General features: G+C 33.9%; 9 protein-coding genes across 11 annotated transcripts; 6 read left to right on the top strand and 3 right to left on the bottom strand.

Annotated features, from left to right (window-relative positions):
• The first annotated feature begins 11,836 nt into the window (after positions 1 to 11,836).
• LOC140451367 (SET and MYND domain-containing protein 4-like) lies at positions 11,837 to 72,054 on the top strand. The gene is made up of 13 exons (XM_072545127.1): positions 11,837 to 11,989; positions 12,107 to 12,213; positions 12,268 to 12,499; positions 46,564 to 46,738; positions 47,399 to 47,549; positions 47,696 to 47,863; positions 54,711 to 55,005; positions 60,689 to 60,975; positions 63,728 to 63,908; positions 65,942 to 66,092; positions 67,371 to 67,496; positions 71,240 to 71,402; positions 71,895 to 72,054. The coding sequence occupies exons 2-13, from the start codon at positions 12,122 to 12,124 to the stop codon at positions 72,013 to 72,015; spliced, it is 2,142 nt and encodes a 713-aa protein (XP_072401228.1). The 5' UTR covers positions 11,837 to 11,989; positions 12,107 to 12,121; the 3' UTR covers positions 72,016 to 72,054.
• LOC140451369 (glycogen synthase kinase-3 beta-like) lies at positions 24,199 to 26,227 on the top strand. Its single transcript, XM_072545128.1, has one exon. The coding sequence runs from the start codon at positions 24,637 to 24,639 to the stop codon at positions 25,891 to 25,893; it is 1,257 nt and encodes a 418-aa protein (XP_072401229.1). The 5' UTR covers positions 24,199 to 24,636; the 3' UTR covers positions 25,894 to 26,227.
• A 612-nt stretch (positions 72,055 to 72,666) lies between the features above and the next one.
• Positions 72,667 to 73,853, bottom strand: LOC140451370 (UPF0488 protein CG14286). Its single transcript, XM_072545129.1, has 3 exons — positions 73,585 to 73,853; positions 73,006 to 73,140; positions 72,667 to 72,951 (listed from the first exon to the last, which is right to left on the bottom strand). Exons 1-3 carry the CDS (start codon positions 73,796 to 73,798, stop codon positions 72,689 to 72,691), a joined length of 612 nt encoding a protein of 203 aa, XP_072401230.1. The 5' UTR covers positions 73,799 to 73,853; the 3' UTR covers positions 72,667 to 72,688.
• Positions 73,854 to 74,110: 257 nt separating this feature from the next.
• Cdk7 (Cyclin-dependent kinase 7) lies at positions 74,111 to 76,288 on the top strand. The gene is made up of 3 exons (XM_072543380.1): positions 74,111 to 74,584; positions 74,642 to 74,927; positions 75,920 to 76,288. The coding sequence occupies exons 1-3, from the start codon at positions 74,162 to 74,164 to the stop codon at positions 76,267 to 76,269; spliced, it is 1,059 nt and encodes a 352-aa protein (XP_072399481.1). The 5' UTR covers positions 74,111 to 74,161; the 3' UTR covers positions 76,270 to 76,288.
• Positions 76,289 to 86,591: 10,303 nt separating this feature from the next.
• On the bottom strand, positions 86,592 to 95,875 carry LOC140451366 (uncharacterized). Its single transcript, XM_072545126.1, has 3 exons — positions 95,613 to 95,875; positions 95,479 to 95,556; positions 86,592 to 87,099 (listed from the first exon to the last, which is right to left on the bottom strand). Exons 1-3 carry the CDS (start codon positions 95,822 to 95,824, stop codon positions 86,634 to 86,636), a joined length of 756 nt encoding a protein of 251 aa, XP_072401227.1. The 5' UTR covers positions 95,825 to 95,875; the 3' UTR covers positions 86,592 to 86,633.
• Positions 95,876 to 109,912: 14,037 nt separating this feature from the next.
• Positions 109,913 to 158,595, top strand: LOC140451365 (uncharacterized). Of its 3 annotated transcripts, none has more exons than XM_072545125.1 (8): positions 109,913 to 110,188; positions 116,252 to 116,357; positions 128,758 to 129,009; positions 132,901 to 133,034; positions 135,628 to 135,862; positions 150,024 to 150,283; positions 155,002 to 155,211; positions 158,486 to 158,595. In XM_072545125.1, the coding sequence occupies exons 1-7, from the start codon at positions 110,129 to 110,131 to the stop codon at positions 155,185 to 155,187; spliced, it is 1,233 nt and encodes a 410-aa protein (XP_072401226.1). In that variant the 5' UTR covers positions 109,913 to 110,128; the 3' UTR covers positions 155,188 to 155,211; positions 158,486 to 158,595. The 3 variants fall into 3 exon arrangements, with proteins under 3 accessions (XP_072401226.1, XP_072401225.1, XP_072401224.1); XM_072545124.1 differs by lacking the exon at positions 158,486 to 158,595 and adding an exon at positions 158,172 to 158,431 and having other exon boundaries at positions 155,002 to 155,215; XM_072545123.1 differs by having other exon boundaries at positions 109,914 to 110,188; positions 155,002 to 155,215.
• Positions 158,596 to 162,081: 3,486 nt separating this feature from the next.
• LOC140449962 (uncharacterized) lies at positions 162,082 to 181,864 on the top strand. The gene is made up of 6 exons (XM_072543379.1): positions 162,082 to 162,232; positions 169,609 to 169,741; positions 170,193 to 170,315; positions 174,972 to 175,210; positions 176,749 to 176,783; positions 181,510 to 181,864. The coding sequence occupies exons 1-6, from the start codon at positions 162,176 to 162,178 to the stop codon at positions 181,820 to 181,822; spliced, it is 900 nt and encodes a 299-aa protein (XP_072399480.1). The 5' UTR covers positions 162,082 to 162,175; the 3' UTR covers positions 181,823 to 181,864.
• Positions 181,865 to 190,796: 8,932 nt separating this feature from the next.
• Positions 190,797 to 219,534, top strand: LOC140449961 (uncharacterized). Its single transcript, XM_072543378.1, has 6 exons — positions 190,797 to 190,999; positions 197,262 to 197,397; positions 197,486 to 197,608; positions 202,613 to 202,866; positions 208,750 to 208,784; positions 219,213 to 219,534. The coding sequence occupies exons 1-6, from the start codon at positions 190,943 to 190,945 to the stop codon at positions 219,454 to 219,456; spliced, it is 849 nt and encodes a 282-aa protein (XP_072399479.1). The 5' UTR covers positions 190,797 to 190,942; the 3' UTR covers positions 219,457 to 219,534.
• A 9,320-nt stretch (positions 219,535 to 228,854) lies between these two features.
• On the bottom strand, positions 228,855 to 236,996 carry LOC140451364 (caspase-1-like). Its single transcript, XM_072545122.1, has 5 exons — positions 236,708 to 236,996; positions 234,435 to 234,679; positions 234,087 to 234,262; positions 233,805 to 233,937; positions 228,855 to 229,175 (listed from the first exon to the last, which is right to left on the bottom strand). The coding sequence occupies exons 1-5, from the start codon at positions 236,782 to 236,784 to the stop codon at positions 228,943 to 228,945; spliced, it is 864 nt and encodes a 287-aa protein (XP_072401223.1). The 5' UTR covers positions 236,785 to 236,996; the 3' UTR covers positions 228,855 to 228,942.
• Positions 236,997 to 239,305: the final 2,309 nt, after the last annotated feature.

The following is a 239,305-nucleotide window of genomic DNA, read 5'->3' as shown; positions in this document are numbered from 1 at the left end:
ATTTGTGCGGCCATCTTTAAATGCTCTCACCCATTTCCTTACCATTCCATCACTTATAATGTTTTGTCCGTAAACTTCAACGATCTCACGATGAATATCGATCGGTTTTACGCCTTTAGCACTAAGAAATCGTATAACAGCCCGTACTTCACAATCAGCGTGACTCACGATTGTTGGAGGCATCTTAAACACTGGAGTAAACAAGTATACAATGAAGAATCAGACTGTAATGGCGTCAGTGCGTAGACAAGAGATGTAGGTAACCAGCGCTCATGCGCGGAACGCCGACCGTAGCGCTACGGCGGCGGAATCGCAAAACGGTACTTACTTAAAAAACATGCCTCGTACTTCTAAACAAACCGATGCTTGAGTTGTAGCTTTCGTCCCCTTTAACCAATACGACGTTATTTTGTTTTCTTGATCTTGTCAAACAAATCCTTTTTATTTTCGATATCTGAAAGTGCCAACTCTGCAGTGCTTTAAATGTAGACAACGCCTAGGTTTTCCAATCGTAGAACTTGAAATCTATATTTGGGCGCTTCAAAGTTGTACTTCCAGATATTATTTTAAAATAGTCCTCAGGTGTCGGAATAACTTGCATTTTTTTTAAGTTTTTTCTCGATCGTCCCAAACACCCTGTCCAACGGCAAGAATGAATGTCCTCAAGCGGGATAGACTATTTCAATATATTTTATGTTTTTTGGAGCTTGTATCAGCCAGCGACTTGCCATGGATAAAATTATTTGATTCTTATTCTGGCCTCCACATCCGTCACACAATAATCTTACGACACTGATATCTTTTAATCAGTATTAGACAGCCTGTGATACATTGCCGAAGCCTCTTGCCATACTCATCCTCTGACCACACATAGCTAAAACAATTTTCCTTCGTTAATGGGGCTTTAGAATGTCCCACTACGATTGTCAAGTTATGTACATATAGCTGTCTGCTGTAGTATGCTGCTTGATCCGGGACTTTAGGCAGCGGAAGTTTTTTTGCAAAAGGATAAAGTCAATAATTAAGGCTTAGATTCCTTCAGTAATACAGAAAAGGCTTTCGATCTAAGCTTATGAATTCTTTTAGCGGCCATGAGGGATTGCTTCACTGAGATTTTTTCAGTGAGTGAAAGACATGTCGAACACATGTCCGTCTGTGGCGCTTCAAATGAAATGTTGAATTTTCTATTAAAAAACATTCGAAAATATCCTTTTTTTATCCGTGTCTCTGGTTTGTCTTGAGCATTGTAAATTTTCCAAAGTTTACGCTCCTCAGTTTTCTTTATATAAATGCGTTCGTTTGTCTTCTCCCCTTTTCTCACATGGAAGATTGCTTTCCCCTCTAAAATTGTTCATTATAGTTCGGAGTCGGCCCCTTGTGATCCTCAAGACATTAGTGAAAGTCTTTTGGCAAATGGGTAACTTGCCATCTGGACCTTTTATGAAACAGTTGCATGTAGTCGTCTTATTACGATTGATTGAAGTTTTTGGGTTACGTCTGCGAACAGGGTTTAACTCTAGGAATTGCAGTATAAAGGTGTCTTGTTTAACTTTCTCTTCCATTTTTATGAAAAGCTTTATAAAATGCCATCACATCCGAAATATTGAGTTTTGTGCACTGAAAACCTCAGCCGTTTTCTCACATTTCTCGCCCATTTATCTGGGTGTGCGACTCTTTTTCTACACTTTGTAGGCGTTAATACTTCTGGTGTTGTCTCCATTTATTACTAAATTGCAAAAACTTTAGAGAATAATGTTCCTTTTCTCAGCTTTGACACTAGTATGACCGCCATCTTAAAAATTACTGACCACGTGATACAATCTAGAGCTCTGATTGGTGCAGAGGGATATTGGTTGTTTTGAAACCTACATGACCAATTTTCTCCATTTAATTTCAATGTTAGTTTGGTAGTTATGTTACGAAATTTATGCATAGCTGGATTCGTCTTTTTACAAGGAATCCAGTGGCGTATTCAGGTCAGATTGTCCAAAAAGTGGAGATTGGTTGTTTTGCAAGTAGATGTCTCAAATATTAAAAACTGCTAGAAGTGCAAATGACAGTTAGGAATTATTGGTGTTACTTCAAGAGTTGCCATATTTATTAATATCACAAAGTTTTGTGCAATTTAAACAAACCTAAAATAGTGTGATAACAAAATACGATATCAGTTCAGAACAGATAAATAATGATAAATTTATAGCAATAATGTTAATTATTTTTTATATTATTTATTATTTTCTAATATCCCGACAATATTGAATGACGTATAATTGACTTAAAAAAAATGTATATACTCGGTATCCGTATTCACTGAACTCGGTCCCAACAGTCTAGTAAATTTAGTAATGAATTTTGTGCTATGTTGGTCAAATTTTGACTTCGACCGGAAGTTATTATACAACCAAGCACACGTGCTCATATCCAATTATTCTTATGGTACCAACTTCTATTGAAGGTTGGCAACAATGTCACCGAAGTAATGTCTATCTTGAGCAGGTCGAAAAAGTGAATGTAGTTTAATCTCTTACGCTGTTCAACCAAGAAAAGTTGCGTCTTTCGTAATGAAGACATATTTGAAATGAAGGTCGATTAAAAATACATTTTTTATTTTATGTAATACATTTTTTTTAACTAAACTAAGTAAATACACGAAGTATGACATTGTGAAGTTCAATTGGATTGCCATCGGTTACGGTTCGTAGACTTACTACGGTTGCCTCTTCCGACTAACCGATGAACATTAAGCCCGAAATTACGTCACGAGAGTACAGTAATTTGAATCGTAACATTGTTAATCGTCGTTTTTATGTCTTTGATGTGTGGAAAATAGTAAAGATAGTTATAAAATAAAGGTGTCTAGTGGATTATAATACCTAATTATGGAAAACTGTTGATATGTAGGCAGTTTGGTACTTCAAATTAATCAGAACCGATTGTTAACGTTTATCCAATGTTAATGCAGGATTTACGTAAATCTAGGACTTCAATCTCCATTTTACACTGAAAATTTGTCGCGTATACTGAATTTCCATCAATACTGGATTAACTATTGAATGAATTACCGAATTACATAACTAGTTTTTCCATTTTTTTAATATCTTTCCTTCACACTACAACCTGTGCCTGGCATTCTAAAATTTCATTCAACATTATTATTACGTTAATACACAATGAAATTTTAAAGTTTTAACGTACCTTATAAAAAGATACGAAGACAATAGGTACGATGTACAACTACAATAAATAACGTTTCTTCGATAATTCAAAATAAGTTTTTATAGAAAACATCAAAATTTCAAATACAAAAATATAAAGTAAACTGAGATATTTAAGAAACGATAAATAATAAAGCTAATAATAAACTGAAAGATAATTACCACGAACACACTGTGATAATAAATGGGTTTTGTATTCTTGTGTACTCTGGTGACGTAACTCAAGCATCCCCATCCCAGTCGGAAGAGGGAACCGTAGTAAGTCTACGAACCGTGGCCATCGGTGCGATAGAAAGTTCTCTATTAAGAACTTACTAAACAAATTAAACATATTTATAAACCAGTGTTTGCGTATCTGTATTGGTGCCATGAAGACAACTCCTATTGAGCCCCTTTATGTTGAAGCACGTGAGCCTCCAATTTCTCTTAGAAGACATTTCTTGGCCGAAAAATTTTTACTGAAAATTAAACACCAGAACACTTTCCTTTATACCGAATTAACAAATTTAAACAATTATGATTTAACGAATAAATATTGGATTAAGAAAAATTCTCCAACCCTATGTGAAGCTCTTAGAGAAAACACAGTTTGTGCTGATGAAGCTATTAATTTAAAATCACACACAGATATAAATGATTTTGAAGCTCTTTTTTATAGCGTTAAATTTATTAAACCAAATTATGTTAACACTGGAAGAGCAAATAACAACATTATAACAAGCATCTTATCCAATTGGGATTACTACAGTACTATCTACACGGATGCCTCCAAATCAGAAGACGGTACAGGATGTGCCTTTTACATCCCCATGGAGAAGGTAGAAAAAATGTTCAAATTAAAAGCAAATATTTCCATATTTAGTGCGGAAGCAATTGCCACATATCAAGCCCTACTTTTTGTTTCTAACAGAGATTCCTCCGTTATTATTGTTTCAGATTCCATGTCAGTTCTCACAGCCATTAACCAACCTTTTGTTCCAACCTCATACTCCAATCCCTACATAATATTAATTAAAAAATTAGTTAAATACTTTAAGGAAAATAAAAAAAATGTGATATTTATATGGGCCAAAGCACACAGTGGAATTAAACATAATGAACATGTGGACCAACTAGCCAAATTAAGTATTTATTCAGTGGATACCACAGAATTTCTACCCAGTATTTCTGATTTGGTTGCTTCACGCAAGGCAGTTTTAAAATATAAATGGAGTGACCTATGGTCTGAGTTTTGTTTTACCAACCCAAATAGATACACTTCTTTACACACAACTGTCCCTGTTGCACATTGGCACAGAACTTATAATGTCCCTAGGCGTTATATAACAACCATATCTAGGCTTAAATTTGGACATGCTTGTTTTCCTGCTCATCTTGCAAGGATTCATGTGATCGAGAGTAAAAACTGTTTGGAATGTGGAGTAGAAGGTGACCTAGATCATGTAATTTTTGGTTGTGCCAAATATAATTTGGAATCCACCTTATTATATAATAATATAGTTCGTATTACCGGTAAATCTCCGTTTAACGTTTTATCTGCCCTAGCGACTCAAAATAGATTAATTTACGATTGCATAATCGATTTTTTGACCAAATGTAATATTTTTCTTTAGTTAAAAAAAAAAAAAATTGGTTTTTACTTTTTACCTTTGTTTTCTCTCCTTTATATGTTTAATCCTATTTACCGTGGCCTAGTTCTCCTGTGTATGTTATATATTATAATGTCCTGATAGTCCCCTGGACGTGAAACGAGTGACCCAATTGTATATGTTTATGGATATATATGTGTATGTATTATTTATATTTTTTCTCTTCTTTTTGTTAAATGTTGTAAATTTATCTATTTTAGTCTATTCGATTGCAAATAACTCAAAAACTTTTTACTGTACCTAATGAGATTAAAAGATCATGTAACTGGCTGTATGGCAAATTGCCGAAGCCATAAAAATTAAAAAAAAAAAAAAAAAAAAAAACGTCAAAAATGGGTAAATGGGCCATATTAGAAAATATTTGTATTGGATAAAAGGTGAAATAGTTATAGAAGGTATTTCGAAAGAATCTGTGGACTTTTGGTTATTGTCGATTAAATTTATATCCGATTGTCACTAGATTCTATGTTAGATTCAAAAATTGTTGAAAGAGAATAACGTATTCGAAAAGATGATATTTACGAAATTGTATTAGAATTAAAAATAAGATGAAATTTGTTTACAGATACGGGTTTCTTATCTTTTTTAAGTTTCTTAGCTGTCTTCATAAATATGTTTGTCAATTTCTATGGAATCTGTTGGTTAAACACCTGTAGTTTTCCCTTGATGTTGATTCGGTAGTAGATAAACGTTTGATAACGACGAGGATCTTTTGTAAATTTTCCCACTAATCTACTGACTGCGCCACTTACGGGTTGCAACTTCCGAAAGTACTTATTAAAAAAGTCCATTTAAAGGAACAACTAACTAAGTAACAGGACTTTTATTAACTTAATAATTACAACTGACTTTTAAACGGAAACTTGCATACATATATTTATACAAAATTAATTGATTATGATCTGTCTGTTTTTTGTGTTCAAACTGCTGATCGGCTGAGTAATTGGATTGCAATTTAGCTATTTTATGGGAATATTTTACCGTAATTCATAGAAAAGGTTCGATTTAATAAATAGTCAAAGTAGGCATCATATTTTATAACTCGAAATATTTTCTTTTTTTTTTAATACAAATATCCAAACTTTATTTATGCAAAAATGTATGAACAAAATAATTTTTATACATATTTATAATATGTATTTTGTACAACTTACTAGATATTTGCAAAAACGATAATTTTTGGCAAACTTACACTTCTTGAATAGAGCAAAATATTTTAATAGGTATGTTTCGAGTATATTTGCTAAAAATATTTGATCTCCTTATAAGAACATCTTTTATGCACCCTAATTTTTACCATTGTTAAAATTTTAGTTGTATATTTTGCTACGTTTTGGCATTTTGTAATTTATTGCGTTTAATCAAGAGAATAAAGATTTTTAAGTAATAATTACTTTTTTTCTTCTATTATTGCCTCTATCTGATCTTTGGGCTATATCGCATTCTATAATAAAAAATATTGATATAGCATGTCAAATAAGGATCTGGTTTACAATTTAGAAAACTAACTTTAAACTAATTTTAAGGGCTGTCGCTGGTACACTAACGTGATCTTTTTCTTCAAGTGCCGTCTCGGCGGCGGAGGTCGGCAATCATCATAGCTATTCGGAGTTTTAAGACGGCTGCTCTGAAAAGTTCATTTGATGTACATCCGTACCATTCTCTCAGGTTGCGCAGCCATGACATTTTACGCCTCCCTATGCTTCTCTTTCCTTGGATCTTTCCCTGCATAATCAGTTGGAGCAACGTGTATTTTTCTTCACGTGTAATATGTCCGAGATATTCCAATTTTCTTGTTTTAATTATATTTAAAATTTCTATTTCCTTATTCATCCTTCTCAGAACCTCTTTGTTTGTGACGTGTTCTGTCCACGATATTTTCAGAATTCTTCTATACACCCACAGCTCGAATGATTCCAGTTTTTTCATTGATGTCGCATTCAAGGTCCAAGATTCCATTCCATAAAACAAAGTCGAAAAAATGTAGCACCTCGCCAACCTAACTCTTAGTTACAATTTTAAATCCCTTGTACATAGCACTCTTCTCATTTTGTTGAAATTTGCTCTAGCCTTTTCTATTCTGATTTTGATCTCCTGAATGTAATCATTTGTGGAGTTAATCATTGTTCCTAGATATGCATATTTGTCCACTTGTTTGACGTTGGTTCCGTTTATTAGAAGATTCTCGTTATTTCTTTGAGTTATATTCTCATAAATTTCGTCTTCTTGACATTCATTGTTAGACCGTACTCTTTTCCATACTCCGCTATTCTGGCCACCCGTCTCTGAAGATCTTCAATATTTTCGGCTAAGATCACAGTGTAGTCCGCATATCTAATGTTGTTAATGGGAATTCCATTTACCTTTATTCCAGCTGTTTCACCCTCAAGAGCATTTTTCAGGATCCCTTCGGAGTAGGCATTAAAAAGAATTGGCGACAATACGCGTCCCTGTCTCACTTCACGTCTAATTTCAATTTCTTCTGTTAGCTGTTCGTTAACACGTACTTTTGCTCGCTGTTTATAGTATACATTTGATATGATCCTGAGATCGTTGTAGTCAATCTTCTTTGATTTTAGGACATTCATTAATTGTCGTACTTTATCGAATGCTTTAATAGTCAATAAAACGGATATATATACATATATATATATATATATATATATATATATATATATATATATATATATATATATATATATATATATATATATATATATTGATTGACGTCCAGGCATCTTTGTATCAGTATATTAAGTAAAAAAAGAGCTTCACGCGTCCCTAGGCCTTTGCGAAAACCAAATTGTGTATCATTAAAGCCAATGGTGCGGTAATCGCTGCTTTTTTTTTTTGGGGAGACAAATAAAAATCGACGTTAACCACTCTTTGGGTAATACGCCTGAACTATAAATTTGGTTTAAGAGTGTCACTAAAACATCAATGTACTTCTCATCTAGAATTTTTAGGATTTCTATAGGAAGCATGTCAGGTCCAGGGCTTTTCCTACTCTTCATTGTTTTTAATGTGTGTAATATTTCTTCTGTTGTAACATACGGACCTATTTCTTCTGACATAAGTTCTATGTGCTCCAGATCTCCTCTTTCATCATCGAACAGTTCGTCGATATATTCTGCCCGTCTTTGTACTTTCTCGTCCGTCTGTCTTATAGTAGTCCAGTGTCTATCCAGAAGTGCACCAGTGGGATTTTGTTTTCTTAGTCCTGCCAGTTCTTTAACTTTATTGTGTAGGTTAAACAGATCATATTTATTTTGAAGGTCTTCGATCTCTTTGCATTTCTCTTCAAAGTATTTTTCTTTTGCCTGCTTTATCATCTTCCTGTTTCCTGATCTCGTGGTTTATCCTCTGTATTTATTGTTGTCTTTGTTTTTAAATTGTCTCCGTTGTTCCATCATATTGAGTATCTCGTTATTCATCCATTCTTCTTTTCTCCTTGCGGAAGTCTTTAGTATTTCTTTACAGGGTTCCAATAGACAATGTTTTAGTCGATCCCTGTACTCGTCAATATCATTGGTGTTTGTGTTTAATTTGTTGCAGTTCATGTTGGAGGCATTCTCTTACGTTAGGTTCTTTAAGTTTTTAAGTGTGTATTGTATTGATTCTTTGATGTCTTTTAATATTCTTAGGGGTGAGTGTAATCTTGGCGATAAGTGGATTGTGATCCGAGGCCATGTCTGATCCAGGATATGCTTTCACGGCTTTAACAGCCGCAGTACGTTGGTGCCAAGGTACACATAAGATTCTACATGCTCAATTAGTATGTTACTTATCCGTAATTGTCGAGAAGGTTGTTGCTTTTTGCTTATCAGCATCCACTTTATCTTCTTGAAGTTGGAGCTCAGGCCGTATTCCTCACTAACTGAATAAACTCTTTTCATTACCTGTTGTAATTCGTCTATGGTACTAGCAAGGATCACCGTGTCGTCGGCATATCTTATATTGTTCGTTTACTCGCCGTTTATTTTTATGCCCTCATTTGCATTTTCCATACATTTGTTAAATATTTCCTCGGAATAAATATTGAATAGGAGTGGGGATAAGATACACCCCTGACGGACACCTCTTTTGATCTGCACCCTTCCAGTGAGTTCGTTGCCAATTTTTGCTCTTGCTGTTTGACCCCAGTATAGGTTTGCCACAATTCGAATGTCCTTGTCGTCAATACCTGTCTTTCGCAGAATATCCATCAATTGTTCATGATTGACATTGTCAAATGCTTTTCTAAAAACCACAAAGTACAAATACACGTCCTTATCAACGTCTCTACACCGCTGTATAAGCACCTGGAGAGCGAAAACTGCTTCTCTAGTTCCAAGTGCTTTCCGAAAACCAAACTGCGATCTATCGATATTTGACTCACATTTATCATATATTCTTCTATGAATGATCTTAGTGAACGCTTTAGTGACATGATTGATCAAGCTTATAAGCCGGTAGTCATCACAGATCTGGATATTTGGTTTCTTCGGGATTGTAATAAATGTTGACTGTAGCCAGTTCTCCGGGATTTTACCGCTATTATATATGTTTTTAAAAAGTACAACTAGATTATCAAGGAACTGTTTGTCTGATTTATATAGAATCTTTAATATTTCGCAGGGTACATTGTCCGGACCTGTTGACTTATTGTTTTTTAGTGCTGCAGTGGCATCTTCTATCTCCGATTTAAGGATTGAAGGACCTGTTTCTCCTTCTCCATATAGGATCATGAGTCCTATCAGATGCAAATAATTTTTCTATGTATGATTTCCATGTTTCTAAGATCGTTGATGGCACCGAGATAATATTTCCATCGCTATCTTTTATGCTGTTGGGTGACTTATTGAATTTCCTCTTGTTTGTCATTGATTTTATTTTTTTGTGCATATTGTAACTGTCGTATTTCCGTTCGTATTGTTCTATTTCCCTGCATTCGTTGGAAAACCATTTTTCTTTGGCTTCTCGAATTTTCGTTCTTATGATTTTGTGTATCCGTTGGTATTTTTCTGCATTTTTATTCTTGAATTTACGTCTTTCATCCATCATATCCATTATCTCATCAGACATCCATTCTTTCTTCTTCTGTCTGTTACGCTTTAATAGAGTCGCGCATGTTGTTTGGATTGCTTCCCTCGATTTATCCCATCTCCCTATTATGTCCGACGTGTTCTCGTTAATGTCGTTTATTTTCATACCAAGTTGTTCTCGCACTTTATTTCGGTTTCTGGGTTAGTGAGTTTCTTAATATCAATTGTGTTTAAATTAGATCTTTTCTCGAGCCGCAGGAACATCAGCACCAGGGTACGTTTTTGATGATTTTATCATGTTTTATATCTTGTTGGTACTGCTATATAATTTATCTGATTCCTTATGATGTTGTCAGGTGAGTCAGCGGGGGATTTCCATGTGTAAAGTCGTCGTTTGGGAAGCTTGAAGAGTGTATTACTTAACAGCATTTTATATTCCTGGCAGAAGCATATAAGTCTATCACCTCTATCGTTTCTCTCCCCTAGACCGAAGTTTCCCACGATCTCATTCACCTTGCCTCTGCCAACCTTTGCATTGCAATCTCCCATCACTATTGTTACTTCATGTTTTTTTGTCATTTTCATCAGGCTTCCCAGTTGTTCGTAGAATTCTTCGCTGGTTGCCTCATCTTTATCTGCCGTTGGCGCGTATACCTTCTTCTTCTTCTTCTTCTTCGCGCGACTAGGATGACTCCTATTTGTCTGCCTCTTATTATGTTTTAGTAGTTGTTGACTGAACATTATCTTTCCAGCGCGTATACCTGTAATATGTTAATATCCACCGGTGTTGCTCGAATTTGTAAAAGCATTATTCTATCTGAATGGGGAGTGAAAGATTTTACTGTTATGAGTTTTGCCGCTCTCGTACATACTTCGTACATTCCAAGTTCCAATCCTTAGGTGTTGAGGACTTGCTTCCTTTTTTAGACCGTAGGGATTTCGCTGGCTGACGACCTGGGAGGCCCTACTATTCGGTTGTGTGCATCCTCCCCTGTCGGGTCTTGGGATTCGATCTCCATCAGCATTTAGATCGCCCATTATTATTGTAATTTCTTTCTTCCTGGTGTATTGTAAAAGTTATTTGAGTTGTTCATAAAAATGTTCTATTTCAGCTTCTGATTTATTTGCAGTTGGAGCATACACTTGAACTATATTAATGTAAAGTGGCTTACTCTGTATTTTTAATAACAACATTCAATCCGAAAAGGGAACAAAATTTACAACGGCCGCTTGGATTCTCCTGGAGATAATTATCCCATAACTCTGTATAGATGATCTCCGGTGTCATTGACAGAAAGTCGGGTGATCATCGAGTGTCAAAACAGAGTGATTTATAATTGGTAAATCGGGTAAATCACACTTGATTGAAATACTTGGAAAACCTACAAGAAATAAATTTTAAAATACCTACAGCTTCAACACAAAATATTACTGCAAAAAAAACCTATTATATGAACTTGAAATCAAAGAGGGTTAAATAGTGATAGATATTTAGGATACCCAAACATTGAAAAAATCAAAATATTTTAAGTAATTAGATTATAAGTATCGGAGACGAAAACGATATACTAGTATCGAATAAAAAAGATATAAACACGCAGAAATACTTTGATAACTTGTTGAAAACCTGTAAAATCAGCAGAAAAGGCAACTGCAATGCATCGTAAATAAATAATACTACAAAAAATCTAACTTTATAAAAATTCAAATGTGTTAAATGATTCAATTGAATTTACGTACCTACATAAAACAATAATAATTATGTACGCACATAATATAATACAAAAATGAGTATTTAATTATAAATAAATACAATCTCTAAAACTTTAAATTTAACTTCACTTTAAACATACTGTTACAGTAAATGCCGTTTAAAATTTAAAATATCTAAAGGAATTATTTGAAATTGTCAAAATAGTTCAAACGTGCCGTAGATTCACCAAGCCGGTAGTTCAAAATGGACAGCATATAATTTTCAAGGACAGAGCCTGGTTGTCACTTTTTAATACGCTGCCTAACCTAGTTTACCGAAGAAATAAATGAATTTGTGTTCTTAAAATGAAAATCCCGTGAAAATAAAGATTAATGAATCATCAAAAAGGTGTGTATATCATAAGTGAATTGTATAAGTAGTGATCTATGTCGTAATTTGTTTGTTTTTCAACTTGCAACATACATCTGGTCCAACTGTTTTTAACTGCCCTCTTTTTTTCTTTAGATAAAAGCGGAAAAGATGGATTGTTTGTTGGCGTATTACAACGAGAAATTCACGAAAATCGACGGGAACATCTTCGATGTCTTTTCGAAATTTTACAACCTAGATTTGTAAGACTAATAGAGAAACCAGATAATTGCATCCATAAACAAATTTATTTTTAGAACTCCTGTGGACTCTTGGCTTGAAAATCAGTTTAAAAATAAAGTGGCAAAAGATAATAGGATATCCATACATTACAGGAAGGAAGGAAACAAATGTTATGCTCAAAAAAATTTACTCAGAAGCTTGGAGTTTTACACAAAAAGTTTGTGTAATGCCACACCTGGAAGTAGGGAGTATGGCCTTGCTTTGGCAAACAGATCAGCTGTTTCTTTTGAAATGAAGGAATATGAGGTTAGTACATATTTGTTTTTAAGTGTATATGAGAACATATAAACAGGTCATACTTTTTATTTACTCCATAGTCATTTCCAATTGGTACTGTGTTACATTGAATGCATTCTTAATGTTTTTATTTATACTACATAAGTATATGTATTTATCAATCAGTTACATTTTTTACAGTGTGATATTGATAACAAGAAACTTTTTAAATATAAGGGATAAGAGTTTTTTTCCACTGCAGTATATAAGATTCAAAAAGTTGAATTGAAAAACTACTGTTTGATTTTTTACAACCATTATATTAATATTTTGTCTGTCCTCTGTTAATAAATGATAAGATAATGTCTAAAAAATACTTTATACAGATAGGAAGTATTTTAAGAAAATTGCCTGAATTAAATGTAGTTGAACCATAATAAATGGAAAACAGCATTTAAGAGTACAGCTCTTACTTGTACTCTTAAATATATAGCTAGTGGATTAGTATATGATCTAGTTAGATCAATGGGATTATTTTCTAGGTTTGAGTATGAGACAAATTAACAGTACTTGATCCTATAAGTCCAGTTGTAGTGTGACTTGAGTAGTTTGTTCTATATAGACCAAGGAACTAATGATTTTCCCATGAAATTAGTTGATACAGTTATTTGAGAATCGCTTTTGATAAATTTGCTGATAACAATATGAAAGAAAAAACATATGCAAAATATTAAACTTAATTTTTTACTTATAAAAAATAAATAAACAATGTAAGATTGTTATTTGATTTTAAATACTAAAGGTAAAGACTGGTAAATTATATGGACAAGTGACACAATTTTACTGAAAAAGCGTGGAAAATACTTTAGAATGAGGATTTGTAAAGTTATTTTTGTTAATTTGTTGCTTAATTATCACAAAAATAGCTTCAAAAATCGATTTTTTGAAAATTATTACTTAATAACTTTTCTAAAAATGCACAAAAATCTTTGATTTCACCTGAGAATAAGGAAAATATCACAAATATTCAGCTTTAAACATTTCAAGAAGTTTCTCTTAATAGCTATTGCATAATTGAAATTGTTTATCCCAAAAAGCCTTTATTTACAACATTATTGTGTAAATTATTGGGTCTACATGGATTCTGAAAGCACCAAATTGAAGAAAAAGACTTATTTTATTAAATTATATCATTTAACAATTAAAAAGTTTATGTTAAATATCGTAAAATAGGTTTGCCAAAGTACCGTGATTTTAAGTTTATAAACAATTAATATAACTCAGATGCAATAGCATGTAGGAAGTTAATTTTTTTATTAGCTATGCTGGCACTTCTACACGAATTCAAATATATATATATATATATATATATATATATATATATATATATATATATATATATATATATATATATAATGTCCTAAAACTCTTAAAACTGAGTTAGCCCTTTTTTCTAAAAATTCACAGTGGCTTTGTTTACAAATGAGCCGTCCATTTATAATAAAAACGAAAATTTATAATAAATAAAAAATGCATAAAATGCATTTAGTTAATTTGTGAATTGTTTATTTAACCAATAAATTTATTTAAACAATTTATAATAAATATTTATTTTGCAAAATTTTACTTTTCTCTTATTACTTACTATTAGTAGAAATAGTTATGAAATGATATGCTATAAGGTCTAATTTATATAGAAATAAACTTTTATGTAATGATCACTGTAAATTAAATTCCATATATTGTTACAACATATTAACTAGTTTTATAAAACGTTTCCATAAAACAATAGTACTATTATAATAATACACAGATTTGGAAGAATTTTTATGGAACATAGGATTTTTAATACAATAACTCAGATCCTCTGATTTGCAATTAACCTGTGTAAATTTCAATCCAATGTCGCGATGTTTTATAATTAATTCATTTGTCTGACTGCTTCGCTTGCTTTTCCTTTAAGATTTTGTTTCTTTCACATACTTGTTGACTTAGAAACTTTGTACATTTGAACAGATTATGTTCTTCATGACACACCACACAGATATCTTCTTCTTTACCTGTTGTCTGTGATCTGTTTCTTTCCTTTCTGTTTCCAACATCTCCAATGTCTGGAATCTTCTTTGTAGGAATTCCTGTGTTGACTTATATGGCGGAATGTCCCTACTGTTCTGACTTGACGTTTCATATATTCTCCTGGTTTCTGTGTCCCACTTTAACATGCTTATCCTTGCTATAAGAGGGCTCCAGGACTCTGTCATTATACCTAGTCCACTAATCGCTTCTAAGCATTTGTGGAGAGTATCATGTAATGTTTTTAGCACCTTTCGCTTCTTTTGTCTCCGCAGCCTGAACTATCTTGTCTATTAATCTAAATAGATTCATCCTTGGATTATTGTACCGATCTTGCAACATTTTCCAGGCAGCACTGTAGTTTTCTTCTGATGTGTTTAAATGTTTTATTACTCTACTTGCTTCTCCTCGGAGGCTTGTCTTCAGATACTGCATTTTTTCCACACTTGATAGTTGGTTATTCTCATGTATCAAACGTTTAAAAATATCATATAATGTTAAACAGGATTCATACCTTCCCTCAAAACAGGGTAACTTCACTTGGGGTAATATTATTTTTTCTTTCTTGCATCCTTCCGCCTCCAATCTTTTATTTTCTTTTATGATCGACCGCACCCTTCTTTTCATTATAAAAAACCTTTCTATTTCACCTTCTTCTAGTGCATCCTGTTCATTGTCCACAGTTATTTCCATTATTAAAGCATCTATTTTCTGTACCTCTCTTCCAATAAATGACGAAGTTTTTCCATCCTAATTTCTACTTCTCTAATTTTTGTCGAAGACTTGTATGAATTTTTTATAAATTCCTCCAAAGTCTTTTTCGTTTCTTCATATCTTTTTTGTTCTTGTTCGTAAAAGTTAGATGTAAAATATTTATCATTTTTCGAACCCTTTTCTTCAATTTCTGTGTTTTGATCTTCAAAGTCGTTCCACAATTCTTCAAGTATCTGTTTTTTAATGTTTAAATATTCTCTCGAACGCTTTTCTTTCCTTAATTTTCTTAAACACTCAGTTATTTCTTGACCTAGTTTTTCTTGTTTTGTATATAATCTCTGCATTTCGACTACGTAAGTATATAGGTTTGAAATAAATTCAACTTTTAAAGTCTCAGCAAGATCTTAAACAACAATGCAATGAACTCAACCTTGTTGACAAATGTAATATTATCACTTGTAACCAGAGAAATAAATTCTATATAAAAAAAAAGTAAAATACGATATATATGGAATTGAATGAACTCCAAATGTGTATAAAAATAACGTTTTGTCAAGTATTTCACTATATTATGAAAATCAAATGTTTCAAGAATTTCAAATTATAAGAATCAAAATTATCGAATATAATTAATATCAAAATAATTAAGATATTAGATTTGAATTAGCAGTAGACAAAATAATTTTAAGTAAAAAGGTATGCAGAATAAAAATATTTCAATTAAGTATTATTAAGAATTTGAAGCTTAAGTTTCTTTTATAATCTTTTTAATGTATAAAAAAATGCACTGCTCTAAATGATAATAGATACTCAAAAACTTACAGTTTTATCTCAATGTTCACTTGTTTCTTCCTGCTTCCTTCTTAGAACTGCAACTGGAACTGGTTAGCTGGATCTCCGGATGCTGCTAGATTTTTCACCTCCAAACTGCTGGAACAGTAGACTTAAGGACTGCTATTCAGGTTCTCTCTTGTGCTCAAAGGCTCTCGTAAGGCTCCTACCCCTCATTTTGGTGCTTTCTGGTATTTGTTTTATTTTTCTTTTCTCCACACTCCGTCGATCTTGTACGGAACTGGGGAACAGTTATTCAGGTCGCTAAGGGTCGTCTCCTTCGAAGCTCCAATCCAATTAACGCCCTTTTGCTGTTGTTTTGTCGAAGGACCAATGGACAGATTCGAACGTAGTTATAAGTATCGAATCGTTTTGTAATGTCCCTTTGTCCGTTTCTTCTCGATCGACGATGATAAATACAATAAAACGTTGAAGTTGTGGAGTAAAAAAGTTGGTTTTATTGGCATCTACTAATAATTACACTAAAGATGATGGTTAGGTAACTTTCTACAATAGACTGCGCTCAAATGAGCTCAAATCCCCAATTTATAATCTCACAAATAATGTATACCTCAGCACAGAGGTTATTGCTTCTATCATACTAATAAAGTTTGAACTATGAGCTTACAATACAATTTAATCTAGGCCGTAATTGCAGCGCTTAGGAAGTTCAATTGGAAAATATATTATTCGGCAATTTATTACGTTGTAGGTAAATGAACTAATTATTAAAATATTACACGATATGTTTTCTCAATGTTACAATTATTCACGGTGAAACTGTAAAATATTAAGAAGTTAAGAATAATGTGAGATTACAAATTAAGGGATTAATTTGTGATTGAATTTGTGATTTGTGGTTCAACACAACAACCACAAATCTTTTCAGAGCAGCAGTTTGCAAAATACAGATTGCCACGGTGGTCGCCAACATCCGAAACGGATAGACTACAAGAAGAAGAAGAGAAAATGATTTAATAAAATAGTATTACTATAGATTGTACCAAAGTGACTAGTCTGTACAGGGTAAATGCACAACATCGATCCCATACTCTTTGCAAACTTGTATTAAAATAAACGTCACTTCTTACTACTTAGCCTAATCCATCTTTTGTGTTGAGGGTAGCTTAAGTACTAATGCCCACTAACGACCCTGCCTGACGTCCTTCTGTCAGTAGTTCTCAAACATAAATAATATTTGCTACAACATACTTGGGTTAATATAAAATAAAATAGAAATTAAGAAATGCCTTTTAGTTATGTCACACAAGCAGTTTGTTTTTAATTCTACAGTATGTGCTAGCGATACAAACCATTTGTTTATAGATTTAAATAAAATAGAATAAAATAAAACTAAAATATAAAGAAACATTTTATTTATATGTATTGTTCCGTTCAAAAGTTAAGGGGGAAGGACTTTTAAAAACCGCACTGTATATGTTTGCAGTAACAAAACGTAGAAATATCCGAAAATAAAACTAATAAATAAGTTGAAAATAAAAGAAGTCATTGTATTTAATTTCGTGTTTAAGTAATCGTAATTGTACACCATTATATTTAGTTCCTGTTTCTGCAATCGCTGTCACAGTTTCTGCTTCACTATCATCATCATCATTATTACCGTCACTGTCATCACTATCTCCGTTATTTATATTTATTATAATTGGTTCGATATCATCCAACAAATTGCCAATTTCCCACATTTTTTTTCTGTTGCTATTACGTGATTTACGTAGTTTTTCCATTTCTCTGGCGTAATGACCTGGTACGCTACTGTAATTAAATTTTGCATTTCAGCTTCTTTAAAATTCGCGTTGCGTCCAGCTATATACCGTTTCACTTCACTCCAAACCATTTCGATGGGATTGAGTTCACAGTGATAGGGTGGGAGCCTCAGAATCTTCACATTGTGCTTTTTGGCAATATCTTCTATTATGTACCTGTCATATTTTGCTTTGAAACCCTTGACTACATGAAGTAACTCGCATTTTAGGTGGTCTTCAAAAAATAGGTCCTTTGACAGAAGCCATTCTTGAATATCTTTTTTTAGTGTTGAACTGTTGGGAATTTGTTCTGACTTTCTGCTGTGATAGGAGGCATTGTCCATTACCACAACAGTTTTTTCTGTCAAATTTAGCATTAAGTTATTTTCGAATCAATCTTCGAAGGTCGGTCCATCCATTTCGTCGTGGTAGTCCTGAGTATTTTTCTTTTGCCAAAAACGTGAGCTCTGCTCCATCAACAAATGCACTGGTAGATCCTGCGTGCAATAAAACGAACCGTGCACCACGAGCTGTTGGAGCTTTTAATCCTGTTGTCAGACCACGAACAAAAGCATCGCGATGAGATGTAATTGTTTTATCAATCCATTATTTTTTCACACTGTGCCCGATATTTACCCATGATTCATCCAATTACACTATGTTGTATCCTTCTGCACGGTATTTACGAATTGCGCGTAAATAACGATGACGCCACGAGATGATTTCTGGTTTTTCAATCAAAATTGAATTTCTGCCACGTTTTATAAACACAAAATCCATATTACTCCGCAAGCGATGTAGCGTGGCCCGTGAAAAGTTGGGCAAAGTTTCTTCGACATTTACAACAGCTAATACGGTGTTTATTGTTAGTGATTGTATTGTTGTTGGTGGTATGTTGTCACGAAAAAATTGATTAACTATTCTACGAATTTGGCCCCTGATACCTTCATCGTACTTGTTATCACGAGAATTACCAACCTTTCGCTTCTTGGGCCTGCTCTTTGGAGATTGTAATCCAGCAGGTGATGAATATTCTTTGATGAAACAGAGTCTTTTCGCAAACACCACTCATTTCTGACACTTTCCTAGTTACACTTGATACAGAATCGTTGTTATCCTGATTAAGATGATAATTAATAATATTCATTAGTATCTGCTTCTCTGAAAGTTTCAGAGCTTTTCCACGTTTCCATTGAACAATTTCCTCCATTTTGCGGTAAAAATTCGGCGTCAAATATAACAATAGCCAACAACAGAAAATAACAATAATTGCCAACAGCAAATCACAACAACAGCCACCAACAAATAATAACAATAACAAAACAGTAACAGTACATCTAAGATGGTACAGATAATCGTAACTCGAATATGTTTACGCGCTCCGAAGAACAAATAAAGACTAATTAAGGCCCTGGATGTATCAAGCTTTTAAACATATTCTGTACAAGAATTACTCTAATTGCTTCTTAATTACAGAATAACAGAAGAAAGTATTTGCAGTTGATATCAATCAAAATTACAAATTCCTTACACATTATGGCAGTAATTAGCACCGCAGGGACATAAATAACATTTTAAATTTGGCAGTTAGTAGAAATTACCGGAATTATTTTAAACTTTAAAACAAATGTTTAATTTATTTAATGCACATTTTACTATACTACTGCTACTAATAAAAGTTGATAAGTTACTATTAGAAACAAATAATGTATAGTATTATGTAAAATTATTAGCAAACGATCCGTTTATTTTGAAAGACAGACAATAGAGAACGCCATCGCTCACTGCATAAAACTGGCAACGTCTTGGCGAAATTCCCATAAGGTTAGCATTGCATATCTTACCCTGTTCAGACTAGTCACTTTGAGACAAAGTATAGTATTATTATTATCTAGAAAATTAGCTGATTGCCCCTCCTCTTAACAATGCTAGACCCGCTGCTGGTTGTCGTAGGCCGCCGAGGTTTGATTTGAAAACATTAATTTTTTTTAAATTCGCCGTCGGCTTCCCTACTATTATTACCTTTCCCTATTAGTTTAGATGTTAGTCCCCATGTCACCAACGTTGAGGTCCTACAGCGCATGACAAAAGAAAAAGAAGTGCTTAATTTAATTAAACAACGTAAGCTTGAGTACCTCGGCCACGTGATGCGGAACGAAGAAAAATATCGAATTCTTCAACTTGTTATGCAGGGTAAAGTATTTGGCAGAAGAGGACCGGGACGCCGTCGTATCTCGTGGTTGAAAAATCTCCGACAATGGTTTGGGATGACCTCAGCGGAGCTGTTTCGCAGAGCAGTCAACAAAACCATGATAGCCTTGATGATCGCCAACATCCGGACCGGATAAGGCACTGAAGAAGAAGAAGATTAGTTTAGAAATATATTCTAATTTTTATGTATTTAAATAATTAACCATTTACTGTGTGTTTTATGTTTATATTATGATATCAAACATTCTTGATAATCTTATCAAGTCAATATTTTGTTAGAATTTCAATTTATGAAGCTATTTTCAGGAAAAATTAATACATTTGCTGATAATGAATGTTTAGTGACAAAACAAACTTCGAAATGTTTGTTCTTAATTTAAATATATAAAATATTCGATCACCAATTGAGGAGTTTGCTGTAAGAAAGATGCAGCTTCATATTTGGTAATTGTTGGGAAATTGAAAAAACTGTTTTTTAGTAAAAGTTTTTATTTTAACCCGAAAGACATAATATCAATCGATGAGAAACAGATTTAGTCAATACTTGAGACTATTTCAAGTAGATAAAAAATAAGGAAAAAATTGAAAAAAAGTTGGACCTGCATCTTTCTTGCACCAAACACGTGAACTAATGCTTCTTTACCATCATTTTTGAGAAAAAAAAAAAACAAATTCCCAACAAAAACTCTCATATTCGGTTACAGCAATCAAACGACTATGGTTTGCCTACTACACAAATACGAAAAAATCTGTAAAAAGAAACAGGTTGGTGTCAAAAAAATAGCATTCAGAAAAAAAAAAATAAAACATTAAACACACGGGCAAACACATCCTTCATTCATGTACCTGGTAGTCATCATTCGTTTCAGATGATTCGGTTTTCTGGTTCTCTGCCATGGCTGCATCACTTGTGAGGGTGTAAAAAGCCATTTGGTCCATAGGAACGAATCGTGTTGCCAACTGCATAACATCTGCATATTTGGCTTTTTTTACCGGTATAGGATTGCAATAGACAGGAATATCAGAAAAAACTGAGAGGTCGCTGTCAAGATTTGGAATAAGTGAAAACTCGGAAGGCCAGTAGATATACTGACTTTAATACCATCTAAATGTTCATTGCTGTTACTGGAAAATTCAGTATTTGGAAATCTGGAATCTTTGCTTTTCTGCATCTGAGATAACGTTTTTAAAATGTCCTTCATAGTGACCACTAAAGTTCAGGATCATATTTTGGTTTACCAGAATGGAAATAAACTGTTTGGATGATTGTTTAAAAAAAATCAGCATATTGTTGGGGACTAAAAACGTAGTCCTTCTTCCTTAAAAACTTCTCAATAACTCCAAAGCAGCAATCACAGGGAAGAAAGCTATGTCCTGGCTTAGAAAAGCGGTGCTCTATCTTGTCAATAGACCTAGTTCTCACCAGCAAATACAGAAACTGAATCATTACTGAGTTTTTGTTTTGCGCAGCAGCGTTATCGGAGAAAAGGTTTAAAAAAAATTTTACATTTCTAGGGAGTATATTTTTTATATAGTGGTACAAAAATGACACTACCTCGTTTGGTGACTTTCGAGCCGTAGTTTCATTATACATATAAAAGTGTGCTTGATTTGTCTTACCAGAATGGACGCAGAAGTTGTATGTCCACAACTGGCGTTTGTAGAAAACTTCTCCAGCAGGAATTTTTGGAAGTGGAGGGTTTGGTTGGAATTCAAAGGTCAGAACCTAGACTTCGTCGCTATGCTTGCACAGTGTGGTTTTCTCCTTCATCTCCTTGAAAAACAGATCGGCCTTAATTTCATGCAACTTCTTTTCCGCTGCTAAAACTTTTCGTTCATTTTCGTCGATGGTCACATCGAGTTTGTTATCTAAGACATTACATATTTTGCACGCATCTGATCGAGGTGAGCCAAACCTGTTGTTGAAGTTTTCTTTGAAGTGTCGATAGTAGAAGTCATAGGGAACTTTAGGTTTATATTTAGGATTTCTAACACTTTCTGGTTCGTAAAGTTCCAAAAAGAGTTGATGCATCTTCTTTACATTTACTCGCCTTGGAAAGCTCTTGATTTGCATGTTCACATTTTTGAGTGTTTCGTTAGATTTTCGGTTGGGTCTATTTGTATGCTTTCCTTTGTTACTAGGTGACGCTGCAATATGTCTGTCATGAAAAGTTTGAGCAATGAGATCTACACGTTTCCTTGATATGCCGTGGATTGAACGAAAAGTATGTCTACAAACTCGTTTGGATAGCTTACCCAGCTTTATAAAGTATTTGTGGAAACAAGTGCGGTCTTGCCTTTTATTGGTCTTTTTTTGAGTTCTTTGAATAGTAGTAGTTTGAATCAACCCTCCCAAATAGGTATTTTGCAAATCTTTGTCGCCTATCTTGTTAAACTTTTGTAAGACAACTTTTCTTGTTTCCTCGTCCACATTCTGAAAACACTTGTACCTGCAGTTGTAGTTCAATCCTTAGTAGCCTTTTTTTTCATATTTCTTTTCCAGAGAGTGAGGTTGGCACTTTTTCTATTTTTGGTTACAGGAACAACTAGGGGGTTCTATGTTGACAACAGGTCTAATGTATTGTTTTTTACAGAGGTACGTTTCTTCTTTGGATGCTTCCTCCTAGGTCAGACAACCAACGAATCAAACACAACAGTCTAATGCGACATCATTATTAAAACTTTCATCAGAGCTTGTAGCTTCATAGTCTGACTTACTAGCGCTAAACGGATCTGACTCGGTTTCATTCATTTATACGTGGCAAAACGCACGCCACGCAGTAATGATAGCGATCAACAAAACAAGTCAAAACAAATCAGCTGCCCTACCGACCCAGCGCCAACAGAAGATGACTTTGCATTCCACGAAAATCACCGAACATTCACAATCCTTTGGTGCAAAAAGGATGCAGGTCCAGAGCTGCACACTTCTTGCACCAAATGAGTGAGGAGGCAGATCCATAAAGACGTATAATTCCTTTATTTATTATCGGATCTGCATCGTTCTTATACCAGTCAATCCGCCAATTTTTTTTTTAATTATGCCATATATTTCCACCCAAAACGGTCTAAAAATGGAGCTGCATCCTTCTTACAGCAAACTCCTCAATTGCTAGAAATACTTTTACCAAATTCAATAACTACCTTTGTCATCACGAAACTCCTTTGGATCTCCGTATTTGCATTCTAAAATGCTACATATGGTCATACATATTGTGCGGTAGCGAGATCTGGTCACTTGTAGATAAAATAACAACTCTTATCTACAGCACCAAGTTCGCTAAAATACTCATCCAATTTGGATTTGAATATCCAAAAATTGAATATTAGATGGTTTTTACGGATGAAATAATTCTGTAAGTTTAGAACTAAGTTCGCTAGAATACTCATCAATTTGAATTTCAGTATCCAAAAAGATGGTTTTTATGGATCAAATAATTCTGTAAGTTTTCAAATTTTTGGAAGACGTGGCAACATTGCTAACTTCGCTGCATTGTTCCAATTAATCTATTTTAAAACGTATCCAAAAAGTAAAAGAAATAAACCCAGTGTACATTTTAATGTATATTTTCTCTCTTTGAACAAAATTATTATTTGGAGATCAGAGGAGGCGGTCCATAAAACCATAAAATGTAATGCACCAATTTTAATGTTCATTGCTGATGGCATTGCGACAGAAACCGATCGTCCGATTTCCGATTGAAGCAGCAATGCGCATGCACAAAGGTTATGTGCGTAGTTGCGACTTGTAAAGAAGCAAGAAGGAATTTTAATGAAATCACTTTATATGAAAAGACTTTAGGATATCTTTAGTATTATCAAATTAATTAACTACTTAATCTTTATATAATGTTTAGTTAGCTTTCTCTGATTTTTTCACAAATATTTAGACTATCTTCTTACTTAGCCATTACTCATTTACTCATTATTTTATATATTTTCCTCGTTTCTCTTTTATCAAATGAAATGTTTATATGTAATAATAAATATATGATGGAAAGTATTTCTTAAATATATTTTTTATTAACTTTAAAAAATCATTGTCAGTCAGTCGCCAAGTTGGCTGAATGCATAGACATGTGAAGGCATTTCGAGAAAAAGAAGAAATAAATGCAAATTGATCTCAGATGACTCAGTTAACCTTCTATGCATTAAATCTAAATCGAGAAAAAGTGTACCATTTTAAAATTATTGTACAAAATATCATAAAAATAGTAAAATATGTTCATAAAGTAACATATGCACGAGTATTTATGTAGCTACAAGTATTTTAAACCCTATAAACTCGATCGAGTCGTAGCAAAGTGACGACAAAGGTCGATGGTCGATCAGAAAATTAATGGTGAGGTGAAGCCCATTTCACATGAAAAAATGTTGTAACAAAGTGATTTTGTGATTTAAAGTGATTTTTATTCGTTTTCTAGCGATTTTATGTTATTTGAAGTGTACCAGAAGGTGTCATTAATTCGACAAATGACTAGAAGTGCGAAAATACTGTGATCACTGAATCGGAAGAAGGGTATAAGCAAGAAATGTGATATATTTATAGAATTGTTTAAAAGTCGGACAGAAAATATGAGTGGCCGACCAAGAACTACTTCTTTTGCAGAAGGTAATAAGCAAGCATTGAATCCACCTATAGGTGATATGAAAATTAGCAGTGGAGGTTATATAGGGAAAGATGGAAGTAAAGTGACGACTGTAGTGGCGAGGCCTGGTCAAGGGCCCGATCGACCTCAGGAAGTATCTTACACTGACACCAAAGTCATTGGAAATGGCAGTTTTGGAGTTGTGTATCAGGCTAAATTGTGTGACACTTTTGAGTTAGTAGCTATTAAGAAAGTTCTGCAAGATAAGAGGTTTAAAAACAGAGAGTTACAAATTATGCAGAAATTAGAACATTGCAACATAGTGAAACTTAAATATTACTTTTACTCTAGTGGAGATAAGAAGGATGAAGTGTATCTCAATTTGGTTCTGGAGTACATCCCTGAAACAGTGTATAAAGTGGCAAGGCATTACAGTAAGGCTAAACATACAATACCAATCATCCATATAAAGTTATATATGTACCAATTATTTCGTTCATTAGCCTACATTCATTCATTAGGTATATGTCATAGGGATATAAAACCACAGAACTTGTTGTTAGATCCAGAGACTGGAGTGTTAAAATTGTGTGATTTTGGAAGTGCAAAACACCTTGTCAAAGGTGAACCTAATGTAGCTTATATTTGCAGTAGATATTATAGGGCACCAGAGTTAATTTTTGGTGCTATTGATTACACCACTAAAATTGATGTGTGGAGTGCAGGCTGTGTTTTGGCAGAGCTTTTATTAGGTCTGCCCATATTTCCTGGTGATTCAGGAGTAGACCAGTTAGTGGAGATTATCAAGGTATTGGGAACACCTACCAAAGAACAGATCAAGGAAATGAATCCCAACTACACAGAGTTCAAGTTTCCTCAAATCAAATCACACCCTTGGCAACAGGTATTCAGAGCTAGAACACCACCTGAAGCAATTGAACTAGTAGCAAGATTATTAGAGTATACCCCTTCTTCTAGAATTAGTCCATTACAGGCTTGTGCACATTCTTTCTTCAATGAACTTAGAGAACCAAATACTCGACTTCCAAATGGAAACAAGCTACCACCTTTATTTAATTTTACTGAACAAGAATTAAGCATTCAACCAACATTGAACAGTATACTGTTGCCAAGAGGTACACAAGAGGCAGCTAATCCTCAAGAGAGTTCATCAGCTGCTAGTCAGGAAGCCTTGGAGGCAACAGCAACTCTCCAAGCAGCAGCTGCTTCTGGTATAGCTTAGTTAATAGTTAGTTTATTTGTGCTAGAATGTTTAAATTTACACTTGTCAAATATAATACCTAAAATACTTCACTCTACTGTAGGGATCGACCCATTTAATTTTATTTTGTTTGTCGATTTAGATAATTTGAAGGCTGATGTATCACTTTATAGGTCTATTGGCCACATTTGATATGTTTTAGTTTAAATAATCGATATACACATATGGCTTGGTTTGAAAACACCTATATAATCTTTATATACAGAAGCATATATAATATATATAGTTTAAGTCAAATTTATCACTGTAAAATTCTTGTAATTGGGGCAATCTAGTTAATAAATTTATCAAATTAGTTAATGTATTTGTAATTCTTTGGATTCAGTATAGTGGAAAATATATACAAGAAATTTTTATGTCCAATTTTTACAGTTGAGTGTGAAATTCATAAAATTTCGAAAAGGAAAGTATTTTTTGATTTATTTAACATTTTATGTACAATTTAAACCTACAACATTCTCTTACATATGCAATTTATGCAGTATAATATATTTATGAGTGATGTATATTAATTTATTTATTTCCTTTTGTATCTTTTTAAAGATCATTTTGCTACAGTATTTGTAACTTCAAACAATCCATTTTCTATTTGTTTTTTATTACCAATTGACTGAATCATGTTATTTTATCATCAGCAACTCTACACATGAGGATTATTTAGAATTTAAACAATAAAATTGTTGTTTAAAGTTCATCATTTGGTTGTTTTTGTTGTTTCAACATGTTACTATTTCTATATTGTTTTAGTCGTGTTGTATTTTCACTGCCTGCTCTTTAGTTTCTCTTTATTGTTATTTATTATGGCTGACATACCTTGTTTGTATTGTTGTTGTATTGTTGTCATAATTAACTTCTATAGACCAAAATCTGTTATCAAAATGCCTGTTTTAATGCATCCTTTACTACCTGTTTATTAGTTTTTTAAATTCAGCTTCTATTAGAGATCATTAAGAAATTCCTTACTTTAATTAAATGAAATAATGTGAACATTATGATACATGTTGAAATTATATAAATTTCTTTTGATATTACTATCAAATCTTCTCACAATTGCTTTATTAAACACAGAAGAACCAATTTTAAGTTGATCTTAAATATTTAAGAACAATTTTGTGAGCTTATGGCATCTTTATAGAACCAGTCTGTTCATATTAATATTATATCATTTGTATAAACATTGTGTATTGTAATTTTTTCGATTAATAATTCAATTTCAAAGAGAATTTATCGAATATAGATGTTTAATTTTGTCAAGTAAAGGCTATCTTTACAAGCAGTTAAATTTTGAGTTACCATTCTTATATTAAAGGGGGACTTGTATAAAATCTTCATAATAAATACTGATTTCTTGGTAAACTGAATTAAAAAAATTTCAAATACATTTTTTTAATATAGTTTGAAAGATATGAATTATATATATCAACATGTTCACTGTGTTACAAAATTTATTACTTTTATAATAACTGCGTTACATATCTTTGATAAGTAGTGATTTATTTGACAGTCTCATATATTTCTAACACAAAATTTTCTTTTACATCTTTTGTACAAAGCTTAATTTTATTTGTAATATATCACTAGCTCAAACAGTTATAAAAAGACAAAGGAGTAATCATTTTCCTATTGGAAAAGTGAGGACAATATTTAGGTTGTACAGTATAATTAATATTTAGGTTGTACAGTCACTCTACTAATTTTTTTCTGACTTCCTCCTTTTTTAGGTTAGTATGACAACAAAATGATATTTAAGTCTGTTGTACAACTTTCATAATTTTCTTCCAGGTAACTTTTTATTTGGTAAAATAATATTTTACATTTTATCTGTCAGTAAGTTTATTCATGTCAGTTGGTAGTTCATGTTTCTTTCCAAGGTGGCGCTAGGTGCTTAAATCTAAATTAACATATAAAGCTTTACATTATTTATTAAATCTTATCTTAATTACAGCAACCAATTTTTTTGGCAATTTTGCGAAAAAATTAATCATATTATTAATTATATTAATATGAAATTAATATTATTAGTATTATGTCAGATAGATGTCTGCTAATTACAGTAATATTCCTCTTCATTGTTTTTCTCTCCAGACCAAGTTTAAAATATGGTTTTCTATAAATGTCTGAAGTTGCCTAGTAAAAAGGTCATGTCGATTTATTTCATTTTGAGGAAGACAAGATTACTTGCTTTATTAAATTTCACAGATCCATTTCTCAGTGGACTTCCCTTAGAAAGTATGAAATTTCATGACCAATTCTTTAAAAAGAGTCATTTTTTGAAATATGTTATTTTTTGGTTTTGTCCTTTGAATGATCGAAATGTTCTAACAATGTCACAAGGTGAGTGGACATTGGAATTTCCTTTAAAATAATCACTTACCAGCTGTTTTCATGTCAATATTGTCTTCAAATTAGAGGGAGGGATAGTTTATAAAAAAAACTTGTATATTCTCCATTGGGCAAAATAAAATAAAAAAAAAAAATAAATAAAAAAACTTAGACTTACGATATTAAGATAGCCAAAACCTCTTCTAATGAAAGATAAAACTTTACGACACTCGCTTGATACATTCTAATCAGAAAACTGTGCTGCTTATTATATTGTAACTTGGAATCGGAAAAATTTTAAACAACTTATTATAAAACGAAGCACCACTAAGAGAAAAATTATTCTAAAACAATAACAGGGTATACCTTTCAATGCAAAACTCACAATGATGTGTGTAATAGAGACCTCATGTAACAAGGGAATCCCTGAATTGCAAACCCTCACTTTACTGACATCTGGATGTGAATAGTTAATATTTAATTATAATAGTTAATAATAGAAATTTTTGGATGAAATACAAACTGCACAACTTTAAAATTGCATAAAAAGAGACCTTATTGTATTTTCTATTTTATCAATTTTGTGCTTCTAGTAAAAATCTCATATCACACATACTTCATCTTCTTATAACTAAATATAATTAATTGATAACCTACATTGTAATTGATTTGTAATGCAGTTAATGTGTCAAGAATATTTTATAAATATTTCACGAATTATTTAATTTTAAAACCATTTATTTTAGCTGAAGTGTTAGATATCACCTTACATTTAGTATTTTATTAGAAAAAAATGCCAGTGTGTTAAAAAATAATTAAAACCAATGAAATTTATTGAAAAAAATATATAGATTATTTAAATTTAGATGAGAAGTAAAAATGTTTTAAATATTTATTTAGTTTTATCATTAATTTTAATAGTATTTTTTAATTGTTATCGGTAGAATTATGTTCATGTAAAATTTTTGTGTGTGGAAGATGAATATACAGGCAACCCTAGCATCTCTTGCAATTGTTAGTAAAGTCAGAAATAGATGAGTATTCTGTATGTAATATACATGGTTTTTCTTCTTACATTCTCCTGGTAGAAACCTGTGAACACTAGTTTAAAATGTATTTGGATCTGCAATTTCAAATTAAAAAGATCTCAAATAAATCAATCAATGTGTTAATGTAGAGCTGTGCTACAGTAAATATTGGAAAAGATGACATATACATTTGTAAATGCACTTTTTTGATCCCATAATCGTCTTATTTGATGCAAGGCAAAAGGGCAATTTTATTCTTCGTTTGTGGTGTTTTTTTTGGTCAATTTCTTCCTTGTAAAACAGCAATAACAGTATATAATATTCGCCATTCTTCATTTCTTAAGATATAATTAATGAATACAATACCTTCCCAAAATAGAGAAGCCAACAGTGTTTATCGTGACTAAACAATTCCTAACACACTTTGAATCATTAAAGCAAATTGATTGTGTAAATGTGGCATTCACACATATATCTTCCTCATTGATGAACAATATTCCACACAATGGCAAATACAATGCCTTTTAATATCTTTATGCCCTCAGCTAGTAGTTGCAAGTTCAATGTATGGTCGATTTACTTCAACATTTTTTTAACTTTTTTAATGTCTGGAGTAACTGCAGAATTTGGTCGATGACCAGAGCGTTTAGCATTATTAATATTTGTACTGCTGTGTATATCAGTATACCCTGAATAGTTAGTTATAGGAATCATTTGTCTATGTGTATTCATGTAAATTAATTTATCTTATTTTCACTTATAACCTCATTGTCACATGATTTCTATGATTTTTTTACTATAGTATTGCACATGAACATCCTATTTGTCATCAACAATATTTAGTTGTAGTGCAGTATCTGTGATTGCTGCTTTGTAATCATGTGTGGAATATGAAGTAGGTATAATATAGTGAAATTTTGTTGTATTTATAATGATCAATGGTTTTTTGAAGTTAATAAATTATAATAGTTAAATAGACTCAATCAATAGTGTTTTAAGCCCAAGTGACCTAGTATACAGTGAAACTTCGCAGCAGTATCAATTTTTTTTGAAAATTTTTATTAGGACATGTCATTATAATGTCCAAATGGATCTGTGAATTAAACAAGAATTTGCTGGTGTAATAAATCGACCTATGGATGAGCAGTACAGCAAGAGATAGGGTTGGTGTTCAATGTTCATGCTCATTCCATTGATTCACACTGGAAAAGATTCAACAAGATCACACTTGCCATTGTCAAGTCACATAGTAACGCTTCATAGTATCCTTGGCAAAGCTTCTTGTGATTGATCCTGTCAGTGTGTAGGTAGGCGGGGTCCTACTAGTCTGTCTTGTGGTCTGATGTATTTTTGACTTTTTCTTTAATACTCTGATTTCGCGTTTTCTTTTAATTTCAATGTTAGCTAGCATCATAGTTTCTTCTTCTTCTTCTCGTAGCACTACAACCCGGGGTGGTTTTTGGCTGACTGCACAACTTGCTTCCATCTTGAACAGTCATCCATAATAGTTGGGTCAGTGGGTAGCCCCATTGTTCTTAGATCTGACCATATATTGTCTCTCCATTGCCTTCGTGGACGTCCTATGGGCCTTCTTCCTGTGGGGGCTTCCTCCCATATTAACTTGACAAGGCGGTTATTAGGGAGTCTATGGACATGGCCAGCCCATCTTAGACGTTGGGATTTAATCTCTTGGACTATATCGGTCGCTCTGTACATCTGCTTGACCTCCGCATTTGTTCTCATTCGGTATTGGTTGCTATTAATGTCGTGATAAGATTCTTCTGAGGATTTCCCTCTCAAAACATCAAGTTTTCTTTCAGTTTCTTTGGTCAGGGTCCACGTCTCACACCCATACATGAGCACCGGTCTAATCATCGTTTTATATATTCTAATCTTTGATGTTCGTGTTAGGCTTCTAGATTTAATAGTATTGTGGAGGCTGTACATACTCGTACATCTGTTTGCTGCCTGAATTCTTCCTTTAATCTCTTCCGCGATATCGTTATCTGAAGTGATTGTTGCTCCGAGATATTTAAAACTCTCCACTCTTTTAAAGTTATATGGGTCTATTGTAACATTTTGCCCTATTCTATCTCGTCCCTTTTGTCTGTTGATGCACATTTATTTGGTTTTCTCTTCGTTTACGCTTAAACCAGTTTTTTTGCCTCTACCTCCAATTTATTAAAAGTCTCCTTCACATTGGTGACTGTGTTTCCCACAATGTCAATGTCATCTGCGTATGCCAGTGTTAATTTTGGTCCATTTACTGTCAGTAATTCTGTTTTAAGTTCTGCTGCTCTTACCGCTTTCTCCAGGATGATATTAAAGAGGAGATGTGACAGCGCATCTCCTTGTTTCAGACCACTGCTTATTTCCAAAGATTCTGAGAGTTTGTTACCTATCCGTACTCTGGATCTACAGCTATTCACAGATAACAAGCTGGATAAGTTTTGCCGGAAATCTATGAAGAGATTATGGATAGTTCTATTGAATTCCCGTTCTTTTTCAAGCAGCTGTCTTAGAGTAAAGATCTATGGTCGATCTAGGTTTTCTGAAGCCAGCTTGGTATTCCCCCATGAAATTTTCTACAAACGGTGTCAGCCTACTTAATAGGATGTTCGATAAGATTTTATATGCCGTATTAATGCCTATTATTATATGCCTTTTTATGGATGGGGATTATTACACTTTCGTGCCATTTTGTTGGTATTTTCTCTTCGTTCCATATAAGTGTTATTAGTTTGTGTATTTGTCTATGTAGAATTTCTCCTCTGTACTTAATGAATTCAGCCAGTATATTGTCAGAGCCTGGAGCTTTTCCGTTCTTCAATTTGTTAATTGCTTGCAATGTTTCATCTATTTTGGGGTCCTCTACCGGTAGGTCCACCCCAAAATATATACTCCATGTTCTTCCATTTGATGTATGTTTAGTAGTCTTGAAATATTCTTGCCATGTTTGGAGCCGTTCTTTTTCATTTATTATTAATTCATCATTTTTTCTGAGTACAGACACGCATCTAGGTCTGAAGCCTTTCTTTTCGTTTGACACTGATTTGTAAAATGCTACTATTTGACTGTTGCCTATTACTTTCCATTTCTTCATATTTCTGTTGTTCGTACTTTCTTTTTTTCCCTCTAATTAATTTTCTTGTTTCTCGACGTGAAGTTGCATAGTTTTCTTTTTGCCGTTCCTTGTTGAAGCATAATGTTTCGCTTTATCTGTCTGTCGTGTAGTTTTTCTTGACATTCTCTATCAAACCATTTCCTTGTTCTCTTCCTGCTTTTTCCTATTATTAGTTCTGCTGACTCCGTAATTGATTTTTCCATTTATTGCCACAGCCTTTCGACATCATTGCTCTGGTCTACTGTATTTAGATGTTGTTTAATTTCTTGTTTGTAATTTTCTCCGATTTCTTCATTATGCATTTTCTCGATGTTCCACTGTCCTAATGCTTCGTTGGCCTTAGGTTTCTCTGAAGATATTCTCAACCTGATTTTTGCTCTTACTAGGTGATGGTCTCTATCTGCATCTGCTCCCCTGAGGCTTCTTACATCTAGCACATTACTTGGATGTCTAGCATCGATCATTACGTGGTCAATTTGGTTCCGCGTGGAGTGGTCATTAGAGACCCAAGTCTGTTTACGAATGTTTTTATGTTGGAACATAGTAGACTTTACGTAGTTTGGTTCAGGTTTATTGTATGCCCTGTGTTTGAGACATGTGCAAGGGACGACGTTTTTTCTCTCTTTTCGATGTTGTCTTCGTCTAACATTAATTCTTCGGTTGGTCTATCCGGTGTACGATTTGTCACAGTCCCCACGTACGTTGAATCTCGTATACTCCTTTATTTTCTAACGATTTTTTTTGTTTTGGCGGATGGTAAAATAGTTGAGATTTTTCTGTCGGCATATTGTGTTTTCTTAGCACTCTTCCTATTTTCTCTGTTGTTCCCTTTACATTGGTAGAATGGCTTTTGCAATCGGTTTTGCGTCTTCTGTTTAAGTCATTAATTTTTTCTCGAGCATTATGGGCTTTTTTAAATGGCCAACAGAAGACGCAAAACCGATTGCAAAAGCTGTTCTACCATATGTAAAGGGTACAACAGAGAGTGCTAAGAAAAAACAAAATAGAAACGATATTTAATACCGACAGAAAAAATTAAACTATTTTACCATCCGCCAAAACAAAAATATCGTTAGAAAATTAAGGAGTATACGAGATTCCATGTCGTTACTGTGACAAATCGTACATCGGACAGACCAACCGAAGAATCAATGTTAGACGAGAAGAACATCGAAAGGAGAGAGAAAATCGTCGTCCCTTGCACAAAATGTCTCAAACACAGGACATATAATAAATCTGAACCAAACTACGATGCTAGCTAACTTTGAAATTAAAAGAAAACGCGAAATTAGAGAATCAATAGAAATAGAAAAAAATCCGACAGGCTAAACCAAAGAGATGATGCTCAAAGGCTTTCAACAACATGGAAAACGGTATTAAAGAAAAAAGTCAAAAATACATCAGACCACAAGACCGACTAGTAGGATCCCGACTACCTACACACGGACAGGACCAATCACAAGAAGTGTTGCTAAGGACCGTTCGAGAGAACACGCCTTGATCGGCTATATAAGTAACTTCATCGACCAGGAGAGTCAGTTTGTTTCAAGCACTAGCAAGCAAAGAGCGGTACTACCTGACTTGACAATGGCAAGTGCGACCTTGCCGAAACTAAATGGGGAACTAACCGATAGTTTCAGGGTCACAAAGGGCGTGAGACAAGGCTGCATACTAAGCCCAATTCTATTTAACATCTATGGTGAATGGATAATGCGGAAAGCTACTGAGGACTGGAACGGTGGCATCACCATTGGCGGGAAGAAGATTTGCAACTTGAGATATGCAGATGATACTACTATCCTCGCTAATTCTGAAGCTGAATTGATTCACCTGCTACAACGGATAGAAGACGTAAGCTTAACGATGGGCCTTAAAATAAACAGAGATAAAACGAAAATCATGATAATTGACAGAGCTAACAACAATCAAAATCATCTGGTCATGATAAACAATATCGCTGTTGTAGATAAATTTGTGTATCTGGGCTCATTAATAACCAACAAAGGAGGCTGTACTGAAGAAATAAAGCGGCGGTCAGCAATCGCAAAAAGCGCTATGGCAAAATTAACAAAAATTTGGAAAAGCCATGAAATAACTACCGATACAAAAATGAGACTAGTAAGAAGTCTAGTTTTTCCAGTTTTTACTTATGCATCGGAATGCTGGACCCTTACTGAGAAAGACAAAAAGAACATAGATGTATTTGAGATGTACTGCTGGAGACGAATGCTGAGAATACCGTGGGTGGCCCGAAGAACAAATGAATCCATATTGGACCAGCTAAACATAAAGAAAAGACTGAGAACACAAATATCAGAACAAATAATAAGCTATTTTGGACATGTGCTTCGAAGAAATGGTCTTGAAAAACTTACCATCCAGGGAAAAGTAGAAGGCAAAAGAAATAGAGGTAGATCTCCCACACGATACACGGACCATATTGTTGCTACCATTGGCGCTCCATTGTCAGAATGTGCTAGAATGGCAGAAGATAGAAAAACGTGGAGGAACATTGGGAAATTTAGCTAATAGCTTCATGATATCACGATACCTGCATCAGGTCAACGACTAAGAAGAAGAAGATCATTTGTCCACTACATTTCACAGTAGGTACACCATAAATCAAAGCGTATTAAGTACGATAGTTGTACAGAAACACACAAATTTGTCGAATTAATGGCTCAAGAATAACGAAAATTATAATAAAGTTAGGTTAAGATATACAGCGAGACAACCACCGGTGCGAGCGAAGTATGGGCAGTCGACACATACATTCGGCGTGCATTCGGCTTCTTCTTCTAGAGTGCCATATCCCTACTGAACGTCGGCGACTACCATGCTTATAATATTGTTATACTGATCTCGGTCTTGCGCTACGTGTAGTAGCAATTGGTCCGCTGTCAAACCTGTCCACTGCCGCAAATTCCTCAACCAAGAGAGTTTCTTCCGTCCTATCCATTTCTTTCCTTCGATTTTACCGTTGAGAATTAGCCGAAGGAACTCATATCTTGGTCCTCTGATTATATGTCCAAGATATTCTAGTTTACGCCTCTTAATAATATTTAATAGAGTTCGTTGATGTCCCATTCTTCGAAGAACTTCTTCGTTTCTGGTTCTGCTAGTCCATGGAATTTTTAGTATCCTTCGATACAACCACATCTCAAACGCCTCGATTTTATTCATGATATCGGCGTTTAAAGTCCAAGTTTCACATCCATACAAAAGTACAGACCACACGCATTTGGCTATTCGAGTCAAATTGAGTCAAAAAACCGATAAGTGAACGGATAGACGTATTTGCTTATGCGTGTGAATAAAGCAAATAATGACGAATGTACTCTCCACACTTCGTCTTATGAGGTCGAATATGGCGCATAACGCATAGCGAAGTGTGGTCCCGCCATAAGATATGTAGTAATTATTTAAGAATCGTTGGTAAGTACAGCTAAATACTAGATAATGACTAAAATATTTTGAACACAAGTTACGGTAAGCAGTTCTTGAGCTCTGTATCGCTGTTCTGATTCTTCTGGAACATTGTAAACAATCGTAGAAACATATTTATACATTTTTAAAATTTGTGTGAGTAAAGTTGTCACTAATATCTAACTTAAGCAAAAAAAGCTACATGTTACTTCTATTTGTTCGTTTAAAGTAGACCAAAATTAATTGTTTGAAAGAGTTATATGTGTCTCTATTACGTCTTTCTCTAAATTATTGTTTTTTAAATAATTATTCTTATGTACAGTATAGTAATTAATTAATTAACAAGATAATTTTTCGACTGTTCTAACAGCCATTTAAATTTCGTCATTTTGTGTCATGTGGAACAATTTCACCCAATCATGTCAACATTAGACTGATAATTGCATTCAGTGCAATTTTCAATCCCTATGACAACACGATCGAGTTTGACAACTTCATCCAAATAAATTTCAAAATGTCAAACAACGAATCTAATGTTAACTTAAATTTTAATAATTGTACTTTCACTAACTGTACTTTTAATAAATAAATGTTTCGTAATGTTGAGTTATGATTTTTTTTTTCGAAAAATTATCAGTAGTAATATCCCTAGGACATTGATAACAGACGAGATAATTTCATGACAATCGAAAGCTCGTTCCTTGGTAACAGCACGAAGCCGAAGGCTGAGTGCTGTTACCAAGCAACGAGCTTGAGAAATTTGTCATGAAATTATGAGGCATTCATCAATGTCCGAGGGATATTCGGCGGATAATTTTTCGAAAAAAAAAAAAAAAATCATAACTCAACATAACGAAACATTTATTTAATAAAAGTACAGTTAGTGAAAGTACAATTATTAAAATTTAAGTTAACATCAGATTCGTTGCTGTTCTCTATTATACAAGATCTATTACCACGCATAATATTTATAATCATTTATACTTTGAACATTCTCATTGCCGAAACGTGACATTTTGAAATTTATTTGGATGAAGTTGTCATAGGGATTGAAAATTGCACTGCATGCAATTATCAGTCTAATGTTGACATGATTGGGTGAAATTGTTCCACATGACACAAAATGACGAAATTTGAATGGTTGTTAGAACAGTCGAAAAATTATCCGCCGAATATCCCTCGGACATTGATGAATGCCTCATAATTTCATGACAAATTTCTCAAGCTCGTTGCTTGGTAACAGCACTCAGCCTTCGGCTTCGTGCTGTTACCAAGGAACGAGCTTTCGATTGTCATGAAATTATCTCGTCTGTTATCAATGTCCTAAAAATATTACTACTGATAATTGTTTGTCGTAAATGTATATTATGTCATTATACATTAATTTAATAAATATCAAATTAAAAAATAACCTTTGTAGGTACAATTTTTTGTGTAGTTTTGAGGTAGTGACCAAATTACTTGCAGATTATATATGAAATAATATACATATTTGTTAAGTACATACATATCCTAAAAATATTGTCGATTCTTTTATTTCCTCAAATCATTAAAGCTTTAGAATGTTAAATTTCTATTTTCTCCAATACACTTCGTGCGAATGTGGAAAAATGCCCCATTAGCTGGACAAAAATGCATTTAAGAAGTCTAAACTGATGAATAAAAATAAATTTTTCAATTACAGTCAAATATATAGTTCATCTTTTGTATAACAGAGAAAGTTTCTTGAAGATCATAAAAACTATTAGTAGTTATAAAGAATAGTTAGATATCTTACAAAACCTATAGACATAGGCAACGGAATAAGACAGATGAACTTATTAAGCCCTATGATCTTTAATTTAATCAGGAATGAAGTCATAAAAAGCGTCAACACAGAAAGATTGAAAAAATAAGTTAAAAGACTCTTCTTATTCAGGTGACGTAATATTGACTGTCCAAGATGAAGATAGTCTACAAAGTCTAGTCGACGGATTCAACACAAGGACAAAAGAATTTAATATGACGATTTGAACTCGGAAAACCAAAACAATCATTTTGACAACTATGAGCAATGATACGTTTTTTTTGTACTAGGACAGTTGTCCGATTTCTTGGGTAGTGACCTGGCAGATGGATGTTTGCAACCAGGCTACATCTGCGAAATTGGTGACTGGAAACCTAAAAATAAAACTACGTACAAGACACCGTATAGCCACATGGAACGTTAGAGGTTTGTTAGAACCAGGAACTACATATCTTAGAAGGAGAGCTTATGAGAAAAAAAGTAGACATGTGGAGTTTCAGAAACCCACTGGGAAGGTCAGGGTCACTGGGAATCCAACTACTATAAAATATTCATGTCGGGAGCCAATAAAACCGGTCAAAAAGCCGTAGCAATATTGGTACAGAAGAACCTGGCAAAATGTGTATATGAATACTTTCCAATAAATGACCAACATCCAATAAACAACAACAGAAGATCTGCTGAAAGGAACAGTTGGTGGGTTTGGAATAGGTGAACGAAATGAGAGAGGAGAAAGGTTGTTACAATTTGTCATCGACACTGAACTTAGTATTATGAACACCATGTTTAAGCATCATCCGCGAAGACTATCAACTTGGACGTCACCAGGGAGAAGATATAAAAATCAAATAGATTATATTCTTGTCAGCAAACGATGGAAAAGTTCAGTAGTCAACGTAAAGACAAAACCAGCGGCTGATTGCAAAACAGACCATAAACTGTTACAATCCGAATTCCGTATCAAATTTCGTAAAAAAACCGAAACAAATAAAACAATTAAATATTCCAGGCTAAAGATCCTGGAAAATACAAAGAAACACTAAGACTAATGTAAAATGTGGGGAATACTGAGATAAATGGGTACCCCCAAACATCTAATATACCTACTGAAACAACTGTATATCAACAACACAGCAAACGTAAGAGTCAACAACATTCTTCTTCTAGGGTGCCTGTCCGTTCCGAACGTTGGCGATCATTCTGGCTATGATGACTTTGTTGGTTGCTATACGAAATAGCTGTGTTGAGCTCTTTCTATTCCATGCTCTCAGGTTGAAGCCAGGATCAGGTTAGCAAGCCAGGATAGTCTTCTTCGTCCTGGGGCCCTTTTTCCTTCAATTTTACCTTGCAAAATGCATTGAAGTAGCTCGTATCTGCCTTGATCAACAACATATGCTCCAATAATTTTAAACTAAAAGCCGGTGTTCGTCAAGGATGTATTATCTCTCCCACGTTATTCAATATGTACAGCGAACACATCATGCGCATTGTATTCGACGGATGGCAAGGAGGAATATCAGTGGGAGGCCGAAAAATCAGCAATTTCCGCTTTGCTGACGACACTTTAGTACTAGCATCATCAACAAATGACCTTGAATACATCATGAAGAGACTATGTACTATTAGTCGTTAATATGGACTTAAAATTAATGTACAGAAAAACAAGGTAATGATAATCGATCGAATTAGAGATAACCAGCCGGAAATACGAAATGTAGCGGGGTTTGTGGTAGCGCGTAAAGTGGTAAGCCGTTTTAATTACTTACGTTCTGTTATCACAAACAATGGTAGATGCGAAGAAGAGATACGTCGACGCCTTACAATGGGCCGAGCAGCAACGGTCAAACTTACTAAAATCTGGAAAGATACGGACATCACCAGGAACACGAAACTGCGCCTAGTACGGACGCTTATCTTTCCTATCGCTACCTATGCGTCAGAAACTTGGACCATTAAAAAGTCCGACTAACGACGTATAATGGCCTATGAAATGTGGGAATGATGCGCATACCCTGGACAGCACATCGCACAAATGTCTCAATATCGACAAAACTCGACATCAATACTAGGCTTACCACAATCATCAACCAAATTATATTGAGGTACTTTGGACACATTACCAGACGAATGGAAGGCATGGAGAGGTTGGTGGTTGAAGGCAAGGTAGATAGTAAAAGAACTCAAGGAAGATCGCCACTCCGATGGTCAGACCAAATAAAGTGCGCTACCGGTTACTCTCTGTCTGAGACAGCACACCGCGCCCAGGAGAGAGAAGAATGGATAGCAACCACTCGTCAAATACCATAATGTCACCACATCGTTACGAATGATAAAGGATAGAGGAGGAGGAGAGAAAGAGGTTATTCGACCCAGAATGCCATAGAACTTAAACTAATTGTAGTACGGCACACCGTAAATGCCGTCTGACCATTAACGTGTAATACAACGAAAAGATCGTCGAGTAAAGAGATTTGGAGGAACAAATAAGGAGATAAGAGCATTATCTTCTTTATTACTGGCGTAACTCCGAAAAACCCGCCCAAGCATGGAGAGAGAAGTGAGAGATGAATAAAATAACAGGATGTCTTAATAGCACTATATGTATGGCCTAACCGACATTTTAAAACTGAGATAAAATCAATAATGAATAAAAAAGAACACAAAGGCTATTATAAATTGCGAAGATGAAAATAGATGAGAATAATTATAGTAAATACGCTGAAAGGCCGAAAGAAGGGTAAAGACATCAGAAGAAAATGTTCCTACAGGGTAAACGAATGTAAACGAATAATTTTGTAAGTAGAATAGACCAGACTAGAGTCGTCAAAAGACCAAGGGGTAAAATATCAAACAGTAGAAGAAGTATCGGCATACCGCGCGTAACAACTTACCATAGAGAAAACTATCGGTCCTAGAATAATCAGAATTGCTTATAAAGGGAAGAATTCAACACAGAAAGCAATACAATACAAAATCAAGTAAGCCAATTTTCTGTTTTTTATGGTGTTAATAATTTCTTTGTCTTTTCTTAGCCTCTGGAGAATAGTTATGTTACTTGTGTGGTGTATATATGAGACCCTCAACATACGTCGGTAGCACCACATTTCAAATGTCTCTAATCGTTTTATGGCATCTTCTGTAAGGCTCCAGCTTTCTACTCCATAGAGGACACCAAAGACTTAACATCTGAGAATTCTTATGCGCATATTGATACTTAAAGATAAATTACAGAGAATCTTCCTAAGGCTGTTAAAAGAGCTTCTGGCTTTTTCAATACGAGTTTTTATTTCGTAGCTGTGATCCCAAGTAATCTTAATATTGCAGCCCAAATAGCATATTGTTTCCACTCTTTCTGACGGTGTATCGCCTATTGTAATTTGGGCGTTTATGTTGGTGTTCTAACTAATGATCATTATTTTTGTCTTCTTGCAATTTAGTTTTAAGCCGTATTTGTTACATACTTCTACAACGTTATCAATCATCCTGCATATCTAATATTGTTTATAAGTTGGCCACCTTTACTGCTCCTTTTTCGACTGTGAAGATCTGGGTTAGTTCATTTTCTAATCGTACTGTTGCTTTTTGTTGGAGATATAAGTTTGAGATCAGTCTTATATCCTTACTATCGAGCCCTGATGTTTTTAGGATATCGATTAGTTTCCCATGTGGGACTTTATCAAATGCCTTCTCGAAATCAATGAAACATGCATACACGTCGCAGTTGACATCCCTGTCTCTTGTATTAGAACTTGCAAACTAAAAAGGGCTTCTCTCGTTCCGAGTCCTGCTCTGAATCCAAATTGAACTTCACTCAGGTGTTCTTCTAATTTGATGTATATGCGCGAGTGAATGATAGTAAGGAGTAACTTAAGTACACTATTATTATTATTATTATTATATTACAAATAAGGGCAGAGGAGCGAGCTCCTATTATGCCCAAAAATCAAAAATAAAAAACATCCTTATAAAACAAATACCAATTATAAAGTTAAGTAAACATAAACAATTAAGTATATCATACAAAAGTTGAATGGTGAGACAATAAATAAATAAATAAATAATGCTGTCCAAGAAAAAAAATCCTATAAATAAAATAAACCACTGTCAAGTTTATTTTTAAAGATGTTAACACTAGTTGCCGATATGGTGTCTTGATCCAAATTGTTCCAGATATTAAAGATTCTATTTGGCAAGAAGTTCACCCTGAACCTTGTAGTAGTTTGTTCCCTTTTCAATTTGTATCGATGGCCTCTTAATCTTTCGTCTTGATTCATTTTGATGATGGCTCATCAAACTATTTAATTTATGTTCTTCACATATCTATCTTGGGCCTCATTTTCTTATGAATTATTTTGAATCGTATGTTGATATTTGCAACCAATAGGCTATGATCTGAGAAGATATCTGCGCCTGGATATGTTTTTGTTGAGGTGATAGAATTTCTAAACCTTTTGTTTATGTTTAACTAAACGCTAATAACATTTAAATAAAGGTAAGCAAAACAGATAAATATATGCGTATAAATTAATCAGCAGTAATTTGACCGTACTTATAATATGAATACTCCTTTGTTACAAAGAAAAATAAAGTATGGGAATGTTATAAATCACTTACAACGGGATTTAGTATCTCTGATGGTAAAACTCTCGGCTTTTGTGTCGAATAAAAGAAAACAATAAAATGTACTCACAGGTTCATATTGGCAGATTGGCACGTGTCTGTCGTGTCTCAGGTAAGGATGCAGTAGTTGTGACCATTCGGCGGTTGTGTCAACAGAAACACGCACACTATCATAGGTAATACACCGGCAGGATGATATCTACAGTCGGTTCACAATTTGTTGATAGCTCACTACAAGTTTAACCCTAATTAGAAAACTGAAATACAGAGAGGATAGGTAATACGATATAATAGTAAAAACCCACCTAAAACTGACGGTTTAAGACGTTTTCGGCTAACCCACCTTATATCTGAAGGAATACAATACCTTATAATCCTATTACGGGGGTATTTTGAATGATTAGAGATGAACAACCAGTGTCGTAGAGTATATGATTGAAACATTTATTTGAATTAAATAAATATATTTTTTTAAATTGTACTTATGTAAATTGTATTTTTTAATAAAACTTATTTATTTTATTCAAAAATAAAAAGTTTCTTGCCATTTGTAAAAGATACATTTATTTAATCAAGGAAAAAGGCGCCAAATGTCGCCTGGCAAAATTTCCAATGTGTTTTAAATGTATCCATTATTTTCGAATCCGGAGAAAACTAATAAATATTTTTGAAAAATTTAAACGCAGAATGAAAGATTACATTATTACTCAGGGCAGAAAGTCCCTGAAAACTTCTACAATGTTTATTTTTATATGTTATGTAACAGGGGTGAAAATAAAAGAGAAAATATAGTATAATTTTTAATTGAAAATATTGCATGCAAAAGAAACTTTTTATTTATTCTAAAAAATATTTCATTCTGCCTTTAAATTTTTCAAAAATGCTTTTTAGTTTTCTCAGGATTTGAAAAAAAAAATGGATACATTTAAAACACATTCAACATTTTGACAGGCGACATTTTGCGCCTTTCCCCTTTAATACCTTACGATTACAACTACTATTACTTACCTTATATAATTACGATTAAAAAACTATTCAAATTCAAAATAAATAGGATCAACTTCGGAATCCGAGTCGTCTTGAGGGTTAATAATCTCTACGGTCGCATCAATTATGTTATCAAGATCCCACATTTTTTGTTCTTCTTCTATTACATGTCTTACTGCATCTTTCCAGTTTTGTTTTGTAATATGTTATAAAGACTCGTATAACAATTCACGTACAGCTTGTATTTTATATGACGTATTTTTTCTAGCCACATAACTTTTCATTTGTGCCCAAATGAGTTCAATTGGATTTATTTCGCAGTGGTAGGGTGGAAGTCTAAAGACTGTGATGTTTCGCCCTTCCGCCATTTTGTCAACTACGTATTTCTTGAACTTAGATTTGTGTTGCCGGGCAATTTTTAAAAGTTCTGCTTTTACCATTCCATCTTCGTAAGGCAGATACTTATTCCGCAGCCAGTCAAGAATATCCTGTTTCTTCCACGCATTCGTTAGAAGTCTTTCTACTAGTCGTGAATGATAAGGTGCATTATCTAATACTATAATTGAATTTGGTGGTATGTGTTCAATCATTTGCTCAAAATACTCTTCGAAAACATCAGCTGTCATCTCCTCGTGATAGTCTTTTGTGCTTTTGGAATGAAATTTCAACAAACCATGCTTAACAAATCCTTTTTCACTGCCAATGTGAGAAATTATTAATCTACTGCCTTTACCAGAAGGTGGGGAGATACCAGTAGACCAACCTTTCATAAAGGCTTGCCTGGAGCTTAATATATTTTTATCTGACCAAATTTTTTTTAGAGTATGACCTGAGTTTACCCACGTTTCATCCTGGTAGAAGATGGGCCTTTCTTCAGCCCGGAATTTTCGTATGAATCTTAGATAATTTTTTCTCCAACATCATCTTCTCCTCCCTGTCAATCAAAAGTGATTTTCGGTCTGATTTCTCCCACCGGAAATTTAATTCTTTTAAAACTTGCCACAATTTAGTTCGTCCGATATGAGGCAAATCTGGGTCGTCTCTAACTTCTTGTAAAATTTTGTTTAGGTTTGGTATTTCTTTTTTGAAAAAAAAATCCATGAATTTTCCTTCGAATACCATTTTTGGCAAATTCATCAATTTCAATAGGCTTTTTCCCTCTCTTTAAGTTTTCGTTTGTGTTTGGGTTAGCTATACCGTGTTTTTTTCTTTCTGATAGGAACCTATATAAAGTTGACTCTCCTACGCCAGTCATGTTGGCACAACTTTCGACTATGTTGCGAACAGTGTTTGTGGGATTCTGAGAAACCAGAGCATCGTGAACATTCAGGACAATAGTCTTCTCTCTTGGTGAATAGACAGACTTACTGACTGTACGCAACAGTACCGGTGTAAAACTTGATGATGAAGCCATCACAAACAATCCAACAAAACGAGCACGAGCGAAAGGTACGTATATGTTCGTAGGTATATGGAATAAAAAATCACTCACGCACTGCATATAATTCGCAAAAAAAATATTTGAGACGCTAATTACTGCCGTAGACGCGGAAACACCGACGAGCCGTAAATTACATGCGACCAAAAACGTACTAAACAAAAAAAATTGTTTTCGTTCGTAATAACTTCACCCTTTCAAGTTAAGTTTCGAATATAATTATATTATTAAAAATCTGGGGAATTCCATCTTAATTATCTTGCAACGAATAGTACCTTCGGATATGAATTCCAGGTTTTCTAGTAAAGTGATTAAACGCGAAGATTAGTATAGAAATATCCAAAGAGATAAGGTATTCTTATTTACAAAATTGTTAATGGTTAAATTCTTATTTTTATTAATATAATATAATAACCAACATTAGTCGTGAAAGTTTTAATTGTTTTTTTGCTAATATATTAGTATTAAAATATTATCAATATTATATATAACAGTATTAAAACATTATATTATTATTTAATGAATAAACACCTTAGGAACGCTTATGATTTACGACCGTTTTATGAGTTTGAGGCATATTTCGTGCTCTCAACAATTTGTGAACGAAGAATAGTGAACTCAACGGCCAGATATATGCAGCTTTAATGTAAGATGCAATAGGCAATATGCAACTTACATTATGCCGGCTACAAGATACGATACGATATGCGAAGTAGGATGTATGGAGGCAAACAGAAGTGTCATCAAGTCAATAATTAATAAAAAAAATTGAAATTAGCGGGTCAGTTGCAAGACATAATCTGAATAAACGACTTACCGCCAAGTTGACCTGCTTAACTCGAAATCTGGTACACAAATAAAGTAATAGTTTTCGAAATACGTATCAGAGCTAAAATTTTCTCTAAAGAGGAGATTGTTTTTTGCCCATGCGAGATTACTTTAGGAGAATTGTACTTTAGAATTGTGGAGCGACTGGGGTGAAAGGGACTAAATTGATTTTCGGAGGTTTTTTAGAAATCCAGAGAATTATACCTGTTCTTAGAAGTGAAGGGTTAGTCGAGAGACAAAACGCACAAGCTATTGACTTGTTTCTGAGAAGGAAAAGGAACACAGAGAACCATGATTTGCCCTCGATATGCCAATTAGAAAGCATAGCGTAATTCTTTTAAGGATTTGTTAACCATGGGAGTAACTAAAGGAATTTTGTGAGGGCAAAAAAATTGGAAGAATTTGCGGGATGATTGAACATGTTTCACCCTTAACACTTTTCTTAGTTCTCTTAGAGTTCTTTCTAACTCCTTCTCTAGTTCTATATTAGCTTAACTACAAAACTATTACAACTCAACAACATTCAAAAGTTGTCTAACTAAAGTAGTTAGGGAACTACTAAGTTCCTAAAACTAAAGCTTTTTCCTAGGTTCCGCCTCGTCAGCTGATCAGCGCTCCTTTCACAGTTGTCCGCTACGATCCTGGACGGTGTTTTCAATTGGCTCCGTGCGGTTTATGACGGGGATGTTGATAGAATAGTGATGCATATAATACTGATGCACAAGGTGCCTCTGAACCACAACTTAAAAAGTCACTATAACTTTTTTAGTTATAGGAGATTTTACCGCCAAAATCGGCGAACGTAAATGTAGATTCATAGCAGGACCATTACGGTCCTGCGGTCCGGCTTTTTAACTTCTTTCTCTCCAACCATAAACAGCCATTTATGCATAGAAATCATTCAAATAAATAGCAAGCCTAGAAAAATGATCTTCAAACATTTTTAACTAAAACTTGTCCAATTACTTTTATTATCAGAGTAAATACTCTCTTCAATATCTTCAATATTATTACTTAATATAGTAAATGAGACGTGGTAATTAAAATATCTATTTATGCTTTCTTTTTTTAGAACTGCTTGAAAGACATAGATCTGTGTTTCAAAACTGACTATCCAGTGGATCTCATACCGAAAATTTACTTCAGGAAAGCGGATTGTTTCGTCGAGACTGGCCAAAAAGACGATTTCGATAAATGTGTCGGGGAAATACAAAAGTTTCTCAGCATAACATTAGTCGACGATAGAGGTAAGTCAAGTCATTGAGCATTTTCAAAATCAAGACGAGATTCTCTGTAAGTATTACACTAGACCCATATAGCGAAGAGATCGCGAAACTCTATCAAGAAAAGGAAGAATATGTTGGACATGTACGTCTTCAACTAATTCACTACATTGTTGGCACTTCTTGTCCTACAATTTGTTTGTTCGGTCTGAAGCTGGCTTGTTCCTTTCTTAACATTGGTACCACACTGTTAGTCATTCGGTTCGTTTAGAATTATTGCTGTTAATTTACTTATTGTATCCTCTCCAGTTTTCGTAAGTCCCGTTTTCCATTCTTTAGGGAATTTTTCCTCTCTCCAGGTCCTTCGGAAGAGTTGTTTGATTATCTTAATTCTTAGTTCGTAAATATTAGTTTACATTTTGTTTATATTTTGTGCATCTTCTGGTAGTGTTGGGGCTGCTCTTAGAGACTCACTGAAATATTCATGCCATCTTTTGACTGGTTCCTATACCGGGCTATAAAAATAGCTGAAAATATTTTTGTATTTTCACTAATAAAATTCACTAATTAATGCTCGCAATAATTCATTTTTGTATCTACAGCTTGCACTATAAAGGTTATTGGTTATCGATAACGTGTAATTTGTAAGTTGTAGAAAATAAAGAACTTCTGTCTCACTTTTAGATAAGCACTTCGAAAAATTAGAGCAGATGAAAAAGTCGAAGATAAAATGTAAACCCGCTGAGGTGCATCGTGATAATTTGAATGATCTTCCCGAATTTAGCGAAGGAGAAAGTACGAATTTCGCGTATGCCTCTTCAAAAATTAAAATGGAGTGAGTATTTATAATAATGTTTTAATAACACAAATATAAGTTATTAAAATTGAATGTCGACTTCAAATGTATATGTATCAAATAAAAAATACTTTCACACCAGCGTTTGTTCTTTTAGGTTATTAATTTTTTTCCGTGTTTTTTAGTTACGATAAAGAAAAAGGCCGTCACGTGGTTGCAGCGAAAAACATCACGAAAGGAGAAGTTTTGTTCATAGAAAAAGCTTTTATATTTGCTCCAGTTTTCAAAGAAAGCAAAGAATTTTATTCGTTCAAGTGCTATAGCTGTTTGAAAGATATCATCAGTAGTGTTCCGTAAGTATTAAATAATGCTAGTTTGTCTATAGAAATCGTAAGATTTACTGGTTGGCATAATACTAAGTGTATTTTTTTTCCCTCATCAAAACGACCCTCTTCCTTTTTTCTTCAGAGTTATCATCTTCTAAAACACAATTTTTTAATCGATCCTTTCTCATTATTCCCCCAGTGCTAAAGTTCCATAATCACGGCGAAGAATGTAAAACAAATCAAAACTCGAAAAGAAATTATCGACATAGATAACACAGAGCGCCGGTGATTTCATTGATTGTGTTAGAGCAAGAACAACTTTGCCCTATCAATCCTAAGGATTCTTCTTTTTGTGAAAAAGTATGCTGCCTAAAAGTATCATCACCCCCATAAACTATGAAATCGTACGCAAACCCTGAAATGCCGGCTCTAACAAATATTTTAAAACCCCATTTTTTTGGTTTTGATTTTATGTACTGTCGTTGTGAACCAGCCTTTTTCCCTTTATAAGGGACCATCATCTCGTCGATATTCTGGCGTTTTTCTTCTACAATACAACAATTTCTTCTCACTATGTCCAAAACTGGGCGAATTCGGTAGTATTGATCGTTGTTTATATGATCGTTATTAGCGAAGTTAATATACCGGCGAATTTTCTGATACTGTTTGAGAGGCATTATTTCTGATATTTTATCGTATCTGAAGTTTACACTGCAGTAGTCCAAGTATGATGGCATCGCTATGAAGTCACTTATCTCATCTTTAGTAACAACGCTTATCGATTTGCCTGTTTGCTGAACCTAATAAAGGTTTGTATTGTTGACAATCAACTCTTAATAGATCGTCTGAAAAAAACATTTTGAAATATTCTAATGATGACTTTAATTCATCCACAGAAAAGTTATTTTCAGGAATAGTCACAGGATATTAAAATTTTTCTTTCGTCCAGTGGTATTCAATCAAATTCTGTCGTTTCGTGCGTTTACTTTGTAGTTTGCTTTTAAGTTGGTTAATATTGTCGTTAATCTATGTAGATGGTCCAGGTATCTGATGTTGTGATCGTGTTTTTAGAGGACTCAAAGCAGATTTAGGTATACTGCAAATAGATTTAGGCGTACTATAAGCAGATTTATGTGTTAATAGCTCTGGTTTTGAATGTTCAGTTTCGGATACTGAATCTGTATCTGATAATGTATCAAAAATCTCTTGAACTTCAGAATATAAACTTTCGACTTCAGAACTTTCATCTGTTTCAGAACTTTGAGTTCTAGATGGTTTAGTATAACTTTCATTTTCTTCATCGCTCGAATCATCTATATCAGATGAAGGTGGTGGAAGTAATGCCAAAATTTTTTCGGACCTTGATGATGTCATATTGGTATTTCGCTGAAACCAAGGAAACACTATATTTATATAAAATATTTCACAATACTGAATATGTGGCAAAGTAGATTATGGGATACAAAACAAAAATGCTCCTTTATGCTGTACCTTTGGCAAAGTAGATTATAGGATACAGCTTAAAAAATGTTTCGATATTGTCACTTTTGGATATTTATATATAAATATTCATATATGTATGATCACAACGCATCATCATACTACAACTTCACCTCCTATATTAAAACAAAATACTTATTTTTACACTAATACTGAATAAAACTTACCAGCCTTTTTCTAATCGACGTTCACTAGGCAACCATCTTATAAACAATTGTGACTAACTTTGAATGATCACTATAGATGGCAGTACTATTAGCTTTCTGAGTTTAGTAGACGTATAGGCAACACAATTAACAGACAATAGTGAGTAAATGATTTAAGAGATAGACAATTTGAATATTTGAAAATGACGTAGCCTATAAGATACAAATCCAAATTAAGGGTTAACTCGTTTTTAGCACAAATAAACTCTGTAATTATATAAATTGGTATAATAAATATAAATTGGTATTATATCATTGTTCAAAAAATATACATAATAAGCTAGTAAAATGTTTATAATATATAAATCCAACTTATGTGTTTGTAAAAATATGCAAATTTTGAACTACTACTCCGATAACGTTATTTATATACAGTGAACGGCTAAATTATGGAATATTATCATTATTTCGAGAACCGTCGAGTTTTGAGGGAAATCCCGAAACAGGTTAATTTTTGTCATAAAATAATTATCTTATAACGTACATAGAGTAGGGATGACGTCACCGGTGTGGGTGTAGTGACATAACCGTTAATTTTTTTAAATAGAAATCGGTATAATGCGACACCTCATTTAAACGAGAATTTAAGTCTCTATTTAACGACATTACATTTTTAACTAAAATATCTTTTTAAGTGTACAAAAATAATTTTTTTTAATTTAAATTCACCTAAATTACAACTAATGATTTAATTCATAATGTACTTTAAGGTAACCAAATTATGCATAACAATTATTTTAAATTAAATGTTTGAAATGCCATCCATCGGTTCCTGCCATAACTGTATGAATTAAATACTTAAAAAAGCAAAAATAATAATGGATACAAAAAGTTATCTCATAAACACTGAAAGTTTTTGTCAAATGTTAATTCAAGCAAGTGATAGTGGCATAGTTACTGTAATATTTATTGACGTAAATGATTGACGTTTATGTTTTGATTTTGTGAATTTTCATCAATTGTCAATTGTAATTTTTACTTTTGAATACTAAATTATGGCTCACCTAAATGAAACACAACGCATAGAAATATTAATTCTTAGCGGATGCGAAGATAAAAAAAGAACACAGAACGAGGTATGCAATTTATTCAACGCAAAATATCCAGACATACCCATCAGCCAATCAACAGTAAGTAAAATAGTCCGAAAATTTGGAGAAACTGGGCACGTTAAACATATTCCAAACGCTGGGCGTCCTAAAATTGAAGACAATGTGAACCTTGATATTTTATTAAATGTACATGACAATCCTCACAGTAGTTCAACACAAATGGGTGAATATGCTGGAGTTTCCCAACGATCGGTATTACGTATTTAAAACAAAGAAAAATACCATCCCTACAAAATTCAACTACATCAGGAATTAAACGACGACAAATTTTCTGAAATTATGCAGGATTTATGTATCCGCAATCCACATTTCATCAATCAAATCCTTTTTTCCGATGAAGCCACATTTTTTATACATGGTACCGTGAATCGTCAAAATTGCAGATATTGGAGTCAAGAAAACCCACATTGGATGACTGAGTCACACACGCAATATCCTCAGAAAGTAAATGTATGGGCAGGGATCATTAATGACAGAATCATTGGCCCATTTTTTCTTTGAAGAAAATCTAACAGGAGAACGTTATTTAACTTTTTTGAGAAATCAACTTATACCTGTCCTTGCTAACATGTATCAAAATGCCAATAATCCAAATTTACCTAGTGAAAATATCTGGTTTCGACAAGATGGAGCCCCTCCGCATTACGCACGTGAAGTACGTCAATTTTTAAATCATTGCTTTCCCAGGAGGTGGATCGGAAGACGAGGTGTTTTAGAGTGACCAGCAAGGTCGCCAGATCTAACACCTCTAGACGTTTTCCTTTGGGGTTACATAAAATCAAAAGTTTATGTCAATAGACCCCAAAACTGACAGGACTTGAAAGATAGAATTAGGCATGAAATAAGTCTAATTACCCCAGAAGTCATCCGAAATGTACTTGATGAATGTGTCCGTAGATTCGTATATTGTCAAGAAACCGATGGATGGCATTTCGAACATTTAATTTAAAATAATTATTATGCATAATGTGGTTACTTTAAAGTACATTATTAATTAAATCATTAGTTGTAATTTAGTTGAATTTAAATAAAAAAAAAAAAAATGTTTTTGTACCCTTAAAAAGATATTTTAGTTAAAAATGTAATGTCGTTAAATAGAGAATTAACTTCTCGTTTAAATGAGGTGTCGCATTATATCGATTTCTATTTAAAAAAATTAACGATTACGTCACTACACCTACACCAGTGACATCATCCCTACTCTATGTACGTTTTAACACGGGTATTTTATAACAAAAATCGACCTGTTTCGGGATTTCCCTCAAAACTCGACGGTTCTCGAAATAATGATAATATTCCATAATTTAGCCGTTCACTGTATAAATATTTAATACATAGACAATATTTACGATTCATTACAAATTTTTGATTTTATTACTCCAGATTTATAAATGTTTTCAATGGTGTAAACTTTATGGTGATGATATAATAACCTGTAGATGGCGATACTTGTTCAACTGCACGGAGCGAATATAATTGTTGTCAATGTTTATTCCTTTTTTCCTTCTTATTGGTTTCTGTTATTGTCAATATCTATATTCCTGTAGCTTCGTATACTCCTTGTTTCTAGTCTCCATGTGACTACATTTTCTAACATTTTTATCTATCTTTTTTGTCGTTTTATCATCATTTGCGTTATCTTTTTTTTTATTTTTTGAGTCCTTTATGACCATTCTATTCTCATCTCGGTTTCCTCTTGGCCTTTTATCGTCCATTTTTGGGCATAGGCCTCTCCCAACTCCTCCATCGATCTCTATCCTGAGCAACATACTGCCAATTTGTTCCGGGATTTTTTTGAGGTCATAACTTAAAAATGGAATTCTTTATACAGGGTGTTTCAAAAAAAAGGTAACCCCGTCTCTAGGGTAAGTAAAAAAACTGAAAAATAATTGGGGTTTGCTTAGTAAAAAATTTTTGTAACGCCATCCGTTTTCAAGATACAGGGCGTTGAAGAAAAAAAATTTTACGCATTTTTTACGATTTTGCCGAAACTACTGGCAACATTGTAATGAAATTTTATACGAATATGTTTTGGAAGCTGATACATCCCATGAATTTGTTTTTATATCTGATTCTCATAGAGGGCGCTAGTTACACGGATCGTACTAAGAATTAGTCAATATAACTTTTTTAGGAGTATAATTATTAAACAAAATTTCAAGTAAACTTAAACATCATTCAATTTTACACGAAAAAGGTACTCTTGGTAAAACTCGATACTGTGTACCGTTTTCGGAATATTTTGATTTGAAAATTATGAAGTAATAATTGATGCTGGTAGTAATGATAAAGTTCTAATAGGTATACCTCTATTTTCTTCAAGTGTGCCATGGAAATCTGACATTTATTGATTGTTATGACGATAAATCAACAATAATTAGAGTTTTGAAACCTTGTTATTTGTAAAATCAAATCAAAATGTTCTCAAATGTTGAATACACTGACATGTTATTAACCTTAGGCGCATGTTTAGGATGTTCTAGTGCAGCTGTGACACGTTATGCAGAAAAGTTTCCTAGAAGAAACTTACCAAGTAAAAAAAACATTTAGAGCCGTTGAACGACGTTGTCGAGAAACTGGGAATGTGAGACCAAATAAAATAAATTCTGGTACACCAAGAACAACAAGAACAATTAATAAAGAAAATAATATTTTAAATTTACTTGGTCAAGATCCAACAGTTAGCGTAAGGAATATAGCAAGACATACAGATACTTCTTCTTCAAGTACTTGGCGGATACTTAAAGAACAGCAATTACATCCTTATCATTACAGACAAGTCCAAGAGCTCTTGCCAGATGATCTACCGGTTAGAATGGATTTTTGTGAAACATTGCAACAAAGGACAGCCCACAATCCAAATTTTTTAAAATGCATTCTTTTTACGGACGAGGCCACCTTTACGCGACAAGGTATGTTTAACTCCCATAATGCACACTACTGGTGTGATGAGAATCCACGAGTCAAAAGGGTATCACATTACCAACACTCATTTAAAGTTAATGTTTGGGCACCAAACTTTAGGTAACAAATTAATAGGTTATCATATTCTACCTGGAAATTTAAATGGTGATATGTATCTTGATTTTTTAAACAATTCCTTATTCGAGATATTAGAAGATTTAACGCTAAACGAGCGAAGATCTTTATTTTTTATGCACGATGGAGCTCCACCACACTTTGATAGAAGGTCTCGTAATCATTTTTCGAATCGATGGATTGGTAGAGGTGCAGAAGCTCCGATTCATTGGCCTCCTCGGTCATGCGATTTTAACCCTTTGGACTACGCAGTTTGGTCGTATATTAAGGAAAAAGTCTATGCTACAGAGGTAAATTCACGCCAAGAATTGGAAGAAAGAATTCAACGTCAATTTAATGACATCATAGCTTATCCCCTACCGTTTAGAAGGTTAATGGAATCTTTAGAAAAAAGAATAGACTTGTGTATTCGCGAAAACGGAGGACACTTTGAATACTTACTGTAATTGAATTTTATTTTATGTTCTTAGTCATTAATTTAATTTTCTTCTTGTGAGTTTTGTTTAATTACTAACTATTTTATACCAGCATCAATTATTACTTCATAATTTTCAAATCAAAATATTCCGAAAACGGTACACAGTATCGAGTTTTACCAAGAGTACCTTTTTCGTGTAAAATTGAATGATGTTTAAGTTTACTTGAAATTTTGATTAATAATTATACTCCTAAAAAAGTTATATTGACTAATACTTAGTACGATCCGTGTAACTAGCGCCCTCTATGAGAATCAGATATAAAAACATATTCATGGGATGTATCAGCTTCCAAAACATATTCGTATAAAATTTCATTACAATGTTGCCAGTAGTTTTTTACTAAGCAAACCCCAATTATTTTTCAGTTTTTTACCTACCCTAGAGACGGGGTTACCTTTTTTTGAAACACCCTGTATATGTTCACCCAAATTTCCTGAATAAATACCAATTGAATCAATTATTATTGAAGCATTGTTCGAAAGATTCGTGAACACGTCCGTATTATATTCTTCACGAAGTTCATAATTGTACGTTTCAGGTGTACCGGTTGTACGCTGTGCGTATACTGTAACGAGAAATGTAGGACGACCTCCTGGAACGAAGGCCACAAATGGGAATGCGAAGGAATGCAAGCCAATATTTGGTACGATTTAGGCATAGCTTTCCCAGCTTTCAAAGCCGTGTTGAAAGGAGTGAAGTCCGGTTTTCAGACTATAAAAGGCGACTGTAAAGAAGACTTGAAGAAATTCGGTGATAAAAATGATAATTATGCTTATTTTAATAGGTTGGTTTCGAATATTTATAAGAGTAAAAACGCTGCGCCGTATATTTTGGTAAGTTTTTTTTTTATTTTTAATATGTCTCTCTAAGTATAATTTAAAACTGAAATTTTGACTTCATACTTTGTATCCACATCCAAATTCACAATGTAAAAATATCATTACTATTCATACTAATACTAAGATTTTTATTTCCATTTTATTTGTTTTATATGAAATCGACACTTTCAGAGATTTCTCATTTTTACTAGAAGTGCCATCAATATTCTTTGAACCCAATTATGTAGTATTAGTAGTAGTAAGTACTATCAAAATCGTCTGGGAAGCTCTAAAAATGTTGCAAAAGAACCTTGGTCCATAATAACGATCTTCGAAATAAAACTAACACAGCTCAAACATTTTCTGTTCCAAACTTATGTATACTTCGTTAATGTGAATAAAAATATAACATCAACTATTTTGCCACAACAAGATACTATTTCCTATCTCTCCAATTCAAAAAAGGTCTCGAATTCATTCTTTATAAGACCAGTTGATAAATCTGAACGGATCCAAACAATCAATAGTATCAAAAGCAAATCTTCCTGTAGTACTGATGGACTATACATAAAAATTTTCCTAAATCTCCCAAAACCTCTCGCCTGTTGTTTCTTGGTCTCCAGTTTGTTAATCTCTGTGTCCATTTTTCGGGATTATCTCGGGCAACATGTCCGACCCATTGCCACTTGAGCTTTCACAGTGGTATATCTTTATTCCTCAAGATAAAGCTTTACTTGCCGAAAGCTACCCAAGACAATTGTATGCGTCTTTTTATTTCGGCTCTTTAGTTTTCTTTGTCGATTTTAATGGTATGTCCAAGATATATATAGTGGTCTACATTTTCAAGACTGACATTGCCAATAACAATATATGTTTGTAAATTACTCATTATGTTTGTTTTCTGAAGGTTAATTTTAGGACCTATTTTATTTGACTGCTGATTTAATTCCTTGAGCATTTGCTCCAGTTCCTTGATATCTCTACTAAATAATACTATGTCGTCCGCAAACCTATAATGACTCAAACGTACACCATCAATGTTTAGACCTTTTTGCTCCCAGTCGAGCTGTTTGAATACATTTTCCATTGCTAAGGTAAAAAGCTTTGGTGAAATAGTAGACGCATTTTTTCAGTTTTTTTGTCTTCATTGATTTTGATGTGGAATGTGGTCTGTTCAAAAATGTTTTTAATAAGTGTAGTGTACCGTGAGTCTATTCGAACATCCCTCAGGGCTGACAAAAAGGATCAAGTTTTAATACTATCGAAAGCCGTGTGAAAGTCAATAAATGCCATATGTAGAGGTACATTATATTCTGTGGTTTTTTCTACCAGTGTTCTAATGGTTTGTAAGTGATCGTTAGTACCAAACCCTTTTCTAAATCCCGCCTGTTCAACCGGTTGATATAAATCAAGTTTTTGTGTTATGCGGTTGGTTATTATTCTTGTTAGCAATTTGTAGCTTTTTTATTTTTCATTTGCTATAAGGCATGTCTAATTTCCGAAGAATTTATTTTAGGGAGAGTTTCCGAGCCGACGTTTAGAATTGTTCTATGGTCTGTTCCGGGGTTCTGTATAGTAGATGTATACAGATTCTCATAGAACGTTTGTATTTCCTTGATTATTTGAGTTTTTTCCTTACCGTATTCCCCTGTTGGTTTTTGATTTGAGTTATCTTTGATTTCAATACTCTCATGTTTCTATTGGTTTAGATGGTTTGCAATATTTATTTTGTTTGATAGGCTCGCAAGTCTGACCTTATGCTCTTTTTAACTTTATTGTTGATAGCTTTATACTCTGGTGATTCTTTCGATGATCTTCTTCTTACTTCCATTAAATCCAGTGCTGTTTGTTTCAATTTCGTTTTTCTCGGATTTTTATTTTTACCACAGATCTTTTTTGCAGTTGATGTTATGTCATTCGTTAATTTTTGTGTTATTTCATTTATATCTTTCGTGTTGAATACTGGTAGAGGTTCTAGTCTCTTTTTTAGTTCACTTTGATATTCCTCTTGATTCATTTCGAGTGCTTTTATGTTTGGTAATTTATCCTGTGTTAATAATTTTCTTCTATCGAATTTCGTATTTACTTCTATTCGCACCAGATGATCTATGCAATATGAAACTAATCGATGATCACTACCAGTGTTGACAGAATTTAATACAGTAACATCTTTAGCAATGTTTTTGAAGTTAGAGAGAATAAAGTCAATTTTATTTTTTACTTTGCCGTCTGGGCTGTGCCACGTCCATTTTCTCTTCATCTTTTTCTTGTAGAATGTGTTTAAGCAGAATAGTTTTACTTTGCTGAGGAAATTTGCAAGCATATCCTAAGCAAAGCCTAAAGACAGTCATTATTATTCCTTTTCACAAGGGTGGTGAAAAATCGAATGTCTGCAACTATAGACCTATTGCCTTACTACCGGTCCTAACCAAAATTATTGAGACACTTATAAAAACACGATTTTGTCCTATTTCGTTGAAAACAACATTTTATCACAAAGTCAGTTCGGCTTTTTATGTAATACATGTACCAGTGATGCTACGTTTTCTGTACTACATGAGGTCGATCAAGCACTAAACAATAATCTTTACACTACCACTTTTTTGTGACTATGCCAAAGCTTTTGATTATGTAAATCACGACATTTTGATAAAAAAACTAAATTTCTTCGGAATTCGAGGTATTTCTTTAAATTGATTCCAATCTTACTTGAGGAATAGGAAACAACTAGTTAGAGCAAATGATACTGACTCTAGTCACAAAAGCATTGTATGTGGAGTACCACAAGGTTCAGTACTGTATCCTCTACTTTTCCTTATCTTTATAAATGACATCACTAACTTAAAAATCGATGGAAATTTTTTTCTTTTTGCTGATAATGCAAGTATCACTTGGAGGAACTCTAATATTGCAACTCTTCATGCAAATATAAGTTCTGATCTACTTAAAATAACCTGGTCCGGCTTTAATTTACTTCCTTTTAACGTGGATAAGACAGTAGCATTCATTTCATTTGCTATGAAGGCAAATGAATACCAACTACCCGTATTTCATGCCTTCGTCGACTATGAAAAGGCGTTTGATAGTATCGAGATGTGGGCCATAGAACAAGCTATTAATAGTTGTAGAATAGATTCGAGATATAAGCAACTAATACATAATATATATGAAAATGCAACTATGATCGTACAACTAGACGAAAATACAAATCCCATCCCCATTAAGAGAGGAGTGAGACAAGGAGACGTAATATCGCCAAAGCTTTTCAACCTAGCCCTAGAAGACGTCTTCAAAACTACAAATTGGTTTACCTATGGCATTAACGTTAATGGCAACAAGTTATACCACCTCAGATTCGCTGACGACGTAGTGATTATAGCGAGCACATTCGAGGAACTGCAAATTATGATGGGAGAACTAGCAGCCAGCTCCCAATACGTCGGTCTAAAAATGAATATGAAAAAAAAAAACAAAAATAATGACAAACACAGATGACCCCAGACGTATAACTATAAATGGCAGTGAGATAGAACAAATCCAGGAATATATCTACCTAGGCCAAATCCTGAGACTTGACAAAGAGAACCAAAGTGCGGAAATTACTAGAAGAGCAAGACTAACATGGGCAGGATTTGGAAAACTTAGTTGGATACTTAAGAACCGCAAAATACCCCAATATTTGAGGAGCAAAGTGTTCAACCAATGCATCCTTCCTATCATGACATATGGATGTCAAACCTGGACCCTAACCAAGGCAAACATGAATTAACTAGCCACAACAGAAAGAACAATGGAAAAAGCAATGTTAGGTATACGACTGTCAGATAAAAAGAGGAACGACTGGGTAAGATCCAAAACAAAAGTCGAGGACATAGCAACAAAAATTGCCAAACTTAAATGGAGCTCCGCGGGCCACACTGCTAGACAAAAAGACCAACGTTGGAATACTACAATACAACATTGGAGACCTTACGAAAGTAAACGACCAAGAGGAAGACCACAGATGAGATGGGTTGATGATATTAAAAGAATAGCCGGAACAAATTGGAAATATGTTGCTCAGGATAGAGACCGATGGAAGGAGTTGGGAGAGGCCTATGTCCAAACATGGACGACAGAAGGCTAAGAAGCAGAAGAAGATAGTAGCAGTATCCTATAAAGAAGCTCTTCAACCCTTGCTTCTTAATAACAGCCAGATCAGTATCGTTGATTCTGTAAAATTTCTTGGAATTTTTATAGATAGCAACCTTAAATGGTCCCTTCATATTGATTTGTTAATTAAGAAACTAGCCTCAGCCTGCTATGCAATAAGATCTGTTTCGAAAAAAATCAATTTAGCACCTTCAAAAATAACATATTTTCTTTGTTTGAGTCTCATCTTCGATATGGTCTTGTTTTTTTTTGGTTCTAGTACAGCTGCCCAATCTGATGTTACTTTTAAATTACATAAAGAGCAATACGGTATCATTTTTGCCTTAGTAGAATAACACATTGCAAAAGCTACTTCAAAAACCACGGGATTTTAACTCTTCCCTGTTTATATATTTTAGAAACTGTTTGCTAATTCGTAAACACCTTCATGTTTTTCCAGCAAGACCTAATAATTACTACTCCACCAATAATTCAACCTTTGATGAGTATTTACCGATCCTGTCCACTGAGTTAGTAAAGAAATTTATATTATATTCGACAAAAAAATATACAACCATCTCCCTTTGCAATTTAACTCTGCCTTTCCTAAAGTTCCGTAAAATGACAAAAGCTTATCTATCTGAAAGACCGTATTATTCAGTGAAAAAGCTTCTTAACGAATAACTAAGAAATTACAGTACGTTTATGTACAAGTAACTAGAGTATTTTTTATATATTTTTGGGTGTCACATGCAGCAACTGAAATCTATTAGTTCGTAAGGTTTTATTATGCAATTTGCAGTTTATTTAAATTTTGCAATGGATTGCTTTTATTTTGTGATATTGACGATTTATGTAATTTCAGTAAATTTTAAATTATTTTTATTTTACTGGCTTTTTTTAAGCTTGTCCATAAAATTGTACAATTTTCAGTGACAATAAAGCATATTTCTATTCTATTTTAAACACAAAACATTCATGTACCCCTTCTACATTTATTTTAAGGACTACCTTCACTTCTGTAGTAAATTTGTCCAGTTTCTTCCTGTAGATGCTCCTATATATACATTTCACATTTTTTGGGGTACTTCTGAAACTTCGGGAACTTTGGCAAGGTACTTTGGGAACTTCACTATATTAGACATAATTCAAGTAAATTCCATCTTTAAGATAGTGCTTCATCACAAATAGAATCACTGAAATCCTTGATTCTAAAGTAGTTAGTTTCTTATTTTAGTTGATTTTTCTGATTTCCATATGCTCAAGAACTTTTAAAAGTAATGAAAATATGGAACTCACAGTCAAATGACTTTTGACTTACAACCTAGTTTATAAATTATATTACATTACTGACAAATAACTGTCCTATATACTTACAAAAGTAACCAAAACAGCTTACATGTGTTTTAGAACATTTTTAACCAAATTCATTGGTTAAAGGATCGTAAAATAGCGATAGAGAAAGAAGAAGGCCAGTCGTATTTCGGCACAATTTTGGTTGTGAATATATTTGGAAGCGTATAAAAATTTGTTATAATATGTAATACAGAGTGTTTTTTTATTTCAGATGGCAGCCATCGTAGTAACTTATTTAAAAAAATACACAGACTTTTTCAAATGGTTTCTGAAGCAGAAAAATTGTCCGAAAAACGATCCCACTGTGCTCGTTCAATTCATCGGTGGTCTCATCACGAAACATATCGCTCAACTCTCGTGTAACTCCAGCATTATCGAACACTGGACGTACTCTTCGACAGATCTGCTTTTTCCGGATATTTTAATAACGATAGCCTGTGGAATGTTTCCATCCGTTAGTATTATGAATCATTCGTGCCGACCAAACGTAACGAACTTGTGAGTATACTTTCTTTTTGGGTTTGTGGGTTATTAAAAGGGAAGATTTTTTTTTGTTAGCTTTAGGCGTCTCGACAACCTAGGCCACTGACACAGGAACAATATTATTACATTACATTACAAGAATATACAGTAACATTACAATGAATAAATATTCACATTAAATACATTAAATATTGGTATAATTAATGATTATCAAATTCTAAACTGCATTTCTTTTTCCTAATTTCCTGGTAAAGCCTGGTTTCACAGAGGTAATTAATGACAGCCACCTTTATTACAGGATACGTTACTAAAGTACAAAATACTTCATGTCTAAAACAGGATTTATTTCTAATATTTTAAAGAAATCTTTTATTTTGACAAATGACATTAAATATTTTTGTATAATATAAATAACCTATAAATGCCCATAAGCTCCTATTTGTTAAAATTAAAAATTAAAATAAGATCATTGAATACAGTAAAATGTTCAATTTAATTAAATTTTGATTTAACGAATTTTATAATCCATAATACTCATATTACAATGTGGAAGAACCATTAGAGATAATGCTATATAGTTTAAATGGCGCAAATGATAAAGACATAGAGTTGTTACTTATTAATATTATCGGTATAACGAAAAACAATAATCATGAAGATTTACTAATTGAGAATAATAATAATACAAATAACAATATTCCTTAAATAAAAGAGAACACAACAAATTTGATCAAATATCCATATAAATAAAAGTGAAGTTAGATGTATGTCTCCCTTTTACACGTAATTTGACAGGTTACGTCATAAAAAGGGATCCTTAAATAAAAGTTCTCTGGCCTGTATTCGCGATTGAAAACAAAGTATCTGACCTCTAGCGGAATAAATTTAAACTACTAAAACTGGTATAAACAAACCAGACAGCTGTTGATTTGAATAGAATTATTAAATTTTTTTAGTAAATTTCAGCATTATGACTATGTCACAGTATATTGCCAAAGAATATTCTTTATAAAGCAATATACTGTGACTACGTTAAAGTATTTTAAATCAAATCGATATTGTTCTGTTCCTCAATGCAATTCAAGATCGACAAAAGATATTTCTCTATTTCTCTTTCCTAAACTGGAAAACTTGAGGAAAAAGAATAAAAAGAAAATACCACTATCATTAAGTCAATAACATACCAAGAATACATAATTTATTTTCTTGAATAACAGAAATACAAATACTTACCATGTTGGGATAGTATCGTGAGGTTTTTTCCTCATGATTTATTACGGAATCTTTTAAAGACAAATCATGTGCTATGATCTTTTTTAACAGGTGACTCTCCAAGTTAAGGTTGATTTCATGTAATCAAATGAACTATCTTACAATAAACTCAACAAGTTATTTATTTATGTTAATATATAATAAAGTACTTACATGTCACAAAATAGTATAAAATAAAAATTAACATATTAAAAACATAAGGCATAATATAAAATATTGCATATATTAGGTAGTAAGACAAACATTACACAAAACATTATACTCTGGGTTCCCAGGTATACACAAAATACGATTCTGGATTCATCAATACACAAGCCAGTTCCAAATATTTAAGTTAAAATTTAAGAATTCATCACTTGAAAACTGCTTCCCCTTCAACCAATGGTCTCTTTGTTTCACCACAATACTCAAAGATATCATTAGGCTAATTTCCATTTTTAAATGATAAAAATAACTCATCTTAAACCAAACTAAACATGCAAAAGCAATGGTAAACATTAGTTGTTTATACCATTTATATCGGTCATGACACTGCAATCGACCTGCCCTCTACATTCAGTTTCAATCGCGAATTGAATTTAAATGCATTCGTCCTGTATTTTATTAAAGGACAAAAATAAAGGACGCAAAACTATGCATGCATATGTCAAAATAAAGGTGCTTTTATTACAGGATTATTGCCTTGATCGCTAATAAAAGTTGTGTTTGTTATAGACAGTTTTAAATATGGCATAGCGTAAAACTGGTTGCCTATACGAACCAGGAAAATTAGCGAGTGTTCTGATTGTTTAATCACTCGTATCACAGAACAATAGTTAATAAAAGTAACAGAAATAGTATCTTTGTTGGTTATGTCTTCAACATAATATAAAGTAAACTAACTAATATATAACTCACTTTGAGCCTGTTATGAATAATTTCACGAATCACTGTGTTTTATTAACTATATGGTTAAAATTTTAGATACCTGAAAATTTTAACAAAATTACAGAACTTAACTGATGCAGTTCCGGTTTGGAAGTCCTCGAATTTAATTTTAAAATTATAACAAATGCTCAATTTAGAGAATTTTGTACACCATGTCAATGTTTCTAATGTTTTAGTGTTAAAAAAAATATCAAGTTTTATATTTGAAATATTTTCGAACAGAATATTCCGTTTTCAGTAGTAAACGAGCCATCAATAGCACTTTTATGGTTGCTAGAACATAATAATTTTTTATGTGCTAATTTTATGACTTGTTGTTTGAGTTTTTTCACACAAAGATTTGTAATTACCTGATTTAAATGACAGCTCATTGTTAACCCATCGATTTATTCGAAGAATTCTCTATTTCACTGAAAATATTTTCTAGTGCATTAAAACTAGTGTATTATTAAATCGTCTGCGAAATCATACTCTTTGAGGATTCTATCCATTACATACAATATGTCAGTGATTACTACTCAATGTTTGTTTTTTTTTTCTTTTTAGTTTTATCTGTTTTTTTTTTTAGTTTTATCTGTGATACGATAATTGTCAAAGCTCTAGAAGATATACAAGAAAACGAAGAGGTATATAACTGTTACGGTATCGATTACCGTGGAATGAATCGAGAACAGCGTCAGATAGCGTGCAAGAGCTTGTACCATTTTGAATGCAAATGTATTATATGCAGCGATCCTTCAAAAGAAGTGGTAAGTGGAAGCGTTAAAATATCTAAAACTATCACATTACGTTACTAAAACGTTGCTCGTATGTATAATGTTTATTCCACAGTGTTCTAAGGTACATAACAGTAGGGACGTGCAACTTTATCATCGGTCATTAATTGAGCGCGGAATATATGCAACATTTTTTTGAAAAAATATGCGCATATATATGCATATTTTTTCATGAAAATATGCACAAATATTGACATAGAAAAGGTTCTTTCAACGTCTACTGATGTTATTGGACCATATTGAAGTTTTGGCAGTATATTATAAGGCCATTTAACATGTTCGTCAGAAGACTTATTTTCGTAGATATTTTTGACTATTTTAAAAAGTTTAAACCCTTCATTCTTTGTTAAATTCACTTACGTTTTGCGCCTTATTTGATCTCCAACTTTACCCGGAACGTTGCCACACTTAGCCATAAAAGTTTCAATGGTACTAATGGACTCTCTTAAACTAAATGTCCACTCTCTAACGATGTGATCATATCTGGTATAAAGCCAAAATTAATTTTATTAAAACGTAAATCTCTAGTTACACTTGCGTTTTGTAACAAGTCCTTACTTTGAACTACACTCTGAGCCTCGTCCTCCATGTTCAAAATTAACTCTTTAACGGCATCAACATGTTCAGCGTAGAATATAGCTGCGTTAATCCACGTTCTCCATCTGGTAATTACAGGTTCTGGTGTTAAACTAACTCCAGGCAGTGTCTCCCTATACATCTGCACTGTTAGAGGGGCTTCGATGAATAGTTTTATAGCATTTGAAATTAGTTTATCCCGTGTAGAAGACATGTGCAAGAAACATGCACCAAATTGATGTAAAATACTTTAAGGTTCTGCCCTACTTTTATCATATAGGGTGCGGCATCAGATACAAGCACCACCAACTTTTCTTCTGGCACTGGGTTTGGAAGAAAGAAGATTGATAGAGACTGCTGTAAGAATCTTAATACCGTCACATTATTGGTTTTGTCCGATTACTTCGAAGCTATTAAGTATGCGTTTGTAGAATTATTTTCTTGAAATGCTCCAATCATCAGATGTGCGATATATATGCCACAAGCATCGGTACTTTCATTAACAACGATGTAGAAGTTTTTCTCGCCAATTGAAGATTTTATTTCCCGAAGAACTGTCTCGTAGACCGAATGAACATTTTTCTTTCTGATTGTCTACTCATCAGGAATGGTTTGGTTGCAATGCCTTTGTAAATAACTTTTTTGGAACTTTTTCTCACAAACAATTATTTTTGAACAGACTTTGCAAAAAACTTTTTCTCCACTAAATTCTAACTCGGAAATGCCCTTAATCCACGTCGCAACTTTTACTATTTTCGCCATTTTTAAAACCATTCAAAACTCGCTATATATATATATATATATATATATATATATATATATATATATATATATATATATATATATATATATATATATATATATATATATATATATATATATATATATATATATATATGTGTGAACACACCAAAGCTTTTCGACAAACTGAAAATACTAACCTTGAGTCTAGTTATGCCTACCCAATATTTAATGTGCAAACCAACAACCGTATTATACAGTCATAAAAACCTCCTTAAAATGGTATGGGATTGTCAATTTTCTAACAATAGTAGCATTTTCGATAACAGATTCAACTTGGAAATTCCTTAAATTCTTGGGCGTTATCAGAGGTAACTATTAAATATAATTTTTGGGTATAAAGATGACCATAATATGCAGGTAAATTAAAATGTTCTCAAAATATGCATTTTTTACAAAATATGCACGTGTATGCAATTTGCATATAATCCGCGCTCTAGTCATTAACATATATACTTTTAATGTAACATCATTATCCTTCCCATTTGAATATATACAGGGTCTTCCAGTATGGACTTCTGAACTTGTAACTTAGCCGAAAATACATTTTGAAAATTTATTTGAGACATATTTCGTTATTACGTCTTTTTTTTTTGGTTAATTGTTATTAAATTCTAAAATATTTTTAGGATATGCTGGATAGTTATTTGTGTCCGAAATGCAAAGGCTTGATTCCCGAATTACAAAATACTCTCCACAGCTTTTGCCTTAATTGTGGCGATAAATATTCCGTCAAACCCTTTAGGAAGATTAACAATGAAGCTCAGAAATATTTACAAAGTAAGTACTCTAGTAATACCAAAAAAACGGTACTAAGACACCCATTTAGTTAAATTTCAAATAATGAAATGCCAGTTTAGATGATATAAATGATTACTTTCCATTATTAGTTTATAAATATACTTTCTCCAACAAATCTAACACTAAAGTAATAGTTGTCGTTATGGAAATTCTTTTTGGGCACTTTCATAAATTCCAGGCATTAAAATTGATTAAAATTATTGAAAATTTTACGAAAATCTGCTGTAAATAAAACAATTCAAATCTGCTGTCACAAGTCAGTTATAAACTCGACTTAAGAATAGGCCTATCAAAGTCATATGTATATATATATATATATATATATATATATATATATATATATATATATATATATATATATATATATATATATATATATATACCGGTATTTAGGCGCCACGCCCTTCTGGTAGGGATCTATGGGGGAGTATCACCGAGCCGCAAGCCCTTATCTCTTGCCGTACTACTCCACCATAGGCCGATCAGATACCAGCATATTCTAGTCTAAGCCGCAGATTCGTTTTAGAATTTTAAACTGCTGCGTTAGCCTTTTTTATTTTTCTGTACACCGAGCCAGGGCTTGAACCAACATCCACTTAACCATTTGACAGTAAAGCGAATGAGAACTGGCCGCCTGGCTCGCTTGGCTATCTGACCGACGATATGTAATGCTGCCACAGTTAAATTAGCGCTTAAATCTGAAGATAAACTTCATGGAACCACATTCAAGATCTCCAAGGACTGGACAAAAATGAAACAAGGTGCATACAAGGCTGCTAAAAAGGAATGAATGGAAATAACATCTGCTGGGGAGGTTAAACCGTGGTAGTAGCTAAACAAAAAACGGGTCAAAATGTAGGTGGTCTACGTATTAAACTGGATCTCCTAAAAAGTATTTCATGCTGCTCTTATGATATAACTATTTTAGTTGAAAGTAACTTAAACAACAGCATAATGGATAGTGATAGTGATTTTTGTTTTGATACAGGGCAGCGACAGCCGCTTATACATATTTCGACCTCTTTAGGTCTCCTCAGAGGGGTATAGCCACTACTCTGTTTCGGTTTGAATTCGGTTTAGCCAGGTAGAAATAGTTTGATTTCTCTTTTTGTTTAAAGTTGAAAGGTTTGGCACAGATTTGTACCGATTAATTAGTACCATTCACTGTTTCACGCAACCTGTATATAGCGAATGATGTGTTCAGCCCAACTATATATATTAAATTGACTCTATATTTAGATATGTTTTTTTCTACAGGTGACGATGCCAATCAACTTTTACTTTTAATAAAGTGTCTGAAAATTAGAGAAAAAATACTTTACAAACATCATAAGGATTTTGAAGAAGTTTATTACAGACTTTATAGCTATTATGTAGAATCAGGTAAAGTAAATTTGGAGTATCATGTGTTTTGTCGAAAAATCTTGTGGAACTTTGTTAGAACACATAGTTATTGAACATAACCTTGTATCGTATATAATTTATACCGTAATATCCATTTCCTAGTGAAATACGAAAAAAAAAAACTAACAAAAAGAGGCATAAAAATTGGTAATTAAATCGGACTCATTGCTGGAACTAGCAACAGTGTGCTGAAATTAAATTGCAATATTATAGTAAATATTATATTAACTATAGAGTTTTTAAAGTGCTATACTGCCCTACTAAGCGAAAAGGTGGTATCTGTAATTTACATTGTTTTAAGTTAAGAAGGTATTTAGATTTCGTTTATTCGCATTGTTGTTTTGTGTATAATATTTGAGTTTAAATTAAAAATATACGTAGTTTTTTTTGTTTTTTTTTTAAATTAATAAAATTAGGCCATTTAAATTTTTTAATAAAAAAATTGTAGTTACCCCCATTATTAAGAAACGGTTATAGGTTAGATACTAAGATAAAAACACAGTATCTACATGTACACATTTATTTTTAAATGATTTGGTTTAAATAACAAAGTAATTTCCACAAAATAACTCAAATACTAAATTAATTATTAATCATCATCATTTTGCTCAAAGCACTAAGTGGTAGGTATTTCTTTCCAAAAATTTAAACGATTTTTTGGCATGATGGCATTGTCGGCTTCTAAAAGCTTTGAGATAATATTATTTCGTCTTTCTTCTGTGATGCCTCTTGGGTTTTCTTTTGTTCTTGGGCTGGAATTATTCCAGTCTTTGTAATTTTGTCATTCAAAAAATTTAATGTTAAATCAGGGCCACTAAAATTGTTTTTATAAATTAGTGACATTGATCCCCTCCCGTGGGCTGTGATTTGAACAATATCCTGAATATATGGCCGCTAACTATGTGCTTTTTTAAGTTTATAATCGGATGAAAAATCCTGCCAGTCATAGAAATCACGTAGTTCCATTTCCAAAACTATAACCCGCCCAGAATTAGCTTGTAGAACAGCTTTTTTAAAATTTGGAAAGTCGTAAACTTTCTTAGTTTTTCGTAGAGATTTTTCTACTTCATGGTGGAATGCGTCGGCACTCATAAATGTGTGACCTGGTTCGAAGTAATTTATTTCTATTACTTCAGCAGAAATATCAATTAAATTTATTATATAAACTAAAAATGTAAAAAACGCCCAGTTTTTATTTTGAGAAGTACAATTATCTACCCATAGAACAATTTTTTTCGCATCTCTCTGGAATATTAAGAATTTGTGATAGGTACTTATTATATCTTCTTTTTTTCGCCATTGAATTGCCTCGTGCCAAATTGCAGCTACAGGTTTAATGTTTTTGTTTTTAGTCCCTACCGGAACGAAACTTTCGTTATAAGCAATCAATCTTTGAGTAAATATAACCGATTTAAACATGTCGCACCAGGGTAGCATTATTACTTTTTCCAAATCAACGGAATATATAATTTCTCCTTCTTCTGGTTTCTTATTGGCATATTCTTTGTACAGCAGACGTGCATCTTTACTCTTTTTTATATGATTGGACCACCTCTGACACTGGATACAATCATTTTGTAAATTTTCTTCAGAGTGTGGATGGACTTTAAAATGCTCACACATTTTGCATTCTTCGTGACCCAATGTTACAAAATATATATTTAACTTTTGTACTATTGAGCGGTATAAATTATAAGAACAAGTTATTTTAGGATTCTTCACTTGAAAATTGCTAAACATATCTTTGATGTTTACATCACTTGGTAAATAACGTCGCTCGGGTGCATGCTCCCTACGATAATGAGATATCGATGGGTTGAAATATTCTATATGTTTTTCTATTACTGTATGATCCAATTTATTATGAGGTAGACTTCCACGGTTTTTATGTGACTTTGGAGAGAGTAATGAGTTCGAAGATTTACAAAACCTCTGTAGAATTTTATCATTATTTTTGTGAAACAATAGAGTTGTAAGAAAAAAGGTTCTAAAAACTGACTTACATTCTCTGTCTGCCGTTTTTAAAAAGTAGCTTAGAGTATTCGATCTTCGAGAATCTAATCCAACAGTTTTACATTTTAGGTTTGTCTGTCTGGCAGAACTGATTGTTTATATCAATTCTTCTTTCCTGATTTATTTTTGTGTTACATGTTTTCTTACAGTTATTACCACATCCATCCCTAACAGAACGTGAATCCCTTAGTTTATTCTGTTTAATTATTTTTCTTTCTCTAATTGAATATTTAAATTTTTTACGTCTTCGTTGTTCCCCTTTCTTAGTAAAGCGTCTGTCTATTTCTTTTTCATTTATTTCTTCAATTTCTCTTCAACCATCTTCTAAACTGACAGGCTCAAATTCATTTTTACGATTATATCGATGTCTAATTCAGGATTATTCTCCAGTACGACCTCCATTGTCATATTTGTTCCCAAATCAGGTAGTTCCAACGTATTTACTTCAACTTCTATGAAAGTTTCTGAATCTGAAAGCAAATTTGTAATGTTTATTGTATCGTTCTGAAGCTATTTTCTTGTGGCATTTTAAATTAATTTATATTTAAATGGGAATAAGCCACAATTAAAGGTTAAAATACGTTTATTGACGTTTCAATTTCCACTTCGGATTATTATTGTATCAACAGAATTTGCTGGAATTTGAATATCACTATTCTCTAATAAAACAATTGGCGCATTTTCAATATTTTCCCATTCCACACCACTACACTACTGTATGTTGAGCTGGCCATAGCTAAGTCACACAACCTTTTTCCTCTACTTTTACTCATCTGAAATAAAAAAAATGTTTTACACGACTTTCTATCCATAAACACAAAAATTAGATTGTAATAAAATGCATTACTAAGCGATTTTGGCAATAAGTGACGTGTACTAAGCAGTTCCAGCCGTAACTGCATAAGTTTGTGTAGATACATCCATTATTGCCTAGTATCAGTAGTTACCGCCAAATTGCTTAGTATATAAGGTACGCTTTGGAGATACTCCTAAATATATAGCCTAAAATATATAATATTTGTAAAGTAGATACGACCAATTCGCTTTAGTATTAGAATAAGGTGTAATTATTGACTAGACATGAATATCTCATTTTTGGAAAAAATTGTAGATACCCCCTTTTCGCTTAGTAGGGCAGTTTATCTTTTAAGATGTTTAGCCTATTCCGTGGTTTCATATTATTGAGTTCTGTTCTGTCCTGATTATAGATGAAAGTGTAGTGTCTTAAGGCTATTTAGCAACTTTCTTGCATCATTGCATATCGAGATCTTTTGTGTCTTTGATAGTGTATCTAATTAAATTCCTTATTACTATGTAAACTTGGCTCCACAGTCTTAACAAAGAGTTACTTATTATATCGGAACAACTACGGCATCTGGGCCGAGTACCGATCCGACTAACATGAACATTTCTCTTCATATGACAGAAAAAATCGGTGGCCGGCATGAATGGAACCTACAATCGATCTAACTTCTGCTCGAAAAATTACGAACCACGGTTCTGTATTAGGGTTTCTTAAATTATGTTCCATAAACCTGACTTTTGTTATCATGTTTCAGAAAAAATTCTGATTGTCCATTCCTGGTCAAATTCATGCTCTGATTCTGCTCGGGTCACAAGAAAGCCATTTATGCTCGCCCGTATTTTGCTAATTTATTTGCGATTTAATTAATTTTTTGCAAACATAATCAATGTTTTATGTTTTTTAGGTGACGCCGAAAATATGTTTAAATATTTTCATTTATGGTTGGAAAATGAAAAAGCCAGAAGGGGTGACAACTCACGAGGTATCGGAACCAAGTTATATGAAGCTGCTTTGGCTATTCTTCATTGTCTTCAAAATGGAAGCCCCAAAAATTGCACTAATTTAAAGTAAGATATTCCTTTTATTTATTATTTTCTTATGTTGTGAGTAAACCCTAAATATTTCCAATATTCACTATATATATTAATTATTTGTTTATTTGTCTTTATCAATACTTTATCCTTGCCCTTGTCCATTATTACACCAAATTCTTTGGCGAATAGTTCTGCCTAGGAACCTTTTGTTAGTAGTAATAGCAACGATAATATATGTTTGAACACTTGTTATTAATTTGCTTCTGTTTATCTCAAACTTCCCAATGATCTAGAGACTTGAAATTTTAAACACAGCTCAGGATTTAAATGAAAATTAACAAGGAGTTTATATATGCAAAATATAATTATTTAAATAAGTGAAAAGTTTTTAAAATGGACTTAAAAAAAGTATACAATAATTTTTCATACATCTAAATATATTTATAATTAAATGCAAAATTAAATTCTCATACAGATCGGTAAAAGTTGTCTCATTGAATATAACATTTTTGTTTTTTTTTTCAGGGCTTTCCTACAAAATGTAGAACACATGATACGAGAGGCTAAAATGGTACTGAATTTGTATTACCCAGCATACATAACAAATAGGCTAAGCAGAAAGATTCAATTTATATCAAACAAATAATTTTTTATAATATATTTTACTAATTCTTAATTTAATAAAGTGTTTTATTTGAATCCTCCACTAAATTATTATGTAAATATCGTAAGTTATTGAAGCTCTAAAACATGATAAATATAATAACTGTAAGTATTTGGAGAACAAATCTATACACTGTTTACACTTACGTTAAAAGAAGACATCAAAATATATAACTGAGTATCAGAGATAACTTTACTCGAGAATAACTCTTTTGACTACATGACAAACTTTTCAAATAATGAAAATCTTGAATGGAAAAGCTCTTAAATTTTGTTTCATATGCTTGTGTTGCATCATCTTATCAAAAACAAAGTAGCCACTCAAGATACATAAGGTCAAGCACCTTTGGTGTCTTGTTTTTATTATCTTGATGTTCTGGTTGAACCCTTCCCATGGTTGACACTTTACTGCACTCAAATTATTCACAAAAAATCCAAATAGGAGTATCAAAGATGTAATTTTAATGGTATAGAAGACCTGGTGTTTCAAAAGCTTTTCTTGTTGGTTCATAATTATATTATTACACTTACAAATCACTACCAAACTGCCAATTCCTTTTAAGATTCATCTGCCTGTATCCTAATTTAATTAAAAAGTTACATACTTGGTTCATTGCAAAAATGGTTCATCAAACATTTTCACAAAACATTCATTTTTATTCAGTTTTATCACATGGTTCACTGTCAATATCAAAATTAAATCTAAAGCCATTATTTGATGGTGTAAAATGAAAAGGTTCTGAATTAACACTATTTTGTTCTTGATTATCACTAACAGTTACTGTTTCTTCAGTATTGTTTTCATTTATACTAAAGTTAAACTTAAAACTATTTTCTACATTGGAAGAAAACAAACTTTTCTTTAAAAACACTGTTTTTTTGTTAGTTGTAGCAGGCTTCAGTTTCATATTAGCTGCATCTAAAATAAAAAAAGAATTATTAAAATTGTTGCAAATAGTTTTAAAATTCATACTTTTGGATAACTTTTTCTCCTCTGTAGCCATTTTTTGCCTGTAGTCCCCAAAGGATAGTCTCATAACTTGCCTTTTCCTAGCTAGTGGTGCAGTGTTGCTCATCAATATATTTAGTGCTTTTGTATTGTCTTGAACTAAAAATAAGCATATAAATTAAAGTCTTTGACCAGACAGGCAGAATTTTTGGATATGAAACAGCAGGTGTTACAAATTATATTTGTGTGTTATTCAAGAAAGCCAACACAGAGAAAATATTCAGAAAACTGTAACATTGGTCATCAATGTTCTCACAAATTAATCAGATATGTTGATATCTGAACAAATTTTATGTGTCTCTTACATACAGTTTGTAAGAATGAAATATGAATAATTATACATGGAGTTCAAAATATAAGAAAGCTATGAAAATATGCAGCATAACAGGCTCTAGCTCAAATCAATAGATAATTACTGCAAAATCCAATCTTAATTGACATTGGAATTTGGGACACAATTGTGTACTAAAAAGTGACAATTATTACGAAAATTGTAACCTGTTCTGTTAAGGGTTAATTAAATATTTATTTTTATAAACGGACCTTGTTTGTTATTTAATTTACCAGATCCTAATGCCTTTTGTAGTTGCTGTATACACCAGTACAGCTCTACTTCATATTGTTCTTGATTGGGCATTTCAGTTGTTGTTGTTGACGTGCTAGGTTGGGTAACCGGAATGTTATTTTGCACCGGTTTTTGCGGCTTTGGGCTAGCCTTACCAGTGTTTTTATACAATTTTGGTTTATTTGGTGGCATGTTGTTTACGTTAACTTATTGAGGTTAAAGTAAATGTCAGCTGTTTGCTGTTATCCTGTTTCTACTTCTATACTTTACATTTTACAATCATCACAGTCAATACAGCCAACATTAACATTTAATTTGAATATATTCAAAATTTAAAGTATTATTTCATTACTAAAAATGATGTTTTTGATAGCTTATCTGTAAAAATAAAAGATTTATATTGAAAATTACTCATAAAATAAACCTCTTTACCGTTATAATGGTTTGTTTTGGTGGCTGTTAAGAATTGAGTCAAGACTGAAACTTACATACGTGAAGTTAGCGAGTACTAATACTACCTAACCTATATTTAGCAAATTTGAAAAACTTCGTTATATGAAAACATGTATATATAAAATTGAAATCATGATATCAATGGAAAATAAACTAAAGAAATACGAAAAAATTAAATTTTTAGGTGAAGGGCAATTTGCAACAGTATATCAAGCTCGTGATGTAGACACGGACAATATAGTAGCTGTGAAAAAAATTAAAATAGGTAGTCGACAAGAGGCCCAAGATGGAATAAATAGAACCGCTCTCAGAGAAATTAAATTACTCCAGGAACTTCATCATACAAATATCATTGGCCTTCTAGATGTTTTTGGACATATGTCGAATGTATCATTAGTTTTTGATTTTATGGACACAGATCTAGAGGTTATAATTAAAGACAATACTATAATTCTCACTACCGCGAATATCAAGTCTTACATACTTCAAACCCTTCATGGGTTGGAATATCTTCATTTGAACTGGGTTAGTGCATGTAAAACATACTGTTAATGACAAATTTAACATTATTCTGTCCTCTAGGTTCTACACAGAGATTTAAAGCCAAATAATTTGTTAGTTAATTCAAGTGGGATCTTAAAAGTAGGTGATTTTGGTTTAGCTAAACTGTATGGATCTCCCAATAGGATTAATACACATCAAGTTGTTACAAGATGGTACAGAGCACCTGAGCTTCTTTTTGGAGCCAAACAGTACAGTACCTGTATAGATATGTGGGCTGTGGGTTGTATTCTAGCAGAATTGTTGCTCAGGGTGCCTCTGTTTCAAGGAGAATCAGATCTGGATCAATTGACAAAGATTTTTGATGGTAAATATCAAATTAATTAATTCTTTTTACACTGCCATAGGTAATTAAATTATTTTTTAAATATTTATGAGACCTGGAACTGAAGTTCCGAGACTGTTGGTATAACATCTTTATCTATAAATTTTTTATAATTTTTCATTCTTCCCTTCAATCAACTCTTCATCTCTATACCTACATAGCTCTATAGGAACCTTCCACTGTGCAGCAGTGCTTTAGGTCATCTGACAGGCTGTCAACTACTTGTCTCGATTTTTGTTTTACATCCTTTCTCACACGATTTAGTAGGCTCATAGTAATCATTTGGCCTGTAATCCCCACTGTTTAAACATATGTAAATGCATCTGTCACAAAACAATAATAAAAAAATTCAAGGGCTTTCCTATTGTTTTGTTCGCTATATTAAGAATAATTAGATAGTAGTAAGTATAGTAAGTAGTAATAGATAGTAGTAGTAAGGAGAGGAAATTTATGCTTCATCTACACATTATTGCATGCCATTATGCCAAGATATTAGTTTTTTGGTTCCTTTAGTTGCCTCTTCCGTTTTTGTTTAGTAGTGAAATTTGGATCACCTACAGACAAATGTTTATTCATACTGAGAGCCTTTTATTAAACAAATTTGCTCATTATTCAATATTTATTTTTATTTTAATTAATATTTAAATGGGAATAAGCCACAATTAAAGGTTAAAATACATTTATTGACGTTTCAATTTCCACTTCGGAAATCGTTCTCAAAATACAAACATTAGTAAATTTTACTAATGTTTGTATTTTGAGAACGATTTCCGAAGTGGAAATTGAAACGTCAATAAATGTATTTTAACCTTTAATTGTGGCTTATTCCCATTTAAATATTAATTAATTTAAAATGCCACAAGAAAATAGCTTCAGAACAATATTATTTTTATTTACCATATATTTCTGTAGTGTTTAATATACAGCTTTTTATATCCCATATTTTTCAGTTTTTTATTGATTTATTATTGTAGTATTTGGAAATCCTACAGAGGAAAATTGGCCTGGGTTAAAGACACTATCAGACTTCATAGAGTTCAAACCATTCAATGCCATCCCACTGAAGTTGATCTTCACAGCAGCTGGTGATGATTTGTTGGACCTAATACAGGGTTTACTAGTTTTAAACCCAATCAAAAGAAAAACATGTTCGGAATGTTTGCAGATGCCTTTCTTTAGTAATAAGCCTGCTCCCACTATAGGTTCCAAACTTCCTCTTCCTCAGAGCTTAAGAAATAACAGAGACAATGATAAACCTACATTGAAGAGGAAGTTGAACGAGAATAGTGAAGGAGGAAATCCTTCAAAAAGATTATTCTTTTAAATGAATATTTATTTAATTACCTAATAAAAAATAATAATATAAAATGGTAACAATATATTAACTTTGAAAAGTATTGTATTTTTTTTTTGTAAAGTAATGTATGAATATTTCTATAATAAAATTATTAACTGTATGTCTATGTTACTTTATTTACAGCTATGTTAAACCATATTTCAGACATGTGGGAGCCAAAATAGGAATGGAACTAGTGATAACTAGACTTCAGCAAATATGCAAATAAAAATGTAGAAAATATGCGCATAAATATGCACGTGTTTACCCGAAAATATGCAAATATTTTACAAAATATGCATACAAATAAATAAAAAAATCGTAAAATAGTAACAATTTTATTTAAAAAAAAAGTGTACATAACTAAATATTTCCTACTATTCATTAAGATTTACATTTATTTTAAGTAACTACATCATTTTTAAGTATGAATAAACTTATTTAGAATTATGGTAACAATAAATGACCAAGTGGTGTTCAAAATTTTCTAACAAAAACTTGTGGCTTCTGTCTGAGTACATATATTTATATATGGAAAAACTTCGTTCAACATCAACTGATGTAACGGGAGCATTTTTCAAACTAACCAAAACATTTGGTTCTAAATTAATTTTTTCCGAAATATTTCCAGCTAGAACACTGACTACTTCAAAAAGAATATGGTAACCTTTATTTTTTTCCATAGTAGCTTCAAATTTTTTTAAAATATCTTTTCCAATATTACCTCTAACGTTCCGACAACATGACGCAAATTCTTTTATTAATGCTGTACTTTCGAACAATGACAGTTTTGGTGATTCTAACTGAGTAATTGTTTTTTGAACAAAACTAAAATTTGATTTTATAAATGAAAGTTTTTGTTGAAGCAAGTTACTCTGAAAAGTTTGTTTAGAATCCAAAAGAGATTGGGAACTTTCATCTGTTAACGTATCAATTATGTTCTTTATTTTAACAAAATGATCTGCATAAAAATTAGCTGCTTCTAACCATGTTCCCCATCGCGTTAAAATAGGTTGTGGTGGAAGAGGAATGTTAGGTAGCATTTCTTTATAAAGTTGAATTCTTATAGGAGATTTAAGAAATACTTTTTTGACACTGGATATCATGGTATTTACAAGAGGAAACTTTTTTCGTATTTCCTCTGCAACTCTGTTTAATCCATGCGCTACACAAGTAACATGTATTAAATCTGGGAAAAATATTTTTAAATTTTGTCCTGCTTTCACCATATAAGGAGCAGCATCCGATAAAATAAGCAGTAATTTATTAGAAGGAATAGTTGTCGGAAGAAAAGAAGTTGCTAATGTTTCTTGTATAAAACGCGAAATTGTTAAAGCATTTGTTTTCTCAAGTTGCTGGCATGAAATAAGATGAGATTTTGGTAAGGTATCTTCTTTAAGAACACCAATCAATAAATGAGCAATATACTTTTCTGAGGAATCAGTGGTTTCGTCTACAGATATGTAAAAATAATTATCTGCAATTTCTTCCTTAATATTAATTAACACCGACGAGTATAGCCCGTTCACATTATTTCTTCTTAGAGACCGATCACTTGGAAGATTATGTTTGCAATATTTTTTTAGAAACGAACTAAAATTTACATTTGCTAATTTTGAAAGCGGTATGTTTGCAGACACTAATGCGCGACACAAGTCTTCATTAAAAGTTTCTTGCTCATCTAATTTTTTTGAAGTAGATTGAAAACATTTAGCCATTGAAGTTTGATGTTTTCCTCCTATTTTTCCTTTTTTTGCAATGTGTGAAGCAGTTCTCACATGTTGGTCTATCTGAAATTTCTTCTCACATGCTATCTATAAATAAAAATAAGAACCTTTATTTTAACCCTACCTTTAAAATATAAAAATATACAAGGTGTTTTTGGTTAATCAAATAACTGGTTTGGAAAAAAAAAACACTCGCTAAGTGTTTTAAATGCAGTATTAATCCACAAATTAGTTTTTGTTACTAACCATTAGTACATCATATAACTTATTTTAAAATTCAACAAAAGTTTTTTTTTTGTTAATTCAATTACAATAAAAATAATTGTGTTTTAGAATAGCTGACTTCATAAAAAAAAGTAAAGGTGAAAAATTTTTCTAAATACACACCATTGTATTGTACCATGGACAATTTTTTCTCACTAAAGGAAGCTATTTTTCATTTAAAAACAACCTACGAGTACTAAATTTCAAGTAAATACGTTTATTGGTTTTAAAGTTATTGTTGTTATTAACTAAAAGAATTTAATTTTTTTTAATTTTAACACCCTGTATCTCGAAAAGTAAATAAGTTTGACCCCTCATTAACTATATCGTTTTGTTCAATTTTTCGAGAAGTATCTACAGTCAAACGTTGTGAGTGTCATTTGGAAACACCCTGTATGTATGAAATATTAGATATTTAATAGAAAATATTAGATACTTACAATTTTGCCACAGACTGAACAGTAGATTTTTCCCATATCCATAGACAGCTCTTTATAAGGTTTAATCCAAGTTGAAGCACTGGTTGTTTTAGGCATTATAAAATCACAATCTTCCTTTTTGTTACGCACAACGAGTGTTTACGCTTTGAATATCAAAACAAAAATGATTTACAAATCTGAGCATCAAATTAGAAATGTTTAGGTACCTAATTCAATAAACTGGGAGATTTTGGAAAATCCCTAAATTAGGAACAAAACTATTAGCCATTTACCTGCTGTTAAGATACAATAAATTGTAGATAGATTTGGGGATTAGATCATAAAATGCAAATGAGCAAACCCTTAGCGATTATCCAATAACTGAATGCCTCAGTGACCGAGACTTTCTAAGAATGTTGAGGGCTACTTAAACTGATCTTCTTTGAAATTGTAAATGTTTTGTACCTGTAGAGATTACGTACTTAGATCATTTCTTGATTAAAATGACTACAAAATTTTATACAAGAATTGAAATAAATTGGTATGTTTAAAAATTTTCAAATACAGTATAAAAATCTGAACTTTTATGCACTTTATGCAAACTTTTATACAAATATGCCAAAATATGAAATATTTGCATAAAATATGCACAATATGCAAAATATGCAATATGCATATTTGCCGAAGTCTAGTGATAACTCACTAATATAAACTACAAATGAACAACTTAAAACAAGAAAATGAAAATCTGAAATAGGAAACGGAGATCATGAAACAAAAAGGGGAGAAAATAGAAAAATAGAAACTATAGAAGTATGCCAGAAAAAAAAACAAGAAGAACAACTTAATAATGAGAGGTTTACCAATAGATACATCAGATAAAGAGCAACTTAAAGACGAAATAGAAAACTTTATAAGGAAAAAATTGGGGATAAAAACTCTTATGAAGTTGGAATAGGTATTTAGTATCAGAATTTGTGAAGACATGAGAGTTTATTTATTTTCAACGGGCTGCTGCCCAATAAGATTAACAATGTTTACAATGTATACAATAGAACAAAAAGTATAAATATCACAAACTTAATAACATAATTTAGTTGTACACATCAAAATGATGATTACCTATTCCACAGCCACTCAAATATACACATGCCTGAGACCAGAAATGAATTCAGCCTTCAATGCAAAAAAATCTAGATCTGGGTGAATATTAGCCCATTTTAGTGCTCGAGATAAAAAATTATATGCATAGTTATATGCAGACCAGCCTGCTCAAGTAGCTGAGGACACAAGACTGTAGCATTAATTATGCCATAAAGCATCTTTGCATCTTTAATTATTCGTCAGTCATGCAATGAGAGAATACCAAGTTGGGTTTCAATTTGATCATAATTTACTTGATTTAATTCAAAAGGTAAACCCTGTTTATATGCTACATATTTGAAGAACTTGCGTTGAACTGTCTCAATTTTTGATACGTAAATATTATAAGATGGAGACCATATTCAAGAACAATACTCTAGATGGGGTCTGACTAAAGAACAATATAGTAATTTAATCGCTTTAATATTCTGAAAGTCTCTAGTGAATCTTTTTATGAAGCCAAGCATTTGTAAAGACTTATTGCCATATAATGTGATTCAAATAAAAGTTTAAAGTCTAAATTAATTCCCAGATCAAGAATTTCGGTAACCCAGTCAACAAGAATGTTCTGTATATTATAATTATATTCCATTGTGTCTCTCGATCGTCCAAAAGAATCAGCTTGATACTTGGATGCATTCAGGGCCATGGCATTCAACACACACCACTCACTCAACTGATCGAGATTGTGTTGAACATTAACACAATCTTCTGTATTATTGATAATTGTGTAGAACTTTAGATCGTACGCAAAAAGAAGAGGTGAACTGTGCTGGACGCAGTGGTGTATATCATTGATGGATATGTTAAATAACGGGTCCCAAATGAGAACCTTGGGGTACTCCTTAATGAACCTTAATCTCACTGGAAACAAAATCCCTGATACACACCATCTGAACTTGGCCAATCAAGTATGTTCAGCCATCTAAGGAGTGGCCCATTAACACCCTATAAAGGCCCTGGAGAAATAAGTGATAGTGCATGTAGGGGAGGGCGGGGTAATGGCGTCACCTTAAGAGATCATCATTTTTTGTGACTTAATTTTGAGATGAAAGAAATATGTAACTATGCTAGCGATCTAAGAACTAAGTTTTTAACTTGAATTAGTTTTCAGAAATTTTTCATTCGCCTTGATTAAGCGACAATAAACGCAACACCTTTTTGTGTAACGTGACGGCATTGCGCCACCTACTGAACTGAAATGATGGATAAGACTTCTCTATAAAACATGTTCTAAGCAAATATCTTTATTGAAATTTTATTTGGAAACATAAAAAAATAACGGTATAATGAATGATAAATGAAAACATAACCTAAAAACAACCTACTATTCTATTCACAGAAGTCACAAACAAAATTTTTGGCACTGTCTTTCCCACTGCATTGAGAATGAGCTCATTTCGAGCAAAAAGTGTACAGCGATACCAAAGTTCAGTGTCTCCAAATTCTCCACAAATTAAACATTTCTCCTCATCGGCAAACACAGTGGGTAGGGAGATATCATCATTTGAATCATCATCACAAAGTTTGTCATCATCAAAATCTTCTGACTATATTTCATCAAAATCGAATTTTGGTCTGATAGTTTTCTTCGTTTTCTTTGTTTTTTTTTGTTCTTAGAAAGCTCGTCTTCAGATATAAACGTCCTTCTGTTTTGTTTCATTTTTTTTTGATTTTTTTCCAATATTTTTGTTATTTTCGCAATCTGTAAAATTTCGTTTCACTGCTTTCGCTTTTTGCTTCAACTCCCTTTTTTCTTTAGCATCTTGCACGATATCTTTCATTGGTGTCGAAGTCAGAATATTAGAACGTTGCTTTCTATCCTGACCTTTTTGTTTAGGATCGGTCCTGTTAGTTGGCATTGGTGAAATGTCGAGAATGCTTTTTGAAAAATCTACTTTTTCTGACGATGTCCCCGGTTGACTACGATTAATAATCTCGATAGCAGTAGCAGTAGCAGCACTTTCAGGAGGATTTTCATTAATAGGTGCCTTATTAGTAGAGGTATCATTGAGTTTTTCAGAATTTTCCTCCTTGTCATCAACAATTATTTGCTCTATGACTGAATGAGCAGGAGCAAAATCTTCTTCACTGAATTTATCTGGTTGAAACGGAAAAATTCCACATGCTTTGAATCCTGCCACTGCCTTTTCAAGGGTAGCAATCCTCAAGTACTTAAGCTTTGCTGAATATCGGAGCAATATCGTATGGAGTGATTTTTTGATGAAAATTTGTTTTTATAAAATTATCACACTCCTTATTGAACGCATTCTTAAGAGGCCCGTAGAAAGATACATCTAAGGGCTGAAGTCTGTGCGAGGAATGAGGTGGAAGCGACACAGCGTGAATGTGGTTTGAATGGCAAAAGTCATAACATGGCAAAGAAATATGGGTTCCATGATTATCTATTAACAGAAGGACAGGGTCCTCTTCACTTGACTTAGTGGTTGTCTGGAAATGTTTCAGCCAATCTAAAAATAAATCTTCGTTGGACCACCCATTGTGTGAACATCTATAAATGGCTCCAGGAGGTGCCTTGGCTAAATAAACATTGGGGGCGTATTTATTCCTGAAGCGCTCATGGCACACACTACAGTGATCTTCTTGTTACGCTTCCAACTCGTAACTCCTCCCACTTGCTTCTGTCCTCTTGGTGCAAGAATTTTTCCCGGTTTTTGTACTGTGGAAATTCCAGTTTCGTCCATATTATGGATACGATTCTGTGGAAAGTTATACTTAGTCATTACACTGTCTAAATTTTTGTAAAACAAATGAACTTCATCTTTATTAAATGCTTTGACCCTGTTTAAGCTAGTGGCTTCTGGATTTCTTAAACTAATTTTATACCTGCTGATAAATCCATTTAACCAATCTATCCCGGCCAACTTGGTCTCTTTGTTAAAGTTGTGTTTGATTTGATGTTTTTCAGCCAATTCGAAAGCCAGTCGTCTTCGTTCACTTGTAGCGATGCCATAAAATAGTTTTGATAGGCTAACCACATGCTCTGCTAAGTTTTGTTCTTGCTCTACAGAAAAAACCTATTTCCGACCCAATCTCGACTTACTACCATCGTTTGCCGTTAGCCTATCCTTAATGTTGTTCGGGGTATGCCAATTATTGTAGCTGCTTTTTTTTGCGAGACACCATTTTGGCGAACTGCTTCAATAGCATGTTTGAGGATTTCCTCCTCCCACATAGCCTTCTCTGTTGTTCTTTTACGTGATCGTACCATCTGAAAATCAGAAAAAAAAATGCGTTGTCAACCTTTCATTTCAATAAGAAAATACGGGGCAATACCGTCATGGCGGCATTACCCCGAAGTAAAGTGACGGAATTACCTCTCGAGAACAACATGGTGGATATATCACTACATACTACAAACAATAACCAAACATTTAAAAACAATCTCACCGAAAAGTATCTAAGGTATCATATTATTAAAGGACATAATTATTCAACAAACCAGTTAAGAACCTTATTATCACGATTACCTCGAGTCAGGGCCGCCGCTACCATATGTGCCAAGTGTGCATCGCACACGGGCGGCTAACAATAGGGGCGGCCAAAAGCAGTCCACTGATGATAATACTTTTTTAAAACGAAAAGAAATTCAAATAATTACTTAAATAGTAATGATTCAGGTAATTCTGTGAACTCTAATATTCCAAACAATAATAATTATTCAGTACGTGATAATATTTAAATGCGTTTCATTTATCATGTACACTCCTTTTTTTTCATCCTAATCTAAAAAAAATGTCAGAAAATATTATTTATTGTATGAACTGCCGCCCTTTTGCAGGTACAGTCATAAAGCAGTTTCGGGAATTCCTTTTAATTCAAAGCGGCTGGCGGCTTTCGGACTTCAGTTATTTGGGATTTCACATGTAGATACTTTACAAGAATTTAGGCAAGTGATTGTAAAGTTTCTGTTATAATATTGTTCCTATGGTTATGTTTATAGATGGGTTATCATGTCTTATGCTTAGTCTTAGTTGAGAATTCGATGAATTTAGACACGCTTTTAATAAACGATTTTGTTTGTAAAATATAGTAGTGTACCCGTTTCTTTTGTACAGTAGGTACTGTATTTCGAAGTAACGTCGAGATCAGAGCAATTTTATTCGTATATGCCTTACGGCTACATATTATTTCTAGAAACATTATTTGGACAACTTATTTGAAGTGTTTTTGGATTTATTTTGTTAAATTCGCCCGGCTTCATTCTTAAGTGATAATTTCAAAACACCCGAAAGAAAAAGAAAACGACTTTCAGGCTTTCATCAATTGAAAGCCTGAAGAACGTTTCGTTCAATTGAAGAACGGTTCCAATTACTTCAACGGCACACAGACATTTTTAGTGTAATATATGCCATAACCAAAAACGATGGTGAACTTAAAACCAATTGTGAGAACGTGAATTAAGCCCTTACAGACATAAACAGCTCAGAGACTGACATTAGTGCAACCGATTTATATGAAGAAATTAAAGCTATTCAACCATTTTTTTCCGCAGAAAAAAGTCCTAGTGATATTCTTGAATATATTTACGAAAATAATCTTGTATCAACATTTCCCAACTTAACTATAATAGTACGTATATTCCTAACTCTACCTGTTACTGTAGCTACGGGTGAGCGGTCGTTTTCAAAACTTAAGATTATTAAAAACTATTTGCGATCCTCAATGAAGCAAGATAGACTTTCTGCTTTAGCATATAGAACATTAACATGTTATCTATAGAACATAAATTGTGTGCGACATTGGACATTAAAGATATAGCCCGACAAGTGCGTTTTTAGTTTTTTTATGTGTTTATATTTCTATTCACGGTTTATTTTAATTAAATGGACGTTTAAATTAGGATATTAGGATATAGGTACATATTTTCTGGACGTTGGATTATGGTTATTAAATTAGGATAAAGGAGGATTAAATTAGGATATTAGGATGGGATATTAGATATACATTAGGATGGACATCCTAATGGACGTTGGATCATGGAGATTAGTCTAAATGTTCCAGTAAGTATTTATCAATTTACAAATTATTATTGTTATATTATGCATCTTTTGCACATTTCTTTAAATAATAGTATGTATGTCTAAAGTGTTGGAAGGGGGGCGGCAAATATTAAGTTGCACACGGGCGGCGGCCCTGCCTCGAGTTATAAATACGGCAGAAGTAAGTAGAAATATGAAACGATAACGGTTTTACTGATATTCGCACGAACCAACCTTGAAAGCGGCAATAGCTGTACTGATCAAAGCACGCTCAATCGGAAGCTATGTCTCAGCGTTAGTAAGGTGCGTGCAGGACTAATATTTTGTGAAAAATACTTGGTGACGGAATTGCCCCGTATGACGGCATTACCCCGTCCTCCCCTACCCTACAGCCCCTCTCCTTGGCCTTCCTCAGGAAGTCTACAAACACTAGTATATTACATTCAGTTGATTTGCTATTCCGAAATCCAAATTGTTGGTCTACTAGCTGCTTTTCAAGTGAAGCTTTAAGATAGTCACATACAAAACATTAAAATATCTTTGGTATTAGACTAATTATAATAATGGGCCTGTAATTATTCACCAATGAATTATCTCCCTCTTTAAAAATAGGTGTTAAAAAACAATTTTTCCAGCATTCTGGAAATTCACCCTTATTTAAGGTTAGATTAAAAAATGTGAAAAAGAGGTCTGGATAATATTATAAAACAACAATTCTTAAGAAAGCTGGGAGGCAATCCATCAGGACCAGGACCCTTATTCACTAGAAACCTGTTCTGATAATGTTAAATAAATATCAGATATACTTAGTTATGTTGAAAACAGTCAAGTTAGTAAGACCAAGTGAAGGTGAATCACTGGGTACGTCACATATTTGAGTGAAATAGACTGTAGAAAAGTATTCTGCAAAAAGATTTACAATATCTGGTCCGTGACTGGATTCAACACCACCATAACTTAACACAGTGGGCAAGGAAGAGTTTGCCTAACTCTCTCATAGAATGGTGGTTTCGCATTCTATTTTCAGTATATAAGTTTTTAAAAGATCAGTTAATATGTTATTTCTAGTTGGATTGTTTCGATTAGAATTAGCGGCAAATGCATATGTGAGAGTTAAATGCATCCTTCTATATTTAATCCGGAATGCTCCTGTGGCTATTCTTAATGCTGTAGTTTGAATAACGTCAAGGGGATGTAATAAGGATTCTTTAGCAGATGTATATATTATGGAACCGTAATCTATTTTATATCTTATTATGGTTTTATAAACATGGATTAAGCAGTTATAGTCCGTTCCATAGAAAGAGTTTTCATAGGATTGATTCCATTGTGTCATGTTTTTACTATCAACGTAGATATTACAAGTATCAACGGGTGATATCAAATTCCATTCTTCAACGTACCTAGTTTGTTAATTATAAGTTAAAAGTCCATAGCAAACAATAATAAGTAAACAGAAATTGTTTTCTTATTGTAAATAACGTAGTTATAATAAACTGTCAGAAAAGACTAGGCATCAATGTTCCGAATTTGCTAAGACATGTATCTCCGATATGTTTTTCCTTTTCTATCATTTGCTGACCTCTCGGCTCTTCGCTTTTTAGGGTTAATGTAGTTATCCATGTTTCAAATTCTAGTGGATGATTTGGCGTCTTTTTTTGAACCTGAGACCTGTACTATTACTACAGTTATATTACAGTTATTTTTCGGTAATTGAAAATGCATTGCTACGTAAGTAAAATAAAACAAGCAAGTGTTTAATAGATCGTTTATACAAATTATAATAAATTACAGAATTAATGTTTTTTCTTTTTGTTTTCTTCGTTTGATTCGCTTGACTCACTGGAATCGCTTGATTCCTTGTGTTTCTTATTTTTCTTTCCTTTAGATTCGCTATTATCCTTACTTTCATCGCTACTATGTTCCTTCGATTCTTCAGACGAAGAATCGTCGTATTTTATGAAGTCTCCCAAGCCCAACAATTCCGGCAAACTAGACAAGACGTCGTTGGTTCTATCTCTGTCAGTTGTACTCACGTTATGGATTACTCTGACTTGTTTGTTCGGGAACAAAGGAAAGTGTGATCCTTGTACGGTAGGAGTGCCATTTTTAAGTAAATTCAGGTCACCGAAGTTGGCTGGTAGTAATCCAGTGATAGAGACTCCGCTGACGTTGGTTTGAATCGGTATTGGGATTTGGGATAGGTCTATGATGGAGCCGTTGTGGGCTGGATCGAAAAATGAAACGTCGATTTGTTCATGGCTAAAACAAAAGAATATTTGAACTTTATAAGAACATTAATAAAAAAAAATAGTTTTTAATAAAGCATATCTAGATTTAAGAATAGTATAAAAAAATAATTCTATTAACGTTGACTCTAATTTACGCTATAGAAATCAAGATCTAACCAAGACCTTAAGTCAAAAACCTAGAGAGAGAGAAATAGAGAAAGAAAGAGAGAGAAAATGAGACAGAGAGGGAGAGAGACAGAGAAAGAAAGAGAGAGACAGAGAGAGAGAGAAGGAGAGAGACAGAGACAGAGACAGAGACAGAGACAGAGACAGAGACAGAGACAGAGACAGAGACAGAGAAAGAGAAACAGACAGAGACAGAGAGACAGAGATACAGAGAGACACAGAGAGAGAGAGAAAGAGAGAGAGAGAACTTAGTACAGAAGATAGAAGTTAGAGAGAAGATAGTACAAGGAGATAGTTTTATATCTAGTTCTATTATAGTAAACTAGTGATGGGAAGACTTGGTTCATTTCGAGTCTTCCAGGTCAATCATTAAAATGATCCGTTCATAAAGATCCGTTCATATGAACGACTACTTAATTAAATTTGTTGTGTAAAGGTCAAGTGTGAATCAGAATAGACTACGGGACCATTCTCGACAATTTGAATGTATATAATTTTACAGTTTTGCATCGTAGGGGCTTCCCCGTTCCAATTAATTGCGCTATGATGAATTGACCGATCAACATGTCGCTATCACACAGTTCGTTTTGTAAACACTGGACAGCATCGTTCATAGGATCATTCGAAAGATAGGGTCACAGAACGTGATTGTATCAATCACGGGTCTTCGAAAGGATTCGATCTTTGTGAACGGATCGTTCGTGACCTTCTCATCACTAGTCGGTAGTATCAAACAGCAGCGCGAAATATACCAGACACGTGTTTACTACGGTTCGGTTACTTCGGTTTACTACGGTTCGGAACTTAAGTTCGGTTATAAATTTTAGGTAAGTTATAAAATCACTATAAAGTTACTTAAATAATATATACCAAACATTATTTCTTTGTAAAGCAATAGAAAATTGATACTCTTTTAGGAACTTGTACTGTTTTTTCGCTATATTGTTTTTTATTAATGTTCTTTTATGTTAAATAGAAAAATAGACAGTGCCCTAATAAGGCCAATTGATTGGCCTTATCAAGAGTCGACTGACCTTATTAAGAGCTGGCTGACATTATAAACAATTTGTTAACATAATCGTTTAAAATATTTTTTCTTTGGAGATATGTACACCAGGAAAAGGGCACAGTAGACCGAAGAGGCCATTAAAGCTGCAATGAATGCAGTACGAAATGGCTTGGCTGTTCATAAGGCAGTACTTACATTTAATATTCCTCGGCGTACGTTACGTAATCATCTAGCTAATGGTAATTCACAAAAACGACTTGAGCGGCTTCCAGTACTTACAAAACCTCAGGAAGATAATTGGCTAGGCGTATAGGAAGATTATGTAACGTGAATATGCCATAAACCCCCAAAATATTACGAAAAACCGTGTATGCTTTTGTGTTAATAGACAGGAATAAGGCATCCATTCTCGGTTAAAACGGAGATAGCTAGAAAAAATGGATGAAATTGTTTTTTTTTTCTAGGCATCCTGACATTGCATAGCGTCGGGCTCAAATACTCAATTTGGCCAGAGCTCAAAAATTGAATAGTACAGTTATTAGTGACTATTTCTAGAAATTTCGACAGATTTTATATGAGAAAGGCTTCGCAGGGAAAGCTGCTCAAATTTACAACATGGATGGAAAAGAATGCCAGCTTACACTGCATCACCTGTATTGGCTAATAAAGGTGCTAAAAGGGTGCATATCGTTGCACCAGAGCACGGCGAAAATATAACAATCGTGGCATGTGGCAACGCCATAGGCAACAGCATTTCCTATACTTATCATGATGAAAGAGCACCGAATTAAACCAGAATGGTATTGTAGTCTTTCAGCAGAAACAAAAATTGTAATGACCAAGAAATTATAGAGTGGTTAGATCACTTCTGCCGATCCAAAAATCCTGGACCAGCCCTTTTAATTTTTGATAGAGCTTCATCTCATTTAGACATTAGAATTGTGGAAGCCGCAATAAAAAAGATGTTTGTCTACCGTCCAACACCACCCATGAGCTCGATAAAGCAGTCTTCAGGAGTTTTGAATCTTACTGGGATGAGAAGTTGTTAAATTTTTGGGTGAACCATAATAACGAATGTACCATCAACCGAGCAAGATTTGGACAAATATTTACTCCGGTTAGGAAAAACGCAATGACGCAAAAAAATATTTGTTCTGGATTTAAAGCAACTGGAATATGGTCATTCAATCCAAATGCTATTCCGGATGCTGCCTTTGCACCTAGTTGTCTGACACAACAATAGCTTGAAACAATCGCCGAAGATTTTAAAGAAAATCCTACAACCGAACCAGAAATTGAAACAACTGGCAAAAACAATACAAATTTCGAAGAACAGCTATCCTGCAGTGGTGTAAACAAAAATAATAAAAGCAAAGTATTCTCGAGTAGTGAGAAAAGGAAAATTACCAAAAAAAAAAGGTCTGACCAAAGTTTTTCAAACTTACATCTCAGATGAAGACAGTGACTCATTGGCGTCTTACACAAGTGGTACAGCCTCCAGCGAGGATTATAGTGATGCAGTTTACACGTCAAATAAATATGATAAAAATAAGGTTGCAAAAATAAGTGAGACAGAGCCATGTGAAGAACGAAATGCAAGTTTTAGGTCCAGTGGTTTGCTGATTACACCGAAGTTAAAAGTATCAACAAAAAAACGTCGACAGGCCATTAATGCGAAAGCACAAGAAGTTACCAGAGATTTATTTAGTGCACAATGTCATAGCTCAGCAAAACCAAAACCAAATTTAAAAAAAGATTCATGGTACTGTTTCTTGTGTGATGAGGATAGAGTGGCTGATATGCGCAAGTGTGTTTGTTGCAATAAGGATATCCATATGTACTTAATGTATTGACAAATTTTTTTTTTAATACGAATAACAGTTTCTTTCACTAAACTTTGTATTTATTCTTTAATTCTTAGGCTTAAAATTTATTATCCACGTAAATTTATTTAAAAAATGAAACTTGCCTTATTAAGCTACTACATAGTTGCAAATAAGGCCAAATATTCAAGATTTATTCAATGTTAAAATTTTATATTTCTTTATTTATTTATTAAGTATTTTATCGTGAAATTCGATAGCTAAAATGTTAGGCAATACGCATATAAGACTTTTCCCCCCATATCTTTGCCGAATAAAATATTACAGACATTTAAACCTTAACGTGGCCTTAATTGGCGTCCTTACCTTACTAGTAAAATAAACAGGTTCCCCTGTTTTCCTGTTTACCGACACGATATGAATAAATATAAGTAGTCACAAAAACGAATAGACATATGGACCAGTTTTTTTAAGCTTTTGTATGAATTTCTTTCAGATATTCGAATTAATATAAAACCAAATACTAATTACACACACGAAAAACCGGACCATGCCGTCCACCTCTTTTTGTTCGAACTGCTCGAAAACACAAGGATCTACAGACCGAGCGTGTCTTATAAAATCCACGGCTTCGCGCAATCGTACTTGAGACACTGTGTCGGATGTTTGGTTGTTGATTCTGTTTGAATATTTGCGTTAACTAATATTCTGTGGTGTGAATACTTTTAAGTGTGGTTTTTGACCGTTGTGAAATATTATAAATTTAGTTTAGTATTTATAATGTAAACTCATAAATTAGACGAAATAGCACCTGTTCATCTGGTTCTGAAATATCAGGTTCAGTTTTCAATGAAACAAAAATCTTTAAGAGAATTGTGACTATGTATAATACCTGCCTATTATGTTAATTAGTAATAAGAAAATCAAATCGGCAAAACCAGCTTATTCAAATTATAGCTATAGCCTTTTGTTAAAGGATTTCAATTTATTATCCCTAACATTTGTGAAAGTTCTCAGGATATTTATATTTTCAGATTAGAAATTGTTAGTGGGACATCAGGTAACAATTAAAAGGTCTTTAGAAAATAAGATTTTTATTTAAACTAATATACTGAATGCAATCTATCCGTTGGTTGAATGGTATTTGCGAAAACAATATCCTATGCATAGTCCAGGTTTTTTTTGTCACAATCAGCACACTCGTAAATTGTGTTTTTTCTATTTTTATCGATAGAACATATTCTACATCGTTTCCTGTCACGTACTGGTTATATTTCAATATTATTAATGGTCTGACAACATTCCATCCTCTCTTGGTTGTATGTTCAGTCAAAGAATTGGCAAATTCAGAAGATCCTTTTTACCTCCTCGTAGATTCGCCACTGACTACCCAACGTTTAGATACTCATCATCATCATACAATTTGTATTATCTTATCAAAAAACCAAGCATTTGCAGGAAAATTGCACTTTCATATAAAAAAAACGAGTTATTTATCTCGTACTTTTTTTAAGCAAGGTGCAATATTTAATTACTTAATATTATTATTAATATAAAAAAAACAATATTAAAATCTTTAATAAAATTAGCAATATTAAAAAATTTGTTATATTATACATTACTTATAATATTAATATGAATGAGTGGAAACGACTACATTTAAATTTGGCAAATTGTAACTCCAGTTGACTATCACAGTTCACGAACTCACAAGTACGATTGCGCGAAGTCGTGGATTTTATAAGACACGCTCGGTCTGTAGATCCTTGTCTCGAAAACCATAGCGACAGCTGACCGCAAACTCCAGTGCGATGGATGTAAGCGTCAAATACATATCACATGCACCGACCTTTCTTCGGAGGATCGCGTCACCCGACAAAAAATTCGAGTTAAACAATAAGCTCAGCCAGATTGATTTATTTAAGTCTACCGAATTCACGGATAATATTGCTAACGAAGCTGTAGATCGCATAACACGTGCTAAAAATATTCTAATTAGAGGCGTAACAGAATCTTCCTCTGGAGATGCACAACGCAGAAAAGATGACGACGCGAATAAGGTTAAGCTTGTTTTGGATACTGTTGGCTGCCAGGAAAAGCAAATCACCTTCTACAGAGTCGGCAAAGCAAACCAACGATTTCCCCGAATGATAAAGGTAGTAATGGGTTCGGAATACCACGTTAAAGATATTCTGAGAAATAAAGCCAAACTTCTGGAGAACAAAGCCACGGAAAAATTCTCAATAATTGACGACAAGACGCCTATCCAACAAGTACGTTTAAAAGAACTCCGAAGTGAGCTAGAAACTCGCAAAAATAACGGTGAACATGATTTAACTATTAAATACATCAATGGCACTCCCAGAATCACGAAATTTCGTTTATAATTTTTCCACCGACAAATTTAATGACTCGCTATTTCTATATACTAATTTAGATTCACTTTCCGCTAAGTTTGACGAATTTGTATGCACAGTGCAACTTCTTAAACCGGACATTATTTGTATTGCCGAATCCTGGCTTAAACCCACAATTCCTGACTCCTCTGTTAATATAAATGGATATACAATATATCGTAAAGACAGAGAAAATCGTGTGGGTGGCGGTGTATGCATTTACTTATCTAATATTATTACCACAACTGTCAAAATTAACATTAAGCTAATAGATATTACTGGAATAGATGCAATTCACTTATCTGTTACTAAAAATTCTTTTTGCCTGAATTTAGTATGTATATATCGTCCACCTACTACACTACTTGCACACGATAATGTTTTCTTCACAAAACTAGAAGAACTATCATCTCTTGATAATCTTATCATTACTGGAGATTTTAACTTCCCAGAGATTACCTGGCCAATGACTTCATTATCTGACGCCGAAAACGCTCATAATTTATTTAAAAGCTTTGTAGTAAATTCAAACCTGATACAACTCATTACAGAACCCACTAGATTTAGAAATAATAACCAACCTTCTACTTTAGATCTAGTGCTTATTAATGACGAACATCTGATTTCATCTCTCGACGTCAGTTCTCCTGTAGGAAAGTCAGATCATGCAGTTATAACGGCTCACATTCAGTTCAATCAAATATTACCCCGCAAAAATAATATTGTAACATATGCTACTACCGACATTTCTGAAGTGGACATCGAACTCTCTCAAATCGACTGGCATTTATTTTTTGCAAACTTAAATGACCCCTCATTAATGTGGACTGCATTTCTCGATAAAGTCCACAATATAATTTCTACAAATACCACTTTCCGTAAGAGTTATAAAAACAACCTTAAACCCTGGATAAATCGAACAGCAATTAAACAAATTAACCACAAAAGACATCTATGGCGAAAATTTAAACACACCGGGCTTCTTAGTGATTTCCAAAGCCACCGCAGATTTTCAAATAACTTAAAAACATCTCTAAAAACCGTAAGACAAAATTTTGAAGCAAATGTTATCGAAAGCGGTAACATTAAAAAAGTCTACAAATACATACGTTCCTCCATGACGTCTAAAGTTTCCATTCCTCTACTTCAAAAATCCAACCAGACTTTATGCTCTTCTGACAAAGAATCTTCCGAAACTCTCTCTTTAGCATCTTCACAGGTTTTGAATAAAGAATCGAATGATGGTTATCTACCTGCTATTAACTGTAATCGTGTCGGCGCATCCTTACAGCAAGTTGAATTCACAGTGGATCATGTCAAACAACACTTAATTAAACTTCTCACAGCCGCTTCACCCGGTATAGATGGTTTAACACCAAAACTGTTAAAAAGGTGCGCAGACACGCTTGCAATACCCTTAACGTTAATTATGTAAAATTCTTTCATCCAGAACTCCTTACCCCCTAGTTGGAAATTAGCTTCAGTAACCCCTGTTTTTAAAAATGGCAACAAACTCGATCCCAACAATTATCGTCCTATTAGCTTGCTGCCAGTAGTTGCCAAAGTTATGGAAGCCATTATCTCCGAGGAGATGACCAAATTCCTTCTCCAGGAACATGTTATTCCAACACAACAACATGGATTTGTCTCTGGTCGCTCTACTCTAACCAATCTCTTACATTGTGTTAACGACTGGACGTCATCCCTTAACAGTTCACAGCCGGTCGACGTTGTTTATCTAGATTTCTCTAAAGCCTTTGACCGTGTACCTAAGGGCAGACTTCTACATAAGCTAGAACATTTCGGAGTTCGCGGTACTTTACTACCCTTAAACGCCTAAAAATGTGTAGTGCTTCGAATTGGTAAAAATAACCCACTTGTGCCGTACTTTGTTAACGGGCAGCCATTAGTTTCAGTGTTTTCGTATAACGATCTTGGTGTTATCATAAACAGCAGCCTAACTTGATCCGACCATATTACCTCTATTTGTAAACGTGCGAACTCCAGACTGTATCTTATTCGGAGGTGTTTTTCGAGAGTTTCAATGCAATCATTCTGTAAACTTTACACTCTTTACGTAAGACCCATACTTGAATACGCTGGACCAACGTGGTATCCTGATCTGGTTCGAGACAAGACTATGTTGGAAAACGTCCAAAGAAAAGCCACTCGAATTTCTTTGGGACCGAGAAGACCTTCTTATGCAGAAAGACTTAGTATGGCTAACCTAACTTCCTTTGAACTTCGCCGACAACGTGGAGACTTAATTACAACTTTTGAAATATTAAAATTCAATTTTGGAAATCTCGATGAAATTTTTATCATTAATCAAGATGAACGCCTCAGAGGTCATCAGTTCAAACTGAAGAAAAAAAATTTTTCTACAAGATCAAGGCAGAACTTTTTACCAAATAGAGTTTTTGAGTGCTGGAATAACCTTAACGATAACATTGTCTCTGCTCCCTCTACCAACTCGTTCAAAAACAGACTTGACCGTTTTACATTATAGTTAAAACATTGTTTATCTTTTAAACCAAAAATTGTAATTTTATTTCTTTTTTTTGTAATTTTGTTATTTACTAGTAGGTTATTAATGAAATTTCTTTGTTTTTGGCCATAATAGGGACTTAGTTCCTCTGCCCTCACTTATGTATAATAATAATAATAATTTATCATGCAGCCTATTTCTTTTAATTTCTGCAAACTTTTTTGTTTTTGTCTTGGTTTTATGTAATTTTAGAAGGCTATGGGACGTATCCCTACTTTTTCGAGGTAAATAATGTCTTATTTTTTGCAATTTTTTTATATGCGCTTTTCTGTGGAACGTATCCACCGAATAAAACGAGATCTTACTGTACTAGTATGTATCTAAAAAAAAATACTCAATTCCAAGAATACACATTCAATGAGAAGGCATCCGAAAATATAATAGCCGCATGACTATCAAGGAAGAATGAAGAAAAACAATAAAACAAAATAATATAAATCGTACTTACGTTTCATTATCGAAGTTAGTGTCATTTCCAATATCCGTCAAAATTCCTATTTCATAAACAACTGTTTTTATCACAAACCTGCAACAAAAAAACAATAAGTTCATTTTGTCCATAAATTGTTTTACAAAACCTACAAATCCTTTGAGGTGTTGTTAAAATCCGTCAAATTTCCCTCGAGAACATCAATTTCACCATTTTCAGGACTTAGAGGATCCACTGAGGAGCTAGATGTGACTTCCTTCGGGTCTTGCGGCCTATCGGGGATGTAGTCAAAATCGTCTTTCAAAACAGCGGCATCGAGCCTAGCTGAAAGGATCGCTACAAACAAGAAAGAAAGCCGCAACATTTTTGGTGAATTTTGTGGCGTAAACTGCGAGGAATGTTTTCGTTATTAATCTTTTATATTTGCCAGATATAATTTAATTAGCATCAACAACGTATGAATATTTTACGCAGCGAAGTTAAACATTTGTTAGAAGAGTGTTAATTCTCGCAAATGGTTTTCGTCGTTTCTTTTATTATCGGTAATTTAAATATCAGCATCAGTAAGAGTGGCAAAAACATTCTTGGAATTATTTTAAATCACAGGTTTCTATTTTTAAAGTTAAATATCTACACACTAAAATACACAAACATTATTGTCGTATATAATATTTATATCATAAGAGAGAAACTTTTGCCGGCAATATTTTCAACCGGTATGAAAGTGTGTTGCCTGGCAATTTTTGCGAATTAAATTTTGACAATTAAATCACGAGATGTCAGTCGCACAGACCACTAGAGTTTGGTGATTTGTGGTCAGTCGAGTGATTTTGTCAAAATTTCATAAGCGAAAGTTGCCAAAAGGTAACAAACTTGAATAAAACCAGAAGAAAATTTTGCCGGTAAATAATTTTCTCTCAAATGATATTCGACAAGACTATTTTACGAGACAATTAATGCACCATGTCACGAAACATAATCTTTATTTATTTGTTAACAACATCCAATCCGTTGGTATATAGCCAGTTTCATAGATCCAGAATAGATGGACAACTTACAGAACCTATGGATATAGGCAGCGGAATATGACAAAGGGATTCATTAAGCCCCATGCTCTTCAATTTGATTATGGATGAAATCATCAAAAGCGTTAACAAAGGCTGCATCGTCTACTATCCAAACCAATGTGAAGACTTTCTTCTCCGCCAAAAATGCCGTTGTAGACTTCATCCGTAACTCTGCTCTTAGCAGGTACTAGTTTCCTGGGTAAGAAAACACCTGAAATCTGCGGACGGCAGGGATTGATTCACTTCCTCTGATCTTCTTCTTCAAGTGCCATCTCCGCGGCGGAGGTCGGCAATCATCATAGCTATTCGAACTTTTAAGACGGCTGCTCTGAAAAGTTCATTTGATGTACATCCGTACCACTCTCTCAGGTTGCGCAGCCATGACATTCTACGCCTCCCTATGCTTCTCTTTCCTTGGATCTTTCCCTGCATGATCAGTTGGAGCAAGGTGTATTTCTCTCCACGTGTAATATGTCCGAGATATTCCAATTTTTTTGTTTTTATTGAATTTAAAATTTCCATTTCTTTGTTCATCCTTCTCAGAACCTCTTTGTTTGTGACCTGTTCTGTCCATGATATTTTCAGAAAATTCTTCTGTACACCCACAGCTCAAATGATTCCAGTTTTTTCATTGATGTAGCATTCAAGGTCCAAGATTCCATTCCATAAAATAAGGTCGAAAAAACATAGCACCTCGCCAACCTAACTCTTAGTTCCAGTTTTAAATCCCTGGTACATAGCACTCTTCTCATTTTGTTGAAATTTGCTCTATCCTTTTCTATTCTTATTTTTATCTCCTGATTGTAATCATTTGTGGAGTTAATCATTGTTCCCAGGTATGCATATTTGTCCACTTGTTCGACGTTGGTTTCGTTTATTAGAAGATTCTCGTTATTTCTTTGAGTTTTCGATATTCTCATAAATTTCGTCTTCTTGACATTCATTGTTAGACCATACTCTTTTCCATACTCTGCTATTCTGGTCACCAGTCTCTGAAGATCTTCAATGTTTTCGGCTAAAATCACAGTGTCGTCCGCATATCTAATGTTGTTAATGGGAACTCCATTTACCTTTATTCCAGCTGTTTCACCCTCAAGAGCTTTTTTCAGGACCTCTTCGGAGTAGGCGTTAAAAAGAATTGGCGACAATACGCATCCCTGTCTTACTCCACATCTAATTTTAATTTCTTCTGACAGCTGTTCGTTAACACGTACTTTTGCTCGCTGTTTATAGTATAAATTTGATATGATCCTGAGGTCGTTGTAGTCAATCTTCTTTGATTTCAGGACATTAATTAATTGTTTATGTCGTACTTTATCTAATGCTTTATTATGGTCAATAAACCATGCGTATATATCTTGATTGACGTCCGGGCATCTTTGTATTAGTATATTAAGTGAAAAAAGAGCTTCACGTGTTCCTAGGCCTTTACGGAAACCAAATTGTGTATTATTAACGTCTATGTCCAGTTTGTGATATATTCGGTTATGGATGACTTTAAGTAGTAACTTTAGCGTATGGGACATTAAGCTAATGGTGCGGTAATCGCTGCATTCTCTTGCGTTTTTCTTTTTAGGGAGACAAATAAAAATAGATGTTAACCACTCTTTGGGTAATACGCCTGAACTATAAATTTGGTTCAAAAGTGTCACTAAAACATCTATGTGCTTCTCATCTAGAATTTTTAGGATTTCTATAGGAAGCATATCAGGTCCAGGGCTTTTCCCGCTCTTCATTGTTTTTAATGCGTGCAATATTTCTTCTTTTGTAATATATGGACCTATTTCTTCTGATGTAAGTTCTATGTGCTCCAGATCTCCTCTTTCATCATCGAACAATTCATCGATATATTCTGCCCATCTTTGTATTTTCTCGTCCGTATGTGTTATAGCAGTACCGTGTCTATCCAGAATTGCACAAGTGGGATTTTGTTTTCTTAGTCCTGCCAGTTCTTTGACTTTCTTGTGTAGGTTAAACAGATCATATTTATTTTGAAGGTCTTCGATCTCTTTGCATTGCTCTTCAAAGTATTTTTCTTTTGCCTGCTTTATCGTCTTTCTAATCTCGTGGCTTATCTCTCTGTATTTATTGTTATCCTTGTTTTTAAATTGTCTCCGTTGTTCCATCATATTGAGTATCTCGTCATTCATCCATTCCTCTTTTCTCCTTGAGGAAGTCTTTAATATTTCTTTACAGGGTTCCAGTAGAAAATCTTTAAGTCGATTCCAGTACTCGTCAATATCGTTGGTGTTTGTGTTCAATTTGTTGCAGTTCACATGCAGTTCATGTTGGAGGCATTCTTTTACTTTAGGTTCTTTAAGTTTTCTTGTGTCTATTGTAGGGGTTCTTTGATGTCTTTTAATATTTTTAAGGGTGAGTGTAATTTTGGCTATAAGTGACTTGTGATCTAAGGCCACGTCTGATCCAGGATATGCTTTCACGGCTTTAACAGCATTACGGTATCTTTCATTGATCATAATGTAGTCTATCTGGTTCCTGACTACTTTCTCCGATGTATCTGCGGGCGATCGCCATGTATACAGTCGTCTGTTTGGTAACATAAAAAATGTGTTTGTAATAATAAAGTTCTGCTCTTGACAGAATTGTAACAGACGGTCTCCTCTCTCGTTTCGATTTCCCAGACCATAGTTTCCTATACACTTTCCGCTTTGTCCCTTTCCAATCTTTGCATTGAGATCACCTAGGACTATCGTGATTTCTCTTGTTTTCGTTATTCTAAGTGCCTCTTCGATATCTCGATAAAATAATTCTACTTCTTCTTCGTCAGCATTCGCCGTAGGAGCATAAACTTGTATCAAATTCAGTTTGGCATGAGATGTCACTAACTTCAGTACCATTACTCTTTCTGAGATAGGGAAATAGAATTCCACCGCTCTATTAGATTTTTTATTAACTATTATTGCCACGCCGTGTCTGTGTTGGTTATTCTCGCTACCGGAATAATATATTGTGGCTTCGTCTGTTGAAAAACAACCTGAGTTGGGCCACCTAGCTTCACTGATACCCAGTACATCGATATTCAACCTGTTCATTTCTTGAATAACATTGTGCATTTTACCAGGCTGAAACATGCTCTGAACATTCCATGTTCCTATTCTAGTGTTGGACAGTCTTATTTTTTCATCTGCGTTCTTTTGACAAGGAATTCGCTGATTAACGACCTGAGAGTCCTTGTCTTTTTCTCCCCTGCCGGATCTTGGCTTCCGAGGGCCATGATCAGTAACGCCGTTATTAGTTTCTAAAACCATGATGATTTTACTAGGGATATCCATGGGGATCTTTAATGTAGTGGTTTCCCCTTGCCTTCTACATCCTTATGCTGTTGACCAGTATATTGGTTCCTCCATCTTCGAGATCGATTTCTCAACCCCAGGACAAAAGAGTGCCCTACCACCTACCAATTCTTCCGCCCAGAGCCGTTGATTAGTAAGTGTGAGATTGCTTATACCGGCAATCGGTCGGTGAAATTTTCACCATATCTGGCTACCCTCACTTAGTTTAGCCTGCAGACCAATGCAGTTGTCCGGGGTGTGGCACTTAGAACCATAAGTGAAAGTTAGGTGTCTTATGAGGACCAGTTACCAAGAACCATCTCCCATCTATGATGCTCGATGTGGTCGTTCCGATAAAAGGTGCTACCTCTATAACACAACCCTACACCCCGACTAGGACTATCCAGAAAGGGTACCTACCCTCTACCTGTAGTATTCATTACGAATATATAATGGTTTCTTTAGACATAAAGGTACATATTGTAAAAACAAACATGATCAAAATACAAAGATTGTTAAAAATAGAGGAAAAAAAAATCCTAAAAAAATAACAGACCAAAAAAGTGATTAAAAATTATAAGTAATAACACTAGAGCAATAAAATAAACCACTAGAGTAACAAGAGGAAGCATAGACTGCAATCTTCAATTACAGACAACAGATTTTCGAAAATAGGTATATCTAAGATATCTATAGCGAAATGGAAGAAAAACAACGTCAATTGAGTCTAAAATCGAGATTAAAATAAGTATATTTGGCCAATATAGTACAAAAAAGAAAACAAATCCTTGTATTTCATATCACGAATTCGTTTATGGCTATTGAGCATATAATTTTTATTTTGCTTACATTACCAATTAGCAATTATTACTGTTATGACTAAGTATTAATAGCAATCATTTTAAGTACCTGAAAATATTTTAAGTACATATTTAAATAAAAAAATAAACATTAGGTATCTTACTTTTAAAATATAACTAGAAGAGATCATGAGATTTTATGTTTATGTTACAAAATTATTTATTATTGGTATTTCAGTATTGTTTTTAGGATAATATTTTAGGATTGAAGTCACCTAGGGCTCGATAACACTTTTGATACCCTAGGTATCTGGGATGCGCGAATTTTCCCTTAGAGGGAGTGTGAGCCGTATGGCTAAATCTGGATAATATTTTTATGTGACGACGGATACGGTGAGACAAGGAAATATCGGAAAATCAATTTGGATTTATTCAAGGAGATCAACAACAAATACAATTTTCATTATAAGCTAGCTGATGGAAATATACAGGAATAAAGAAACAAAGTAATTTTCTTTATTCCCGTATAGTGTTCCTAGAGAAAAAGCTGGCGCATTAATTAATTAATGGTAAAAAAATATTTTTATCTTCATTTCCGACTAAAAACTTGCAACAAAGAACTTTTATTGGGGTTCATGTTTAAATTGTAATAAAACTACAACAAAAAAACCCCTCAACTATTGTGCCCAACCTTAAACTAGAGTTCTTATCGCCACTAATTGGTGTTGACTCATAGTATTCAATATTTCTAATTCACAGTGACGAATCAGGTAATTTGTAGGCTGTACTAGGGAATATAATTAGTTGAAAAAGAGTACCACCCTCTTTAAATCTGCTAATTGAATTATTAGTGCGGTACAGTGGGCAGATGTCTAAGCCTTTAATGCGCAATTTTTTATTATCAAAGAAAAACATTATAGGAGGATACATTAACTGATTATAAGTAAGGGAAAAATAGTAAAAAAATCAACCGCCAAAATTTTGTTTATTATTTGATATTTAATTAGCGATGCATATATGCATCATTGCGCACAAAGTAGTAAGGCGAAAGTAACTAACATTTGTGAAAGGTTTTGAAACAGTTGTTGTTTTTGTTTAAGTACAAAGCTGTATTACACTTTTCACACACTGCAAAAGTTTGATTCCCACACACAGGATTCTTGCAGCGTAGCCGTGTATTGTTCCAAATGGGAAAATGATTTTGGTTGTCCAATGGTGCACCAGTAGCTTTTTTTCTTTTAAGATCGACAGGTTGTTGCAAGTCAGATGGTCGTCCCCTTTTCGTCGCATTTTGTGAGCCAATAGTACATAGTGTACATGCTAAATCTACCCTAAATTGTGCAAGTTTTAAAAGATTTGGCTTGCCTTCATTGCATCGTCAATAGAGAAGCCAAGCGTTTCTTACAGTTATGTCAATAAGGTGATAAAATAACATAATGTACCATTTTCTTGACCTTATCTTTATTTTGTATCTATACATCGTCTCAAAGTGACTAGTCTGTCCAGGGTAAGATATGCAATGTTAACCTTATGGGAATTTCGCCAAGACGTTGCCAGTTTTATGCAGTGGGCGATGGCGTTCTCTATTGTCTATCTTTCAAAATAAACGGAATAAACCAGGAGATCTCAACAAGTCCTCACGTACAATTTTATGTAATTTACAAATATCGCTTGCTAATAATTTTACATATTACTATACATTTTTTGTTTCTAATAGTAATTTATCAACTTTTATCTTTTATTAGTAGCAGTAGTATAATAGAATGTGCATTAAATAAACATTTGTTTCAAAGTTTAAAATAATTCCGCTAATTTCTACTAACTGCCAAATTTAAAATGTTATTTATGTCCCTGCGTTGCTAATTACTGCCATAATGTGTAAGGAATTTGTAATTTTGGTTGATATCAACTGCTCTAAGTTATTTAGTAATTAAGAAGCAATTAGAGTAATTCTTGTACAGAATATGTTTAAAAGCTTGATACATCCAGGGCCTTAATTAGTCTTTATTTGTTCTTCGGAGCGCGTAAACATATTCGAGTTACGATTATTTGTACCATCTTGGATGTAATGTTACTATTTGTTGGTGGCTGTTGTTGTGATTTGCTATTTGCAATTATTGTTATTTTCTGTTGTAGACTATTGTTATATTTGACGCCGAATTTTTACCGCAAAATGGAGAAAATTGTTCAATGGAAACATGGAAAAGCTCTGAAACTTTCAGAGACGCAGATACTAATGAATATTATTAATTATCATCTTAATCAGGATAACAACGATTCTGTATCAAGTGTAATTAGGAAAGTGTCAGAAATGAGTGTTGTTTGTGAAAAGACTCTGTTTCGCATACGACAGGAATATTCATCACCTGGAGTACAATCTCCAAAGAGCAGGCCCAAGAAGCGAAAGGTTATTAATCCTGTGACAACAAGTACGATGAAGGTGTCAGGGGCCAAATTCGTAGATTAGTTCATCAATTTTTTTGTGACAACATACCACCAACAATAAACACCATATTAGCTGTTGTAAATGTCAAAGAAACTTTGCCCAACTTTTCACGTGCCACGCTACATCGCTTGCTGAGTGATATGGATTTTGTGTTTATAAAACGTGGCAGAAATTCAATTTGGATTGAAAAACCAGAAATCATTTCGTGGCGTCATCGTTATTTACGCGCAATTCGTAAATACCATGCAGAAGGATACAATATAGTGTATTTGGATGAATCATGGGTAAATATCGGGCACAGTGTGAAAAAAGAATGGGTTGATAAAAGAATTACATCTCATCGCGATGCTTTTTTTCGTGGTCTGACAACAGGATTAAAAGCTCCAACAGCTCGTGGTGCACGGTTCGTTTTATTGCACGCAGGATCTACCAGTGGATTTGTTGATGGAGGAGAGCTCACGTTTTTGGCAAAGAAAAATACTCAGGTCTACCACGACGAAATGGATGGACCGACCTTCGAAGATTGGTTCGAAAATAACTAATAGTAAATTTGCCAGAAAAAACTGTTGTGGCAATAAACAATGCCTCCTATCACAGCGGAAAGTCAGAACAAATTCCCAACAGTTTTACACTAAAAAAATATATTCAAGAATGGCTTCTGTCACCCTATCACTGTGAACTCAATCCCATCGAAATGGTTTGGAATGAAGTGAAACGGTATATAGCTGGACGCAACGCGAATTTTAAAGAAGCTGAAATGCGAAATTTAATTACAGCAGCGTACCAGGTCATTACGCCAGAGAAATGGAAAAACTACGTAAACCACGCAATAGCAACAGAAAAAAATGTGGGAAATTGACAATTTTTTTGGATGATATCGAACCAATTATTATAAATATACATAACGGATATAGTGATGACAGTGACGATAATAATGATGATGATGATAGTGAAGCAGAAACTAAATGTGACAGCGATTGACAGAAAAAGGAACTAAATATAATGGTGTACAATTACGATTACTTACACATGAAATTAAATACAATGTCTTCTTTTATTTTTAACTTATTTATTTCGTTTTATTTTCGGATATTTCTACGTTTTGTTACTGCCAACATATACAATGCGGTTTTTAAAATTCCTTCACCCCTTAACTTTGAACGGAACAATACATAAATAAAATGTTTCTTTATATTTTAGTTATATTTTATTCGATTTTATTTAAATCTATCAACAAATGGTTTGTATCGCTAGCACATACTGTAGAATTAAAAACAAACTGCTTGTGTGACATAAATAAAAGGCATTTCTTAATTTCTATTTAATTTTAATTTAACCCAAGTATGTTGTGGCAAATATTATTTATGTTTGAGAACCACTGACAGAAGGAAGCCAGGCAGGGTCGTTAGTGGGCATTAGTACTTAAGCTACCCTCAACACAAAAGATGGATTAGGCTAAGTAGTAAGAAGTGACGTTTATTTTAATACAAGTTTGCAAAGAAGAATGGCATCGATGACGTGTATTTACCCTATAGAGACTAGTCACATTGAGACAATCTATACCAATGATGCTATCAAGCAAATCATCCACACTCATATGACGGTTATATTGCTTTACAATGTCAGGGATGGCAACTGGATCTTCTTTTTCTGTTTTCTGTCGTACCTCTCTACCATTTGAATAGGATCAATACCAACGAATGGAGACAATAATGTAATTATTTTATTATCTCTCCAGAAAACATTACTTATATCTATACCTTCAAAATCAGCTACAAAATCTTCGGAAGTTCCTCTGGGTAATTTATTTAAATACTGCTTCAGTTGGCATTTTACAGCATGGAATTCGATTTCTGCGTACTGTCCCAAGAGTATAAATTCCTTGTTTCGCCAAAAACCTCATTACAAGTACGTATAAGTAGTAGTTATCAAAATACAACAATTTATGGGAATCTAACGACAATATTATTACTTGCGCCTAAGTCAGGTTCATTTTGTAGTCGTTTTTTTGGATCATTTTTCACGCCAGTTATTTTTTGTGTTATTTTAAACGAGCGATACAGTTCACCACTTTGCACAAGCTTCATTGTACGCAGAGTTGAATGGTCTCATTATTGTACGGTCAAGAGACTGAAGCTTGTGGGTAGTGTGCGGGGGTTGACTTATCATTCGAACATTGTGGTCTCTCGCATATATAATTACTTGTAGTTCCTTGTGAGAACTGTGGTCATCAAGTATCAAAAAAACCGGACTTTCCTTAGTGAGATTCACTCGAGCAACATTTTTAGCCAAAGCAAAAATTAATTGGCTAGGTATATTGCCGTTGTTTGTTGATGTGTTGTGCATAACTACGACATCTTCTTCTTCTTCTTCTTCTTCTTCTTCTTCAGCCAGTATTCGTCTACTGCTGGACATAGGCCTCTTCCATTTGATTCCATTGATTTCTACTCTTGGCAATTCTCATCAACTGTTTGCCCGCGACTTGTTTGTTATCATCTGCCCACCTCTTCTGTAGTCTGCCTACTCCTCGCCTGTTTTCTCTTGGTCTACAGTTTGTTAATCTCTGCGACATCAGTAATCTTTATTCTTTCACGAATGTCGATATTTCGAATTCTGTCTCCCAAACTAATCCCTAGTATGGCCCTCTTCATCGCTCTTTGGGTTGTACTGAGTTGCTCTAAGGTTTTCTTTGTAAAGGACATGATCTCCAGTCCATATGTAGTTACAGGCAAGGCTATTTGGTTTTCTTTGCCGATTTTAATGGTATGTCCAAGATATATTATTTTTGTTTTCTGAAGGTTCATTTCAAGACCTATTTTATTTGACTGCTGATTTAATTCCTTGGACATTTGCTCCAGTTCCTCGATATCTGTACTAAATAAATAACCTCAAATGACTCAAACGTACACCATTAATGTTTAGACCTTTTTGCTCCCAGTCGAGCTGTTTGAATACATTTTCCAATGCTAAGGTAAAAAGCTTTGGTGAAATAGTATCACCTTGTCTAATACCTTTACCAAGACGCATTTTTTCAGTTTTTTCGTCTTCATTGATTTTGATGTGGAATGTGGCCTGTTCATAAATGTTTTTAATAAGTGTAGTGTACCGTGAGTCTATTCGAACATCCCTCAGGGCTGACAAAAAGGACCAAGTTTCAATACTATCGAAAGACTTGTGAAAGTCAATAAATGCCATATAAAGAGGTACGTTGTATTCTGTGGTTTTTTCTACCAGTGTTCGGATGGTTTGTAAGTGATCGTTAGTACCAAACCCTTTTCTAAATCCCGCCTGTTCAACCGGTTGATATAAATCAAGTTTTTGTGTCATGCGGTTGGTTATTATTCTTGTTAGCAATTTGTATAAGTATGACAACAAACTTACAGGCCTGTAGTTTTAAATATTAGTAGTGTCTCCTTTCTTGTGTAAAAGTATAATTTCGGCATTTTCCCATAGACTGGCTATTCTTTTTTCTGTTAGACACTTATTCAACAAAACTTCCACAACCTCTACAACGATGTTGCCGCCAATTTTTAACATTTCAGACGTTATACAATCCTCACCAGGAGCTTTTTTATTTTTCATTTGCTGTAAGGCATGTCTAATTTCCGAAGAAGTTATTTTAGGGAGAGCTTCCGAGCCGACGTTTAGAATTGTTCTATGGTCTGTTTCGGGGTTCTGTATAGTAGATGTATACAGATTCTCATAGAACGTTTGTATTTCCTTGATTATTTGAGTTTTATTCGTCACCGTATTCCCCTGTTGGTTTTTGATTTTAGTTATCTTTGATTTTTCTCTAGTTAAATTTGATTTCATTACTCTCATGTTTTTATTGTTTTCGATTGTTTGCAATATTTTTTTTTTATTTATTTACGCTGCAACCACAAGGGTTATTAGCGACCTAAAAAATATCATACAGGTAAAGGTAGAAAAAATTACAATAATTGATACAGTTCTGAGTCTTTAAGATAACTTATTGTGTTTTTTAATATTCATGTTTTTTCCTAAGACTTGTGATGGAACAGACATGAAGTCAACAGTGATATTATTATTCTTTAGAGGAATTATTTACCGATGAGTCGGAATCTTCTTCCGATAATGAAGTTTTCACTGTAGAGAGTAAACCTATGTGTTTGCCAAGTTTTCGTATTAATTTGGTGCTTATGGTTTTCATTCTTTTGTCGATGTAGTATGAATGTAATTCCGTTAGAAACTTTATAAGTACATAAGAGTCTTCTGAGTACAATTTTGTTACGCTGATTATGTCTTTTGATCCTTGTATATTTTCGAATAGATCCACTACTTGATCGAAGCTTAACAATTGCTTTTCCCTTTCTACATATTCTCTAACTGGTTCCAATAATGTTTGGAGATTTGGTATATCATTTCTTAAGTTTTTGTCATCAGTTTTGGTTTTTTTCTTTAATTGAAGCTTAGGTTTTTCAAAGTTTTCTTCGGAGGGTGGCGTGATTGCATCTTCTAGGGTTCTTTTTCCGTTTGCTTTGTTCGAAGTTACTTGGGGTTCGTAAGAATTCAAATGTGTATTTTTATTTGGAGGTAAGTGTTGACTTGTTTCGGGTAAGGTTGATTTATGTTTTTGGGTATTAGAGGATGACTCAGACGATGTAGGTGTTGCGATTGTAGTGTTAACTGAAGAAGTGGTCAAATGTATGGATGTATTTTGTAGTGAGCACTTTTGGGTTTGGTTTATTGATAAATTTGGGATTGCTACTCTTTGTAATGTGGTTTGAGAAGACGTAGTAAGTGTGGAGGGAGTGGTTTTTGAGATTGCGGGAGTATTTTGTAGATTATCTTGTTGAGTATGATTTATTGATGAATTTTGTCTTATTTCTGTTTTCATTGCACTATCATTGTGAGGATGGTTAGAAGGTGAAATATTTGGACAATTAGCTGCCTGGTGTCCAGTTAATTTGCATTTAAAACAATTTTCGTTTTGGGCTATAAATATGCGGTATGATGTTTGTTCCAGCTCGATAATAAAAGATTCAGGTGGTACAAAGTTGTCTGGAAAAGGTGAAACGAAAATTTGTCTTCGGAAGCTTAGAATATGACTAAAGGCAGGATTGGTTGCTCCTATCCGTAGATATGATATGTCTGAGAGAGGATTTAAACCTAGTTTTATTAATTCGTCCATTATTTTGTTAGAAGGTATGCTTGGACATACATTGGACAGAATTAAGCGGATTGATGGAGTTATTAATCTTCTCGCTTCTAGTATATTTCCATTTACTATTATTTTCTTTGTTTCTGCTATGAATTTATCTACTAGGTTTTTGGAAGATAGATATATGCATATTCTACCGTTTGATATACGGGATGCGAAAATTATATTTTTCGGTTCTATATGCTGACTCAATCCTTCAAGATAGTCATTAATTGTACAATTCTCTAGAGTGTTAAACAAAATAGCTTGATCTCTGCTTGGGATTAATATACTACGTGGTTGACTAACTGCTTTTGAGTATGATGCATTTTGTGGTAGCTGATTGGAAGATGACATCTTTTAAATGGATTTTAAAATCCGACTAAAACCGGTGCTGTTTTACAGCTTTCGTTGTGATACCAGTTCATGTAAATTGGATAATACTTATAACTGATTGCAGTTGTTTACTTAAATATATAAATCCAAATAGATGAAAAAAGTATATTTTATCTACTCACGATTCCAATATTCAGTATACAAATCACTTTCACTTTTATACTTAATTACTTTTCTTAAGTTATTAAACCACTATAAAATTAACTTCTTTGCGAGCTATTTTAGATTAGACTCAAACATGATTTTGATTTTAATATAATTCACTATTTACATGTTCAGAACTGAAGAAATAATCGTTTAAATATTTAAATTTTTAAGAGAAACTTTGAAATGCGTTTAAACACTTTGACAGTTTTTTGACGTTCTCCGTTTGCAATATTTGTTTTGTTTGAGAGGCTCGCTAGTCTGACCTTATGCCCTTTTTTAACTTTATTGTTGATAGCTTTATACTCTGGTAATTCTTTCGATGTTCTTCTTCTTTCTTCCATTAAATCCAGTGTTGTTTGTTTCAATTTCGTTTTTCTCGGATTTTTATTTTTACCACAGATCTTTTTTGCAGTTGATGTTATGTCATTCGTTAATTTTTTTAAGCTTAAAAATTGTGATATCTTTAAATATTTCGAAAATGAAGGAAGATATGTATAGGAAACAATAATAAAGATTGAAAGCTAAGTAAATTTTCCACATAAATAATAAACTCGACATAATAAAATACAGGATGTTCCATTTAAAATAAGTACGTTATTACATCCCAAATTTGCTAATAGAACAATCTAATATTTTGACCACCCTGTAAAAAATTATAGTAAGCATTTGTTTCAATATAAAAAATAGTCTATTATTAAGGTCCAAGAAATAAATTGTCTCCGATTCTTAGATTCGTAGATATTTCTTTTTTTCTATAACCTTTTTACCTTTAAAACATTTTTAGAAAAACCGAAATAAATCAAAACACCCTATACTTGGCTATTGGACACCCTTATAAAAGTGTAGCTTATTTTTTAAGAACAATTAATAAATGTAATCAAATATAGGGTATCTCATAAGGAAAAATATAACTTTTATATACCACTCTTTTTAGGAGCACCCTGTATAATTCATATTAATTTTTAAATTGCACTGTTAATGACCCTGTATATTTCCCTGAGGAAAAACACTTTGAATATTAAGTCGTTTTCCGTACAGAAGCGTATAGGATGGGCCACCCTGTATATGTAATTAATTCTATTCATTACTGACGTGCTTTCACAAATCAACTATGCCAACACTTCAAAATTCGACATATATAATATAAAACGTAAACCATATCGGAAGATATCGATCAGAGCTCGTCCTATCTGTTTTTCTATTGAAAAAATTCCCTTTATCTTATCGCCATTCTTTCTTTATGCCATTAGAAGCAAAAAATTTGTGAACATGGTGGCCAGGCCGAAAATCGGCTGCTGCAGACACTTAATTTTTGATAGGTTAATGTAGTGATTTTGAACAATTTCTAATTTTTTGTTATGTGTTTTCAACACAGCAGCGATTTCGCCAAAGGGATTATCGTCGCATTGTGGACCATTGTAAGTAAATCTTTTGTTGTCGGGGATTAATTGATATTTTTGTTTACTTTTTTATCAGTCATAACTCGGTTATTTCAACGAAAATATTACTATAAAAGATTGCTGCGATAAGGAAATATATATTCCAAATTTAACTAGGTTTCTTAGAGGAAATCGTACGTCAGCTGCTCGTATAAACAAATGTTCCTAGTAGATAGGAATAATCAGCACTACAAAACTTGTAAGATAATAATTTACTAATATAATATGACAATAAATTCGCAATTTTGATTGTGCATATATCAGTTAGCTCGAAAAGCATAGATCCATGTCTATTGCCCGACTTTTTTGTAAATTTAAGAGAAAATGTTTTAATTTTTATATATGCTCAAACATGCATTTACAACAACTAGTAATTTTTTTAGATTTTTTAAATTTTGTTTGGGGAGAGTTGTGGGAGTGTTGCCCTCAGGGAACTGTGGGCAGCAAAAACTAACGAATTAAGTTATATACTTATTTATTATGCCAATCAAAAAAACAATTATTTGTAGTTGTAAAACATAAAGCAACTTTACATTCATGCACATTACTTTAGGAGTATTACAGCATTTTTTTTGCATCTTCCCTTTTTTTTAGAAAATACTGGCCAGTGGGAGGTTTGGTCAAGCCTAACTTCCTTTGGTGTTACAATAGCAGTATGTCCTCTCTTCTGTTTTTTTACAGTTTCGTTCTCAATTTCACTGAGCCTGGGACGTCCTTTGTTTTTGATCTGGTCAGTTCTTGCTAACAGTACGCTACATAAGTAGGACTTAAACTTTAACAAAGGCAACTGGTTTTTCTTTTCAATTCCAAAGTAATCGCAATCACGACGATACAACAACCAGCTGCTAACAACAGCTAAATCCAGAAGGTGAAAAAATATTTTTAGATGCCACTTTTTAGATCTTATGTCTGTTCGGTAAAGAGCAATTAGTGAATCCATAAGATCGACACCTCCCATAAATTTATTATAAAATTGCACTGCGTTTGGACAGCATACATCAATTCTTGATTTGTTTCTTATCCCACCTCTTGACTAACGAAGTAGACTCAGAACCAACAAATGTACTAAGCAAATGAACCGGTTTATTATCGTACCACTAACGCTGTTAGTCTTATGCCATCTACTGTAGCGTGCTTTTCTTCTACAGTACCTCTGCCCTGTTTCTTCATATTCTTGTCATCAGAAAAATGGCAACTAGGCAATCTGTTTGGACGAACAGTTCCCAAACATTGCAGTACACGTTTTTCCATTTCAATCTGCAACTGAATGCTATTGAACCAGTTGTCAAAATATACTTTATAGTATTTGTTTGGTTCGACTATGTCACACAATCTTATTACTACATTACCGCTGGTGCCTACATTAGGTAAATGAAGAGGATGTTCAACAGTTCCTGTATATAATTCCCAGTTATAAACAATACCATTGCTATCACACAAAACAATGGATTTTTGGATTTGTTCTTCATATATTGTTTTAAAGAATGAATGGTATCATTTGTTTATCAATACACAATTTTTCACTCATTGGAATACTCTGTTGAACTAGACCGTTGATGAATGGTCTAATTTTGTATAACTTATCATTATTGTTGACCATATTTTCGTTATTATTGAAATGAATTTTAGTCTTTATTTCTTCCCAGTGATTCCTAGATATAGTGTCAACTATTTGAGCAACACGTGTTTCCTTCTGCCAAAATGATCTTGTCCTCGGCAAGCCATATATATTGACATCAGTAGAACAGATCCAATAAATTGGTTTAATTCTGCTAGTGTCATATTCAATTGTTTATTTATATTCTTTTGCAGTGCATACAAATTACTTTGTTCTACTATGTTTTCCAGCATATTTTTAGATATCATCTTTTTAAAGTAATGTAGAGGGAATTCCGGTTCTAATAATTTGCATGTCGGTAAATCACCTTTCCATTCTGGAATTGGAAATACTGTTCGGGGACCACTCTTCTACTGAATGTTTTTTTCGATAATTTTTGATCTTTTGAACACATTTTGTTTAGTGTGTTTTTCTGTTTTATCGGTATCATCCTCATCTTCATCTAAATCTAAATTGGTATCCTGGTCTAAATTTGCTTCGTACAAATCGTCTTCATTTTCCATTTCATTTGATCCTTGATCGATTGATATGTGAGTACCTATGGAAAATTCATTATCACTCTCTTCAAAGTCAGAGTCTTCGGATTCCTCGGATTTGTTGGGAACTTTTACAAACAATAACGGATATTTACTGCTTTTCCCGTAGAACGTTTTTGTATCCATCCTAAAAGAATAATTTAAAATGATATGGTCCAGTGTGGCTTCAAAGCAACATACCTGTTTTTTATCACAGTACTGAAACAACACAATAAAATAAACAAATTTCAACGGCAATTAATATCTAAATGCTGATATAATGCCTCTATGTATTTTTATATAAATTGTACACAATTTATAACAACAAATCACGATCGAAAATACAAACTAATAAGGCAGCCATGTGCGTTTGACATACCGTTAAAAATTTCCATATAGGTTTCGTCATAGGTTCATAGATGGCACTAAGTGTATTAAAATGTATAACCAAATGTTGCCTGAAATCAACAGAGGGCATCTTAGAGTCGGAAATTGTTTTAAAAAAGTTTTCTGCATAAAAAACTCCTTTGTTGCCTTGAGTAGGTACACACGGGGCTATAGAGGGTTAATCCCAAACTTATTCCTAATTGGACTTTCTTTTTCATCTACATATTTCTCTCTGTCAGCAATTCTGCTTATTCATTGGCGGATTGATTACATTTTCTTCTCCTGATATTTGCACTCCTCTGATGGCCTTTGAAGCATATTTCCCGTCATTCTTATTCATTTATTTACCTACTTATTAAGTATTTTCATTTCAGCATTTATGTAATGGCTGTTTTTAAATTATCTTTATTATATCTATTATGAAACACACATATATATTTAACATAGCCAATGTAAATTTAAAATAAACTATCTTTAAATTGTAATTCTTATGAAACTAATTAAATTATATAGACAATGTAAATTTTAAACAAACTATCTTTAAAATTGAAATTGTTATGACACTAACTAAATTATATTAACAAAATTTTGTACCTTTCTGTCACTGAATGCCTAAATGAAACTGTTCTCCACTATATAGATTTTAATCACCACTCAATGTCTTCGTTCTCAGCTTCGGTTACCTTGTTTTTGTGAAATTACTTTTTCTAATTATCAGCTTCCACCAATTTAAAATATTTTTCTTCTTAATAGCATTTATATTTATTCTTTTTTTTAATACACCAATATCCAATCACCATTTATATATAACATAATTTTTAATCTTCAATAATATTCTTCTAATATACTTTCCAATACTATCAAATTTTAATACTAAATCACTGATTATTGCATACTTTATACTTTCTTCCTAATTCTGACTGACTTTATACTGACTTCATAGTAACTGTCTTCTGTCTTACTGACTAACTGGCTCCATTTGAATCCAAATCACTGAGTATTTATATCTTTTTCCATGTTCCAGAATCATCTGGCAAGAAATCATATTCGAATTGTTTTATTTTCTAAATATATGAATTTTCTGGAATAGTCTATCTCGCAAACAGGGTTAACTCTCGTGTTCTAGAGAATTCTTTTCTTTTCTATCGAGAATTTTGTTGACATTTAAACTTTTCAGATCAGAATATAAACTTATATGTAATTTAAACAACCTAAATTAATAAATTACACTACTTCAAATCCGTAACTATATGTAAACTAAACATTTCAAATTAACAAATAACCCCACTTTATATTCGTAATTATTATTTAAATGTCTGTCACTTATTCAGAGTAGGTATTTTTGGTTGCCTATGCACATGGCTCACTTAAATATATTTACAATATTATAATTATTAAAAAAAAACTTTTTACACTTATTATATGCTAATTTCTTAAGAATACCCTCATATAAATAATTTTTATAGTATATAACTTATTAAAATAACCAAATACTTTTTATATATAACATTATCTAGTGTGTAACTTATAAATTATTTTTAATCACTATTTTTCTTTCTCCTATATTCTATATCATTTCAATATATATATATATATATATATATATATATATATATATATATATATATATATATATATATATATATATATATATATATATATATATCAGCGCTACAGGCCTTGTAGGCCCCTGGCTTCTTAAAACTTGGTTATTTCTCTCCATTTTTTCCGGTCCTTTGCTTTCTCTTTCCAATTTCTCACGGCTATTTCTGACAAGTCTTGCTTTACTGCTTCCAACCATTTCTTCTTTGGACGTCCTCTTCCTTTTTTCCCCATTTCTCCCTCCTTCAGTATTGTTCTAACATTTTGATTCTCTGGGATTCGTCTAATGTGACCAAGCCATCTAGCTCTTTGGGCTCGTATTTTTGCCGTAATTGCTGGTTTTCCATATATCCTCATTATTTCTTTATTTGTTCGTCTTATCTAGACTCACAGTTTAGCTGTTCTTGAGACATTTGTTGCTCTCAGTAATGAATTTAGTGACCCTATCGCTCTGTTGTCCTTTATTAATCTTTTATAATAATATTGGATAATCATATAATGTTTATTAGATTGCTTTCATCAAGAGTTCCATATAGTGGAACTCTAAGGGTAGAGTACCCCCTGCATGGGGTTGATTAACTCGAACTCACTGGATACTCATAATTACTTTATTGGTTCTCTAAGCATAATAATAGAGAGAGTACCCAGTTGACGGATGACAACATTAGCTTCGACTGTTCACTCTTAATTCTTAATGATCTACTCCCGTTATTTTCCGGGTATTTAACTCACGTGCGTTTGTTTATGCATTCATGTTTTTCTAATATAATCTGTACACATTATTAAATAAGCTTTTGATTAATTTGAAAATTCTCTAGGTCAGCGCGTGTTCAAGTTACACCGATATTTTCAATGTCATAAACAAACAATCACATTGAGCAATAAGCAATGAATAATATTATTAAAAGGATTTTCAATTTTTAAACTGAATTGGGTTACTTAGATCTGATTTCTGGATGCTTAATTTAATCTCGTTACACTTTTGTCGTCATCGTTTTCTAATTTACATCTGATTGTTTCTTTAGGGATTACTATTGTGGTTTTTTTTATGTTCTTGATGATTTCATTCATGATTAAATTGTATAGCATAGGGCTTAATGAATCTTCTTTTCTTATTCCGTTGCCCATAACTATATGTTTTGTAAGTTGTCTTGATATCTTGTTATTTTGGTAAATCTTTTGTAATAGTTTTTACATCTCAGGGATAAATTGTTCTGTGGAATGATTTTTTTTAGGTCTACCAGACAGAAACGCAGGTTCATTATAGTCTAAAAGATTTCGCGGTTATTTTCTCATCCTATCTTTTCTTGTAGGGTAAGTCCGAGAGAGATGGCTCACGTTTTTTGACTGTCTGAATCTTAGCACCAAAAAATCTACACTCTGAATTATTAATATATTTATTTTAAAATACCATTTAGAACAAAGTGTACAGAGTTAGTTACGCCAAATACTTACAGACAAAAACAGTCTACATCAAAATACAAAAAACTGTAAAGGCCAACTCACCCGATGTGCCAGGGTGAGATAACGCGGACAATAAGGGTGATATGGATATATAAACTTTACTTAGCACGTTTTTTTAAGGGCATACGAGATTCTAAATGCATCGGAACGAGTTTGGGTAATACAATTTTTTTGTAAATTTTATAAATTACTTGGGAAACTCTTGTCGACGGCATTTTGAAAATCAGCGAAAACAGTGTTTGTATATTTATACATTATTCATAAAAAATAATCAAAACAAAATAATCTTAAAAAAAACTTTTCAGTTAGTAACAAAACGTAGACAAAGCAACAGATTTCCTAGCACAATTTGGTAATTATTGACAATATTTATTAGAACTTGTAGATATCGAATCAAAATAAACAATATCAGTGTGACGATCATTTCCTTTATTAATATATTTGTGTTAATTACAGATCCAAACATGTTTCCACGTCATGTTTGTTTTGTGTGGGCACTATAGTTGCCGCTTCAAACCCAGCCAGTCTTTGCTAGTCATCTTCTATATTACTTATTTTTACAGTAAGTATATTATTTACTATAAATAATATTATATACAGTGCGTGTTTAAAATAATGGAACTGCTTATTACTGCTTAAGTAGCTAAGCGATGAATTGTTTGCTAATGTAAGTCCATTTTCAAAAGGTAGAACGGAAAAAAGAAAAAGTCTTTATGTATACAGGGTGAGTCATAACTATTGGGACATAGACTAAGGACAGGTTATTTGGACCAAAATATGGCTATTGGGTCAAATATGCCTTAATAAAATGTTGCTGAGAAAAAAGATACAAGGTGTTAAATTTAATTTTTGTTTTTCGTTTTTTGCTAATAGTTTCCCTGTATATTTATAAATTGCTATCAAAATTGGCACAGAGGCATAATCTTAGACAAGAAATAGTATTTTATTTACAATTTTACGTTTTGTCATAGAGGGCGCCACGTGGATCATTCCTAAGGATCAAATTGAGTCTAAACTTTTTCTGATGAAACTTTTTAGTAATTTTTATTAGAAAATATGACGTAAACATCATTTTTACGTAAAATTGGTACTCTTGTTTAAACATGATAATTTCAACTGTTTTCGATAAAAACGCAGTCGAACTGCTTAGAGTCTTAAAAAAGGATTTCAAATATTATTTCATTTATGAAAAGTATGCTTTGGACTGTCAGATAATTGTTGTTGGTAAATGTCATTTGTTCAGAGTAAATTATTTTTGATGTGACAGTGTAGTGTAATGTTGCATTTTTTAAAAGTAATCATTACTTTTTTTGATTGAAATGCCTCGTCACAATCATTTTACTAATGAAGAAATGCGAGATATGATTTGCGTATACGCACAAGAAAATTTTTGAGGTCGCTCGGCAGCCAGAAGGTATGGAATGTTATACGCAAACAGAAGGCAACCAAATCACAAAACTTTTGCAAGATTATATCGTAGTTTAGGTGAAACTGGGTCATTTCACACTAAAAATCGGGGTGGTCGACCAAAACAAATCACACCTAATCAAGAAGATGAACTTTTGGTTCGAGTAGATGAAAATCCTGAAATAAGTTCACGACATCTATCACCAGCAACAGGAGTAAGTCAGTCGTCTGTTGTTAGAATTCTAAAAAAAGAGAACCTCCATCCTTATCACTTCACTCCTGTTCAAAATTTACTTCCAACAGATCTTCCACGACGGTGACAGTTTTGCCAACGTATTCTGAATAAACATCGCAATGACAGACACTTTATTAAGAATATTATGTTCACCGACGAAGCAACTTTTACCAGACGAGGGGTTCTTAATTGGCGAAATAGTCATTATTGGGAAGAAGAAAACCCGCATGCCATTAAAGCTAGACATTTTCAGCATGAGTTTAAATTGAATATTTGGTGTGGCATTATAGGCGACCAACTACTAGGGCCTTATGTTCTTCCTCCGAATTTAAATGAAGATTCTTATTTATTCTTTCTGGAAAATACTCTTAGTGATATCTTAGATGATCTGTCACTGGATGTAAGAAGAAAAATGTGGTTTATGCAGGATGGAGCGCCACCTTTTTTCATTAGCTGTTAGAAATTATCTTAATGACGTATTTCCTCAACGATGGATTGGCAGAGGCAGTGATTTTCAATGGCCACCAAGAAGTCCTGAGTACAACCCGCTAAATTTTTATTTTTGGGGGCATATGAAGTCCTTAGTTTATGCCAATGAAATTAATACACGAGACGAACTTTGGAGATACATTCAAAATGCAGCTAATCTTATAAGGGGACAGAATATTATTTTTTTAACGTCCGAAAATCCTTCATAAAAAGAGTTAGAAAAGGTCTAGTAGAACATTTAGTTTGAGTTTTTTTTTGAGTTCTTTTAAGTTAAAGTGTGTTTAGTTTTGATTTATCGTCAAAACGGAAACCTTACGTTAGTTGCAACTTTGTTTATTAGTTTGGTATTTGATAGTGGAATTGTAAATAAAATACTATTTCTTGTCTAAGATTATGCCTCTGTGCCAATTTTGATAGCAATTTATAAATATACAGGGAAACTATTAGCAAAAAACGAAAAACAAAAATTAACTTTAACGCCCTGTATCTTTTTTCTCAGCAACATTTTATTAAGGCATATTTGGCCCAATAGCCATATTTTGGTCCAAATAACCTGACCTTAGTCTATGTCCCAATAGTTATGACTCACCCTGTATATAGTGTGGAAACCACTTATGGAATAAAATTGTTTGTGTCCTTATTTTAGAAAATAATAAAAAACTTTGAGATACCTTAACTTTTAAATTTAAATTTGCGCTTTTTAAACATAAATTTAAATGTACAGGATGGTCCACGCAAGTCTGGCATAGTCCATAATCTGTATTATAAATGAAATACCCTGTATATTTTTATGTTTTTAAAAGCTCCTTAACAACCTGATCTCAACGAATTATATCATGTAGGGTCTATTATGAATAATACAAGGTGAAATTTTGAAATTAAGTATAATTTTCTTCAAGACAATTCATTCATAGAATACCCGAGGTAATTGATTGGATTACATTAAAATAAATGCTCAAAATGTTCTCCACCTTGTTGTTGACAATAACACAGTCTCCTATAAAACTCGTCCCGAACTTTGTTTAAAGTTTGAGGTGAAATATTCCCTATTTCTGTAGTTATCCTTTCTTTGAGGTCTTCAATGCTAGTTGGTTGTGTTGCATATACTTTGTTCTTGAGATAATCCCACAGAAAAAAATCCAAAGGCGTAAAATCTGGCGACCTAGCTGGCCACTGAATAGTACCCCTTCGTCCAATCCATTTATTGAAGAAGATTTCATTCAAGTAATTTCTCACCATTAAAGCATAATGGGGGAACCAGACAATTTCATGTAGTAGGGTCGGATCTATTGGATTGGGATATAAGTTAGCCAACTGAGGAAGAACATCGTCTCTTAGCATGCTTAAATATTTTTCCGCTGTAAAATTACCATCTACAAATATTTTTTTTTTCAACCTATTCTCTATTCTTCCATTGTTGGATGTAGGTTTCCCTCAGTTCTCTCCATCTTTCCCTATCTTGAGCTGTTCTCTGCCATGTGGGACCTCCTTGTTTCCTGATGTCATCTTTCCACCTCATCTGTGGTCTGCCTCTTGATCTCTTTGCATTGTATGGACGCCACTTTCCGATGGCATTGTTCCATCGTCCGTCTTGGAGACGTTCATTGTGTCCAGCCCATTTCCATTTCAGTTTTGCTGCTTGTTCTATCGCGTCTACTGTCTTTGTTCTGGTTCTGATCCACTGGTTACGTTTTCTATCTTTAAGTGATATGCCCAACATTTGTCTCTCCATCGCTCTTTGTGCCTTCCTTATCCTATCCAAATTGGCCTGTGTAAATGTCCATGTCTGTGCTCCGTAGGTGAGCACCGGTATCATACAGGAGTTATATACCTTGCTTCGTAAGTATAGAGGGATTGTTTGATTTTTTAGAACGTAAGAAAGTTTGCCGAACGCTGCCCATCCCATTCTTACTCGTCTCGATATTTCGGCTGTTTGATTTTCTCTGTTAGCTCTGATTGCTTGTCCTAGATATATATATATATATATATATATATATATATATATATATATATATATATATATATATATATATATATATATATATATATATATATATATATATATACTTATTTACCTGTTCTATTTTTTCTGTTTGTATTTTTATTGCCTCTTGGTCTTCCGTGTTTGTCATTACTTTTGTTTTGTTGAAGCTAATTTTAAGGCCTTTTTGCAGTGATTTTTCATGAAGTTCATTCAGCATTAATTCTAGTTCTTGTCGTTCCGAGGAGATCAGGAGTATATCATCCGCATATCTAAGGTGATTTAGGTACTTTCCGTTAATACATATTCCTCTGTCTGTATAAAATCTGTTGATTTTATTATATCTTCGAGGGTCAAGGTAAACAGTTTAGGTGAAATTATATCGCCTCGTCGGACTCCTCGTTTAACTTTTATATTATCCATTATTAATTTGTCGTCCAGAATTACGGTCATGGTTGCGTTTTGGTAAATATCATGTATCAATTGTCGGTATCTTGAATCTATGCTACTATTGACCAGAGCTTCTTCCACCGCCCAGTGTTTAATGCTGTCGAAAGCCTTTTCATAATCTACGAATGCTAAGTACAGCGGAAGGTTGTATTCATTGGTTTTCTCATTGTGCTGTATCCTTTCCTGAATCCGGCCTGTTCCACTGGTTGGTAGTTATCAAGTTTATAGGTTAGTCGGTTGTTTATTATTCTTGTGAAGGTTTTATATAGTTGTGACAAAAGGGAAATAGGACGGTAGTTATTTAGGTCTGTTCAGTCTCCTTTCTTATGTATTAAGATTGTGTTGGCATTTCTCCATTGTTTAGGTATTTTACCTTCAAACAGACATTTGTTGAACAGTATTTTTAGCATTTTTTTTGATCGTGTCTCCTCCTTCTTTTAGCAGTTACGCCAGTATTTTGTCCTCACCGGCCGCTTTATTTCTTTTCATGTCGTTTATGGATTTTTCGATTTCATCTTCAGTTATTTCTGGTAATATCTCTGAGCCAACATTTTGTATTTTCCTCGAGAGATTCTATTTAGATGATAGTGGTGGGTCATTTTTAGAACTGTATAGGTCTGTGTAATATCTTTCTGTGATTTTTACTATTTCTCCTAGATCTCTTTCTTCATTGTTCTTAGCTTTAAGCATGATTAGTTTTCTTTTTCCTATATTTGTCTTCATTGTTTTTAAACTTTTGTTCTTCTCTATAATTTTCTTAATGCGATCTTCTTGGTATTATTTTAAATCTTCCTTTATCTGTTTTCTTATGGTTTTGTTCAGTTCGGTAAACTCCACTCTATTTCTTTTGTTATCATTCAGGAGTTGTCGTCGTTTTTTTAGCATATCTTGTGATTTAGTGCTAATTTTTTGTTGTGTTCGCTTTTGTTTATTAGCAATCTTCAGGCCTGCTTCTAGTAGTTCTGTTGTTATTTTATCGTTTATTTCGTCTAGTTGCAAACCCTTTAGCTGTGATATGTCACTTCTTTTTAGCTGGTTTATATATTGCTCTTTGCGTTCTTTAAGAAGTTCTGTATGTATTTTAGGTGGTTTAAATTTTTGTCTGTCTGTTGTGACGTTAATTTTGATTTTGGCTCTAACAATTCTGTGATCACTTCCTACGGAAATCATGTTTATGACTGTAACGTCTTGTACTATGTTATTTTCTTTGGATAGGATGTAATCAATCTCATTTTTTGTTAAACCATTGGGTGCGATCCACGTCCAGTTTCTCTCCATAATATGATCTCCTATAATACCTGCCCAAACATTCAACTTTTGAGGATACTGAGTGTGTGTCTCACGCATCCAATGAGGATTCTCCGCTGACCAATAACTACAGTTTTGTCGGTTTACCTCTCCGTTCAATGTAAATGTTGATTCATCAGAAAAAAGAATTGTGCCAAGAACTATTTCATTTTTTGATATAATGTTGAATGCTCGAATAAATGAACTTTGATAAAATAAAGGCAGATATCGAGCACAGTCTTATTAATTAAATCTTGCCCAAGTACTTTCGCTCACTAGAGCATGTTCAGGGGCATTTCGTCAGTTTTGGGCTATCCAACAATCCCAGAATGTCATAAACATAAAATTAAACATGAAGTTTAACATAACAATGCACTATACAAGAACAAATAGTAAAATTATTTAAAAAATCGAATCTACATTCTGGTCGGCAACAGGAGAGGAGCAATTCTCTCTCCTGTTGCCGATCAGAATGTAGCTTAAGTTTTCGAAACCACATTATTAACTCTTACATTAGCAGTATTATTTACATATAGTTTTTGTAATAAATAGATTAGATGTTCTGACGTACCCATTGCTTTACGTATATGCCACATTTTATCCCATTTTACGGAAGCGAAGGCCCTGGAGTAGTCAACAAAGCATAAATATGTTTCGATGTTAAACTCTTTTTTTCGATAATTTGACGAATATAAAGAATATGTTCTCTTGTTCCTCTACCTGAGACGAATCCGCATTGTTTTTGGGGAATTTGTGGTAAGAGAATTGAATTTAATCTTTTTTATATATGGGAATAAACGTGAGTTTACCCCAGTCATTTGGCCACTTTCCAGTATTTCAGATCTCATTGCAAATTCTAAGCATTACTTCCGTCCCTAATTCTTCCATTTCTTTGAGTGTTTCAGCTGTTATTCTATCTTCTCCTCCTGCTTTTCTGAATTTTAGCTTTTTAATTGCCGCCCCAATTTCTGATTTCAATATTTGAGGTTTTTTTTCACAACTTCTTTACTCTGTATTATTTTCTAAGTCATTGTTAGAGAATAGTATCTCGAAATTTTGTTTCCACCCCTCTACGATACCGCCGGGGTTTGTTATGGTATTTCTACTATTATCTTTGATGATCTGTGTCTACGGTTTGAATTCTCTCGCTAGATACTTGACTTTTGAGAAAAGTTCTCTAGATTCTTGGCGGTCAGCATGTTCCTCTAGCTATACACATATGTTTTTAATATAATTATTTTTGTCTCTCTGCACAAGTGTTTAATAGTTGTATTTATGGTGCATATCTCTATTTTTGTTTTGAATTTGATGTGCCGTTTCTAAGTTTTCGTCTTTCTTCTACAAGATTGAGAGTCTCTTCAGCCATCCAATGTTTTTTCCTAGCTGTTCTGTGTTTGGGATTAGTATTGTTGATGGCTTCAGTGATCTATTTATTTGTGTATTCCCATAGTTTGTCACGAGTCTCCTGTAGTCACTGGTCAGCTTCTGCTAATGCTTCTCTAAACTTTTCCGGGTGTTTTGGAATACATTTTTGTCTTTTGTTTGTGATTGTTTTACTCTGTAACTTAATGCGAAATTCTGCTTGTAACATTTTGTGGTCGGAACCACAGTCTGCAGCTGGTTTTGTCTTCACGTTGATTATTGAGCTCCTCCATCGTTTAGTGACAAGAATATCATCTATTTGGTTCTTGTATTGTCCTCCAGGCGAAGATCATGTTGATAATTTCCGTAGATGATGTTTAAACATTGTGTTTGCTATACTAAGATCCATATCGATGGCAAATTGAAGGAGCCGTTCACGTCGTTCATTTTGCTCGCCTAAGCCATGCTCACCTATGGTTCCTTGTGGTCATCTATTTTAGTTTTTCCTATTTTTGCATTCCAATCTCCTATTATCATCATTCGTTATTTTTTAGGAATGATAGAGATGGTTTTATAAATTAGGTGGTATGTTTCTTCTACTATATCTTCTGCCGCTTCGGATGTTATCATATATACCTGTATAATACGCATTTTGCCTGGTTTAGCGTTTAGAGTTATTTTTATTTTTCGATCATTTACTGGAAGGTATTCATGTACATATTTTGCCCAAAGTTTTTGAATTAGTATTACTACGCCTTTTTGTCCTGATTTGTTAGCTCCTGACATAAAAATTTTGTAGTGACTGGCCTCCTAATGTCCTTGGCCTTCCAAGTGTGTATCAGATATCTCACAGATATATCTCACAGAATATCTTCTCCTTGATCAGTTTATTTTCTAATATATACAATTTACCTGGCTGTAGCAGCCCCCTAACATTCCATGTTGCGATGCGGTGTTTTCTACGTAATGTTAAGTTTGATCTTCCAATATCTTTCACAGATATTACCTGGTCGTTCACCATCATCTGTTCGGTCGCCTATTTCACACCATTCGACCCGGAATCTATATGGCGCAGGTTGCTAGCCGGATTGCAGAGCACAGAATTTTTTTGCTTAGTCGTCATTTCATAACGCTCTCTGGAAAGATAATCCTGCTACCTGCCTGATCGCAGTCTCACAGCCGGTTAAACTAAGATGTAGTTGTCACCTGTGAGTAATTTACACTAGACCTGTATGAATCATACAGCCCCAGTGCAATAATGGCATAGCTACTACCTTATATAATACCATCAGTTGAACTGCGGGTTCTTATTTGGTTGGACCTTATTCGCAACTGTCCTGCATATTTACAGGAACGTTTTCTATCATCCACTGGGACTGCTAGTAAGAGCAATAGCAAGCTTTTGCTGAAAGCTACTAATATTTACACATTTCGACAGCCCAGAGGAACAGAAAACGATTTATTAAATTGTTTTAGTTCTATGCCATCAAAGCAGGCGGCACCTCTGTGCACTAACCACTAACGTGGGAAGTATTTTAGAGACATTAGTAAAAATTGTAATGTCTTGAGGGCTCTCTAGATAAAATGCAATATGTGACCGTGCTTTATTACTATCTATCATTTTAATATACACATAAGTATCTGTATCCAGAAATTTAGTGTCTCATTATAAAAGTTATTTTAATAACAGCTGTAAAACTGAATAATCCCTTGTAAGCACTCTATTGTTGTATAATTATCACAGCTATCCAAGCTGACAGGACCGGCATATAGCCAAGTCAACTGTAGGTTAGTACACATAATCAGATCAAATATTATCATTCAAGCGTAATGTCAAAAAACTCTTTTTATAAACATACAAATTTCCCATAATTATTGTATTCTTTTATTAATCATTATTTTAAGTCTCAACGAAATAAAAGCGCCCAAAATTATGAAGATCTCAATTTAGTTAAATTGACTGGACCGGTGGTGGAAATTAATAAGTTTTGGGAAAACGGGTAATATCCCAAACACATTAGAACTGACAAACCCGTATATACAGTTATAATGAGTAAACGTTTAACTTAATTGACCTATTAACAAATTACTTGGAATTTATATAACTTTCTACCTGTTACTTATCGTTAATTGTTTTTTAATTTGAAGAGAGTTGTACGATGACAAACTAACACTTAAAAGTCTGCTTCGACGGAATTGGTTGTAAAGTCGTTTGAGTGTTCAGTTTGTGTAAAAAATTAGTTGAGTATTGTAATAAAAGTGTTTATTTTTTTAGAGTGTGTACACTTGCCGGTGAATCCACTTAGTCAAATTTACCTTTATTGTATGAAACAATGTGGCGTCCCTGGAGTCCAGAGGATAATAGGGCAATTCTGCCAGTTAATGAACCGGAAGCAAATCGACAAGGAGGTGATCTCATTTAAGTATTAGAACCTGAACAGCGCCAACGAATACATTTATCTACTGATGCAAAACAAATTATTGCTAATGTTTTTCAAACTCTTGTCGAAAAAAATATGGACAGTAACGAAGCCTTACATGAAACGGCAACTTTAACTAAAAAACCATTATTCACAGTCAGAAAAATTGTAACTAATCCTATTATACCAAGATTAATAAGACGGGATAACAGTATTTCTCGGAAGCTCGATCGTGCAGATGAAGATCTTATTCGTCGCAAAGTGTATGCCTTGTATGAAGAACAAATTGTACCCACACTAGATATATTAGTTGACAGGCTTCACGTCGACAACACTGAAATTAAGTGCGGTAGAACAACTGTTTGGAAGTGTTTTCAACGTATAGGGTTTAAATACAAAAAAGTAGATAAAAGACAGGTACTTATGGAATCCAATCGTTTACGGATATGGCGAATGGAATATTTAAACAAAATTAAACAGTGTCGTCGAGAGAATCGACCTATTATTTATTTAGATGGAACGTGGTTTGATACACACGATACGCCATCTAAAGGTTGGGTAGATACTAGGCAATCTTGTTCAACAAAAGCGCCTTCTAATAGAGGAAAAAGAATAACAATATTCCATGCTGGATCAGTCGATGGATGGGTTCCAAATGCCTTATCTCTATCAGCTAAAAACATCAGTGATTCATGTCTCGATTACCATGACAACACAACTTCAGATATATTTGAAGACTGGTTCAAAAATAAGTTAATACCCAACATACCTCCTAATAGTGTTGTAGTTATGGACAATGCAACATATCATAGCAGGCAATTAAATAAAATTCCCTGTTCAAGCGATACGAAAATAACAATACAGAATTACTTGTATGACAAAGATATTTATTTTCACATAGATAATACTAAGAAGGATTTATTGTACATTTTAAAAAGTTTCGCATTGAAAAAAGAATACTTTTGTGATAATTATGCCGAAAACATGGGTCATACGATTTTAAGACTTCCACCATATTACTGTGTATTTAACCCAATCGAACATATGTGGCATCAACTTAAGTCAAGAGTTCGAAGAAATAATACTTCGCCACATTTAAATGCATCTGTCCTGCATTTAATTGAAAAGGAAGTACTCAAAATTGATGCGAATAGTTGGAAAGATGCAGTCTCATATGTTATGAAAGCTGAGAATTCATATTTTCCTACATATAATATACAAAATATTATCATCAATTTAAAAGACGACAGTGATAGTGCCACAGATTTAACATAATATCTATGTGATGTAATATTTATACTCGTTTTGTGTGTGTGTGTGTGTGTGTGTGTGTGTGTGTGTGTGTGTGTGTGTGTGTGTGTGTGTGTGTGTGTGTGTGTGTGTGTGTGTGTGTGTGTGTGTGTGTGTGTGTGTGTGTGTGTGTGTGTGTGTGTGTGTGTGTGTGTGTGTGTGTGTGTGTGTGTGTGTGTGTGTGTGTGTGTGTGTGTGTGTGTGTGTGTGTGTGTGTGTGTGTGTGTGTGTGTGTGTGTGTGTGTGTGTGTGTGTGTGTGTGTGTGTGTGTGTGTGTGTGTGTGTGTGTGTGTGTGTGTGTGTGTGTGTGTGTGTGTGTGTGTGTGTGTGTGTGTGTGTGTGTGTGTGTGTGTGTGTGTGTGTGTGTGTGTGTGTGTGTGTGTGTGTGTGTGTGTGTGTGTGTGTGTGTGTGTGTGTGTGTGTGTGTGTGTGTGTGTGTGTGTGTGTGTGTGTGTGTGTGTGTGTGTGTGTGTGTGTGTGTGTGTGTGTGTGTGTGTGTGTGTGTGTGTGTGTGTGTGTGTGTGTGTGTGTGTGTGTGTGTGTGTGTGTGTGTGTGTGTGTGTGTGTGTGTGTGTGTGTGTGTGTGTGTGTGTGTGTGTGTGTGTGTGTGTGTGTGTGTGTGTGTGTGTGTGTGTGTGTGTGTGTGTGTGTGTGTGTGTGTGTGTGTGTGTGTGTGTGTGTGTGTGTGTGTGTGTGTGTGTGTGTGTGTGTGTGTGTGTGTGTGTGTGTGTGTGTGTGTGTGTGTGTGTGTGTGTGTGTGTGTGTGTGTGTGTGTGTGTGTGTGTGTGTGTGTGTGTGTGTGTGTGTGTGTGTGTGTGTGTGTGTGTGTGTGTGTGTGTGTGTGTGTGTGTGTGTGTGTGTGTGTGTGTGTGTGTGTGTGTGTGTGTGTGTGTGTGTGTGTGTGTGTGTGTGTGTGTGTGTGTGTGTGTGTGTGTGTGTGTGTGTGTGTGTGTGTGTGTGTGTGTGTGTGTGTGTGTGTGTGTGTGTGTGTGTGTGTGTGTGTGTGTGTGTGTGTGTGTGTGTGTGTGTGTGTGTGTGTGTGTGTGTGTGTGTGTGTGTGTGTGTGTGTGTGTGTGTGTTTTGTGTTTTATTGGCACTGGTTTTCACAACCAACTGGCCAGTCAATTTCATAATGATTTTTTTAGACTATAACTTATCACTAACTCAGGGGAGTAATGTGTAGTCTCTGTGTTAAGTAAATGTCTTGTTACTTTAGTAAAGTCGACGTCATTGTCTTTACAAAGGGACGCTAATTGTATCCGAACGTTTGCGGTCCCTCAGGTGAGTACCGATTTACTCGTTTTAAAAGGTTCATATTTATTCATGTTGACATGTTATGTTTAACTTTTCCGTTTCATGTCTGAAAAAGTTGGCAAAAAATGATAAATTTCTTTATTAATAATTTCACGAAAAAAAATTATTCTTCACTAAAGGTTGTGCATCACATAAAATTATTAATCAATAATCTTATAAAATATTAAGTGGTAGATAGGAAAAATCATAATTATTAATTAATACTGAAGTGATTTTAAATTTAGATATACAAGAAAATGTTATTTTAAAATGTTTGTAGGTATTAAAAATTATGTCCAAGTTTAGATTCATGGCCTTCTAATAATTAAATAATACATTTAAAGTAAAAAGTAAATAAAAAAATACTTTTGCATTTGTTGATTTTGTATATTGAATAAGTTATCAGTTTATGTATTTTCCCCTTAATTATCTAGATATTTATTTAAATTAAATATGTAATGTAAATGCTAAATAAAATATAAAATTCGTTAAGCCGGCCCTTTTTACTATTTACCTGAAGAGGCAAATCTCTTTATGGCGTCGACTTTATCAGCAGGATACTTTTAAATTCTGCATAAGTCAGTTCTTATAATTGTGAATGAAGTATACTACACTTTTAATTATTTAATTATAGTTTTCTTTACTAAGGTGTGATTGGTTGAGTACCAATAAAAAATGCAATTAAAAATGCCAATATTTTAAACATTTGTACCAATTTTAGAAACTTATTTAAGGTATGTATTTTTAGATTACGATAAGTGTGGTCATGTGTACCTCGACTCAGATACGAGCGTAAACCATTTTCATAACGATTCAAGACTGATAGATTTAGATACAGATCCAAAGCCAGATGAAGACGATCTCTATAGAATACTGTATACGATTTTAGAAAAAGGAAATTTTCCCGCACAATCCACAACTTACCTAAGGACACAATTCTATCTATTTTTATATATATTCATTGACGGATTTTGGATGATTAGTACCTTTATACTTTTTGGTAAGTATCTTTTTCTGCTTGTAGTACATATTCACACAACTTCGTGATTAGTAACTTTGTCTGATCAAAAGATCCTTAATGTTGTTTTGTAGTTATTTTCTTATAAAATCATTTTAATGTTATTTCCTATAGGGGATATATCTAATTCAGGAATAGCAAACCTGCTCACTCGAGCTCATGGATTTCACCAACCACCCATCTTTTTTATTAAGAAATCTTTCGTTTTGTTGAAATTTTTGAAGGCGTACTGTTGCTGTCTGGTTCCAATACAGATTGACGATAACTCTTTTATCCTTGGCGTCCAATCTCAACTCTTGTACACATTTTATTTTCTACTTTCTTTCTTTGATCTAAACAATTCTATTTTCGCATACTAAAGTTCGCCTCTCTGATGCCAAATCAATTTTTGAAACCAAACTGACTCCAGCCACCGGCCTCTTCATATTTCTTAAATAATATTTTGTAGTATTTACGGTGGTCCTTACAGAATTTTGCACGTCGTGTTTTAAATAGCGATAAATGTAGAGTGAAGCCAATCTTTTGGAACTTGACCTGTGTCGTAGATATTGTTAAAGAGTCTAGATTTTCTTCACTAAGTAACTTGATTTTTTCTGCATACATATCATCTAGTCTTGGGGCTTTGTTACTTTTTAATAGTTTTATACTGTCCCACATAATAATTCCTTGTTCTTCACCCGACAATCTTTACGCTAACCCCCACCCAAACCACATCACCATCGACGGAATAAATGAATCGTCCTCTGTTCCCAGTAGCAATAGTCCATTGGTTAGTGACCAGTATAGTAGTGCATGGGGGCTCGAGAGACTAGGTCTTCGGAAGCTTTGAAGAAGACATCAAAGAGGATGTCTAAAGCTCGGCGCAATGATAATCGAGGTGGTTCAAACTGGAAGACTGTTAAGTTTAATATTAATTCTTGTAGTAGTATTTATTTATTGTATTCGCGGTGAGTATTGTACTCACCGCGGAAATCTTTCGGAACATGAATTATGAAATGATTATTACTTTCAATCACGTGCCTGCAAACAAAATACTTCTTTTTTCCATTGATTTTTATTTTCTTGAATAACAGATGTCAATAACTTTTCTAGAATAACTATAAACTACAACATTAAAACAATTTATTTTTACAAACTATAAATTACTAAAAAATAACTTTTCCATAAGGATGTTTGGGGTAACTACTACTTTGGAAATTTACCAGTAAAAATGGCATTTCAAATAGATTAAAAGATCGCAGCGCTGACATCCTGAAATATCCTTGAGGCAACCTGAAGCTATGTCTGCAGCTAGAGCTGTAGCATTTCTTCTTCTCCATCTTCTCTAAGAAGGTTGGCAACCATCATGGCAATTCGCACCTTCGATACCGCTGCTCTAAAGAGGTCAGCAGAAGTGCAGTTAAACCAAGCTCTCAAATTGTTTAACCAGGAGATGCGTCTTCTTCCTCGACTCCTTCTACCCTGTATTCTTCCTTGCATTATTAATTGCAACAAGTTATAACGCCCGCCCCTCATGGCATGTCCCAGATATTGCAGTTTTATGACTTTAATTGTATTTAAAACCTCTTTATCTTTTCCCATTCTTCTCAACACCTTGACATTCGTGACTCTATCCACCCAACTTATTCTTAATATACATCTGTATCGTAATATATATATGTGTATCTGTACTGTCCGAAACATCTTTCTTTAATGTCCAAGCCTCCAACCCATAAAATAATACGGAGAACACGTAGCATCTCAGAAGTCTTATCTTTAAAGAAATTGAAATGTCCCTGCTGCAGTGTACTTTTTACAGTTTGTTGAAAGAATTTCTTGCCTGTCCTATTCTTGCCTTAATCTCTTCTGTGTACTCATTATTTTCGATAATTATTGTACCCAGATATTTATATTTTTCAACTTTTTTAATTTGTTCTCCATGTATTGTTAGTTTCTTGGCGCTGTTGGGCTTTTGTAATTACCAAAAATTGTGTCTTTTTTGTGTTTAGGGACAGTCCGTTTTCTTCACCGACTTTTGCCACTTTGTAGCATTTAATAAGCCTCAAATATAACATTTTTTTAAAAAGTTGGAATTGGCCCTGGAAAAAGAGAAAATTGAAGTTTATCGCATTTGTAGTATGGACGAAAGTGGTTTATCCACAGTAGAGAGGCCTCCAAAAATGTTTGCAAAAACTGGAAGAAAGCAAGTTGGGTCGTTGACTAGCGCCGAAAGAGGTCAGCATGCAACATATGTCTGTTGCATGAATAGTATAGGTAATTTCGTACCGCCAGCTTTGATTTCCCCTAGAAAAAATAGAAAAAAGGAACTTCTAGATGCTTTACCTCCTTCCTTGGAATTATTTCACGGAATGTAAGCTTCTGCGAAAATCTTGATGTTCAGTGTTTTAAATAACATGATTTGTAACGAAAAATATTTTGCCTACCACATAGGACATTATTATGAGGGGTTGAAAATTGAGGACAGAAGTTACTGGGGTGGAGACAGAGAACGCAAAATAAACGAAACTTATGCAAACGGCACTCATGGTTTATTTGGAGTGCTGGGTCGTGGATAAGTTGAATGGCAAAGGGGTTGGATTGGGGGAACTACAAAAATGAAACAAAGGGGTACTTACATGAATTTACTGGACAAACAAAACAAAACACAAGAAAGACCTCTAGCAATTTAAAACGAAGACCTCTAGCAATTTAAAACGGACGCCGCTTCGAGGTGCCAAATTATACCGATTACAACAACTCATTGTAACTATAGAAATAATTATTAGAAATGAAAAACATATCTTTTTAAATGAAACTCAAAAAAAGGGTTAGAGAGTTAGTTAATAGAAATAAACAAAATGGTTTAGAAAACAAATTAAACATTTATTTGTTGTCTCACCACAAACAGTTACAAAACATAGATGATACAAAAATACTCAAAAATAGACAATACAAAATTACTATATGAATAGTTACAAAAGTAAATACAAAAATAACAAAGGGAAACACTTACTATTATTACTGGGCTATAATTTATAACACAAATAAAATATTACAAATAAAAAATTATCTTTTTAAATAATGAAAGCAATTATTAATCAAAATGTTTATTTTTACTTTTCCTTTAAAATTGAAACACAAAAGTTACCTGGATTGCACTGTGGTTTTACACAAAAATGCTGGGATGGAAACCAGACTTCACTGGAATCTGCCACACGAATAAATAGACTACATCTATAGTCTGGAACAACGACCAGGGACAAACAAAAGTGAGGTTGAAGTGGCACTGGAACAGAAACTTTAGACTCGGCTTCTTAAAATAACAGGAAACTGGAACATGTGGATATCTTTCAAAACCTCACTTAAAACTGTAACTGAACCATTAAACTGCTACTTTACTTTACTACACACTAGATTTCCATGAAAAGAACGAATAATGAGAAAACAAATACAAATTCGACGTAGAATTTTGGACAAATGCTAGAAGCAGCTGTTTCTAACAACGCCTCAGCTAGAGCAAGTAATTATCTTTTAACTTCATTCGCTTAGCTTATATAAACAAAACATTAAACAGGAATATTTATTTAAAACGCAGTATCGAGCGGTTTAACGATCAAAGAAGGAAAAGGAAATACACATCTGTGAAATAATAAACAAACTCTAAAATGGTTTATTTTAACTCGGCGACGCTAAGATGAATTGAAAGAATTCGGTGTTTTAATACTTACGAATAAGGAAATGAAATATACTAAAAATATTCTTCGATACTTTAGCAAATACGAGGGGATTTCAATATATATCAAGGAATTTACAAATGCTACAGATTAAGTGAATTTTTAAGATAATAACATTATATGTAATTCGAACAAGATAAATAATTATAATTTTTTATAGCTGGCATCTGCTTCAACGTAAAAAAAACTTTATCCTTATTTTTCTATGGACCATGGTTGGTGGTGTGTGGGTTCCACGTATTTCTAGACATTATTGCAGCTGTTCATTATGGTTTGGATATGTTACAGATAAAAGTAAGTACACATATTGTATAAGACTGATGAAAGGTGTAATAAAGAATACGATACTGGATTGTACAAGTATATTTGTTACAATGCCGGGCGTTCAAATATTACACGCATGCTAACATAACCTATCTAACCTAACTGTAGTGTGTCCTTGTCACCTGGCTGTCATCTTGTTACCCACATAAAGAATATAAAGCTTACACATATGTTTAGGGTTAGTTCCTTACATACACTCATCAACAATTTGATGTGGATACTTTAGTCCAGTCTACCAAGGTAAAAATGAGGTATAATCTACGATTTCTTTGAAGACGCATCGATTTTTATAAAATTTTGGAAATAAGCTCGACTTAGTCTCCACATGAAAATCTATCCTATGTCGTATGTACATATTGTTTTTAATTATGTAAACTACCCCTTCTTTCAAAAAACCAATAAAAGTGGAAAATAAAGCATGTAATAACTTGAAAAACATTTGTAGATTTAGTATTAAGGTTTTTTGATGCTTTAATATACTATGTATCATTTTTCAATCCTTTTTGACTTATTTATAAATATTTAACTCAAATATTTCATATTCCTAATTTTCAACTCCTATAATTATCCCTTATTACGAAAAAATTGTTTATTTTACCGAATTATTCAATTTGGTACTTTATTTATGTTAAATCGATATCTTTTTATCACGATTAATTAAATATTTCTTTTCAATTTTTTTTTTCAACCCTTACCAATCATCCCTTATCACAAAAAAGATAAATGAAAAAACGTTTAAGGATATATTTATACATAACTTTGAAAAACATTGAAGGAAAATTATTATAAAAATATTTCGTATGTATTTAATTTAAAGTAAAATATTTTAAATCCGGAAACTTATTGTCGAAACCAAATTCAGATTTTTGCTTTAATCTATGCCTTCCAAGAATTGCAAGGCAAAACAAACGTTGATAAATATGTTATTAGAGACATGGGGAATCTAAAAATTGCATTCCACAACATATCTCCTCAACTAAGCAAAAATCCTTAGCGAATTGGTTTCTAGTACCTACTCATAAAGAGTATTCCGAAATAAAAGGAAAGACAGTTCAGATTTGATTTCACGTATAGTGCGTTTGTGAATCCGCTTATACGTATTTCATCCTAAAAGGAATCTTTGGAGCGGCTATTCACAAACGCTCTGAACGTGAAAACCATATTTCCTGTCGTAGTAGAAGCAACACTAAAATGGCTTCGATATGGACGCAATAGCGACATCTGATAATAAATCCGGAAACTAATTGTCGAAACTAAATTCAGATTTTTGCTTTAATCTGTGCCTTCTAAGAATTGCAAGTCAAAACAGACGTTGATAAAGATGTAATTAGAGACATGGGGAATCTAAACTATACGCACTATAAGCGAAATCAAATCTTAACTGTCTTTCCTTTTATTTCGGTATACTCTTTATGAGTACTACAAACCAATTCGTTAAGGATTTTTGCTTAGTTGAGGAGATATGTTGTGGAATGCAATTTTAGATTCGCCATGTCTCTAATTACATCTTTGTTAACGTCTGTTCTGCTTGAAAATTTATTTAATTTAATAATATTTCCACTATTCACTATAATATCGTATCAAAAATCACACACGCTCACTGTGCACTACAGTACGCTACTGACACTCGCTAGATTTGCCAATTTGCAATCCCTGCAAATGTATTCGTCACCGTTTTCAATATCTTGTCCGAGTATAGTTAGAGAGATTTATACCAAAATAATATAGAAGAAAAAACTTACATATGTCCTATCCATTTACAAACTCTGTTGCTACAAAACTTACAAATGTTACTAGGCTATAAACTGTGGCAAATAAAAAATTATTTTTTTAAATAATGAAGGCAATTATTATTATTAAAAAAAGTCTGAAATTAAGCACAAAAAGTTACCTGGATTTTTACTAAACTACTTTAAATTTTCTATAATCTAGACTTCACTGGCTTGCTGGGGGTAGAATTGGGCTTCACTGGATTTTCTAGGGGTAGAAACTGGACTTAAGCTCTCTGCGTAACGAACATACGAACAAATTCATCTCCAAGCTGCCAAAAAGCCTGGGTTGACAACCAGGGAGAAACAAAACGAGGATGGAAACAACGATTCTTCCAAACCTCACTTAAACTGCAACTACACATTGAACACAATAAACTGCTACTATTAACTTTACACATTTTCCATAAAAAAAGGACGAAGGACAAAGATATTACAAATTCTATGAAAAATTTGGACATAACGCTGCAAGCAGTTGTCAACGCTGACAACGCCTCAGCGAGAGTCATCTAATTATCTTTCCGGCAAAACCTTCTCAGCCTCAAAATGGATGTTTATTTCAAATGCAGTATCGATCGGCTTTCGATCAAAGAAAAATATCAAAGAATTACGCAAAAAGGATTGAAAATACATTTTGGTTATTTTAACTTGTACGAAAATTAAGAGAAATACAATGAAATTATCCTTCGATACTTCAGCAAATACGAGGAGATTTCAATATATTTCAAAGAATTTGCAAATGCTACACTTTAATTATCTAATTATCTAATATTCTCTTCTATTTTTTCTTTTAGAACTATACGAGTTGGTTGAAATTCATTGGAATTGAAAACTACAAGGACTTCTCCAAATTTAATAAATTTGATAGTGCTGTTTATGTACCACACATCAGTTCTATAGTTATGGTGATGTTCTTTTCAAGATTTTTAATTTTCTGGTTATTAAACATCATGAATTTTTTTACCATCACCACAAATTGCGTCTTGGCGTATAAAGGCCCATCAAATATCAAAAGGTCAAATGAAACTGGTAAGTGAAAACAGTCTTATGGGATTAAAAACTTCTTGACGGTGTTTTTCACGGATGGGAATTGATAAAAATAATTTTGAGTGTTCGACTTTTCAAAAACTTGTTTTTTCTGAATAGAAAAGATTCGTTCGTGTTTTAATGAATTATTATGTACAAATTGTATTTGAGTTTTATTCTGTATTTTTGTTTTAATCCAGTCGTCAGAGAGTTTCACTACTGAAAACCATACGAACAAGCTGAATTTTGCCGAGAATATTAATTTTGTGACTTTAAAAACTGCCCCCTCGCAGACTTTACACCTGGAAGTCGCCAGCAGACTCGAAAGAAACAAATGTAAGAAACCAGATCGACTTCATTGCCATACCAGAAAGATTCAGAAACTCAATCACATCAGTGAAAACCTATCCCGGGGCTGACGCTCAATCGGATCACAACCCAGTGGTGGGTAAACTGGGAATCAAACTAAAACGTATAGAAGGGAAGCCTAACAAAACCAAGATAAACATTAGGACATTAAAGGATCCCAACATTAAACAACAAGTACAGGAATCCTTAAGAAGAAACATTGGAAACTTGAGTGAACCCGCACAAGACGCAGTTGCTAAATGGGAAGAAATAAAAAGAGCTGTTGAAATGACAAACAAGACACTTCTGTTACAGGAGCGCGTAAAGAAGAAAGAATGGATGACGGATGAAATCCTTGATATGATGGAAGAAAGAAGACAACACAAATGCAAAAATCAAGTGAAGTATCAAGAAACAAGTCACAATATAAAAACAAAGATAAAGGAAGCGAAGGAACACCGGCTGAAGGAGAAATGCGATGAAATCGAAGAGTGCGACAGAAGATATGACTACCACAACATGCACAAAAAGATCAAAGAATTAACAACTAAAAAGAAAACCAATAATCCCCACCCGACACTAATAGACGCAGACGGTAACCTTATATCAGACGACTTGAAGCTCATTGACACATGGAAAGATTACGTAGAACGACTTTTTAACGATAAACGCAGAGCGACAGTGGACCAAGATGACGACATGACTGGACCCGAAATACTAAGGTCTGAAGTGGAAAAAGCCATTTCATCTCTAAAAAACGACAAAACACCAGGTCCCGACAACATACAGAGCGAGATCATAAAACTCCTATGCGAAACGGATGACCACTTCCTCGATTTTCTGACAGGCCTTTTTAACACCTTTTACGACAAAGGGGAGATTCCGGAGGAATGGCTTCGATCGACCTTTGTAGCCATACCTAAAACACCAAGTGCAAAACACTGTGATCAACACCGCTTAATAAGCTTGATAAATCACATTACAAAAGTTTTCACCAAAATCATACACAATAGAATATATAACAAATGCGAAGCAAATATATCGGAGTCACAGTTCGGATTCCGAAGCGCATTGGGCACAAGAGAGGCGATCTTCAGTCTGCAAGTTTTAATTCAAAAATGCAGAGACATGCACAAGGACGTCCACTTGTGCTTCATCGACTTCTCCAAGGCGTTTGACAAGGTCAAACATGATAAACTCATGGAAATGCTCAGGAAGATGCATATTGATGGCAAGGATCTGCGCATAATAACCAGTCTCTATTGGAACCAAAGTGCTGAGATAAAGATGGGCAACTTACACAGTGGGAAGATAGATATTAAAAAGGGTGTACGACAGGGATGCGTCCTCTCGCCGCTCCTGTTCAATATATACTCTGAACAAATCTTCAGAGAAGCACTGGGAGAAGTTTCGGAGGGTATCAAAGTAAACGGAGAGGTAATCAATAATATTAGATATGCTGACGACACAGTTATTATCGCAAATGACTGCAACGAGCTTCAAAGACTCATGCAAAGCATACACACAGCAAGTCAAGAATATGGTTTAGAACTCAATACAACCAAAACTAAATGCATGCTCATCAGCAGAACACAACAACCTCCGATGCAATTGACATTAAACAACCGAAAAATAGAACAAGTGGAGACATACACATACCTTGGAACCACAGTCAACACAAAATGGGACCAGTCAACAGAAATAAGATCACGAATTGAAAAAGCGCGAAACGCGTTCAACAATATGAAAAAGTGGTTCACAAGCAAAATCTCAATGGAACTAAAATTAAGACTGGTCAAGTGTTATGTCTTCCCGGTCTTGTTCTATGGAGCAGAGGCATGGACTACAACGGAAGCCACCCTGAAGAAACCAGAATCCTTTGAGCTGTGGACATATTGCCGTATTCTTCGGATATCCTGGACAGACCACATTACTAACGTGGAAGTAATGCAGAGAATAGGCAAAAGCAAAGAAATAATCTTCACCGTAAAGAAACGGAAGCTTGAGTACTTCGGACATGTCATGAGGCATACTAAGTACCGGCTGCTACAGTTAATAGTCCAAGGAAGAATCGACAGTAGGAGGGGACCGGGAAGAAGACGACACTCATGGATACATAACCTGCGACAATGGTTCGGACTAACATCGACCGAACTGTTCAGAGGTGCCGTAAACAAAGTCAAAATAGCCTTGTTAATAGCCAACGTCCGAAACGGATAGGGCAAAGGAAGAAGAAGAAAAAAATGCAAAAAAGTTTATCACTTTTATCCATCCCCGGGCTTCCCCCTAAAACCCATCCGTAGGGGGGTAAAAACGCAAAAAAAATTGATTTACCAAGAATCTGTACACCGCAGACAAAAATGTTTCAAATAAAAAATGTAGCTGAGATAATTTTGAACAAAAATGTTTATTTGCACTTTTTGCGTAGAGTAAAACGTTCTCTTAGAAACAACGCTTGAAGCGACCGTCGATTTTGCATGTCGGTTACGCGCGCGAAATCAATGTTCAATAAAATTTGTATCAGCTTGACGGTAAAAATTCGATATCTTTTGATTTAAGTGTCCTATCGACAAAAATCAAGATGTGCTTTTACGCGAAAAAAAGAGTTCAGCTTTTGTATGCAGTTTCCGTCTCATACTGAGAATAAACTGATTACTCATTGTGGAAGGCTACCAAACGATTAAAAAGGTCAATCTTACAGAATCCACCAATTAGAAATACTAATGGTAGCTGGGCAAGAAGCAATATACAAAAGGCCAACAGGACCACCTAGAAAATACTTTTCAACCAAATGAAGAACAAGAAATAATTAACTGGGAGCTCCCTGATCAATATGAAATGGAGATTATCCCTGTAACTACAAAAGAAGTATATTTGGAAATAAAAGAAAATATAAATCCAAAGAAAGCTCCTGGATTTGATCTAATTACTGGGGAAGTGTTAAAGCAAGTTCCAAGGAAAGCTATAATAAAATTAATACGTCTTATAAACGCTTCTTTTAGGCAGAGGTACGTACCAAAGTTATGGAAGGTGGCAGAAATTATAATGACACTAAAACCAGGAAAACCTCCACAAGAAGCTTCTTCATATAGGCCTATTTCACTGTTACCTGTCATGTCTAAATTATACGAAAAATTACTCTTGAAGAGACTAAAACCAATTATAGAGGAAAAAAATCTAATTCCTAATCATCAGTTTGGGTTTAGAGCAAGCCGCTAAACGATAGATCAGGTGCATAGAATAACAGATATAGTAGAAAAAGCTCTAGAAGAAGGAAAAGTCTGTTCCACAATTTTCCTCAATGTAGCGCAGGCTTTTGACAAAGTGTGGCATGACGGATTATATCATAAAATGAGATGCTACTTACCAAAATAATATTCTGAACTACTAGAATCATATAAATCTGACAGATACTTTCGAGTTAAATATGAGGAAGCATATTCAAAACTAAGAGAAGTTAAAGCTGGAGTTCCACAAGGAAGTGTCCTGGGGTCAGTGCTATACCTGCTCTATAGCAGCGATATTCCATAATTAGAACCTAATACAATTGCGACATTTGCAGACGACACATGCATTTTAGCAGTCGGACAAAACCACGAGGATGCAGCAACCATGAATACAGAACTCTGTTCCACAAATTAACATCTGGACCAGGCGATGGCGTATCAAATTGAATGAAACAAAATCTGTTCATGTCAATTTTACTAACAAAAGAGAACAACATATCCCAGTTAGTATAAATAGAAACCAAATACCTTATTCAAATACTGCAAAATATTTGGTTATGACATTAGATTCCAAGCTACGTTGGAAAGCACATATAAAAAAAAGAAATTAGAAATTAAGTTCAGAGAGATGTACTGGTTGATGATGAAATAACTAAGAAATTACAGTACGTTTAGATACAAGTAACTAAAGACTAAAGTATTTTTATAGATATTTGGGTATATATGAGTATTGTATACATATATATATATATATATATATATATATATATATATATATATATATATATATATATTATGTATATTTGGGTAGATATATATGAGAGTAGGTACATGCAGCAACTTAACTTATTCGTAAATTGTTATTTTTTTGATTTTTTGTAAGTTTTGTCCATAAAATTGTACCTAGAATTTTCAGTGACAATAAAGCATATTTCTATTCTATTATATTCTAAAATGTTAAACGGACATGTGGTAATGTCAGCTCAGAATTATAAAATGCTCCCTTACTAGACATACGCCAGTCAAGGAACACTTGTGTGTAATGGGGGGCTATATGTTCAAGCAGTAATATAATATAGGTATAGACTATAGGGGTAATTTTGAAAAAAAAAAAAATGAACAGGAAATCACAGATTAATTAGATTTAGCAATGTTAGTTTGTTGACAATCTGAATAGATGATGATAGTCGTCGATAGTCTTAAAAGATAACATAATTAATTCATTTAGAATCGTGTTACAACGTCTTCTTCATCTCTTTAAATAGATAAACAAATCACTAAAACTTTATTTTGAAGAATTAACTAAGTAAACCAAATATATTTTTTTTATTTAAATTTAACAATGTTTTACAATAATCATATCGTTTATATACAGGGTGGTCCTTAAGTAATTGTACAAACAGAAACCGTAGATTCTGCACTTTAAAATATTACGATTTAAGCCACCTTGCTTTAATAAAATGTTGATATTAAGAAAGATACAGGGTGTTAAAATGGAAATTTAAAATTTAATTTTTCGCTATAACTTTTACGTTTGTAGATATTTTTGAACAAAAATTTACAGTTGGATGCTTTTGAGAAGGATAAATTATAATTTTATACCTACTTTAATGTAACTAATAGGGGGCGCCACATATGCCACATTTGTGGCATAAATTAGCGCTTAACTTTTTTGCTCTTTAAGTTAGCTCTATTTGTGTTAAAAAATATTAAAGATACATTACGTTTACAAAGAAAAGGTATACTTGATAGTAACATGAAAATTTAACAGTTTTCGAGATAAATGCATTTTATAAGTCAGCTGCACAATAATTCTTAGTATGATATTTGTGCGGTAAAGCACTGAATACCTGTAGATAAGTATAATTCATAGTTTATTCTTATTAAAACAACTCAAAGATGATAATGTAACATCACAAAATGCTTTGTTATATGTCCAATGTCTTATTGGAGAAAAGATATTGCATCTCCTTCTTTAGGTGCCGTCTCCGTATTCAGACGTTGGCCGTCATCATGTTTACAATTTCCCTTTGCTATCGCTTCTTAAGTTTCTATAATGGCGTTGTATTACTTTTTCTCTATTTTAAAATGCTAAAAACCCAAAATGTGTGGTTTATGCAACATAAATATGCAACTTAAATACAACTTTTCTGAACGTTGGATTGGTCGTGGTAGTCATATTCCTTGGCAGTGTGGTGAGATATTGATATAATTATTTAATTCATAAAAAATCCGAAAAGAATACTTATTGTTCATTACGTAAATTGTTGACTTATTTTTATTAGGACAAATAGAAACTAGAGCACAGGTACCTATTTAATAACACATATGTGTCCTGTTTCATAATACTTTTGCTACAAATCTAACCTGAAAGACTCGGCATTTTTACAAAAACATGATCGTGTTCCTAATAACCGATATTATTATAAATATAGTAAACACACAGGCAATTTAGTTCAGCATAATATTAGTTCGTTAGTAAATCATAATAGTCCATTTGTTCGATATGTAATTATAGTTACTCATAAGCTGTAACGTAATCATATAAATAAGTAATATCATCGATATATTCATCCATTATACATTATGGCCACCACGTAGCCCCGAATTTAATCCGCTTGATTTTGGTGTATGGGGCGCATTAAAACAACGTGTCTATAAGAATCCCATAAACATTCGCAACCAACTATGGGAAGAAATAAATACTGCAGCAAATTCTCTTGAACCAACGATGCTATTTAATATGAGACAATCTTTTATGGAAGATATTGACAAATGAATTAAAGAAAATGGTGGACGTATCGAACACTTACTTTTACAAAAAGTTATGTTATTTAGTTTAACTATTTCTTAATTTGGTTTGTAAACAAAATGTTTTGATTATGACTTTAATTTAACATAAAACGTAAAATGTTTGATGTAAAATCCTATTATTCTGTTATTTTGTCAAATCCTATTATTAATTATCCTGCTGATATATTTATTTTATTTAATATTTCGTTTACTATTAACTTTAGTTAAATGTATTTTATACCAAAATTCAGAAGTATTAATGTTTTTGTCTATTTTTTCTTCGTTGCCTGGAGTAATTGCCTTAGATCAGAACTATGCAGCTGATTTTTAAAATGCGATTATCTCGAAAACTGTTGAGTTTTGAAGTTATTAAAAAGTATACCTTTTTTTTGTTAAAATAATGAATCTTTAATATTTTTTATCCCAAATACAGGTAACTTAAAGAGCAAAAAAGTTAAGTGCAAATTTATACCACATATGTGGCATAAGTAGCGCCCTCTATCAGTTACATCAAAGTATGCATCAAATTTTAATTTCTTATATTTAAAAGTACCCAGTTGTAAATTTTTATACATAAATGTTTACAAACGTTAAAGTTATAGCGAAAAATAAAATTTTAATTTTGCACTTTAACACCCTGTATCTTTCTTAATATCAACATTTTATTAAAGCAATTTGGCTTAAATCGTAATATTTTAAAGTGTAGAATCTACTGTTTCTTTTTGTACAATTACTTAAGGACCACCCTGTATAAATAGCAGGACTTTTGAAAATTATTTTTATCCCATAACACACAAACCAACACCATTTTTGACATTTTTGCACAAATTCTCCTTGCGAAGTTTAGTATCAGGATAATAGAAATACCAATAGATCGGGTAACACTTTCTAACTTTAGCGACATCTTTACAGTTTTCTTTTGCACTGGTTCTGTTTGCCTATTAATCTACCTCGTAGATAGATGGCGCAAAATAAGCATCAGGCTAAATACTTTAACATACCATGTATATATTATATATTATATGGTAGTCGGCAGTTTTGTCAGTTTACAAAACTAGCGCAAGCACTGTTATTGTTTTCGTGGTTTCAGATACTTGAGTTGTTAGGTACTTTCGCCGCCTGTTACTTTCGACCCCGGTGTGTTATTTCTATTAAAATTATTACCAGCATCATTCGTCAAATTGTGCTTTAAATTATGAAATTATATTTTATTTTAATATACCTAGGTAAATGTTTATACCTACCTAATTCAATGTTCCAAATTATATTTATGTATTTAACATTTAATTCCAGCTTCACTGCTTACGTCATCTAGCGTTAAAAAAAAATATGTATTTTGAAGACACAGTTTCATTTGCATAGCGTTGAATAAATTTTAAGTTTTACAAACCGCCAATAGGTGGCAGTAGCTTGAAACAATTAATTGTTATCATGTAATATAATGTACCTAAATATACTGTCTGTTTTAATATAACTGTCTGCCAAATAATATTAAATATATATTATTTTTATATAAAACAGTTCTATTTTTTACATTTTCTTTAAAATTTTAATATTACAATGTCGGGCCACCATTTTGGGGGCGTGTACAAAGTAGATGGACTAAAGTTAACCAGAGGACAAGCCGGAGAGTTTTCTCGCATTTCTGTTATCCTGATACTACATCTTATAAACAAAAGTTGACTTCACTACCTACACCTCACAACCTACTCTATCTACTGACGACGTTCATGTTTGAAACACTACGAGAAACAAGATTTAAAATACAAGTTGACAAATGTGAATTTCTCAAGAAGGAAGTCAATTTTTTAGACCATGTGAAGGAATAAATCCAACCAAACCCAGCTAAGATTAGAGCCATCATAGACCATCCAATACCAAAAACAACAAAGGAAATTCGATGATCTTTAGGATAACTTAGTTATTATAGAAAATTCATGAAAGATTTTGACAAAACCACAAAACCACTTACCACACATGTCTTAAAAGGATGCTAAAATTGAAAACACAAGATTTCTTAAACTGTATTAATAGTTGCAAACGTTCATGGATCAAAGAACCACTTCTGCAATATCCATACTTCACCAACTTTACGACTGATGTAAGTAACTTCGATACAGGAGCCATTCTGTCACAGTATTCAATAGAAAACGACAAATCCATCTCCTACTCATCTAGAACTTTAAATAAAACGGAATTCAAATTTTCGGTTAGCAATTGTTTCGGACACTAAATACCTCCCATACCTTTTTGGACGAAAATTTCTAAATTTTATTCGACCGTCGACCTCTAGAATGGCTATTTTCATTTAAAGATCCAAACTCAAAGCTTGTAAGATAAAGTTTAAAGTTGGAAGAATTTGACTACGAAGTTGTATACAAAAAGGCAAATCCAACACCAACGCAGATGTTCCGTGTCGAAATCCACACCAAATAATTAAATAGTATGGAAGAAATAATGGAACTGCTCTCAAAAAGGACATAATATATATGATCAATCATCCCAATTCTTTATCCAGTCTTCTTCTTTAAGTGCCATCTCCTCGACGAAGGTTGGCAATCATCATGGCTATTCTGACCTTCGAGGCAGCTGCTCTGAACAATTGCCCTGAGCTGCAACCAAACCACCCTCTCAGGTTCTTCAACCAGGAAACGCGTCTTCTTCCTACGCTTCTCCTACTCTCTACTTTTATTTGAGTTATGAGTCTCAAGATGTTGTATCTTTCGCCTCTCATCATAATTATGTCCGAGATATTGCAATTTTCTTTCCTTTTATTGTATTTTCCATTTCCCTTTCTCTGCCTATTCTCCTTAACACTTCTGTATTTGTGACTCTATCTACCCATGGAATCCTTAACAATCTTCTAAATGTCCATATGTCAAACGCGTTAAGTCGATTTATTGTATTCCGGTTTATCTATGATTCAGCTCCATAGTAGAGTACACTGTGTACGTAGCATTTAATTAGCCTTATTCTGAGGGCCAATGTCAGATATTTGCTGCATAAAATCTTTTTCATTTTCACGAAGTTGGCACGTGCTTTTTCAATTCTGACTCTTATTTCTGCAGTATAATCGTTATTTTCTGTGATTATCGTTCCCAAGTAAGTATATTTTTTTAGTCTCTCAATCTGCTGGCCGCCTACCATTAATATTTCGTTTGTATTTTTGTTCTTGCTAATTTTCATGAATTTGGTTTTTTTATGTTAAGAGAGGGTCCGTATTCTCCACTGTATCTTAATATTTTGTTCATTATTCTCTCTAAGTCTCCCAAGTTGTCCTCTATTATGACTGTATCGTCGGCATACCTAATGTTGTTAATTACACTTCCGTTCACTTTTATGCTGACTGTCTCGTTTACCAAAGCTTCTTGTATGATTTCTTCAAAATATATATTAAAGAATAACGTCGACAGTATGCAACCTTGCCTGACCCCTCTCCTTATCTCCACTTCTTCTGACACTTCTCTTCCAATTTTCACATTTGATCGTTGGCTGTAGTATAAATTTGATATCAATGTTACATCCCTAACATCCAGATTCTTGTTTTTGAGTACTTTTATAAGTCGGTCATGCTTTACCTTATCGAATGCCTTGTTGTAGTCTATAAAGCATACATAAAGATCTCGATTAACATCCAAACATCTTTGGGCCAGCACGTTAAAAGAAAATAGTGCCTCTCTTGTGCCCACTCCATTCCGAAATCCAAAGTGGGAATCACTAATATCCATCTCCAGCTTAGCGTGTATTGTATTATGGATGATTTTTAGCAGGGTTTTTAAGGTATGTGACATTAGACTGATCGTTCGATAATCACTACATTCTTTGGCATTTACTTTCTTTGGTAGACGAATAAATGTTGATGTCAGCATTTCACGTGGAATGATTACTGTGGAATAGATTGTGTTCAGTAGCTGAACTAAAAGATCTATGTTTTTTTCATTGACCAGTTTTAGCAATTCACTTGGTATTTCATCTGGACCAGCAGCTTTATTATTTTTTATGGACTTTACTGCATGCATAACTTCTGACTTTGTTATTTCAGGTCCCTCGTCTTTACTCTGATTATCTTCCTATGTATTTTCCTGTCTCTGGTCATGGAATAATTCCTCTATATATTCTTTCCATCTTCCTAATTTTTGTTCTGTCTCCACTAAATTGTTTAATTGTTTGTCCTTTAGTATGCTTGAAGTTTTTTGTTTTATTACCCCAGCTAATTCTTTAACTTTCTTATGGAGATTGAAGTTATCATATTTGTTTTGTAAGTCTTCTATTTATTGGCATTTTCCAGCGAAATAAGTTTCTTTAGCTTCTCTTATTTGATTATGCAGCTGTTGATACTGAGTTATGTTGATATTCTTTTGCCTTCTTCTGTCCTCCATCATTTCCAAGATTTCTTCTGTCGTCCAATCTCCTTTCTTGCATCTGGTTGTTGTGAGTTCTCTGCGACTTGGTTCGATAATTGCATTTTTAAGGAATTGCCACTGTTGTTCTACATCATCACCAATTGATTCTGGTGTGGATTCTAGGTTTGCATTAATTTCTTGTGTCAGTTTTTCTTTGACGTCTTCTGATTCTAATTTTTGTATTTTTAGTTTATCACTTTTGTATTTTTTGTATCTTTTTTAAGTGAAGTTGGAATTTTGCTATCCGAGTATTGTGGTCCGACGCCACGTCTGCACCTGGGTACGCTTTCACCGATTGTATTGCGTTTCGGTATCTGTTGTTTATTAAAATATAGTTAATTTGGTTTCTAACGATTTTATCGACCTTGTCAGCTGGCGATTTCCAAGTGTAAAGGCGTAGTTTAGGCAGTTTGAAGAAAGTATTCATTACCGCAAGATTATGTTCTAGGCAGAATTCTATAAGGCGTTCTCCTCTCTTATTTCGAACACCGAGTCCATATGGTCCTACAGTAGACTCACATCTTCCTTCTCCAACTTTGGCGTTAAAATCACCCATGACTACTGTTATATCTCTAGATGTTGTATTTTGTAGGGTTTTTTGAAGGTCATCGTAAAATTTTTCAATTTCTGCGTCTGTTTTATCGGCGGTTGCGCATAAATCTGAATAAGGTTTAATTTCCCATGTGTTGTTATCATTTGTATTAACATAATTCTTTCCGATATTGGTATTAAGCCTACAACTGATTTTGCAACTTATTTACTGACATTAATTGCTACTTCATACCGATGGGCTGTCGGTACTACTAGAGTAGAAAAGTCGACCATTGGTTGTATTTAGTTCGCCGGAGTCGAGTCATCTTGTGTCACTTATATGTCGATCTTAAGTCGCATCATTTCTTGTTCTATTTTCGTTAGTTTACCAGGCTCATACATGCTTCTAACAGTCTAGAAGAATCTATCCCAATCTAAGATTATCCCTAAAGGACAGACACTCACTCACTCACTCCTTTGTTTCTTTTTTCCTCCATCAATACCCAACCTTTGATTTCACTTCTGTCTACCAACTTTAGCAGTCGGGTAACAGAAAATCCAGAAGATCCTCCCAATAATCAGTCGGTGTGAGGCTTGGCTTCAGTCAGTTGCCCATATACTTAGAACACGCCTTCTAAATGGCAGCCCGACAACATGGCATCTACTTATTAAGTTTTTAAAGAAAATCTCAAACTAGAAATGTGTTATATACAAATATTAATATTTTATAAATCCTGCTATATGTTTACAATCTAATCAATATATTTTGAACAGTTTATCTATATTATATTTATTAAAATTATCATACATTTTCATATCTAATACTAGCGTCACCTGTCGGTAAATAGATAAAGTTGTAAAGTGAATTTGTTCCTACCATGTTGCCAGAAATATATTTTTTCCTATTGATAGCATAACGGAATGCAATAAAACTGGTTAACAAATTGATTTGTTGATAGATTGAAAAAAGTTAGTTATAAGAAAATTATGCAACAAGCAAAAGAAAACTAATATTATATTAGTATAATATATCTATAAATCCTTTAAAAGATTAATTTTTTATCAACGTCTAAATGCCTGAAACAATGTAAACTAGGTAACATCGTGGCAGATGTTTCACTTCAAATGATGTCCTTTTTAATTTTAATATTTAATGATAAAGTAAAATTTATTAAATCAAAAACTAAAAAAATAAATCTGTATATATATTGTGCATAAAATTTGTTATATTTTACGTAAACAATAATATTTAGCATGACTGCCTGTGCCATCTATGAGATAAGCGTGGAATGAACAGAGCACGAAACTGTAAGACACATCGGCAGCCTCATTAAACCGATAAAGAATCGGACGATCTTCTCGTATTCCTGTTATCCTGTTACAAAATGTTCCAAACTTGTTGGATTTGGAATTTAATACAGCGCCACCTAACCAAAAATATTTTAGGAATTAATTGCAAGTTAAAGCCTGAGTACCAGCAAGAGCACGAGTAGTCTGGTGGTATCTGAAGAAGCTTTAATAAAAAATAATAAATTAAAGTTATATAGATAGATACATGTATAAAACACTTTTTGTGTAATCAGTAGACTTAGGCAAATGCAAATAAAAAAGTATGAAATATGCGCATAACTATATGCATATGCATATTTATCTAGAAAATATATAACTACATAAATACATAACTATATGAAATTTGATAATTACAAGTTGAAAGAATTGCACACCCACACAATTTGTACATCTAATGTCATTCATTGTCTTACAACTGTCACCTTCATAAAATAAAATCTCAATAAACACCACACATTTCATAAATATATCTCTAGAATAAATATAAATAACTTTTAAATAACTCAATGGTATGGAACATTACTTTCATCTAACAAACAATCACATTACACCTATCTCTACTTCATTGGATAAAATCTGTCTCCTCAAGAACTTCCCCGTTTACTGTCAAACAATTAAAATAGCAGACTTAAGTTCTCCAATCAACAATACAGGATAGTTTGAACCATGTTCTTTCAACCATCAATTAATAGAGTACCGGCATCATTTATTTAACTTTGTATCGAGACCTGAAGATGCTTTGCATATTGTAGAAAGCGAAACCGGTCGTCTGGATAGTTAAATTAAATTGATTGTGAGTAAGTCTAATTTATTATTTCTTTTACCTTTTGAAATGGACTCACACAAGCAATCTTTGTTTGTACCACGGTGTAAATTTTTAAAATAAAATAAAAAATAATACGTATGTACTCACGGTTTTGCTACAACATGAGCAATTAACTTTATCCATATCCATAGATAGCTCTTTGTAGGTTTTATCCAAGTTGAAACATTGCTTATTTTCGGCATTTTCAAAGCACAATAATTATTCACAATTAGAAATGCACGTTCTTTACGCCTCCAATTTTATAAAAAAACTAAAACCAAGTGAAACTGACCGTCAAAATAAAAATTTTTACCTAGAGACCTAAACTGGCAAATACAAACCCTTAATTCCAGGACAAAACGTGACAAAACTATAAGCCACTGTCTTTTATTAGTTACTATACCAAGAATTTGAATACCAAGTGATTATAAAACAAAATTAAATATTGGCATTTTCATGAGATCTGTAAGTTTGAATATAAAAATATATAGTTAACACCAAATTTTCAAATTATATGCACTTTATGCTCACTTTTATAAAAATATGCAAAATTTGACATTTTTGCATTTTTTATGCATTATACGCAAAATATCCAATTTGCATATTTGCTTAAGTCTAGTAATCAGTATAGAACAGCTGATAAAATAACTTTTTGTAGATAAATCATTAACATAAAGCGTTAATAATAATTATGTAAATATTTTTAGGCAAATCTTATCGATCAGGTGCACACAACTCCACAGAATCACGGATTAGACAATGGCAATTATTTTATGGAAACGAAGAAAGTACTAGTAGTATGAGCAGTGCTTCGGCAAAATCGGATAACGATAATAATTTCGGCGAAAACATAAGAATGTCTGCAAGGCACAGAAAACCATCTCTGGACAGTCCACAACCAGTTGCATGTGTCAGTACTACCCGATACAGTATCGACTCTATGTCTTCAAATCACAGTAGCCCGAAGGTTTGTATTTTAGGTATTGCATTATATGGATAGAAGAATATATTTTTTATATATTTATTTACCAGAAACCAAACTTTGCATTCTAGGGGAAATAAGGTAGGTGTAGGTAATATGGCTATGTACGGTAATATGGCCATCTAACAAATTTCCTACTGTTTTTATGTTTAAACGATAGAATATGATGATGATGAGATATTTCCAATGAGTAAAACTTTAGTAAAAGGCAAACATAGTTTTTTCTAAAAATTCGTGAACCTGTTCAAAACATCCCATCTATATAAGATGCAACTGGACAAGAAGCTTAAGGTTTCCTGAAAACTGTTCCTATCTTCCTACTCGCATGGACTGAGTGGGACGAAGAATCCAAACGAGCTGTACCATTTACCATCAACGAACTCAAAGAAATATTGATTGCCCTAAGGGCATGGAGGATTCCTGGACTCGTTGAACACCGAAAGATCTTAAGGCTTCTGCTATTCTCAAAGGAAGAAGACACGCAGTACGACTTTAGAAAGAACAGGAGCATGATTGCTGTGGTGATGCAAGTATTCTGGAAGATCAGAAATGGGTGATCCTAGTACTGTTTGACTAGATTCTTAATCCGAAATGCTTTCAATGCCTTAAAATGAAAAGAGGTAATGACAAGTTTACGAGAGAAAATGTTTTCGGGTTACTTGATGAATGTGGTCTTGGATTATTTGGTAGAGAGAAACATTGTAGAAGAATTTGGAGTGGTGGTTGATAAGACAGCTGGAGTGCCATAGCGTGTAACTAAATCGAACATTAAATGACAATGCATGACCAGAAATGACTGAAGGTAAGATGATAGTTCTCAAGGGACCAAAAAAAAAGACGGAATATCATTCAAATGTACAGAAAGGAGATTAGCTCCAAAGAAATTTAGGTGGAATTCTGATTTAAAACGGAGCACATAAAGGTGATGACCAGCAGAGCTGCAATGAGATCCGTCGCGCTGGGAGGAGTTTACCCAACTCTGAAGGTATAAAATGAAAAAGAATAGGGCCCTTTCCTATGTTGGACAATCGATCGTTCTCTACGCGGCACTTCGTCTCGTTAAGGCAGTTTTAACAATGTCGTAGAGAAAGCACCTCACATGTTAGTGAAGGAAGGAGAAAGAAGACATAGCAAGGGAACATTTAAAAAAATATATGGAAAGGTCCACTATCGTGTGGCAACAGGGATGGAACGAGATGGGGAGGGTGGCGCAGTGGACAAAGGTACTAAATCCTGGCCTGAGATCAGCGTTACGATTAATTCCTGACCTTTACAGGTTCGGGCTGGCAAGAAATGACAAATGCCTGTACTAAAAAATGTTAATGCATTGTCTAACGCCGATGGATAGAAGATGGATACGCAATCTTAAAAAAAATAAAATATAGGGTTATAGACGGTAAAAAATATGAGAAAATTGTAATTTTCTTTAATAGTTCACCCTGTATACGAATATTTGTTAATGGTTTCTATTAAACTAAATTTAAAAACTAGAACATGTTGTTCACCTTATTGTGTAAAATGAATAGTTATTTATTTATTTCTTTTTTTATATACAGTGTGTTTATTTCATAGCAATTTTGAAATAAAAATGGTCATCATCATCATCATCATCATCATCATCATTTGGCTCTACAACACAGAACAGAAAGTGACTCTGACCACTTCCTGGTCAGAACAAAAATGAGAACAAGACTAAAGACGAGACAGCCAAAGCAACGCCAACAAGGAAATAGATGGGACATTTCAAGGCTCAATCTACCTGATAATAAACGCCAATATTAGGCACTGTTCCAAAACAAATTGCAGACAATGGAAGAAGAAGAAACATCAACGCCAGAATTGACCATAGACCAGAAATGGCAAAATATAACGAACGCCATAGAAAGTGCCACAGCGGAAACTATAGGAAAAGAAAGGAATAACAAGAAGAAAAACCAGTGGTTTGACCAGGAGTGCGAACAAAGCAATCATCAGAAAGCGAACATCAGAAAGCAATCAAGAGGCTAGAGTTACTAACACGCCCCACAGATGAGAACAGAGAAGACTACAACAGAGTAAGGACTCATACGAGAAGACTTTTGAGAAGAAAAAAGAAACAGTACCTAGAAGCGCGAATACAGCAACTGGAGGAGGAACATAGATCCGGTCAGTCTAGACAGTTTTATTAGGACCTAAATACAATGAAGGGCAACACGACCAACAGCCCAAGATTTATAAAAGACGATGCAGGACAATTGCTCACAGACGACAAGGAGATAAGCCGCCAATGGAGAAAGTATTTTGAGCAACTCCTAAATACAGAAAAACCCACAACGACAGGACAACAAAGACAGTACCAGTTAGCCGAACCTGAAATACCAGGGCCCGCACTAGCTGAAGTAAAGTCCGCAATTTCGTCCCTAAAAAATTATAAAGTCCCAGGCCCAGACGCCATATAGGTGGAACTACTAAAAAAAATGGGGAGAAAAGCTTCACCTTGAGATATATCATCTTATAAGAGAAGTCTGGGAACGAGAAGAAATATCAAAACATTGGCATGAAAGCCATATAGTACCTATCCACAAGAAGGGAGACAAGCAAATATGTCGGAACTTTAGAGGAATATCGTTAATAAATACACTCGCGATCATAAAATCCGGGTCACCTTGAAAATCACCGATATTTCATTTTTAACGAGCTTTATCGTAAATAATAATAACACAAATACAAACTAATGCATGTTTCTGAGAATTGTTGCGGTTTCCTTTGTAACAAAGAATTCCAATAGTGCCGATTTCGCGGTAAAGTGCACACTTCCCAAAATGAACGCTACCTGTAACTCCGCTTGTTTTAAATGTCTCGTTTGTGCTTCGACTTTCTGTTCAAATGCAACGGACAAATGTTTATTATTGCCACCATTAGTGTTTATTAGTGCCATTATTAGTGTTTATTTTTTGACAAAAATGCCTTTGACTGCTGAAACGGCACAAATTGTTGCACTTGTGGAAGACGGTCACACTCAACGGCAAGTCGCAAGAATTGTTGGCGTAAGCCTTTCTACGGTTCAACGAGTGCTTCAACGCTTTCAGGAGGCAAGTTTGCTAACCAGGTGACCTGGCTCTGGACGAAGAAGAACGACCACGGCACTAGATGACCGTTTCCTTGTGTTTCAGTCTTTACGAAACCGGACCTCAACAGCGGTTATGCATCAAAATCGTCTAGAGGAAGTACGAAATCGCAATTTTAGTGTTGCAACAGTCAGAAGAAGACTTTGTTCTTCTTGACTATCTTCTCGGGTAATGGCTAGAAGACCGCCACTTCGCCGGGTGCCTCGAGTTGCACGACTAGCTTTTGCTCGACAATACGCGCATTGGGAAATTAAGGATTGTAGCAAAGTGTTATTCTCAGATGAATCCCGTTTCTGCCTAACTGGATCCGATGGACGTGTAAGAGTTTGGAGGAGAACCGGTGAACGATTTTCACAAGCTTGCATTGCTCCAAGAATGCCATTTGGTGGAGGCTCGGTCATGGCTTGGGGAGGTATATCTTCCGACTTCCACACAGAATTACCCTTCATTGAAAATGGGTCCCTAACTGCACGAAGGTACATTACAGAGATTCCAGAAGAACATGTTATGCCCAACATGGCAGGGCGTGGAGAAAACGCCGTTTTTATGCAGGACAACGTGCGATGGCACGTTGCCAGGATCAGTATGTAATGCTTGGACGAAGTTGGAATTACGAGGGTAGCCTGGCCAGCTAGGTCTCCGGACCTGAATCCCATCGAACATCTCTGGGACGATTTGAAAAAACGTATTCAAACCCATACACCTCCTCCTACCAACGCACAGGAGCTTAAGGATATGTTAGTGAGAGAGTGGAATAACATACCACAACATGTAATCCGGAGAAAAATTGAGAGTATGCCCCGTCGTCTGCAAGAGGATATTAGAGCAAGGGGAGGCAATACACGATATTGGTCATTGAAATTTCACTGATTTTTTACCACGTTCTGTATTTTCCATATTTTTTCGTATGTCTGTTTTATCAACAATTTAATTTGTTTTCAGTTTTTTTCAATAAAAACAATAAAAAAACCATCTTTTTTTCTTTCAAAACAAACATTGATGACAAATAAAAAATACATTAGCCAAAAAAAAAGGTTATTATTGCACCAGAGGCAAAAATATTTAAGAAACTTGAAATTTTCAAGATGACCCGGATTTTATGATCGCGAGTGTACAACGTAATACTGTCTAGACGGCTAAATCCATACGCAGAGGAAATAATAGGCGAGTACCAAAGCTGATTCAGACCGGGAAGGTCGACCATAGACCAGATATTCGTCCTACGCCAGGTGTTGGAAAAAAACTGGGAATTCAACCGCGATATACACCAAATAAAAATGGTCGTAGTTCGTTAAATATCCTGTATAGTAGTATAAAATTTCATATTGTAAGAACAGGGATAATAAGGGAAATCTAGTTATGAAAAAGTATACAGGATGTCCTATTTGAAAAATTGTTTGTTTGCTTTACCAAATAGTTATTAATCGCCCTGTAGAATTTTGCATATTATTCAAGCCTGGAGAATATCATTGCCTAATTTTTTTCTAAATAAGTTTCTTTGAATATTCTATACCATAATGGAATTATTGACCGATGTCGCACTAAAAACTCACCCTTTATATACATATTTTTATTCTAAATTTAAATATATTTTAGGTAACTTCCAGTTATTTGAAATTTCCAGATGTGATAGAAGGATGGGAGAACAATCAAAGAAAAGGTAGCGTCGATTCTATAAATCATACAGTTCCGTGGTCATATACACGATTTAACGAAAAGCCTCCCACTTTTTTTGGCAATCATGGCGAAGCTGTTAATAGTAATAAAGTAAAACCAAAATAAAAGTGATCCTAGGAAATTCTAGAAGTAGGTAAGAAGATAAGTGGTTCCTGTTTATCTAATTCTCTTTGATCTCAACCACGATCAATGCAGTTGAGATCGGGAGAATCAAATGAGGAATAGCTTGGCTTTATTAAGCTTCAGCGACAATGGAACGTCACTGTCATATTCCTATTTAAAAGTCAATCCACTCAATCTGCAATACTGTAACAGAATCCTCTTAAAATTAATAAATTACGTGGTTATTTTAAGCGTCTTTCTTGTGGAGTGTTCTTAACCCTCTAAACGTTTTTTTAAATGGTTCAAAATATCTGAAAATTTCCAATTAGGGCAAATTGAGTGTTATAATTAATTTCATGTTCATTTTTTAAAAATATTTATTATATTTTGACCTCCAGATGAGAAAGAAAGTAGACCGTCTCTAGACGGTCATAACGGTTTAGGTGTAGAACATTAGAAAAAGTGTTATTTTAACACGTTCAGCCCCGGTATTATAATTTTTTTTCTTGTCCATTGGTTAGCATTTTATTTTTTGTAAATAAGACGGGAGTCGTGGATGCCTTTCCGCATTTCTGATTAATTAAAAAAAAAAATTTAACAATCGAGTTATTGCACAACATTTTTAAGGCATCACATTGATGCCTCGCTGTCCGAGAACTATAAATTTGTTTGTCTGGACAGCGTGGCATTTACGTGATGCCTCAAACTTGTTCATTCTTGTATGAAGCGACGGAAGTATTTGACGTTATATTCTGAGTCATTCTTTGTTCGGTGCTCTTTGAGTACGGTTATTGTATGAGTGTACTATAAAATATTAGTTACACGAATTTTTTCGATGGATTCCTACGAAAAAGAACAGAAAAGTCTTGAAAGTTTATACGAAGAGCTTATGTCAGATGAAGACGTAGGAGTGGACGACCCTTATGCAAATTCTGGATCATCAGATGATTATATACTCAGTGACACAGAAACCTCGGATTATTCCGAAGAAATTGCTAGGAAACTGAGAAAATTACATGGCATCAGTGAAGTACCAGACGAACGCAATCTTGCAGTGACAGCGCCTAGCGATATACCAAAAATAGCGTTACGGGCCGTTGAAAATGAGGTAAGTTTTACTAAACTTTTATGTTCATTCTGGAAAGCCATACCTAATTTCTGTTTACGATGACCTGATACAACAGACAAGAGATACTGTAATTTCTGCATTTGCTCTTGTCGCAGAAGAAGATGAAGGGGAGAGTTCAGATTTATTATGGAGCGAAGTTGACACTTTTAAGTTGAAAAATTTTCCGCAGACTATTCAGAATTCTGGGGTAAGACTGGAATATTACAACAATTTTACAGAAACTCCTTATTTCTTTTACAAACTATTTGTGATTGATGACTTGATCAATTATATAGTTGATCAAACGAATTTATACGCAGATCAACAGATAAATGGCCTACCTGTTGTAGCCAAATCTAAATGTAAATGTTGGATACTAACTACAAGAAAAGAAATGGAAATATTTTTTGGGGTAACTATATGGATGGGATTACCAACAGCACCACGATTACGCGACTATTGGAGCAGAAATTACTTATTTGTTACCAAAATAACACACAAAGTGAGTTATTGAGCAATTACTTTCAAATATTCACTTCAACAATAATGAAACAGCGCCACAACCAAACTCACCGGATTTTGATCGGCTTCACAAAATATCTCCGTAAAAAACACAAATTTGGTATCAAATTATATAAGCTTTGCTTAGAAAACGGCTACACTTATGAGCTCAAAATTTACTGTAAAAAAGATAGTCAGGGTGGTCAAAATGCCTCTTTATCTGTTGTTCTATCACTTATGGAAGGGTTGTTAGATAGTGGTCGTACTCTCTTCACAGATAATTATTATACGAGCGGCGTCACCCTTGCTCAGCCGTACAACTCACCTTGTACGCACTGGGCTTTCTGTTTTTCGGTCAAACAGAAAAATGAATTGTCCCGAGGTTGTCAAGAAAAAACTAAAAAAAAAAAAAAATGAAAAAATTGCCTTACAAAGTAATTCCGGAGTTGTAATGTTAAAATGGTGTGACAAAAGGGATGTCTTGATGAATAGTACAAAGCATGGGGATCAAATGTTGAAACGTCCATACAAAGGCAAAGAAATTAAAAAGCCCAAATCCATACAAAGGCAAAGAAATTAAAAAGCCCAAAATGATTGTTGATTACAATGATTCAAAATCCTTTATTGATCTCTCAGATCAGTAAAAAGCGTATTCACATTGCTTGAGACGAGGGAATAAATGGTACAGGAAATTAGCCCCAGAATTATTGTTTGGTAGTGCCTTGGTGAATGCTCATTATGTATATGCACAGGTTACACAACCTAAATTGACTATAACAGAGTTCAAAACAGAAGGCGCTATAGAACTACTGGGTGAAATATCCGCTATTGAAACTAATATCAACGATAACACCGATGTCAGTCATGAGCTTGTAGAAGATGTGTGGTTTGCTACGTCAGAATGAGGAATGAATTGGGGCGGAAGGAAGCTCAAAACAAGTGTTCTCGTTCTAAATTTTTGTTCAACCAATGTAAAAAACAATATTGTATTTCTTGTGTTATATTATTATAATTATTTTTGCACATTCTGAATAAAATCTTTTATTTTTTTCATAAAGTTTTATAATTTCCATATCTTTCGTAAAAACCGCCTCACATCCGATCAGGAAATATTATTTTGCTCCTTGGACCACTCTGTCCAACTTAAAATGTAATTTATATAGCTATGGGGGCACAGTTGATGCCACGGTGTCCCGAATACAAAACTGTAGTGTGGCATTAGAGTGGTGCCTCACTGTCCCAAGAGTACTATTTATTGAGACATCATATTGATGCCACCCGGGGCTGAACGTGTTAATAGAAGAACTAAAGAAATTATTGATATTGTTGAAATATAAACTAAAACGAACATTACAATTGATTTTCTGATCTTTTTTAGAATAGTTTCGATCATAGAGCCTAAAAGATTTATGATCTGACTAAACACCAGTCCCAGAGTATGTTTTCGTATATTTGCGGCGTTGTGGTATCTACCTGTTATCATGATGAGTATATTTATGTTATTTTCGTAATGACCCAATAATAGAGACGCTAATGATGAAGGGTCATGTTTGGCCCGTGTTTTTACATGTAATAAAACCGCAGTCATTAAAGACATTAATATATCGAATCTTACTACAGTCGTTTTTTATATACCTACTTCTTTATTTTTGTTGTTAATATTGTTAAACTCATTCAACGTAATGTTTTTAGGTGCTGTTATTCAATTGTGATTGTTTGGTGACTAGCAAAACGAAGACACTTATATTGCTTATTTAAGTTTATTTTTATATGTTTTTTAATAAAATAGATAAATATGCGTATTTTTTCTTTAATTGTTACCTAACGAACAGTAGAAAAAAACAGGCAACAAACTGTGCTTTTAAGTACTGGTGGAATTAAAAAAGGAATCAAACAAAACATAAAAACAACAACCACGGTCCAACTATGCAGAAATCCGAGATAATAAGTATTCCAAAGACATGGACAACAAACACAGACCTAATATAAAAAATAAACAACTCAGTTTTTTTAAATAAACCCGGAAGAGACAAATCTTATAGAACACTGGTACTCAGACTCGTAGTATCTGCGATCTAACACAAAATATTTAGAAGACAACCGATCGACTACCGACTACTACAACTAGGCTCGACTGGAGCCTAGATACTAAAATACGTCTTCTTCTCCTTCTTAGCCTTCTGTCGTCCATGTTTGGACATAGGCCTCTCCCAACTCCTTCCATCGGTCTCTATCCTGAGCAACATATTTTCAATTTGTTCCGGATATTCTTTTAATGTCATCAACCCATCTCATCTGTGGTCTTCCTCTTGGTCGTTTACTTTCGTCAGGGCTCCAATGTTGTATTATAGTATTTCAACGTTGGTCTTTTGTCTAGCCTCATTTAAGTTTTGACACTTTTTGTTGTTATGTCCTCGACTTTTGTTTTGGATTTTACCCAGTCGTTACTCTTTTTATCTGACAGTCGTATACCTAACATTGCTCTTTCCATTGTTCTTTCTGTTGTGGCTAGTTTATTCATGTTTTCCTTAGTTAGGGTCCAGGTTTGACATCCATATGTCATGAAAGGAAGGATGCATTGGTTGAACACTTTGCTCCTCAAGTATTGGGGTATTTTGCGGTTCTTAAGTATCCAACTAAGTTTTCCAAATCCTGCCCATGTTAGTCATGCTCTTCTAGTAATTTCTATTTACTGTCATTTACTGGGGTGATCTGTGTGATCTCACATCTGGGGTCATCTGTGTTTGTCATAATTTTTGTTTTTTTCATATTCATTTTTAGGCCGACGTATTGGGAGCTGGCTGCTAGTTCCCCCATCATAATTTGCAGTTTCTCGAATGTGCTCGCTATAATCACTATGTCGTCACCGAATCTGAGGTGGTTTAACTTGTTGCCATTAACGTTAATGCCATAGGTTGACCAATTTGTAGTTTTGAAGACATCTTCTAGGGCTAGGTTGAAAAGCTTTGGCGATATTACGTCTCCCTGTCTCATTCCTCTCTTAATGGGGATGGGATTTGTATTTTCGTCCAGTTGTACTATCATAGTTGCATTTTCATATATATTATGTATTAGTTGCCCATATCTCGAATCTATTCTACAATTATTGATAGCTTGTTCTATGCGACAACGTTTTCTTTGTCTTTAGGCAATTTGGAATTAACGTCTTCTTAAACCATTCTTCATATAGATCCATGTCCATTTCGTCGTGTTCCTTCGTGTTCCTTCGGTTCCTTTTTTGGCCAAGAAAGTTAATTCGGGCCATGCCGCAAAACCAGTTTCATTTCCAGCATGAATAAGAACAAACGCAGGACATCTTTGGGTTGGAGCTTGCAGTCCAGTAGAGAGCCCTTTTATGAAGGCATCTCGTGGATTCTTGATCGTTGTGTCCCTCCATTCCTTTTTGACGGAAGCACCAACGTTAATCCGAGACATTGATATACACAAGGTTTACATTATGCTGTCGACGGTTGGTGGTATGTTTTCCAAAAAAAAAATCATGGAAAATTTTCCTTATTCGAGATTTCACTCCCCCATCGTAAGTATTCTCATGTGAATTGGACTGGAAACTGTTTTTCTTCCTTTTTTTTGTACCGGTTTCAGTACGCCTTGCTGGGCCAATTCGCGGATGTCATAAATTTTGCAAACACTCACATCGCACATTTTCGAAACTTTTTCCACAGTAATAGTTAAAACATCACCATTTTTTAAGTTCAGATGATAGTTCAATACATTTAACACTGACTTCGTGATGTAGGTACGTTCATCCGCTTGCGATCATGAAATAGAAATAGACCTGAGCTTTCATAGTTTTTGTTCTAATGGCCAGTACCCAAATCGACAAAGAGACATGTTTGCTTTGCATGAACAATAAGGATTAAAACTGATTCGCTTGTGGCACCTCGTTCCAAGCAACTTGAACTTCATGTATTAACTGTATCAGAGTCTGTGGAGGATGGTGCAAAGTGGACAGTCTCCTTCCCATTATATCCCATACATGTTCGATAGGATTTAAATCCGGAGCATGGGGTGGCCACGGCAAAACATTAACGCCAGCTTCTTGAAGAAAGTCCATAGTTTGACGAGCAATATGGGGACGCGCGTTGTCTTGCTGAAAAAGGACGTCTCAACGGCCATCGAGATAAGGCAGTAAAGTGGTCTGTAAGATGTCATCAACGTAACGCGCAGCTGTCATATTGCCTTGAATAAACACAAGTGGTGATCGGCTACCATAGGCAATAGCCCCCCAAACCATTACTCCAACTGTCCTGTGTACATGTCTCTCAACAGCAAACCCGATATCTCGTCGTTCTCCACGGCGGCGTCTTACCATCCTACGACCATCATGCATTCCTAAACAGAATTTTGATTCATCGCTGAATGCTACATTACGCCATTCTGCCACCCAATGCTGCCGTTCTTTGCACCAATTCAAACGTTGATGACAGTGATCCGCAGTCAAAGGAAGCACTAGTCGTGGGCGGAATGAAACGAGTCCAAAGGCTCGAATGCGACGATATAGTGTAAGTATACTAACAGGTCTACCTACTACTCCAAACCATTGGTCAGCAATTTGACGCGTAGTAGCAAAACCGTCTTGCAGAGCAAGGAATCTAAAGCGCCTATCTTGACGCTCTGTGGTACGCCTCGGTTGACCAGTAGGTCTTCTTCGTGTTCCTCTACCTTCGTTTGTCCACACACGACAGACACGCATAACCGTCATTGCCGTACAATTAACGCGACGGCCTATTTCGCGATACGACAAACCCATATCTCTATACGCAATAATTCTGCCCCTGTCAAAATCGCTTACATGGTGGTAATTTTGATGTCTTCGAACTTGAGGCATTTTCTTACACTGAAAACAATTAGACTGAGGAATAATAACTAAAAATTTCTATACAAACCGGTTTTTACAAATCGGTATCTTCACAAAAAAATTTAAAGGTAAAACTTTTTAAAAAGTAGAAAAGATAAAACATTGATATTGTCATCAGAGCATGTTTTAAATGTTGTCATTCTGTTGCCAAACAATTAAGTTCAAGAATTTATTCCTTTTAGGTGTAACACTTCTAATGTCATGAGTATATTATCTATTATTCTCCAATTATTTATTAGTAATCGAAAACTTAAAGCATCCTGTATTGTATTTTGTGATATTGTTGATAAATTAGATTTAGTCGGTTTCAGTAACATAACGTAATTTTGATAAAACTAACTGAATAATCCACTTACGCTATTACTGATATTTTAAATTTAGTTGATGTATTTAAAATGGTTCTAATCTTCTATCTATATATCTTAATCTTAGAAAAAAAAATCAGATATGTATAATTTTCAGAAACTGACGTTACTATATGGGTTTTACTAACGGAGTTTAAAATGTTTCTTACACACACGCAACGGTTTTTTGTCTTTTTAAGTAGCGGTTTAGGAACTGTAAGTACTTTTATCTTCCCCTAAATATATTAAACGATTTATTTATTAAGTACACTACTTGTAATTGGCTTGTGTCAGTGGTTTTATATCTTGATACGTTTTTTGACGCTATATATATATATATATATATATATATATATATATATATATATATATATTTATTTTAGAAATTAATATCCTTTTTTGAGTATTTTTGGTTGTAAAGTAGTTTACTAACTGACTGCTTAAAGAAAACAACGTTTTTGTCCCATAAAGTTTATTGAAAGTAATAAAAATAAACAACTTTTTTGATAAACTAATTACTGAAAAGGGACAATTTTAGTTTGATGTGCTTTTTGTTGAAACAAAAGAAATTTTAAGAACGTAACGTAGCGAGTATTCCCTCCTCTGGCAGTTATAACGGCTTGGAAACGATGGGGTATGCTTTGGATCAGATTTTGAATAACACTCTGCGGAAGATTGTTCCATTCCTTCACCAATATGTCGCGAAGCTCTCTTGAATTTCTGGGGGTCGGCTCCTTACTGGGTAAATGTCTCTTCATCTCATTTAAAACATGTTCTATGGGTTTGATATCTAGACTGCGAGCGGGCCAAACAAATCGTGTGATTTGAACCTCGTCAAGATACTCAGTAGCTATCCGAGGAGTGTGGGGCCGTGCATTATCATGCGTAAATGTTGCATCGTCTTCAAGAATATTATTAAAAGGTAAAGCATTGTCTTCTGGAACCTGTGTCAGGTAATTATGCGCAATCAATATCCCAATCCCAATCCTCAATACATGCTTGAGCATATCTCTCGCCTAGACATCAGCACACTCCTATACGTTTGTCACACACACTCTTACAATCTGGCAATTCGGTGTTCAAGAGAAAGCAGCAGTCCAGTTACTCTAGTTTGAGAAAATTAACCAGCAGCATAAAGTCGCCTTCTAACTGTCCATTCCCTTACGTTTCTATTTCCCACTTCTTGCAGATAATTTCGAAGGGAAACTGCCGTGACCGTTAGGTGTCTTAAAGCACTAGAAATGACAAAAATATGTTGCAGTTCTACCTCGATCTGAAGGTCTTCGAGTAAGCAGACTGATCTTCGTACCGTCATCATACTTGCTACACACACCAATGTCTCTCGCAGTTTCGCGCTAACTGTGGCCATCTTCTAACGACGCCACAGTTCTTGCTGCCACAATAGAACTTATGTTAATTGCAATAAAATAACAATAACCACACTACAAAAAAATTGACAATTGACGTTAAACCCAAAGAAACAAAAACTATGCTGGTAATGGTTTTTAGGAATTAGGGTAAGTGGCTATTTTTATCTCAAACGCTCATCGAAACAGCAACAACAACAATTTTGTTCAAGAAATCCATAAGTAAACGATGTTACAACCGAAAATAAATAAAAAGGAATAATAATTTCTAAAATGAATTCAAATTACAAGGTGACCCTAATTTTATGCTCGGCAGTGTATATATATAAATATATAAATATATAAATTCAATTTACTAATGTTTGTATTTTGAGAACGATTTCCGAAGTGGAAATTGAAACGTCAATAAACGTACTTTATCCTTCAATTGTGGCTTATTCCCATTTAAATAGTAATTAATATATATACTACTCTCCAAAATTAACGCACCACCTAAAATGGACCATGATTTTAAAACTATATTTCTTCTGAACCCTTAATTTAATTTCCATTATTTATTTTTCACATTGTAGGTATATTTATAATTAATAACTAAATTAATGTTTTTTGAGAAATGTCAACGTTTTATCTATATACAGGGTGTAAAAATAAAGTTGTGTTTTTTCATCTAATTTTGCAACACCTTGTGGAATGTTTTAGAAACAAACGCTACATGTTATTAATATTTTGAGGTCGGTTCATTCTTTCTTCACATTTTCGTAAAAAATCATCACGATATCTCTATTATCAAAAAAGAAAAGTACGTTCAACGCATTACGTGATTTTTTTACTCTCCAAAATTAACGCACCATCTCAGCTCTACCATAATTTTTAAGCTATTTTTCTTGTGTATCCTTAATTGGATTTCAATATTTTTTTTTCGCATTGCAGACCTATTTTTAAGTAATTACTGTATTATTTTTTCTGGGAAATGTTAACGTTTCACCTATATACAAGGTTTAAAAATAAATTTGATTTTTAATCTTATTTTACAACACACTGTGGAATTTATTTAAAGCAAACCCTACATTTTATTAAAATTTCAAAAAGCTTCATTTTTTTCAACATTTTCGTAAAAAAATGATCGATATTTTTATTATTAAAAAAGAAAAGTACGCTCAAAGCATAACGTGATTATATCACAAACAATTTGACAGGACAGTTTTAGACTGTCAATATTGTTTACATTTCAAAAAATTGTTTTGCTATTTTGCGTATGTTAGTTGACATGGACCGTATTTTAAGAAATCTGAGCCGAGATGAATGTTACTGAGGTAATTACTTTAGCTGATGTAGTGTTAAGTTGTCGTGAAATAAGCTTGAGGTTAGGAGTATCTCATACTACAATATCACGAGTCATTCAACGTTTTCGAGGAACAAACGACCATACGAGACGGCGTGGATTAAATAATTCTTTATGCCCTACAGAAATGATTCAAATATTTGACCTTCTACGGCTGAATTTTGTCAAGAAGAAAACCTGGCTATTATGAACACATGGTTTCGATTACCATTCCGTAGACTGTATACCTGGAGGTCACCACAGGATAATGAACAAAATTGGATTAGAAAGCAGATCGACTTTATTCTAACCAATCTAAGATTTAGAAATTCCATTGTATGCGTTAAGACTTTTCCTGGAGCAGATGTCCCCTCTGACCATAACCTTTTTGTCTCAAAAATGAAACTGAGGGTAAAAAAGATAATAAAATCCAAAAGTTCTAAGGTGAATACTCAGTTACTCAAGATAAATGAAATCCGTGCTGAGACTTCACTTCGTATCAATCAAGAAATGAAGAAATTAACATCAGAAATGAAAAACACTGAGAATGTGAACATTATGTGGAGCAAAATTAAAGATTCTGTTATAAAAACACAGAAAGAAACTTTACAAAAGAAAACAGAAAGCCGAAAACCTTGGATGACTCAAGAAATACTGGAAATCATGGAACAAAGAAGAAAATATAGAAACAAAAACCCAAATAAGTACAGAGAAAAACAAATTAATAAGGAACAAAATAAAAGAGACCAAGGAAAAGTAGATGATGGTAATATGCATCGAAGTGGAAGAATTGCAGAAAAAGCATGATCATTATAATTTACATAAAAAAGTGAAAGAATTATCTGGAAAATCACGAACAAATACACCTAACCGATTAATTGACAAAAACAATAAACCTATTGATAACCCAATTGAAATAAAACGTGGAATAAAGTATGGACTAAATATATTGAAGACCTTTTCATGGACACAAGAACGGAACCAACACAAATTGATAACGAGGAAGTTTCGATATTAAAATCTGAAGTCCAACATGCTATAAACAACTTAAAATCTGGCAGAGCCCCTGGGCCAGATGAAGTTCATATCGAGCTGATTAAACTTATATACGAAGACAATTTAAGTGCAATAACTATACTCTTTAACAACATATACAAATCTGGTGAGATACCTACAGAATGGCTGCTACAGACCTTTGTTCCGCTACCAAAAATCAAGAACCCCAAACACTGTAATGACTATAGATTAATCAGCTTAATGTCACACTTATTAAAAACATTTTTAAAGATTATACATGCAACAATATTCAGAAAGTGCGAAGTCGATATGAGTAATAGACAGTTTCGCTTTCGGAACAGTGGAAGCTCTGTATAGTTTCACAACTCTTGCCCAAAAATGTCGAGACCAACAAAAAGATCTTTTCGTTGCGTTTATAGATTATGAGAAAGCTTTCGACAAAATTACATTAACATAAGGAGAAATCTATATTGGAACCAACAAGCTGCGGTAACATTAGATGGAAATAGCACGGATGCGCAACAGATAAGTAGAGGAGTGAGACAGGGCTGTGTACTTTCATTATTACTATTTAATATATATTCCGAAGAGTTATTTACGCAAGCACTTGAAAACTGTACAGAAGGGATCAAGATATATGGTGAAAATATAAATAATATCCGTTAAGCTGACGATACAGTCATTATCGCTGAAAGTGAGACAGACCTGCAGACGTTACTAAACACAATTTGTGATACTGGGGAACAGTTTGGTTTAACAATAAACATAAATAAAACAAAAACCATGGTTATCAGTAAGAGGGGCAAAGCCATTACAAGGATCCAGAAAAAATGAGGATATTGGGCAAGTGGACAAAATGAAATACTTAGGAGACCGGATTACGGAAGATCTGAATACGAAATCAGAAATTTGCTCAAGAAAAGAGCAATCAAAAGCAGGCTTTTTGAAGATGAGGAAATTTCTAAGTAATCAAAGACTTAATCTGCAAATCCGATATCGGATGGTGAAATGTTATATCCACTCTATTCTTCTTTATGGTGTCGAAGCCTGAACTGTTAATGTTGACTTAATGAGAAAACTGGAAGCTTTTGGGATGTGGCTTTTTAGGAGAATTTTGAAGATACCATGGACCGATCATATTACGAACGAAATGGTGTTGCACAGAATGGGAAGAGACAGAGAACTTTTGACCACAATTAAAAGGCGAACGACAGCATATTTGGGGCACATACTTCGAAATGACAAGTACGAGCTGTTGCAGCTGATTATGAAGGGTTAAATCGAAGGAAAAGGGGGTCTTGGTAGACGACAAATATCCTGGCTGAAAAACATTCGCGACTGGACCGGATTAAACACATAGACGCTCTTAAGAAAAGCAGAAGATAGAGACAAATTTGCAATGATTATAGCCAACCTTCATTAGTGGAGACGGCACTAGAAGAAGAAGATGGCTGAACAGTATCTGAATCTGTCATAAAAACTTCTGCGGACAGATGAAAGAGTTTCTGCTGTAACAAAATTGGAGACTTCTCTTATTATATATATTTAGGGATTCTACAGTATTCACTGCCTTCCCTCGCTCAACCGTTTCCATCTCTCTCTGTTGTTCCATTCTCCATCGTTTAGTCCTCTCTTACTCATGGCGTCGTCTACTTCGTTCCTCCAGGATTTTCGGGGTCGTCCTCTTTTCCTCCTTCCTATGGGGCTCCATTCGGTTATTCTCCTTATCCATCTGCTGTCGCTAGTTCTTCTTATATGTCCATACCACTTTAGTCTTTTTTGTTCTATATATGTTAGTATGTCTGTTTCTATTGATGTTCTTTGCTTTATTTCGTCATTACTTCTCCTATCCATTCTTGTTACTCTGCAGCATCTTCGCAGGCATTCCATCTCTGTTGCTACTATCTTACTGCTGGTTTTCTTGTTTATGATCCAATTTTCAGCTCCATATGTCATAATACTTCGCACTAATGTTTTATAAATCTGCGTTTTTGTCTTCATATTTAGGTGTCTATCCCACCATACTGAGTTAAGTTGTCGGATTGCTGTTCTTGTTTGTCCTAATCTTTGTGTAATTTCTTCCTCTGTTGTTGCCTTTTTCGTGATTATAAACCCCAGGTATTTGAATTTATCCTTTCCTTTGATTGTTACGTTGTCATCAATCTGTAGATCTTCTATGTCTTCTTCACTTGTAGATAGGTACTCTGTTTTCGCGAGGTTAATATCTAGGCCAGCCTTGGTATATTCTTCTTGTAGTTTCTTCATCATGTAGCTGAGGTCGTCTTGGTCTTGTGCAATCACTACTTGATCGTCTGCAAAACTCAATGTATATAGGTATTCGTTCCGTACCGGTACTCCCATGCCTTCGCATTTTCTTTTACATGTAGTCAAGGCTTTCTCTAAGTATATTTTGAATAGGGTTGGAGATGTGGAACAACCCTGCAGGAGCCCTTTTGTTGTGGTGAAGTCTCCTATGATTCTTGTTTCCATTTTAATGGACACTTTATTTTCTTTATACAGAGCTTTTGTAGCTTCTATGAGTTCCGTCTGTATTTCTAATTTGTACATTGCCTCCCATAGTTCTGACCTTGGTATATCTCTATTTTTTGCTTTTTTCTTTTCCAACAGTTGTTCCAGTGTGTATATGTGGTCTATGCATGATCTTTCTGCCGTGAAGCCTGCCTGATCCTCTCCGATTTTGCCTTTTATCGCTTGCTCTATCTTTTCTCGCAGTATCTTCCCATATAATCTTCCTATTGATGATATTACGCTTATTCCTCTGTAGTTTTCGCATCGTTTTCTATCTCCTTTCTTAAATATAGATGTCATATATGCCGCCGTCCATTCCTTTGGGAGCTGTTCTCCATTTATGGCTTTCTGAAATATCCATTGTATCATCCGGTGTAATTTTTTTGATCCGTATTTTATAAGCTCAGGTAAGATGCCTCCAGGTCCCGGTGCTTTCTTATTTTTGATTGCTTTCTTTCTCTTATTCAGTTTTTTAATTCATCCAAATTTTGGGCTTTAGCGTCAGGATGATCGTAGATGATGCTTTTTAAATGTCTCCAAAAAAGAAGTTCGTGGGTGTAAGATCTGGAGATCGCGCAGGCCTCTTAATATCGCCTGTTCCACTGACAACTTGATTCCGGAAAGTATTGTTTAAGTAGTCGCTTAATTATTCGAGCGTTGTGAACTGAACAGCCGTCTTGATGGAACCAAACATTCTCCAAATTTACATCAGGAAAATTGAGAATAGCGGGAAAAACATGATTCTGTAACAAATCGAGATATACTCTACTATTCAAGTTGCCCTCAATAAAAGATTGACCTATTATGTGGTCTCCTAAGATGCTAGTCTTAGGCAGTAACTCTCCAGCAACGCTTCTACTTGGACGTGTTGAATCTACCTCGATTGTTGCACAAATTTTTGTATCCCAGTATTCTCTTTCCTCAACTTTTTCGGGTGACACTTCTTCAGCGTGACATTTTCTGCAATTTTCGAATCAATAATAACTCTCAAAATTTTTAACAATATTATGAACTGATTATACGCAAGGAATTGGTCTCTCCTCAAAAAACACAGGAAATAAATCTACACACTGGTGTGCAGAATTACCACCATAAAACCATTTTATTATCTAAACCTTTTTTGCGGGCGTATAAACAGACATTTTGTTTACAAAAATAAATTAAAAATCTAAGCTGTTATTGTTTTAACCACTGCATAATGACAAATTATTGGCGACGGGGCAACGGAGGTTACTGGAAAGTGGGCAGCGCGCAGTGTTGCCATTCATAGTGTGTATATCTAATTTAAAACTTACCATACTGTATCAAAAAGTCAATTTTGAATATCATATTCTAATAACATTTTCGTACATTTTTAGTTACAAGGTGTTACTTGGGCAGGTCTTTCTTTGACGAGTATAATACTTCATAAGACATATAAAACGGAGGTTATATCAAGTAATCCGAAGTTCATTAACGTAGTTAATAGTATTTTGTATAGGTATTATATATGTAAGTATGTATTTTTCTTTTCATTAGCTCTAATTTGAACTGTTAATAGTAGTTAATATTTGTCTAAGTAACCCGGAACCTGTCATATGCCGAAAAGGGCATAGCCGGATGAAAATGTCAAAATTACCCCAGGCCCCTAACCCTCATTTTCGTTCAAATATTTTGTAGAGCACAAAAAAAGCTTTAACTCAAAAAAAATCTATTTTGTTAAAAAATTAAGCGAGTTATGGCCAAAAAACGATTTTTGACGTTTTAAGGAATTTTGAGGTTATGTGTCAATATTTTGGGCTAAAATTTAGTGAATCTTAATCTTGTGTGATTTCGAACCATACCCCAAAATATGGGGTCAAGTTTCCCCTGGGGCAATTTTGACGTTCCTATCCGGCTATGCCCTTTGTTAACGATGATGCGATTCGATTTTATACAAGTTCACTGTGTTTATTTTTTGTAGGGGACTCTGAGATTCCACAGTATAAATACGCATCCATAAAACCACACGATTTTTTTATTTTGATGTGTTTTCATTTTATTTTTAATACAGTATGGAGTGCAGTATCTTCTCTTCAATTTTTTGGTAAATATATTAAAAATAAATATTTTTAAATACATGTTTAGAGACGAGTACGACAAGTCCAAAATTAAAACAATTGCGGAAAATAGGGCGTTAAGATTTTGAGACTGCAGCCTTACCATTGTGAGCTAAACCCAATTGGTATGGTGTGGAATCAAGTGAAAAGGTATTATTGCTTCAAACAATGTCGATTTTAAAGAAAAAACGGTAGAACTGTTGATAAAAGAAGCTTACCAACGCGTATCTAAAGAGCCAGAAGATATTGCATCGGTGATAATTAATATACATAGAATATGATTCAGAGGATGAGGACGATTTAGATATTCGATTAGTATTGATTAACGAGAAATATCTATTATTCAACATGAACAGCTTCTTTCACAAAAATATGCAAAGAAGATGGACCTGGGAAAGTCTAAACGGTAGAATAAGGAACGAACTCGACTACATCATTAGTGAAAAAAAAAAAAAAAAACAAATAATTAAAGATGTAACAGCACTCAACAAGTTCACCACAAGCAGTGAGCACAGAATGATACGAGCGAAAGTCCAAATCAACACAAAAAGAGAAAGAAACATAATGATTAAAAATAAATCTGATGATATTTTTACCATTGTATACCATTAGATATTAACCAATATCAGGCACATATCAATAATAAGCTACTACTGTATGAAACCTCCGAGAACGATCTTAACGACTTGAATATTTGCTTCATAAACGCCTTACAAGAAAGTCACCGAGTGCACTGTCCTAAAAGAAAATCAGAAATTAAAATAAATCCATATACTAAAACGCTGCTGGATCACAGAAGACAAATGAGAAGTGATAAGAATGCAGACAGCCACACTCTAAGAGAAATGAATAAAACTGTTTGGAAGGCAATCAGGAGAGATTTAAGGATATTTAAAACCGATAATAAGAGAAAAATAATAGCCTAAAAGTTCTACGTAGAAATCTAACGAATGGGAAATACGAAAACATAAATTAAGAAACAAGCAAAATGAAATAATATCACGTAGAGACGAGTTAATACAGGTCGTCGAAGAGTTTTACGAGGAATTATATGAAATTAGACTAGAAGATCAAACAGGAATCTTCTTTTTCTTGTGCCACTCCTATCGGGGATTGGAGATCATCAAGGCTATCCTGACCTTGTTTACAGCTGACCTAAAGAGTTCATTAGTGATACAGTCAAACCACTCTCTGAAATTACGCAGCCATGACATTCTTCTACGGCCTGGATTCTGTTTTCCTTCTATTTTTCCTTGCATTATATTTTGAAGTAATGCGTATTTATTTCCTCTCATCAGGTGACCCAGATATTTGAGGTTGCTTCGTTTGATCGTTGACAAAATTTCTGGGTCTTTTCCTATCCTTCGTATTACTTCAAAGTTTGTGACTCTTTCAACCCAACTTATCTTCAGCATTCGACGGTAGCATGACATCTCGAAACTTTCAATATTTTTTATATTGTTCTGCTTGAGAGTCCAGGCCTCTACACCGTATAATAGCGTGTTAAATACGTAGCCCCTTAGCATTATTAATCGGAGAGGGATGCTTATGAAACTGGCCCTGGCGATTTCGAAACGTCTTTTTATTTCATTGTTTTGGTCTCCAGTTTCGTTTATTGAAGTACCTATGTATTTGTAACTTAATACTTTTTCAATTTGAATGACGTTTATACTAATATGTGCTGGTTGTGTCGTGTTCTTACTGAAGACCATATACTTAGTTTTTTTGATATTGATACTTATGCCATAATTGTTGCAGGCAATATTTATATTTGTAAGTAATCGTTGTAATTCTTCTACTGTTCTTGCAACTAGTACAGTGTCGGCTGCGTATCGAATATTATTTACAACCTCTCCATTGATTACGATTCCTTCGTTTGCTCGCAAAAGGGTTTCCTGGCAGATGCTTTCGCTGTAAACATTAAATAGCAGCGGTGACAAAATGCATCCTTGTCGTACTTCTCTATGTATTTCTATTGCTTGTGATATCTCATTTTCTATTTTGATGTTAGCTTTCTGATTCCAATATAGATTGAGAATTATTCGCAGATCTTTATTATCTATGCCCTTTCTTTCAAGAATGTCTTTTAGCTTATCATGGCGGACTCTGTCAAACGCTTTTTAAAAATCCATAAAACATGCATGTACTTCCTGATTAACGTCTAGGCATCTTTGTGTAAGAACATTTGATAAACTCGGTTGTGGATGACTTTTAGAAATATCTTTAGTAGATGGCTCATTAAATATATTGTTCGATATTCTGAACATTCTTTTGCATTGGATTTCTTTGGCAGTGTAACGAATGTAGACAACAGCCACTCCTGGCTATAATACTAGTATGGTATAATACCAGTTTTGTATATTGTGTTAAATAAGTGCAATATTATACCTATTGAGTCATGATTCGAGAGCTTTAGCAATTCAGTAGGAACCTAATCAGCTCCATTTACCTTTCCAGTTTTGGAATTTCTAAGTGCCGCTTCTACTTCACATTTTAGGATTTCAGGTCCCGTTTCACCATTTACCTGAACAATGTTATTTCTGTTGTCCTCAAACAATTCTCTTATGTATTCACTCCATCTATTATTTTTTCTGTTAAATCAAACAGGAATACAAATAGCCATTTCAAAGAAGATCATGAGTCAAGGTTCCAAACTAATGCCAGAGATAAAGGTAGATGAGATGGAATTGTAATAGAAGCTATCGTAAATCGAGGAGATATGCTTTTAAATAAATTAAGGAAACTGTTTAATCTATGTTTGCAGCAAAGAGAGGTGCCCATAGAATGGAACAACGATATAACCATCCTTTTTCATAAAAAAGGATGTAGAACGGACCTAGAAAATTATAGACCTATTAGCCTGTTGAACCACATATACAAGCTCTTCACTAGGTTAGTGACATCAAGATTGGAGAAAAAAATTAGATTTCTACCAACCGAGAGAGCAGGCAGTATTCCGTTTAAATTATGGTACCAATGATCACCTTCATACGGTAAAGACACTCATTGACAAATCTATAGAATACAAAAAACCTCTTGTCCTCACTTTCATAGATTTTCATAAAGCGTTCGACACGATCTAAATAGACAGCTTTATAGAAGCAATGAATGACAGCAGAATTGACCATAGGTATAGTGAACTTATTTACAACATTTACAAAAATGTCACTATGACTGTTAAGATACACGATAAAACCCGACAAATAAAAATAAAACGTGTGATAAGGGAAGGAGATACATTGTCACCGAAATTATTCATAACGGCATTAGTGTATGCCTTTAATATGATCAATTGGGACCACAGAGGAGGAACAATAGACGGCGAGAAGCTTAACCATCTCCGTTTTGCAGAAGACATTGTCTTTATCACAGAAAATTTAGGAGAAGCAACAGATATGTTAAATGAATTGGACTTTGCATGTTCGAAGGTGGGCCTTAGAATGATTTTGACCAAAACTAAGTTTGTGACAAATATGGTCCCCAACAACCATTTAACTATTCAAGGCAAAGAGGTAAACTGGTGGAGAAATATACGTATTTTGGTCATGAAATAAGAATCAGCAGAGATAGCAATACATGATAAGATACCAAAAGAAAAGTATCTGACCAATGCGTATTACCGGTCATGACCTATGGGGCGGAGACTATGACTCTCACCAAGACTACGGCACAGAGACGAATGGAAAGGTCTATGGGAGTGACGGGAGGTCTGGGAGGTCTGGGAGTGACGTTGCGGGACCGAATAAGAAACGAAGATCTGCGAACGAGGATGAGTATTTCTGATGTTGTGGAACGCATAGCGGAAGTGAAATTAAACTGCGCAGGCTATGTAGCGGGAATGCACGACTCAAGATGGACGAGCAAAATTACAAATTGGAGGCCAAGAGCAGACAAACGTAATAGAAGAAGACCACCTACATGTTGGTCTGACGACATTAGGCGTATCACCAAAAATTGGCAACAAAGAGCACAAAATCGTAAAGAATGGAGGAGTTTAAGGAAGGCCTATGTCTAGTAGTGGACATATACATATATATATATATATATATATATATATATATATATATATATATATATATATATATATATATATATATATATATATATATATATCTTAGAATATAACAGAATGTCTAGATGTTGCGGTTTTAGTAGATATCCGATAATAATAAAAAATAATAACGATAATAATATATTGATGAAACAAAATTTCTTCTTCGAGTACCTTCTCTAATCGAAGATCAGCAACAATGTTGGCAAATTCCTGTTTCGGTTGAAAACGATGAAATGCACAAGAAAGTAAAGTATTGTAGCATCTTTAAAAATGAATTATTATTTAGAATATTTCAAAATAAATATCTAGGCCTACTGGAAGTTTTTACTACCTACTGCAGAAATTTGCAAATAGGTCTTAAAACAATATCGTCAGAAAGAACGTCAGATAAAATTACAATGTCTCACAAAATTAACAAAACAAAGAGAAAATAAATACATTGAAACGTGGAAACTTCTTGATTCGCTATAACAGAAGGACATTTTTACAGTTTTTAAATTATCTTCTGGGAGATTTTGATTTATTCATCTTCTATATAGTGACTGACAATGATTCACCATTTTTTTAAATTAGTTATTTCTTATTTTAGCTGTGTATCGAAACAAATCCTATGCAGCAAAAGTAATCATCGCATGGGGTATCATAACAGGCATTGTGTGTCTTTTAGATCTCGTGACCTCATGTCTTCTTCTTAAAAATTACATGAAGTGTACAGATTTGGTCTGTCGGACAGCTGCGGGTATTGTTTTGAGCTTGGGCGCCCGTGGATACACATTGTTGCCCTTGAATTGGTCTTTGGTTTACTGCCAACTTAAAACTGGTATACAGGTAAGAAACAGTAACAATTTGTTCAATTTTTAATATGTGAAGAACCATGTTATATTTTTTGATGTATTAATTACTATAATTTCAACCTCAATATTAAAAATCATTATCTTAATCCAAGCCTTAGTAATAATTTCTACTCCCACTCTAACCCCACCCTTAAGAAATACAGACATACCTAAGAAAATGAAAAATAAACCCTCTCTCGACCGTTTGACTCCCGGTAGCAACAGACGTTTTTCTCTCCACTCTGTGAGTGTCTGTCAAAACTTGCGTTTTGACACCTCTCTCTGATTTTTGTTTCGGCAATAACAAGACGAGTATACCACGAATTCTTCTCTGCTGTTGAATCGAACAGACAAAAGAGGCAGTGTGCTTAACTCTCTAATCTTAGTTTTCGTGCCATATAGACGTGATTTTTCGATAATAAAATAACACCAAACACACCCATACACTACGCAGGACCCGATCTTAACGCTTCGCGGGCAGGAGATAGTCCGCGGGCTGTAGTTTTCTCATATCTGCTCTCTTCTTCTTCTTAGCCTTCCGTCGACCATATTTGGACATAGGCCTCTCCCAACTCCTTCCATTAGTCTCTATCCTGAGCAACATATTTTCAATTTGTTCCGGATATTCTTTTAATGTCATCAACCCATCTCATCTGTGGTCTTCCTCTTAGTCGTTTACTTTCGTAAGGTCTCCAATGTTGTATTGTAGTATTCCAACGTTGGTCTTTTTGTCTAGCAGTGTGGCCCGCGAAGCTCCATTTAAGTTTGGCAATTTTTGTTGCTATGTCCTCTACTTTTGTTTTGGATCTTACCCAGTCGTTCCTCTTTTTATCTGACAGTTGTATACCTAATATTGCTCTTTCCATTGTTCTTTCTGTTCTGGCTAGTTTATTTATGTTTGCCTTGGTTAGGGTCCAGGTTTGATATCTATATGTCATGATAGGAAGGATGCATTGGTTAAACACTTTGCTCCTCAAGTATTGGGGTATTTTGCGGTTCTTAAGTATCCAACTAAGTTTTCCAAATCCTGCCCATGCTAGCCTTGCTCTTCTAGTAATTTCCGCACTTTGGTTCTCTTTCTCAAGTCTCAGGATTTGGCCTAGGTAGATATATTCCTGGATTTGTTCTACCTCACTGCTATTTATAGTTATACGTCTGGGGTCATCTGTGTTTGTCAATATTTTTGTTTTTTTCATATTCTTTTTTTTTAGGGCGACGTATTGGGAGCTGGCTGCTAGTTCCCCCATCATAATTTGCAGTTCCTCGAATGTGCTCTCTATAGATATCATAGATATCATCATCATCATCATAGATATAGATATCATCCTCATATCTGCTCTAGAAACAAAAATAATAGAGTAAACTTAACCTAACTAAATCAAAACAAAAATTGTTAAAATCGAACAAATACCTTTGCAATTTTTTGGTTACTTTTTTATGTCGCATAATTTTTAATAGTTACTTTTTGAAATATTTTTAATAAAAAAAAAATTTTTGGAAACAACTACACTACAAACAAATGTTTTGTTTCAGTATGCAGTTCGTAAGAAGGCAAACAATGCAGTTTTGTAAGTATAAAATGTATAAGCAAATGATAAGAGTTACAGTGAACACTGTAGTTACTGTGTTAATTTTTCAATAACGGTGTTACAGGTAAGCGCTAAATATGGCAACACTGAAAATTCTAAATACCCACGTTCAGCGTCACAATCAAATAAAAACGGGCGTGGCAGTCCAGTGGGACTTCCGGTAAAAGTTACACTTCTATACACGCATTCGCTGTTATAAATTTATTTGGGAGTCAATCTGCACAATCATTACATATGTAATGCTATAGGTAAGACATAGCAGAAAGAGAAACAGAATTAATTACAACTTACTAACAATTAATAAACAACATTTGCCCTGTAATAGGAGTATAGTAAATGAAGAATTGAATCAATATTTTGATGAAAATGTATATTTTTATTTTCATATATGTATGAAAGGAGTTGAATGCAAAAATTTTTTAACACATACTCTGCAGTAAAATTAATTGTTTATTTTGTTATTAATATAAAAATACAATACAATACACTTCAACATAATTCAGTATAATAATACAATACGAATTAAAATGCATTATTTATAAGTATTTAAAAATGACAATAATACACATAACTTTTCTACTTACGCATGTGATTAATTTACCATGTAATAATATTAATAAAAAAGTCCTTCCCGACTGGGAATCGAACCCCGGTCTCCCGCGTGACAGGCTGGGATACTGACTACTATACTACCGAGGACATGACACAAACGTATTTCAAAATTGACAGTTCTGGGTCATACAGTAATTTATTGAGATTATTATTTTGAAATACAAAAGACTAATATAATTATGAACATTTAATAAATAATACAAAACATCACATAAATAATAATATTAATAAATATTTTATTGTATATATAATAGTATATATATATATATATATATATATATATATATATAAAATATTAAATATATATACAAAAGGAACATTTTTATATTCGAGAGAGGAAGAGAGAGAAAATATATCTTCTGTCTCTCTCTTACTCATTATCTTACATATGTAATGATTTCACAGATTCACTCCCATACAAATTTCCAACGTGGAGTGCGCGTATAGAAGTATAACTTCAAAAAACGGACCAGACGGCCGACACTCGACGTTAACTGGCATCTATTCAAATATTATTTTTTTTTGGCCTTTGGGAGCTGTGTCCATTTAGCCAATAACATTTCTTAAAATTAACGTCTAGCTAAATTTACCATACACCAAGACTATTATTAACCTAATTGAATAATCAAGGAAAGGGAAGGGAAATAATTTTCACACCTAGAGGTCGTTCAGGGTGATATTCAAAGATTTTACCACAGAAAATCTCTCGAGATTAAGCAAACTTGATACAAGCGATAGTAGCTACACTGGTGCTATTAAAATTGTCTCATATATGAGGCTATTACACATAGCACACACAAGATCAACAGAGACCCCATTATCAAAACATACTATAACTGACTCTCTGCTAGAATTCAGAGGAAAATATCTATCGTACAGGCTCTCGCCGGTGGGAAGATGCTACCTCTAAACTAGATTACAGAGAAGGCAGTAAGTTCTGGAATACATTTAAAGCCCCAACAAAAGAAAAACAGACCCAATAGTCCCTTCTGCTGGCCATTCAAGCAGAAGCATTTTGAAACTCTCTTTACTGCTCTTGAGGTTGTTGCAATGTGGGAGGCCACTCTGTTGAGAGTTATTGGTACTTTGTCTCTAGTTGGGAGTTTGCTACTACCAAATTTTCTAAGTAAGGACTATGCTTTTCTGCTTGATTAACTTAAGTCTAATTTTTCCACAGTTTTCATCCATTTTTGTCGTCTGGCTGCATCAACACTGTTTAGTAGTTCGTCCGCAATTTCTCGGTCTTAGCTTTCGTTGTATTCTCCACCACGATAAGCTTGATATCGAAATAAACAGATTGCGCTCCAGATATCCTTCATTGTTAAGAGCCAACTCCTTACATCACGAACATTTCAACCTCACGAACGATTTTAGAAGACAATGGGAGAGCGACTCATCACAGGAAGTACACCAAATGGCCTGTATCGATCGAAAACCGCCAGGGTTTGAACTAACCCGCAATACATGGACAACTCTAAACACAATAAGAACAAGCAGCGGTTCGACTCATTGTATCGTTGTTCGTTTTTTGGGATGGATTTCTTTGTCTGGTGTTTTGATGTCCTGTTATAGGTTTTTCGTCCTTGATGTCCTTGATGTCCTTGGACTTGTCGTCGGAGGAGCGGGCTGTGCAAGAATTGTGCAAGAATTGTGCTAAAAAATATTTGTGAATATGTGAATTTATATGTATACAATTTGATAAATAATAAATATGTTGAATCGCGATTCGCGTGAGGGCAGCTGTATCGTCTGTAATAGACAGGTATCATTGTGCAATGGGATCGGGAAACCATAGAAAACCGATCCCCCCTGTCTAGGCAAGCTTGAAGTGAGCATTTAATAGTTATTGCGACGATAGTAGAGAGGAGTTGCCTCCTGGATGCCAATGTATTCAGCAAGAAGCTTGTTAATGGCAAGGGCCAGTATTATTGTGAGTAGGAAAGGAATTTTTGGTTTGGGTTTTCGTCTGAAAACATTGCCGATGGATGGGCAGGTAGTTTTTAGTAAGTTTTGGGCTCTGGAGTTTTGCCTCGGATGGTTTTGATTGTAAGCAGCGGTAGATGTGCTGACCTCATGGACAAAAATATCGAATATTTTAGAATTTTAAAATTTTTGTTTTTTCAAAATAAATTCTGGTCAATCAAGTCGTTTATTGTAAAATAGAGTTTATTTTAACAATGTTTAATGAACAATTTTAAGTTTTTATGCGGAGAAAATTGTGAAAAAAATAAATGTTTAATATTAGGTAAATAAGGTTATTTTACTCTAAACTTAAATGGTAATTTATATTGCTTAAACAAGTGGTTTAAACTGAAAGAAGTGCATGATTAGTAACGAGTATTCCCCCTCTAGCTCTTATTACTGCTTGCGTCTTTCTCAGCATGCTTGCAAGTCAATTTTGGACATATCCTTGGAAAATTGCATTCCATTCATCGTGTGCAGCAAGCCGAAGCTGCTCTATCGTATTTGGAACGGGATTTCTTTGTCGTATGCTGCGTAAGTGATCCCACATGTGATATATTGGATTTAAATCCGGGCTAGACGGTGGCCAATCCAATCTTCGAATTTGGACCTCATTAAGATAATTACTCACTATGGCAGCGGCATGTGGTCGAGCATTATCGTGCATTAACGTGAATCTTTCATATCCAATGTAACCAACATATAACGAAACATCATCTTGCAGGATGTTTTAAACGTAAGAATCACCAGTCATCCATCCAATCACTTCCACAAGTGCGGTACGTACCTCCCAACTAATACCTTCCCAAAGAATTATGCCATCAAGTCCAAAACTAATGGTCTGGCGAGACTGCAGCAGGCGAATCGTTCTCCACCTCTTCTGCAGACGTAGTTTTGACCATCTGGCTTCCATAATAAGATTCTGGTCTCATCAGTGAAAACAACGTTTTTTCAGTTCCAGTCGATATTCCACTAAATATGTGTTCTTGCAAATTCCAAAACGACGAGCTTTATGATTTTGGAGAAGACACTTTGGTGAGGTGTCTGGGCTTTAAGTTTGCTTCTTTTGATCTTCGTCTAACTCTTTGTGAACTCGCATTAACTTGTCTAACATTTAATAGCTCATTTTTGAGGTGCATCGACGGCAATGAACGATTTCGTGTAGAATTAAGAACCAAAAAACGGTCATCAATTGCGGTTGTGCACCTTGGGCGTCCTTGACCAGGCCTTCGTACAAAATTTCCTGTTTCGCGGTACCTTTTTAGAGTATTTGAAACTATAGATTCAGTTCTGCTGAGACGTCGTACGAAAACCTTTTTGGCATATCCTTCCTCGTACAAAATTACAATATTCGCTACTTGGACTTCATCGCAGTACCGAATTGGTGGGATACTTGTTTTAAACTTAGTTAAATCAAAACAATATTTAATTAAACTTAATAAATTAAACTAAAAATAACCGAATTAGTATGATTTTTCCTTTACGTGAAGAAGGATTTTTATGATAAAATGTACGAATGACACTAACCACTGAATAAACGTCAAAACAAACATCAAAATATTTCAAACCAGTTGAGTACATCAGCCTACTATATGAGTATTACCAATAATCTAAAATTATTTTGAAATAATAGTGACTACAAAAAAAAATTGGAAAATTCCAAAATATTCGATATTTTTGTCCATGAGTGTATAAATGGGGAAAAGCCCTTACTTCTGAGTGTGACTGTGGTACGCAACAACAGAACGTCCGTCACATTGTAGAAGAATGCCCCCGAAGGCGATTCCCTGGAGTTTACGATGAGTTCATGAATGCGGCCGAACATGTTTTACATTATATTAATAATACATTAGATGTTAGTTGACAATACTCCACGTAACGTTTTATATTAACTTTTAATTTTGTGTTTTTATTGTATATCATAGGATTGAAATTATTTTTAATATTTAAAATCATTTGCTAGGTACAAGTCTGCCGTCAAATGAAACTGATTTTAAATTAAAATAAAGAATAACACCATTTTCTACATGAAAGAGCGGAATAGCGAAGTTGGGAAGCGCCGAAATTGTAACAGCATAAAATTCAACTGCATTGTTCAATAATATTTACAATCTTCTGTTTTTTATTTTAGGGATGCGTCAGTCATTCCAAAGCCAACTTTACAACATTCAGCAGTCGAGAGTACTTATTATTCGCCAAGTGTACAAAGTGAACCTATTGACCTGCCTGGCATTATAAGAGCTGCATCAATGAATTTTGGTCAGAAAACTACCAATAATCTAAATCCATACTCTCGTAGTGTTCCTTCTACGTCTACGAGTATAAATCCCTATTCTAGCAGTATTGTTTCTGACATAGACAGAAATACTGTCGCAAGCGATTTTTCGCCATTTGTAATAGCGGCACCAACAAGAGCACCGTTTAGATCAAATCCAATGTATTGAAACTATTTATTGTATGATTAAATGATTATATTTTGATACTGATACTAGTCTTATCAATATACATTAATATATTTGTCATCCTTTAATCTACAAAACTAAGCTTTTAATTCAAATATTTCAAAAAATTACTTTATACAAACAGGTCCCAAATACTTTGACGATGACATGTTTGTATTGTATACGATGTGAATGTTTGGGATAAAAATTAGGTTTAAGTAAAAATATCGAGATACGTTGAAATTTGCATTTTTTCCCCAAAAGGAGGAAGATCTTGATTGTTTTTTTTTGAGTGCAAAATATCAGCAACACAGTCAAAAATTTATTATTAAATCCAATAAAATACGACAATATCGCTTATTATATTGATATTATTACATATTGATTGGAACTGATATACTTTATGTATTTCACCAATAAGAAGCCAGCATGTACTACAGAAATACCTTCCCAAACAATAATTAAAAGCTACTCATTCAGAGACGATATAGGTAAAATATTTCAAATATCGTTTCACTTCTTTTCCCATAGCCGATGGCCTTTCTCGACCATCGGCTGAACCGCAGACAAAACCGTAACCCATCAGTAGCAAAATCTTTACTAATTACACAAGGACTGTAATCTGCGTCTTGTTCTTCTTCTTCTTTCTTTTTGTATGTAGGCTTTAAAGCCTGTTTCTTCTTCAATATTAGCTTCCTAAATTGTTTAAATTATCACATCATTTTTTCTTGGTTTACCAATACTTCTTCGTCCATTTGGTGACTTATCTCGTGCTATTCGTATCTACGTCCTAACCTCTGCCTTTCTACTAATGTGTTCGTTCCACTCCTGTTTCCATTTTGTCACCCATCCATTTATGTCTTCTATATTGCATGCTCTTTTTATGTTTTCGCTTCTCTCCCTATCCAACAGACCTCATCATCATCATATAACGGGGGTCCTACGGCGATTGCCGCTTCCCGCATTTCAGCCTCCATCTTTTCCTATCTCTCCAATCTCCCTCTTCTAAGCCTCTAGATTGCATTGTTTTTGTAATTTCTCTTCTCCAGGAATTTGGTGGTCTTCCCCTTTTCCTTCTTTCTGGCGGAACATACATTAAGGCTTTCTTTGGCCACCGCTCCTCCTCCATTCTTATCACGTGACCATACCATTGTAACTGCCTTCCTTGTATTCTATCTGAAAGAGTATCTCTAATTCCTGTACGGTTTCGTATTTCCTCATTCCTGATTCTTTCCATTCTCGATACTCGACATGACCTTCTAAGATAATCCATTTCCACAACGTCTACTTTATCTCGTTCATTCTTTGTCATCGTCCAACATTCGGCACCATATGTGGTAATTGGTTCTACAATTGCTCTGTATACGCGAAGTTTGGTATGCATCTTTATTTTATTAGACCACAGTAATGAATTTAGTATTCGGATGCATTTTTTTCCTTGGGTTATTCGGTTTTGTACATCTATCTTAACTCTGCCATCTGCTGATATGATTCTTCCTAGATATTTATACTGGTTGCAGCCTTTTATGAGTGCGTTTTCAAGCCTCAGATCTGTGGTATTTCCTCCAATTTTTAAATATTCTGTTTTGCTTATGTTTACAGTAAGCCCCCATTTGGCATATTCCTCAAATAATTTTCGATTCATATAATTTATATCTTCCTCATCGGTTGCAACCACCACCTGATCATCCGCAAACAACAATGTATACAGAGTTTCTTGTCCCACTTCGATGCCCATAAATCTACATTTATTTCTCCAATTCCTCAATACTTCTTGGACGTATATTTTAAAGAGTGTCGGTGACAAACAGCATCCTTGCTTTAGGCCTTTAGTGACTTTAAATTCATTTGAGGTTCTGGTTCCAATTTTTACACAACTAACTGCATTTTCGTACAATTTATATATCGCTCGGATATACGTCGAATCCAATCCGGACCTTTCGAGGACCTCAAACATTTTCCAACAGACCTTTTCCTGATATTTGTCGAAGTATTTTCATCTCTGTTTTTTCTAGTAGTCGTCTCGTTTTAGATATATCAGGTCTTGTCTTCGCTGTGTTAACAAATATAGGTCTAATTGCTGCTTTATAGATTCTTGTTTTTATATCTTGTCGTAGGTATTTGTTCTCCCAGATTGTGTGATTAAGAGATCCGCTCCGCTTTACTTGCTTTTAAGCTTTGTTGTCGTACTTCTTTTTCAACATCTCCGTAACTAGTTATATCTATTCACAGATATCTAAACCTTGCTTTCTGCTTTCTTATTTTCCCATCAATTTCGCTTTTACATCATAGTGGGTATTTAGATGTTGTCATACATTTGGTTTTTTCTGCTGATATTGTCATATTGTATTTCTTGGCTCGGCGATTAATGCGGCGTCGGCTGCATAACATAATATTTGGATTTATTTGTTCCTCATTCTGTAACCATGACCTTTACGTACTGCTTGTATTATAGAAGAGTTCTTTGGTGTTATTTGTGTCGGCATATTGTTGTTGAATCTTACTGTAGATTTTCTTAGTATGCTTGTTCTTGTCTCGTCTACAAGCCGCCTAAATAGCTCTAGACAGCTGTCGGTACTGGGATTTCCTAAGAGGGTTCTCAGTTCCATCAATTTTGAGTTTTCTACCTTCTTCAACGAGATCAAATGTACCAGTCCAAAGTTCCAGTCCTCCACAGTTTTTTGGTTAGGTCGGCATTAAACTGTTCCTCGTTGTCAGTCAAGTTCTGTATCAAGGTATTTGTAAAAAATATAAAAACTTTTCGGAATCATGAGTGCCGATGGTTGGTAAAATATTTTCCAATCTTTCATTCGAATGTCTTTAAATTGTTGTGTATCTTTTATTTGTGATATCCTCTTATTTCTAAGTTTTTGTTTCAGGGTTGCAAAAAGGAGTTGTTAATCAGAGCCGCAGTCAGCGCAGGTCGTGTTTTACATTAGCTTATAGATGTTTGCCAGCTATGTTTAATCATTATATATATATATATATATATATATATATATATATATATATATATATATATATATATATATATATATATATATATGTATATATATATATATATATATATATATATATATATATATATATACACTGGTATTTAGGCGCCACGCCCTTCCGGTACGGATCTATGGAGGAGCATCACCGAGACGCAAGCCCTTATCTCTGGCCGTACTGCTCCACCATAGGACGATAAGACACCAGCATATTCTAGTCTAAGCCACAGATTCGTTTTAGAATTTTAAACTGTTGCATTGTCCTTTTTTATTTTTAATCATTATGTAAACGATCTAATTTCAGTGTCATTCATTAGGTGAGATCCAAGGGTACAATCTATATTATCATATTGTATTTCTTGGCTGTTGTATTGAAGATGTGTGTTAATCTTTGCAGCTCGTCTTCTGTCTCGGCGATTAATGCGGCGTGGTCTGCATAACATAATATTTCGATTTCTTTGTTCTCCATCCTGTAACCGTGACCTTTACGTACAACTTGTATTATTTTGTCCATTATTATATTAAAGAGAAGTGGGCTCGATGAGTCACCCTGTCTGACTCCGCTTTGTACTGGTATACACTGTGTTAGTTTTCCATTAATCTTTGCCTGTATTCGATTATGGAAGTAGATGTTTCGTGTAAAACATCTTCGACTTGGATGCGATCGAAAGTCTTTGTCAGGTCTATAAAACATAGATATGCTAGTTTATTGTACTTGATGGCCTTTTCTGTGATTTGTCTTAATACAAATACGGCGTCTACGCAGGATCTTCCGGATCTGAATCCTTGTGGTTTATCTGATAAAGTTGTTAGTTTATTGATTTTGTTGGTTAGTACTTTTGTGGTAAGCTTAAGTGCGGTAGTCAGTAGATTTACACCTCTATAATTGTTGTCTTCTTTATCTCCTTTCTTGAACATTGGTATCATTATGCTGTACGCAAGATACCCTCTGGTATCTTGCAGATACCAGAAGATACCAGCAGATACCAGAAGTTTTGTCATCTCTAGGGTTATACTTTCTCTGTCCTAATCTGCGTCTAACTTTACAAATACACACAGGTTCTTCGATGTCATGTTTTACCTGTCATTTTTACCTATCTCATTTATTTCAATTCCTTATATTGTTAGGAGGTGATATTTTTAATATAAGTGACATATAACGTTGACGCAGACCATCCTCAGTCAAAGCAACAATTTTAAAAATGTCCGAACATTAAATTACGTTATCAGTGCTAGAAAAATATCAAAAAATGTCAAATAAACTTAAGATATACATCCTACTAGTCTCAGCATATACAAATCATCAGAAAATATGCTTAATTTACTGCCTATTGATTTCTGTAAATGTCTTTGAAAAAGAATTTCGGATGAAAAAATTAACTAGAGTAGGAATATACGAAGCTTTTCAAAATATTCTGTCTTAAGTCGTCTCTTCGCATATTGTTCTTCATAATTGTTGATATAATCTACTGACTTGCTTTTGAAGGTAACGTCCATACATATAACTGCAACTTAAGAAAACACCGCAAGAAAAAGTAAAACAAAGACAAATTATAGTACGAGCTCGGTGGCCAGTTTCAATCAAACCAACGTGAGATGACTAATCTTTAAACTGAAAACTTTATTACTAGTTGACCAAGTAAGCAAAGATATCTTTTACATCTTTATGTATAACATTTTACTGCTCTGTTGTATCAATCAGCGCTGCTCAACAAGCAGGCAGTAACGATGGACGTAGCCAATAGTGGACAGAAAAACTTGAAATTCCGGAAACGAACAAATAACTTTGTTATAATAAAAAACACGTTCGTTGAAGTTAAAAGAAACGCCAATGCAGAGCTTTTTAGTATAGGGAACTCCTCGTAAGTTGAGGTACAGTCTCAAGCTCATATTAGGTACTAAAACGTGACCCAATTCCAAAGCATCGGCATTCTAGAACGTATGCTGTTCTACTAAAATGCTTTTGTTTTGTCACACCAAAAAAAATGCAGATTTATTTTAATATGAAAAAATGCAAAATAAAGCGTTTAAAGACGCACAAAATGGTACACTACAAATAAGCTATAGTATCGTGTTCGCCACTTAGTAATAAACAGACTTCGGTCTAATAGTCGTCACCGTTTATCCACGGGTGATAACAATTAAAAACTGATTGATTTTTCTATTTTTAAATATTCGTTATTTCCTCCCCTTAATTTGCTATATTTGTTATTTCCTCCCCTCATTTACTACGTCGCATTTTTAAAATTCGATCAGGTGTTTATCTTCTACTCAGCCAGAGGCCTTCTTTGAGTCAATAAACCAAAATTTGTCTTATCTATTTTTATCCATAGCATCCGCTGATATCTCGTATGTCACTATACGTTTAGTAATAACGAATGTAGTGCCCTTTTGAGTAGATTTTGGTAGTCGCCTTGTTTTGACGTGACAACGTCTTAAATTAGGTTCTGGCTCGGAGTCATTTAAGAAAAAGTATAACGCCCGCTCACGTCTGTTACAGTGAGTCACCGAACGAGAGAGAGGCCCGCCGGACCGGCGAATGCCTTGCGTCTCTCTCCCACTCAAACATGATCGGTCCGCTGCGCGCGGCACTAGAGAATTAGGCGTGTTGAATCGCTAAAGTTGAAAATCGTTGAAAGTATCGTCAGCTGTGTCTGTAGTGAAAATGTGGAGTGCTTACAGTGTCCTATTTTAGGGGGAACCACCAGTATCAGATATAATTTTAGGAAATTACCTAGGGACCTATATTCTTTTATAATATTGCTATGGATTTATCCATTTAATATTGAGCAATGATTGTAAACATTCTTTATAGTTTAAACTTCAATGAAAATTATTAACTGTGTCTAAAGACATATATGATATGAGGTATTTTACCCAAGAGTATTAAGTATAATGAATATACATAAAAGCATAATTTTGTTTTCTTAGGATTTAACATTTTGTCAGCACATTATCTCAAATTCACACTTAAATCAATATGTTTTTACTATTAGGTCTGTTGAATGTTTGTTCTTTACACAAAATTTAGTCTATACTTCATATTTATTAAAGGCGGTAAAATATACATTACAATTCAGTTGTTTATAAACCACTTTCAAAGCATAAAGAACCTTTTAAGCTTTGTTTATATTATTTTGTGTATATTAATTGAGTTAATTGGAGTAGCCCACTTTGATACAAAAATACAGTCAATTTATGGATATTTCAAGGTGACAATCTAAAAAAAGCTGATTTCCTCCCATGCATTTTATTAGAAACACTTGAAATTTAAAAAAAATTTGAAAATCGTAAGATGTAAGACCTTAATCGTGAGATCGTGAGATTTGTCTTCAATTCGTGAGTAGATTCGTCATTTACAACAACTACAACAATAAAGGTAAATAATTGTACACTAATATTTCATTATCGTAAACTATGATTGATTGATTAATTGTTAGATTGACACAAAAGTTGAGAAACTGAGTTTATAGCGGCAATTCCTTGTTCCTATTGTGCAATTTAATAATATTCATATCAATAAATATTCTACCGAGAAAAAGACGTTGTCACGTAAAATCTTCGCCCGTAAAACCGACTTTACCGGCAACCGATTTTTTTTTCTATTTTAATATATATATATATATATATATATATATATATATATATATATATATATATATATATATATATATATATATATATTAAATATATGTATATTAATTGTGAGGCCCCATTTGGTATACTCATCTTCCAGTTTTCTAAGCATGTAGCCTACATCACTCTCGTCTTCAGCTAGAATGGCTTGGTCGTCAGCGAAGTGTATCGTGTACAATCTATCATGTCCGATTGGGATGTCCATATTGCAGCACTTTCTTCTCCACACTGAGAGTGCCTCATTTAGATATATTTTGAAGAGTGTAGGTGCTATGCAGCAGCCTTGCTTTAGGCCCTTACAAATAGGAATTTCTCTAGTTAATCTATTTCTAGTTTTAAGGTTTCCGTCATATTTTTGTAGAGCTGTTGTACTGCTTGTATATTTTTTTTGCTTATTCCTTGTTTTTCCATTGCTACCCAAAGCATTGAAAGTGGTACACTATCGTATGCCTTTGTCAGATCTATAAAGACTATATGAGTTAAAAGGTTGAGGGTGTCTTTTCTCGATAACTTGCTTTAGAGAGAATATACTGTCCATACAGGATCTGCCTGCACGAAAGCCATTCTGTTCTTCAACATCTGTCACCTCTTTTTCAATTTTGTTTTTTATTATTTTTCCATACAGTCTTGAGAGTGAATTTACCTCACTTAGCCCCCTGTAGTTTGAACAATTCTTTCTATCTCCTTTTTTGTAGACGTTGTTAATATGTGCTTTTGTCCACTCCGGTGGTAAGTCGTGTCCATTATAAAATAAGGTGAAGACATACGCCAGTAATTCCCGTAATACTTGTGGGCTATGTTTTAATAATTCATTTGGTATACCTTGTGGTCCGCATGACTTCCGATTTTTTAGAGTTTGTATTGCATTCTCGACTTCATGTACTGTTATTTCATCGTCTTCACTGAATTCCAGTTCATATGTTGTTGAACTGATGTTCGTGAATTGAGGTCTTGTTTCAGTCAAAAGTTGTGAGTAGTGTTCGATCCAAGATCTTTCTTCTATTAAATCTATTCTACTCGTTTCTTTTCTGTTTGTTCTCAGATTTTTTACCGTTTTCCATGCTTCTCTTAATCTTGTTGACCTTATATATTTGTTGAGTTCTTCGCATTGACTTTCCCAGGAAATATTTTTTGCTTTAGTTACTAAATTTTTTACTTCTCTGTTTGATCTTGCATATGTTCGTCTATCATCTGGATCATTTGTTTGTAGCCACTTTTGATATGCTTGTTTCTTGTTGTGTACTGCATTGGCGATGTCATTTGTCCACCACAATGGAGTTTTCTTTTTGTTCTTTTGGATTGTGCCGAGCGCTTCGTAAGCTGCTTCATTGATTTTATTGATTATCTCTTTATAGGTATTCTGGGCTGAGGAGTAGATCAGGTTTGCCAATTTTTGGCTGAGTCACAGCTTATATAAGAATGATGTCGAGTCGTTTTGCAGTGCATCAATATTGTATTTAGGTAGATTCGATTCCAGGGGTTTTGATTGAGCTAGTTGGTTGTCATTTTGATGTAGTAGCCGAGGTCGATACTGTAGGTACCTTATAGTCGTATGTCACTATACGTTCATTAATAACGAAGATAAGGTGTAGTGTCCTATTGGTAGTCGCCTTGTTTGTTTTTTCTATCTTAATATAATTCTTGTCCCCTCTCCTTTCATCTAACTCATCACACGCTCCAATTAGACTAATAAAAACGGATATATGATGTAATTTTGGCGTTGGGGTTTTCGTTACGGACAAACGGATAGACTTTAATTGAATTGAAGTGAAAATTTGAAAATTGAAGAACGTTATAAATTATTTATAAAATATGTAGACATCAAAGATGTGCAGGTAGCAATTGTTTGTTTTGTAGATACCACAAGGGGTACAGTGGCTGATAAATTATTGGTGGTTAAGCTACTCGGTCGAGTTTTAGAATTAAGCTGGTAAAGATGAATCATCTGAAACATTAAAGTGTGTGATGACATTTTGCTGACGAAAAACAAAAAACAATGAAAATAATAGTGAATAATAGTCAAAATAATAGTCAATAACAAATTAACAGGAAGAGGTTTACATTAAAAAACAGTAAATATATAACTGTAAGATTATTTTTACTATATTGACAATATATTATCTATACATTTGTTTTAAAATATCCATAAATGTATTTCCTTTAAGAAACAATAAACTATTGTATATATCGATGAATAAATACCTTCGTTAGCGGTAATAATAGATAAGCAAAATTCTAATCCGATAGTACTACACTTTTATATCTATTCAGTGAGTCAACATCTAAATTCCGTTTAAATTTACACATGTTGAAAGATAATAAACTAAAGTACCATCATCGAAGATTATAATTTTTATCAGATAATACTTTTGTATTAGGGGAAATTGATAATGCCAATACTCCTTGATGGTTTTGAACTAATACACAAAAATAGAAGTTGAAGTTTGTGTAACAAGTTAGAATTTAAGTGATATAACAAATAAGTGTCAAAATGGCTTTAACGCCATTGCAAGTAATTTTGGGAAAATCAGCTGCCATAATTGGGGCGGTAAGTAGAATTAATACAGAATTATTCAAAATAAACAGTATCAAAGTGAATATACCTAGTATTTTTATAATACACAATATTTACAATTTTTAATAGACATATTTTAATTCAATGTTTATATCAATAAACGGAAAAATCTTGAACAACATAAGATTCGCAGACGAGACCCCTTTTTTTGTGCATGATTATTTCTAAGCAACATACAGTAGGGAGGCTAGATATCGAGGGAAAACAAGTAGAAAGAGTGAATAAATACAAATATCTGGGAACCTGGGTAAATGAAAACCATGACCAAGGTAGAGAAATAAGGACACTTATTGAAATTGCCAGACAAGCATTTATAAAAATGAAAACAATGTTTGTTAATCGGGACCTTCCTCTGGAGCTGAGGATAAGAGCCTTAAGATGCTATGTGTTCTCGACTTTGTTGTATGGAATGGAAAGCTGGATACTAAAAGTGGATAATATAAAGAAGTTGGAACCATTTGAGATGTGGTGCTATAGAAGGATTTTGAAAATACCATGGAAAGAAAGCTGGAATATTTAGGCCACATTACCAGAGGTGCAAAATATGAGATATTAAGGCTCATATCATAATGCAAGGTAAAATCACGGGTAAAAGATCCATAGGAAGACGAAAAATTTCCTGGCTAAGAAACCTAAGAGAGTGGTATAGTTGCAGCTCAGCAGATCTTTTCAGAGCAGCCGCCAATAAGGTACGGATAGCTGTGATAATAGCCAACCTCCCATAGGAGAAGGAACTACAAGAAGAAGGAATTCAATTTTCCATTCAAAAATCTTTTATTGCTTCAAAGTCTTTTTCTTATGGTGCCTATCCGTTCCGGATGTTGGCGATCAGCATATCTATTCTAACTTTACTTGCAGCTATTCAGAATAGTCCGGTTGTAGTTGTATTGAACCACTTCCTTAGGTTTTGAAGCCAAGATATTCTTCTCCTTGGCCCTCTCTTTCCAAATACCTTGCCCTGAAGAACGAGTTTTAATAAGCCATATCTGTGTTCATTTTATATAAAATGGCCAAGATATTCTAATTTGCGCTTTTGATTGTGTTAGTGATCTCGCATTCCTTGCACATTCTACGTAGGACCTCAGTATTAGTCACACGATCCACCCATGAAATTCGTAAGATGCGCCTGTAACACCACATCTCGAAGGCCTCGACCTTTCCTAAAGAAGCTTCAGAGAGCATCCTTGCCTCTACTCCGTATAATAATGTAGAAAATACATAGCATCTGATGATAGAGATTTTGGTACTGAATGGTAAATCGTGACTTCTAAAAAGAGACTTCATCTTTACGAACGCTGATCTTGCTTTTCCTATTCTTCTTCTTTAAGTGCCGTCTCCCAATCGGAGGTTGGACATCATTATCTATTGATGGTTGGATATCACTATCTTTACTCTATCTATTGCTGCTCTGAAGAGTTTTATAGAAGCGCATTTAAACCAGTCCCTTAAATTCTTCAACCACGACACTATCCTACTTCCTATAATTCTTCCCAGATATTGTAACTTTCTTCTTTTTATTGTTTATTATTTCGCATATATATTTGTTTTTTTTTTGTTATTATTATGTATTTGGTCTTTTTTATATTCATTTTTAGTCCATATTTTTCACAGAAACTGTTTGTTTTGTTTAGCAGTAATTGGAGTTGTTCAGCAGAGCTTGCCATAATCACGGTGTCATCTGCATATCTTATGTTGTTAATAAATCTTCCGTTAATTATTATTCCTTCACTTTGAGATAGTAATGCTTCTTCAAAAATGGCTTCACTATATACATTAAATAGTAATGGGGACATAATACATCCCTGTCTAACTCCTCTCCTGATTTCAATTTCTGGACTGGGTTCGTTATCTATTACGATTTGTGCTATTTGATTCCAGTAGAGGTTTGTTATTATTCGTAAGTCCCTATGGTCTATGTTTTTTGTCTTTAGAATTTGGACTAATTTTTCATGTCTTACTTTATCAAATGCTTTTTCAAAATCAACGTAACAAACATGCACATCAACATTCATATCCATGTATCTTTGAGCTAACACATTAAAAGCAAATATCGCTTCTCTGGTTCCTAATCTGTTTCTGAACCCAAACTGACTATCATCTATTTATTCTTCCAGTTTTTTATTTATACGACCATGTATTATTTTCAGGAATAATTTGAGAATGTGACTTATTAGTGATATTGTTCTGTATTCAATGCAATATTTAGCGTTTGTATTTTTAGGGATAGCACAAAAGGTGGAGAGTAACGATTGTTTCGGTATGTGTGCTGTTTTGTATACTGAGTTAAATAAGTCTACTATAATGTCTAAGGTTTTATCATTTATGCATTTTAAGGTTTCTATAGGGATTTGGTCTGAACCTACTGCTTTACCATTTTTGCTGTTTTTTAATGCCATTTTAATTTTCTCTTTTAATATCTTTAAAACCATATCCTCTTCTACTTCTATCTCTATCTGTTCTGTTCTATTATCTTTGAACAGTTCATTGATGAATTCTGTTCATCTCTTTAATTTGTCGTTAGTATTCAACACAAGTTTCCCATTTGCATCTTCCAGTATTCCCGGTTTTCTTGTTCTATTGCTGTGAGTTAATTCTTAAATTTTATTATGTGTGTTAAAACTATCATGTCTTTTCTGGTATTCTTCTATTTCTGCGCATTGTTCTTTCGCTTTCTTAATTCTGTATTTTATTAGTTTATCCATTTTTTTGAACATCTGATTATCTTTGTTTTTATATTGACGTCTTTCTTCCATTAAATCTATAATTTCTTCCGTCATCCATTTGTTCTTTTTATATCCGGTTGGTGTTAGAATTTCTTTTTGACTTTTATCTATTTCTGTCTTTATTAATAACCATTTTTTATCCGTCTTAGTATTTTCTAGAATTGGTTCTATAACATTCATTAATCCGTTGTTGATTTAATCTGCCAGGCGTTGCCTTATGTGTGGATTCCTTAATTTACTTGTAACGATTTTTGCATTTGTTGTTCTTCGTTTTATTATTTTCATTTTGAGCCTAATTTTGGTCACTACTGGGTTGTGATCTGATCCTATGTCGGCACTTGGATCGGTTTTTGGGGATATAATTGCGTTTCTGTGTCTTTGTCTAACGAATACATAGAATACATAGACTAACGAATACATTCTTACAATTCTCTCTTCTTGATCTGCTGGTGACTTCCAGGATAGTCTTCTCTTTGGCATTTTGAATAATGTATTAGTCTACAAAATTATTGTTTTGGCGAAATTCGATAAGCCTGTCACCCCTTTCGTTTCTGTTGTCCAGACCATATCCTTGTTTTATTTCAGTTTCCATGTATTTCCAGCGCTTGTATTCTCCAGTTTTGGTTTTAGAGTTACTACTTTGAAGATACCGTCCCCTCCAGGGTGCACTGATGTGATGCGTCCAACTGACCATCGATCTTTATTCCATTATCAATAGCATTAATATTATTGCTGCTGATCAATTAACAAAGATATTCTTTTTACCATCGTTTCCATAAGTGCTGCTTCAATTGCTGAGCATGCTGCCACGTTGATAATTTATTTGACGACATATCTGAAAAGTCAGTCTCCGGATAACGTGTTATCGGAACAATAATCAAAAAATGTCCAGCGGTGAGGGGAAGAATGCCATTAAGGGTAGACGATATAGGAGAAAAAGGACATGGATTCCCAAATCCCAAGTAAAAATTCAGCCTAGTGCAGATTTTACCATCTTATCCCGCTATAGCCTGTCCTGTATACCATGTCCTGGAGGAGAAATTTTAACTCTCTTAATATAATGTTTGAAAACAGTAGAGGACAAAGATCTATGATAGACTATATTCTGTCAGAGAGTTACAGTTCTCTGAAATCTTGGATGTAAGAGCACTAATATCAGCAGAAATAGGAAGTGATCATAAAGTGGTATTCTGCAAAATCCGAATGAAAACACATATATGTGATAACAAAACATCAGAATACACAACAAAGATGAAAGTGAAAAGCTTACAGGATGACCCCACAAGATACCTATTCCAAAAAAGAATATCTGAAAAAAGCAGAAACACATATATCACAGAAAGTGATACGAGTCGAAGAAAGATGGGTAAAAATTATGTCTAATATTTTAGCCTCGACCGAGGAAGTTCTGAGTGAAAGAAATATAAATAAAAATAAATCGCTGCCAAGACGAAGATCTCCATGGTTTTGTACAGAAGTACAGGAAAAATGTAAAGAAAAAAAAAGCTTACCTGAAATACATGTCAACCAAAATCCAAGAGACGGGATACGAAACGAATTACTGAAATATTATGGAGCAGCAATGACAGAACAATTAACAACATTAATTGATAAAATTATAAAACACAATGAATTACCGGAAGAATGGAGAACCAGCGAACTAATTCTTCTATTCAAAAAAGGAGATAAAAACAGCCAGAAACCTAGAGATATAAACTTATTAAATACTACGCTAAAACTTACAACTAAAATTTTACCAAGTGCTAATAAATCAAAGAATAAGTTTAGCAGATGAACAATAAGGTTTTCGTAATGGAAGATGGTGTACATATGTAATATTCGTTATAAAACAAATTACTGAGAAATCACTAGAGTATAATAGACCAGCATTTCTATGTCTGATTGATCTAAAGTAAGCGTTTGACAGAGTAAGACTTAAAGATGTAATCCATCTTCTGTATAATAGGGAAGTACCCCTAAATATTATAAAAAGTATCGAAAACCATCAAAAGGTTTAACAAAGGAAGAATATACAGAATGGCAAACAAAGAAATAAAAATAATCTGTTACGCAGACGACGCAATATTAATAGCCCAAGATGAAGATAGTCTGAATAGACTGGTCTACAGATTTATAAGAGCAAAAGAATTTAATATGACAATCTCACCTCAGAAAACTAAAACAATAGTAGTCAGCAAAGAACCAACTAGATGTAAAATAGAAATTGATGGTATCAGTATTGAACAAGTGATGGAAATACAATACCTGGCAATGACACTATCTAGCTATGGAGACTTGCACAAAGAAGTGAGAGATCAAGTACAAAAAGCAAATTGACTGGCAGGATGCCCTAATAACACTATATGCCAAAACAGATACATTAACACTGAGACGAAGTCAAGAATTTGTAAAGCGAGTGTAAGATCAATAATGACATGTGCCTCAGAAACAAGACTCGGCACAGCCACAACGCAAAGGCTACTGGAAACTGCAGAGATGAAAGTACTGAGAAGAATTACAGGAAATGCGCTGAGAGATCAAAAAATATGGAGTGAAAACCTTCCATGGAAGCATTAATCCGCCAATGAACAAGCAGAATTGCTTATAAAGGGAAAGAAGAAGATGAAGATATATAATGCTTATGTAATGCTTTTGTAAATAGATATATATGCTTTATGTTAGCTTCTAAATTCCGTACGTAATTTGAGTAGTAGCTCGAGTTATTTAGAGTCATCTCGGTTTCAGTGTTTGCCAGTTTCCAGCATATCAATACGCTACATAGATTCCAGGTAGAAATGCGTATTATCCTGTCGTATATTTGGATTCTCTGTCCTTGTATCTTAATAGTAGTTGACGGGGGATTCTTTGCACCCTCTCCCCATTTAAGGGGTACGACGGACTGAAAGCCATTTTTTTTTCATCTGCCATTTAGATTTGTGAGAAATATAATGGGGTGGTTTTCCCGTTGCCTTCCCCACATCACAGTACCATAACCATTCAAACTGGTTCTCCAAGATCATTTCCTCTGCGCATTGAGCTGGTACTGACAATCGCTGCTGCCCTTTTTCTTCTTCTAAAATCCTAGAATAGTTGCATAGTTGCGCTAAGAATATTGTTAGTGTGAGTATCTTACGTAATATTTAACTTCTCTCATTGTAACAAGTTTCTACATGCGCAGGTTATTGATAAGGTTATTAATGGATAAGGTTATTGATCTTTACGCATGCATTTTCTTTATGCATGACTTTAAGTTTATACATCTATGCCAGTGGCGGATACACGGGGAAATGGGGAAATTCCCATACCTCCAAGAATGTCCAAAATTAAAGAAAACCTATTATTTATGTATTTATGTAGTTTGGATTTATCATCTTTTTTATGTCCTTCTTTGGTTAGTGTTTCATTAGAAGTTCCCCCAAGTTGGAAGTTCCCCCCTCCTTAAGGCAAATTAACTAGATCGGTCACTGACTTTATTTAACAATTATAGATCTCTAAAATTGTTTTGTTTTTAGGTTCAAGGTCTTGCATGGTGGGGCATGTCCTTGGCTTGTATAATCATTTACTATGATGAAACGGAGCTATCGACGAGTACGAGTACTCCAAGCTTTAGCCAGATTCTAAGTCAAGGGTTACAAGTTTCTTATTTAGGCAAGTTTTTTATTTTTCTTTCATTTTTGTTAGTAGCCATATTGTGAGGTATCGATTTTGTTGTAACTTATATCAACTTATATTTCAGTAAAAAATAGCAAAACGCTTTGGACATGGAGAGTAATCCTACCATCGGATTTGATTATAGTGGCTTGGATGTACTTATTCTCAAGCATTGTGTGGTTCGTAATATCTACTGACCAATTTGTAGGTACGTTTACTTTAATATTTACTAATGCTTGCATTTTGTACTAACAGAGACACGGGCACACCGATTCTAGTCTCAGAACTACACGAAATATATTTATAAATATAATAAAAATAATAATAATAAAGACCTTTATTCATTATATAATATTATTTACATAATTTAATATTTAAAAAACTCCACTTTTTTGGGAAATATGCTTAATTATACCAACTGTTAAATAAGTAAACTAGAAAGAGGCCTAAATTCCGCACAAAGTTGTTCAGGTACTTTTTTTTTACTTTTTCAAATAAATGGCGGGGGAGAGTGGGAAAGTATTTGTGGATAAATACCTACAACTTTGGTTTGGATCAACCGATTTTAACGAAATTAGTGTCATTAGAAAGAGTGTGGATGAATTAATTTACATCTACTATAAAATAATTGTATTTAGTTTTAATTTTTATAGGTAGTGGGTACTTTCGAATAGAAAAAATTAAAATTTGTTTTTCTTCAAAATATTTAATGGAAACACCTATTTATTGTAAATTATAATGAAAGTGGATTAAATTTGTAACAAAATGGCGCAAACCGCATGTTAATATTGTTAAGTATAGTATTGACTCACCGTGTATTATAAATTAAATTAAAAAATAAGTCAGTAGGTACTTTCAAATTTTTTATAGCAGAAGGATCTTAATGTTAATGCCTATTTTGACCGTTGTTATTTCATATGATTAAAAATAGTTTCTTCGAAACTAAGTAGGCTACGACAATGAATTTGACGGGGAGTTCATATTGTTTATTTATTGACAGCAGTCAAAACATTGTTAGAAGTGTTATATTATAATTCGAATTGAAGATTGCACTTTTTTTAATAGATATTAATATTGGTAATATTAGTAACTAATTATCAGTACTAATAATTCGTGATGAGTATATCAAATGCAGAATTGTATGATATGATTGAAGTTTATTTCGAATGTCACCAAAATGTCGCTATTGCCTCACGTATATATTCTGTAAGATATCCTGACAGGAGACATTATGGCAAAGAAGTATTTGAAAGAAAGGCAAGAAGATTAAGAGACACTGGTAGTTTTCATCGTCCTTGTTTTAAACGACGTAGTAGAGGTATGACCGAAGATAATTCAATCAATGTTCTTGCTTTAATTCACAGAATCTACATATAAGTAGTCGGCAAATCTCTATAGAATTAAACATACCCAAAACTACTGTTCTAAGGATTTTAAAACATCACAGGTTAGTTTTTCACATTATAAAGTAAACGTTTAGGTCAGAAACTTGGAATTCCCTTTAAACTTTAGATTCAACTGTTATTTTAATATTCCGATAAAAACGGCAACACCGTGCTTTTATCCTTTTATCCGTTTCTTAAAAATACTTATGGACGATTTATCTTGTGAAACAATTGTGGATTTTTCAAAATTTTTTGAGTTTTAGTAAATATAGTGGTTTCTTTTTCACCAATATTTGTTGTTCTGTTTTTTAGACTGCATCCTTATCATGTAGTTCTCCACCAAGCTTTACATGAGAGAGATTTTGATGCAAGGCTGGATTACTGCAATTGGATGTTAGGTCTGCTAGAAGAACAACTGCATATCATGTCAAAGATTTTGTGGACAGACGAGGCTACGTTTAATAGTGCGGGTAGTGTTAATCTGCATAATATGCATTATTGGGCTGAAGAAAATCCGCACTGGATAGATGAGGTGCAGGTTCAAGGTAGATGGAGTCTTAATGTTTGGTGTGGTATAGTTGATGGAAAGATCGTAGGTCCATATTTCTTTGATAGAACTTTAAATAGCGAAATCTATTTGGATTTTCTGGAAAATCAGTTGCCTCTTTTATTGGAAGATATTTCCTTACAAACAAGAAGAGATATGATATTACAACATGACGGTGTCCTGCGCACTTTTCCAGACGAGTTCGAGATTATTTGTATGCAAGTTATCCACATAAATGGATTGGATGGGGAAGTATATTTTCATGGTCAGCTAGATCTCCAGACTTAACATGTCTGGACTTTTATCTGTGGGAAAGATTGAAGGACTTAGTGTACCAAACTTGACCAACCACCCGAGACGACCTGAAATACCGCATTATAAACGCAATAAATAGTATATCAACAGCTGAGATTGAAGCAGCTGTTATGTCTACACGCGAAAGATTACATCTTTGTGTGGACAACGATGGAAAACAATTTGAACGTTTAACTGGACATTAAGTTTTAATGATCGAGATATTTGTATGATCTTTCACATATTTAATTTTAATTTATAATACAGGGCGAGTCAATACTATACTTACTTATGTTTATGCGTTTTTATTCATATCTCGAGTTTGACAAAAGCTATAAACATGCGGTTTGCGCCATTTTGTTACGAATTTAATCCAGTTCCATTATAATTTACAATAAATAGGTGTTTAAAGAAAACCAAATTTTAATTTTTTCTATTCGAAAGTACCCTCTACCCATGACAATTAAAACTAAATGCAATTGTTTTATAGTAGATGTAAATTAAATCATCCACACTCTTTCTAACGACACTAATTTCGTTAAAATCGGTTAATCCAAACCAAAGTTATAGGTATTTATCCACAAATACTTTCCCACTCTCCCCCACCCTTTATTTGAAAAAATAAAAAAAAGTACTTGTTATTTATAAATAGGATGTATCTATAATTTTAATGCTCACACATTCTTCTTCTTCTTTCAGTACCCTGTCCAATTATCGAAAGTTGGCGATCATATTGGGAATAATAACTTTGTTTACGGCGGCTCTAAATAAATTAGCGGTGGTCTCTTGATACCATTCCCGGAGATTTCGGAGCCAGGATGTTCTTCGTCGGCCTGGGCCTCTCCTTCCGGCGATCCTACCCTGTATTATCAGGTGTAGAAGGTTATACCTCTCTGGATGTCTCATTACATGACCGAAATATTGTAACTTTCGAATTTTTATCGTTTTTGTTATTTCTGTGCTCTTTTTCATTCGATGTAAAACTATTTCATTTCTTATTCGATCAACCCAACTTATCCGCAATACTCGTCTATAAATCCACATCTCAAAGGCCTCTAATTTTTTCATTAATGTCTCTGTAAGGGTCCAACTCTCCATACCATACAGCAATGTGGAGAATATGTAGCAGCGTATTAATCTGACTTTAAGGTTTAACGTAATATCTCTATTAATTAGAATTTTCTTTAATTTATAAAAAGCGGCTTTGGCTTTTTCAATGCGTATGCTTATTTCTTTATTTATATCCCAGTTATCGTTAACGTTTGCACCCAAGTAGGTAATATTATGGACTCTTTCTAACTCTATTCTATACGCTCTGATGTTCGTTTGTTGTAACTCTGTTTTGCTGACAACCATAACTTTTGTCTTAGAAGTATTAAGTTTCAGCCCATATTCATCACATGCTTCGTTTACCCTGTTTATAAGTTGTTGCAGGCCTTCTTCATCTGAGGCAATAAGTACCGTGTCGTCTGCATATCTGAGATTGTTGACATTAATTCCGTTAATTTTAATGCCTGTATCTTCAACTAAGGCTTCTTTGAAAATAAGTTCGGAGTAGATATTAAAAAGTAGAGGCGATATAATACACCCTTGCCTCACTTCACGTCGTATTTCCACTTCTTCCATCGTATTGTGTCCAGCTCGTATGTTTGCACATTGATGCCAATACAAATTTTTGATAATACGGAGGTCTCGGTCATCAATTCCCACCTGTTGCAAGACACCTATAAGTTTGACATGGTTTACTCGGTCAAAGGCCTTTTCGAAGTCGATAAAACACATACCTATATACTGGTTGTTATATCCCTACATCTTTGAACCATGACCTGCAAACTGAAGAGTGCTTCTCTGGTTCGAGGGTTGTTTCTGAAACCAAATTGTGTTTCACTTAGTTGTACTTCTATTTTGTTGTAAATTCTCGAGTGCAGTATTCTTAGGAAAATTTTCAGTACACGACTTATCAGACTGATAGTTCGATGATCGTCACACTGTTTGGCATTTATTTTTTTCGGTATCATTACAAATGTTGACAGTAGACAGTCTGTTGGTATATATCCTGTTTCGTATATTTTATTAAAGAGGCTTAGAAGCGAATGTTTGCCTTTATCGTCGAGTAGTTTAATTATTTCGCTTGGAATTTCATCTGGACCGGTTGCTTTCCTATTCTTTGATAGCTTTATAGCTCTTTCCATTTCATCGAGTGTTATGTTTGGACCAGTCGATATGTTTTTGATTTGAATTTCTGTTCTATCGTCATCAAACAGCTCTTTAATATATTCTTTCCACCTCTCTAATATGTCTTGTTCATTGACTATATTTCCTTGTTTATCAAGTAAAGTACTTGCAGTTGATCTATATGTTCCAGTTATTTCTCTCACCTTTTTGTACATATTAAACGTGTCATTCTTTTTTTGCAGTTCTTCTATTTCAAGACATTTGTTGCTGTACCATTTTTCCTTTGCTTCCCGGATTTTCCTTCTGATTTCTTTATGAATTTTATTGTATTCTTCAGTGTTTATATTTTTCTGTTTTCGCCTGTTTTCCATTAGTCCCAATATTTCATCAGTCATCCATTGTTGTTTGCGATTATTAATAGTTAACAGAAAATACTAGAAGCCACGAATTGAAGATAAAATATTTTTGTTTGTAGTAAAAAACCCTGAGAAATTCAATCTAATTTAATTTAATTTAATTCAATTAAATTTAACTTAATTTAAACTTAAGCAGATCTTAATAATATATAAATTTTGACACAAAGAGCTCAAAAGGTTCGCCATCACTGACCAGTTATTATTAATAGACTACGTAATCTCAAAGGAACAATGAAAGAAGTTTTGAGTACATATTTCAACTTCAAAAACTTAATTAGTGCTGTTATAGTTTTTTCCGCACTCATACAAGTTTCTAGTGTAACGTAAAACAATATTTTTTTTTATTTTCCATAAAAAAACCAGTAAAATTAACAGTTTAATTCTTTTTGTTGCAGCTATCCATTGGAATAAACGTAGACAATCAACATTAATGATAAGTTGGGGTGCACTAACAATTTGTATATCCGTAGTTGATTTGGTATTTTCATCTTTGCTATTACGAGACTTCATGAACTGCCCAATGGATACTGCAGATATGTTGGCTTGCCATGTGGTCATTGGTACTGTAATGACGATAGCAGCTAGGGGTTACAGTTTATGGCTTTTAAATTGTATACTTGCAATCAGCACGATATTGTCTGGAGTTAATGTAAGTTGATTATAGTTTGTTTTCATCACATTCATAGTAAATTATGTTTGCACACATTAAAACTTCACTGTTTAGAAGTCCGAAAAATATCGTCCGCAAAAGCTTAGCTTGTTGGTAATCTTATACCACAGAATACACCACCCAACAAGAAGCGAAACGAAGGGCTTTTTCGCAATTTAAATTTCTGTGAGAATCCGCCGTGTTCTAAATAGTTAATTTAATTAAACCCAGCCTGTGAGACATGTTCACCCCTAAGAATTACGTTCGGGTGTAACAATTAGCAAATAGCACTCTGATGCGCGATAGGGGCACAACTATCAGCCAAATGCTCTTCATGTGGGGATCCTGGGTAATAGAACCTCAACATGGTTTCCTAACCGAATTTAAAAGTCAGGACAGCGCATGGTCGCTATGTTGCTGTTATCTTAATGTAGCTTATCCGCGAACTATTGCTTACTTGGGCCTCAAGTCTTCGCTCTGAGCTAGGCTCAGTTCGGCGACTTGGTGCTCAAGAAGTTGGGCCCTACGTGCCCGGGTTTTTGTGTATTTTTTAATTTTTTTTGTAGGTAGCCCTGAAACAAAAATTATAATTAGTACAATATCTATAATTGTATAATCTATAATAAATATATATTAAAAAATATATACAAATATGAGACAATATAACAATATAAAATTTGTCTTCTTAAGGCAACTGGGCCCACGTTGTGTTTAGCGATTGTCCACGAGTGTTATGAGCTACGAACTATCTTCATTGTGCGTTGTTGTTGTTTTTTGAAGTGTTTTCTCTCTGGTGTTTTGTTTTTTCTTTGGTGTGATTATTTATTTTCTCTCTAGCATTATGATTTTGTTCTACTATTTGTTGTTTGGGCCTTTTCTGCTTCCATCTGTGGAAAGCGTCGTACCTCATTATCTCTCGCAATATGTGACTGGGATGGTTCTCTATCTCCGCGAAATTTTGCCCTAGCTTTTTCTTTCATTATATCAGTCACTCTGATTTATTGTAGTTCTCTAAAGAGGAATCTTTCTGCAACTTATTTCGGTATGTTGACTGCTTCTCTTAGGCTGTTGTTATGTGCCGCTTGTATTTTCTTTTTTGATGTATTACATATGTGTCCCCATGCGAGAGATGCATATGTTAGTATAGGAAGAATTATACTATTTATTAATCTTATTTTAGTTTTAAATCTGACTTTACTTTTTCTTCCTGTTAGGCCTCTTATTGATGCTCTTGCGATGTTGGCTTTTTGTACTGTAGCGTCCACATGTTTACTAAACGTTAGGCCTTTGTCCATGATTACTCCGAGGTATTTTGCTTCGCTCTTCCACTCGATGGGATTATCTTGCACAATCACTTATTCTTCCGGTTGTTGGTGCCTCTTTTTGAAAAGTACAGCCTGTGTCTTTTCGGAGTTTATAGCGATTTTCCATTTTAAACTCCATCCTTCTATGTCGTCTAGCGCTGTTTGTAAGTTGTTTACCGCTACGTTTACATTTCTGTGTTTGGCCGCTATCGCTGTGTCATCGGCATAGAGGCTTAGTAATGTACCTGGCGTTCTAGGTATGTCTGCTGTGTATATCGTGTATAGTAGAGGTGATAGTACCGCTTCCTGTGGCACTCCAGCCTCCGGGTTCCCGAGTTCGGATAGGACTTGTCCTATTCGAACTCTGAAACTACGATTGCTCACGTACGAAGAGATAAGTCTTGTCATTGCTCCGTTGTAACCGTATCTTCTCATTTTGTAGATCATTCCTTTATGCCAGGCTCTGTCGAAAGCTTTGCTTACATCTAGGAAGGCAGCTAATATGAATTGTTTATCATTGAATCCAGCTGCTATGTACTTTGTTAATCTGAGTACTTGTAGCTCACTGGAGTGTTCTGATCTAAAACCGAATTGGGCTTCGGGTATTATGTCTAGTCTGTCTGTTTCAGCTTGGAGTCTGCTGAGAATTACTCTCTCTACAATCTTGCTGATTGCAGGTAGTAAGCTTATTGGCCTGCAGTTTTGCGGGAATGTGCTGTTTTTTCCGGGCTTTGGTAACATTATGACATGGGCCTCTTTCCATCTGTTTAGGAATTTCTTGAATCTTGAATCTTAGCATCGCATTGATTATGTTTGTTAAATATACTATGGCTTTCGCTGGTAAGTATTTTAGCGAGCTGTTTTTAATTAGCTCGTTTAGCTCCCCCGGTGATGTAGGAGGGATGATTTCGTTTGGGTTTTCGGGTCTTTCTCTTTGTCTTTCGACTTCTTCTATGAAATCGAGGTCCTCGTCTGGCTGGTAAGTTAATGTACACTCTCTCTCTCGAGTGCTCCTCATTACCTCTGCTTTTTCCACTGTGGTGTAAACTATTCAGTTTGCTCCATGTAATGGAGGGATTAGCTTTCTGTCATTTCTCAGTATTCTCTGAAGCCTCCAAATATTTTGCATATTTGGTCCTTGCTCCTCCATGTCTCTTATGTGGTTTTCCCAGCTTTCACTACGGTGTTGTTGTAGTGCTGTTTTGACTTATCTGTTTAGCCTTTTTGTTGCTCTATTTTTGTCTGCCTGGTTCCTTGACTTTTTGCTGTCTGCTTTGAACTGAAGTTTATTTACGTATTGAGTATCGTTTAAGTGTTGTTTCGTGTGTGCTGTTTAATAGTAAAAAAAGAATAATACTATTATACATATCTTTGTATATACATATACATATTTTAATAACTTAAAAAAAGTATAATAATATAAAAAAAGTATAATATAATAGTAAAAAAAGAATAATACTGTTATATATATATATATATATATATATATATATATATATGTTATACATATTTTGTATATACATATTGTAACGAGATTAAATAAAACGAGCGGTTCGAATTTATATACATACATTTATTTATAACTTTACAGTTCGGTAGTATCTTAACAACTAACCCTACTTCTAACATTGTTACCTATATATACTACAGTTACTAGGTTCGAGAATATTCTGGTGTTGTCCCACCTCTAATTCGCCTACGTGACCGGTTATTCTCTCTCGCACTCGATACACGGAGAAGCTTCTGGAAGGGTATTAGAGATGCAATGCAACCGTTACCTGGGCCATGCCGAGAGCATGTTTGTAACAATATTTTAATACTTTAAAAAATCGATAAAAAGTAATACAAATCGACTGATTTTCATCTCTATTTTGAAGTTAACTCTCAAATTCAATCGCTTTTTATCGGTTTTTTAACCGATTACTTTTAATGCGAAACTAATAATAACTTTTAGTACGTTAATTTATTTGTTAAAAAAAACAAATCGATATTTTTGACTTAAGACCTTTTTACTTATCAGTACAGAATTGATATATGGGTTACATTAAATTTTACAGAAAAAAATACAACTCATACAAAACAGATCTACTAAAAAACCATTAGTTTTAATAATTACTTTGTTTCTCAGTGTAACTACAACTTTACTACTGTTTTGAACGACTTCCTCATTAACTTTCTTAAATCGCTTTATGATTGCATCAACATCTAGAGAAATTTCAGGATGCACATTGATGAGTGCTAAAACAGTTAACCTTTTCGCAGAAGTTCTATTTCTAAGCCAAGTCTTTAGACGCTTAAGCGTAGAACGCTCTGTTCTTGCTGCACTGACTGGCAGTGTAATTAATATTTGCAGAAATATTCTGATATTTGGATACATATATATGAATATCGCAGTTTTCTAATACTTCTAAAATACAATCAGGAAGTTTTCCATTATTTTCATTATCATCATCTTTGGCTCGACAATCCTTTGTGGATCTTGGCCTGCTCTAAGATTCGTCGCCATTCTGTTCGGTTTTTGGCAACATGTTGCCATCTTCTGATTTTTAATATCCGTAAGTCGGTTTCAACTCCATCTAACCACCTAATTCGCGGCCGGCCTTTGCTTCTTCTTCCTACAGGTGTTCCTGTGGTTAGCTTTTTAGCAATCGTATTTTCTGGCATTCGTATTATGTGTCCAGCCCATCTAAGTCGCTGTGTTTTAATGAACGTTATGACATCTGGCTCATCAAAGAGCTGATACAATTCAAAATTATATCTTCTGCGCCACTGCCCTTGGTCTTTTATAGCTCCAAATATTTTGCGGAGTATTTTACGCTCATGTTAGAGTCCATGTTTCTGCTCCATATGTGAGGACCGGCCTCAGCAATGTTTTGTATATAATAATTTTAGTTCTTCTTTGAATGTTTCTTGAGTTTAAATGCTTTTGGAGTCCATAGTATGCCATATTTGTAAGATTTATTCGTCTTTTGATTTCTTCGCTTGTTTTATTGGTAGCAGTTAATAACGACCCAAGGTATGTGAAGTTGTCAACACGTCCAAAGGTATGACTTCCAAAGATTGTTTCTCGTTCCTCATTTGCTATCGGATCCTTTGTAACCAACATGTACTTGTTTTTGTCTAATTTTCCATTATTTTGCACGACTCTTTTCCACTTTTGAGTCCACAGTGAAAACTCTTGTTCTACTGTGGAATATGCAGTAAGTAGTTGGTCCAATATTATCTTGGAAGGTGTCAACAATTTTTTTTAATGCAACTTTATCTTCTGGTGTGTTATCAGTTTTAGCTAAAACAACTCAAATATTAGATAGGTTCATAACTTTCGGTGAAAGTCGTTCTTCTAAATCAGTTAAGATATTGTCTAAAAGGGGTAAATAAATAGATCTTCGGAAATATTCTTCGCAAGAGTTAGCAGATTGGTTTTGACGACAGGTTTAACGAGAAACTATACGAGGCATCTTCAATTCAATGTCTAGTTGTTCAGCTATTTGTTTACTTCATAGTAAAGTTTGCTAAAAACAGATTCAGCATTTGATCTTTTATTTTGAAGAATGCATTTAGTGTCCTCTATGGCCTCAGTAACCTACTTAAAATCTAATTTTGGTGACTGAAGAAGACGACTAAGTGATACAGTTGTACCTAAAACATCACTAAGACAAACTACTGTTTCAGTTTCACAAATACCTTGGACAGCAGCCCCCAGTTCCTTTATTTGTATTCAATAACGTATCAGACAGAACTAATGCAACAACAAAATTTACTTTGATATTTATTATAGATAAATTATAAAATGTAGCACACAGTCTCAACAATTATAATACGTATTCAAATTACAAACAACCAATTCGTAGACAAAACTGAAGATATGAAATACCTAATAGAAAATAAAAATGTGCGGATTTTGTGCGAAAAGTCATGTCATGTATATTGAATGAGCAATAATGTGTGGGCTGTAATCCTATCTCATCGATAATCGAACGATTCTCTGGAACTCAAATGACGAATTGACAAAATTTGAAAATCGTATAACTCTGAATTCGTGGCACTCTTAGTCGAGGTATTACTGTATTTAGAATTGTTGATTTTTTAAAGAGCAATTTAAAAAGGCTTCCGTATAATTCTACACTTACCGCTACAATAAATGAGTTTAAATCATTTCAACTCTTGACTTCCTGCTTATAGGCTTGATGGGTTTTAAATTATTTTTTTAGGATTATTTATTGATATTTAATTTTGTTTTGGGGGTGGTCATGACCCCCGTGATCCCCTCCCCTTTGGATCCGCTACTGATATTATATAACTTTAATTTTTAATAAACATACTAACTGAAATTGTAATTTACTTTGTAATTTTATGTTGTACCTAATTATTGTATTTTATCCTCCCTCTAATAATCCTGAGTGGTTGACGCGGTTAATAAAAAAAAATAATTTGTATATTGCTTCATACCTCATTCAAGCGCTTACTAATTCTTAAAAATATTTTTATTGCATAATGCATGCTTATGCATAATCTGTATCTTTTATCGATGATTTTGCAATGAAACTTAAATGTATTTAATGTTTATTTTAATTTTCAGATAATAACACACGAGAAGATAAAATCTACCGTTTAGTAAGTAAAAAGTTTTATGTTTCAAATCATTAAGTTACATGTTCTTGATTCGACAAAACAAATAATGTTACTTTTCGTATTTGCTGTCTTTATTATCGAAAAATAGTACTATTTTCTTCTGTTATCAAACAAATTTAATTTGATAATAAATTTTGATCTACATCTATACAGTAGTCGCCAAATATGAAGAACTAAAGGTGCGCATTTATGATACTTCGATACAATTGATACAGAGGTTGGGTACTTAAACTCTAATTTCACAATTTGGGAGAGTGAGTCATCGTTTGAAGGCGTAGAAGTGGGGAAAGACGTATGAAAATCCAGTGGCGTTCACTCACTTTTATTTTAACGTTAATTATATTATATTGTTTAAATATTATTGTTCAAAATAGGCCACAATATATTTATCTGGTTTTTACTTAAGTTTCAATCTCTATATCCAAAGACCGTTTTCAAAGATATAAATTATAGTTATATTTATTTTATTTGTTTATTATTATATATTTATATATTCTTATATCATTTTCTTTTTTTTTTCTTAACTTTAAAAACGGTCTCTGTAATAGAGATCGAAACGTCAGTAAAATAAACATGTAAATAGATGTATTGTGGCTTATTTCCAACATTCTCCCTAAAAATACGGAATGCCACAAGCAAAAAGCCACAAAAAAAATAAATATTGCTATCATTTGTATATTTGAAAACGATCTCTTTATATAGAGATCGAAACGTCAGTAAATTAAACCTATGAATAAATATTTTGTGGCTTATTCCCTACTGTCTCCTAAAAATACAGAATGCCACAAACAAAAAGCTATAAAAAACAAGTAATTTTGCAGAAAGCTTACTGATGCCACCCGGTTGCCGCGGAAGTTACGCTAAAACGTCTTTTGACGTGACCCGCCCTTAAAGAGTTACACAATGAAATGTTTTTAAAACAAATTTTAAGACAGTTTCCACACCACCCGAGAGGTATGTCTTGTGGCGCGTTACTTTTTTTTAAATGGGTGTTCGCCAAGAGCCATATTTTCCTATTAAATAAAATAAACAAAACACTTAAACAGTATAAAACAAAACAAAATAAAATCCTATAAAACAAAATAAAATTCTATAAAAACAAAATAAAAATAATTTTGGATGTAACAAAACATTGTTCTATTCTAACACAAACACTATACACACTTACTATGTTCTTCTCGTTTTTTTTTTGTTTTTGGTTTTTTTATGCTGATGTTCCTACTAAACTATTAGAAAATATTATTCGCTGTCTAAATCTGAAGATGCAGAGCTGCTATCGCTGTCATTATCTTCACCTGGTGTAATTATAATTGGCTCTAGTAAAACTTCGACATGAGTGTCAAGTTCCCACATACGATATTCTTCTTTAATTATGTGGCCTATACATTTAGCCCATTTCTCTGGAGTAACATGGAGGATTACTTGAATCAAAAGTTCCTTAACTTCGTTTAATTTGAACGTTTTATTATTGCGTGCTACTTCTCCTTTAACTTGCGCCCAGATAAGTTCAATGGGATTAAGTTCGCAATGATAAGGTGGTAGACGCAGAACTTTAACACCATAATCTTTTGCAGTTTCATCCACAACATATTTAAGATATTCACTTTTCCTTAACCGTGCAATGTCAAGTAGTTGAATTTTGAGCATTGATTCTTCGTATGCAATCCCCTTTTCTGTAAGCCATTCTTGAATTCTCCCTTTCCGCCATGCCGTCGTCGGTAATTGTTCTAGTCTGCGGCTATGATATGGCGCATTGTCCATAACAACCACAGACCAAGATTCCAATTTTGGTAAGATTCTTTTAAACCAGCGCTCAAATACTTCAGAAGTCATTTCTTCATGATAATCACCTGTTTTTTTCGACTCAAATTGAAGCAAACCATCATCAAGGAACCCTGTATCACTTCCTATATGGGTGATGATTAAACGCCGTCCCTTTCCTGATGGAGCCTTTAATCCTGTAGACCAGCCTTCTATAAATGCTTCGCGTTTACTTTTTACATTTAAATCTTGCCAAACTTTTCCAACTGTATGACCTTCGTTAATCCAGGTTTCATCCAAATAATATATTTTGCATCCAGTGCTGCGAATTTTTCGTATTTCTTCTAAATATTTTCTTCTCCACAGAATAATTTCATTTTTTTCTAATAGCATACTTTTCTGTTGCTATTGTTCTAAAGCTATTTTCTTGTGGCATTTTAAATTAATTACTATTTAAATGGGAATAAGCCACAATTAAAGGTTAAAATACATTTATTGACGTTTCAATTTCCACTTCGGAAATCGTTCTATACAAGAAACTGGCACATTGTCAAAATTCAATCAGAACGATTTCCGAAGTGGAAATTGAAACGTCAATAAATGTATTTTAACCTTTAATTGTGGCTTATTCCCATTTAAATAGTAATTAATTTTTCTGTTGCGTTTTACGTATCGAAAGTTCATTTCGTGCATGGTCCTGATTAAGACCACAATAAGTTTACAAACTTATCACATAAAATATACTCACAAAAACACATGCACTATTTACCCATAGAAACACCAATGTTTTCTTCGTTCATTTCTTCGGCAAAAAATAATAAAAACTAGTTTTACTGCATGTCTGGATCCGAATTGTAAAACCGAGTTCCCTCGCTAATTCCAACATTGCCAAACGATTGAAAAATAATGTTTTAAAATATCGATTTTTATTTTATAAATTTAAATACGTAACGAAACGGAACATATAAATAAAATTTATTTTATTACAATTTTGTGCTAAATTTTTACTATTGAAAAAATCATGTTTTTTGGTATTTTTATGACGGTAATAATCGCTGCGTGGAAGAATACAGGTTTTGTATGACCATAATTACTACTTGTGAACAAGAATTGGCTACACTGTAAGGCAACTCCTGGTCAGTTTTTCTATAGAGAAGCACAAATAAATATACTACTTTATATATTCTGTAATTTCTTATGAGGAAACGCAAATTGCAATCGAGAAAACAGGCAGTTTTCGAGGGCCGCTGTGTACATTTAAATTTGAGGATATTCCGCGTTTAAACTATGATATCACTCTTCTGAATTGAGGGTTTCTACTAGTGGCGCGCATATTTTGAGACATGAAATAAATGGGTACTGACTGCTCTATCATTATTTTCAGGTTATATATTTTCAACCAAAATTAATATAATACTTTTATTTTTTAGCTTAACTTAAACCCTACTTTTCTTAATCATTCATTTGGAAAAAAGAATATTTTGTAACTTAACAAAAAAAGTAGCTCGGCTGTTGTGTGATATTTTTATAAAAAAATACCGAAATTACATTTTCAAGGACATTACATTCATAATATTCATATGTCTTCATCAGAAGAAGACTCACAGTCACTGTCATTCGAATAGTCCGCAAGATTAATGACGCTAGGATTAATTTCCGAATATAGATCAGTTTGTATTTCTCTTTCAAAATATTCATCTTCTGTCTTCATAATATGATTGCACCGATTTTTAAATACTTCAATACCGATTTTATTAAATTCTTGTGCTAATTTTCTTACGTCGTCAAGTTTACACGTACCATTCCTTTGACTGACATTATTCTTAACCGTTGGAACCAGAGTTTTTACCTTGTTTAAGCTTTACGCTTCTTCAAGGAAGGAGTACTCCTCTTTTTTTTTCAGGAGTAGTGGTGATGTGATGAAACGTGATGAATGACGTTTTGTGTGGAGAAGTAGTGGACTACTAAGGAGCTAGGGATCAGTAGATGACGTGTTTGTGTGGGCGGTGTAGCCGAAGCGCAGAAGAGGAATTTGGGTGAACATTGCCAAGCATGTCGAAGGGGGTACTTTAGGGATTACCAGCCATACAGTAAAAAATAATCTTAACCGTTGCCAAAATTAATTCGAGTGGGTTTAAGTCTGGGTAATAAGGGGTAAATGGGAATACCCCACCACTTAATTCAACTAATTAGAAGTCTATATGAAAATAATAAGTGCACAGTAAAAATAAACAACACCCATTCCGATCATTTCAGAATAGAGGCAGGTGTCAGGCAGGGATGCATAATCTCGCCCACTCTGTTTAATATCTACAGCGAACACATTATGCGAAAGGTACTAGATGGATGGAAGGGTGGAATATCAGTAGAAGGTCAAAAAATCAGTAACTTGAGATATGCTGATGACACTTTAATAATCGCGGCATATCAAGAAGAAATGGAAGACATAATGAGATGTCTGGAGGAGAAAAGCAAAACATATGTACTAAAGCTAAATAGGAGTAAGATAAAGATCATGATAGTAGACAGAGCTCGGAATAATCTTCAACACATTAAAGAAATTGGGGGCTTTGAAGTAGTAAATAGTTTCATATACTTGGGGTCCCTAATAAAAACGACAGAGGGTGTGACAGAGAGATACGTAGAAGGTTGACTATTGCTAGAACAGCTATGATGAAATTGGTAACAATTTAGAAAAACTCTAGCATAACAATACACACAAAACTAAGGCTGGTAAGCACTCATTTTTCCCATAGCCACATATGCATCCGAAACGTGGACCTTAAAGAAAGCGGATAAAAATAAACTAGACGCTTTTGAAATGTGGATATACCGCCGTATGTTAAGAATATCCTTGATTGATCATCGCACTAACATATCGATATTAGAACAACGTAAAGTAAAGGATAGATTTCTTAAACAAATACGACAGAGATATTTGCAGTATTTTGGACACATTGCTAGAAGAACAGCTACGATGAAAAAACTGATAGTCGAGGGTAGAGTTGAAGGAAAGAGACCTAGGAGAAGATCTCCAAGCGGTTGGGCAGATCAAACAAAAATATTGATTAACCAAGGGTTACGTGAAGCCGAACAACTAGCCCAGGACAGAGAAGGATGGGGGGAAATCGTGAAAAACTGTAAAGGCCTGATGGTGTCACCACATTCCAAAAGGGATTAGGACTGAGGAGGAGGAGGAATACGGGGGTAACAGTAAACTGATGTGGCCATTCTCGGCACAACTCATCGAATGCGTGTATTACATATCGGTAATTATGAAATTTAGTGAGTTCATATAATTCTGGTTTTCAACTCGTTGGGGTAAAAGGTATATTGTGTTGTATCAACCATTTAATCATTTCATTCTCCAAGCAATTGGAATTAGGCGCTCGATTTATCTGTACATTGTGATAGCTAGCATTTTCACAAACTATTACTGAATTAGGTGGTATGTTGGGTATTAGTATTAACTTCTCACTTAGCCATTTCTCGTAATTTACCTAATTCATTTCGGAATGATAATCTCCAGATGTGGTCCCTGATTTGAATATCAACAAACTATTTTTAATAAAACCTATTTCTCCTCCAGCGTGAACTATTACAAGCCTTTGGCCATTAGAAATAACAGAACATAAACCTTTTGTGGAATCGTCTGTCCAATTTTTCTAGGAAGTATGTCCGCTGTGTATATATGTTTTATCTAAACAAACGATTGGTCTATTTTACCTTCTAAAATATTTTATCTGTCTCAAATATTTTACTCTTAAAGTTCTTATTTCTATTTTTTCCGACAAAATTTTACGATTATTTTGTGTTTTTCTCCAAATTGCATTTTTTTAAGGACTCTTTTTAATGAAGTTTCTGACATATGGATATCTAACTCTTCCATAATTTTAATATCTAACCGTTTAACAGTAACACGACACTTTTCTGTTTGATGGAAATCATATATTATTCAGCGAATGTCCCTAATTTGATATTTAGGCAGATTCGTAATTGTTAATTTCTTAACGAAGTTTTTTTTTTGGACTGGAAAATGTCACTTTTCCAGTTGTTTTCATTGACGCTTTACTCTCCTTGAAAATTCTTTTAATGGTAGTATAAGAAACAACATAAAAAAATACAAAACCATTTTATATTTATTTACATATTTGCATTTATTACGATTTTTTCTGTCTCTTTGACAGCAATTAAAGCTTTTCATACAATTTCCAAATATTGTAAACACCGAAAAAAATATTTGCATTTGTTTAAAAATAATATCATTTCGAAAACTGAGTTAGGAATTACATGTCATTAGCATTTCCAACACTATTTTTACGCATGATTAACGAAAACGAAATTATCTTGATATTTCATGAATTTGATTATTGTGCTAAAAGTCAGTAGATTTATTGTAATGACAGATACCAAGAGTTTCTTTTTTTTTATTTTACAAAATTGTTGCTTTGAGCAGTATTTGTTTTTACGATTGGTATGTTGCTAACCTTGAAAATCACTCTCCACATTTTATCTGGACTTGGGACCGGCTGTGGTCTGCAGAACTACTCAATCCACCCCGCAATCACCCCAGGCAGTGTTTAGGTCGGGAAGATCATGCACCGACGCTATATTTATAATGAGGCAAGTGCAAGAGAGATCATTAGAATACAACAAACCGGAATATCTATGTTTCGTGGACCTTAAGAAGGCATTTGACCAGGTCCATTATTATCTTTTTGTACATTTTTTAGTAAGCTGGTTTTATATACACAGAAAAATTAAAAAAAAAACTTAATGTAAACATATTCAATATATTTAAAACTACGTTTCATTATAAATAAACTACATAATATTTTTACCTGTTGCTTGTGAAGTTTGCCGTCTGATATCTTCTAAAGTACATTTGATCTACACTTTTTATTTTCCATGATGGCAGACATTATCCAAATCACCAGTCACTTTGCAAATACAGACACAAGAAACAAACAATTACATCTATATACACTCGCGATCATAAAATCCGGGTCATTTTGAAAATTTCAAGTTTCTTAAATATTTTTGCCTCTGGCGCAGCAATAACCTTTTTTTGGCTAATGTATTTTTTATTTGTCATCAATGTTTGTTTTAAAAGAAAAAAAATGGTTTTTTATTGTTTTTATTGAAAAAACAGAAAACAAATCAAATTGTTGCTAAAACAGACATACGAAAAAAAAATGGAAAATACAGAACGTGGTAAAAAATCAGTGAAATTTCAATGACTAATATCGTGTATTGCCTCCCCTTGCTCTAATAACCTCTTGCAGACGACGGGGCATACTCTCAATTTTTCTCCGTATTACATGTTGTAGTATGTTATTCCACTCTCTCACTAACAGATCCTTAAGCTCCTATGTGTTGTTAGGAGAAGGTGTATGGGTTTGAATACGTTTTTTTCAAATCGTCCCAGAGATGTTCAAAGGGATTCAGGTCCGGAGATCTAGCTGGCCAGGGTACCCTCGTAATTCTAACCTCGTCCAAGTATTACATACTGATCCTGGCAACGTGCGGTCGCACGTTGTCCTGCATAAAAACGGCGTTTTATCCAAGCCCTGCCAGGTTGGGCATACCATGTTCTTCCGGAATCTCCGTAATGTACCTTCGTGTAGTTAGGGACCCATTTTTGATGAAGGGTAATTCTGTGTGGAAGTCGAAAGATACACCTCCCCAAGCCATGACCAAGCCTCTACCAAATGGCATTCTTGGAGTAATGCAAGCTTGTGAAAATCTTTCACCGGTTCTCCTCCAAACTCTTACACGTCCATCGGATCCAGTTAGGCAGAAACGGGATTCATCTGAGAATAACACTTGCTTCAATCGTTAATTCCCCAATGCGCGTATTGTCGAGCAAAAGCTAGTCGGGCAACTCGAGGCACCCGGCGAAGTGGCGGTCCTCTAGCCATTACCCGAGAAGATAGTCAAGAAGAACGAAGTCTTCTTCTGACTATTGCAACACTAAAATTGCGATTTCGTACTTCCTCTAGATGATTTTGATGCATAACCGCAATTGAGGTCCGGTTTCGTAAAGCTTGAAACACAAGGTAACGGTCATCTAGTGGCGTGGTCGTTCTTCTTCGTCAAGAGCCAAGTCGTCTGGTTAGCAAACTTGCCTACTGAAAGCGTTGAAGCACTCGTTGAACCGTAGAAAGGCTTACGCCAACAGTTCTTGCGACCTGCTGTTGAGTGTGACCGTCTTCCACAAGTGCAACAATTTGTGCCGTTTCAACAACAGTCAAAGGCATTTTTGGCAAAAAATAAACACTAATAATGGCACTAATAAACACTAATGGTGGCAATAATAAACGTTTGTCCATTGCATTTGAACAGAAAGTCGAAGCACAAATGAGACATTTAAAACAAGCGGCAGTTACAGGTAGCGTTTATTTTGCAAAGTGTGCACTTTACCGCGAAATCGGCACTATTGGAATTCTTTGTTACAAAGGAAACCGCAACAATTATCAGAAACATGCATTAGTTTGTATTTGTGTTATTATTATTTACGATAAAGCTCGTTAAAAATGAAATATCAGTGATTTTCAAGATGACCCGGATTTTATGATCGCGAGTGTATTACAATCGTTACTGACAAGTAGTTACGCTACTGCCAGTAAGCCAGAATAAGGTTTAAAGTGTAAGTGGGGGTGTCGGCTTTTAAGTAAACGAAATTCGTAAACATCCTGAGTTAGCTACCGGAACATTATTTCTTAATGAGAAAGCTGAGCCATCTTTGAACACTGTCGTTGACTAATGTTTTTTGTCTCGTTATATAGTGAAAATAATGATGATTATCTAACAGCATGGGATACAAATGATTCGCCAAGACAGTGACCAAAATTACATTTAACTTATTATCGCTTTCGACAACACAAGATGCAACTCGTTTCCACAGTATTAAAGCTATCACCAGGAAACACCGCGATCCTGAAGATTGGGGCTGGAAAAAGCATGCAAAAATTTGAATACCAATCAAAATTTTCAAAACTCCAGCACCCCCGAACTCCTGAAATCAATTTTATGCATATGCAAGGCAAACTGTGAAAGTATGTGTGGTTGCCAATAAGTAGGCCTCAAATGCTTTGCAGTGTGCCTCAATTGTTCGGGTGAAACCTGCAGTGACATAATGGAAATAATAAAATTAATCGAAAAATTCGAAGAATTCGAAGATAAATTACCCACAATGATGCCAATTCTAACTTCCGTTCTTTCGCAAACAGTCACCTTCGATACTGAATTAGATCCTGAACCGTATAATTATGCTCAATATTATCTTGCCTAGACCTAATGGGGATACTTCTTAAAAAAACGTGCCTCCAGACTCACCCTCATAGATGGTAGGGAACAAGGTCGATAATAAACTAATAATACCATAGGAATGAATACCAAAATAATTAATTATATGAAAAAAAAATATATGGAAAAAGGCAGTTAAGATTTGATTTCACGTATAGTGCGTCTGTATATCCGCTTATACGTATTTCACCCTAAAAGGGATCTTCAGAACGGCTATTTACAGACGTTCTGAAAGTGAAAATAAATCTTTCCTTTTTTGGTAGAAGCAACTCTAACATGATATGGACGCAAATGTTTGCCTTGCAATTCTTAAAAGGCACAGATTAAAGCAGAAATCTGTATTGCTTTCGAAAAATTAGTTTACGGATTTATTATCAGATGTCGCTATTTGCGTTCATACGAAGCCATGTTAGAGTTGCTTCTACCAAGACAGTAAACATTTATTTTCACGTTCAGAGCGTCTGTGAATATCCGTTCTGAAGATCCCTTTGAATTTGGTTTCGAAAAATTAGTTTACGGATTTAAAAAAATATATAATGAAAAACTAAGCCTAATTGTTCGTTTTTATCGTATTTTTATGAGTATTTAAAAAACCGGTCAACTTTAGACTGCTGTAAAACCCAGAAAAATTATTGAAATTAAACAAATTTGTAGTGAAAATTACTCCAATAAAATCCTTCTATAATATTGCTTAAGTGTCTTTTTATTGTAAAATGACAAGAAAAAAAGTTATAAGGTCCAAAAGAAAATTTGTTCAAAAATTTTTAGTTTATAACTTTTTTATTTTAAAAAATTCACAAAAAAAAAGAAATAGAAATAGAGTTGTAGAAAGTTTAATTTGCTGCAAATAATTTTTTATAAAATGTTCTGTATGGTTGCTAATTTACGAGATACAGCGTTCTTTTCAGAAGATGGCGGCGGGGGAACAAGGATGGGGACTCCACAGACTTAAACTTATACTAACCTTCTGCACACATAAAAAAATTGCGTTCTCTCAAAATTGTAATCTTAATGTAACTTTTTAATGGACCATTTAAATTCTTTTTTTTTTTTCGTGTTAAATTACAAATACCTTCAATATTTTCCCGAAATTTTCCTCAGATTTTCCAATATTATCGGGTGTTCGAACCATTTTTATTTTGTCCTTTAATCTAACATGTAGCTTTCATCACTAGATATATTGTTCAATTTTTCTAGATTCTAGTATTGTGAACGTTTTTAAGTGAACTCATTATAATAAATTATATTAGAAAATTATTATCACTTAAAAAATTGAACAATTAATTACAATCAATGATGTTCTTCACAAATTATAACTTATTTTTATATTATATTTTCCAGCGGTATTGAAATTCCCAGAGCTAAAACTGGACCCAGTCAGAACAATACTCTTGAGCACCCAAGGCATTTACAAGAAAATAGTAATTACTCACCTCAACCTAATTTGAACGGATATCGCCAGTCCCAAAACTTGGAGCCCCAAAGTCGTTCTTTGGGAGGATATCCACACTCACCAAGTCTAAGTTCGGCAACTCCTACAGGATTTCCTTCTCAGTTGCGAAATGGAAATAGGTTTAATTATTAAAGATCATATATTTGGTTTTATAAGTTATAGTGCGTTTGCATAAATTTGTTATATAGAGAGAGTAAAATATTTTTTAATTTTATGCGTTTTACTTACAATACTTTCTTCGATCACTTCAGTGTAGGAATTACAGGTTGAAATCAAGCATATTATAAACAATAAAAAATCGCGCGAAGAGATGGTATATCAACGGAGCTTTTAAATATTGATACGGTAGTCTCACTGTAGTCATTTACAAAAAGGGAGATATAACGCAGCTGAAGAACTATATTAGCCTATTAGCGTGTTATCTCACATTTATAAGGTGTTTATGAAGATAATAACTAATACGTTGACAGCAAAACTAGGCTTCTATCAACCTTCTGAGCAAACAGGATTTAAACCTATAATGATCAATTACAAACTTCTTCTTTCCTTTCTTTTGCTTTTCGCCTTCCTTTTTTATTCCTCAACTTTTGCCTTTTCATGGGTCGCTGGGCGCCACTTATTTCTGTTCAATGGGTCTTCTTCACCTAAACCTTTCTCTCTTAAGTCCTCTGCTACACCGTCCTTCCATCTTCTCCTCTGTTTTTCTCCACCTCTCCTTCTATCAACTTATAACAGCGCTATCCCAGCTTCATTCCACATAGTTTTCATCTCTACGTCCGACATGACCAAAAAATTGCAGTCTTTGTTCTTATATATTTTTTGAGACTATAGTTACCGTGACTGTTTCCTTAATCGAGTCGTTCCTAATACTGTTCGTTCTAGTCTTACTCATCATCCGCCATAACATTTTCATTTCAGCTACCTTCATCTTCTTTATATGCCACACTTCTACGCCGTATACCAACGCAGTTCTCATCACACTCTTGTATAGCTTTACTTTCAGCCCTTCCCCGATTTTTCGATCACAAAGTACCCCGCGTAGTTGCTTTCAGTTAAACCAAAGACCCTGTATTCTGTGGGCAATTTTTGGATTTAGTGTCTCATTCTCCGTTATATAGATGCCAAGGTATTTAAATTCTCTGACTAATCCTAGTTTTTCTCTAAGCAATTCCCCAATGCCCTCAACCATTCCTCCTTCCTCCAACTACATATAATCCATTTTCGACCTACTAACCTTATGTCCTTCCTTTTCAATAGCCCTTCTTCAACACTTCAACTTTCCTTCCAACATTTCCTTGCTCTTCTCTACTAACACGATATCATTAGCAAAGAGCATTAACCAAGGAGTCGCCTCCCTTACTTTCCCTGTCAATACATCCATAACAAGATCAAATAGATAGGGACTCAGTGGAGAACCTTGATACAAACCAACCGCCCCTGGAAAACTTTCGGTCAATCCGACACAAGTCCTTACTTTGCTATACCCCCCCTCATACATATCCTTCACGAGCCTTATGTACTTCCCAGGAACCCATTTCTCGTTATAAACCTCCATAGCTTTTGTCTAGAAATTGTCGTATGCCTTCTTAAGATCTATAAAAACCAAATATAGCTCTCTTTTCTTCTAACCGTATTTCTTTATCAACTGTCTCAAAGCAAACACGACATCCGTTTTCGTCCTTCCTGGCATAAACCCAAACTGTTCTTCTCGTATCGATGTCTTTCTCCTTAAACTTCGCTCTACAGTTCTCTCCGAAATTTTCATTGTGTGCGACATTAGCTTTATCCCTCTAGTATAGTTCTTACAGTCCTGAATGTCCTATTTATCTTTATACAATGATATGATCACACGCTCTCCACACATTGGGCATCCTTTCTCCATCATATATCCTACTCATCATTAGCCACAAAATATCAACCCCTTCCTTTCTTGGATCCTTCTAAACCTCCACAGGTATGCCATCAGGTCCTACTGTCTCACCATGCTTCATCCTATTTATCGTCTCGACAACTTCATCTCTCGCTATCCCCGATATTACATTCTCATTTGGGATCACGCCTCCTCTGTCTCTTCTCTGATGTTTTTCATTTAGCAACTTTCTAAAGTATTAATACCATCTTTGCTTTATTAAAACATAGATTCTTAACACTCTTCCATCCTCACTCTTAATCTGCCGCACGTGGGTCAAGTAGTTTGATGACTTGTGCCTTGCTTTTCATCCCCTAGGTGTTTCCAACTCTTTATACAGCTATGCAGACGATCTTTCCTTAGCAGTAGCTACGGCGCACTTTGCTTCTCTCTTTGCTACCTTGTACATATCCTTATTTTCCTCTCTTTTAGATCTATCATAGTTCTTTTTAGGCTCTTTCTTTTCTCTATCCTTCTGTTGCACTTCATCGTTCCACCACGAAGTTTCTTTGTCTCTAGGAGGCCATTTACCAGATTTTTCTAGCACTCCCTTTCCCGCTCGCATCACCACTATACTGTTGGCTTCCCACTTGTCATTTACTCTTTCTCTACCATTTCCATTAAAATCACCTCCAATAAAATACTTTTCATCTACAGAAATCTCAAATATCTCGCACTCAAGGGCACTTTAAAATTGTTCCTTTTTAAATGATCAATAACTAATAAAACAAACTATCAAGTCGTTGATTGTAAAAGCCGGTCAACCAAAGCGAAATTCTCCATGCTCATGACCCAATTTAGAATAGACCACCGATCCATTTCCCCCTTCAAATACATCTAAGAGTATGCTACAGCTTGTGTAAGACTTACTGAAGATACTAAGACATTTCATAATAAAAGAGGCGTTCGGTATGGAGACAACCTCCTAAATTGTTTACAACGTTGCTAGAATATGCCTGTAAAATAATAGATTGGAACGAGCAGGGCATCAATTTAGATGGAAATTTTTTACACATTGTTAAGTTTGCAGATGACATCGTTTTCATTGCGGACAGTTTTGAATAGGCGAAAGAGAGGGTCTAAATATTTTTTTCAAAAACACAATTTAAACACAAAAAATATCTCAGTTAAAGATAGGGACCTCGAGCCAGTGGACTCCTCCAACTATTTGGGCTATGAGATCAGTATAATAAGTTGAGAAATCAAACAATCTGAAGAAAAGAATAAATCTAGCTTGGGCTGTATTTGAAAATATGAAGGATATTTTTAGGTCAAATATTCCAATGTGTCTGAAAAGAAAAGACTACAAATTGGATTCTGATGGAACAAAAGCCGACTCAGTGGAGAGATGCCTTTGTTCAGCACTGAAAATTGGAGGCTAGTCGATGAGTTTCACTGAGCAAACATGGATAATAATAATCAGAATTGTAAATTAGGAACAAATCCCGAACGAGTGGCAAACCGGAATCATTTTCCATATAAAGTATATTATATTAAGTCATACATGGTTGTTTAAGCGCATATTTGAAGGAGCTTTTTGACTCAAAAGAGTTTCAAACAGTTTTTGACCTGGTCTATCGATAAAAGAGCAGATTTTTGTGGTAAATAAAATATTTAAAACAACCAAAGAGATTATTGTTAACACTTTCCATCCTTTTATTGATTTTAAATCATTTTACAAAGCTATGGATCTATTTAACATTCCAGACAAACTCCAGCGATACTATTAGATCGGTGAAAACAAACCCATCAGTAGAGGTTGTATCACACATTAATCCACGAATTGTTAATGTTACGCTTACACTTAAATACATTAGAAAATATAAAATAACTTCAAAACTAGAAGTAAACAAACTGAAAGAAATTGTTAAAAATAAAAACTCAACAGAAAAGTCTTGTCAAATTAGGCATAAATGCAAATAAGAATATAACAAAATAGGAAACTATAAAAAACAGCCTCATGTTCATTGTAGAATCGTTAAAATAACCGGTAAAAGGGGAGTAACGAGATACTGGATATTAGTGATCAATGCAAACAAATCAAGAACAAAGACAGTCACTAATACAGATTCATTAACAATGAGATCAGAGAAAATAAGAGAGACAAAACAAAATTACTTTAATATAATAATGTATTTGTATACATCGGTACTCATCACCTATTCTTCACAATTCACTAATTAAAACTAAAAATGACAAGTAATAGTAAAAATTAAAAATATTGCCTTACTCTTGTCTTTATTACATTATAAATTAAACTACTACAAAAAACAAAAAATATGCCGGCCAAACCTTCTAAATAATCACGTCCAATAAATTCTTGGTGAATCATAAGTTGTAACTTTGTTTCAAATTGTGTCAAATCAAATCTAGAAATAAAAAGAAATGCTTAAAAATCAATTAGTAAAATACCAGTTCCCCAACGAATTAAAGTAATAGTACAGTCCTTCTTGTGGGATGATACTATTAGTACCGCCTTTATTATTCATATCGTCTATTCTATTACTACCAATAGCAATATAGATCCGATATGAATTTATGATTTTATACAATTAGTAATCACATTAATGATCCAGAAATGTATCGTACTAACAAATATTTTATTATTTAACTTATTATTTTATTGTTTGGCCAATGTGTTAAAGAAAAATATAAAGGAATCGAATATCTTTAATAGAACAAAAATATGACCTATTCAAACTACATAAAAAGTTTCTTAACATTGTTCTGAAGCTATTTTCTTGTGACATCTTAATGCCTGTGTAATATATTTGTTGGGAAGAAGCCACAAATAATGTGTATTTATTACAAAAATACAAAACATTAACATTTGTTTTTTTTTTTATTTCAAATTACATGTCTCGGCTGCTGTGGCCATTGACACGAGGAACTGTATTACAGAAAACAATAAATTAAGTTACATTGATATCTAAAAAAAAAGAAAATAAAAAACTAGCGGTTGATTACAAAATTGAAATATAGATAGGTGATACAATTACAACAGGTGATATAATTTACAGTTTTTAAGGAACTATATCACATTAGACATATTGTTTTTTGATTTTAAGATATCACATAAACTTCCGTGGGTACTATGTTTGATCCGTGCTGCTGCGTACTGGTTACATTCCACAAGTATATGGTGTACACTTAGACGGGAGTTGCAATATTGGCAGTTTGGAGGTTTTTCGGGAACCATCAAATATCCGTGGGTTAGCCGGGTGTATCCAATTCTAAACCTTCTAATGATGGTCTTCGATTTTCTTTCCGTAGTAAAAATTCTAGGTCCTAAAATGTTTGGTTGGATGGACTTTAGTTGGGTAGTGCACCTGTTCCATTGATTTTGCCACATTGAGGTAGATAACTTTTTAATTTCAATTATTATATCTTGAAACATTTGGACTTTTTCATCTGTAAGGTCAGAGCGACGTGCTTCATTTGCTGCGTGGTCAGCATTCTCATTTCCTTTAATACCAACATGTGAAGGATTCCATATCATCGAAATCGAAGTGTTTGATTTAGCAAGTGCTGTACATCTTTCGTGGATCTCATTAACTAAAGGATTTGATATGTAGATTTTTCTAATCGAATTTATGGATGATAATGAATCTGTGCAGATTGCTAAGTTTTTGGTACCCTGCATTGGAACCTCTAGAGCTTTAAGTATAGCGTAGAGTTCTGCTGTGAATATACTGGTCATCTTGGGTAGTCTATACATTGCTAGTCTGTTATTTGTGGAAGTAACAGCACATCCGACACTTTCTTCGTCTTTAGATGTTAACATTTGTTGCTTGGTAAACATTCTTTTAATAAGTTAATTTTATCTAACTCATTCATATTGACAATTCAGACATAGGGGAAGGATGTGTATCTCTCGACGTTTATACCTTTGCACAACTTATTTAAAAAACTACAAACAGTATGAAACTACAAAGTGTCAGCTATAATATTTTATGTAGAGTTGGCAACAGTGTGTAAAAAACATATTTGCTACTGTGTCTTTAAAGCTCAGAGTTAGCTTTGAAGATTTTTATTGATAAAAGTAGTTTATTCGCAATATTTACCAACATTTATTTTGGCAATCGCCGTAGTTATTGCAAAACTTTTGATATAAAAATAAAGAGTAATAATTTAGAAAATATTTATGCATAATATTTTTAGTTGGATATTAACCTAAAATAGATCGTCTAAAACTTTAAATCTGCACTGCTTGTACTTGTGAACTGTGGACAAACCATTGCTTGTACCTCTGGACGTGTCCAAAGGTACACGAGCTTTTTCGGTGTAAATAATTTGTCTAACGAGAATAATTTTTTACAGTGCCTCGTAGTAAAATTGATAGAAAGCAGGAACATGTACCACAAGAGTCATTGCAGTAGGCATTACATGAAGTTTTGCCAAATAATGCATCTATACGTAGTGTGGCGAAGAAATGGTATATAAGTAATTTGTGTCCAAGTGTCCTATAAGTGTCCAAGTTACAAAATTATATAAAAAAGCAACATAATTTGGTTACTAGTATTATTGATATCGTAGTTTCGCCACCAAACTACTGTTTTCATGAAGTATTTAGTGTTGCAGAAGAGAAGCAACTGTTTGATTATCTAGAAAAAGCTTGTAACGTTATAAACGTCACATCTCTATTAATTTATATTTAAATAATTATTTCATTTTAATTTGTTTATTAATTTATTAATTAATTTATCTTCAGTTGAATTTTTACTATTTTTTATTTTAAAAGTAGTTGGCGCCCTATGTTTTTTCTTTTCTTCCTCTGTCTTTATTTTCTCTCTCTTTCTGTCCCGTAGAATAAATATTCGCCCTCTCTTTTTGTCCGGCAGACTATTCTGTTCCGTGTTGACAGACAAGCTAGTTTCATGATATCTATAGCAACATCCTATGACATCTGTGCTAACTTCATTTAGTCTCCAACTTTCTGTCAAAACAACTTTTCTAAGGTGGTGGGATTATTTTTTGCCTCTTTTTGAAATTTATAAAAGAAGGCAAAAATTATTATAAGACTCATTTTTATGGTCTACAAATTCTCTTGGGGTAAGTACTTTCATTGTGATATTCATTCTATAATTCTGACCGCATTTCCAATATTTGTAACCTTACTTTCTTTCGAAAGCACATTTTTTTTCTGATATATGCATTAGGACTCTTTAACAGAATTTAACTAAGTAGTAACAATCATATTTCATTTTATCCTTGCCATGCTCTATTTGTTTAAGTGTAATTTTGTAAGATGGCAAGGAAGTTAAACCTTTCTTTTTATTGACCAGATCGAATTTATTTACTGGCCATATTGGATTTTACTATAACTATACTACACTACAACTTAGTCAGGACATACAGCCACATGTGACTGCAGCTCTCCAGAAGCCACAACTTCTAATTGGAGGACCTAACAGCTAGAACACACAAGCAGCCCATCGAAGCAATAAGTAGCACTTATTAACTGTTAAGCTTTGGCAGGGTTAATTATTGTTTTTTAATTCTTTTAAATAAATATGTTTGGTTAAAATTTGTCTTATTTGTTATCAACTGAGAACTCAGGTTCAATCCCTAGTTTAAGACAGGACGAACTCGAGATACTGAGCTAGGCAAGGTATAGACGATAAGCTCCCATGGTTGATTGAGGTATTATTTTTACAATAGTACTTCAATTCTCTTTGGTAGTCTTATCGTTACAAGCTGCCTATCTTCATTTGCGTCTTACTAAAATCCGAACTAAAAAATTGGTATTTAATTATGTCACAGTCTAGGGTAAAAAAATACCAGACTCGTGGCAAGACAAGCCAATTGCAGGCCGAGGATGGCTAGTTCAATATAGAAGGCTATTGCCAGCATTATCTCTAAGGAAAAAGAAGGCAACAAGTTTAGCTAGAGCTATTAGTTTTAATAAAAACAACATTGAGCAATTCTTTAATAATTACTCTAATGTTATGAAGACAAATTTTGCCCTGAACATATATATGACTTGGATTGGATGAAATTTTAGATTTTACAGTGTATACAAACTATCTAAAATATTAGCGCCTAAAACCATTAAACAACTTGGGAGTTTAACCTCCGCAGAAAGAGGAATTGTTGAAGAAGAGGAATGTTAAAATGATAGCTTGCTTAAATGCAGCAGGTCAAACTCTCCCACCATTATTTGTATTTCAGGTCCACCCGGATGCATTGGGGCAGCAAATCCTTCAGGATAGTCGAGAGCAAAGCTTTTTCTGCAATTTTTGAAACACATAATATCTTATACTAAACCTACCCAGGAAAAGCAGATACTCATTATCATGGGTAATCATGATACGCATATTTCAATAGACATAATCGATAAAGCCAAAATTCCGGTGTAGTTTTATTAACAATTCATCCCCATACATCGCATTAAATGCAATCCTTTGACTGAATGATTTTTGATCCATATAAAACGTTTTACCACAAAACTGCAGAAGACTGGATGTTATACAATCCTGGTAAACCCATAAGTATTTATGACGTTGCAGGAATTGGTTCAAAATCGTATCTACAAGTAATCACACTAAAAAATATTGTAAACAGTTTTGAGGTTACAGGTCTGTGGCCAGTTAACACAAATATTTTAACAGAAGAAGAATATCTACAGTCGTATGTCACAGATCAACCGAAGACAACAATGGCTGGTACATCTACTTCCTCTAGAGCTCTTGGTGACCCAACTTCCAATTCTTTGACTTTAATCCCAGCTGAACATTTATCTACCCCGTCTACTTCCGTTTCTATTTCTGTTCCGTCCACTTCTTTTCAAGCGGATGATCCAAATTCAGAGTCTTTAGCTGCACCACAGAGTGAGTATACTTCACCTGTAACCGAAAAGCGCCAGCTAGAAAAGATTAACAGAGGAATGCGTAAGAAAGGAAAAACAAGAATTTTAACCAGTACTCCAAAGAAACGTGCTATTATGTCGGAGCTGCTAAACAGAATGAATGAAAAAATCAACGCTAAGACAAAAATATCAAAAAAAAAGTAAAAAAGAAGCTGGTTAAACTTCCTTCTAGATCTTCATCTGATGGTGAAGATGACGATCAAATATCCTTTTGTGACACGTCTGATGAAATAGATTCTGATAATATGGTTAAAGAGCATGATTTTCCTGAGTTTCAATCAGAAATAGATCTTCACATAGTAGTAGGAGACTTTATTTTGGTTAAATTCTGCTCTAAAAAGTTAGTTAAACATTATGTAGCTAAAGTACTGAAAACGATTGATAAAAAACTAGTTATATTGTAAAATTTTATGAGAAAACGCAACAAAACTTTCAGTTCATGGAAGGAAAACATGAACCATATGCATTCGATTTTCAAGATATAGTGTTGTTGAGATGTTAAGTCTATTTCCTATTGTTTTAAGTTTTTTCGACAATCATTTTATGTATGGGATTGTTATTTTCCTGGTATTATTTCTTGGGATTATATGATCCTGTTAAGTTATATACATATAATTTTCGAACGACAATTCATTCTTAAAAACATTTGTCACCTGTTTTATTAAAAATGAGTATTCTTTGTCGTTTATAAGTAAGGATAGACCATTGGAAATCGTAATATACTACCAGTATGAGAAAAAATTTAAAAAAAGCTTTAAAATAATCTCGAGATTTTATTTAGCTCTGAAATAATCGAATTTGTACATTAGAATCATTTTTTGTTTAAAATTACAAGGTGAACTTATAAATTAAAATAGTATTTTCTAGTTAACATAGAAACGATAGAACACATTTCCTTTTTGTTATTATATTTGGGGTAATTGGGCTCGTACGAGTTAAATCCTATGGCTACTTCTCTATTGACCCTCGTCAAAATAGATAAGAGATCTTCAGAGTTATGATGTTTTCTTAATTGATTGACCAAAGCTTGAATGAAATAACTGCCTGTAGCTGGATCCCTCCAAGCATAATATTCTGCAATACAAATTAAACATTAACAGAGATAATATATATACTAGATTATATAATATAAGATTAATACTATTACAGGAGCTTATATTAAACTCAATAGTCTTCCGGCTTGAACCGCGTCGATTATGATTGCGCCGAGCTTTCGACATCCTCTTCGATGTCTTCTTCAGACCTTTTGAGGTCTTAGTCTCCCGAGCCCCCAGACTGATCACTAATCAACGCATTACTGGTGCTGAGAATAGAGGACGGGTTAATTATACCGTCGATGATGACGTGGCTTGGGTAAAGGTTGGCGTGGGGGCCATCGCTGGAATTGGAGCGTGGATTGGCGCAGGGGTAGGCGCGAACATTTGTGACACTAGAATTTTGATTGACGGGTGGAGCGGACGATATTTTCTTTACGAGAGGTCTCCAAGTCAAAGGTAACCGTATGCCTTCATCTCTTTTATTGAGACAATTTGGCTTTTTTTAATTTCTATGACTTTTCGGATAATTCTTGGTTTATAGAAGCGGATGGTGTAGCATTTATAAATTTCTTGAAATCCCCTCGTATATGTATTAAATTAAATCTCCTTATATATTCATTATAATAACGAATAATTTTTTCAATGTTTCTTAGTTCGTATCTTTCAATTTAAGACCCAAATAATATTTTGTTCTTTTCATTTCGCCAAGTCGATAATAAAAAATTTTATTGCCCGATATTGCGTTTTTAAATATTTTTATATAATAATATATATTAATAATTTTAATAATTTACGTCTTAATTTCTGTTGTGTCTTGTTTATACCCAAAGTGGTTTGTTTATTCCAACTTATGCGATCAAATTTTGAAGATAATTTCGTCACTCTCAGTGAAGCCGCTGTCAGAGGCAGTGGTTTCGGTGTTGGTCCGAATTTTCATCTAGTTCGTAATGGTTTTTTCTTATTGTTTTTTTTATCGGAATTAGTGAAGTTTTTTAGTATGTAGCAGTTCAATGTGTAGTTACAGAGGTCAGTCAATTTGTTTAAAATTTGTGTGAACATCTGAAAAGCAAATAAGATGGTTCCTGTTTACAAGATGTGCATAAGTGCCCCCCTTCAACCTTGTTCGGTTGCTGTTCTGTTCCTGGAGCAGTTTTGTATTTGAATGTGCCAGTTTCAACATCAAATGGATCCAGTTTTTATTCGATCGTGTCCAGATAGTTCCCAGAAATATTAGTAATGTCCAGTATCCTGTTTAATCCTCAGAATTTTCAGTGCAAAATTTTATGTGAATTAAAGGTAACAGTTTGTGTTTAATTTCTATAGTAACATACACCTTTTCTTTTAAATAACAATAATTGCTTTCATAACAATTTAAATAAGATAATATGTATTTTATATCGTAAATCAAGGCGTGGTTATGCTGTCAACCCATTTGTTCTTTGTCATCAAAATTGAATGTTGACATATGACAGCTAGCTTTAATTTGTTTTGTTGTGACATATTTTTATTTTTGTAGAAGTGGTTAAACCTGTAGCTTGACACATGTAAGCTTTTTTTGTATTTTTGTATTTTGCGACTATTGTTGTATCATTTTTGCACTGTCTATTTTGTAACTGTTTGTGGTGACACAAAAATAAATGTTAAATTTTGTTTTTTAACATTTTGTTTATTTTTTGAACTAACCTTTTTATGAGTTTCTTTATGTTTGATAATTATTTCCCTAGTTACAACTAGCTGTTGTAATCGTTATAATTAGGCAACTCGAAGTGGCGCTCTTTATAAATTACTAGAGGTGTTTTCTGTTTCCTTTTGTTTTGTTTGTCCCTAGTGATTCATGACCCTTTATTTCATTTTTCTGTAGTTGCCCCAGTTGCCCTTATCATTTACTTATCCACGACCCCAGCTCTCCTAACAAATCCTGAGTGCCGTTCGCACAAGTAACGATTATTTTGCTTGCCCTATCTCCACACCCAGTAATTTCTATCTCCAATTTCCTACCCCTAATAATAATACCCCTATGGTAGGCAAAATATTTCGTTACAATGGAAGCTATGGTTCTGGAGTTTTTAAAATCAATTTTGTGACCTATATGAAGATGGTGTTGACCTAGAGCTAAAATTGAGTCGAAATTTCGAACAGAAATGTAATATTCATAAATCCTATTTTGGATTCTGCGATTTGTTTGGCCTATATAGGATCGCGGGCAGTCTGCACAAGGAATTTCATGAACTCCGTGTTGTTCATTTGGAATGTTGTCTTTGATTGATCGGACAAAGGATGAACGTTTTGAGGGGTGGAGGTATATATTGTCTTTATTCCTTTTGATTTAGGAATTTTGTCGATTTTGCCAGTGACACCTTTGATGCAAGAAAGAAAAGCATTCTTATGATGATGGTCTGAGTCTTTGGGTTGAGATTAAGTGGGAGATTGATGTCTGTGGATGTTTCTATTGATGTGATTTGTACGGTAAGAGTTTTGGATGAAGGCTTGTTTTAAACTACAGAGCTCAGTGGGTCTACTTTCATCATCGTAAAGACATATTGATCTGGAGACAAGCCTATTAATGACCGAATTAATTTGTAAAGAGGGATGATTTGGCCCAACTAAACAGATAGGATATTTTTTATTTCGATGAACGGCCTTATTTTTTTATTTCAAATTAAATTTTTTTTATAAGACTCGACCTTTAGAGTTAGTAGGTAGTAGAACATATTAAAAACAAAGTAAGGAAAGAATATAAAATTTCAAACGAATTCAACTGTAAGTACGAAATATTTTTTTAAATACTAAACAGTTGTCAATCTAAGAAACTAGTTGTTATAAGAAATTTAAAGCTTCTGAACTGTGGGCTTTACTCTTTACTAAATTAGAAAACGTTAAAAAATAACTGGTTGCGGAAATAAAGACAGATAGATGGATAACGACGTTTACAACACAGATAAGAAAGCAAAAAGGAAATGAGACGATAGCAAAGAAGTTGAAATATTCGGAAAAACAAAAAAAATATAAATAGGAATAACTCATAAAAAAAGGGAATAGAAAAGAGATAAGAAAAGTTAAAAAATAAGTAAAGCAAATAGAAGAAATAAAAAAGCAATGAAGGAAATGATACTAGAATTCCTAGAGTATCAACAGGAGGTTCAAAGCTAATGAAAAGAAAATATAGCTGTAAAAAATAATATAGAAGCGGTTAAAAAAGAAAACGATAGAATCCAGGGTAACTAAGAACAAGTAGAGAATAGACTAGAAATTATGGAAAAATCAAAGATTGGTTAACCCGGCAACTATAGAAAATATCAGACAAAGTTCAAACATGAAAACATCCATGAAGGTACCTGACTAGCACCAAATAAAATGTACTCAAAAGAAATAGACTATGTGCTCATACAAAAAGAGATCCAAAAGTAAGTAAATAGATTCAATTTTCATCATCATTTAACCCGGATCTATCCACTGCTGGATATAGGTCTCCCTCAGTCTTTTCCATGTATTTCTGTTTTGTGCTGTTTGCATCCAATTTTTGTCGATCCGTTTTATGTCATCAGACCATCTTGTTGGTGGACGACCTCTACTTCGGTGTGCTTCTTGTCCCGGTCTCCACTGTATTATTCGCTGTGTCCATCTGTTATCCGACATTCTAGCTATGTGCCCCGCCCAGTTCCACTTAAGGTCATAATTCTTTCTATGGTATCTGTCACTCCTGTTCTCCGTCTTATTTCCTTGTTCGTGATCCGATTCCTACGAGATGGGAATGCCTAACATCGATCGTTCCATGGCTCTTTGGGTAACACAAATTTTATTTCTTACTTTCTTGGTTAGTGTTAATGTCTCTGCACCATATGTAAGTACTGGCAACACGCACTGATTAAAGACTTTTCTTTTAAGACACATAGGCAGTTCTGATTTAAGAACATAGCTTAGCTTGCCGAATGCCACCCAAGTGAGTCCTATGCGGCGGCTTAGTTCGCACGTTTGATTATCTCTTCCTATGCGTATCTCATGTCCTAAGTACTTATATGAGGTGGTTTCTTCAATATGCATGCCATTTACTGAAATCTTTTCGCTTAACACAAGATTTGTCATGATTTGTGTTTTTGTGTGGTTGATTTTTAATCCTACTTGTAGGGAGGCTAGGTATAGTTTCTCCAGTTGCGATACTGCATCATCTATTCTGTCAGCAAAAAGGACAATATCATCAGCAAACCTCAAGTGACTAAGCATTTCTCCATTGACATTAATTCCTTTTTCACTCAGATTTGCGTTCTTAAACATATGCTCTAATAATGTTGTAAACAATTTTGGCGAAATTGTTTCTCCCTGTCGCACTCCCCGTTTTATTTTAAATACGTTGGTCTTTTTATCTGCCAGTTTCACACTTGCTGTCCCATTTTAATAGATGTATTTTATCATGTTCTATGATGCATGTTAAAAAAGTAAGTTTTCTTCCTCAAATTCTTCTAGTTCTTGGCACTGCTCACGTAACAAACTCTCTTAAGCTTCTTCTATTTTCTGCTTTATTAATCGATCTGTTTCTTTACTATAATTGTGGTGTGATGTTTCTTTATTGATTTTAAAACTTGTTCCAAGTCATGATAAAATAGTTCAATAAACTACAATTCTAAAAATCAGCCATTTTCACTTAAACTGTCATTAAATAAAAATTTACCTTCTACTGTAGCATACATAACAAGTATGTCGGCCATTATGGGTATAGTGTACGTTTTGCTAGTTGCTGGTCTAGAATCCTGTTCTACGTATGTGACGACTTGCCCTGGATCAGAATCGCTTCCTCTGCAAGCCTAAAAAGTTAACTATTAAGGAAGAGAAATAATCTACTATAAGGACTTATTATATAGACAAGTACTTAGTTACAAAACATTAAAGCTTGATTAAATGATATTGTCACACCTATTTCATATAAAACAATTCTAAATGTGCATAAACATACCTGAATGAAAAACAGTTTTGGTTTCCCAGCCAAACTAGGACATCGTAAAGGTGTAAAATAACTCCATAATTTTTTTGTAGGATAAGGTTCGTCTCTGGCATAAATTATACCGTCATCTCCATGTGACATTACTGCGATTATAAGGCACTCGCATTGCGTGTGATTCATTTTGGAAACTGAAACCATATAATTGTTTATTGCTAGATTGTGAATCACAATAATGTGCAATAAGCTAATTGATTCTACTCCAGCAATCGATAAGCGAAATTGTAGCTTTCTACTTCCACTTCTTTCTTTATGCATTTGTTTATCTTTACATCTAAATACTAATAAAATATCTATACATACCTATACCTAGTACTTCTAATAAAGATTCTAATGTTAAATCGTTGTAGACCTGGACATCAAAAGTTAATTCACGAAGTACTTTTTGTAGAGCATCTCTATCTAGATCAGTACCGTCTCTTGGAGAGACATTTTCCATTGTAAAATACCTATGATTAAAAATAATAGCTGTTCCTTTTACTTTACATTTATCATAAACTTCTGCATCTGGAGGTGGAGCCTTTGGAAGATCTACTGATGGTGGTGTTCTAAAAAAGGAATTAAAAAGTTTATTTAGTCGGTCAGATAGCCTATCGGGGCAGGCATTCGACTCTTATTTCTCTGAAGCCAAAAGCTCTAGTGGGAGTGCGTTCCAATCCTGGCCCGGTATACAGAAAAATAAAAAGGCTAAACGTAGCTGTTTAACGGAACGGAAGCTGAGCGAGATTCCACCTACTAATATCTGGAATTAAAATGAAACTAATTTAGTCAAACATGAGAACCAAGAACCCACAGATGATCAAAATGGTATGTGATAATGAAACAGGGTATGTTACTCCGTAATGTAAATAAAGATACAGAGACAATGTAGAAAACCTGGTCAGAAAACGAACCCACTCGAGCATGGTTAAATAACTTAACAATTAAATCAATTGAAAAATCTAGTTAGAAGGTTACCGGAACTGTGTTGCTTCGCTCTTCGGTTTTGTTGTTGCATTATAAGGTTCTGTACTTGGCTGCTTGGATGATTTTCTTGTATTGTGTAATATTTTGTGCATTTTGAAATCTCTTTTTTGACAGCTTTCATTTAAAGATTTTCAGATCGTAACTATTTTTTGCTTTTTGATTTATTAGCTTAATGATCAATTTATATTTTTTATGCATTATATAAATACCAAGTGACCAAAGTAACAGCAAAAAATCGCAAAAAAATATAACAGTAGATGATACAACACCGATCAAACTGAGATAACCAGAAATGCGCATAAACCATCTTACTAAGAAAAATGCGCACCTGGATGGGTAAACCTCTTCACGGGCGACATCCTAATGAAGTCAGTCAAGACCACGTCGACAATCAAACGTCGAACTATTGGCTGACATCAGGAAAGTTGTTCGCTGAAACAGAAAGTTCATTACTCGCCATTCAGGATCAGGATATACCAACGAAAAATTATTGGTAAATTCACAACAAAATATTCCTCGACGTCAAGAGACACCACTTGCAAGTAAAGAGAACCCGCCTTCTGGAGAGATAGATTTCCAAACAGCAACCTCTACATCCAACGCTTCAGTTCCTGTGTTTTTCAATGACCACAGACAAAATGTCACTCAAACTCCACGGGCAAGGTGCACTATACTTTTTCTGTAAGCCCACAGGATATTGTTCCAATCCCTAAAGCAAATATTATCAAACGAGAAAATAAGCAACAAAAAGGAACAGCTGCAGTTTTGACCTCAAGCCCTTGCAAGATGAAACTGGTAGCCGCAAAAGCAGAAAAAGAAGAAAAGAAAGGCTTACGAAAATAAAGCTGGAACTGAAAAGAGAAAAGCAGAGCAACAAAAGGAATGAAGGAAGCAAAGAAAAATTTAAAGGAAAGCAGAAAACGAAATCAAAATCAGCGAAACGTACTTTATTTAATGACTTGAACAGTGACGTGAGTGATACGGATTGCCTTTTCTGCGGGGACTTATATTTCAAAAAAAGGAAAATGAAGGATGGATAAAGTGTTCAGGCTGTTTATAATGGGCACATGAAGCTTGTGCTGGGTGTGAAGAAGAAGACAATGACTTTATTTGTGATTTTTATAAATAAACTTTCTATTTCTACGATGGCAATAATGTTTTTATTTTGAAAATACACTTTTATTTAGTATACAAATTCAGTTTAAATTTTGTATTTTATATCGGGCAAAGCGGCCACCTCATGGCCAGTTTGTCCTACCCCGCAAGACAAAGTGGCCATTTGGTAGGGTTAGAGTAAAAAATTTACCGAGATAAATTGAAAATTAAAATTGCCTTATGTAGCTAAGTATATAGGATATCATATGTTAATATATAGTGTATTTCTTTTATTTTCTTCAAGATAAAAAAAATATTCCTTAGCATGGCCACTTTGCCCACCCTTCCCCTATATATACAGATTACATTAAAAAGTTATTCTTTAACATAAGATTTGTATTTTGATTTAAATTAAATACATATTTTTGTTTAGTCACAAATATACCATTATGTAGTTAAAAACTATTTATAAAAGGTTTTTTACTTGAATATTATGTAATGATATGATGACTTACTTTTTCGAAAATATGTCCTGCATAAGACCATCCACATTTGGTCCAATTTGACCATTTGAATCGCTTTGACTCTCCATCGGGAACTGCGCTTTCGGTTTATTCGATTGCAAATGAGACTGCAAATATCACTACCATATGGAAGATTAATAATAAATGTCAATATTGTTATGTTATCTGCAAGGTAAATAATTATTTATATTGAATATATTGAAAACAATATTAAATATTAGATATTAGCAACTCGGTGTCTATCAACAATTTTTTAGAACTGTGGAAGTAATTATCTTGTGTGTAATTTAGATAATGTTATCAAAATTGCTAAAAGAACTACTTCAAATGATAAAATTGTTTTCTGATAAGTGTTGTAGGTGAAATTGAAAAGTGTGTTTTTGAACTAATTAGGTTAAAAAGTATTCTACGGTCTCTGCAGTAATTAATTCGATATATAAATCATCGTTTTCTCACTCCTCTGTAACGGACACTGTTAAACATGTGCCTGCCACAGTAATGCTCGGTATTCTATATATTTTGTTGGACAAAATCAAAGTCACCATGTTGGACAACGGCCTCTACCACTATATAATATATATACAGGGTGCTAAGGTGCTACAGAGTGTAATTGTGCCAGCATTGCACGCTTTACATCATAATAAGACTAACGAGGCTTGGTTCCAACAAGATGGAGCTCTGGCTCACAATATTCGAGGAGTCAGCATATAGCTTGATGAAATATTTAGCGATAGACGGATAACTAATAAAGATCCATTTCTCTGGTCACCAAGATCCCGTTGTCACCATTAGATTACTATATTTGAAGATATTTCAAAAACAAGATGTTCTCTGAACCTGTCACAAGTAAGGAAGCTATAATAAATTAATAATTAATAAATTAGTAATTAAATTGAAGAACTTACTTTACAATAATGCTACGTTGTTAGGTTTTTTTTACTTTTCTACTAAGCGTGGGCAATAAAACAGTCTGAAATCAAAAAATTAAACTCCTTTGAGATGTGGTGCTACAGGAGAATCCACAGAATATCGTGGACTGAAAAAGTAACTAATATGGAGGTGTTACAAAGAATGACGAAAGAATGTGAAGTCATAAAACTTGTTAAAATTAGAAAGATTCAATATCTGCGTCGTATAATGAGGGGCGAGAAGTACGTATTACTTAGATTTATTATGCAAGGAAAGATACAAGGGAAGAGAAACTCAGGACGACGCAAAATATCCTGGTTAAGAAATTTGAGAGAGTGGTTCGGTTGCAGCTCATTAGAATTATTCAGAAGCGCTGTCAATAAAATTAAAATAGCGATGATGATTTCCAACCTCAGATAGGAGAAGGAAACTGAAGAAGAAGATAATAATTTAAGTCCTTCAAGTTTTTATCAAAAAAAAAAAAATATAAATACAATTAATCCACTTCTCCATATCCGGGATTGGCACTCTCGTCCACCTAGCCCTCCGTTCATTGTCCCATTCTTCTTGCCACGTTCTTATTGTTTCCCTTCTCTCTTTTTTCTTCTTTCTTTTGTCTACAGGTGAATTGGTGGTACTCCCGCTATGACCTGTAGAGTTACAGACGAGGCCGTCCGATATGCGTAGATAACCCTTAACAAAGCTTTTCGTTGTGTATTTCCAATATTAGTTTATACTTTTGTTTGTTTAGTACTTAATATCACCATATTGGTGAAGCATATAAAATTGTCGTGTGGACAACTTCCATAAGGATTCGTCTTTTTTTAATTAGGTCTCTCTGTGTTAGGCATAATTCTTACTAGTGCAGCAGTTCTTTGATCAGCCTTATTGGCGACATATTTGACATGTTCAGCAAATATTCGCTTACAATGAAGCGTGAATATTTCATCTTTTATGGAAATATTCTTTCCGTTCCAGCATAAAGGAGATAATATGTTCCTGTCTCTTGGACCCACTTCAAGTATCATTGCCTCTGTCTTTTGTGTGGCTAATTTTAGATCTCTATTTTTCAACCAAATTTACGATTTTCTATATCGTTTAATTCTATTCACTAAAATCCTTTTCATGACAAAATTTTCATTTCCAGTCAAAACATGAATTGTTTTGACTTTTTGACTACACCCTGTATATTACGAGAAGTGATAAACGGAAAGATGATACGTCATAATGTCTTTTTGTCGAAAGTATAGTCGAAAAGAAGACGTGATAGCTACCCGACGAGAAGACGAATTAACAGTTGACAGACGAGAAAGAAATGAAAGTTGACATGACAGTTGAAAGCCGCTATGATGTAACATTAGTGGTTCGTTCCCATTGGAGGGGCAGGGCAGCGGTAAACATAAAAGGAGGGCGCCGATAAGAAAATTCTTACGCTCAAATGTCACACCTGCCACAACTGCACACCTGGCATCAAAAGATGCCGCTTTTCCCCACGGTCCGAAAAATTTTCACACGCCCAAGTGCCCCAACCTTGCTTATAAACGATTAGAATAACTTTTTAACTATTACCTACAGGAACCATAGTAAATAACAGTTTTAATATAATACAATATGCTGATGATTTTCTTATACATATATTCATCTTCCAAAACATACGATAAGTGCATACAAATTTTGGGA

This window comes from Diabrotica undecimpunctata, chromosome 9 (genome assembly GCF_040954645.1).
Source record: "Diabrotica undecimpunctata isolate CICGRU chromosome 9, icDiaUnde3, whole genome shotgun sequence".
Classification (NCBI taxonomy): Eukaryota; Metazoa; Arthropoda; class Insecta; order Coleoptera; family Chrysomelidae; genus Diabrotica; species Diabrotica undecimpunctata.
This window is presented reverse-complemented; position numbering and strand designations above follow the sequence as displayed.

What these genes read in the sequence shown, in the direction of transcription:
- LOC140451367 (XM_072545127.1), top strand. Translation starts at nt 12,122, where the DNA reads ATGGATTGTTTGTTGGCGTATTACAACGAGAAATTCACGAAAATCGAC. An exon ending in TCTTCAAAAATTAAAATGGA is followed by an intron (nt 47,550 to 47,695) that starts GTGAGTATTTAT and finishes CGTGTTTTTTAG; the next exon opens with TTACGATAAAGAAAAAGGCC. An exon ending in CGACCAAACGTAACGAACTT is followed by an intron (nt 60,976 to 63,727) that starts GTGAGTATACTT and finishes TTTTTTTTTTAG; the next exon opens with TTTTATCTGTGATACGATAA.
- LOC140451369 (XM_072545128.1), top strand. Translation starts at nt 24,637, where the DNA reads ATGAGTGGCCGACCAAGAACTACTTCTTTTGCAGAAGGTAATAAGCAA.
- LOC140451370 (XM_072545129.1), bottom strand. Translation starts at nt 73,798, where the DNA reads ATGCCACCAAATAAACCAAAATTGTATAAAAACACTGGTAAGGCTAGC. An exon ending in TAAATTAAATAACAAACAAG is followed by an intron (nt 73,141 to 73,584) that starts GTCCGTTTATAA and finishes GCTTATTTTTAG; the next exon opens with TTCAAGACAATACAAAAGCA. An exon ending in GGAGAAAAAGTTATCCAAAA is followed by an intron (nt 72,952 to 73,005) that starts GTATGAATTTTA and finishes TTTTTATTTTAG; the next exon opens with ATGCAGCTAATATGAAACTG.
- Cdk7 (XM_072543380.1), top strand. Translation starts at nt 74,162, where the DNA reads ATGAAAACATGTATATATAAAATTGAAATCATGATATCAATGGAAAAT. An exon ending in AATATCTTCATTTGAACTGG is followed by an intron (nt 74,585 to 74,641) that starts GTTAGTGCATGT and finishes TCTGTCCTCTAG; the next exon opens with GTTCTACACAGAGATTTAAA. An exon ending in ATTGACAAAGATTTTTGATG is followed by an intron (nt 74,928 to 75,919) that starts GTAAATATCAAA and finishes TTATTATTGTAG; the next exon opens with TATTTGGAAATCCTACAGAG.
- LOC140451366 (XM_072545126.1), bottom strand. Translation starts at nt 95,824, where the DNA reads ATGTTGCGGCTTTCTTTCTTGTTTGTAGCGATCCTTTCAGCTAGGCTC. An exon ending in AACAACACCTCAAAGGATTT is followed by an intron (nt 95,557 to 95,612) that starts GTAGGTTTTGTA and finishes TTTTTGTTGCAG; the next exon opens with GTTTGTGATAAAAACAGTTG. An exon ending in ACTAACTTCGATAATGAAAC is followed by an intron (nt 87,100 to 95,478) that starts GTAAGTACGATT and finishes CTTTTGTTTTAG; the next exon opens with CCATGAACAAATCGACGTTT.
- LOC140451365 (XM_072545125.1), top strand. Translation starts at nt 110,129, where the DNA reads ATGTGTTTTCAACACAGCAGCGATTTCGCCAAAGGGATTATCGTCGCA. An exon ending in CAAAAGGTCAAATGAAACTG is followed by an intron (nt 135,863 to 150,023) that starts GTAAGTGAAAAC and finishes AAATATTTTTAG; the next exon opens with GCAAATCTTATCGATCAGGT. An exon ending in CAAATCACAGTAGCCCGAAG is followed by an intron (nt 150,284 to 155,001) that starts GTTTGTATTTTA and finishes AATATATTTTAG; the next exon opens with GTAACTTCCAGTTATTTGAA.
- LOC140449962 (XM_072543379.1), top strand. Translation starts at nt 162,176, where the DNA reads ATGTTTCTTACACACACGCAACGGTTTTTTGTCTTTTTAAGTAGCGGT. An exon ending in TTTGTATAGGTATTATATAT is followed by an intron (nt 169,742 to 170,192) that starts GTAAGTATGTAT and finishes TATTTTTTGTAG; the next exon opens with GGGACTCTGAGATTCCACAG. An exon ending in ATCTTCTCTTCAATTTTTTG is followed by an intron (nt 170,316 to 174,971) that starts GTAAATATATTA and finishes TTCTTATTTTAG; the next exon opens with CTGTGTATCGAAACAAATCC.
- LOC140449961 (XM_072543378.1), top strand. Translation starts at nt 190,943, where the DNA reads ATGGCTTTAACGCCATTGCAAGTAATTTTGGGAAAATCAGCTGCCATA. An exon ending in GTTACAAGTTTCTTATTTAG is followed by an intron (nt 197,398 to 197,485) that starts GCAAGTTTTTTA and finishes CTTATATTTCAG; the next exon opens with TAAAAAATAGCAAAACGCTT. An exon ending in ATCTACTGACCAATTTGTAG is followed by an intron (nt 197,609 to 202,612) that starts GTACGTTTACTT and finishes TTTTTGTTGCAG; the next exon opens with CTATCCATTGGAATAAACGT.
- LOC140451364 (XM_072545122.1), bottom strand. Translation starts at nt 236,784, where the DNA reads ATGGAGAGTCAAAGCGATTCAAATGGTCAAATTGGACCAAATGTGGAT. An exon ending in CAGGACATATTTTCGAAAAA is followed by an intron (nt 234,680 to 236,707) that starts GTAAGTCATCAT and finishes TTCCTTTTTTAG; the next exon opens with AACACCACCATCAGTAGATC. An exon ending in TATGTATGCTACAGTAGAAG is followed by an intron (nt 229,176 to 233,804) that starts GTAAATTTTTAT and finishes TTTGTATTGCAG; the next exon opens with AATATTATGCTTGGAGGGAT.